The sequence below is a fragment of the Sceloporus occidentalis genome, unplaced genomic scaffold (genome assembly GCF_023333645.1).
Source record: "Sceloporus occidentalis isolate IW3139 unplaced genomic scaffold, rSceOcc1.0.p SCAF_3, whole genome shotgun sequence".
NCBI classification, from domain to species: domain Eukaryota; kingdom Metazoa; phylum Chordata; class Lepidosauria; order Squamata; family Phrynosomatidae; genus Sceloporus; species Sceloporus occidentalis.
Genome location: NW_028316983.1, coordinates 232,240,560 through 232,496,850, shown reverse-complemented (window position 1 = coordinate 232,496,850; position 256,291 = coordinate 232,240,560). Strand labels below are relative to the sequence as shown.

Below are 256,291 nucleotides of genomic sequence, written 5' to 3'. Positions count from 1 at the left end.
GTTATGACTTCTCATTCTGTACACTAGCCCAGCTTGTCTATGGTTTATTGCAGCAGGGAGCAACTACATGGGGACTGTGGACCAATTTCCCCCCACATCCTCCCCTCAAAGGCTGCACCCCAACCTCAGCAAGCCTAAATACCCATTTTCCTTTGTTTTTTGTGGGCTTTTCGGGCTATGTGGCCATGTTCTAGAAGATTCTTCTAGAACATGGCCACATAGCCCGAAAAACCCACAAAAAACTATGGATGTCGGCCATGAAAGCCTTCAACTTCACATTTTCCTTTGCATTCCTTCTCAAAATGGCAACAGGAAGTGACACTGCATCACTCCTTATCACCATTTTGAGAGGGACTACAGAGGAAAATAAGTATTAGGAGGCTTTCATGGGTCCTGGGATGCTTGCATGAATGAGCAAGGATATGTTTGCATGTTTGGGGGGCTTTCTGGATGGTTTCAAGGCAAGAATTGCCTGTAAGTTACACCATATTTTTTAAAATGAGTTTCTGGGGCCCTCAGACCACACAAAAGGGATCTAGAGGCCACATGCAACCTCTAGATCCCCAGAAAGCCCCCCAAACTGGGGTAGTGTCACATGTCTAATCCTTGAATTACACTTACTTTTCCCTCCTCTGGCATGGCTGACTGCTTTTAGTTTGAAACAACAGGAATTCCCTGTTGTGTCCAAACATGGGGAACCTTTTAAAGTTTGGGGGATACAAAGCTAATAGCCAAAGGAAGTTTTGCATGATATTAATGTTGATGATGAAGATGACACAATTATTAAAGATTTTATATACTGTTACCCAGTCATCAATAAAAATGGAGTCTTTAGACAAGAAATCAGAAGATTAAGATTTGGAAAGGTAGCCATGAAGCAAACATAGATGATCTTCAAGTGTAAGATGTATAGCTGAACACCATAATAAGGACTGTCCATAACAGTATTTCCAGTTTCCATGTATGGATGTGAAACATGGACAGTGAAGAAAGGCGATAGGAAGAACATCAACTAATTCAAAATGTAGTAATAGAGGAGCTTTATGGATATCATAGGCGGGTTACAAACCGCCATTAGGGACGTCCTGAGGACGTCCCAGTTTGGAAAAGGGGCGTCTCTGCTAGACGCCCCTTGCCCTATCACAGACTCAGTCCATACAAAACGGCGGCACCCTGTTCATACGGGTGCCGCCATTTTGACGTAACGGACGCTCAGCGACCGCACGTGGCGCCCCAGAAGTGACGCCGCGAGTGAGCCCTTTGGCACTCATGGCGCCTCTTCCGGGGCCTGAGAAGGAGCGCGATTTCCACGCTCCTTCTCTGCAGCATCCAGGAGCCACGCCGTTTAAAGGCTGCGGCTCCCCGACGCTGCAAGTGGCGGCGGAGTGAGAGCGCTGCAACCCAGCGGTTTGTAACCCGCCATAGAGGGCCAAAAAGACAATACATGGGTTGTAGAGCAAAGGAAGTATGATAATTCTTAATAGAAGCCAAAATCTTTGGACAGATGAGAAAACATGGCTCACTGGAAAATACAATGTTGGGAAAACTTGAAGACAGTGGGAAAAAAGGAAGACGATATTACAGATGAATTGACTCAATAAAGGAAGCCACAGCTTACAGGATCCAAGCAGGACTGATAACAAGTTTTTTTTTTAATGGAACTTTATCATTCATAAGGTTGCCATAAGTTATAGCCAAGTTGACAGCACAGCAACAACAAAAGAATATGGAACAATGTAATAGGCTAAAACAGTTTAAAACCATGTCCATGTGCATTTAGGAATAAATCTGTTAGACCCCAGCAAATTTTAAGAGGCCCTGCTTTTTTAATTGGCATCAGAGCAAAACCAGCTTCAGCATCAGTTGGGCATTCCCTTTGGTGCATAAGCCTGAATTCTGGCCCTTTCTTATTTAACCAAACTGTAAAGATTCCTTGAATTTAGATGTAATGAAAATCACTTGTTGGTTTAAAATCAAACAAAAGGATAGTCTTCTTCCAGACATGGTGCAGATCAGGATGTTGTACTTTAGCATTGCATCTGAAAGGCTTACTGGAGAGAGACTGATAGTGATTTAGAACTGTATCTGAAAAGCTAACTAAGGCCCATTACAGACGGGTGTAAAGTGCGTCCTGGGGACGTACTAGGGTTAGGAAAAGTGTGTGCCTTACGCACACACCTAACACTAGTACGTCCCCAGGACGTACAAAATGGCGGTGCCCTGTACACATAGGGGCCACCATTACAACGTCACGAACGCGCCACCACCAAACGGGGCGGCGCGGGCGTGATGTCTTTGCACCGCACGAGGGCGCATACAGCGCCCTTTCCGCGGTGCTAGAAGGAGCTCCGAAACGGAGCTCCTTCCGTGATTTGCATCGCTGGCGCAGCCTTTAGACGGCTGCACCAGCGACGCAAGGGAGAAAGGGGCTGAGTGGCCCCTTTCTCCTCCTTCCTGCCGCCTTCAGGTGTCCTTGGGGCAAGGACACCCCTTTCCAGGCCACGGGGAAGCGGCCTGCAAAGCGGCGGATCAGGGCCTCGGGGTTTATATAGTCTCCAGACCATGTGGTCTCCCAAACCCAGTGAGTTCAGGTGTGTAACCATGTCATGTGTCTCCTGTGCAATCCAGAAACATGTTTCATCATTCATGGCTACGTGCACTTGGACACTGAAGAGTCCTTGAGACAATGAGCTTCAGATGTGCTGATCAGCCTTGCCACTCTGCTGAATGCTCATGGCCAAACACACACACATCAAGCATTTCTCTGTGTGCTGTGTTTTAACCCTTCAAATCCCTGACAAGGCCACCCCAAAGGGGCGGTCTGTAACGCGCCTAAGACACTAACTAAAATCAGTCACAGCTGACCCCAGGACAAGTTGTTTATCCATTTGGATTCATGACAAGTACATTTAATCACAGTGAAAATTGCTGAGAAACAATCAGAAACACATATAGAGTTGAACTCTTCAGTGGGAGTTAAGATGCTCAGTATCTGAGATTGGGATAGATTTCTAGGATGAGATGGTGAACATTCTGGAAGTATCACAGTACAAGGAAATGACCTTCATGACGTGACACAGAATTGACAGAAGTGTGAGCAGAGTAGGTTCAGCACAAAATAGGCCAGCTACAGAATTATGTAGCTTAAATGGCAGAGTCCCTTGCTTCATACTTTACTGCTGTGGCATTCTGCCATTTGAATCTCTGATTCATCTGCGAGTGTGTCGTTGGGTCTAACTAAAGGATTTTGGTTATATAAAGGAAGAGTATTTTGATTACATTTCAGTTCCTTTCAGGTTTCTTCAAGGCAAGTGAAAATTGTTGACAATTTATTTCAATAGAGTTCAAGATGGCTCTTGCCTTCATCAGAAAAAAAATATGTCTAGTTTGTTAACCACACAGAACATGTTTACAGGGTTAAGCACCTTTAAATCATGAGAACTAGAAAAAAAGATATTCCTTTTTTAAAAGTCCTTTATTATTCTGTTATCTGGCATTGCCTGGGTTGATGATGATGGTTCATTTATAATTTAAAAAAAACACAAAAAACACGAAAGTGTGATTTGTAGACCTACAATTGTTATACAGTAGAGTCTCGATTATCTGACATAAATGTACGGGCTGATAGTTGGATAGCTGAAAATGTTGGATAATCCAGAGGGTCCAAGAAAAGCCTTGAAATCACTATGAATTGCAAACATATTGAAGTTTTACTGCAATAACAGTAAAAGTAATGTTGCAGTCACAATACAGTAACAACACTGTAATGTATAAACAGTCCTCTGAAAATGTAAAGAAATCACTGATCAACATTGTAATGTACAGTACGTACTGTCAGGATTTGAAGGGTTAAAACACAGCACACAGGGAAATGCTTGATGTGTGTGTGTTTGGCCATGAGCCTTCAGCAGAGTGGCAAGGCTGATCTAGCACAGCTGAAGCTCATTGTGTCAAAGACTCTTCAGTGTTCAAGTGCACGTAGCCATGGATGATGAAACATGTGTCTGGATTGCAGAGGAGACACATGGCATGGCTACACACCTGAACTCACTGGGTTAGGGAGACCACATGGTCTGGAGTCTATATAAACCCAGGGGTTGCAAGGGTGTGGTGTGGGTTTGAAGTAGGAGTTGGATTGGTATGTTTTGGAGTTTGAGAGATCTAGTTTTGTATTATAGCACTGTTAATAAAGAGCACTTTGGGGATTTTTGTTTCTCTGGTGGTTTATCAGAAGAAGCTACAGCATCGGTTTGCTGTGTGTCTCTGGAGGTTCCTGCATTGTTGCAGTTTCTGGAAGACATCCAGTTGCTGTCATCCCAATTGGACTCTGGGAGCCACGCTTCGGCTTCTGGAAATTTGCCAGCTCTGCTCCAAGGGTCTGATTTAACCCCAGGACTCGTTTGAGTTGCTGACAAGGGTTGTTGGACCCCAGCAGTTGCGCTGACACGTACTGTATAAACAATTTAGACCTCTGAAAATGTAAAGAAATCACTGATCAGCAATGTCGGATAATCTGGAATGTAGGATTATCGAAGGGCAGATAATCGAGACTCTACTGTAATTTATTTCATACTATATTACAGTATGTGAAAAATGGACCAAAACCAGTAAGTTCCCCTCCCCCCACATAAAGATGAAGTTTGAAATTCAGCCGCAAACTTTCACAAAAATGTTCAGGTTATCAACCTAAGTCTAAATCTCAAACTTGGTCAAAATGAGTTCAATAACATGTGCATTCTAGAGGAACAATTAAAGAAATATTAAGTGTTTTAGTTTTTTTTTCAAACGCTACTCAAGGTAGTTGGTGCATCAGGTAGTTGGTACAAAACCTTAGTGTGGTCTTTGTTTTGGACTCTTTAGAGAACACACCAAGTTAGTGTAACAGATGGACAAAATATTTAAATGACAGTCGAGATACAAACACACATAAAAAGCAAAGGAGATTTATTGTACGCTGTTATGCAGTGTGGCATAATAAATACATGCTATTTACAAAGAGTGGCGCACTTCAAGGTAATTTTTAATATCACAGATATGCTGCAGATACTAGGTTTTTCACCACCTGAATTATATTACCAAGGCTCTCCAAGCCGTCCATTTAATGCGCTGTGCTCACTCATAAGAAGCTCTTCACAGAACATCAAGGGCTCTGGACAATGTCATTCATCCTTGGTCTTCTCCAAAACCCATTCAATCACCTGTGAATATGTGTTAGAGGTAAACACAGAAATAAAATAAATAGGTTTAACAAAATGTTACTTTGGTGGCTAAGAAAAAAAGTTCAGATAAAGGGGGATATGAAAGAAATCCATAGCATTTGCAGCAGGGTAGCTGTTTAAGTCTGTCATAGCAAAGACAACCAACAACACATGAAAGATTAACAAGTTTTATTTGGCACATGCTTTCATGGACTGCAGCCCACTTCATTAGATGCAGTATACATATGCCAAATAAATCTTGATAGTTTACATAGCATATATAATTTTATATCCAGGGTCTGGAGAAAAAGAAAATCTTTCCTTCTCCCCACCCCTGATCAAGCTGAATGAAGATACAAGAACAGATAAAAAAGATATACTTCATTGTACAGTGCATAGTTAAAACTATGGAATTTGATCACCATCAACCTTGACAACTTTCAAAGAAAGACACATTCATAAATGATACTACTAGTCATCATGACTATGGCTCAAAATAGCTATTATTCATGTCCTGCTGATGCACTTTTCCATGGGTATGCCTGGTTTACCACTGTGTACATTTGGGTAGGTACACAATGCTGGAGTAAGGAGGTCTTAGGTCTGATTCAGTACAGTTTATGTTCTATGTTTTGAGATGCAGCTGCATGATGCACTGCAGAAAGCTGAATCTAATAGATGCTGGAATGATTCTTTATGACTGAAGGATCTTCAGAGTGTATAACCTATTCCTGAATCATGTTGACTGATAAAAGCAGGACAGGTTTTATGCTGGGAAAATAATTTTTTAAAAACCTCATGACAACTAGGGATAGGCAAATTGGTCTGTTTCACTTAAATGTTACTAATTTTAGCAAATTCTGATAAGAACTTAAAGGAAATTCTCACCAATCCATAAGACCAATTGTTGCTGTTTGCCTTCAAGGTTTTTTTTTTCTTGACCTTAAGGTGAACCAAACCTATCATGGGGTTTTCTTGGCAGAATTTGTTCAGAGAGGGTTTGCCTTTGCCTTCCTCTGAGGCTAAGAAAATGTGAACTGCCTAAAGTCACCAGGTGCATTTCCATGACCGAGCCAGGATTCAAATCTTAGGCGGGTTACACACCGCCATAAGGGACGTCCTCAGGACGTCCTAAATTTAAAAAGGGGCGTCACTTCTTGACGCCCCCAAGCCTAATACATCCGGAGGACGTACAAGATGGCGGCGCCCCATCTACAAGGGGGCCGCCATGATGGCGTCATGAAAGCGCCACCTCCAAAGGAGGCGGCGCGGACGTGACGCCATTGCTCCGCACGAGGGCACTTAATGCGCCCTTTCGTCGGAGCAGGAAGGAACTCCAAAACGGAGCTCCTTCTTGGTCTTGCATCGCTGGGTGCAGCCTTTAGATGGCTGCGCCCAGCGACGCAAGGGAGAAAGGGGCCAAGCGGCCCCTTTCTCCTCCTCCCCGCCTCCGCGGGGTGTCCTTGGGGCTTGAAGCCCCAAGGACACCCCTTTCCAGGCCTCGGGGAAGGGGCCTTTTGCCACTTCCCCGCAGCCTGGAAAGTGGCGGATTGGGGCCTCAGCAGCTGCTGCTCTGGCCACTGAGGCCCCGATCCGGTGGGGAAAGGGGCAGGTGCAGGCCACTGCTTTTCGGCAGTCTGTAACCCGCCTTAGTATTCCCAGAGTTCTAGTCTAGCACTCAAACCACTACACTACAGTAGCCCTTTAATACTCAGGTAAAATTCAACAAATCAGTACTAAGGGGATGAATATTTCTTCAGATTCATTCAGCAGTCCAGTGCAAATACATTTCTGCTAACCTAATTCAGACCAAAAACAATGACCCAGTGCTGCTATAATAAGGAAGGAAAGCGAGGAGCTCATGGCAAATCTTTGTAATTTGTAATACTATCTTGTGTAGGAAGCATTTTTTTTACACATACACACAAAGACATAAATGAGGATCACCTGTTTAACATTGCTGTTAGCAGCTTTCTTCATTTCATCAAACAGACCTCTAGATGTTTTCAGATCCTAAACATGAAATGTAATACTTTATAATGTGCCAGCTCATGATCTCAATGCTTAAATTTAACAAGCTAGAGGGCAATAAAATGTTCTGAGCTTTTCTTAAATTTGACATTTCATAGCCATGCAAGATATTTTAAAATATCATTTATTGACCATATTATACCCCTGGTTACTCAGTCTTCTTAGCACAATTTTTATCCGTTGCTCTCACACATCTGGATCTTTTCTGTTCATATTGCCAATTATTCAAGTTCATTATTGTGAGCCGCAAAATTGTGTTCATGAATGTCTGTGACAAGACGCTAGATGTGTCATAGATACCATTGTGATATCATGGATGAAATCCCATGGTTTACCAATAGGATCAACAATGTTTGCAAACAGCAGATGCAAATAGGCACATAAAGAGGAAAATAGGACTAAGAAGGGTAGCGGCAAAAAGGGGAATGGCTTTGTAACACAGTAAGAAGGTTTGGCTCAATCCTGACAGTAATACAGTCTATCAGTTTCTGCCTATCTATAGAAGAGACTGAGTCTCTGCATTTGTTAGCATGAAAGTTCAATGCACTAGTGGATTAGCACTTTAAACTGTAAAGTGTGGATATGTCCACAGAGAGAAAGAGAGAGAGAGAGTACACTGCAAGAATTTTCCATGTTGACTGAAAGCATTATTCACACCATGCCAAAATTTATACAGCATGCCATGTGGGCTAGCAGAGATCAGTGTGGAGGCAGAGTTATCCCAGAGTTCTACCATGGGCAATTTATGCCTCTGATTTCTGAACAGCTCTTAAGTTGCAAAGCTGTGAAGATGATCAAAAGCATAAGGCTCTTACACTTGCCAGCTTAACACTTTCATGCTGCTTTGTACATACACAGAATAGAAACCACAATAGAGAATGATTCACATTATAACCTAAGTTCTGCAAACTTTTATCTAACATCACTTCACAAGTTTTTATGTGCAGATGTAAAAAAAACAAAAAACAAAACAAACAAAAACAAAACAAACAACCACTCAAGTATTTATCTAGAATGTTTAGTTGTGCACAGGTGTGACAAACAGGTGAGTGGAAAGTGACAAGTGACAGAAAGTTTACTATGTGAACAAAGAGTTTATCCGAAATAAACTACTTGGACTGGTAATAAGTTATCTTCCTATACTCTAGCCCAAGGGGGAGAAGAAAACCAACAGCAATAGCTAGGTTTATGAGGCTCCTACTATTTTTAGCTGGGCTGTTAGGAAGCAAAGCTGCATTCAGACCTATATTCTCAAACCCTGAAATTTGACGACATGAAGGGTTTTGCCCCACCCAGGGGAAAAAATACAAACAATAAGCATGCTGCAGGAAATTTACAGGTGCTCTACTGTGCAGAACACATTACACATCCCACACTTCCTCTTGTCACTTTCTGCATTTTTGGTTATCAGTATATTAAAACATACACAGTCATTTGCTATTCTGGGTGTGGGAAAACATGAAAAACTCAAGTACCTTTAAATAACACTTGGATATTTCAAATAGACGCTGGCTGCAAGTTACAAAGCACTTGTGATCTTCACCAATGCCATGCTTCCCAAGGGTTTTTGTCACCACCTCCTTCAGCATCTTGGAGCAGGGAAAAAGCACAATTTATGCCATAAATTTTATTGTGGAAAGGCATACTAAATCATATACTCTACTGCTAAATCAGCATTTTAATCTAAATAGAATAACCCTCCAAAATGAAGTGGACACCAGCAATTCTCTCTTTGATCCCACTATAGAGTCCGGACTGGAGCCATTTTATATGTTATAGATATGTTTGTCAGTGAATACATATTCAACAAGAAACAACAACATGATATTTTTATCTTACACATATTAGCAAACATGCATTCTCAGCTTTATATCAGCCAAACCATTTAATTGTCCAATAAAAGATACAATGCACAAAGTGGACCTCATATGCTGGAGCAAGAAATGGAAAAGCTGTTTAGATTTCCTTCATCTGAAGGTACAGATTGCTTGTTTACCTTCTTCACAGGAAGCTGAATAAAATATTCATATTGTCCTTTGATGATTATTCACAGTATTGCTAAACACTAGGGTTTTTAAAAACCATCTCATAACATGCTTGTTTAGATTTTCCTTTCACTGATGCTGTTGTTGAGCTGCTTTTAATTTCTTTCCCCCTTTGATTAATTACTTAAAGCTGATTCATATGTTATACTTTCCTGTACTGAGCTTATTCTCCATCTGGGGAAAGTGTACATATTATAACACAACTGCATAAAGTTTTCCAATTTTTTCAGAATGGTGCATTAGTTCTATATTATTGAACATTTTAAATGTGTGACAGTAGTGCCACTGTTAAGACTAACCCTGCTCTAACTGGTCACCTGAGGGCTGTCTCTTGTCCTATGTACTTGCAGCACACCTTGCCCCATAACTATCCTTTGGCTTCACAAATACCATGAAAGAGGAGCAGCCAGTACATCTCATGAGGCCACATCCAGCACATTGAGCTGCTTTTGCCTACTTGGAGCCCATGCTACTGTATTTGGTGGCACAGTAATTCAAAAACCAGAATTTTATTGTTAGAACAATGCACACAGGAGATACACATCATAACATTAGATTTGCTGCAACAGAAAGGGGGGCGTGTCTGCTTGCTACTGCAGTGATGAATTGCAGGCAAGGTAGGTGTCTACAGCAAAACTCACAAAGTTGAAATTAATGCCTGGAATCAGCCAAAATACATTCCCCTGGTCCACCAGTCTGTGAAAAAGCAAGATCTCAAAGCAACAGGAGCAGTAAGAACATTTCATGCAAAATTCTAAAGGCAGACTGGATGGAGTGCAAAGTTAGGAGTTTCTAATTGACATTTTGTGGTGTCTTTAGCTCTAACAGATTGAACCCATACTTTGATCTCACTTATTCAATCCAGAAAAGGCAAAAGGAGAATAAATAAATAAATCTCTCTTTTCAATTATCCTGAAAAGTACTTTACCCGTATATGCTTCTGAGACCTTGATTCCTTCATGGGTTTTGATGTTTCTGGCTCTTTACCACACCTCTGATTTGCTGACTTGTTCTTGGGGGTTACTTGGTGCACCTGATGCTGAGACTGTTTGACAGCTAGAGATGGCAGAGGGACAGATGTCTCCAGGCATTGTCTTGTGACAACTCCTGAATGGCGACTCCCATTACTTACGCTCCCCTGGGACAAGAGAGACTCTGTGCTTTCAGATTTGACTAATCTAGAAAGAGGCGTGGAGGAAGCAAAACAGATTTTAGAGACATTAAATTGTACATTGTGCTTGATTTGCCTGTAAAAACCTAAAATAACATCACATACCAGCAACTGAAAACTATCAGTTTGAAAGCAGAGTAAAAAATACACATTTTGGTTTCTGGGCATTTTTTGTGTCAGACGAAGAGAATTAATGGAATCACTTTGATGGAACAGTGTCAGCTCATACTCTGCAGGATGCAAACCAATGGGGGTTAGGTGAAAATGCCTTCAGGTCTCCTTTCAATATTTTCAATACAAAGAAAAGGTTATCACACATGAAAAAATATAGGAAGAGATGGGGAGGAATTAGCAAGAAAGGGATTAAGATCTTCTGAACATTTAGCTAGCTTTGCTACATGAAACCCATTATTTTGAATGAATGAGAGTTGAATTTACACAAAAAAGGTCTCAAATTACTTTTTTTAAAAAAGTAGTATTATCACCTCTTATTGGGATAAAGGCCATCTGGGTCTTTTGATCTGCGTTTTGGTCTGGAAGCCTCTGTTTGGAGCTCCCTTTGTAAAGACTCCCCATCAGGGATGCTGCCGGGCTCCGACAAAACTGCAGGAGATGGCAGAGGACTCAAAACAGATGGGATAGGGCAGCACTCTTTTGTGCAGGTAGTCTGAGTTTCATATCGGATAAGACGAGTCTGAAGTTCAGCAAATCCCACATCTCTTTCCAAAGCTCTTCTGTTGTCTAGACAGTATCTAAAATGAAATAGAAAATTAGATGTAGAAGCCAGAAGCTTTGCAAAAGAACTGCAGATTTCCCCCCGCCTCTCGGTTAGAGAGAAAATACACTTTCTGTTTATCTTTCAATATATAAAAATGTTCTTTGCCTCCTTTATCTGACTTCTTTGCAAAGTTCAGAAAAGGTCTTCACGTGATCAGTTATGAAATGGGAGGGAGAAAAATCTTCTCAGAGGTATAACTATCCTCCCTCTTAATGAGCTGACATAGTGCTAGAATATACTTATGTAACTCCACCCCACAATTTATGGGCAGAAGTATCAAAAAGAACTCTGGCTTTAACTAACCAACGCATGCCCCCTGACACCTGGGCAGGAGAGCTTCCAGCTGTGGGGAGGACTTTGCCTTGCCCCCGAACGGCGCCTCTGAGGGAGGGAGGAGTTGGTGAGAGCGGCTTCTCCTCTATAAAATCCCTGCTTGCCGGGCCCTGAAGGACGCCAACGCATGCCCCCTGACACCTGGGCAGGAGAGCTTCCAGCTGTGGGGAGGACTTTGCCTTGCCCCTGAACGGCGCCCTGAGGGAGGGAGGAGCTGGTGAGAGCAGCTTCTCCCTTTTGCCTCCGGGACTGCTGAGTGTTGCTGTGTGTTGCTGCCGGGCGGCTTCTGGGTTGTGAGAGGTGCGCAACTGCGCACCGGCCCAGGAGTCGCCCACAGACCGCTACTCCAGATTCCACCTCAGCGTTTTCACCAGCGGACCTTGGGGGAACGAGGAACACCTGGGGGAAGGCGGAGAGAGGGGCGCGCCGGGGCAGCGGCGTGTACAAAGCCAGCCTGCCTGGTCCCCTCCTCCGTCACAACCCCCTTTTGCCTCCGGGACTGCTGAGTGTTGCTGTCGGGCGGCTTCTGGGTTGTGAGAGGTGCGCAACTGCGCACCAGCCCAGGAGTCGCCCACGGACTGCTACTCCGGACTCCACCTCAGCGCACCTTCGCAGTTGCGCAGTTTTGCACACCGGTGACTGTGCGGAAGGCGGGGGAGCCGAACCCTGACAGCTTTTGCAGAGAGAATGATTGCTGTATCTCCTCTCTGCATTTATTGTTGTACTGTGGGGGGAGGGGGAGGGTATGGATGTTGGGAGTGTTTCGGTTGGGGAGGCAGAGGGTAACTCTTTTGGCACGATCGGGGCTCCTATTGAGGTAGTGTGGGGCAGGGGGAGGTATGGCGGTAGAAGAGTGGATCAGCATTACAGGGGAAGGCGAGATCGATGCTTAATATCTATCTCCCCTTCCTATCCCTCTTCTAACCAAAGAGATCTGAGGGTCATTCCAACCGTACCATAAACCCTGTCTCTGCTCCTGTGCAATGCCAGGTCGGTTAAGAACAAGACCCACATCATCCACGACCTGCTCGAGGATAACAACTGCGACCTGGCTTGCATAACTGAGACCTGGCTTGGGCCTGAAGGGGAAGCTGTGTGGGCTCAGGCCCTACCTGCCGGGTACTCAGTGAAGGACCAGACCAGGTTAGGTGGGCGGGGGGGGGGGGGTGTTGCCTTGGTTCATAAGAACACCTTGTCTCTAACCAGGAACCATGTTCGACAAACTTCCTTTATTGAGTGTATTTACCTGACCCTGAAGGCCAGGGACAGTTTAGGGATTCTGTTGGTCTGTCGGCCACCCCGTGCGCTAACAGACTCCCTGACCGAGCTGACACAGTTGGTCTCAGAGCTGGTGCTGGAGTCCCCCAGGCTTTTGGTCCTGGGGGACCTCAACATCCCCTTCGCGGCCAACTATGTTCCATCAGGTGCGACTCGGGAATTAATGGATACCATGACAGCCATGGGACTGTCACAACTGGTATCGGGGCCGACGCATTCTGCGGGTAATACACTTGATATGGTTTTTTGTACCGACATGGAAATTCCGTGGGTGGAAATAACTAATATTTCTGCCCTGTCATGGACGGATCATTTCCTGGTGGAGGCAAAAATCAAGGCATCTACCCAGATCCCTCCCGGGGGTGGTGGAGCTATTAGAATGGTCCACCCTTGAAGGCTGATGGAACCCAAAAGGTTCCAGGAAGCCCTAGAGGGGTATATGGTTGGAAATGACAGCGACTCTGTTGATGCCCTGACTAACACCTGGGGCACTGATCTCTCCAGGGCTATACACAGTATCGCTCCCAAGCGCCCTCTCAGACCTGCTTCCAAAAGGAAGCCCTGGTACACGGAAGATCTCCGGGCATGGAAGCGGGTGCTGCGACGGCTAGAGCGCGACTGGCAGAAATACCAGCTCCTAGCTGACAAGGCTCTCCTAGACCGTCTTTTGAAGGACTACGGAGAGGCGATAAGTGCAGCAAAGAACGAGTTCTTTGCTGCACGTATTGCGTCTGCGGAGTCGTGTCCAGCAGAGCTGTTCAGGGTAGTGAGGAGGCTTACCCGGCTCCCTCCTGCCCCGAACCCTATTCTTGAACCATCCAAAGCCTGCTGTGACCAGTTTAACAACTTCTTCGCGGATAAAACCTCTCGGCTAAGGGAAGGTCTTGATGCTAGCATTAGAGCAGATACTAGAGTAGAGGTCTCCAAAGCCTCTGTGGACTCGATTATACTGGATCACTTTGAGTCTGTTAGTACCAAGGATGTGGACAAGATCCTTAGAAGTGTTAGGAAAACGACTTGCTCCCTCGATCCCTGTCCCTCATGGCTAGCGGCTCAGGGGGGTACGGAAGTAACTTTTATGTTACACCGTATAATTAATACATCACTGAGGGATGGGCAATTTCCATCTAGCTTGAAATTGGCCATTGTAAAACCCTTGCTAAAAAAGCCCTCCCTCGACCCCCTGATGCATAATAATTATCGGCCAGTATCGCTGTTGCCATTTTTGGGGAAGGTGATCGAGAGGGCGGTTGCAATCCAGCTTCAATAGATCTTGGATGAAACGGATTATCTAGACCCATTTCAAACCAGTTTTCGGGCGGGTTACGGGGTTGAGACTGCCATGGTCTCCTTGGTGGATGATCTCCGTCTGGGCATGGACAGGGGTAGCGTGTCCCTGTTAGTGCTCTTAGACATCTCAGCGGCTTTCGATACCATAGACCATGGTATCCTTCTGGAGCGCCTGGAAGAGTTGGGAATCGGGGGCACTGTGCTCCAGTGGTTCCGTTCCTACCTCTCCGGGAGGTTCCAGATGGTGCAGCTGGGGGACATGTGCTCCGATAAGAGGGCGCTTACATCTGGTGTCCCTCAAGGAGCCATTCTGTCCCCCATGCTCTTTAACATTTACATGAAACCGCTGGGAGAGATCATCCAGAGGCATGGGGCGCGGGGTTATCAGTACGCTGATGACACCCAAATAGTCTTCTCTATGTCTCCGACTGATGCAGTGACCAAGGTTGGCATCTCTCCTCTCGTGGCCTGCCTGGAATCGGTAATGGGCTGGATGAGGGAAAACAGACTCAGCCTGAATCCAGAGAAAAACGGAAGTACTTGTGATAGGTTCTCCTGGCCCAGGGATCGCAGTGTTTCCACCTGTCCTGAACGGGATCACGCTTCCTGTGAAGGACTCAGTATGCAGTCTGGGGGTGCTCCTTGACTCGTCGCTCCACCTAACATCTCAGGTGGATGCAACGATCAGGAGCACCTGTTATCAGCTTCGGCTGATACGCCAGCTGCGTCCCTACCTGGGCCGGGGGGACCTTGAAACAATAGTACATGCTCTGGTAACCTCTCGTTTGGATTTCTGCAATGCGCTCTACATGGGGCAACCCTTGTACCATACCCGGAAGCTGCAAGTGGGGCAGAATATGGCAGCAAGACTGGTCACTGGCACATCCAGGGCCAGTCACATAACACCAGTCCTTAAAGACCTTCATTGGCTGCCTATTCGCTTCCGGGCGCAATACAAGGTGTTGGTTATCCCCTATAAAGCCCTAAATGGCTTGGGCCCAGGGTACTTAGAGGACCGCCTCTCCCCATACAATCCGCCCCGCACACTCAGATCTGCCGGGAACCTTTATTGAAGGTTCCAGAGGTCAGATTGGCTACCACCACCCAGAGGGCCTTCTCCAGCTCGGCCCTAAAACTCTGGAACTCGCTTCCCGACGAGCTACGCTCGGCCACCTCCTTAGACCGCTTCAAGAAGGGGTTGAAAACACACCTCTTCGAGCAGGCATACCCTGACTTCTGACTCCTGTGATGCTCCCCTTCTCCTCCAGACAGCATTGTTGAGCTGTCATGTGTTTTGGTTTTTATTGCTATTGGTGTTATTGTTGCTTATGAGATGATGTAGATGTTTTTAATGTTTGATGTTGCTTTATTGTTGTGAATTGCACTTGTTGTTAACCGCTTTGATTTTTTAGAAAAGCGGTATATAAATAAAAATTTTATATATTTATATTTATTTATAAATCATAAATGCTGCAGTGTGGCATGGCGGATAGTGCTAGACTACAATCCAGAGCCATAAATTAAAATCTCTACTCAGCTATGAAGTTTATTGGATTGCTTTTTGACCAGTCATACTCTCTCAGCTTTAAACTGAATGAATCTATTTCACAAGATTGTAGGTCTCTACAATGTTAATGCAAATGTAAACAATGATTAAATTCTTTCAGTGCAGTACTAAGTGTACTGTTATGCACATTTATTCAGAAGTAAGTCCCATTACTCTCAATGGAATTTATTCTCTTGCAAGTGAGTTTAGGACTGCAAGCTAAAGTATGCCAAATATATTTTAAATAGCATGCCTCATCAGCCTCCATTAGTAAAGATTCATCTTCTGAATCAGCAGCCTTAACACTGAGGAGGTTGCCCTACAAAGAAAACCAGTGACTGCCGGGTCTTTAATGTGCTTCAGGTAATGCCACATGTTCTTGATGTCCACTTGGCAGTCATTTGGAATAGGGCAGTGCAATGGCATCTCCTAGATGGAATGCTCTTCCATCAGAATTCGATCATTTTCAATGCATGTTAAAAACATGTTTATGGAGTCCAATCCCACACTGATTTCTTGGACTTAAAAAAATTGTGTGTTGTGTTCTGTGAGTTGTGTTCTGTGCATATTTTACATTTCATATTTGTAAAAAAAGAAACACGCATGCTGAGGCAGAAAACAGAAGTAGATTTCAGAAAGTTAGCTTTCCATTAAGCATTCTGACTGGGGTGTTCTGGGAGCTTTAGTCAAAAAAGTAACTTCTACAAGATTTGAAGCCAGTGGAATACATTCTTAGCTACCAAAAAAGGCAGGCAGGCAGGCAGGCAGGCAGAACCAACCCTCAAGAGCCATACCAGTTCAATAGCATCTGCTTCAGCATCCTATTGTCCTAACCAGCCAAGTAGGTGCCTTTGAGAAGCCCCAAAAAGGGGCAGATACACTATGGCAATCGCTGGTAGTTTGTTCCCTCAAAACCCAGGCTCCCTTTGAGCCATTATGCATAAAGATACCACTTGACCTGAAAAAATGGGTGTAAATGGCTTGCCTGACAATAAAATCAATGCTGCTTCAATCAGTACATGCCTCACAGCTCTGGAACACAGGACACTGTTCTTGTTATAACTATCTGAGCATCAGTACAGTGTGCTGTCAGGACAAATCAACTAATTTTTACCAGAAAGATAATTTTTTCTCATACTTAGCCTGAACTGGATTTCCCCCGCAAGGAAGAAACTTTTTAATCAACTTAAATGATGAATTTAATTTTACGACTAGAAACAAGCTCATTATCTGATACAATAAAACTATTTTTGTCTATCCATTTCATGGTATATGATTTTTCCCTGATTATATTCTCAGTGGGCACTGCTGCTCATTCTGCAAAAATGAAATATTTATCCTGAATAATGCTATCATTCTGCATATCCTTTTCATAGTAACACCTTTCTCTTTTTAAAAATCAAGCTGTGGCAGATCATTCTGGAAACGGGGAAAAGTTATGAAAATAACATCCTGAATCTTGAGGATCAGAAACAGCATCAAAAACCAGAAGCCAGGAAAATTCAAGCTGTTGTTCCACAGGCTTCCAAGATCTCTAAGACCCTATAAAAATAACGTTTGCTTCTCTTGTCCTACATCTGCCAAGGATGTACTTTGACCCATGATTCTTGTCACTGAATTTTCAGTACAACTGCTATCATAAAACTCAACATTAAAATCTTTTATGAAATAATGGCAAAGCAAATGCCTAGAATAACTTACTATTACTTTGCCAAATATACACTCATGAAATTCAGGAAAAACAAACACAAAGCCAACTAAATTCAGCAGAACCTAATTGCAAATAGTCAAAGGCCTGGGATAGACACTCAGAAACCAAAATACTTTATTTTAGGCTCTAAGAAAGTCAGTATTAAGGCAAATCAGCATCTAATTTCATGGACTCAACCAAGCTACAGAGCTCTGGAACTCTTTCCAAAATTCTGGATAAAATGTACTTTGTGCTTATCCAGGTCTCGTCTCTCTCTCTCTGGCTTTGCTTCGCAAACGAAGATTCAGGAAGGACGCATCCCGCACTTTGTACATGCGCGTTGGTGACTAAAAAGCCCAATCCGGGACAAACAGGTCCGGTTGTAGAAAGCACAACGGAAAGTCTCTTTGGGTGATGTTTCTGGGTTGTGGTTCTTTCTGCATTGTCGTTTCTCTTCAAGACTCGTTCTCCGTGAGCTTTCGAAAAAGGCTGCAGCATCGTGGATAGTGCGTCTCCGTGCCTCCCAATGCAAGGCCAGGACAGACCATTGTTGGTGATTAATTTGGCCAAGCCTGAGATGTTGTTTCAGGGAGTCCTTGTATCTCTTCTTTGGGGCACCCCTCTTATGCTGACCCATGGCAAGCTCACCACAGAATACTATTTTTGGGAGGCGATGGTCCTTCATCCTAGAAATATGTCCTGCCCAGCGCAGCTGCGTCCTCAATAGCATGGCCTCAATGCTGGTGATCCCTGCTTGCTCGAGGACAGCAACATTCGACACATAGTCAGTCCAGTGTATAATTAGAATTGTGCGTAAACAGCGCTGATGGAAGCGTTCAAGGAGTCGTAGGTGTTGGCGATAGGTGACCCATGTTTCAGACCCATAGATGAGAATAGACAGTACAATGGCTCTATACACACTGATTTTTGTGCTTCGCCTCAAGTGTTTGTTACTCCAGACTCTTTTGTGAAGCCTTCCGAATGCACTATATGCCTTGGAGATGGTGCTTCCCAGGTAGGTGAACTGCTGGACGGACTTAAGCACAGATGTGCCTACAGTGATGCAGGGATGGTGGTGTTCTTCCTGAGGTGCCGGCTGGTAGAGAACTTCCGTTTTCTTCAGACTGACCTCCAATCCAAAGAGCTCTGCAGCTGTTGCAAAACAAGATGTTAGGCGCTGCAGGGCTCCTTCTGTATGGGCAACGAGGGCAGCATCGTCAGCAAAAAGCAGCTCATGGACTAGATAGTTTAGAGTCTTAGTGTGGGCCCTCAGGAGGCTTAAGTTAAACAGGCTACCATCAGTACGGTAGCGTATATAAATGCCGTCTTCTTCTTTGAGCTCTACCGTAGCCCTTTGGAGCATCATGCTGAAGAAGATTGTAAACAGAGTTGGAGCGAGAACACAACCTTGTTTCACACCATTAGTTATTAGAAAGGGCTCCAAGAGAGCGTCGCCATATCTGACTTGACCTTGCTGGCCTTCACGTAGCAGGATGATCATTTTGAGGAATTTGGGGGGGCATCCTAGTCGTTCCAGGATCTGCCACAGACCTTTTCGACTCACAGTATCGAAGGCTTTGGTGAGGTCGACAAATGTTACATAGAGTTGCAGTTGTCTAAGAGCAAATACCATGTCTGTAGTGCTCCTATTAGCTCTAAAGCCACATTGGCTTTCAGGTAGAAGTTCTTCTGCAATAGCAGGGACTAATCTGTTCAGCAGTATCCTTGCAAGGATTTTTCCAGCAACGGAGAGCAGTGTTATACCTCGATAGTTTGAGCAATCCGATTTTGCTCCTTTTTTCTTGTAAAGGGTGATGATGACTGCATCTTGGAGATTTGATGGCAGTTCGCCTTTTTCCCAGCAACTCACAAGGAGCTCGTGGAGTTTAGCATGGAGTACATGACCTCCGTGTTTCCAGGCTTCAGGTGGAATTCCATCAATCCTGGCAGCCTTGCCATTTTTCATCTGCTGTATGGCCTTAATGGTTTCTTCCAAAGTGGGAGCTATGTCCAATTCCTTCTTCATCGGTTGTTGTGTCATATGTTGAATAGCTGAGTCTTGGACTACTCGGTTGGCACTAAAGAAGCTTTGGAAATGTTCAGCCCATCGGTTCAGAATGGAAGCTTTATCTGTGATTAGTGTTTGTCCATCTGTACTGTATAGGGAGCTTTGGATCTGATATGTAGGTCCAAACACTGCTTTAAGAGCTTCATAAAATCCTCTGGAATCACCCAGATCTGCACAACGTTGTGTCTTTTCTGCTAAATTGATCCACCACGTTCTGAATGTCTCGGAGTTTTTGTTGGAGTTGACTACATGCGAGGCAAAAGGCTGCTTTTCTTACATGGCAAGATGGCTGGGCGAGGTATGCCTGGTGAGCAGTTCTCTTCTTTGCCAACAGCTCCTGGATCTCTTGGTTGTTTTCATCAAACCAGTCTTTGTTTTTCTTAAGGGAGAACCCTAAGGATTCTTCCACAGATTGCAGGATGCTGTTTTTGATATGTTGCCAAAGCACTGTAGGAGAAGAGTCTACAGGATGGTCTTCAAGTTTTGTTTGCAAATTTGCCTGGAAGTTGTCTCTTATGGCAGCTTGTTGAAGATTGTTGACTTGGAGTCTCCTCTTTAGGATGCCACCCCTCTTAGGTTTGAACTGAAAATGAAGATTTAGTTTGCATCTTATGAGGTGATGATCTGTCTGACATTCTCACTGGGCATCACTCGGGTATGACGGACATCGCGAATATTTCTCTGGCGCACTAGGATATAGTCAATGAGGTGCCAGTGTTTGGATCGGGGATGCATCCAGGTTGTCTTCAGGCTATCTCATCTACTTCATTTGTATTCAGCTGAGAAAAGCTACTATTAGTAGGAAACTAATACTGCTTCTCAGCATGTACACTGCACTTCCAAACCCTTCAAAGTGTTTAACAATCAATGATTACCAATCCATGAAAGCTTGTAAAAGTCCTTTGAAGTTGAAACTATCTGAAGCAAACTGTTCTAACTTCTTATATTTTCACATATCATTATAAGAGTACTAGGCAAACAATGGGATCCAATGGACTCTGGGAGACCAGGGTTTGAGTCTTCACTTGGCCATGGAAACCCACTGAGGGACCCTGAGCACTTCACACTCTCTCAGCCTCAGAGAACAGCAATGATACACCCTCTGAACAAATCCTGCCTAGAAAAATTTATGATAGGTTCACCCTAAGGTTACCATAAGTTGGAAACAACTTAAAGGCAGACAACAACAGCCAACTTCTCACATTGGTCATTGTTGTTGTTGGCCACTATTCTGCTACTATTTCCTGGGGCAAGTGGCAGGGAGAAAAGAAGAAATTTCCTGGTTTCAATGAGACATGAAACAATACCGCCTTCTCTTCTCAGCCCACCCCATCTTATATGAATGGAGTTTCATACTCAATTCATAAAGTGTCAGTTGTTTTCCTTAACAGCTTTTACTTTCAAATTAAAAAGATGTCATAAAATTGTAAGCACTAATTGCCCCTCAAAATTATAATTATTCAAACCAGTCCATTACATTTTCATTTTAAAAAATTACTCCCATATGTTAGCAAACGGACATAAAACTTGCATTCATTCAATTATAGAACAAATGTAATCAGTTCTTGGTTTTTCCCCTAAAAGTGAATTCATACTCAGTAACAGAAGTGATGAAATAATTTACAACATTCACTCTGATGGAACTTACTCAAGGCCATGGTAATGGCAATCAGTAGCTTTTTCAAAAGGCAACGTTCTCAGTTTGCGAGGTGACAACTCTGGTGTCAGAAGGAAAGTGCTTTCACTGAAAAATGGGGAAAGGAAACAAGGGGGAAGAATCCATTTTAATGTGAAGTTATTGCTTATTTCTGCAAAACAATACATTCTTATAACCACTGGAACAATCTGGTGTAATGACAGTATACAGACTATTTTTGAAGGAACAGGACAGCAAATTTATCTGGGTAATCCTATCAGCAGTCACAAACCATAGTGCAGTCTGATATGTGTAGAACAAGGACTTACCTCTTTTGAATGTACAAAGGTTGTAGATCACCAATGGGAAACCCTTCTGGGGTGAAATACTTCAACAGTTCCTTAGCATCAAGCAATGTCACTGATCCCTTTTGGCTATCTTTACGGCCAAGCAACTGTTCAGAAACTCTTGAAAGGAAAAATTAAGTTGCAATTGAAATAAACACTACAGCACACAAAAAACTAACATAGCAAGTTGATATTGGGTACATATGAAGGTGGAGATAATACAATTTGTAATATTTGTCTGCATTCAACATGTGTAATTCCTGAACATTACCTTGTTTTTTGCTTAATTTTTTCCAGATTTTCTATGTTCTGAAGGACAGTTCTTTCTGGCCACTGCATAGGATTCCAGCCTTTTAGATCCAAGTCTGAGTTGAGGGAGAAGACCAACAGGGGGAAAAAACAAACAAAACAAAACAAATCACCAACCATAATGCACTGCAAAATCTGTGCATTCAGTTTTTCTCTAAACACAGCTGAAAATACCCTAGCTTCCTATTACAGTTGCCCCTCTGTTTTCACAAACTTTGAATCCGCGTCCCTTGCCTGTTAGTGGGTGGCAAATGGAGGGAGATAAAATGGGGCTTGAATACTGGTGATTTTCAGTTTTTGCAGGGTGTGTGTGTCCGGAACAGATCCCCCTCGAAAACAGAGGGGTTACTATATACAGGGTTCTGTGCAACAAAGCTTTCTATTTCTCCCCCTACACTTATACACTAAAAGACATTCCTTACACATCTTTTTCTGTTTATACCAAGTACTTTTTTTTTAGCAACAACAAAGAATCAACAGAAAGAATATTACACAGAGAACATAAGAACAGAACATGAGACCTTTTGAACAACATCTTAAAATGATAGGGGCTTTCCTGTAGGAAAACCTGGAGTAAGTACTAGAACAGTTTGCAGTTATTTTATGTATGATATATCTGAATGTTTATGAGACAAAGGTGGTATATAAACTGAATAAGTAAGTGCACCACTTTCAACAAATTGGATAAGTGGGACTTAATTTCCTAAGTAAACATTACTTTTTTTGGTAAGGGCAGGAGGTGTAAAGTTCTTTGCATGATAGGTCTTGAACAAACTCCTATATTACACCTTTGCTTATCCACCTCCTCTATCAGTAAATGGGGCTCCCACTTTTTGGGGTGGGGGGAAGGAGAGAAAGAATTAACATTTTTGAGTGTGTAAGTACTAACCCACCTAGATATTGATAGCAGTTAATACCAGCTTCCACCCCCTTCCCCAATGCTATCTAAAACCACTCCAAAGATAATTCACCTGCCTTCTCCTTTTTTAAAGCACTCTATTAAATGCAGTCTAGAAATATGAATGGGAGAAGACAATGAATGCAGGAAGGCCACACTGATTATTTCTTGTACTGCCAGGTACAACGTGAAATGGAAATACTAAGGTGGGTACATTCACCTTATTGATGCTGCTAAGGTGCAATAGCTTTATGGGGGTTTGCAGATAAGAATTTTTCAAAATCACAATAAATAAGTATCTCAAATATGCCTACCACAAACAGGCCCCTGGTCTTTCATTTTGACAGCTGCTACTGGACAACTGCTATTCGAATTACTGGTATGCCACATTTCCAAGAAACGTTCTCTCGTGCACACCATCAGGATTTTCAGGTGATCAGCTGAAGCCACCCCCTGTTGTCTCACAGATCGCTGCCCTTCTGCAAGACAGAAAGCAAAAGATCAGCTTAGTTGCTAGGGGGTTTTCTTCAGAAACCAACACGGTAACTTTAACACTACATATACACAAGTGTTACCTCAATAAATTGTTATTAGGTTATGCCATGAAGTCATTTACAACACCAAGCTGTAGCCAGACATGAATTACAAGCTACCACAAAAAATGCCTATGTTCTAGTAATATCCTATTTATTGCTTCCTATATCAACATACTTTTTCCAAGCTAAAACTGATTAAGAGAGACCTGGAAATATTCCTGCACAGCTAGAAAAGAGGAAGCATAAATCATGAACAACAACAAAAAAAAACCCAAAACAAATAAACAATATGAATAGGGTTGCAATATGACAGTTACTTCAAAACTAGGACAGTCCCTTCTCCCTCATCAAGGGGGAGAAACATGGGGAAGAGATCCATGGGGGTAATACTATGAGTTACCACAATGGGGTGAGAGCAACCCTAGTGACGCCACTGGTATTCATGGCAGAGTGGGGATTCAAACTGTGGTTTCCAGTCATAGTCATAGTCCCAAGCAGCAAGTCTGAAGCACCCCCACATCTCTTTTCACTGGGTTTGCTCTCCAGTCATAAACCAATGCTCAAATCACGACACCACACTGGCTCTCTACTGAGACTACATACTGACTACATACATACTTGGCCTCCCCACATGTGTGGCTTTGACTTTTACCGATTTGATTATCTGCAGATTTGATTAATATGTTCTCTCTATGAATCCCTAAGTCCTACAGAGAGATTGTGCTGGAAGATGACCATAGAATTGCTCTGGAAGATCTAACAATTACTAGAGAAAACAATTCCCTAGTGATTTGTTGGTTCTCCAGTGTGATTCTATGGTCAACTTCTGACAGATGCTGACCACAGAGTTGTGCTGAAGGACCTAGAAATTTCTAGAGGTGTTCTCTCAGGTTAAAAAATTGTGGTTTATTATTTGCAGTTTTCCCACATTCTTGAGGGTTCTGTGCCTCACTCCAGTGAATGTGGAAAGCCCACTGTATATCACTGACTGAAGATAAATAGTCAAAATATAAGTGGAATATATGTAAATGGTTCATCAAAGATGTGGAAATAACATAGTCCCGCTCCTTCCTCCCACATACAGTGCTATCTTAAGCAGGTTCATTCAGAAGCAAGTCCCACTAAGTTCCATGAGAGTTTCCCTAGGAAGCCTGTACAGGATTTTAGTTTCCATGTAATCAGGTTCTGCTGGGAAAAGTCTTTATCTGAATTTCACTGCACTTGTAAGTATCTTAGAAATAGTTACTTCTTGAAATTGTGCTGTGGCAAAACCAATAATTGCACCTGTGAGTTTTAAAATTCCACATTCTCACCATTCCACCAGCTACAGCCATTTCAAGAAAGAAAAAAAAAACAGTCCATGTATATCTGAAGTAACAACAAATGACACAAGATTCTTTACACATTTACAATGAATATTTTAATGACCATTCTTCTACAGTTTGTACTCAGTTGAAAAACGAACTTACTCTATCCTCTGTTGAGGATCAGCTGGGAAGAACCCCCAGGAAACACAAGAAAAAGAGAGGGAAGTCATTTATATTGACATATATTTAATCTAAATGAATGTTACCTTGCAATCACTATTCTAATGCTTTTCAATTTAAGCCCATTATACATGGAAAGATTTTCACCCAGCTGTGTATATGACATAAGCTATCTCATACCCATTTATATCAGCACCAAAAGGTTTGTTAGCATGCTCTGCAACATTTCCTTGCATCACTTAATAGATGAATTCTGCATCTGCATGGAATACAGACTATTTTCAGACACAGGTAGGAAGCTGCCCTTATCAACTCACTGATACAGTAATCACATTTAGCAGTTTGCTGTGTTGAAGTCACAAGCTAAAGCTTTTCACAACATGGAGATAGATATCACTCATATCTACATAAAAAACTACTGCTTAAATTATAACTACAAGGGCTGGTTGAAAAATCTGGTGGGGTCTTACTTTTATTTGGTTTTCATTTTAATCTTTCCATACACCTTGTAATTCAGCTGCAGGCAACCCAAGCATAGACCTATCTGTTTTGCAAGCAATAAAACACTCCCTGCCCCTAAATCAAACAGAATTCAACGTCCTGCTAAGGGATTAAGTGGGGGGGGGGGATTTCCTTCTAAAGCACAGGTTTACCTGATGTGCAATTCTAATTTTTCCTAATGACAACACTTTCTAAACATTGTTTGAACTCACTAACTCCTCCAGAGTTTATAATGTAAATACTGTCAAATTAAATCCCAAATTAAGATAAATTTGTTTTATATCAGTACAATAGCTAACTGTTCTCACTGTTACTCACTCAGGCAGTGGCTCAAAGCCAATGATTGGACACAAGCCAGTTTTTCCTCTCTTTGTAAAATCTGTTCCGCACAGAAATGTGGGAGAGATCTGATGAATTCTTCAAACAAACCTGTGTTGATGAAAGGGAGAAGTGAAGACAAGAGATGATCAAATTCTATTACATCTTGAAAGTTAACAATATGAATGACTCAAGTAGGAAATATCCTGGCTCAATGCCTGGGAGAAAAATACTGTATGAACTTTATAACCAGCAACCACGGATGACATCACAGGTAGATATATTCTCTAGCACAAGCCAGCATCCAAAAAATTTCAGATTTTCATAGAAATTCAGCTAGAATCTACCTCTGCCTTTCTTCTCAAAAAGCTGCACAATAAACACACACACACACACACACACCAAACAATAGCTGAACAAAGCCATTTAGAATATAACAATCATCAAACAGAGAGGAAGTGTATCATGGGAAAGGTTATTGTACAATCAAGGAAACCAAACAACATGGTAAAAAGTAAATAAAGAAAAGGGCCACCTGTCTGTCTGACCTGGAGAAACAGAACAACTCTGTGAAGGGGGGGGGGGGGGGGAAGAGCCCACAAAGGTGATCCTAACCTACCAGTGGGAATATGTGGTTGTAGAGGGGAAATTCAAAGTTGACAACAATTCAGTAGCCACTGTCTTTGGCCATTACTTCTCTGCTTCTATGCTCTAGGTGAGAGCAAAACTTTCTGTTTGCATGAACACTTGATCCCTAGCAACATGTAGATTGGTCATTCCAACAATCTCACTTTTCTTCCCCCCCCCCCTTTTTTTTTGTAACCATCTTTGCCTGATGATGACTCCATGGAGCTTTGAAACCTAATATAGGCAGGATACAGACCACCCAAAAGGGCGGTCTCCCGCCGCCCTAGTTTGTTGCACGAGGGAGCTGCAGCGAACAAACCGTGCAGCTCCCTCGTGCAACAAAAAGAAGACACAAAAAGCGGCTTCTTTCTGCGGTGCCATTATGACGCCACAAGGCGCCAATGGCGCACTTGTGGCATCATGAAGGCGCTGAGATGTGCAGACGCTAGGCATCTGTTACGTCAAAATGGCAGCGCCCATGTGTATAGGGCGCCACCATTTTTACGCCCTCGTTACATGCGAGGGGCAAAGCGCGTCATCAAGCCCCGCCCCTCGAACATAACGATGGCGTCCGATAGAGCCCGTCTATACAGCGCCATAGTTATTGCAGGTAGGGCTGGTGAGAAGCTTTTTCTGACTGGCCTAATAAAGTCATCACCAATGTATGTTTTGGATTTTGTTTTATAATTATAACAACAACAACAACAACAACAACTTATATCCTGCTCTTCAGCCAAAAGGCAGTCAGAGTGGCTTATATATTGTTAATTAGACATTTTCCTGCCCTCCAACATGGCTATTTTTAATTCCAAGTAGAGCAGAAAGAAGATCAAGTGAATCAATGGGGCTAATTTTACAAGTCCCACTCACTGTGTCTGCTTTAATTGGGACTAACAGTTGGATCTAGTACCAAATTTTAAAAGTTTAACTATCATATTTTTATTAAAGAGCTAAATCCACATCTTTTCTGCATGAAATGAAAACATATAGACTACATTCTGTGTGAACTTACCTACTTCTGTTTCTTCTGTGTTTGTGGTCAGTTTTCCAATTGCTTCTGCAAGAGTAGCTGAACCATTGATCTGACTGGCTGAATAGATCAATGTTGCCTTACACCCTCCACAGCCATTGCCTTGTACCAAGAAATAATAGTTGCACATTTCTCCTTTCAGATCTACTTCTGGAACTAATGAGAATAAGAATTATGAGACAAAAAGACTCAGAAGCCCTGCTAACACTAAGAATAATTTGTTCACATACACATTCTGAAAGTCTGCAGTAATTCTGAATACATTTTAGATTTAGAGCATATAATTCCTGTCTTTTTAATAGTAAGCTAAGTCAATTGAATATGTAATTTAAAAGAAATACAAACACCTCTTCATTTCTAGATGTAGAGTGAGCTTCTTCTGTTATTTCAATGTATTTTATTTGCGTAAGGAACATTAAACTCTGATGCCCAATAAAGTTTTTCAACCAAAAGATTAAGAAGAAATTCTCTATTCCACAATCCATTTATGTTTATTTTATATTCTACCCATCCTGTGCTCAGAACAGCTAAAACGCAGATCACTATCTATCTATCTATCTATCTATCTATCTATCTATCTAGGATAAAAGCAATGCTCTGATATGCATTTGACAAAATGAACTAACAAACTGATGAACAGTAAAGGTGATTCTTCTTGCCAGATAGTGCTGCCATTTTTGATAGTGATATATGTCAGAAAATGAATGGCCAGAAAAAAAAACCCTTTCTTTGCTGAGAACATTTGGGGCCAGTGCTAAGTTACTGGGTATATTGAGACATTCTGCTTACTACAGATGAAAAGATGAGCTGGCCCCTGCATTTTGACTGCCACTGTTTGTTCTCTTCCTCCGTGATTTGTTTCCTATGACACCCAAGTAGAAGTGCCATTGTTTAATTTGTTTCTCTTGCCAAACAACTGAAAACAAATCTAAAACAAAAATGGGTTTCTTGCACTGCTTGCCACATGAGTTAAAGCAGACAGCTAAGGAGGAAAAATACACAAGAGCTGACTGCATCCATGTTTGGGAGTCATAAAGGCCACTCTTGCTACAAATGACAGGAACACAGGAGCAAACCCAGTGGCTTGTCCCCGATGAGCTGGAATTCTACTAAATCCTAGCTTGGCATTATGTGCAAACATGGTAAGTGTCTGCATTTGAACATTACATTAATTACTGTTAAGCAAGACCTGAATGGCCTGGCTTATACAGTCTCTTGTCTTCCTCTTGAGTAACCAGAAAGAGGGGTTTTGAAGCAGGACTGTCACTTCTGCTGCTTTGACATTAAACTTTCCAGTATTGTACTAACCCAGAATCATACTCCATACAAGCCTGCCTTAAGTTTGAAATCTATGGGGGAGAGCCTTCTTTTGGTCCTACCACCCTGAGAGGCACATTTAGTGATGATGAGAGCTTTTTCAGTGGCTATTCCCAGACTGTGGAATTCTCTTCTGTGGGAGTTTAGGCTATCACCATCCCTCTTGCCTTTCCACTGGCCGGCAAAGACTGTACTATTCAGGCTGGCTTTCTGCAGTTGCTTGTCTAATACAGACAAGGGCTGTAATATGGTAGAGCTTGACATTTTAGATTTATCTATTATTACTGAGAAGGTTTAAATTTTTAAAACCTAAATTGTGTGACAACTTTAATTTGCACCTCTTGAAATGACCAATGTATTTTAAAACACATGGATTATTGTAGTTTTACTGCTACATCTTTTTTAATTAAGTTGAGAGAAACCTAGAATCCAAATCTAACCAGTCAATCAATCAATGGGTAATCTTAATTAGGTTTAACTTAAATAAGTCAGCTTTATAAACCATGCTTTGAAGCTGGCATGTGAAACTAAACTTTGTTAATATTAATCACATTTTGCTAGATCTGTATGGCACGTTATACCTATATGACAAGGATTAATCAAAAGAAGTGAAATCCATTGTCCATATTCCTCCTTGTGTCCACACTAGCGGATGTACAGGGAGAAGCCAGGCTCAATCATGTCTTGCTGAAACACAGAACATAATGTTGGCAATTTCTGACTTCTTGATCTTATGATTAGAAGTTGGGAAAGCTTAGAACAAGAAGATTTAAATGTACACATAGCTTTTCTCACCATTGATAACTTTTGGCTTCCGAGTTATATATTCCTTCCATTTCTTCGTACTTAATTGGCTTGGCATAGGAATCAACATGCCACTGACACTGCAGGGCAATATAAATAAAGCACCTACCTGTAAGGAAAGCGCACATACACATATGTTTTCCATTATCCAGAACATTCCAAAAGATGAATTTATGAAGTATCAGATATTAGCCTGATCCATCAAGAGTATTCTCATATTGATGTGATGTGAATCAGCTTCAAAGTGAAAAGATGCAAAGAAAACTCTAAGAAGCTGCCTCAGCTTCAGCATTTTTACATGGGCATAGGCATCCATGAAAAAAGACTACAGCACCTCCAAAGGTCATGGTTTTTTTAACCTACAATAATGTCTGCCCCAGCAACAGCAATAAACACAGAAGACACTGAATCAAGTGAAATGTTTCCAAGAACATCCTGTCCTAAAATGCACTCAGTTTCAGTTGCCAGCTATAATTTCATTTCCAGCATAAGTTTAGGGTACATTTTTTTTTTTGTGGTTTTGATATGGAAGATCTTGCTATTTTCAGCCAATTTCCTTTTTCATTCCGCAAAACATTTACAGTCCTAGATGGATGTCTGACAATTAAGAGATAATGTGCTGCTTTAGATATAATGCAAAACAACAGAGTTAAATAATGCAACACTCTTGCCTAACCAAGAACAAGCCCACATGAGCCTTGAGCATACAAACTTCCATGACGCCTCTGGAACTGCTGTAGAGAGTCAGCTTTTAAAGTAATCACTGATGTGCACTATGTCCATATCCAGAAGAACACTCATTAGTATAAAACAGGGGTGGGGTGGTGGGTTTTTTGTTAAAAAATAAAACAAAAACAAAACCTATTTTTGTTTAAACTGATTTTTTTGGTTTAAGACAGTTTTTTGTATTAGAATGTAGTCTACACTAATAGAGATGAAGAAGCAAAGCAGATGGTACCGAAGGAGTGGCCAGAAACCACTCCTTCTGTGGCTGGTTTTGGGCTGCGTTCAGTGGCTTCGGCACAGCCTCCGCATGATCCAGGGGCGTGCATCATGTGCTCACTCCGCCCCTGGATTGACCCAACGGCAGCCCTTTTGTGCCATCTGTTTTGAGGCTTAAATCAAAAAATTAAGTAACAGAATGCAGTTCAGATGTTATTTTTAAATTTAAATAAAAATAATTTTAACAAAATTGTTCTTTTAAAAAGTGCTCTTTTAAAAAGGCCACAGTGCAAAGAGAGCAATTTCATATATCAGAAAAATATGTAGCGGTGAAAAATATTGCTCTTTTTCACTTTCTCTCAAATCTGCATGCTTTTCTAGGCTGACATCAGCAATCAAGAAGCAGATGACAAAGCAAAGCGACCAGATAAGAAATGTGAGGATGAGACCACTAATTTATTAACTGTAGTTTAGCTTTATACCCACATAAATCATTTAACAAGTCATACTGACTAAAAACATTTTACTAGGAGGAAAGTGTTTAACTATCCTTCCAAGAAACTCCTTACAACTGCACTTAGATTAACATGTATTTATGGCAATGAAAGCCAATATAAGTTTATTAACCACTTTGACCTTAGAAAAAAGATGATTCATTATATATCAGTTTTTCAACATACATATAAATGTTACATTGTGCTTTATTTTACTAAAATGTAACAATATACCTTTCCAGGCAAAGATGAAATCTGATTCCAAAATAACCTAGATTTTTCCTCAACATTAGTTTTTGCCAAGCTCCTACATAGAAAATTAAGGAATCATGTTTTCACGCACAGCCATGAAGAACAACTGTTGAAATTTGTCCATGCAATACTAACATTTTCCCCAATGTAGTTTAAACATTGGAAGTCAATGCTTATTAATTGTTTCTTCTCATAAAGTCTTAGTTTATGGAGTCCATGTGCTTCTTCAAGAGTACTACACTGGTATACAAGGAACAAATGCACACACATATCCTGCAGATTACATATGGACATTATAGCCAGACTCCCATACAGATTTGACACTAACACAATTGTGTAAGGTACATATCGATGGAGCTTCCCACTGAAAGGCCCTCCCAACATCCCAACTGCCACTACCAAGGCCTTGGAGAGAAAAAAGAAAGGGCAGTATCTGTCCACTGCCATCCCTTTTCCTTATGTGTTGTGTCTTATTTAGACTGTAAGCCTGAGAGCAGAGAATTGTCAAATTAAGAATTTGTAAGCTGCTCTGAGAGCCTTTGTGGCTGAAAGAGCAGATATAAATACTCTAAATAAATAAATAATGTCTAAATAAATAAAGTCTGCCTCCATTTCACAATCATAAACATAGGCCTGTTACTGACTGCCAAAATAAAGCTGCTTCGGGTCTCTTTGGAGGTATGCTATTTAAATGATGCATTCCTAAGCACTGGAGTGCAGCTTTGGTGCAGCTTCCGGATTCTTAGGATGCATGCATCATTTAAATAGCATACCTCCAAAGAGACCCGAAGCAGCTTTATTTTGGCAGTCTGTAACAGGCCTTTAATACCTCTGCATGTTTAAAGGTAGCTACTACCTTTCCAAACATTTTGTTTCAGAAATGTCACCAATGCATGTTTTCAAAACACCTAAATCCTACAGAATAAGCCCTGAAGCAAAAGGATACAGCTCAAAGTGAAGATTTGAAACAAAAGATGTGGGCAGATGAGTCAGCAACACCAGCTGAACAAATTTTAATGCAGGACCATAATAATGGAAAACCTGAGAAGAAAGTAAGTTGGGAAAAAAATAATTTTGATATTATTTTTGTAAAAGTCAACACACATATACTTCTAAACAAGGTGTGGAACAAGGGTTGCACATATTAAAGTTGAGAGCAGGAACATTTTCTGTAAGCAAAACTTCACCACTTCCACTTTCCCCCTAATAAAGGACTTTCATGGAGCTGCAAAAGTCAGAGGAGCCTTTAGAGGTAATATGGACGGCAACTGACAAGCAACAACTTAGATTAAGGCAATTTGCGTGGGACTGATTTTGGAGTTCAGTGCTTACTCCTGAGAAAAGCAAACTTCAAGAACAAGGAATTGCATTTACTTGCATTCTTCCTTTTCTTGTCCTGTCCTTCCCTTCTTCACTTTGTTGTTTTTCTCCTCCAGATCTTAAGACTTCAAGTTTCCTGGAGGTAGAAGCCTTTCTAGTGTACCTGTAGGGCAGCAATTACTCCTTCAAAGGCTCCATGTTAAGCAATTTGTCTCCAGATATGTGATTATGTTCCATTTACTTTGCATATGTATCAGAGGACCTGACACACATTTTCCTCTAGATAGTTATTGTCAAGAAGAGTTGTGTATTCTCCCAACTTGCTAAGCATAAGTTTCCACAAGGTCTAGGACAGAGATCAGGGAAGTGGCTCCTGGGCCCCTATTTTACAATACCTAAACCACACCACCAGAGATCCTCAATGCCCTCCAACTCCTCCCACCCCAAATCTGGATTATTTTTCAGGCAAAATATGATCCAAATCAACACACACACACACACACACACACATCCAAAACACCAAGGAAAGAAAGTGTGCTTTGGGACCAGACTTTTAAATGATTGATTTTCCTTTTGTGTGTAAATGCCATTCTTTTAGAATAAACCACCTTCTGATTTACTGCACAGCTGTGGCTAGATTTAATTATCACTGATTTTTAAAAAATAAGAAATGCAGTTCAAAGACAGACAGAACAAATGCTTTACCTCTGACAAACTGGTAACATTCTTGGTCTGTTCAGTTTCATCGGCAATGGAGGAAATATTAAAGCACAAAGTGCTGAATGGCTTTCTAGATGCAATGCCTTTTATGCAGAAGTCTGGAAAAGTAATTTCAGATGCAAACTGAAGAAAATAGAAACAAAGAAGAATTAAATAAAAATGCTTACTTTTAAAGTATCAGAAGTACACTGAAACTAAGTGCAATTAACATAACTCTAAACATTGATAGATTTTTTAAAAAACTGCAAAATTGCTTTTTTAAAGAAAATGTAAGGTTTTTTTCTGAGTACACATTTTCACCCCCCTCCAATTGATATCTTTCCTCTTCCTCTCCGAAATGAGTGACAAAAAAACAGCTGCCAGAATGCAGTATCTAATTCACCTTGCATCATCCTTTCCTTCCATGAATGAATCCAGTATGCATTTTTCAGCATTTAGGTACCAACATTGCTATCACACTTTTAATGAATTTCCACATCCATACCTTTCGCTCCCATATCTGAACTTTTCCTCTCCACAATTCTCTTGAATCAATGCTATTTTGTAGGTTTTCAGGAGCCACAATATCAGCAGAAAGATAATCTATAACTTTTTGCCAACTAATGCAAGAAGTAAAAAAAAAAATGTGATTAAGTTGTGTAAGGCTTATTATGCCTTACCAGCATCAAACCTGAAAGCTATGAAGGCTGAAAAATACTATCTTAAGAGCAATAATGACATATCACACTAGCCATTATTCACTGTCAAAACACAAGCTAGTGTCCAGATTTTTGCAAAACACATGTAGTATCGCTGAAAAAATAAACCAATAGTAAAGCACAAGCATTTTAACTAGACCATATCTATTTAGATATCATAAGATATCACCCATATTTTGTATTCTAAATTGTGTCTAGTGGGAAAATATTGTACTTGAATTCAACACACATTATTTATGTTCCCAGATATAGCTACACAAGAAACATTTTTATCAGGCTGCATTTTTAAAAAGTGCTTGAATCAGTCAATTTGCATCCACAAGACTTAAAATTCCATGATCGGTACATATTTTATATATGCTTTTCATTAACCAAGTCTACATAATAATCAGAAAATTCAGGTTATAAGACAGGAATAGAAAATCTGAATCACCGGGGAGTTCCTTATCCTACCACAAGTTGCTTCTTCTGTTCTCTCTGATCAAAGATAAGAAGCTATTTACAGCCTAGAAAGATATTGCATGCAACTGAGCTCTGGTCTTCAGGTTCCCTGCCCCTTTGCAAAAGTCTTGAAACTCTTCCTTAGTATTCTGATATTTAGCTTAATGGTGCCTAAAGGTATGCTTCAAAGTACACTGAAGAAACAGTTTGACTGCCCTGGCTCAGAATCCTGGGAATTTTAGTTTATTGTTGCAGCAGAGCTCTCTGACAGAGAAGGCTAAACGTCTCCCAAAACTACAGTTCCCAGAATTCCCTAGCATTGAGCCAGGGCAGTTAAAGTGTTCTCAAACTGGTTATTTCTGTGTGTTTTGGACCTATGTTAGAGACCAAAAGGTAACTAAATGACCTATGACACCTGAGCTTAACCTGACCTACTGTGACTCTGGCATTTTACAGACCACCCAAAAAGGGCAGTCTGCTGGCGCCTCCGCTTCTGCCACTGGGAAGCCTCTAAACGGTGACGCTTCCTGCCGGCCGAAAAAGAAGCCGCAAAAAGTGGCTTCTTTTTGCGCCATGGAAATGATGCTGTAAAGCGCCAATGACGCACTCACAGCGTCATTTCTGTCGTGCGACGTGCGGACGCTAAGCGTCCGCAATGTCAAGATGGCGGCACCCATGTGTATAGGGCATCGCCATTTGTACGTGCTCGGCATGTACTAGGGTTAGGGGCATCCAGAAAGGATGCCCCTTTCTAACCCTAGTATGTGCCGAACACGTACTTTCCGCCCATGTGGAACGGGCCTCTGAAACACATCTTTCAACACTAGCAGAGGCAACACTTAGATCCAACAGTCCAATACAATTCAAGTATAAATCTAAGCAGGACAATAAAGAAATTATAAATAAACGCTCTCTCTTCAGCCAAAATAATGACACTGTGAAAGTATACTGCCTTTTGGTACAAACCTAACCCCCTCCCTTAAATGTCCTTGGCAAAATATGGCATTTTTGATATAACTTGCAAAAATATTAATTCATATAAAGCAACACAGTTAAAACAGTTACCTGAATGGTTTACATACCACCACTCACCTTTTGCTGTCATTTGCTACAATAGTGATTTTTGCTCCATGCCATTCTCTCAAGTGTTTCAAGGCACCAATGACTGGCAAGCAATCTTTTAATCGAGGGGCCTCTCTTTCTGAAGAGTGCCATATGACATCAACTATTGCTTTCCCTGCAGAGGCAATTATAAGGGGTATAAAATGTATGCAGAAAGACATTCAAACACTTAACAACAGCAAGAAATTGTAAGTTGGAGTTACTACTCTCTGGTCAGCAGAAAGCGGATCACACTCTTCAATAATTTATTTATTTATGTAAATTTATATGCCATGTTTCTCCCAATGTGAGACTCCAAACAACCCACAACAGAAAGAAAAACTAATTTGGAAAGGCTTTGAATCCTTCTAGAAGAGTCCTTTCCAGTTTGCAGCCCTTGGAAAGTAGCAGTTCCAAGGAGGTACGTCTTCTTTGCTGCACAGCTCTTCATTGATAAGCTGATCAACAGTGAAAGGGGAAAGAGGGAGGCCAGAGGAATGACATGTTTAAGCTCTCTTTCACCATGATGTTTAATGTTTATTGGATGAACGGGATGAAAGAGATAGGTTGGGAAATATGTACAAGCACAAGAAAGAAAGGAAGACGTCTCTCCATCCCATTGCAGAACTCAGTTCCAGGAGTTCCAAGCATTTCCAGTATGTCAGCTATATGATTTTATTAGTGGATCTCCAGGGAAACGATGGGCCATGACAAAATCAGTGACGAAATGAAAGAAAGAATAGAAAATAGGACATAAATATGAATAAGTTAAACTGGAATTAAAGTTTGAATTAAAAGGTCTCAGAAGGTATAACTGGGTTGTTTAAGCTGCCTGTTACCTTTGCAACTCTAATCTATAGCACACCAGTATTAGTCTTACATCATGACCATTCTTCTGTTCTCTAACATTCAACCACAATATGCTCAAACAGTATAATCTTTTCAAGTTCATTTTCAAGTCAAAAGCCTTGTTTTAGCCTTGTTGTATGCTGCTTTGTGTCTCGTGTCAGGAGAAACACAGGATATAAATTAAACTAAATAAATAAATAAATAAATAAATAAATAAATAAATAAAGGCTGTAAATGAAGAGTTGACTATTTATTTCCATTAAGATGCTTAATCTTTTTTAAATTCTTATACTTTTTTAAAATTTCCAAATCATATATTGTATCTGGAAATCTATTCTCATTAGAGAGTTTGAAGGAATGGTGGGGCAGAAAAATGTGGAGGGAAACACATTTTCTTCCTGTTTCTTTTTCCTCTGAAGCATTTTCCACACAGAAAAAAACAAAGCATTTTTAAAATAAGGACTATGGAATATTTTATTCTAGAATGGTGAATACAATGTACAAGGTGCTCATATTTTTACTCCCCCTCAAATTAGCACTAAAACTATGTAACAGATTTTTTTTTTATTTAAGACTATCAGAGCATTGCAGTTCCTCATCTTGCTTTCTTATTCTCAGTTCTTTTAATGGAAATGAATACTTTATGTCTGCTTGAGACTGTTGAACTAGAAATAAAATAACCCCAAAGCACGACATGATCAAATAGCAATGGCCCAACATTGGCTAGTGACACTATAAAACTTTTCAGAACAGAATTACTTCCCAGAAAGAGTAAACCATATACTGTACCAATAAGACAGACAAAATGAAAAGCTACAGTACTTGGAGAAGATTCAGTACACCAATATGCAAAACAATTTGTGAAAGGCATGCTAAAACCAAAGTGAGTAAAAATACAAGTTTTTAAGATAATGAGCAAAATAAAAAATGATTTCAAAACTTTCTGGATTACCGGGAGCAGGAAGTTTATCTGCTAACTGATGTATACTCTCTGCACATTCTTCATAAAGACTGTAAGACAAATTTTGAAAATAAAGAAAAATATTACCATCAAAATATAGAAGTATACTATACAGAATTAGAAATATAGAATGATTATGTCATTCAAATCATCATGTTTTCAAACTGAGAAATAGATATGTCTCTAATGTGTCAACTATTGTCAGCATTTGACTTGTAAATTCCAGCACAATGAAATCAACCCAGAGCACAGAAAGACATGATTATCATTGCTGACTTATGGCAACCCTTCAGTTAACCTACCATGGGGCTTTCTTGGCATAATTTGTTCATAAGGGGTTTTTTCTTGCCTTCCTCTAAGGTTGAGAGAGTGTGACTGACCCTAGGTCACCCAGTGGGTTTCCATGGCAGTGGGTTTCCATGGCAAAATGGGGGTTCAGATCCTGGTCTTGCAATCTCTAGTCCAGCACACAAACCACTACACCACATTGGCTCTCAAGAGGACACGATAGATATGCATAACATTATGTATGGGATGGCAAAAGTGGATAGGTAAACTTTCTTCCTTTTACATAATACTGTAGAACCTGGGACTATCCCATGAAACTGAATTTTGGACAGTCAGGCCAAATAAAAGGAAATAGTTCTTCATACTGTGCACAGTTAAAGTGTGGAATTTGCTAACACAAGCGCTAGTCACAACAGCCAAGTTGGATGGTTTTATGTGGGATTAGGAGAAATGTATGAATGATAAATGTATAAGTAATCACACACAAACACTCACTATTTCTGGAGATAATATGCCTCTAAATGCCACACTTTAGGGAATTGAGGTATAATAGTGCTCATCTCATGCTTGTAATCTTCCAAGAGGCATCTGGCTGTCCTTTATGTGAACAGAATGCTTGGCTAGATGGGCATCTGTTTAAATCCAGAAAAACCTATGCTTAAGATATACAAAACCTCTTCCCAATCAACTACTAATGTATGGTGGACCTCCTTGTCCTCTCTTCCACATTTGGTAGCGCAGAGACACTTTCTTTCCACCAGGCATCTTGAAGACCAGTATGAGAGATTCATAATGCCTGATTGTGCACAGACTGCATCCACAGGCATTCTTTCGCTCAAAATGGAGAGAAACTGCAAGAGAAACCTCTGAGAAATCTCTGAGAAACCAGGCATCTGTGCAGAGGAGCAGCAAGCTCTCCCCTTTTCAGAGAGGAAGACAAAGCAGGCTTTGCTTGGCCCTTCTGTCCTATCTGTCCACGTCTATAACCTTTTTTTTCTTTTTCTTTCCTCCCTAATGTATATCCAGCTTGTGTAAAGGGTTCACCACCACAATCCAGTACAAAATGTAATATAGTAGTCCCTCCACATTTGCTGGGATTAGGAGCACAGGACCCCTGTGAAAGTGGAAAAAAATGCAAATAAAAACCCACTATTTTTTAACCTCCTAGAGAAATCTTCTCTAGGAAGGCCTAGAAGATTTCTCTGGAAGAACTAGAGGCTCCTAGAGAAGATTTCTCTAGGAGCCCCTAGGCCCTCCTTTGGTCAACCTCCAGCAAAAAGTGACCATAGAGACATGCTGGAGGACCTAGAGAAAACATATCAATCAAATCCACAAATAATCAAATCCACAAATGTCAAAGATAGAAATGTGGAGGGCTAAGTGTAATGTCAACAGCATACATGTTATGTAGTAATCTAAATAATTGCTGGATGCAAATCATATAAGAACAGACTCATAATTTCTACAAACGATTCATTATAACTACCTTCATTCCAAAAAGTTGAATCAAGTATTGGTGAAACATGTGGACTATGTTTGAATTTTAAGTAAGAAAAGTTAAGAATAGGATTGGTAGCTCCCAGCCTCAGAGGAACTGGCACTGGAAAAAACACATCACAGCTAAGAGACAAATGGTGCTTGCAGAAGTCACACTATATCACACACACATGCATCTTTCATCAGTGCTCTCATAGCTCTGAAATCTCACTTCAGATTTTTCAGGGTCTGACTTGCAAAAGTAGTCTGATTAAACCCACCAGGAAACCAAAAACGCAAAGAAATGTGTGTACTATAAGCAAAATGCCATCTCCAAGTATCTGAAAACTATCATTGGTACAATTTTCATTTCTCTCAATCACTCTTTAACATGCACATTCCACAATATCAGTGTGAACTTTGATTTGGATTTCCTGCATGGCAGGGGGTTGGAATGGATGTCCCGTGCGGTCTCTTCCAACTCTATGATTCTATGATTCTCCTCTTGACATGAATCCCACAGTACAATGCATGCATGCCCCAGTTGCAAAGCCTGGAAATTTTAAATTGGAGACTGCAACTTCCAGTGTCCTCAGCTGGCATCCCTACTGGAGTTTTTTGAGAACCGTAGTCCAAAAAGTAACATTTCCAAGCTCTAACTGAGGGTGCTGCTGGCTGGCTGTTTTCTAGTCCTGAATAAAAGTACCCGGCCACGGAATGACTGCCCCCCACATCATGTATTAGCCCACCGCTCTGTCCTCGTAGTGTGTGTGTGTGTGTGTGTGTGTGTGTGTGTGTGTGTGTGTGTGTTTAATAGATATTTTAATTGTACATGTTTAATCCTGTTTTAAGGGGGGGAGTTTGGGACATAGTTTTGTAAATGTGGATTTTAATATGTTGTGAGCCGCTTTGATTGTCTTGTAACAGAAAAGCGGGATATAAATAAAAGTTTAATTTTTATTATTTATTTTAGTCATGTCTAAGAAATAAGTGTATGTGGCTGGGCTAGGAGAAAGTAAGGGTGAACAGCCAAGAATAAAAGGGGACAGAAGAGGAGATTATACACTTTGTAGCTCCTGTGCAATCCAGGCAGCAGAAAATCTATGGACTTGCTGTGCTGAGCCATTCTTTACTCAGCCCTCTATGAAAAATCCTCCAGACAAGTGGAACTTACAAAAATATCCTTAAGGCCAATATAAAATGTATTTTTCAAAAGAGTCCCTGGTTACAAAAACAAACTCCAGCAAGTCTATTACTATTATGACTTTGTTAGTAATGTATGCACATTTAATCAGAAGTAAACATCACTGAATTCAAGGAGGGCTTGTTTGAAGCATGATGATTATAACTGCTGCGTAAACAAATAAAGTCGTTTTGATTTTGTGTGCTTGAAAAACTGACTGGCTCCCCCTTCTGTTAGCATGGACAGTTTCATCATACTTTTTATACAATGTATATACAGTGGTCCCTTCGGATTCGTGGGAGATACGTTCCGCCCCCCGCCCCTGCGAATCTTAAATTTCGCAAATATTCAAGTCCCATTGTCCTCAATAGCGTCATTAGGGACAATGGGACTTGACTATTTTTCAAATCCCTCCCTCCCTTCCCTTCCCCCCTTACCGACATCTTCCCCCAGGCGCTTGCAACTTTAATCGGAGCCTGGGCTGCCACGGCTTGTAATCGGCCCTGGCAGCCATCAAGACTTTCTTTCCCAGCAGCTCTTGGAGCCTGGCATACACACACCCCACCCGCTCCAGCACAGCCAAAGGGTGCACAAAACATCCATTCCAATTAAAGGGGAGGGAGGGAGGGCGCTGCAGTCTTGGGCTCATGAATGACCAAAACTGCAAGTGCCAAGGCTGCAAATGCAGAGGGATCACTGTATTCATGGAGTTGTCATAAACTGACAGGCAACGTGAAGGCACATATGCTTACATTTTATTCACAATTTATTCCTAAACTGAAAATATAAGCATAAGTCTTTAACATTAAACTAGTCAAAGTCTCTTTAACAAGCTGCTAGATTCATAGGCTAAATACGTAAAACTACTATTAGATGTTTTCTACTATTAGATGCTCTAAGCCAGCACAAAAATTAGATGAAAAATAAATATGCAGCCCATGTTCTGACATTCCAAGGTGACATTTACATTCTCAAAACATACAGAACAATCTAACAGTAAAATTAGTTTGCTGTGACCATTTTGCTACTTTTGGTTGTTATAAATTATCGTAAGATCATTTTTGTTGAAAGGCAAGTTATACATTTAACACACACCTCCCTCCCATTTGGATAGCATGCTGTGGTCCTTCACAAAACCAGAGCCCTGAAACTAATTGCCTCAAATGGAGACTATATATTCATTTAGATTATCTACATAACCACTCTTCTAGGTTATAGAGAGCAGGCCCTCCCAGCTCTTATTTATCATAGACCTGACACCTTCTATGACTTCAGCCCTAATCTATTCCTAATTATAACAGCAAGCCATCCACTCCTCACTCTTCACCGATAGCCAACCCAAACTCACTTCTACACTGTGGCAAAATTATTAATTCTCACCCCATGTTTGTCTGTCTGTGGCTCCATCTGCACTGCGGAATTAATGCAGTTCTCCCAAAGTGGGACCCAAGGCAGCTAACAACACTTTAACTACCATGCCTCAGTGCTACTGAATTCTGGAATTTGGAGATATTTAGTCTTCTCTCAGAGAGCTCAGATGCCACAATGAACTACAAATCCCAGGATTCCATAGCACTGAGCATGGCGGTGTCAAACAGCATGCATTCTGCAGCGTGGCAGCAGCTTATGATCAAATCTCAAGAGTTCCTTTCACTGTACACTGTGGAGCCATCTAGTGAAGAAAAAACAACTCACACTGACTCACTCAGCAACTCGGTGGCCGTATTTGAATGAATGAATGAATGAGATTTATTTATATACCTTTGATCACGGCGGTTTACAAGATAATAATAAAATACAATTTGTGCTGATTTCCCTAGTTCTAGTTTACAGTCAAAATGCTCTCATTCTTACATAGTATTGTTTAGGTTGAATTAGCATGGTGTAGCAGTTTGAGTGATGGACTATGACTCTGGAGACCAGGGTTCAAATCCTTGCTCAACCAGGGAAACCCACAGGGTGACTTTGGGAAAGTCATACTGGCATGGCATCAGAGGAAGGCAAAGGCAAACCCCCTCTGAACAAGCCTTGACAAAAACAAAAAACAATGGTAACTTCATTTTAGGGTCACCATTAAAGACACACAACAATAGTGCTTAGTTATTTTATCAAAAGTAATAATAAATAATTGTATCAACTTACTCAATGGAAGATAGGGATTCCCGACTGTTACTATCTTCTTCCTCAATATACTGGTCATCACCGATGCATTCTTCAATATTTCTTTGAACAGAGTTTTTGCTTTGATCGGTCTCTAGATCAAAATCAATACTCTCCCAGTCAGAGCTACAGAACTATTCAATTAAGAGAAAACTATGTAAGGGTCATGCAGCTTACATTAATATTTTAAGTAACTATGCAATATTACTAACTCACCCGAGAAAGTCCACAAATTGACTGAATTGCAAAATACCATTCTTTCACACCAGGAATCCCAACAAGTGAACAGGCTAGAAGAAGAAGCAATAGCAACATTACCATTCAACCAAAAATACTACCCAAAACCTCATTACCATTTTCAAGGCTTCATAGTGGCCTGTAGCAGTTGAGCCAATACTCGACAATGACAATAATGCACAAGAAATTATCAAAATTAAGAACTTAAACCTATTAAGAACTTAAACATATTTACAAAATCAAAGTATCACAACTATTTCAAACAAGTATCCATTCTTGTCATATTATTCCTCCACATTTTATATTAAAAGTAGATTTTGACTGCATTTTTACTGCAATAACTTTGCTACAGTAGGGCCATACCAGGTATATCATGCTAAGGGCCAAAACACATTACAGAAATAATCCAGTTTGAGACTGGTTTAATTGTCCTGGCTCAGTGGTACAGCATTCTGGGAATTGTAATTTGTTGTGGCACCAGAGCTCTTTGACAGAGAAGGCTAAATGTCTCACAAAACTATAGCTCCCAGAATTTGCTAGCACTGAGCCGGGGCAGTTAAAGCGCTCTCAAACTGGATTATTTCTGCAGAGTATTTTGGCCCAAAGTTATCTCTGCTCAGGCAAGGCCATACCTGGTATATCAGATGAAATTTCATGCTGTTGAAGCCAGGCCTTCACTGACAATGATGGATCTAAAAGTATTCACAAACTATAGACCTCATCCTTAGTAGGAATGTAATTTCCTCCAGATGCTGACCACCTCTTAAACAGACAAACTATCCACAAACAAAGACCTCAATTAGGATTGACTTTCATTGGCCCACAGCCATTTCCATTCGCTTGTCCAAGAACTACTTGAAAATATCAACTGTCTCAACAGTATTAGACAAAAAGGAGAGCAGAGTGTCATCCCCATTTCTGCAACATCTCAGCACCTATCCCTGCATAATCTCTGATATTAGTTTTATGTATATTTTAAAGAGGAAGGAGAATAAAAAGAGAGCCCTGAGAAACTGTCATGAAAAGAGCAGTAATTCCCTAGCATAAGTTTCTGGACGTGGGCTGGCACCACTAGAGTCCCAATTCAGACAACCTAACCAGAAAGAAAACATAGTCAAAAATACTGAAAGCCCCTGAAAGGTCCAACACTACCCCCATCTTCTTCCTGGCACAGACCATCCCACATAGAGCAACCAAGGCAGTTTCTTTTTCAGATCCAGACCTGAAACTAGAATGCAACATATGTAGGGCAAGTAGTAGACTAAATGTGTGTCCTTGCTTTATTGACAGTGTCCGAAAATTGGGCATGTCTTAATATTTGTGTTTTATGTACCTGGGAAATCTTCAGATTTTCCATTCAAAGAGGCAGTACAATTTATCTTCAGCAAGTTATAAATGCTTTCTGCTGTCAAACCTGCAAAATATAAAGTTGGATGGGTTGGCATGGAATGCACTGAACAATCTCATGAACAAAAACCTGTGAAGTCTAGTTTTAAATGCCATGTCTAACATTCACAGTCATGATTCAGTGAAGAAGCAGTATTCTAAGTCTCCACAAGCATATTGTAGGCTTTGTAGCCACAACATTGTAAATTCAATCCTAGGGGGCTCCAAGATTGATTCAGCCTTCCATCCTTTCATAGGTCAGTAAAATGAGTACCCAGCTTGTTAGGGGCAACTGGCTTACAGATTGTAAACCGCTTAGAGTGCTGAGTTCCCTAATGTATATGCAGCTTGTGTGAAGTATATATCTATACAGTGGACCCTTGTTATACGCTGGGGTTTGGTTCCAAGATCCCCCGTGTATAACAAAATCCGTGTATGCTCAAGTCCCATTAAATATAATGATATCTATTATTAGTATTATTAGTATATATCTGTATATCTATACAAAGAATATACAGTGGACCCTTGTTATATGGTGGGGATTGGTTCCAAGATCCCCCGTGGATAACAATATCCATGGATGCTCAAGTTCCATTAAATATAATGATATAGCAAAATGGTGTCCCTTATAAAAAATGGAAAATCAAGGTTTGATATTTGAAATTTATCCTTTTTTTGAACATTTTCAAACCGTGGATGCTTGAATCAGTGTATAAAAATTCAGTATATAAGAAGGGGCTGGAAGCCATGCCGTATGAGGAACGACTTAGGGAGCTGGGGATGTTTAGCCTGGAGAAGGTTAAGAGGTGATATGATAGCCCTATTTAAATATTTGAAGGGATGTCATATTGAGGAGGGAGCAAGCTTGTTTTCTGCTGCTCCAGAGACTAGGCCCCGGAACAATAGATGCAAGCTACAGCAAAAGAGATTCCACCTCAACATTAGGAGGAACTTCCTGACAGTAAGGGCTGTCTGACAATGGAACACACTCCCTCGGAGTGTAGTGGAATCTCTATCCTTGGAGGTCTTTAAACAGAGTCTGGATGGCCATCTGTCGGGGATGCTTTGATTTGGATTTCCTGCATGGCAGGGGGTTGGACTGGATGGCCCTTGTGGTCTCTTCCAACTCTATTATTCTATTATTCAAAGGGCAAACTGTATATACAGTGGGCCCTCAGTATCCATGGGGATCTGTTGTGGATCCCCCTGCGGACACCAAAATCTGCGGATGCTCAAGTTCCATTGTCCAAAATGGTGGTGCAGGTGGCAAGGGGCCACCACCACTTCCTCCCACCTCTTCCTTCCTCTTCTGCAACTTCCTCCTGTCTCCTTCTCCTCCTCTGCAATGCAGGCTTGCCATATGCAGATGGTTAAATCTACAGATGGCAAGTCCGCACATACGTAGGGGCCACTGTATATACACTCCTCCTTCCATATTTGCGGCTTTGACTTTTGCGGCTTTGATTATTCATGGATTTTATTAATATGTTCTCTCTAGGAATATCTAGGTCCTCCAGTGAAACTCTATGGTCAACTTTAACCAAAAGTCACATTGAGGGCCCTATAGACACTCCACTAGGCATTTGTAGCTCCTCCAGCGCAATATTATGGTCAATATCTGGCAGATCTTGACCACAGAGTTGCACTGGAGGACCTAGAGATTCCTCTCAGGTAGAAACATAGTGTTTTTGTTACTGGCGGTTTTTCCACATTCACGGGGATCCTGTACCCATAGCCCCTATGAATGTGGAGGGAAGAATGGAGAGAGAGAGAGAGAGAGTCACCGCTCAGCCATACAAACCCGCTGGGAGAACTTGAGCATATACATATACAGTAGTCCAATGGGTTTGTATAGCTGAGCAGTGACTCTCTCTCTCTAACAAGGTTTCCCCATGACATTCTTGCAAACCAGCTAGTAAAATATGGGTTAGGCAATGCAACTGTTAAATGGATTTGTAACTGGTTGACCGGCCGAACCCACAGGTTGCTTAGCAATGGCTCCTTTTCATCCTGAAAAGAAGTGACCAGTGGGGTCCCACAGAGTTCTGTCTCGGGCCCAGTGCTATTCAATGGCAGCTAACAAGGCCAATGTGATTTTAGGTTGCATCAATGGAAGTATAGTGTCTAGATCCAGGGAAGTAATAGTGCCACTATATTCTGCTTTGGTCAGGCCCCACCTGGAATACTGTGTCCAGTTCTGGGCACCACAATTCAAAAAGGACACTGAGAAACTGGAGCGTGTCCAAAGGAGGGCGACAAAAATGGTGAAGGGTCTGGAAACCATGTCCTATGAGGAACAACTTAGGGAGCTGGGGATGTTTAGCCTGGAGAAGAGAAGGTTAAGAGATGATATGATAGCCCTGTTTAAATACTTGAAGGGATGTCACATTGAGGAGGGAGCAAGCTTGTTTTCTGCTGCTCCAGAGAACAGGACCTGGAGCAATGGATGCAAGCTCCAGGAAAAGAGATTCCACCTCAACATTAGGAGGAACTTCCTGACAGTAAGGGCTGTGTGACAGTGGAACGCACTCCCTCGGAGTGTGGTGGAGTCTCCTTCCTTGGAGGTCTTTAAACAGAGGCTGGATGGCCATCTGTCGGGGATGCTTTGATTTAGAATTCCTGCATGGCAGAATGGGGTTGGACTGGATGGCCCTTGCGGTCTCTTCCTACTCTTGGATTCTGACACACACACATATATATATACACATGTGTATATGTGTGTGTATAACTATATATATATATATATATATATACACACAGATATATATGTGTGTGTGTGAAGCAAACAAAGGCCTTCTCCTCCTTCTCTCCTGCTCCCTTCCTTCCCGATCCCTTTCCATTTTTAATAACGTTTTTAATTGTTTGCATCGTTTTCATTGATGTTTTCCCCCCCCTTTTAAACTTGCACATTTTTGCATATTTATAGCGTTTCAACTCGGGACTTATAGATTTGTAATAAGCCGCCTTGAGTCCCCGCACTGGAGGAAGGCGGGGTACAAATAATAAAACATAATAATAATAATAATGAATAATACTACCTTCGGGCCCTTCTCCGCCTCGCCGGCCCCGCCAGCTCAGGAAGAGAAGGTACCGGTCCATGGTCCAAAGCCCAGCCTAAACTCCCTTCGAAGTTCCCGCGCCAAAAACAACGAGGACGACTAGGCCTCAACCCCGCCTTCCCCAGGAAGAGAAGGAGGAGCCCCGGCAGCGTTCATAATAATATCTCCTCCTCCCACAGGCCGCCCTCCCTTCCTTCTTTCCCTCGCCCGCCTTCCTGGAACCGAACCCGGGGAGCCTCTCTACGCGAGGCCGGGGATTCTCTTCCCATGGCGAGCTACACTAAGGCCGCGCAGGTGAGAGGGTTCTTTTCTATTCATATTGGAGCAATCATAACCCGGCTTGGTAGCGCTTTTAACTCTATTCTGGCTCAAGGCTATGGAATTCTGGGAGTTGGAGTTTGTTGTGGGCCCACAACAAACTCCAACTCCCAGAATTCCATAGCCTTGAGCCAGAATAGAGTTAAAAGCGCTACCAAGCCGGATAGAGACAGAAAGAGAGAGCTCTGGTGCCACACAATAAACCTACATTTCCCAGGATTCCTTAGCACTGAGCCAGAACAGTTATAGAGGTCTCAAACTGGGTTATTCCTGCAGTGTGGATGCAGCCAGAGTGTGTTTAAAGTAGTGTGGTCTCGCTCTCTCTCTTTGATTTGTTTTGGCTTTGATTTGATTAGTGTGTACTCTCTAGGAATTTCTTTGTCCTCCACTGTGGACTCTATGGCCAACTTTTGGCAGCAGAAGTCGCACTGGAGGACCCAGAGATTCCTAGAGAGAACACTTCTCTAGGCATTTACAGCTCCTCCAGCACAACTCTATGGTCACCTTCTGGTGAATGGTGGCCATAGAGTTGCATTGGAGAGGTGTTCTTTCAAGTTAAATAATAATAATAATAATAATAATAATGTTTATTATTTGTTGTTGTTTTTTCACTTTCATAGGAGCCCTGTGCCCCTAAGCCCAGCGAATATGGCGGGCTCCAGTGTGTGTATGTGTCTCTCTCTCTTGCTGTGTGTACATCTGTATATATGTAGAGTGGGCCCTTGATCTCTGCTGGGGTCTGGTTCCAGGACCCCCGTGGATGACAAAATCTGTGCCTGTTCACCTCTCATTAGATACAGTGGCATAGTAAAATAATACCGCTTATATAAAACGGCAAAATCAAGGTTTGCTTTGAAATTTTTATATACATTTTCAAGCCATGGATGGTTGAATCCGTGGGTAAAAAGTCTGTGGATAAGTAGGGCTGACTATATGTGCATATACTGTTGCTGTTGTGTGCCTTCAAGCCGTTTCCGACTTACGCTGGCCTTATAATGGAGTTTCTTTGGCAAATTTCTTCAGAGGGGTTTGCCATTGCCATCCTCTGAGGATGAAAGAGTGACTTACCCAAGGTCACCCAGTGAGTTAAGTGGCTGAGCAGGGATTCGAACCCTTGTCTCCAGAGTTGTAATCCAACCATCAAACCATTACACCACGCTGGCCCACATTGATATATATGTGTGTGTGTGTGTGTGCGTGCATGCCTCTGAGAAACAGTGTGGTTTAGTGATTTGAGTGTCGGACTACAATTCTGGAGACCAGAGTTCAATTCACCGCTCAGCCGTGAAACCCACAGGTGACCTTGGGTAAGTCACACACTCTCAGCCTCAAGGGAAGGCAAAGGCAAACCTTCTCTGAACAAATCTTGCCAAGAACCATGATAGGTCACAACAACAAACATCTATCTATCTGTCTATTGAGATACCCTATCATGGGATTTTCTTGGCAAGGCTTCTTTGGAGAAAGTTTGCCTTTGCCATCTTCTGAGGCTGAGAGAGTGTGACTTGCCCAAGGTTCAAAATATTTGAACCCTGGTCTCCCAGTGTCCTGGTCCAACATTGAAACAGCTGCACCACTCTGGGTGACCTTGGGCAAGTCACACTCGCTCAGTCTCAGGGGAAGACAATGGCAAAGCTCCTCTGAACAAATCTTGCTAAGAAAATCCCATGTCAGGTTGGCCTTAGACTCACCATAAGTCAGGAACGGCTTGAAGGCACACAGCAATAGCAACTAAACTGTTGGACTGTTAAAGGCTCGTTGCATTGTAAATAAACTGGGCAGACAAACCCTCATTTCTTTTTCTCTCTCCACATGATGTTTGTGCTCTTCAGGTTGTAAAAGAGTGGGAGAGCATGGTAAAAGCATCAGTTTTGTAAAATGGATTTTTCAAGCTTGGCAAAAGAGACACTTTTACCACCCTCTCCCACACTTTTACAGCCTGAAGAGAACGAAAGTGCTTCTGGGTCATGGGAAAAGAGAAAAGGAGAACAGAAGAAAATGGACATTGCTCCATTTGCCTGCCGGGTTTGTTTACAGTGCAAAAAGGCCCTTAGTTGCAAAGTTATGATATATCTTTAGGTGTGGGGAAAATGGGAGAACTATGGCAGCAGTGTCACAGTGGTTTTTCAGATTATTCTTAATAATTTAACATGTGGATTGCCACCTTTCAATTATGACTGATCTTCTGTGACTGTCAGTTCTCTTTTTAGCAAATAGATCATACATTTTATGTTGTTAACTACCATCTAGTTTACATCAATTGATGGCGACCTTACAAATGACAGACCTCCAAGCCATCCTGTTATCAACCTTCCTGCTCAGACCTTGCAGACTCAGAGCCATACTGCCTCCTACTTTATGAAGCATTATTGCCATTTCTAATGAGTCCTGTCTTCTCATCTCCGAAGTATGACAGTCTCAGTTTATTCATTTTGGCTTCTAAGGATGTTTGGCATACTGCAGTTCATAACATCATAGTAATGATGGGGTGCTTTATTGTAGTAAAAACATCTACTTAACTGATGTACATGCACTTCATGTGCATTGTTATTTTATTATTACTTTATTGATTTATATCCCGCCTTTCTTCCAGTATAGGGACTGAAGGTAGCTAACAACAGTATATGTTATATACAATACAAAGTTTACAATACATGTTCTATACAACACAAAGCATTAAAATGTAAATACAAAGTTTAAAAAACAAACATTTTTTCAAATGTTAAAAACATTACACATTAAAATTTTGAATATATTAAAAACTCTATACAAACCTTGTTCATCATTTAAAGTCCAAACCTTACTGGTTTGAGAAAAAACATCTAGGAAAGACAGTAATGCTTGATACAATTGAAGGCAGTAGGAAAAAGGAAGCCTGTAAGACCTGAGCAGGGCTGTTGATGATAGGGTGACTTGGAGATCTCTCATTCATAGGGTTGTCATAAGTCGAAGTTGACTTGACAGCAGTTAACAACAACAGTACCATCTACTTCAATATGTTAACTACCTTTCTGTTATTTTTTTAAAGCAATGGGCCACATTTGCTCGATCCTGGTTTCTTTTAGATGCGAAGATGCAACCACCAGGAAAAATTGCAGCCATCACTGCCATCAGACTTCAGGGGAAACATAAGCCTGTGTATCATGCTTTAAGTGAGTTTTCTTCTGGATCAAAATGAGGTTTCTATATTAACATTGTTTGTTTGTTTGTTTGTTTGTTTTCATGCTTAAAAACATAAGCAACAACATATAGGAGTCTATGCTGCCTCTTTTTTTTTCTTGCTGTGGCAAAGTCTGAGAGTCCATCCATGATTGGGCGGCATATAAATCCTATTATTATTATTATTATTATTATTATTATTATTATTTCTGTGTTGTCTCTCCCCCATAACTAACACCTCTTTGTTGCTTGGCCCTGCTCTCCCACCTGTTCCCATAAGAACAGTTTCACTAAACCTTTTTCTCTGGATATTATATAACTTTGATCTCAGAGAAAGATAAACTGAAGCCCACAATTTGAAGCAGAGTTTGGTAATTACATAAAGCCATTTTTGTGAGATGAAATTCTTTCATTCATTTTATGATGTATGCATAGATTTGAGAGCCACACAGTGGAGCAGGCACACAACAACAATACATAAGTTTAGCTACTGCCTTTGTGATTACATTTAGTTCCAATTGTTATGGTTAAAAGAGAGTCCAGAGATGAATTTAGGTTATTTTGTGAGCTAGAATATCTAAAAGAGATCTATCCATGCATGTTCATACTTAAAAAGCAAGAGAATACCTTGGATTTTCTGACTATATTGTTTTGTACCTTCAAGTTGTTTCCAGTTTATGGTGACTCTGTCATGGGGTTTTCGTGACAAGATTATTTTCAGAAAGGGTTTGTCTTTGCCTTTCTTTGAGGCTGAGAGAGTGTGACTTGCCGAAGGTCACCCACTGGATTTCTGTGGCTGAACAAAGATTTGAACCCTTGTCTCCAGAGCCATAATCGAACACTCAAATTACCACCACTGTTTAGTGAGGCATAATTAATATCTGTTGAGTAAACCTTAATAGGCACTGTTAGTTTGAATTTAAGAATTAAATTGAGGGTTTTTCTTAGATAAGATGAAGATTTATCTAATCTAGCATTCATTATAAGAATTCCAGCCACTGATCCATGATCCACATACAGTCTGATGTAGGCAACATCTGGATGTTGCTTATGAATAGAATAGATTAGGCATGTACTGACAGCAGCACTAGTAATAAACTAAAACTAAATTCATATTTCTCTTTTCCTGGCAACAATTTGAAATTCTTTTATAACATCAGATTCTTTTATGTCAGGAATGGGAAACCAGTGGCCCTCCAGATGTTGTCAAGTCTCCATCAGTCCTTACTCTTGGCTGCCCTGGCCAGGGCTGATGGGGGTTGCACTTAGACATCACCTGGAGGGCCGGAAGTTGCCTGCCTATGCACATTGCAGACCATTAGCAATGGAAGCCTTGCTTATAAGCTACCTTACCAGTAATGGAAGTTATTAAAAGTAAATGTATGTTTTTTAAAAAAAATAATTTCCACTTGGAGCCCCATAATGTTATTGTTCTGTATAGCTGCAGCTCATTGTTTACCAATGTTATTAATAGAGATCCTTTTTGAAATTATTAGGTGACCTTGGAGATCATGTTGTCATAATAAACACAAGACATATTGCTTTTTCTGGCAACAAATGGGAGCAGAAGGTGTATTCATCACATACTGGGTAAGTTTTCCATGATCTTCGAACAAAAAATACTAAACATTAGTGTTGTTCTCACAACATGCAAGTGTTTGTAGATATCTGTTCAGCTTGTTCTCATTTCAATATATTTCTGTGTTCATGTTGTTGATGATGATTTTCAAAGGCCTAAATGGTTTGGGACCTCAGTATTTGAGGGGGTGCCTTTCCCTATATGTACTTGCTTTATTATCAAGATTTACCGGGCCCTCTATGTGCCACTGTGAGGAGATGTACATCATGTGGAGGCAAGAGTAGAGAATTTTCTTAGTGGTGGTGTCCCTTGGAGGCCCAACTGGCACAGATTTTGGCCTGATTTCAGTACCAAATGAAAATCTGGCTGTTTCACATTTAAAGGTTGTGCACCAACTGCTCCCATTCCTTGAGACATCAGATCTGATGGTACAGAGGTACATAATAATAATTAATAATTTGTTTTATTTATATACCGCTATTCCAAAGATCATAGCGGTGAACAGCAAGTAAGCTAATTAGCAAGTAAGCTACATGTCTTAATTACATCCCGTAAAGACCAGACTACAGTCCTGTTGAAACAGCTTCACCAGTTGCCAGTTTGTTTCTGAGCATAATTCAAAGTGCTGATAATAACTTATAAGCATTATAAATAACCTATGATTTAAGTGTAGGCTCTCTGGCAGACTGTATTGTCCTGTATGAGCTGGTCCAGTCTTTGAAATCAGCAGGAGAGGCCTTCCCAGTCCCATCATCACTGAAAGCACAATTGGTGAGGAAATGAGAGACTGCCTTCTTGATGTCTGCTCCTAAACTCTGGAACTCCCTTCCCAGGAAGGCCAAATTGGCCCCCTCTTTGTCCTTCCATCACCAGGCTCAAACCATTTTATTCAGACAGGCTTTTTTAAAAAGTTTTTAAAGAATGAGCATGGGGATTCTGTGTTGTTTGAACTGAATTGTTTTAAAGAGCTTTTTATCTTTTTAGTCGCATTTTATTCTTTTAACTTGAAGATAAATTGTTTTAATACTGTAAATAGATTAATTTAATGTTCACTTGTGAATGTTTTTGTCATTTTGTTTTGTAGATATCCTGGTGGTTTCAAACAAGTGACAGCAGCTCAGTTGCATCAGAGAGATCCAACAGCAGTAAGTCAGCATCTTTCTCTGCTTTTTGTCCATACTGTATGTCTGTATGACTTCTTGACTTTTCTTATGAGTTGTCCTGCCTATAATCCTTAATGACCCTCTAGTATAGGCAGAGTGTTTGACTATCTCAGCATGCGCTGTCATCTCAAAGATATACAAATCTACAGTGCTATATAAATAAAGTATAATAATAATAATAATAATAATAATAATACAATCTCGGAGTGATTTTTTAATTCTTTCTTCATCACTTGCCTCCCACATCAAGCAACTGCCAGGTTCTACCACTGACATTATTTCCATATAATCATTAAATTTACTATGAAGAGTATTCCTACACTATTAAGTAGCTTGGGGTGGGGTGGGGTCATGACTTGGGGTGGGGTGAGGTCATATTATTAGCTATGAATTAAAACTGATTGCCAACTATATCACTAAGCAATATCCAGTTATTCCTATCACTGCAAAAATGACCCTTGTTATCTTAACCTCTGCCTTCTCTCTCTTCCTCATGCGCTACTTACTGTCTTTCCTCATTTTCTCTGTCAGGTAAAAATGTTGCATCTCTCTTTCCTGACTATGATTGCAGCAGCCCTTTCTGTTTGTCGCATTGGTTCCATGTTATGCTTTTCATCAATTTCATTGTTCTAGTCCTCATTTACACTGTCCATCTGTATACCAGACCATCTCACCTTTCTGATCTCCTTCTCACACACTTTTGTATTCTACCTGTTGTTAAAGTTCAGTGACTGTCACAGTTTCATCTCTTCATCCAGTTTTTGTGCCTTGTACCATATACTATTCTGTATTCCCAAACAGCTACCCCTCCTTTTTAATTAAATTAATTAAACTGCTTCCCCTCCTTTCATAATCCACATCTTTATCAAAACATTCTAAGCTGCCTGTATTCTGGTTGACATATTCCTCCCATGCTATATGATCCCTCATATATTCAAGGACCCTCAAATATTAACTTAGCATATTAAGCAGAACTACTTGAAGTGACTATCAACAGTCACAGACAGAGAACTTGGGAAGAGAGAGACAGAAATACCAAGGACTTGCACTGTTTCTCCCTCTGACACAATTGGACAGGAGCCAGAGTCTTTGGGGCCTTGCTCTAGCATACACTTCTATCCATCCCTTTCCTGGTATACTGCTGCCTGCTTCCTGGCTCAGTAGACTAGACACACAATCATGCCATTGCATGCAGACCTGTAAAAGAACAATACCTGCTTTAGCTTTGCACTAAGTAATATTTTGATTTATGGCAGACTTGTCAAAAAGTTTGGATATTGCAAGTCAGACATGTGCCACAAGCCTTCTGTCCAGGGATTAGGATGCATTGATTTACATTAAGTGTGTCATTGATACTAGTCCATATGTCTTCTAAACAAGGGTGCAGATCTGCTTATTTCACCTTCTTAATTTTGAACAAATTGGAGTATTATTTACATTGTATGCCAGCAGTGAAGAAACTGTAGCACATGTGCCTCATGTAGTCCTCCAGGGATTTTTTTTTTAAAACTCCCCTCCAACACCTGGAATCTCACACAACTTTAAATGTGGGGAGTAGCAAAAAATGCCACTTCAAGCAATGCCAGTTAGCTAAAACATAACCTTGCCCAAAAAGCAAAATAAACTTTAAAAAAAATCCAAAAATACCCAGGCGTGGAAACCAGATGTTATTTTCCATTTTCTTTTTGGACATTTTTTAATTGATTTTTGAAGCAGTGTAGCTTGCCAAAGAGGCAACAATTGGTTCCTGTCTCTTTGGCAGTTACCCAATAGCAATAGCAATAGCAAGTACATTTCTATACCGCTTATCAGTACTCTTAAGCACTACCTAAGCGGTTTACAAAGTGTAAGCTAATTGCCACCAACAAGCTAGGTATTCATTTTAGCCACCTCGGAAGGATGCAAGCCTGAGTTGAGCTTGAGCCCCCTTGGCTAGGATTGAACTTGCAACCTTATGGTTTGTGAGTGAGTAGGTGGAGTACAGGCATTTAACCACTGCGCCACCAGCCTAACCAGTGTTAGGCTATTTTTTTAAATCATCATTAGATAATATAGGCCAGTATCCTTTGGGGGATTTACATCTTCATAAGTGGACTTAGCTTACAGGAATTAGAATTGGGCTGTTCCATAATGCTCATATCCAGTAAAGGACTGCTGTTAAGTTACTACATAGAAGAGCCAGAAAAGTGGCCATTGTGCATTTGTCCCATCGTGCATCTGGACATCAGCTAAGGAATGCCGATTTGCATTGGTGGAGCCTGATGTTCATCAGGAGCCTCCTTCTGCTGAAATCTCATTACACATTTCACAATTCATTATCAGAGTATCTTAGTGCCTATTACATAGCTATGTATATGTAAAGTCAAGTCATATAGACTGTGATAGAGGAATCTGGTCATAGTTTTTTTTTATCATCGAAACGTGCTATATAAAACAGTGCATGACGGAGAAGTAGTGAAATACCAGAGATCGAAAATTGGTTGGAGAAAAGTCTAGAAGTAATCGAGATGGATAATTTGACAAGGAAAATGGAAAGATGATATCAGTGAAGAAGATCAGATTTGGGAAAATTTGAAAAAAATGTATACTATGGGGAAAGTCAAATAACGCAAGTGTTACGCGCAGAGTAGACAGTAGCGGGAAGATGAGAAAAATCGTCCTGTTATCTGATAAGCGGAATAGATATACTCATTGTACAATCTTTGGCAACTAAGCAGGAGAGTGGATGTTATTAGTGAGACAAAGGAGTGAAAATGCCAATTTTTTCTTTTGAGGAAAGTAGATATTATAGCTAATATAAGGAACAAAGTGATAAGAATAGAAAAGGGGGGCGGGTTTGAAGGGGATGGAGCGAAAAGATGAAATGGCATATATTAAGTTATCGTATACTCCTTTTAATTTGTAAATATTTTTCAATAAAGATTACTAAAAATAAAAATAAAACAGTGCATGACAACCTTAGTTAGTCAGACCATTAAACTAATTGCAAGAAACTTAGTATTTACAGTATTGTGACTAGTCCTATTTAAATCTTAAAAATATCTAACAAAAACATTTTTTAATTGTTTTTCTTCGACCACCTTTGGAGCCATGTACTACATGTAGTTGGCTATGTGATATGCTACTGGTTATAGTGTCTTGCCTGTTGTTGTTTAAAGGAGCACCATAATACTGAATACATTTCAGTGACATTATGCAGATACATCCTGTGCTAACAAGTTAAATTTAAGATTTCCTCTTTTTTTGAAACGAAATTAGGCCCACATGACAAGGTGGTATTCATTTTTCTTGCATAAATTGGCCACTGAACACTGGAGGGCAGCATAACCCAACATGCTTCAGTTTTAAGGCGCTAAATACTTCATGGTGATGGCCAAGCTCTCATAAGATGTGAATTGTATTCAGTGTTATGATGATGCTTTAAACAACAACAGACAAAACTAATGGAAACATAGTCCATAATGGAATGCAACAAGCTGGAGCAGTTAACTGGAGCAACTAAATATTTGTTTTAACGAAGTACTAGAAATGCTGGTCATGGCTAAAACACAAGGAACAAAATTAGTGGTTTTTTATCTGTTTACTGTATATATTCATGTATAAGTCTAGAAATTTTAGTCAAAAAATTGACCTAAAAAACCTGAGTCGATTTATCCACAGGTCAATGTAAACACTGCACTTTAACTCTTATAAAAATGAATCATCCCCTGGTGAAAAGCAAGAGTATAATCTGTCCTGCAAGTACTGACTCCCTCTCTATTCTGTCATCCATCCTGCCTTTAGTATAAGCACAAACAGTTAGGTCTGCTGAAATTTTGTTAAGTTCTTTGGCATTGTTTTCCTTTGCTTTTCTCCTGAAAACTTTGCTTTATTTGCTTTATTACATGCCCCAAAATTTTCTCCCTTGACTTATCCATGAGTTATATAGTACATTTATATAAACATGTCTTTATTTCATATAAAGTCTTGAATCTGATATTGATGTTTGGGGTGTTCTTGGATTTTTCAGTACTACAGTATGTGTGGAGCCAGCATGGTGTAGTGGTTTGGAGAACTCTGGAGAACAGGGTTCAATTTCTGCTCAGCTGTGAAAACCACTGGGTGTCCTTTGGCAAGTCACATGTGCTCAGCCTCAGGAGAAGGCAAAGGCAAACCCTCTGTGGACAAATTTTGCCAAGAAAATTCCAAGATAGGCTTTCCTTAGGTTCACCGTAAGCCAGAAATGACTTGAAGGCACACAAGACACATTTAGCTGTCTTTTTACCTCTAACAAACCATTCTGTCTTGCCATCCTTTAAACACGTACATATTTCATTGTCAATAAAATTATCAAATATGATATCCTTGTCCTGCCCTCTATCCAGAGTAAGCATTGAAGTTATAAGAGATTGACTTCCAGTTCCCCCCATCTTCATCACCAGTTTCTACTGCCAAACCCCATTTTTGAAAGCAAACCAGTGTCAAGTATATCTAAATAAATATTTTGCTTGTATAAGTTTTAGCATAATGTATAATCTAAATGACTGGGTTGTAAAACTGTTTGCCAGTGTAGAGGATTGGGATTTAAGCACATCTTTAAGATATTGTTGACAAGAAACACGGTATGCCCAGCACATTAGCAAAGCAAATCATTGGGTGGGAAGAAACCAGAGCTGAGGAACAGGAAGTAGGGACAAAACCAACTGAGACGTCTGGGAAAGAAAAATAAAACAGGAGGATGGAAGCACCAGAAGTTTAAAAGAAAGAGATAGGGATAAATGATACGAGGGCTAGAATGGTAGTCAGCTGTGTCATATAAGAAGTTTTATGTGGGGGGAAAAAATTCAAGGAAAGGTCTCAGGATTTTTATTTACTCTGAAAGACATGGGATACACAAAAAACCTGATTTTGGATTCAGATGATCAATGAACTCTACATTCATATATATTACATTAACATATTTTACTCTCACTTGTCATTCTTTTGTAAATATTGCATATATTGTATTGCATATATTTAAAAACATGCTGTAGGGAAATATAAACTCCTTTTTATACATGACATTTCAGTTAGTTGATGTTTGACATACTGTCTATGCAACTCTAGGAATAAAATGGTTTTGTGGATGAAATCCAGGAGTTAAAACTACGGTCTCTCAGACTTAGCATGCAAGTAAATTTAGCTCAAGCAGTATAGGTTTTACAAGCGGGAAACCAGGCTAATCCTCTCTCGTTTCTGCCACTGCCTCTTTCCTTGTAACTCTATATATTTAAGCAGAAATTCTGCATGATTCCTGTGATATAATCCCTACTGTCTGAGAGGGTTTTTAAAAAAATATATTTTCTTTTAGGATTAACCACCTCTTTTCTACTTCTTCCCCTCTGACTCTGTACCCTGAATCTGTATCTGTCTTTTAATTCACTCAGAGCTTGTCCTAAAAAATCAATAGGCAGTGTTTTTCTGTTATTAAGAAACAGAATGAAAGAAGTGTTTGTGTAAGCATATTAAATATATATTAATTAGTCATGTCGACCCTGGTTTGAGTGTTGGACTGTGACTATGGAGATGAGGGTTCGCATCCCCACTTGGCCATGAAACTTACTGGCTCAGAGGTGGTTTACCTTGCCTTCTTGTGAGGCTGAGAGAGTGTAACTTGCCCAGGGTGAACCAGTGAGTTTCCATGGTTGAGCAGGCATTCAAATCCTGGTCTCCATCATCATAGTCCAGTGATCAAACCACACTACACCATGCTGGCTGTCTTCACCATGTTGTCTATTCTTCTCTAAAACATGATGAGACAGAGCTTTGTGCCCATATGTTTTCTTCCTCATCCTCTGGTCCTACATAGAAGTGAATGCCTAAAAAGAAGAAGATTGCTGCATTTGAATGCAGGGTTTTCTAAGCTGAATCTCCTATGAATGCTGGAACGCCTAAGTAATGTTGTCGTAATTCAGGAACTGATTAGAAAGTTATAGGTAATTGTGCATCTTTAAACTTTTTTAAAAAGCTGCTTTTAGGAAAAGGTGGTGAAAAGCAGCAGAAGGACTCAGCCCTTTCCCTACTTTCCACTGTCTTGCTATGAATTCCACTTGTCTGCATCTTTTCTCTTCACTTACAACAGCTTTATCTACTGAGTTTAATGAATGCATTTTAACCTGCCTCTAAAGGTCTTCTAGTATTCTAATAACTTACCACTTGCAAAATGGCTGCCTGGGCATGAAATGACATTACACAGCAGCAATAGATTCTGACTGTGATGTTTTATATTGTGATCATAAAGTTTTTTTGACAGTAGGATATAATGCTGAGTCTTGAAATTTATTAGATTTATTAAATTAAATACTTTGACTCGACATGAGGAGACATTTCATCGTAGTTCAAAATGAATCCTTATCTTTATTTCTAACTAACTCCTTCACTTTTCTGCTCTCCCCCCTCCTCAGGAAACTCAAGGGTGAGAGCAATAGCTGCAGTTAAAAGCTTTTTAATCTTGCTAAATGTGCAGCACAACAGCCAAACCCATAGGAAACTTGTTCACATAATTGGATTCCACTGTGGACCAGTCATAATATACTGTAATTACCAGGCATTAGCTTATAGTGATATGTAAACACCTGTATAATGTTTTCAAGAGTTCAAAGTGTGTCACATATATTCCCTAGCTAGTATTCTTACAAACTAGCAAGTTGCAGGCCATATGTAGCCCTCCCTCCAGCTGTTACCAGCTTCCTGCTGCCATCACAAGAAATATTATCTTGCAGAAGAGAAAGGGATGCTGGCCTTGCCAACGTGTAAGATTCTGTATGGCGGGAGGGTACTTTTGTCACTTTCCTGCATCATAGAGATCCACTATCATCAATTTCAGTGGCCAATGCCAGTTTTCAGTATTGGTACTATTCCAGTAAACTGAGGTCCAGTGTGGTTCCCTACTCACAGTAAGATCATAGAATCACAGGATTGGAAGAGACCACAAAGGTCATCCAGTCCACCCCCCTGCCCTGCAGGAATACACAATCAAAGCATCCCAACAGATGGTCATCCAGCCTCTGTTTAAAAACCTCCAAAGAAGGAGATGTGTTCCACTGTTGAATAGCTCTTACTGTCAGGAAATTCTTCCTAATGTTGAGGTGGAATCTCTTTACCTGTAGTTTGACCCCATTGGTCCAGGTCCTATTCTCTGGAGCTGCAGTAAACAAATTGGCTCCATCTTCAGTATAACATCCCTTCCAATATTTAAACAGGGCTATTTTATCACCTCTTATCCTTTTCTTTTCCAGACTAAACATACCTAGCTCCCTAAGTTGCCCCTATGGTAAAGTATTATAACTCGTTGTAGATATTGGGAACTGAGGGTGTGGAAAGCTAGATAGGAACCAGTGGTTTTCTAATTCATACCTTTGGTCTTCGAACTGCTTATACCAGCTCTTACTGGAAATCTGCAGTGTTTCTGTTCATTGTAAGGTTCTTCACACTTTAAAAAATCATTTTATCTAGATCCTGATGGTAATGCTGAACAAACTTGGACTGAGTCTTCTCTTCTTTTTCCCAGAGACCATGAAATATTCCTTCTGAAGGGCAAGATATTTCTGCCTTTGCGTGTGTGTGTGTGTGTGCGCGCGCGCCTGCTCTGAAATCATATACTGGTACTGATTTTTGAGCTAGATTTTCTCTTAACTCTTTCATTTTACCAGTGTCATCTTAAATAATGACAGGTCATCCAAATTTGCCTTGGAAAACTCAACAAGCTGCTTTACTGACTTTCCAGATATGGGATATATATATAGGTGTCTTTATATATTGGCACATTGAAACTCTGCTGTCTCTCTCTCTCTCTCTCTCTCTCTCTCTCTCTCTCTCTCTTTTTCTCTCTTTCTGTATGCGTGTGTGTGTGTGTCTTTTCATTTGCTGTCTTTTTGGCAGCTTTTATTAGTTCCTTCCTCGTGAGCTTGTCCAACTGTTTCAAGAACTGATTAATGTTAGGGTATTGCATTTTTGGCTGTTGAATTTGCACATTACTGCACGTTTTAAGAGAGGGATAGGCAACTGGCAAACTGAATACTCAGCATGCTGTCAAGGATTTTCTCATCTGAACCCCTCTAGAACAGCCTCCCATTTCAAGGAAATGGACTTCCTCATCCCCTCTATGCTCCTCAGCTGCTAATTCCTGCATTCAAGCCAGGAAACAAATAGATACAAGTGAGAAATTGAGATAGTTCTTTGTTTCCAAAATTTTCATTTAAAATGTCAAGAAACTCCTCAGTTCAGGGGTTTGAAGCACTGTTTCATTACTTTGGCCATGTAGAGTTGATTGCTGAATAAATGGAGAATTGATTCAGGTAGTTCCGCATACTATGCTTTTTGGGATTGAGAGCAACTCTTGCTTTTCCTTTGCCTGGCTTCAGTGTCCAAGAAACATTCTTGGATCACTTCTGGTTCTTTTTTTCTGGAAAGGGGGTGCATTGTAGCTCTGTAGTTGAACACATGTCTTCCATACACTATCTAGTATTTCCTGGTAAAGTGGGAGTTGGGAAAATGTGGCCCTCCAGATGGTGAGTTACTGCTTCTGTCATCCTTCACCTTTGCCTGGTGGGAACTGGTGTCCTGCCCTTTCTCCTAGTGAATCCATGAAATCTCTTCTGTGGGTCTACAGTTTCAAACTACACCTAGAGATACTGATATTTGTTTTTCTATTTTTCCTTTTCTCTCTCTCTCTCTTTCTCTCTTTTTACTCCCTTCAGCACCCGTAACTAATATTGTATTTCTAGGAGATCTAAATGAACTCACAGCGTTGTACAGTGTACCTGCATCATATGCAGCTGCACAACGAAAATGACAATGCGCGATTTGCCTTACATGGGGGGAGGTCCAGAACGGATCCCCCGCGTAAGGCAAGGAACAGTGTATTTCTAATGGCTCCCCCAGATTGCCCAGTAGTTGCAGTAAATGTTGAGGCTTTCATTGATTTCACAGCTTGTAGTATAGATAGGCAAGTTGAGTATCTCTTATCCAAAATGCCTGAGACCAGAAATGTTTTGGATTTCAGATTTATTTATTTTTTGGAATATTTGCATATATATAATGAGATCTCTTGGAGATGGTACCTAAGTCTAACCATGAAATTCATTTATGTTTCATGTACACCTTATATGCATAGCATGAAGGCAATTTTATACAGTGTTCCCTCCAGATTCGCTGAGGTTGGAGACACAGGACCACCAAAGAAGTGAGAAAACTGCAAATAAAAAATATTACTTTTTTTACCTGAGAGAACACCTCTCCAGGAATCTCTAGGGCCTCTAGCATAACTCTCTGTCCAACATTGGCCAAAAGCTGACCATAGAATAATGTTGGAGGACCTACACATGCCTAGAGGTGTCTTCTGTTGTAATCTCTAGATCCTCCAGCTCAACTCTATGGTAAATTTTCACCAGAATCTCTCTGGAGGATTTAGGGATTCCTAGAGAGAACATACAGTCGGCCCTTCTTATACACGGATTTTTTTATACACGGATTTAAGCATACACGGTTTGAAAATGTTACAAAAAAGAATGAATTTACCTTGATTTTCCATTTTTTATAAGGGACACCATTTTGCTATGTCATTATATGCAATGGGACTTGAGCATACACGGATTTTGTTATACACGGGAGCTCTTGGAACCAAACCCCAGCGTATAACAAGGGTCCACTGTATTAATCAAATCTGTTAATAATCAAAACCGCAAAGGTCAAAGCTGCAAATGTGGAGGGCCAACTATACAATATTTCAAATAATTTTGTACATGAAACAAAGTTAGTTTACACTGAACTGAAATTTGTGCTTGAAACAAAGTTTTTATACATCAAAAGCACGGGTGTCATTATACAGTGTGCCCACATCATACACGACTTTCAGTATACGCTCCGTAAGGAGCTTTGCCACACCCCGGAAGCAATAATGGGTCGCGTGCCACTGCCACTAGCACCAGCCCCAATAGTTTAAATGGGGCTCGAGCATACGTGGAATTTCCCTTATGTGGGGGGAGGGGTCGGAAACAGATCCCCCGCATAAGGGTAGGGACCACTGTATCAGCTACCCATGAAAAAAGTTTTGGATTTTGGTGCATTTCAGTTTTCACATAAGGGATTCTCAACCTGTACCAGTTTTTAGCCCTGGTTTCATAGTTCAGGTATGCTATGTTGGCAATCTAGAAATAGCTCAGTGTCCAAGAGTATTTCAGTATGAGCTTTCATTCTGATAATGAGGGTCAAATACATGACTTATCATCTCATATATAAACAGTTCACCATAAAATTATTTATATCTTGGAGGCAGAACATTTTTCATTTCTGGAAGGGGAGGCTCCATTTTTTTTTCCAATTGAAAACCAAATACATTTGGGGAGAAAAGTATTTAGAAGAATGTATCTTACTTACATCACTAAATAGTTATCAAGGATGGACTAGGGAGTTCTTAGTGGATAGAAAGTACTAGTCAAAATCAGCTGTTCAGTCTCAGAATGAAAAACATGTTTTATCACTGAACTATGATCTTTCACTGACATGGACTCAGGTCCCAATAATTGATTTCCCTCACTGTTAAACAAAGTGCAGCCTTCAGGATTCAATGGCAGAACATCATTAAATGTCAATTCCTGAGAGCAACAGAACAGAACTATGGCTTTCATATGCCATTTTTGGCTTCCCAGAGCTATCTACATAGAAAATAATCAAAGCATTAGAAAGGGAGCCAAGAAGCCATTTTGTTACAAACCCTTTCCATGTTTTTCATATAAATGATCCTAGGGTCATACCAGGTTTATTTCTATCATACAAATGATCCCCGACAAATTCAGAAAGGGCTGACAAAGGTGTCTTTCTGAAGAGTTTCTGCTATTCATTTTAGATCACGGTGGACAGAGGAGTTCATCTACAGGTGAATTATAGTAGATCATTGAAGGTTTTTGACTCCCAATCAAAACAAATTTCTGGGTTAAGCATGTGCTCAAACATTTTGTTCCTCAGTTCTACATCCCCATCCTGAGCCATTGTTGTATACCTGGTTCTTTCTCGTAGACCTTATGATGCTAGTGGGAAAAAAAGCAGATCCTGCAAACTTCAAGTCTGGTTACTTCTGATACAGACAGCATAGAATCAGGCTGACCATTGGCCTGGTTCAGTACATTCACCTGGTTTGTTACCAGCCAGCATGTGTGATACTGCACTTTAACCTACTTGTTATACTACACACACATACACATACACACACGCACCACACACACACACACACATCCCACACTATGGGCTTATAACAAAAGAAATTTTGACTGGACTGTCCTGTTTCTAGTGGTGCTACTATCTACTGACTTGTGTAAGTCAGATCTCTATTTCTGACATCTTATATCAGACATGTATTTATTTATTTATTTTTCAGATTGTAAAACTGGCTATTTATGGAATGCTTCCCAAAAACCTTCACCGAAGGACCATGATGCAAAGACTACATCTTTTTGCTGATGATGTAAGTTAGTAGTTGGGATTGTACTGTTTCTTGTGAACTAATCTCAAATGTACCTATGCATATTTCATGCTCTTTCCCCAAGCCTGTTCATGCCTTCGTCACTTAGTTTGCATTACCCCAGCCTTTTCCACATCTGGGCACTCCAAATGAGTTGGACTACAAGTCCTGTTATCCCCACACAGTGTGGGCATAGCTGGAGTATGCTCTTCTTGCCTATGAAATCACAAGCGCCAATAGTTTTTGGCCTTTAAGATGTCACTGGCTATTTTGAAAAATCTGTTTTGCTAAGATAGACATATATGGTTAGAGTTGTAATGGAAATTAATATTTTGTTTCACTTTTTCCTGTTTCCTTTATTTTGATGAATTACAACCAAAGCATTATTTACTTGCCTGTCTGCAAAATGAAGGGATAGTTCCACTAGTTTCAGGATTACATACATAAGTTTAAATCCAGTTGTTGTTTTGAGCTAAACATGCTAAATCAGTGGAATATGTTTGTTAAAAGGATAGAGTGATGAATAAAAAGAGCTGTGGGGGGGGGGGGACAGTTGTTTTTTCTCTATGGCTTCAGAATTTCTGAAAATGCTAATTTGCTACTGTGTAACAATTCTGTCAAAATATAATCAATGCCTATGAGAACTAATGTGAAGACTGGTGGCCATCTTTGATTACCTTCTCAGGTTATCCCTGAAGAAATACGTAAGAATCTTGTAGAGGAGCTTCCACAGCCTCGTAGGGTGCCCAAGAGGTTAGATGAATTCACACAGGAGGAAATTGATGCTTTCCCAAGGCTTTGGACTCCGTAAGTATCTAAAAACCTTTAAAAAGAGATGTTTATAATTACTTTTGTGATAGATCGGCTTTTAAAGAATGTATAGTTGCCCCTCCATTTGCGCAGACTCCGTTTGTGCACTCGCAGCCGTGCACCCCATTCAAGCCTATGGGGCTTGAATATGTGCAAAATTCTGTTTTTGCGGAAGTGTCCGGAATAGATCCCCTGCGAAAATGGAGGGCTGACTGTATTAGTCTTCAAGTGGCTAAAAATGTTCTAAAAATGCTGGTGAGGCAAACTATTTCCTTGGAGGCAGATAAGCTATGTAGGTATGTTTTTTTCATATAGGGAAGAATTTTATGCATTGATTTTGTTGTTCTTCCTTTGCTTTTATTTTTTGAAGGAAATTGGGAATTCTGATAATAGGAAAATATTTGAAAAGAGAGATTATCTCATATCTGTCCTTAAAATACTCATATAAACCAAATTGCGTATCTTGTAAAAGGTAGTATCCTGCTTTCATACAGAAAATTGTTGGTTAAAAACCTGTGACAACAACAGTTCACCAGGGTTACAAAACAAGAGTATCTCTGTTGCCCTTTGACAGGCTGTTTATCTTGTATCTATTCATATCTTATTACAGGATGCAAAATAATTGCATCCGGCAATTACTGAACACAGTGGAAGACCTCAATATTTCAGCAGTCTGATCTCCTAGATCAGACAGAGACAGTGCTAGAGCCAGCCAGCTCCCTGTTGGCTCAATTTATTTAAATCCATTCCTTTTGCAAGCAGTACTTTCCAGTCTGCTAACCTTGAGCCAGTGGAAAATTCCAGGACAGTCCAGATGTCTAACCCTTTTTCTCTTGTCACTCAAGTGCTTTATATTTCATATTATTAGCTGATATAGCATTCTGGCTAAGACTGTAAACTGAGACATCTCCTGCTCTTTCTACAGCTACTGGGCCTTAGGCAACTTTGTCTTCTCTTGGACTCACCCACAGCCAACAGTTCAGATAATAGTGGTATAGAACTACCTTATAAGGAAGACACATATGAAGTGTTTTGAACAGTGATATATATATATATTATATATGTGTTCAAAGGTTTAGGAGTGTAAATAAAATAATGTTGCCTAAGATTTGCATAACGTTGCCTACTGTAAGTTTATTTAGTTCATTTACCCACATTTCACAATCCAAATACTTTGGTGAAGACTGCGGTTGCTGAGCCGTTAAATTAGGGAATCTACTATCATTGATGCCTAAATTGTTATTGTCTTCACCTGTCACTTCCTGCCCATTGTGTGGTTGCTTCTTTTCTTCTTTTTCCTTCTCGGCTGACTAAAATATATATTTTCCTAGATAGGAGCCCAAGGAAAATGGAAAACAAATTGGGGGCAAGATTAGTCCCAGGGTACAGAAGTTACTTATGTCCTATCAAGGACTGCTTTGATGTTTGAGTAGTAAAGACCCCTTGACTTAGAATCATAGAGTTGGAAGAGGCTGCATAGGCCATTGAATCTAACACCCCACACTGTCAAGAAGTTCCTTCTGCTGTTCAGTTAGAATCTACCCTTCTGTAACTTAAAACCGGTCTTACCGTCTGGGGTACCATAGAACAAACCTACACCTTCCTCTCTGTGACAGCACTTTAGATATTTATAGAGTATAGTCATGTTGTCCCACCAGGCTGAGCATATTCATCTACCTCAATATTTCCTTTCATGTTTTGTTTTCCATGCCTCTTATCATCCTTGTTCCCCTTCTATGAACCTACTACAACTTGTCTATATTCATTTATATTCTTAAAATGAGGTGCCGAGAACTGGACACAGTACTCCAGATGTAGCCTGACCAGTGTAGGATATAGTGGGACTACAATCATCCCTCCATATCTGTGGCTTTGATATTTGCGGATTTGATTATTCACGGATTTCATTAATATGTTCTCTCTAGGACTGTCTAGGTCCTCCAGTGCAACTCTGAGGTCAACTTTAACTAAAAGTTGCACTGAAAGACCATTTGTAGCTACTCCAGTGCCATTCTATGGTCAGTGTATGTTGGACATTGACCACAGAGTTGCACTGGAGGACCTAGAGATTCCAAGAGAGGTGTCCTCTCAGGTAAAAACAGTGTTTTTGTTATTTGCGGTTTTTCCATATTCACGGGGGTCTTGTTCCCCTAACCCTAGCAAATATGGAGGGACAACTGTATTACTTACCTTGATCTGGAAACATTGGTTCTGTTAATAGAGGCTACAATATTATTTGCCTTCTTTACTGTAGTATCCTGTTGGGTCATGATCAACAATAATCCCAAGGTTCTGTTCACTACTGTTAAGCCAAATATCCTCCAACCTATACCTGTGCCTTAACAAAATAGTTTGAGCTTGGACAAGATAATTTTTGGAGGACTGCACTTGGCCATGCTGGCTGGTGGATACTGGGAGTACAATCCTAAAAGTAATTTCCCCCAACTCTTTAGATTGCTTACTAACTATATGTTGGGGTTACCTCGTTTCTGCAATCCATATCCCATACAATGAAACTACTCTTCTTTTCTTTAGTAAAGTACACTCAGTCGTCTAGTTCAGAAATGAAAGTTATCAGGCTGTTAACCACAGCTGCCTTGATTTACCTTGAGAACTTTTCTCTCCTCTAAATCTTTAAGAATCTAACTTAACCTGAAGGAAGGAGGGAGGGGTGAAAGGTCAGAAAGTTTTTCATTGTGCTGAGAAAGGGGGGAAACACTTGACCCCTAATTGTATAAGAACAGTGAAGCAATTGCACATAAAATAATTTGACGTTGAGATGCAGCAAAAATCAGTGGAGAATTGTGGATGTGTGAGGAGAGAGCCTTAGTTAACAACACAGGTAATCAGCCTAGTTTAGGATGTGTCTTAAAATGCTAGCAAAATTAATGCTAATACTTGCTCCTAAAATGAAATCCAGTAGCAATTTTCATTAAATCCTACTAATTTTAAACTTCTATAGTTTTATCTTGTGATGTTGGAGTCTGTTATCACCACAACTAAGGAGGTTACAGGAAGCCAGCTGTTTAGCACAGAGAAATGTCATGTGGTGTGAAGCATGAAAATGGTACTTAATGGTACAGCTTATAATTAGTAAAATGTGCATGAAAACTGCCTGTCTTCAGTTGTGAATATTAGGCACCATTTCAAGTGGAAAATTATAGACCCCTTCATTCCAGCTGTCTGAGAAAGAGCAAGAATGAAAATGACTTGCCTGAGGGTATTCGTATCCTTCTAAAAATACTTGCTTGGGAGTGCCCTGCATATCAGTTCTATTCTATTCATTCAGAGAAAGTATGATTGTATACTGCCTTCCAACTTCTCTGCACCAAACGTTCTATCAAAATATTAGTGTTTTTATTACTTAGAGTGACAGCACAACTTCTTAAGCGAATACAGGTGGTAGCTGAGTTGTAGCATAATGCATCTGTGAATTAAGAAGTTGTGGTTCAGATTTCACCTCAGTCATGAACTTGTTAGGTGGTGTTAGACAAGCTGCCATTCTCTCCACCTCAGCCTGATATTTGCAATAACATTTGCCTACATCTTCACCAGGCTAATTGCTGAGGGAAAAAATGTATTCGAAAAACATCATAATAATGGATAAAAAAATTTTTTTCTTAAACTCATGAGAAATAGGAAATTAAGTACAGTATCCAATGTTTGCCAGGACATATGCACAAACAAACAAAAGAGTTGAGCAAAAATACATCCGGGGGAGGGGGGGGGAGCAAAATGAGGCTAAACATTCAACAATCTTGGCACAACAGGGAGGGCCCTTTCATATGCTACTGCCAGCCAGACTTTAGAACAGTACATCTCAAGCTATTTGATATGGTGGACCAGTAGGGTTTCTTTCCCATTGTGCCAGGGACCAGCACTGTATTTGTGGCCATTAACTGGAATTTTTTCTTTCCTGTGAACTTACCATGGACCCAGCACCACCACTTACAGACCCAACACCACTTATGGGCCACCACCTTGAATAGCACTGCTTTAGATGATGACAGGACATGGGACACAATCTTCCTAGGTAATCTAAAAAAAAGTAGGCAAGGGGCATCCTTGGTGACACCATTATAATATAATGCCAAAAAAATAATAATAATATAATGCCAAGGGACAGTCTTTGAACCAAAAAGAATATATCTCCCAAGACTGAGGTGACCTACAGCCATTGGGTAAAAAAGATAATATTGTTGTCTGTTGGCTGCTGCAAGGTTTTCTGTCTTGCTTTGAGAAGTGTCTCCTGACTTCAAGAGATAAGTTTTTCATAAATGGGAATACTTTTCGTTAAGCTGGGTAAAATTTAATTCAGCTTCAGAATGTTTGGTCTCCATGGCAGATGTGCTACTATCTTCTTGCAAGTGTGACAAATTATCAGCCCTCCTAACTTCAAAATTAGGAAGATAGGCAAAGGTCAACCTGAAAACTGTGTGGCAACCCCATCCTCTGTAGATCTCCTGTTGGTAGGAAAGCTAAGGCTTGTTTGATATCTGTGTTGCCATTGTGTCCAGAAAATGCAGCACCATACCAGGCAAACCCCCTGCCACCCTTTTCTATTTCCTTTATTTGTGGCATCCTTGTTTCCTTTTCAGTGGAGGAACCCTGGATATCTCTATAAACAGCAGATGAAATGGGCAAGTTCTCCACTTCAGCCACCCATAATAAATAGAAACAGGAAACAACATTTTCAGCCACTGCTCAAGGATATTATTCAGTTTCTCTACCAAATATTGTCCAAATTGGGCACACTGCTCTTTTTTCTCCCCAAACATGAGGCTGGGTATGAGAAGACTTGCATGGCTGATAGTGGATGAATCTGTTTACTGAACAAGGAGCAAGATGGAGGAATCTGGCAGCACATTTTTAGCAAGACCAGTCAAAAATTGCATGCCCTTGAATACTGAGAAGATTGCAGAACCTCTCCCCAACCCTAATAGCACCTAAGATTGACATTTCTAGTTATTATTTAAAAAATCACTTTAAAAAATCAGAAAGAGGCAGCAGTTCTCCAATTTTAGCCAGAAATAAAATATGACCAGGATATGTTTGAAAGGAGTGGAGAGCTGCTAAAATGATGTTAAGAGACATATAATCTCCCCTTGCCCATTCTAAACATCCTGTTGACACTAAAACCTGTTTAAATGTTTCACCATCCCATATTATGCTTTCTGGTCTGTTTTGAATCTTTCCTCTTTCATCATGAATGCAGGTATAGGTCAGACAGCTATTTGACTTCACCGTGCAATCATTACCAGCAGGGGGTGAATGAACACATTTTAATTTGTGTTTGATCTGAACTTGAGCAGTAATTTTTATCATGTCAGCTGAAACTGAATGGAACATATGTCTTATCTGAAAGGAAATTCTGAGCTACAGAGAAGTACTATTCTATCTTAAGAGCCAAGAGTGGCTTAACTAGATAGATTTGGGCAGGTAAATCTAATCTAGCATAGTAGTTCTTCTGTTCTTCAGATTTTATTACACTTTGATTTGTGATCAGATGAACAAATAAAACTCATTTTATAAATCCCTATATCATTTCAGCATTATTTACAATACTGGCAATATTGATAGATTTAAAATGCAGTCAGGTAACACCTCAAACTAATTTTTTTTGTCTTTCAAAACAAAATTTTCATTGATCTGATTATTTTTGTCCACCCACATATTAGAAGGATTTAGTATATAATTAATTTGTAAAATACAAAGTTGAACATGATGAAAGTATTTTTCTTTGGTACTTTTTTTTTATAATTATGTACCAAGAAGTGAAAATGAACATTTGAGAACACACTGAAACCATTTTTATTAGGTAAGCCTGAAAGATAAGTTGTGACATCTTATTGCTGTCACCGGTTAATAATTCAGCACTTTTGTGTGTACTGCTTTTGTATAGACAGATTTTATTTGCTGAACTCTAGCAAACAAAGATGGAGCCAAACCATAATAATGGGCTAACTGATCTATGGTTCTTGACGGAAATTGTATTTCTTTCTTCTTGATATTCAGATTGGTCAGAAATAATGCAGCCTAGTGGAATGATGTGCAAGATAATTTTTTCGGCGAGTGTCCATTTTTGCAGGGGGGTGGGTGGGTCCAGAATGGCCGACTGTATTTGAAAACCAGAAACACTTCTGGTCCCAAGCATTTTGAATAAGGTATAATGAACCTGTAACATTTTGGTACCCTAGGAAGTATTACTGAAAAACTAATTCCTATTGCTAAATGTGCAGATCACCTGGATGGCATTACACTGCATTTAAACTTTCTGAGAGCAGAGTTAACCAAGAAAATAAGTTACTCCCAGCTTTACAACATTAATAGTTGTTTAGCCCCTCACACTAAACTCAAATCCTCAAAGTTCCTGTGCTGTAAAGAAACAGCAGAATCAAACGTGCCAGCAATATTTGCATACTGTTCAAAAACATGCAGAATAGTTAAACTTATTTCAGTAAGAAAAAGAGTTCATGAGGGATGGATGTAGGAGGCACCTTGCGCATGAAGAGAAATTCTGCCTCTGCCTGTATTGACTCCACGTCTGGGGGAGTGGAATTCTCAATGAAGACTCATTAGTGCCCTTTTCAACTTTGTGTTTCTCCCATTACACATATCTTTATGTCAGACTATTGGTGTATGCTGCTAATATCTTAGCTGGAAGGCACTGACCTCATACAGTGCTGATAGAAGCTTAAGTCTTCTCAGAAAATCCGCCTCCTCTATGGTAAGAAGGTGTTGAATGCCTGCCACTCACAAGGTAGATGGACTTTGCTATTCCTACACTGATGAGGAGAGAGTATGCCCTGCAGGCAAAGGGGGATGCCATTTCAAAGTGTTCAGAGTTGTCATACCAGTTGCCTAATGCTCACTTGGTCGGTAACTTTTTAGTTTTACAGAGAACTCTTGGTATTTCTGTCTTCACGGGCACAAACAGATGTTTCATAAACATATGACTACTGAGAAGGCTATGGTGATTTTGAAATGTGTATTAGAGCTGAAAGGAAAATCATTTGTGGTAATTTTAACAGACTGTAATTACCGAATATATTAATCTGTTACAGAATGGAGATGTTTTGACTGAAAATAATCTCGGAAACATTAAGGATTCTGCTAATGCAACAGTCTGAAATCTAGATATTTAGGGCTCCGGTTCCATGGATTGTGTATGTGTGTGTTCCCTTGTGTGACCTTTGTATTGCTGTATTTTACAAAGAAGTGATAGTTCTTTCCCATATATCCAAACTAAGTGTTGGGAAATCTCTGTGTTAGGAATTTAGTAGCTGGAATTCTCCTGGTTAGTCCCATCAAGACCCATGGAATCAATTGTAAGCTGGAAGCCACATATAGTGTGCCCGCATATGGCGCGGGTGCACTCTAGTATCATAATTTCATAATTAAGATGTCACCCCCCTGCTCTGCTCCACTTCTGAACTTGCATATTAGTCAAGGAAGAACATTTTAATTGTTGTCACTGAGCACTGAGTTAGAACAGAAATAAAGAAAGCTTATACTAGTTCATCTCATTTAGCCATTTAGACAAGGCACAGTCTGTCCCAAATGGCAGTGGCTTTTCAGAATCTCAGGCACTGGTGTTTGCCACTTGTACTACCTAAATTTTTAATTGGTAAGTCTACTGCTGTTTTGTTAAATACATTTTGTATTTCATTGTTTACACAATGGACTCTTTTCATCCACTTGTGTTTGGTTCACACACACACACACACACACACACAGCAAAAAATGCAGACAGCCATGCCCCATATTATTCAGTCGCAGATACATGCACACTGCAGCACTGAATAATATGGGATGTGACAATCCATGGGCAGTCCTATCCATAGATCGCCAGCCCACCAATATGAAGGGTCCACTGTAATTTTCTCTTGTAAACAATTTTGCCTTATAGTGTAAAAATACTTAATATAAATATTGCCAGCTTTTGCAAATGACAGTGTCCCACTCCTGGCTTTCAGATTAACACTAATCCTGGGTCAGATAAAAGCCCCTGTAAAGGAGTCATTTTGAGTATCAGAGCCACAAATAATGTGTGACAAGCTTAGCTTTTGAAAAATTGTATGAAGCACTTGTATTAATTTTAAAATCCAAGTTGTTTTGAAGCCTATCTTTGCAGGAGTGGGAAATTTTCATTGGCTTGAGGACTGAAGTCCAATTTGGGAAGGGTTTTGGACCACAGTGAAGAGGATGGGCCAAAAATAGAATGGGCAAAGCTAAAGTGAAATGGGACAGAACCCATGTAATTTTTACCAGTTTGTAAATTTTTCCATCAAGCGTTAAAAAACTGCACAGTTTGCAAAATGTCTGTCTCGGTTCCGGACAGCAACTTCAAAAGTGTCTAGTTCACCTCATTGCATCTGCTTGCAAAATATACTGGAAAGGCTGAGCTGGATGGGAAACACCTGAGGTTCTCTTCTATGGCATATGGTTTAATATAAACTTCGTTTACAAAATGGTACCTAGCAGAGTGGAAGGACTCTGTATTATAGTTGTCCATATCATGATCTAGAGAAAGTTTACTGGATTTCTTTCAGTGACACTTAAATTTGATCCCATTGGATTAGGTCCCACAAATTACCTTAGGCTCAGTTGCTCTAAGTGGAATTTAAATGCAATAGATTATCTTTGGAATAGAGCCATGGACTTCTATTCTCATATATAAAAGCATAAAATGGTAAATGTGCAGTCAGAGATTTATCCAGTACCAAACAGGAGTCTGAAGTTGGTGCCAGGTCTTTTTCATGACCCATTTGTTCCCTTGCCCCATGTTTACTGCTTTTATACATCTCATTTCAAGGTTTGGAATCACTCCTGCTGATTGACATTGAAATAATGTAAGAATACACTGTATTTTGAAAGGCTGCAGAGTCTCATTAAGTATGCTTTTTCTGTTGTTAAAAATAAAATCTGCCCCCCTTCCCATTACTTTTCCCCCGGTTAGATAATGCTGCCTCTTATTTTCTTACAGCTTGAGCCAGACACAAGCTTTTGGTCTGCAGAGCATCGCTAGGCAAAAAAGGGTCACCATAGCTGGAATGCACTGCCTGTGGTTTTGCAAAAGAGCAAATTCTACTCTGACTGCTGAGGCCACTGACTGAAAACTACCATAGTTTTCTTTCACTCATTAGAGCACTTTCTTCAGCAAATTCCTTGAATAAATGTTTTTCCACCCCTCATAAATAAGTTTTAACAAGGGGGAAATATTTTAGTAGTGCTTTGTTAAAAGCATTGTACTGGGCAGAGAAATGCTTGCTTTTGGCAGATAACTTTTCCTTCTCAAATACTCAGCATTGAACATCTATGCCATCTTCACTCTGGTGTTGACTGTATGGAGCATTTCCACAATTGCCTTCTTAAGTTGGTTCAGGTTCATTGCATAGGTAAATATTAGGATCATAAGCAGGTGGCTTCTCCTTGTAACACAGACAATTTTGGAATGTACCTCAAAATATATTGCTGTTGTGACTCTTTGTTCCCCAGTATTCCTTTCATGTTCGTTGGGTGTTTCAGAGAAATATTGCTGAGGGAAATGTAAAGACTGTTCATGACTGTCCAACCACTCATAGTAAGCTGTATTTCTTTTGCCAAGATGAGGAGGGCTGCATTGCTGTATCTTGGGCTGCTCTGTGTGATTGCTCCTAGTGTAAAATGGTGAAAATGTATTTGGTCCACCTTTCTCAATTTGATGTCATCCAGATGCAGCTCTCAGTTGTCCTCAGTTGTAATGCTGGCTTGAAATGAAGAAGCTACATTCCCCACATGAGCCAAGTGTTTAGCCTTTGGTTGCATTCATAGGCACTGTGTGGATAGTAGACAGTACTTCAGAGGAATGTTTCTATTTTCTCCTAGGCTGGATCTGCACTTCAGAGATAATGTAGTTTGACACCACTTTAACTGGTATGGCTCATGGCTAGTTTGTTGTGGCACTAGAGTTCTCTGACAGAGAAGGCTAAATATCTCACAAAACTACAAAGCTCAGGATTGAGCCATGGCAGTTTTAAAGCAGTGTCATCTACATTATACCTGTATATTATTTGCACAATATCCTTAAGAACTAATGTCCTTAAATATCTAATAGTTTCTGGACACCAACAAAATTGCCATTTGCAGATTAGTGAGATGGAATTTCAAAAGGCATTTGGATCAGTTAACAGTATAGCCAGGAAGGGCCCCACAAATATTGATTAATTTTATCAACTCTGGTAAAGAAAATTATGCTTTTAGAAATAAACAGCAAAAGATCATGCTGCCTTATACATTATGTCTAATTGCACATGTGAATGGCTCAAACCACCAATGGGGAGAGCACATACCAGTTGTACACCCCTCAGTAGGTGAAAAAAGTTGGAAAGTATTCAATTAGTGCTCACTCTTGACTTAGACAATTTTAAAAATCTGAATCCATTTCAAAACCTCTGATGGGAGACCCAAGTTTTTTTAAAGTGCTAAAACTAAACTGATAGTTAATTTTGTCACTTTTTTTATCATGGGTCTGGTCTTCTAGTATTTAAAACAATAGTACTTGGAATTCAATTTGCAATTTGTAAGTAGTCTAATGTTACCATCTCTCTGTCTATGAAAAATAATACCAATCTGAACTGGGTGGATTACTGCTTTTATTAAATTCTACAAGAAATGCTGCTGGTATTTCATCATCAACATTTAATAAAGTTTGTGGAGAGATTTTGTAGCACTTTTGAGACTAACTGAAAGAAAGAAATTGGCAGCATGAGCTTTTGTAGACTTCAGTCTACTTCCTCAGATGCATTTGGTAGGGTGGATAAAGTCTGCTCATCTAGATAATCTTTACCTGCCACAGGAATAACAGAGGTGTAAATTTTCTAAAAGGAAGTTCATAATGAGCCTAACTCAGTAATCTTGAATGGTACAAATAAATATATCTGAAAACTAATATGTTTGAATATGTTTTACACCAGTGGTTCCCAAACTTTTGTCCTCCAGATGTTTTGGACTTTAGTTTTCAGAATTCCTGACTGTTGGCCAAGTTGGCTGGTGCTTTTGGGAGTTGAGGTCCAAAGCACCTAGAGAACTACAGTCTGGGAATCACTGTTTTATACCATTCAATAAGAAAGCCATTTAGCTCAAGAAAAAGTCATTAAATGCAAATCATTAGGATCCTCAGCTTATATGAAATCAAGTTGATATCTTTGGTGTAGTACAAAGATTATTCTGTGCCCTTAAATCACTGGACTAAAATTGTGAGGGCATTTTTTTCAGTTTTAATCTGTTTAACTCCTATCATTTCTAAATAACGGTCATGTTTGGGGCTGATGGAAATTGCAAAAAATATAGAGAGGGCAATTAATTGGGTGAAGCTGGTTGGCATTGCTTGTTTGCAACTCCATGTAGAAAACAGTGTGGTAATATTGCTCTGTCAGCACATGACTCCACTGAGAGGGCATGAACACAGATGGGAGAAAGAGCACCATTGTAATGCTCAGCTAATGACATCAGTGGATTTTGGCACATGATTTGGGAGAAGAGTGATGAACTTGATGAAATAAGTAGAGGTAAAAGATGGTCATTGTCTGGCAAGCATCCCATGGAAGGAGGGGAATCTCAGCAGGGTCTGGTCTTCATATTGTATGAGGAATTTGTGTAGTATACCTATGAGGAATTTGTGTAGTATACTGATGATGAGTTGAGTTATTCAAACTTAATTTTTTTTAGCATATACAGTACCATGTGCTCATCAGAACTGCAGACTCTCTGGGACCATAGGAGCTGGAAACTTCTTGCATTTGGTTTAGGAAACTACATGGTCTGAATTCTCCCCAGTCCAGATTTGATTTGATTTGATTTCTGTTATCAAGTTCATTTTGTTTGTCTCTTGTAGTTTCAGGTAAAATGAGGAGATTGCTACCGAAATTTACTTTGAAAGGCTCTAGCTTTGAAGAGCAAAAATGGATATTGCAAAATGAGTTTGCCATAAATTAGGAATAGGCATGCTGTAGACCCTGGAGGGCTACAGTACTCCATTTTTTGCTCCTCCAAGGCACAGAAGCATGTCATCATGGTTGCCTTTTGAGTCATAGACTCATCGAGTTTGAAGAAACCCCAAGGGTCATCTAGACCAACCTGCTGCCATGCAGGAGTACACAACCAAAACACTCCCACAGATGGCCACCCAACCTCTGTTTAAAAATCTCCAAAGAAGAAGAGACCACCACTCTCTGATGCAGCATATTCTACTGTCAAACAGCTATTACTGTTTGGGTTGACAGTGTCTCTCTTCCAGTTGACATTTGAGCCATTGGGGGGTAGCTGTTTGGGAGTGGAGAAATCCCCTCCCCCAAGAAACACTACAATCCTATGAAAAGGGATTTAATCATTGTAATGTGTTTTTACAATTTCACAGTGGATTTTTTTGGCTAGAAAAATAGGGCAACAGGGCCTCAGAGTGATGCTGATCCCAAGGGCTGTGCTGGCCTCCCCTATAGGCCACATGCAGCTCATGGGCCACACCATTCCCACCCCTGTCATAAAGGATTACCTCCAAATTTACAACTGATCATTTAAAAAATGATCAACACCAAAGTTCTCCCTTTCTGCTTGTTCTTTGCTGTTTTATTGCATAACTATTTAATAGCAAAAATTAATGACCAATTAATTAAGGTTCCAAAACACAAACTGTAGTTTAGAATACCTTGATTTCATACTCTTGAAAAAAAAGTATCTGTAAATGTATTTATCATCTTTTTCGTTACAGGCCTGAAGACTTTCGGCAAAGGTAGTGGGAGGAGTGTAACAAACTGGAATGTGGCGCCTGCATCCCTTCTCTCTTCAAGCTCCCAGCACTTTGCAGCCTGGCTATTTGCATAAATGTTTAATTTACCAGCTTTAAATTGAAATGTTTTTTCAGGTGTGGTCAGTATTGTTTGGTAAATAAATATCTAAATCTGAGACTCATAGACATTTGTACTCTTTTTTTAAAAAGCACACAGTACTTGTTACTGCATTTTTTGGCTTCCTTGTTTCTCTTGAAGATCAGATGACAATAAATTACTGAAATATCTAAATTTTCATATAACATTCTGGACTTTGGATGACCTTATTATATGGCAGACATTCCACATGATACGTAAAACATTTGAGCAAGAAGGCTGGCTGTTGTCATATTCCTTCTGAAGCCTGGAGTTAACCAGTGATCTCGCACTTCATTTCATGCACCCTCTTCCAGCAAAGGCCTTTTGCACATGCATCCCTTGGAGAAGTGGGGAGCTGCATGAGAAGCACCAATTAATAATAGAGGACTGGCACAGTCAATTTCAATTCTGTCCATCACGTTTGAGAGACAGGGCAATGAATGCAATGCCCTGTCCTCTTCTTTCAGGAGGAAAAGAGAAGTCCTTCAGTCCATGCTATCCCACCCCAGTCTCACTCATATGCTAGATACCCCATCCTGGTGCCTTCTGCTAGCTGACAATGAGTGGCATTGTGGGCAACATTTCTTCTTCTTTTGCCACCCCCTATTTCTGGAATCGCCTCCCTGCAAACTTGTGGACGGCTCCTTCTCTCGCCATTTTTAAATCCAAATCAAAAACATTTTTGTTTTCTAAAACTTTTGGAATCTCAGATTAAGGTTTTATATTTTTACTGTAATTGATTGTCTGTTTTATTCTGTATTTTATGTTTGTATGCGTAGCTTTTTTTTTTTTTTTTTGCATTTTAGTTTACTATTGTATTTTTAGTATTTTATTTTATATTTTATATTACTGAAGTACTAAATTGTAGTTCCAGAAGCTTTATTCAGTTGTAAAGTGCCATGTACATCGATGGTGCTATATAAATAACAACAATAATAACAAGTTTGAAACCCCCACCCCTGATTCAAGAGGGCATCTCTATTCCAAATGTTATTTATTGGATTGGTTAAAGTTTTGTTTTATGCTGCGTTTTGCCATGGGCTCTCAAAGCAACACAGTTAAAATGCAAATAAAACAATGTGACCAAACTTTTAGCAATCAAATCCACTATACCACACCATAGGAACCATTTGTATGTCAGAAAGGAAATAAAATTGGGATCAACAGCATTCTAAAGCATAAAAAGCCTGTTTTCTAAAACAGAACTAGGTGTTTCCATATACATACACACAGTTGCACGCTCAGCATCCTCCCATTTTATACACAACTTGAAACTGGAGCCAGTGTGGTTAGCTAAAATTAAACAATTTAAATGAACTGTAAAACAGTGCTATTCAAAGTGGTGATGCCTAGATCGGTGCCAGTCCCCAAGCTATTGGCTGCTGGTTCCCACAAAGCTACAAACTGTTGAAATCAATGGGCAAAAATATGGCTCTAGACCCTGGCACACTGGAAAAGGAACTCTGCAGGTCCCCCTGCCCTTCAGATAGGCTTTTGCCTATTTGGGCAGAATGAACCTTCAGTGCCAGAATTACAGATTGGGCATTTGAGGTAGGCAGTTCATCTATCCATCTTTGGGTTTAAATGCTTCACGTTTGCTCTAGTTTATGAGTCCATATGGTAAAATCTGTAACTCCTAGGATTTTTTTTTTTTAAGAATGAATTTTGGATGAAAACTTGGAGCTACACATCTGTCTCTTACTACTTTTGGCACATGTATGACAATGAAAATGTCTTAAAATGGGTTACGTGGGCATTGCCAGTGACTTTATCAGAGGGTTCCCCCCCCCCTTCACTGTTTGTAGAGCAGTTTTCCTATGATCTCAGTTCTTTAGCGAGAGTGAATATAGCTATCAAGACTATAAATTTGCAGTTCAGTTCTGACACTCTTAAAAGTCAGTCCCTGTGGCCAAATCAAATACTCTGGCATCTGTTCTTGTTACATGAGAATCACTTACATTTAATGCTGTTGGCCAAAATTAAAGGTTCAGAGTTAACAATAAGTGATACATTTTTTTTGTCGTGCTGGAAGAACACGTGGCATTAATATAACCAGTATGGATTTCATACAGCCCAAGAACGTCTTTAAAAATAATAACACATTGTTCATAAGGATTTTATTTTCTCTCTCTCTCTCTCTCTCTCTCTCTCTCTCTCTCTCTCTCTGAAACCAGTTTTAGGTTTCAATCCCCATTCTCACTTAGAGTCACTATGGTTAATTGTCCATTTTTAAAACCTTCAACCGGAAAGGCCCTGGTTAGGGCCTGGAGGAGCTCCCCCTCCTGAAACAAACCCACTAAACCACGTGCACTGTCCTTAACGAGTCTGCATTAAATAATTAAATAACTTGAGTTAGCAAAGAGATATTATTTTTAGCCAGTCCTGCTGCAGTTGTGTTTGCCTGTCTAAAGCAGGCAAGATAAGCAGCAGCTGACTCCAAAATCCCTTACTGAGGATGTATCAACAGCAAAACAGAAAAAGGTGGAGTATAGGTAAGTGTGCTTCACTAGTTCTTTCCAGCATGTTTTTAAAAAGCACAGTTCTAGGGGTTTGGCCATCAAAATGGAAATCATAAGAAAAGTAAAGATAGTGAAACAAAAAAAATCATCTTTGGTGAATGTTGGAAGAAACCTTTAAATGCTCTCTAGAAGATTGAAAATGTATTTATGCACATTTATTTATGCAAGGCTTACCTAACATGTTTGTTTCATGCAGTGAAAAGACTCTTGCAGTGACCAAGGATGGCATCTCACCTCTAAATGCCTGCCTTGAGTCGGCAATGGGATAGATGAGGGAAAACAAACTCAAGTTGAATCTAGAAAAAATGGAGGTACTAGCGATAGAATCCCTGGGCTCAGGCAGAGAACTTTGCCAACCTGTCCTAGACAGGGTCACACTTCCCCTAAAGGATGAAGTGCGTAGTTTGGGAGTACTCTGCAGTTGTCATCTCAAATAGATGCGACGGCTAGGAGTGCTTGGTATCAACTTCGTTTCATACGCCAACTGCACCCCTACCTGGCCCAAAGGGACCTTGAAGCAGTGGTACTTGCACTGGTAATCTCTCGTTTAGACTTCTGTAATGCACTCTACATGGGGCTACCTTTGTACCAAGTTCAGAAGCTTCAATTAGTTCAAAATGCAGCAGCTAGATTGGTCACCGGAGCATCGAGGTTTGACCATATAACACCAATACTAAAATCTCTGCACTGGCTGACGATTAGCTTCCAGGTGCAATACAAAGTGTTGGTTATTACCTTTAAAGCCCTAAATGGCTTGGGCCCAAGTTACTTGAGGGAACGCCTCTCCCTACACAATCCGCCCCGCACTCTCAGAATAACTGGGAAGAAATCACTAGACTACGTAAATACCAGTCTAGTGACCACTTCCCACAGAGCATTTTCTGCAATGCCCCCCAAGTTGTGGAATGATTTGCTGGAAGAGATTCGTCTCATTACCACCTTGGATGCTTTCAAGAAGGCACTGAAGACGGATCTCTTCCAGCGAGCCTACCCACCAAACCTGCTGTAAAATTCTCACCTCTGTCAGTATTGTATGTTTTTTTACGGAGAGTCAACTAGCTGTATTGTACTGATAGCAATGTATATGGACAGGTTGCTTACCTGTAACGGTATTTCTTCGAGTGGTCATCTGCGAATACATACAAATGGGTTTCACTGCGCCTGCGCAGTGCTGTTCGGAACCTACTGGAATCACTGGGCAGAGTTTACTCTGCAACATATTGAAACTTTTTGGCGGTAACTCCGCCCACCCGTTATAAGGCCCCTGCCTTCCCGCTCTTTTCCCCAGTTCCGCAATTTTTCCGCCAAGCAGGCGAAGGAAGAGAGCCAATGAGAGCAGGACACTGAGGGGATGGACGGGTGGGATTTGTATGTATTCGCAGATGACCACTCGAAGAAATACCGTTACAGGTAAGCAACCTGTCCTTCTTCTTCGTGGTCTCTGCGAATCATACAAATGGGTTTAGACTGACAAGCTTAGGTAAGTGGCGGAGGGAGTGTCCTGAGACCAAAGCTATGGTAAACCAAAGGTGTATTTATTATAAATAAACACCCTGAACCATAAAGAGTCAGTCTTTTGTTCATGCACAGATAAAATAGCAATAAGTTTGCTGAACCTGAGAAGGGAACAGAGGTCATGCAAGACCGATCCCATAAGACTTGTGCAAATCAACATTCAACAGTATAAACAGTGTAAACTGTATAACACAAATACATCAGAAGTGCAATCAGTGCAACCCCGAGACCAACACAGCCCTCCCGAAAGCTGCGTCTCGGATGGCCCTGGTGTCCAACCTGTAATGCTTGATAAAGGTGAGGGGTTGGGACCAGACAGCAGCCTTACAGACATCCTCCAAAGGAATCCCAGATAGGAATGCTGAGGATGCCGCCACAGCTCTTGTGGAATGTGACCGAACCCTGCCAGGGAGAGGTTTGCCCAGCAGTTCATAGCAGAGGTGGATGGTACTAGCCACCCATTTGGAGAACCTCTGCGTAGACACGGGCAACCCCTTCTTCGGTTCCGAGTAGCATTGAAAGAGTCTCTCGGACCGGCTGGAGGCAGCGGTTCTGTCCAGGTAAAACGCCAGCGCCCTCCTGACATCAAGGGAGTGCAGGCGTCGCTCCTCATCCGACGTCGGATCAGATGCTAGAGTGGGCAACACAATGTCCTGGCACATGTGGAAGGCAGACACCACCTTTGGCAAGAAGGTGATGTCCATACGGAGGACCACCTTGTCCTTGTGGAACCTCAGGAATGGTTGGTCCCTCCGTAAGGCACAGAGTTCGCCCGCACGACGGGCAGAGGTGATGGCCACAAGGAAAGCGGTTTTCCAAGTCAACAGTCTCAAGTCCGCTGTGGCCATGGGTTCAAAGGGCTTGGATTGGAGAGCGGACAGTACCGACTCTAAACTCCAAGCCGGTGTTGGTACCGACACAGGAGGATATAGGTTGGCACAACCCTTCAGAAAGCCCTTCACCAAGGGATCTTTAAAGAAAGACACCCTCCCCCCGAACTGATATTTAGCACAAATGGCAGAAAGGTAGCCCTTGATGGATGTGAGGGACAGCCCTCCCTCCAAAAGCGCCATCAAAAACTCCAGCACCACTGGAGTGGAAACCTGTGCAGGAGACAAGCCCTTCTGGTCAAGGAAGAGGCAAAATCTCCTCCATTTCAGGGCATAAGAACGCTGGGTGGAAGGTTTTCTGGCAGCCAGGATCACCGTCCTAACCGATTCCGGCAAGGCGGTCAGGGCCGGATCTTCCAGGCCACCAGCGGCAGGCTCTCGATGTCCGGGTGGAGAATTCGTCCGTCCTGGATCGACAGCAGGTCCGGACGGGGGTCGAGGCGGAGGAAGCATCTCCCGGAGAGGTGGAGAAGGGATGCGAACCACGGTTGTCTCGGCCACCACGGGGTGATCAGGATCGCCTGCGAGCGGTCCGTTGTCATTTTGGACACCACCCTGACGAGAAGAGGGAATGGAGGGAAGGCGTAGAGGAGCTCCCCCGTCCAAAGGAAAGCGAATGCGTCTCCAAGGGATCCGTCGAATCGCTTCCTGGAGCAGAACTGGGGACAGTGGCTGTTCCAGCTGGTCGCGAAGAGGTCGATCCGGGGGGTTCCCCACCGATCGAAGAGGTCGCGGACCGTCTCGGGATGGAGCCTCCACTCGTGGCACACCGATGGAGATCTGCTGAGGCGGTCTGCCAGCTCGTTGTCCTCCCCGGGAAGGTGAATCGCCTGGAGGAGGACACATCTTTGGATGCACCAATCCCAGATGCGGAGCGTGAGGTCGAGCAGGGTCCTGGACCTGGTACCACCTTGCTTGTTGATGTAGTACATCACGGTGGTGTTGTCCGTTCTCAGGAGGACCACTCTTCCTGAGACAGCAAACTCGAATGCCCTCAAGGCCTTCTCCACTGCAAGCATCTCCAAAGCGTTGATGTGGAGGAGCTTGTCTTGTGCGGACCACCTGTCCTTGATGACAAGGTCGAGCAGGTGGGCGCCCCATCCCTCCAGGGATGCATCGGTTGTCAGCGTCAGCTGTGTCTGGGGCTGATGGAAAGGCATCCCGGCGCAGACGTTGGAGCCGTCTAGCCACCATCTGAGGGAAGCGGCTATAGGTCTGGGTACCGTGAGCCACTTTGAAGGTGGGTCCTCCAACGGAAAGAAGACGGAGAGGAACCAGGATTGGAGAGGACGAAGACGCAGTCTCGCCCAGGGGGTGACGAATGTCGTTGATGCCATGTGGCCCAGGGCGACTTGGACGTCTCTGGCTCTTATCCTTCTGTGTGAGATGCACGGCCTGAGGGACGTAGCCAGGGCCTGAAACCGGTCCGGAGGAAGGAAAGCTAGGCAGTTGTCGGAGTCGAGGATGGCCCCGATGAACTTGACCTGTCTGGTCGGCGTGAAGTGGGACTTTTCCTTGTTGACCACCAGCCCGAGGGAATCGAAGAGGTGCAAGGCGAATGAGACTGCCTCGTGTAGCTCTTCCTGGGATTCGGCTGCAAACAGCCAGTCGTCCAGGTAGGGAAAAACCAAGAAGCCCTTCTGATGAAGGTATGCCACCACCGGTGCCATGCACTTCGTGAAGACTCGTGGGGCCGTGGCCAAGCCGAACGGGAGCACGTTGTAGTGGTACGAGTCGGAGCCGACAGCGAAGGCGAGGAATCTCCGGTGGGATTCTCGGATCCCGATGTGGAAATAGGCGTCTTTCAGGTCGACAGTCGCAAACCACAGGCCCTGGTGGAGGAGAGGCAGAATGGAGGCCAAGGTTACCATTCGGAAGCGACGGTGGTTCAAAAAGAAGTTCACTTGTCTCAAGTCCAGGATGGGCCTAACGCCACCATCTGCTTTAGGTACGGTGAAGTACCTGGAGAAAAAGGCCCGAGGATGTTGGTCGGGCGGCAAAGGGGAGATTGCCCCCTTACAAAGCAAGGTGCGCACTTCGTCGAGAAGGGTGTCCGAGGGGGGAGTGGACATGAAGGCTCCAGTTGGAGGGAGCTCTTGGAACTCGAGGGCATAACCCCTACGGACGATGTTAAGAACCCACGAGTCCGATGTTATAGAAGCCCAGGCGTTAACATAGGGCCTCAAGATGTCCAAAAAGAAGAGGGGTGAAGGGGAGACGAAGCGCGCTGCGTCCCTTCAGGCTCTCTTCTTCCCCTGGTCGGTATCCTGCCGGCGGGACTTGCGGTACCGAGGCGGGAAGGTGCGACGGCCAGAGGAGGAGGAAGACTGCGAAGGGAAGCGCTGTCTCTGAGAGCCTTGGTGCTGGGGCTGTCGGTCCCGGGAGAAGGTCCCTTGTGACTGACCTTGCGGCTGCCACGGGCGCTGTCGCTTCCGGAACGGAGAAGCCGGTGCTGAGGACATGCCGTGCTTCTTCGCCGCCGCCTTCATCCTGAACTTGCGGTTCAGGCGGTCGTCGGTCTCGGCGTGGAAGAGGCCGGTCCCGTCGAGCGGCATGTCCTCAATGGCCGCTCTAACCGTCGGGTTGAGGTCGGAGGCCCTGAGCCACGCGTGGCGCCGAAGAGCCATGGCAGCTGACATGGACCTCCCGGAGCAGTCCGCCATGTTCCTGGAAGTGGTGATTAGCCAGCTTCCGATGGAGTGCGCCTCGTCTCTGATCTCCACCAGCTGCCTCTGGATGTCATCTGGGACGTCCGGAACCATGGGAGAGATCCGTTCCATGAGGGTGTGGATGTAGGCCCCCATGCAGGCGGTGTAGTTGGCGGCCTTGACCCCAAGAGCCGAAGCCGAGTAAGCCTTTTTTGCCAGTCCATCAATTTTCTTTGCCTCTTTGTCGACAGGGGAAGTAGCCTGCTTCGGAACGAAGCTATGCTGGGCTCCCTCCACAATGGCCGAGTTTGGTCTGGGGTGTTCTGCCAACCAGGAGCAACTCGCCGGGGCGACCCTATAGAGGGATTGGACCTTGCGGGAGGGTGCCGATAGGGCGGCCGGAGCATCCCAGGACCTTTTCACGATGGTCTGGAGAGAAGGAAGGAGAGGAAGGCATGGCGGAGTGGGGACCCATCCATGCACCCTACGCTCGACCGGGTCCTCTGCGTCGTCCCCCGCGGCTGCGAGCTCGATGTCAAGGGCCCGTGACATCCTGACCACGTGCTCTGTGAAGGCCCTGACGTCGTCCGACGGCGAAGACGGCCCTGGGTTGTGCATCCTCTGAGGGGAGGCCGAACCCGAGAGGACATCCTCGTCCGAGGGTGCCTCCGAAGGTGGCAGCGGTTCGTCTTCAGAATCCAGGTCGGAGGAGAGGGGGTCCGTCACCCTGACCTGGGATCTCGGGCGGGCGAAGTCCACTGACGATCGGGAGCGTCTGCGGGATGAGGACGGCGACCTCTCACGAGTACGAAGTGGAGACGGCGACCTCTCGCGTCTACGGGACGGCGATGATGACTTCTCGTAGACCGACACGGTGGGAACCGATCTGGCCGGGTCGGCTCGGTCTACGGGGTGGGGGTTCAGCCTGGTGAACTCCCTCAGGGCTCTGTCCTCCGGCACCGACATGTAGTAGCGGCGCGACTGCACGTCATAAAAGAGGTCCGGGATCCCCTGTATGTGGGCCAAGTGACCTTCATCATCGGTCGCCGGATGGGAAGGAGACCGATGAACAGGAGAGCGAGGGGCGTCACCCGTCCCGTGGATGAAGTCCAAGGCCGGGGGAGGCAGGGATGTAACCGGGGTCCCCTGGTCTACCGGTGTCGGTTCCTGGTATGGAGCTGGCAAGGCGGAGGCGCGGGCCTGTCTGGAGTGGGAGCGCTCCTTGTCCTTTGCCCTCGGCGGGTCGGTGGTGGGCCGATCCTTGGAGGGCTTGGCCTTTTTAGGGGCCGGATCACGGTCAGCCTTGTCATGGTGCCTCTTCTTCCCAGGCTTGGGAGTCTCCTCCGATGGGAAGAACGGGTTGTCCGGGAGGTCCAGGAGGACAGCAGTCGGTGTCGATGATGAAGGCCTCGGGGACCTTGCTCCTTGAACCGGTTCGGTATGCTCGCTAGGCATCGCATGCCGTGGTCCCTTGGATGCCTTGGAGGACGAAGGCGAGGCGAGATGGACCTCCGGTTTGGGAGCCTCCTTGGAACGGGGGCCCTCCGATCCCTCCTTTGGCTTGGAGGCCCGTTCGGTACCCTCAGTCCCCGATGGCTTATGGGGGCGCTTGGAGGGTTTGTCGGTGGCACTGGGCGGTTTGGAGCCACGGGCCACATCGGAGGTGGTGGAAGGAGTCCCGGCCGGGACACACACCACGCTGGGGACGGCGGCTCTCCCCGATCCCACGCTGGAGACACTTGCCCGAGAAGATGAAGCGGGGGGCGGCAGAGGCGGGACAGAAGAAGACCGCGGACCCCTTTCTTGCAATTTCCCCAGGGCAATCGCCGAAGTAAGCCGGGACTCACGGTTTTTCCGGGCCTGGGAAGAGAGGGATCTGCAGAGTGCGCAGGCCTTGGGGTCGTGGCTTGGACCAAGGCAAAGCAGGCAGGTGGAGTGCGGGTCCTGAACGGGCATCTTGCCCTTGCAAATGTCGCACTTCTTGAAAGCCGCAGGCATTTCAAAGCCGCCAAGTCGATGGGAGATCCGAAAACAAGGTCAACAGCGAAGTTACAAGGGGCGGGAGACAAAGAATGGTCAAGATACAGTCCGAGGTCAAAAACGAAAGTGATTCCAAGCAAGCAAAAGCAAGCGAAGGTTCCTCTGAAGCAGCTAGCGCGGCGGAAAAAAGGAACTGGGGAAAAGAGCGGGAAGGCAGGGGCCTTATAACGGGTGGGCGGAGTTACCGCCAAAAAGTTTCAATATGTTGCAGAGTAAACTCTGCCCAGTGATTCCAGTAGGTTCCGAACAGCACTGCGCAGGCGCAGTGAAACCCATTTGTATGATTCGCAGAGACCACGAAGAAGAAATATATTTATGCTATGTATTTAATATTGTTGAAATATGTTTTTATTGTTGAAATTTGCTGACTGCTGTAATCCCGCCTCGATCTGCAGGGAGAGGTGGGAAATAGAAATAAATTATTGTTGTTGTTGTTATTATCATTATTATTTCTCATGTGTGTATTGTTAGTTTTGAATTGGAAGTCTGCTGAAACATATTGAACTTCTCTTCTTGTTTGTGACGTTATGAACCTATTCCATATTTCTGCCCATTTATTTCTTCCTCGGGAACCAGGTAAGCTGGAATTCTACTCAGTTACACATGTGTTGTATTTAGTCACACATGTGTAACTAAGCACTGTCTTCCAGCCCAAACCCACTCTAACCAATTTTTGTGACATAGGAGTGCAACAAGGGTCCTGCTTTCAGTTGTTGCAGCCTCATTTGCTGATGGGACAGGAATGGAAATATCATCCACCTACATCTCAATCACCATTAGAATGGACCTCCTTCTCTTAGTGTGGTTGATGCCCAGTAAAGTAGGTTTGGTGAGGGAGTTATGACTGTGGCACAACTGTGACTATGTAGGGATAGTACATACAAATTATGTACACTCTAGGTCAGGGGTAGGCAATCTTTTTGAGCCGGGGGCCGGGTTGCTGTCCCTCAGACAACTGGGGGGCCGAAGCCAAAAAATAAATAATTAAATGATTTTTTAAAAAATTAAATATATAAATAAACCAGGACAAATGTAGGACAAAATTTTCAAATGGAAAACACTTTTTTAAAAAAAATGGAGGACACGCGAAAAAATTTGCTGATTTTTTTAAAAATGTTAATATAAATGCATGTTTCTGAGGCTTCTATAGACAATTGCCCCCCAAAGGCCCCGGCGGCAATCGGCGGCAGGACTGGGCTGGGGCTGGTCCCAAGGCCTCGCTGGGCCGCATCCAGCCCGCGGGCTGCAGGTTGCCTACCCCTGCTCTAGGTCATGCATCCACAAATGTCCTGTTGAATTCCAGTCGTAATAACTAGGAAGACATCATCTCCATTAACTGAGGTGTACGACTCGCCACTCAGCCATGAAACCCACTGGGTGAGCTTGTCCAGGTCACACTTTCACAGCCTCAGGGGAAGGCAATGGCAAATCTCCTCTGAACAAATCTTACCTAGAAAACCTCATGATAGATTCACTTTAGAGTTGTAAGTCAGAGATTATTTGAAGGCTGACAACAACATCAACAAACCTGTACTTCAAAGTTCTGGTTGAAGCAGAAGTGTTAGCTGTGTGTATGGCCCTCTAAATATCATCCACGAACAGAACAAAAAAATGGAAGCAAAGTGGAAGACTGAAAGGAGACAAAATCCCACATGCTGTGCAAGGGTCAAAAACTTTTTATTTCTTAAAAAGTCCAGAAGATCCACTTTTATAAAGGATGCAGACTGCAACTCCAGAAATTTCTGAGAATTGCCCCTGAAGAAGACCAATTGCTGATAAGGCTGAAATGTGTTGAGCTTTTTAAGAAATAAAAGGTTTTGACCATCACACAGCACATGGGACTTTGTCTTCCTTCATTCTTCCTCTCTAAATATCACTCCACAGTTGTTCATGTTAGACCATAGCGGTGGTCCATGCTACATTGATTTATGCTCTGTGTGCTTTCTATATCTAACCACAAAGAGGCAGATTTGTTAAAGCAATTTCTGCCCCTCTCTTGTGTCCTCATATCCATTTTGTATAAACTTTACTCTGAAGTGCAAATATTGTGATATCTCCCACACCATTTAGCAAACTGGACTTGCAGTCCTGACATATGAAATGTGAGGGATAATTCCCACTCAGTTTTAATTTAGGAACAATTCCAACAGCCCTAGTATGCAATATTGGATGGGGTCCACTGCCAGTCAGTCAAGTAGTGTGATTTATGCTACTTCTGGATTTCTTATTATACAGCATGCTTAGCTAATGGAGCAGATAGCCATCTAATGTAAATTTTCATCATTCCAAAAGCCCCACCAGCTGCAAGATTAGTTCATGATTTGGTTGCGGAAGGGCAGGGGAATGACTTGTTAAAATATACACTGTCAAGATCTTGGACAGGATATTAAGTATGACTTTGAGAATGTAATTTTAGGAACTTTACCAAAGCAACAAAAAAATCAGTGCTAAGAACCACAGTTTGCACCAATAAATATGCATCAAAACTATGTATAAGGATATTTGGGGGACAGTGTATGTTCTTGGGAGTATATATTACACTGTAGTCAACCTGACACAAAGGGAGTCAAGTTTCATACAGCATATTAAGTTGGTATTCAACTTAATGAATAAAAAAATCTTAAGGAAAAGGCACTATACCTAATTTACCATAACATCTTTCCAGAATTTGCCATCTGGGGCATCTTTCCCACCCTGTTAACATCCAAAATCACAAATTCACATTAGTGAATGGTCAGGGTAATTCTATGTGAAATAACATAAATTTGCAAAATCAACATCCTAGGTAATAAAATATTTTCTTTCTTGCAACTGCACACTTCTTTTTGTGCATGCCTACAAGTCATTTCTAATTCACGGCAAACCTATCATGGGGTTTTCTTGACAAGACTAGTTCAGTGGTAGTTTGCCGTTGCCTTTTTTTGAGGCTGAGGGGATCACTAGCTCACCCAGTGGATTTCAATGGCTGAGTGGAGATCCAAAGGCTGATCTCCCAGAGCCCTTGTCCAGCACTCAGACCACTATACCATGTCAGCTCCATAATTGCTAAAGAGCCAGTTAATCTGCTGTAGAATAGCTAAGTGTTCTTCCTAACACTCAATACTGTACTAAGTGTCTTTCATTGAACATACAATAGCCAGTGCTCTTCCCAAAAACTGCAAAGAAATCCAGCAAAATAATCCAAAATCCCTAATACTAAAGTTAGTCAAGGCTGAGAGGTGGGCCAAATCTGATGATCCATAATGACATTTTATATACTGCCCATGCTTGTTTGATATACAGCAGAATCCTTAAATTCTTACTCTTTCTATTGAGATGATGTCCATACTTTGGCAAAGAGAGGGATGATAAATACTGTGGAGGGCATCACCACGCTACTACATACATGGTGCTGTTGACTACTGACCACTGCAACAATTTTTGCAGGCACAGTTCAGTCCCTCTTGCATGGCATGACCTGGTACCTAGCTTAGACCTTCAAGTGTACTGGATGTTTCCTGAAGGCTACAGTAAGTAAGTCCAGCTTCTTAACTAAAGAAATGAAAAGAAAATACATGGTGACTGGGAATGTTCATTGAGCTTTGCCTGATAACTGACAAGACAAGTACACAGCATATGTGGAGGAGTCCTGGAATCCATTTGGGTTTACAAGGATCTCCTGGAAATATAATAATAATTAATAATTTGTTTTATTTATATACCGCTATTCCAAAGATCATAGCGGTGAACAGCAAGTAAGCTAATTAGCAAGTAAGCTAATTTGCCCCCAACAATCTGGGTACTCATTTTAGCGACCTCGAAAGGATGCAAGCCTGAGTCAAGCTTGGGCCCTTTTGCTGGTCTTGAACTCGCAACCTTGTGGTTTCGAGTGAATGGCTGCAGTACAGGCATTTAACCACTGCGCCACCATGGTCACTAAACAATGAGCCATTAATATTAATGTGACTTTGGGGGGGTTGACTGCCAGTCAGGGGCCGTGCCACTTATGTAAGATAACCAAACATAGTACAGCAAACAGAAGTTAGCTAAGAAAGCAGAACGTGAAGTTCACATTTCTCATTACCTGATAGCCTTAGGACAGATGGAGAACCTGTGGCTCTCCAAACATGACTGGACATCAGTTCTCATCATCTTCATCTAGCTTGGGCAATGGTCAGGAATCAGAGGAGCTGTGGACTACCAACATCTGGGGGCCACAGTTCCCAGCCTTACTTAAGTCACATAATAGTTTCACAGCATACTAAACTTTGCAAAATGTTGTGAAATGATCTCATAATGTCTGTAGAGACAATAATAATATTTCAGTTATGCACCTTCCTAATCCTTAAGACTTAGGGTTGGCTCCATTACAGGGAGTGGAGGACAAAGCATTTTTAATCCTTGCCAATACATAGCAAGATCTCAGGAGCTAAAGTACAATCAGAGCTTAGGCTTCATGCCTCCACTAGCCTGTTTCCAGAGCAATCATTAACAAGAACAACAGCCCCCTACCACATTCTGATAAGAGAATACTCACTAATTCCAATGGGATGACTTCTTGAGAAAGTATGATTAGATTTACAATTTTTGGACACTTCCAGAAGACGTTGAAGCTGACCATAAGGGTAAGAGAATTCCATAATTATGAACCAATTTATGGTTAGAACCTACATTTTTATATTTATCAATGTGCTTTCACACACATTGTGTAAGAAAAGGACACTGTATGTGGACTGGTGAATGTAATAACTTTGAAATGGTGTCTAACCTATAAGTAACTTGGGCAGGTTACAGACCGCCCAAAAGCGGCGGCCTGCACCCGCCCCTTTCCCCGCCGGATCAGGGCCTCAGTGGCCAGAGCAGCAGCCACTGAGGCCCCGATCCGCCGCTTTCCAGGCTGCGGAGAAGCGGCAAAAGGCCCCTTCCCTGCAGCCTGGAAAGGGGTGTCCTTGGAGCTTCAAGCCCCAAGGACACCCCACGGCGGCGGGGAGGAGGAGAAAGGGGCTGCTTGGCCCCTTTCTCCTCTGCGTTGCTGGGCGCAGCCGTCTGAAGGCTGCACCCAGCAACGCAAACGGCAAAAGGAGTTCAGTTTCAGAGCTCCTTTTGCGGCCGGGGAAGGGGCATACTATGCGCCCTGGCGCGGCATGACGTCACGTCTGCGCCACCCCGTATAGAGGCGGTGCGGTCGTGACGTCATAATGGTGGCGGCCGTGTGGAACGGCCACCGCCATTTTGTGTGCGCTCCGCGCGTACTAGGGTTGGGGCACCCAGAAAGGACGCCCCTTTCTAATCCTAGCACGTGCAGAGCACACATTTTTAGGCCCGTTTATAACGGGCCATAGTCATTTTGATAGGATGGGAAAAGGCCATCTTCATCCAGCATCTTCTTGGGGCATTATGCCACTATAAGTCCCAGTTGAACTAGTGGTTTTACCTTCTCCAAGTTTGTGTAGTGAGATACACACTGCCTCGGTCTATACAAGCAGTTCCCTGACAACACAACAGCCTTCCCATTGATGCTTGGGTGCAGCTGTGCCCTTGCCCTTGCCACCATCACCACTTCTGGCATTGCCACTCTTCTGGGATTTACACCATTATACTTTGCTGGTGCTCACTAGGATCCCAGCATATGTTTATATGCTGTGCAGAAGCCTGAGAATTTCACATTTTCTGGAAAATAATACCATTATAGGAATGTGCATACATCATAGTATGAAATGTAATCAGAATCAATTATTCTATATCATTCCAACATTTGTAAGCATAAACTTGTCAGTGGAAAAAATAATGGAGTCTTTCACTGGCCTGACATTTGGAACATATTCAGATTTAATTAGAAGGGAATGGGAGGAATGAGACGCCTCTGAGTGAGAATAATGCTGGAATAAATAGACAGACTGTAAACATATGTGGTAATCTTTACACGTATTTGGTCATCTTGCTAGAGAATGGCCCACAATAATCTTTAAGCAAGTTGTACTGGGAAATTGTGAGAGAACTTTTCATTTGGAGGGGAAATTGCTCTTTAAAGTAATATAATATCCAGGTGTGTGGCAGCCAAAGCACTTGATAAACACAAGTTCAGACAAAGCAGAAAAGTGTTTGCAGATTATGTTCAAAATGAATGCTAGGTGGATAATCATGGGAAGCTCATGAACAGTAAATGTGCTGAGGACTCTCAACTGCAGAAAAGATACGCTGCTTGCCAATAAATGATCTTTTTATCTAAAACCTGCCTGTTGTGTTTCCCCTAGGGGTGTAAGTCTTGGCTAATTTTCTTCCTGAAGGAAGCAATGAGAAATTTCATCAGTTTTCTTTTTGTTGTGAAGAAGTCTTCAAAACTGAAGACTTGTCAAAGACTATTTGCAGTTTGAGGCTTATTCTGAGCAAAATTTGCATAGGTATTTTTGCATAGAAAACAGTATTTTCTGTGCAGGAAACAGCATTTTCTGTGCTAAAAGTAATATTTCTGTCTAGAAATACTATTTTCTGCATGGAAAATGCTTTTTCCTGTATGAAAAACATGAGGAATTTTGCATAGAATGTCTTGGGTCCAGAATACTTAAAGGAATGCCATCTTCTGTACTGTCCATCCCACACACTAAGGTCCTTGGGGAAGAATTTACTTCAGCCTGAAAGATCTAGACTAACATCAGTCACCCAGAGGGTCTTTTCCAGTGCTGCTCTGAAGCTATGGAATGACCTACTGGAGGAGATCCGCCACATTTCTACTCTCACAGCCTTTAAGAAGGCTCTTAAGACGGATCTCTTCTGGCAGGCCTTCCCAACCTAGCTCCTCTCCCCATATACTGTGATTTACATCACTCTGTCCATCTTTCCCCTTAATTTTAACACTATTGTATTTTATTGTTTTTAAATGCTGATTATTTAATTGTAATTTTAGTATTGGGATGGGAAGTTGGGAAGGGACTAATTTTTAACTTTATTGGATTTTCTATGTATTTTTATTGTTGTAACCCACCCAGATTCCTTGTGATTAGGCGGGCTATAAATAAATCTATTGTTGTTATTATTATTGTTATTATTATTATTATCACTACTATTATTATTATTATAGAATAATTCTTGAAATGCAAAGATTCTTGTTGTCCAGGATTCTTCTTTTCAAGGTCTCTTGACACTGGAGAACATGTTTTTCAACCATTTTTTGCCACAAATATTGTATGATAGTGTCCAGAAAGTGAACTTGTTATGTGGATATTTCTAGCTTAACACTGATGGTGGAAGTTTTGAAATTCATGTGGAATATGGTGAGTGAATCCTCTCCATGAGTCCAAATGATAATGATATTATCAATGTACCTCAGTTAGAGGAGAGGTTTCTGGGTGCAAGAGATAAACATTGTTCCAGGTCACCCATGAAGATCTTGTCATATTGCGGTGCCAGGTGTGTGCCCATGGCCACTCCATTAATCTGAAGGTATACGTTCTTATCAAAAGTGAAGTGGTTGTGTGTGGGAACAAAATGGCTGACCTTGATGGCTAGATCTGCTATGATCCCATCTGGAATGATGTTCCTGATTGTTTGTAGTCCATCCTTGTGTGGGAAGTGGGTATACAAGGATTCTACATCTGTGGTGGCTGAGATGGTGTTCTCTGGGAGGATGTGGATGGACTGTAATTTTGGTAGGACATTGTAGTATCCTTCAAATATCTAGGAGTGCTTTGAGACTAACCGAGAGAAAAATGTTTGTAGCATAAGCTTTCATAGACTGAGTCTACTTCATAAATGTCTAGGCACTTCATTCCATGTATCTGATGAATATCCTTTTGCATAATGATTCAGCGTGCCATGGCTATATCTTTGAACACTGTATTCTCTCTCGGTCAACCACCATTGAACCATACAAATAATGCTGGTGTTGTGAGTTGGTATCATTACAGAGGCTCCATTGTCATGAACTGTGTGACTTGCGAGATACAGTACAGTGTATTCTGATCCCAAAGGCTTTTTTAAAAATGTGACATAAACAATAAATAAGATACAGACAAAACTGAGAGGACAACGAACCATACTGAGGACAAACTCCTTCAAGAAAGCTCTCCTTGTAGTACATTATTGAAAGAAAAATGGGTAGAGGCTCAAACCAAGACATGCCATGACCTGAGAGAGAACAGCAAGTGATAGCTCTCTTTCTCAGTCATGGTGCATAACACTCACAGGTGAGTAAGTTGTTTTGGCAACTGAGGGAAAAGATCCCACAAGCATCTCTTTGCTCTATCACAGTAACAACACAATACTAATAATAAACGTGTTGTTCATCCATGACACCCTAAGCCAGCTGCCCCAGTCTCTTAGTAACAGGGCTTAGGTAGAGAAAAGCAGATACCTCAATTGATTTGGACTGTAAAGAATGGGCTACAAGTTATTTATTATTATTGTATGTATTTCTTAAAGCCCAAATACATTTGTGGTTATATCTGCCTCATAGTAATTGGGGTATTATATACCTTGATTTGAGGAGGGAGGAGTCTCACTTGCTTCCTAATTTCAGGACACCAAATGTCTTAGACCTAATCAGGTAGGCCAGCCCTGCCAGCTTCACTTCTAGAAGCAGGTGAGGTCAAGTTTAAATAATATTTCTAAACACTAAAAGTTTCCAAAATGCCACTATACATTGATAAAGAGCTTGGATGGATGTACAGCCAGACAGTATGAAAAGCAATTTAAGAGTAAGAAAATAATATTCGACATATTTTCAACTCAAGTTGAATTGTTGCCTCCTTAGGTATGCTCCTGAGACAAAGAAATTTAATGTGCACCATTGGTGTGGAAAGAACACAAAGGGGATGTTCCCACTAGGTGAAACCCCGCGTTCTGAATCGAATCCAAGGAGTGGCGTTTCTATTAGGATCCGATTTAAACCTAGAATGGTTCTAGAGCAACCCGCAATCGTCCCCACTACAAATCGAATCATAGAGCGGTATAAAATTTTGAATCGAGTTTTCGTCATTTAACGCGTGTTAAAAAAATACTAGGGTCTGACCTTCGTTTTTCCCTTGATTCGAGTTAGGAACCGGAGCATTTAAATAGGAACGACAGCCTTTGAAATCGGGTTAGCTGGATGGGAGGAGCGGAGTGCGATGGGGCTGGCCTTGGGGGAGTTGCCCTTTCTGTCCCCATCCGTCGTGGCTGTCGCCATTTTTGCTTCCCTCACCCCTTTGTCCGCTGTGGTCTTTCAATAAGAGATAAGGATTATTTTTTATTTTAATGGTTTACAGGCGCTTAATCTCTTCAGCGCTTTAAGCACCTGAAGTCCCGGCTGCTCAAGCGCCTGCATCTGCCAAAGGACTACAAGGCTTCCCCCGGTGGATTGCAACCTCCCCTCTGTGTGGGGAGAGCCCATTTCTAACGGAGGAGAGGCAGGAAGGCAAGCCTCCTCTCGAAGAGGCATTCCCTGCCCGCTTGGGCTCTGATCTCGCCCAGGCAGGGAAGGGAAGGCTCCTCGCGAGGAGGCATCTGATCTCGCCCAGGCAGGGAAGGGCTCTGATCAATGGGGGGGGGGGGGAATAGAGCCTTTCTCCCTCTCTTTCTCAAACGGAATCTGCCTTCTCCTCCAACCCTGGAAAGAGAATCTTTGGTAAGAGTGCTCCCTCCCTGCTTTTCCAGCAGCCTCCTTCATTGATCTCTGTGCTCTCTGAAGGGATTCTCCCTGGCTGTCTTGGGAGACATGAAGAGGGGATGCTGTCCTGCAAAACCCATCCCATAGTTCCTCTGGAAACAGCTTGGGTTCCCCAAATTCGCTTTGCCAGAAGCCTCTGCCATTGATCTCTGTGCTCTCTGAAGGGATTCTCCCTGGCTGTCTTGGGACGTCTCTTGCTCTTGCTTTATTTGGCTTTCACTCTCTCCTCTCTCTTAGGTCTGCAGCCTCTTGACGCTGGGATCGTTCTCTTTTCCCCTTTTCTGTCTTGTGTTTCTATCCCACTTAAACTGACTGCCTTCTCCTCCTTGATCCCATTTTCCAACCCTGGGCTTTGAGTCTCTACCCACTGAAACACACTGCCTTCTCCTCCTTAATCCGATTTGGCAAACACACACACACTACAGACAGACAGACAGACAGACACACGATTATATATGAATACTCACACACACGCATGCATATATATATAAATGCATACACACACAAACATAGGTATATATACACATATATATTTGTGTGTGTGTTTGCACACATGTATATATATATATGCATATGAGTGTGTGTGTGTGTGTGTGTGTGTGTATATATAAGGTAATTATAAAGTAACAAGTTTTTGAATTTATGAAAAAACCCTCATCTGTAGTTCCAAACCCACTGTAGAAATAATACAGTTTGAGACCCCTTAACCGGCCCTGGCTCAGTACTAAGGAATTATGGGAACTGTTGTGTTTGTGAGACATTTATCCTCCTCTGCCAGAGAGTGCTGGTGCCATAATAAACTACCATTCCCAGGATTCCCTAGCACTGAGTTATGGCAGTTAATATGGGGAGACGCAGAAGAGGACGTTTGAGCGATGAAGCGCCTTCATTGGTCCATTTGAAAAAAAAAAAAAACGCCAAAAATACATCGATTCACAAACTGTCAATGAAATGGAAACGATGCCAAAAGTTAAATCGCTTCCAAATATTCCGGATTAACGTTACGTCATTCTGACGTACTATTGATTGACAGCCCCAAATAAGGTATGGAGGAGAAGAATCGATTTATTTAAACACCAATTTCATGCTAAGTAGGAACGCTTGCAGGTAAAAACTTCGATTTAAAAAACAAGATGGGAACGAAGAATAAAAGCGATTCGGAACGCGGGATAAGACCAGGGTTATTTTGAATCGGTTTTATTAAAAACGTTGTATTTTAAATCGTTTCAAATCTTAAGTGAGAACACCCCCAAAGACGGACACAGTTATTTACTTCATTGCAGTGACTGGGAAATGTGCAGCTGTACTCCCAAGGAGAGCTGTGTATGCCACTTTGAGCTCAATCAGTAGAAAGGTAGGATATAAATATTACAAACAAACTATACAACAGTGGAGAAAATTTATAAAAGTTTGCCACATTTATTTGTATATGAAAAAGAGGAGTAATAAACCCACAATAAATTATTGGTGCGTTTCTAATAGGAATTTAATAGGAATACCTTGGGGAGAAAGTCCCACATCATATAAATCTTCAAAAGGGATGATTTTATTTTTCTTTTAAGTTCAACCAACACAGTTGGCTTTAGTAGGATTAATTTGCAAGGAAAGCACAGAATCAAAGGAAGATTTTGCTGAACTAATACTCCTTGATTTAATTCAGATATATCAGCTGGCAATGCAGTTTTGAAATGTGCATTGAACCATACTCATAAAGTAACTACAAAGGTCTACAAAAATGTCCCTTGGAGTTTTCATCTAACAATAAACCCCTATAATGCTAACAATTTCTGGCATGCAATTGTAATTAGCCTTCCCCGCTCCCTCTTCTGCCAAAGTGGTCATGTACAATACATATTTATATTTTTTCCCTTTAACATATAGGCCTGTAAACAATTTCTTTGATGATAGCAAATAAATCATTTATTACGAGGTTTTTGAAATTGTCCGCTTGTGTATTGGTTTCCTGATGCTTCTTTTGGACATTCTTCTTGTAAAGCGGCTTATTCCTGGAGATCTCAGTTCAACTGCCTCCATTTCTTCACGAACGGGTGTGAACTCTGGCTGAGCAAGGCGAGGTGCTGGATAGGAGGACTGAGGATGAGGGTAGGACCCATGAACTAGATAAGGCTGTTCATCATCATCATCATCATCGTAAAGATCCTCGTGGTCATAGATCTGGTAGGAGTTATGTGGCAATGGCACGACAGGGATATCTTGATCAGTTGGATCCCCATATCCACCTTAACCCACCAAGAAGAGTCACAATATTAATGTAAGAGGAAAACAACAGGAAAATAATCATTAGGAACTGAGTCAGCTATAAATCTTGAGAGGTATTGTCAGTTGACAAAGTCATTAGCCTTGTAATATTAAATAAGCACTAGCAAATGCAGGAAGGTTTAAAGCTACCTATTATTGTTTTTATTGTCACTCCATTTTAGAGCTCAGTTAATTGGAAACCATCACCAACAATAACAGTGAGCTTACTGTATTAGATAGGAAATTTAGTTACATAGTGCTTAGATAATCCTTGAAGAAGTTTAAAAATTAATAGATATCACCCAACCCAAAATAAGTCTTTTTAGATCTCATTTATTTTAGTGAGAGAAAAGAAAAACAGATGGCCTTGATTCAAAGAAAGTTAGTTGTCTTTTGGTTCCATTGCCAAAACTTACCCAAGTGATTTTAATGAGACTTAAACAGAAATAACTTTCTCTAGTTTAGGGCTTATTTCAGTTGAAATCACTGAAAGCTAAAAATACTGTCTATAACATTCCTAATTTGGGACAGAACAATATAACAAAAACTATTTTTAAAAGGTCAGCTTCTTCCAATTCATTCCTAAAATGTCAAAATTTGGCAGGACTGATAGTTGAAGAAACTTGTTAATTGAATGAAACTAAAAAAAGGAAATATATATTTAAGTCTTTGCAGACAGACTATAACATCTTAAAGCCAGGGCACTCTGAAATATAATCTAGTAACATTGAATTGGTGACAAGGTCCCATGCCCACTGGTGAAACTGCCAATCTGCATCCAAATGCAGGACTGTTTCTTAGACATCTTGATAAAATGTTGGAGTCTCCTTCATTGGAGGTCTTTAAACAGAGGTTGGATGGCCATCTGTCGGGGATGCATTGACTGAGAATTCCTGCATGGCAGGGGGTTGGACTGGATGGCCCTTGTGGTCTCTTCCAACTCTATGATTCTATGATTCTAACTCTATGATCAATATCTGCTATAAGCTGATCACAGAATCATGCTGGAAGACCTACAAATGCCCAATGAAGTGTTTTTTCTTGGAACGTCTAGGTTATCCAGCACAACCCTATGGTCAGCTTCTGGCAGAGTTGTGCTGGAGGACCTAGAGATTCCTAGAGAGAACATATTAATCAAACCCACAAATAAGCAAATAAGCAAAGGTTAAAGCTGGAAATGTGGAGGGTCAACTGTATACTGATAGCCAACTGAATTCTCAAAGAGCTAGTCAGGATAACCAAACCAGCACCATCTTTGCAAAAAGATATTCTAGTAGTTGGGATGGTGGTGGTGGGGAAAAGAAAACCAAGAACATAGGGAAATGGAATGGAGCATACTGAAATTGGGGATGCCTAGCTGGCTGGCTGACTTACTGGCTACTGGAACCCTGAATATATATACTCCATAATATTTTGTTCAGGACTCTTTGTTCATTTCTATCTCAAATATGTACAGAAGTTCTCAATTTCTAAAATCCTTCAAGGTATTTTATGTGACCCTGGTCTTGGTTTAAAATCTGCACAGTGGTTGCTTGTGCCTAGCTATATGCGTAGTGGAGAAAATGTGTCACAAGTTTTAATTTGGGAACAAAGCGCAAAAATACTAAGCAGGCATCCTTTGTTAGCAATATCAGTGTTGCTGGCGAAAAAAGGATTGAGGCAGTTCAGTAGTCATTTCTGACCTTTATCCAAATGAAAGTAAAAACAAACTCTACCCGAAATCAGTTTCTTTCACCTTCCATATTGGTAGCCATTGTAAGGGAATGAGCCTTTAAAATTGAAAATGAACAAGGATGAGGTGTGGGGGAAGGAGGAGAATAGGGATGGGAGCAGATGAACAACAAAGAAAACATACAGGTCAGTAAAACAAAGATGTCTTGGAAGCCAGTTTAACTACATGTTAACATTGGTTCTCATGTTTGCAATAAACCTTAAACTGCTGTTTTTATTAACTGCAAGAATAAGGTTTTGCGTCATGCTTCACCATACTAGGAAATGTAAGATTCACATGCCAAAGTTTCTGCAACTTTCTTCCATAGCGTCTCTTCTAAAACAGTGATTTTCAAGCTTCTAGTTTGCAACAAATCCTTCCACATTGGTTTGTTAACCATGACACTTTATATCTGACACAGAAGTTTGGAACAGAACTTGAGATTTGGCCAGGATAGGATCTAATGGTGGCCTTTGATAGAATGTTGGGATCCAATAGTTTTGTTTGTTTGTTTTGTTTTGCCGATTTTGTTTTCTTTTTGTTTTTGTTTTGTATGGAAAGAAATCCTTTCTCTTTGCTGTTTCCCTATGTGCTCTAAAAGAAGCAGTTCTAGAATGCTGGAAAACCATCCAGACACTGGCAGCTAGTAGCTTCTATCTTAGGGAGTCACTGAATCCACTCAGTGCTTTAGCTCACACTTAAGGGAGATATGAAAGATTTTGGAAACAGGATTCAACACCCAGGAGTAGACTGTGGCCCAGAGTGGATCCACTGCTACAATTACATAGAAAACACCAGTTACCGCTCCATCCAGAGCTTCTTTGGGATAGCACAGAAAGCAGTAGAGGGAGAGGAAGGGAAGAAATTTCATTGCAATTGCTGGGGAACACTGGGGTTAACTGATTCTTTGGCAACAGAGTATATGAGATGTTTGTCTGTGACATGCTGTCTTGCATGGAATTAATATTCATCATTACTGGAACCATTCAGTAGGGCAATAGGTACATTAGCATTTATGGTACAAGAGTAGCTTAGCCACATGGCACAATACACTTGTCATGGCACCAACTGAGGGTCTCCTTAGAAGACACCTTTAGTAATATTCTCAGGGAACCCAGTTTTGAAAAGCACTGTTCTAGACAGGGGAGGGAATTATTAAATTATAATTTCTCCATGCAATAAGGTTGTTTAGTCAGAGTGTTCTCTGAGATATTATGTGTCATTAATATGCATTCTTGCTTCAGATAATTACAGTAGGTTTAGTTAGTGGTATTCATTCCCTCATGCTTTTTAGAAGCACAAGAATAAGGAGGCAGAGTGATTCTTCCACCTCCCAAGAGGCAATTATAGATTTAGAACATCAGGTCATGCTAACAGTGGGACATGGAGATCACACAAATACAACAAGCAAAACAGAATGGATTATTCACACAAATACAACAAGCAAAACAGAATGGATTATTCACACAAAAAAGAGAATGTCACAAGTGTAGGTGACACAAAAACAAAAATACATTTTAAAAAATTAACCATTCTTTGAATTTTAAATGAATTTTCTGTTGTTTCTAATAATAACCATTTTTCAATTTCTATGATATATTTGGATTAGTGGCTTCATCTAGCTAAGGGTCACACCTGTGAAGACTATTAATGAAGTCTCCAGTGGAACTGCTGGGGCTCCATATGCATTACCTCAGTTAGATATAACAACTGATACCAAGGAGATGTTCAGCAACGATTTCACAACCATCATCCCTTTCCAGAGCTAACCAGATACCGTAACTGGGGCTACGTACATGCAGCGTGAATTGCTTAGACATGTGGGTATAATTCAGGCCATGACTTGCAAACCAGGAGTTTGGGAGAATACTTCAATTAATTAGTCTGATTATACTAATTTGATTAAGAATATATAATTTATGCTTCCAGAAAACATTCAGTTAGAGTACATTTGCAAATACAGTGGGCTCTTGTTATCCACAGGTTTGCCATCTGCAGATTTGAGTTTCCGAGTATAGCAAGCTCTGTTGTTGTTAATGCAGGCGTGTGCACTCGAGGTCTCACATTTTTTATTATCTGCAGTGGGGTCCGGAATGGATCCCCTGCAGATGCAAAGGGACGATTGTAATATATCTTTGTGGTTAAGAGTCAGTTATTAGATATTATGATTGCTGCACAGGATCTCTCTCCCACATAGTTCCTCATATCATATATTTCTGGAATACCATAGACAGAAGAACAACAAGGCAGCTCTTCTGAGCAACTCTGCCAAACACAGTGGAGGTTGCATTTCTGTGACCACAGAACTATTCACATTTTTACATGCATAATGCTGGTCATTGTGAAGTTCTTGATGAGTGAGTAGCAAGGCATTCAAGTAATTGACATAAGCCTTCTTAGTAAAAAAACATTATCACTTGACCTATCTCTTGACCCTTTTCTTCCTAATCACAATAAAATTGCTGGCATCACAAGATATCTTATCACAAGATATTGTACTGGCATCACACGATATTATACTAGAATCATTAAGTCATATCAGTGCCAATAAACTGAAGCTTAGTCTCAGGATAGGTGGATGTTGATTGTTAGCAGAATTGTCAGTTTTGAAGTTCTGGATGGGTCTCTCTCTCTTTTCCTCCCTTATAAAATTTGCGCTTCTTATTGATCTGGCACTGCTCCTTGATACTCATCCAGATGAGAGATATTTTCTCCCGGTGGTGTATGAGTTATTTCCTTAGATTAGGGGTTCCCACCCTTTTTGATTTGCGGAGCCCTTATGTTTTACAAGTTAATGGTGTTTAGGAGTATATATATGAATATGTTCTTATTCTTTAATTTCATTCAATTTTTTCTTTCTTTCATTTCTTTCTTTACTTCCTGTTGTCATTTTCAGAAGGACTTGAAGAAAAACAGAGAGTGCTAAGGGTATTAAGAGGAAGTTCTAAGTGATGAAGTTGTTTGGGGGCAAAAATTGCCCCAAACCATGCCATTAAAAAAAGGGTGGTGTCTTGCGGGACAGATGGTGGGATTTAAGGGCCCCATTAATGGGGTCAAGTGATGGCATGCAGCCTGCCTAATGCAATTTGTCCATCAGTTAGGTAGACATTTGGATGAGAATGTTCATCCAGTAAATATGTCTGTTTTAATGTTTCTAGATGGGCATTTTAGGACCCAGAGAACAATGCAGTTTTCTTTGTCTGTACTGGTGTAGCCAATATGCCATATTGACTATACTCCATGCCTTGTGGTATCATCACATGAGATATATGCTTGGTAGAATAAAATGATGTCAATAGCTCCAAAGAAGTAGTAAACTGTGGAAATTTTCAGCAGTAAAATGCAGATATTTGACGAGGACATTAAAGAATGGAAGGAAGAAGGGTTCCCTCTCACTGATTCTTTCCCTTACCCTTGTAACATCAGCTTCAATACTGAAAATTTAACTTCAGAAAAATCTGGTGTGGCACTAAGCTTTGATGGTATTTTTTGGAAGCAATGGCAAAATTAAACAAACCAAGAATTGGAAAAACCTACTCACCACCAGTTCCATAACCAGCACAGGAAGAAGGGTCGCAGTAGCCTGGTTGCCCTGCTGCACCCTGTGGCCCAGGGGGACCTGTGTGACCAGCTGGTCCTCTTGGACCTGAAGGACCAGGAGGACCAGGACTGCCAGTTCGACTTTCACCTGGAGGACCTACATGGAATACAGAAGCTGCAATAAGGAAATCACCTCCACATTGTTATGGTAAGAGAGTACAATCCTGAAATACCACAAAGTGAATTTGCACATGTACTTTCTTCATTGTATACCTGATCAGTGTAAATGTTCCCATATGACCCTGAAACAGCAGAAAATCCCTATATATTCCCATATCATTAAATGAAAAATTCATGCTGCTGGAATGGAAGGAAAGCCAGGTTATTAAAACTTTGTTGTTGAACTGATACAATTGATTCACACTAAACAGCAAATTCACAGTAAATTCTGCAAACCACACAATGGAAATGCATGCTTGTACACATGCAGTGAACAAGTGTAAGAGAGCTGAAACCACCATGGCTCTTTCCTGTTCATATTGGTTGTCCATTTCCATTTGTTTTTGAAAAAGTGCTTGCCCTTCATACTGCAGAACGCTATTGCTGCAAACCCCAATGTACAGGAAGAGCATCTCAACTTCATTTTTGCAGTTCTCGATTCTCCTCAACTCCCCAGGATTCCCTTCTTCTGTCCGCCCCCGCGCCCCCCCCTACACACCCCCAAGAATAAATTATTTCTCCTGGAAACTTCTAGGAGTAGGAATTCAATTCTTCAGTAAATTGCAGTCCCTCCCTTGTTTAACATTTAAACAGTTTTGGAAACCAGAGGTGGACTTGTAGTCTCTTCTATTTGTTTGCTTGTCCATTTGGGGCATTTTTAAAAAAAAAAACTAATCAAATTAATTTAAATTAATTTAAAAAAATAAAAAATAACCTCCAGTCCTCCCACAGTTCCTCCATCCTGGCATTAGGGATTAGGACACATAGAATCATAGAGTTGAAAGAAACCTCAAGGGCCATCCAGTCCAACCACAGAATAGTTGGAACAGACCAGACAGCTGGAAGAGACATCTCTCATTCTATTTTGTTATTGTTCTGTAGAATGATTATGCACCATTTGCCTTCCAATATAACTTGGAGAATATGTGCCAATTTTCTAATTGGTACCTACACAGTTTGCCACTGTTTTCAGTTCACATGAGAACTAGTTATTAATACACATAAATGTATTCATGTATTGATAATAACACTGCACATATCTGCATCAGCAATCTGTAATGAAATGGGGGGAAAGGACATGAATTGAATACTTGGGCAAACACACAACAAATTCAGGAAATTCAAGCAGAAGAATGCCAGATTGCTAACACTTCAGAGGCCAGATAATTTGAAGGTTATGCAAAATCTGTAGATACATTTGGATGGAGACACTTTCCTAACATCTCTGCCACTTGCTATATGAATAATGAATGAAAAAACAACCGACCATGATTACCTAAGAAATTGAAGCTAATATTACATTTACCTGCTGATCCTGGGGGGCCTCGGGGGCCTTGTGTTCCAATACCTGGGTTGCCTCGCTCTCCCTTCTCTCCTGATAAACCTGTTAAAGGCAAAGGACAGAAATCAAAACAGATGGGGGGAAAGAACATATGAATGTTTCTCCATGTGCATCTTTTATTAATTAAGAGACAGAAGAGAGGCCAAGTATAAATTGTTCTGTTGCCTCTTCTTTTATAACCTTATGGGAAGCTGCTGCTATAGCAAGTTTCCTGTTATAGTGACTCTTACAAAGTGCATTCAGACTAGTATGAAGAAGGTTAGAGCCACTCCTGAACACAGCATTATGCAAAGGGATCTTATAGCACTGTTGAGACTAAGTGTGCAGAAGAAATTATAGCATAAGCTTTTGTAGGTTTGGTCTACTTCTTCAGATGCATGGAGTGAACTGGTGCCCAGGAAGGACTTTTATCATCAGACTGTATGAACAGCCATAGAAATTCCAAACTTGTGGGTATGGTGATAAGGTGACAAGTTCAGTTGTAACTATGAGGGACAAAGACAGGAAGAAATATGTTGCCTAATGCCAGGGTGGATGGATGACCATATGACTAGTGGAAGGTGTTTTGCAATATGGTGTGTGAAGGCTGGAAGCCAGAAAGGAGGTATAATAAATGGCTAAGAACATCTTCATGAGGCTGGGATGTTAACCAGTGCTATAATATGTGTAGTGTGCCAAGAAGCCATTGTCTCTGTTCAGTTCACTGTTGATGGATTGGAGTTTGTGGATATATCTGTTTATTTTTCCAGTCTCCCTTTGTAGTATTTTTATTTAGGAACTGCTGTCCTGAAGTCAGAAAGGGAATACCCAGGAGCACAGAAGTATTCTGCAACTGGTGTTTGTGTATTCCCATTCCTTATATCTGATTTATGTCCATTTATCCTCTGGCACAAAGGATGACCAGTTTGCCCAATGGAGAATGTTAAAGGGCATTTATGACTGAAGATGGCATATATCATATTAGAGGATGAGCAAGAGAAACTGTCTCTAATTTTGTGGGTGATGCTATTGAGTGATAGGATGGCATTTCCTAAGTAGATATGTACAACGTCTTTTGCACAGTTAGTCTCAAGATTCCTTTGCATACCGATATTCCTTACTAACATGGCTATGTCTCTGAATTCTGAATACAGCAGTTAAAAATCACTGACTAAAGAACTAGTGTTTTCTGGTCTGGCCTCTAGTTTGATTCTGCTGTTCTGACTATTCTAACAGCATTATGTTTTTATTTCCATCCTATCCCATGGGGGTCAGCATCTGGGGCAGAAACAAGAGGGAGAAAATTAAGCATGTAACAATTTTAAAGGATTAAAATGTTTTTAAATGATTTGAAACAGTTTAAAACCCTGGGCACTAAAGCCAGAATTTCACAACCTAGTCAGAGCATATTACCAAATATACAATACACATTTAAGTGAGAATAAATTATACGTGAATTTGAAATCAACAAAATTCCAAATAAACAATCTGGAGAATGAACTTATTTGACCTAGTAATTAGTAAGTATAGAAACTCAATTTTAAAAAGAAATAGTTACTGCCTTCCTTTTAAAAAAAACTCTTATATAACTAATCAGTATTGCTATCAACAGTGCAACCATAGCTTTTATTTTCCCACTCAGACAATAGGAATACCAAATGTTTTCCTATAATTTGGCATAACACAGCTTAGTGGCAGCTGCTATACATAGAATCTATCCTCTAATGGAAACAGAAATTGGTTCATAATATTTTAACAAAAAGAATAATAGATCTAACTCAGATTTTATCTGTATTGTCTGCAAATACTGTAACAGAATAAGAAATAGAGCAGGGAACACAGACCAGCCTGTTAAACATGTTGATATCTTCTTTCATTCCCTTTTTGCTGCCACAGCTTTTCAAATTTCTAATCAATACCATAAGGGGCAATGACTCTCTTTTATGGGTCAGCCGGGACAAATATGTTACTTCTCTATATTCATGTTTACCACCTGTGCACAATTTTTGTTACATTACAGTGGGAGTATTTCTTCCAAGTCGGCATAATGACTGACCTGAGTCATGAATAATAGCCTTACCTTCACTCCACAAAAAGAGTGCACAGAGAAGTGTAAAATACTGAATGCCCCCACTGTGGAAAAAAAATGATGGAGATTGCCAAAGCTACTTGGTGTTAATAAAGTATTTTAAATGCAACCCTTATAATATAACCATATACAGAAGTTCTCAGAAGCAACCCCCATAGAGCACAATGGGTCAAACTCACAAGTGGCATAAGACTGCAGCTTTCATGTGAGTTTTCCAGAATTTTGAATTTGGGGCACAGCCTATTCTTAAACTAGGGAGTCTCCTTCACTTGGTTTGATAAGTATATGCATTGTTCACTGAAGCACCAGGTGAGGTACAGTCCCTGACATTTCCTGCTAAATATGGACAGGTAGTAGGTAAGGGGGGAAATGACAGATAGGATCTGGTATTTTAGGGTATTTATGCTTTAATAAATGCTCCAATCATTGTGAAATCTGGTTCTGCTTTTTATTATTATTATTATTATTATTATTATTATTTAGTTTTATTTATAAAGCGCTGTAAATCTACACGGCGCTGTACAAAACCAAGTAAAATCAAGAATATAAAAGCCTGCCTATGGCGTACAATCTATACAATTTTATAATTCCTATTATTAAATAGAAATACAGACAAGTCTTGATTTATGTTGAGGTTGGGTTCCTGTACTCATGATATAATCAGAAGCTGATGTATATGAGGAGAGCCAGTTGCTCAACCCACCACTAACTTTAAAGAGATTAAAATCATAAAACACCAGAGGTTACCTTTTCCATGATAGAGAAACTTAAAATCTTTGGTGTAGGTTCACAGTATGAGAAAAATAACAATTCATTTAGCATTTAATCAAAGCATCACTCTGTATGTTTCATAGAAACAATGTTTCCTATAAATACTGAAAATTGAGAAATAATTTGCAAGACCTGGTAAATTTCTTGTTAGTTCTGTTTAAAAATGTCATTATGTCTCTATGTCATATTGTTGATAACTCATTTTTTAATTTTCAAAAAATGTAGATTTTGTGGGGCTCAACAAAATTGAGACTTGCTGGTACAAAACATCTCACCATAGTGGGGAAGGACTGTGATCAGATGACCTACGGACCTGTTCAGTCTGATGTCCAGGTGATAAGTCATGATGTGCAACTTTAAGATTCTTTATTTTAAATTGAACTTAGACTGGGCAATCATTTAAAGAGAGGATGTGTTCTGTAAGCCAGGAAATGTCTCTGCTCCAAATGCAACAGGAGTTAAAAACTACCGAAGTCTATAGGAATGCTGTTAAGGAAGAGATAACCAGACACTGTACCATGGAAATGTTCTGGACCAGGGATGGGGATCCTGCGTTCATTACTGGACTAGAAACTTTGCTGGCTAGGGTTGAGGGAGTTTCAGTTAAACAACACCTGAAACCTGAGTTTGGGCTATAATTTGTTGGTGGGTTTTGAGGAGGGGGAATGTCAGGATATATGGAAGACAAATATATACTAGCTTTTAGTTAAGTTGCTTTTCCTGAAAAACGTTCACAGTAGGCAACCCACCCATTGTACACACAGGCCATTTTACACATCTTCTGCCTCAGTGGTGTTAAATCAAACTAATAAACAAAATTCAGAGAAGTGGTGGAGTTTGAGTTTCCATGTGTAACATCTAGAAATGGCTATAAAAGCTGTGTTTCATTTGGATAGTTCAAAGCCATAAAAATCCAAGCTGATTTATGTTTTCCCTCCCCCTTTCTCCACTGCTTTCTAGGCCTTCTGCACTCGTCATTTTGCTTCCTTTCACTTCACACCCCATATGCACACTTGGGATCATAATCAATAGTTCAGGTTCAGGCTATTCATTAAACAAAAGTGTGCAGAAAATACCAGCTGCTCTTTATGGGTTCTCAACCTTCAGACTTTGCTGGACAGCCACCATTGCATGACTTTTACTCTCCTGATTCACTGTTAATATATTTATTGGAGTGAATTAAAGGATTTTAATCAACCACATATGTCTTAGGTACAATTCCAAATCTATTTTTCAAGGAGGAAGTCCAGTTGAACTCAATGGGTGAGACACCTCCAAGACCCCCTGTCCTCAAACTGCTCTGCACAGTTCCTTCAGGCTCATGGCCATAGCCTCCTTGACTAAGTCTATCATCATCATCATGATCATCATCATCATCTGGTATGTGGTCTACATCGTTTTCTCCTATTCTCTAAGCATTGTTGGCTTTTCTAGTAAGTCATGTCTTCTCACATGGTGGCTGAAGTATGACAGTCTCAATTTGAATCATCATAGCTTCTAGGGAGAGCTCAGGCTTAATCTTTTCCACTACCCATTTGTTTGTCTTTTTGGCCATCCACATTATCCTTAGCACTCTTCTCTAGTACCACCTCTCAAATGAGTTGTCTTTCTGTCAGCTTTCTTCACTTTCCAGCTCTCACATCCATGTAAGGTGATGGGAAATACAATGGTTTGGACAATCCTTACTTTAGTGTTCCCTGTTACATATTTGCTTTTTTATAATCTTGTCTAGTTCTTTCCTAGCTGCCCTTCCCAGTCCTAGTATTCTGACTTCCTGACTGCAACCTCCATTTTGATCAACGATTAATCCAAAGTATAAGAAATGTTTAACTATTTCAATTTCATTGTCTTCTAGACATTGATAGTTAGCTTCAAAACAAGCTAACCAGTTTATAGGCATCATCCCCAGGGCATCACAGTCTGGATCTCAATTTAGAATAAGACTTGAATATTTTCTAACAATTTTTCAGAAGCAAGACATGGTCAGGTGATTTGGCACAAGATTCACAAAACTATTAGCAGAAAGCATGGCAGCAGGCCAGACTCCTTAGCTGGTATCCCAGTCTTTTTTGGACCAATGCTTTCATACTTAGACTTACAGGAAAACTGAGCTCATGGATTTCCATTGTAATTAAAGATTCAGAATAAATATTCAAAGGACTGAAGAATGGGGGTGGGGGCAGACATAAGAAATTTGTATGCTTTTAAAATATTAAAAAAGGGAAAAGGTTCTGAGGAACACAAAAAAAAACACCCAAGTGACCCCCTAAGGCTCTATCTATTAGGGCCAGTGCTATTTAAAACTCTGTAAGAGATATTGTTGTATATGAATTCTTCCATACACTCAGGTGAAAGAAGATATATTTCTCCAGCTGCCAAAATCTCGGTTCCTTAAATATATATTAAGAAGCATATAAACAAGAAGGCACATTAAAATGTAGTATGCACATATTGGATCTAGTATTAAAGTTAAATGGGAGACCAGGAATGGTGTGGTTGCATTAGGCTTTGCCAGCATTATGCCTACCCAGAGCCCAATACTAGATTAGGTGATTTACAGGAACTATTCCAGCTCCATGATTTAGAATCAGATTGATGCATATGTAGTTGGTCTGGCAAAAGGGATCTTCTCAAACTCTTCTTCCCCAGAAAACTCTTCATCTCACCTCTCTGAAAATGCTGCATGGAATTCTGGGCTACCAGCAGGAATAGGACAAGCTGTGGCGTAGCAAGGAGAGCATATGTTGGAAAATCAGCTGGATGAACCTGCTATGAGCACAGCTCCTCTGTCCTAGATACTTAAGATTGCTCTGTAATATGCTTGTCAATATTCACGCTGTATAAATGGCCAGTTCTGGGATGAGAAAATTATAGTGGGAAGTGAAAATATAATTATTGCCCGAAAAACCCACAAAAAACCTATGAAAATTATAGTGTTAATTAATTAGGGGAGCAACTTCAGATGCTTTGTTGCTTAGTCAATTCAGACCTCATGTCCCTGCCATGCTATCATAGTTTGCCACTCAGGGTTGCATATCCTCCAACTCTCCTGATTTGACAAGAAGAATCCTGATTGATCCTCTGTTGCCACACTTTTTCATGCACTTTTAAATTGTCCCAGTTTCTCTCCCCTCCTCCTATTTCCCCCCTTTGTCCTCAGCTTACAGCTCATATTTTGGACTAAGTTCAAAATCCAAATATCGTTTGCACTCAGTTAACTCAGGAATGGGGAGAGGAGATGAAAGGAGAGGGCAGAATCTTGCTCTTCCCTATAGTCTCAGGCAAAAATAAACTACTGCTGCCTTTCCTAGATTGTCTGTTTCTCCTCATCTTGACCATAATCTAATGTTGCTTGTTCACATGTGTCCTGGCTTGCACCCATGCACTGTTGGAGGATATGGGCTTGCTACCTTTAATTTAATTAAGCAGAATTTTTAATGAGTATAAGAAATATTTTTTTAACAAACAAACATACGGCTTGGCATCACTAAGCATGGTTTAGGCAGTGCAGAACTAAACTGTAAGTTAGCCACTTAGTAGAAACATGTACAAGCCTCGGAGTCTTTTCTTTCCTTCTTCTGCTTTATTTTGATCCCATATTGCCTCTTATTTACAATGACATTTAAGACTGAAAGTGCTGTTCAAAACAGGATAAAGCTAATTAGGATCTCATTTGCAGATGAGAATGAATGAGAAAGGAAGAATGGGGGGGTGTCAAAGGAACTTCTTTCTGTGTCATTTTAACTGGTTTGGGTTTTGAAATATGTACAGATTACAATTTTATAACATTTTATTTAAAATTTAGCTTCTTGTGAACATAGGAGGAAAAAAGGAACAATTTCTATATCATCAGGATGACTAAGAGACATATCTGTTAAATCAAATTGGATGATCTGCTGAAATGAACAGTTCTACTGAGACTCCCATCTTTTCTTTACCCCTTCTTCAGTTTTTGTTATCTTTTTAAAAATCCTTCCCAACACCTCGTCTTGATTTACCATTTCACAATGGCCTGAAACATACATATTTAGTGAATAGAAACTCTCTTAAATACTTTTACTTTATTTATAGCTTGCTTCCCCCGCCTACCCAAAGGAGGGAGAGTTTATTCCAAATTCTTAGCATAAATAAGATTTTAGGCAAGAGACTTGCTGAGATAATATTAACTTTTCCAGGATGAAGAGAAATCCAGCACCGGACCAGGTGTGGGAGTGTGGAAGCAGCCAACTTATGTATTTTTGTTAGGATTAAGGAGCAGTTTCATACAATTCTTTGTATGTTAGATCCCATTCTTTCATATAAAAAAGACACCCAAAACTGGGAGGAAGTCACTTCCCCAGGGGCCTTTTACCAGCTGCAACTTATGTGTAAACTTTATGGACAGGACCAATTGTGGAAGAGGATTGCTATAACTGGGCTGGGCTGGGTTAGGTTAGGTTTGTCATACTACTTCAATAGCTAGGTTTTACCCAGAGCCTAAGCATGCCACCTGGTCCCCAGTTACAACATTGTTTGGACCAGATTCCAAGCTGTTTTTTTTTTTTTTTAATTAAGTCTCCAGCCCTTGTAAAAGCCAAGATATGGGGCAAAATGTGAAGGAACACTTCTGTGAGGTTTTTTTCCCTACAAGAAAAAAGTCCACTGTGGAATTTCAGACATGAGGGAAGTGAGATTAGGTGGTGTAAGAGAAGGAAGGAAGGAAGGAAGGAAGGAAGGAAGGAAGGAAGGAAGGAAGGAAGGAAGGAAAGTGTGCGCTGTGAGGGCAGGAGATAAGAAGAAGAAAGGTGTAGAAGAGACAGGAGAGCAAGTTGTCCAAGCAATAGTGTGCAAGAAACAAGTAAGAGGAAGATTGTAAGGGCATAAAGTGAGGTCTGGAAGGGATCAGGAGAGACAGAAAAGTGAGTAGTGTGAGTGGCAGAGATCAAGAAGTAAGGGGTATAGTGTGAGAATGTGAGGAGAGATGAAGGAGGGACTAGAAAAGAGATAAGATAGTGGTCAAAGTGAGTGACGGAGTACAAAAAGCAAGTGACAGGTGTATTATGAGGACATGAAGTGAGCTAGAGAAAAAACTAAGAGGAAAGGGAGAGCAAGAGGCACAACTGGCGGAGTGCAAGAAGCAAAAGAGGATGCACTGTGGGGGTGTCAGAAGAGGTGAGGGAGGAAGCTGGAGAGGCAGAAGCAGTGTGAGCACTGGAGAACAAGAAGCAAGCTTGAGGTGCACCATGAGAACGTAAAGTGAGGCAAAGGAGGGAGTAAGAGACATGGGAAAGTGTGTGGTGTCAGTCAGGGAGAAAAAGAAGCAAGTGAGGGCTTGCAACACAGAGGGGGGAAGTAACAAATAATATGTATAATTTGCATAACTGCAAAAAGGGAGAGGGGAGGATATACAAAATTTGAGGAATATTGAAGATTTCAAGAAGTGGAATATATGGAATCCTAGGTTAGAGAGAGTTAGTGTAGTGTAGAGATCTGAGTGCTGGAATCTGGAGACAAGTGTTCAAATTCTCATTCAGCCACAGAAACCCTCTTGGTGGCCTTGGGCAAGTCACATTCTCTCAGCTTCTGAGGAAGGCAAAGGCAAAACCGCTCTGAAGAAATCTTGCCAAGAAAACCCCATGATACGTTCACCATAACTCAGAAACAACCGAAGACACAGAACAACAACAAGAAGGTTAGGTGGTGTTAGGAGGTCCACCATTGCACCACCTTTCCGTGTTGATGGAATTATGGGCTCCTGTGGGGCAAGACGCTATGCTGCTGGTAGCACTGCTGCTGGTAGGGCCTCCCATGCCAGATAAGCCTTTGCTATGGAACTGGACTAAATGTGCCAAAGAGCTACTGGGCAGCAGCAGCAATGGGAGATAAAAATGGTGGAACATTTCTCAGAGACAGTGATAGTGACATTAAAATTTGTTAATACTATGCAGAACAAAGCATCAGTAAACCACTTTTGAAAGCCTACAATAAGACAATCCAAAATTAAAAAAAAGAGAGAGATCATGCCAGAAAACGAGACTCCCATGTCAGAAGGCACGCAACAAACTACTGGAGTACAACAGAGGAAAACTAGTAGAAGCATCACCATGGTTAATGATGAAACTGGACACAAGTCAAAAGAACATTCAGCTGTTAACATGTTCAGAGCTGAAAGGAATCCTGAAGCTGCACCATGAATATAATAGGTAAAAGTAGTCTGAAGCAAGCAGGGGTACAAAGGGACAAAGCAGATGGGGCAGTAGTACTGGCCAGAGGCCAGACGCCCTCATCCTGAGGGTGCCCGCTGCTGTGATCCTGAATGGGCGGCAAAAAGGAGCAGCAAGAAACCACTCCTTTTGTGGCCAGTTTTGGGCCGTGTTCGGTGGCCCCAGCACAGCCTCCAAGTGATCTGTGTGTGTGTGTTATGTGCATGCCCTGCCCTCGGATTAGTCTGATGTCTGAGGCCAAAAACACCTTGGTGACATGTGGTCTTAAGACTGCATTTTCTCTGACCTTCCCTTCACACTGCGACCATAACAGGCAATCTTTTGCCTCACATACGAATTTATCCGATCAATGTTCCAATGTCCTCACCCTCATCCCAACACAGGCAATCCCACTCTCCTTGACTCATCCTCTGGCAATCATACCAACTATCTTGGTATAAATGTTGCCCGGTCTGCCTGAGCAGACCAGGGGAAGCTTGTTAAATACCTAGTTTCTGGCACCATCTTAGTGGTGTATGCTTGTGTATGGCTTTTTGGGGGACACTGCAAAGATTGGTATTCCCTTCATCACCCTCTACGTGGTCTAACAGTACAGTTTGAACTTCTTCTCTCCCATATAGTCATTCAATGGCTCATGGGGAGGATTGGAGAAGCATCTAGTGAAGTTCCAATACCAAGAGGTGAAGAGCAGCACTGTAACCTCTGGAGGACCCGAACAGCTCTCAGTGCTGATGTAATCGTTCTGTGTCTAGCTACAGAGCATAGGGCATAGCAAAATGCATCAGATCTTGTCCACTCCCCAAAGCAAGGCTTTAGAGGCTTTATGGTAAGTCTGAGGGTGCTAGTGGTATATGGTTCAGCCTAGCAGAGGACCACATGTGAAACTACTACACAACATTGAGTCATACAGGATTGCAGCCAATGCCTCCAGACATGTACAATTCTCCCATTCTCTCCGGTAGATGGGCTCTATTAAGTTTCTACTAAACGCTGCTACATTTGGATGGGGCTGCGAAGCAGCAAGATCTTGTTGAACTTGTGAGGCACAGCCTGCTGCTTCTGAACTCACATGAAACGTTCCTGCAAAGTCCAAATATGATCATGACTCTGATAGGTCACACTAGGCTTGGAGGAACTTGATGACACCTGTTGCAGCCATATCAATGCTGTCTTCAGTCTAGTTCTCCTGCGCCTCACCCCTGCCTACCAATTTGCTGCTGTGCAACTGGGGGAAGAGCATCAAAGTTGTTCCTCCTTATAGTCTTTCAACTTGGAGATAAATGATTCCTTAACAAGGCCAGTCTCGGTCTCTTTCTCTCTCTCTCTCTCTCTCTCTCTCTCTCTCTCTGGTGTGTGATGCCGTGGTCCCAGTAGTGCACTGGCCTGGGACCAACTTGTGACATTTGGAAATATGATTATTTATGTTGGTGATAGCATTCTTACATATCAGTTCCAAATGAGCAACTGAGTCAGTTCTGCCAAAATGTTTCTTTGCTTTGACAACTGTTTCAGTGACAGAAAAAATTAATGTGAGAACTTTGATCCCATGCCCTTTTTTGTTATCATGAACTTTTGCTCCTCTACTGAATTCCTTGGCACTTTCTCTACTGGCTATATATAAGCCTACATAGTTGGCACTGCTTGTTTGGGAATTATTACTACAGTCCAAGATGTTATTTTGTCTTCTTTATTATACACATTTGCTTAATTCTTGTATAATGTTCTTCACACTCAAAAATATTTCCATACATTATACATAGAACTATACTTTCCATATTATTCCTCCTGTATCACACTTCTCTTTAGTCTACCCAGTTTAACTTTGAAATCAGTCCCTTTCTTGTTTCCAGTTCCACATTTCCCTCCATATGTCAACTACTTCTTTCTTATTCAATTGAACAGTGTTGCTCTTTGTTCAGCTTTGCCATAGAAACCAAAGGCTGACGTGCTCACTCTCCTAAATCTTGTCTCCTCTTACATTAAAATATTAAGAATTATGGCCATCTAGAATTGAGGTGGGGGATATCACTTGAGGTTTTCCTCATCAGAACCAAGGGCATAATGTTTATTGCCATGGCTACCAAGCAAGCCATTTGTCATGCTAAATGTCCAACTATACTTCACTTGCAAAAACAAAAATAAAGCACAAATTTGTACACTTAACCTGCACTTAAACTGGCTCTCACTGTAAGAAACTGGACTAGGTAGGATTGACTTTAGAGAAGCTATGCTGCCAGAAAGGTTAATGCATTTAGTTAATTATTAATAAGCTAAAAAAATCTAATTCAATTACATTTACTTTGGAAATTTAACTGTCATGTTTATGTTAAACCAACATATAAATTTGAATTAAATGCTTATACTAAGAAGCCTTATTAAAATAAAGCTGGAAAATGCCATTCATGATTTTAGTCTCACCCACCCACCCAACCCATCTCTGTTCTTGTCTTGTTTTGAGCTTGTGAGGGAACAAAGTAGATAACACAATTAAAAAAAAACACACCCATTTTTCATCCACTCCATTTTTTCCTGAAAATATTAACCAAGCCTTTAATATAATTTATCCCACTAGAAGTGCTCTTCAGTAAGTGGGCTGAATAGTGTGTCCTAAACATTGTAATTCACCAACCCACAGAGACTAATAAATAGCTGGAAGTAGTTTTGCAAAATTTCAGGAGAACTATGTTTTCAGTAAATAACCAGCTGGGGAATGCCCAAATTGCTGGCTCTTTCATTCAATTAATTAATAATTTGATAAACAAATTAACTGTGGATTTAGTTGCTTTTTCTGGTTTAAACCATCCCAATTTAATTGATAACTTAATTGATTTTAATTAGTTCCTATATGTCTAGGATTATGTGTTTGGTCTCTTTTTATTTTTAAGAGGATAAAAAATTTTATGCAAATACAATGCAAATCAATGGTACTAACTTAGAAATGAATTCATGCAGAGCTTGAAAGAAAGGTTACTTTGTTGGGCTAAAAAATCACAGAATGGCCACTGGGCATACTGGGTAAGTCTCATACTTTGGTTCTCCGGGTGTTATGGATTTCAGCTCCCAGAAGCTCTAGCTAGCTTGCCAACAGTCAAGAATTCTGGGATCTGAAGTCCAAAACACCTGGAGACCCAAAGTTTGGGAACCGCTGGGCCAGGAAATTGTAAATCTTCCCGTTCAAAAAATAACATTTACAAGCTCTGGTTCCATTGTGTCATTTCCAGGAAAGTGTGTCTGGTGATGCCACCTTTAACTTGTTTTCTTTCATTACGCTTAAACTGTTCATTAATGCTTCCATTTTCTCCAACTTTTCCTTTTCAGCTTCTGTACTACTTTTTCCTTCAGCTGTTTTATGGCATTTACCAAAATGGCCTGGAGACTCAGTCCAATGGAGAAATGTTAGAGGAGTTGCATATATTTAGTCTAGGTTAAGAGCTTATGTGATTACCATCTTCAACTATATGAAGGGCCATCACATGGATGATGCAGCCAATTTGTTTCAGAATTGTGTCCAGGAGAAATATGGGGCTATTAGACAGATAAGTGTGTGTGTGTGTGTGTGTGTGTGTGTGTGTGTGTGAGAGAGAGAGAGAGAGAGAGAGAGAGAGAGAGAGAGAAAGACAGACAGACAGAATGACTTGATGGATGGGGAGGGAGGGACGGAGGGAGGGAGGAAAAGTAGGGCCAGAACCAGTGAGTCCAATAGTAGTGGGAAAGAGGTGATGTATGTGTGATGAGAGTGAGTATGGATGAGGATAAGTGATTTACAGGAATTAAAAGTTAATTCATATCTGATCTACTGTCCTGCACCTGACATCAGACTTCAGGATACTGTATTTGGTAGTCTTTCAGGGAAGCTCCCACTTTATCCATCTTAATAGTTGGCTTACCTCTTTCTCCTGGTCTGCCAGGCTGACCAGGACTGCCTGGAAATCCAGGCCTTCCCTGAGATCCTTGTTCTCCCTGTGGTCCAGGTGATCCTTGCCGTCCTGGCTCACCAGGAGGTCCTGGGATTGATCGTGTTGAGACAGACTGGCTTGGAATCTGATTTAAGAGTGAGTTGTACCTGGCCAGATGACCTGGAAAACAGGGAAAAAAATCCATAATGCCAATAAATTGGTCCTGATGAAGCTTCATTTTGATAACTCTGTTAGGTGGGCCACAACAAACAGCTGGTGTGGTCTGTTCAGCTCAAAGAATCACTTGTTTCACAGTCTAGGAGCCCTGGTGGTGCAGTGGTTAAATGCCTATACTGCAGCCATTCGCTCAAAACCACAAGGTTGCAAGTTCAAGACCAGCAAAAGGGCCCAAGCTCGACTCAGGCTTGCATCCTTCCGAGGTTGCTAAAATGAGTACCCAGACTGTTGGGGGCAAATTAGCTTACTTGCTGTTCACCGCTATGACCTTTGGAATAGCGGTATATAAATAAAACAAATTATTATTATTATTATTACTACATTTCAGGTGAGCCTGTGTTATGCAGTGGTTTGAGCATAGGGCTAGGAATCGAGGAGACCAGAGTTCATAGCTCCACTTAGTCTTGGAAACCCACTGGGTAACCTTGGACAAGCCATACTTTCTCAGCCTCAGAGGGAGGCAATGACAACCCCGCTTGGAACAAATCTTGCCAAGAAATGTTACATCTTTTTTGCGTGTGTATGTGCCTTTGCCTGTCAACTTGTGCTGTTGCCCTAAATTTCATAGGGTTTTCCTAGGCAAGGAATACTCAGAGGTGGTTTTGCCATTTCCTTCATCTGAAATATACTGGTATTGATTGGTGATTTCCCATCCAAATACTAACCAGATATGACCCTGCTTAGGTTCCAATCAGACAAGATCTGATGCCTTTAGGACATTTAGGCTCATCACAAATTGGAAACAACTTGAAGGCACACAACAACTGCAACTACTACTGCTATTACTAACTGAGGCTGGCTACAGTGAGCATACAGCTCTCTTGCTACAACAGCTCCATTGGCTGCCAGTTTGTCTCTGGCCACAATTCAACGTTCTGGTTTTGGCCTATACAGCCCTATGTGGCTTCAGTCCAGACTATTTGAAAAACTGTATCTACCTGTTTGAGCCCACTAGGGTTTTAAGATCATTTGGAGAGGCCCTCCTCTCTGTCCCACCACTTTCTCAGGCTTGTTTGGTGGGAACAAGGGAGAGGACCTTCTCAGTGGCTGCTCCCAAATTTGGAACTCTCTTCCCAGAGAGGCCAGAATGGCCATATCCTTGCTGTCCTTCCAGTGGCAAGCTAAAGTATTTTTGTGACATCAGGACTTTACAGACAGTTAGGGTTGGGCTTTTAATGGTCTGTGGTGCTGGATTTTTTTAAGAGTCTGTATATAGTTTTACTTTTATTCTTTTAATATGTTGTATTATTTTAAACTGGTTTAATATGTATTGTTTTAAAGTGCTGTTATGTTTTAAATTGCATTTCATTTTTTAATGAATAATGTATTTTGAATACTATACCAGTTTAATTCCATTTTAATGCCCACTTTTGTATGTTTTTAATTGTATTGCTTTTTTAACTTATAAAACTGCTTTGTGTCCCAATTTTAGGGGGAAAGCAGGATATAAATAAATATACTACTGTACTATTGTTGCTGCTGCTGCTGCTGCTACTACTACACTACTACATTTCAGAAATGTACTAATACTAGTTACAGATGAAATCCACAGTGATTATCATAATGAAAGTACATCAGTTCTGGCACCCACCTTGGATAAGCTGTTCACACACCTGACGAGCTACTGCCCGGACCATTGCATGTGACTGAAGATCTCCCTGTATAAGAAGAGTATCATCATGAGACATTAACACCTTTCAGGCTAAGGTTCATCAGGGAGAGAATGCAAGTTAAACAGACTGTAAGAGCTCCTTGACCTGACTCCTGGAATATACTCCACAACACTTTTTGTTTTCATGACAAAATAATCCTATTAATGACAACTGTAAAGTAAGTCCCACTGTGTTTAACAGGACCTTGCCCAGATATGCATGTATAGAACGGAAGCCTAAGTGGTTTTAAAAGGAAACTTTCACATCATTACAGGTGGGTATTTTCACAAGTTGAAGGACCAGTGCTTAAAAAAATTAAGTAAATTTTATTCTCGCGTTGTTCCTATCTATTCAGTTCTATAATAAAAAGGCACTTACACGTTCACCCCTCTCGCCTTTTGCTCCAGGAGGTCCCTGTGTTGGTGGGGAGAGAAGAAATAAAGAACAAAATAAAACTAGCATATGTGACCTTTCACCTTCACCATGGACTATTTAATGTGATGACATGTAGATCAATGGTTATGTCAATGGGATCACAACATATTTCAAATGCAACAGCAAGCCTTATGGTATCTTTACAGTGAGAGGCAATGCATCCATGCAGAATGTTCAGTTTCCTTAATATTGACTCTCATCCAGAAGAGAAGGAGGAAACCTCTATGTATAAGAGAGATGGGAAAGGGTAATTTTCCAGCTGGTATCTTATATCAGACCTTGTGTACAGCAACGAAAGCCACTTTTTCAACTCTTTTGGTTGGAACAACATGTGGCTTGTTGGATGACAAGGGTTTTTTTTAGTTCTCAAACTATGGGAAGTAAAATAAAACCAAACATGGCAGTTTTATGAGCCTCTGTAGGTCAAAAGTAGATGTTATAATAGCAGAATTAGCAATCACATCTGGATTTTTTAAGCATTTAATTCTAGACGTTAGGGAGAGGGAATTTTCATCAGATTACTGTGGTTGGAGGAATTGGGTAAAACCTCTCCTCTCATATACTGAGCTTCCAATTAAAATGCAGGCTGGGCTTCTCCTAATAGTATTTTTTAAAAAAATATATAGTCAGCCCTCTGTATCCACTGATTTTTTTATCCGTGGATTCAAGCATCCATGGCTTGAAAATATTCAAAAAATATAAACATTCCAATAATATTTTTTTAATAAAAGGGACATCATTTTACAATGCCATTGTATTTAATGGGACATGAGTATTCACGAATGTTGGCTTCCATGGGCGAGGGCGTCCTGGAACCAAACCCCAGAGGATACTAAAGGCCCACTGTAAATGGTGTGCTATTTTTAAAAAAATCTAATTTGTTCCTGGAAATGCTAATAGGATGCATAACTCTACAGTTTATGGTTTGTTGTTGTTGTGTGTCTTCAAGTTGTTTCTGATTTCTGATGACCCTAAGGCAAGCCTATCATGGGGTTTCCTGCCAGGATTTATTCAGAGAAGGTTTGCCACTGCCGTCCTCTGAGGATGAGAGAATGTGGCTTGTCCAAGGTCTCCCAGTGGGTTTCCATGGCTGAGTGGGGATTCAAACCCTGGACTCCAGAACTGTAATCCTACACTCAAACCACTACATCATACTGGCTTCTTAAAAGAAAACCACAAAGCTAGCAGGTGGCCAATGGGTGAAAAAATAATGCTTATTTTCTTTTTTGATATGGTAAAGTCATTTTGGGGCTATTTTATCAGGTCTGTCTTACAGTTTGACTTTGTCCTTGTATGAGGTCACCTGCTATCTCCACATGGTAAGATTATAAATTACTACATCCTGAAAAACTGCTTTATAAAATTTTACAATTTTTATAACTGGCCCAAGCAGATGTTCTCCTTTTTAAAAATACCTCCTTTAGATTTCAGCAGAGGGGAAGAAGGGCAAAGATGTGGTGGAACAAAGGTTTAAAAAGGTGAAATATCCTTCTCTTCATATTTGTTAGCTTGCAGAATTCCCTAACTGTGGTGTGTCATTTCTCAACTCATAGTATAGGCTCTGAAAGAACATTTCCAGAGTCACAATAAGCAAAACGAGCAATCTCCACTTAAATCAGTGAGACTCTGAGACTTGTGTAAATAAGGTTAGCAGATCAAACTAAACATTACAATCACAAAATGCTAAATATGAAACAATGGAGAACCATTGATTAAAAATGCACAGAAAATCAAAATATGCAAATTGATTAAATGCATAATTTTAAATAAGGGTAGAATCATCACAAGCAAATTTTGTAAAAGCTACAACAAAAATTATTATATCAGCAAGCTTGAGACAATATTTATTAGCACAGAGACACAGTGATTATGTACAACGTAAGGGGATAACTTGCAACATCACTGACGAGGGACTTTGTATCATATGTGGGTAGCAGCTGAAAGACCTGTCATTTTGCTAATGAACAGAGATAGGCATGAGTGGTATATACTGTATGATGTTCTGTTACTTACAGGTGGTCCAGAATCACCTTGCGGCCCAATATTACCCGTAACTCCTGGCACACCAGGAGCACCAGGTATTCCCTGCATAGAAAAGCAAGAGAAACTCAAAACTCAAGAGTCAAAAAAGCCTGTACCAATTTTTTCCTGAAATTTAGTAATTGCCATTGCCTCAGAAGACACTAGTATGCTTGAAAATTTGCTCCAGTTCATCCCCAAACATTAAAATGTGTTGACTTTCTTTTTTATTAAATAAACAAACAAACCAATATTACTTTAAAGAGATCTGATACAAAAGCTCTTGTCCGTCTGGAATGCCACATGCTTCATCACTTCTGATGAGGTGATTATTTCACTATTCCACAGAACCGATATTTAAATCAATTTGTTGATTTCCTCATTATTAAAGTCAACAGGGAAATCATCCAAGACTTTGGGGAACAAGACAAATCCCTGCCTGGGGAACTAGAGTGAACTGCATTTTCTTTCTAAGCCTCTCATATGAGATGATCCCTTATCTGAGCCAAAAAGGCAGGTTCTGAAGCACACACTTTTTTTTCTGTACATAGTTGTACCATTTTTCTGACACCATTACGGACAGCACACCCAACAAGTGCTGAGATAATCCTTAATGAACTCCTAAATCTAATATCCTCTTTAGAAGGTGGTGATCTGTAATCTGGATTTTAATTTGGACAGGAGTCAAAATATCCAGTGCACTAGGAACACTGCAATTTCAAAGCAGTTTATTTGTGAGGGCTTCCTCATATCATCAATACACCAAATGATCACACATTCTCTCTTTTAGCTGACTGCACATAGTTGCATAGCCATGAGATACTGTTGACTTCTATTGACTTCTTTTGGTGCTTCTAACTTCTACTGTCTAGACTTGAAAGGGAATTTAATACTTACCACAGGTCCTGGGGCTCCTTGTGGCCCAGTGGGACCATCTTTGCCTGGCAGACCCTAGATAAGAGTCAGATACATGAATTAGTATACAGGCTGATTATCCCTTATCCAAAATGTTTGAGTCAAGAAGTGTTTTGGATTTTGGGTTGTTGTCATTGTTGTCTGGATTTTGGAACATTTGTATATACATATTGAGATATCTTGAAGATGGTACCCAAGTGTAAATATGAAATTCATTTCTTTTTCATACACACCTTATATACACAGCCTGAAGGTAATTTTATACATTAAATTTTTTTAATGATTTTGTTCATGAAACAAAGTCTGTGTACACTGAACCATGAGAAAGCAAAGGTGTCACTATCTCAGTTACCTATGTGGACAATGTCAGATTTTGGAGTAGTTTGGATTTTGAATTTCCAGATAAAGGATAATCAACCTGTATTATTAAGAGCAGCCCGTATTCCCGCTGGCTGTAATAACATGGTTAACTACACAAAATAGCCATAAACCCAAACCGCACAACACTCCTACAGGTACAGAAAGCATCAAGTAAACACAAAATGGTCTGTTCCAAGAAAGATCAATGAAAGCTTCACATGCACTATGAGAATGCAGATGTACACACACACACACACACACACATACACTTGTGATGCTAAAATATACAGATGCCGATATTCAGAGCCTGATGTACACATGAAGTCCAAGCATGGTCACCAGAACCATTAAATGTGGATGAATTCCTTTATATCAAAATATTTGATGGCACTCAAGGAGTTCTGTGTAGTGGCAATCTACAGTACAGTGGATCCTTGTTATACGCTGGGGTTTGGTTCCAAGATCCCCCGTGTATAACAAAATCCGTGTATGCTCAAGTCCCATTAAGTATAATGACATAGCAAAATGGTGTCCCTAATAAAAAATGGAACATCAAGGTAAATTTATACTTTTTTGGAACATTTTCAATCCATGTATGCTTAAATCCGTGTATAAGAAGGGCCGACTGTATTCTAGTCTTTAGAGTTTCCACACATTTGTATTTATGTCAATACACTTTATCAATACCCTATAAGAAATATCAGTACAGTCAGCACTCCACATTGCTGTGGGGCACAGGACCCCCACAAAAGTGGGAAAATGGCAAATAACTCTACCCCCCCCCCAATAATATTTATGTCATTGCTGTTGTGTGCCTTCAAGCTGTTTCCAACTTATGGTGACCCCAAGGGGAAACTATCATGGGATTTTCTTGGCAAGTTTCTTCAGAAGGGATTTGACTTTGCTGCCCTATGCCATTTTTAATAGGTACCAGCAAGCCTAGTTTGCAGTCTCTAAGTCTTACAAGGCTTTCCATCCCTATTGAAAATGGTACAGGGCAGCAACAGAGGTGGCAACAAATAATCCATGAATAATCAAATCCACAAAAGTCAAACCCACAAATGTGAAGGGCTGCCTCTATTATCCTTACATTGCTGATGGAGAGGGGAGTACTGAGTTGGACAACATTTAGTACAGCTACCTCATGAAATTGTGCCCCATACCAACTGTCCCAATTGGGCAAGGATAGTTCTAGTTAATCCTTTGTCATCTTCTTCAGCTACTTTTAAAACATCCCAGTTTCTCTTTCCCCTTCTCCTTTCATTCTAGTTCACTTCAATTAGTAGAAACTAAGATCAATGTGTAAGAGTAGTTCACACTCAGGTAGCAGGGGAGGAAGGAGAGGAGTGGGCTGAGTCTTCCTCTTTGCAGTAGATTCAGGGGAAAGCAAACTGCTTCAGTCTCTCTTAGCTTGTCTGTTCTTCCCTATTAATATCTTCTGCCATCTTGACCACCTTCTGATGTTGCTTGGCTATATGTGTCCTAATTTTCATCTGTGAAATATTGGAGGCTATGTGAAATCAGTTAGATACCTCCTTCCCCCATGGCTAAACCTGAAAGGAGGCTGTTCATTCTCTCTTTAAAAAAACAACAACCAAAAAACCTCTGTGTAACAACTGAGCAACACTATCAGGAGCTGTTGACTTTTCCTACTGCTTGCCAAATGGGAAATGAGAAAAGAACACCCAGCAATACGATTCATTTTACTTCATTTTCACCAGGTGACTGGGAGAGTTAGAGCATGATCTGTTCTAGAGCCATTACAGGAACTGGGGATCAGGTTGTTTTTTGTGGGTTTTTCGGGCTATGTGGCCAGGTTTGGGAAGAGTTTATTCCTGACATTTCACCAGCATCTGTGGCTAGCATCTTCAGAGAATGCTTGCTTGGAAATGAGTGGGGTATATATAGTGTGTGACCCTTGGTTGAGAGGAAGTGATTTTTATATTAATATGTGTGTTGTCTGTTCCTCAATGGCGAGGCCTCAGGGTATCCATTTAATTAGTCATCCATAGTCTGCTGGGAAACCCTTCTGACCCTCGGTGGTTTTCATTGGCTCTTTCAACCAAGGGTCACACAGTATATATATCTCACTCACTTTCATGCCAGCATTCTCTAAAGATGTCAGCCACAGATGCTGGCGAAATGTCAAGAATAAACACTTCCAGAACACAGCCACATAGCCCAACCCCCCCCCCCCCAAGACTATGGATGCCGGCTGTGAAAGCCTTCAACTTCACAATGAATCAGGTTGTCATTCTACCCTTTCAATGGCCACCTACAGTTCACAGGACTGAAGTGAATAACCTTCTCTCTCAGACCCTATTAAAAAATGAAAGCAAAAAGAAATACCTCCACATAAGTTTGTTTTGATATTGTTTTCCAATTATGCCACATAATTTGTTTCCATGTGTCACTAACTCGCCTATTTAGCAGCTATAGAATATCTCTGGGCAAACTCTCTAGGTATGTTTACTTTGGCAGTGCTACTGTAGCTCTTGGCCATTTACAAATTTCCTCCTACTGTATTTTGTTAGGTGCGAAAATAGTCTTTTATAAATGAAGTCAAACAGGATTCTGTTTAAGAAGTCATTCAGTAGGAAACCCTCTTCCTGCTCACTCCCCAATAAATGCCACAGTTTACAACTTGTTAGTAGGTTTTGTTTCTCAGGTTATCAAATGTAAGCTATGCTTCTCAAACTAATTCTATAAAGTAGAATGCAAAAAAGGATTAGAAATGTAGTTGCACAGGATGCTAGCACCACTCTTCTGTCTCTGTGACCATGTGATGAATAAGGGCCTTTTCTTGTGTTTTAGAAAGAAGGAAATTATTAAGGTAAATCTGGGCCATTTACCTTATTATTAAGGAAATTTTAGGCATTCACCTTAGTGCTATACTAAGAAGTAGCCCCAAGCTGACTGGAATAGCCTTACATCCTACTCTGGTTGAATGATCACGAGCACATCAGCTTTATGTGAAGGAATAGCTGCCCTTGTATTCCAAGTAACTAGAAAGCTGAGACCAGTAACTGGCAATAATCAGAAAAATAGAAATTTTCAAGATGGCAAGAGTGTTTGCTTGGGTGGCAAGAAATTTGCTGGAGAGGATAAGATGTTTAACTCTTCCCCACCCTCTTCTTTTACTGGGACATTTTGCTCCTCTTTGACTTCTTTCTACCCTCAGACTCATGCTGATAAAATGACACAAAACATATTGAAAGGGAAAGGTTAAACAGCTTGGACCTCCAGCTGTAGTTTCTTCTTTGCAAATACCTGCCTGCCTTCATTCCACATTTCTATTCGGTGAAAGGCACAGAATTGGGAAACCTCTGTTTGGCATATAGCTCTGTCGAGAATGAGTAGCCAGCTCATTTACTGCTGGAGTCCTTGTGAAGCAATATGGACAATATGCTAAGAAATCATAAGATATGTGTTGCCTTACAGATATCATAAGTTGGAAATTACTTGAAAGCACATGCCAACGACAAAGAAATTAATATTATGAGCCCATAATTTATGCCTTCCTCTTTTAATAATCCTGTTCTTTGTATATACTTGCTCTGTTGCCCCTGCAGGGCTGTGTTACATTTTTGTGCCAATTCTGAAGTATCCTACCTTGGGCATTAGGCAAAATGGATTGAGGTCATCACTCCTTCATAAAGGAAGAGGACCTCTTAAGGGGTCTTGGGGGGTGCCCATGGGCCAGGCTACCTAAGGGGCTGAAAACATTACAATGCCTCTGGCTGTATGGGAAGGAGTCATCAAAACAGTGTAAGGGATAAATGACAATTTCATTTCTGTTTTTTTTTTTTTTTTTTTTTTTTTACCAACATTCACAAATTTCTTAATTCTCAACATGGAAAGAGCTTGAGAGTTGGTTAAAAAAAGTGAATGTGGATGTAATAATATGTTTCCAGTTACAGGCCTTTGAATACTTAACTTTGAAAAATTTGGTTTTAAATCCCTGTGCATTCAAACATGTTTGCGTGGAACTATACTGTTTCCATAGAGAATTCTATGGACTTTCAATGAATGGCCAAACAAAAAGGTACTGTCTTTGCTAATGGCAACTGGCTGCACCTATAAACCACATTCAAAAGTATCTTGTCAAGTTTCTTGTTATTATTTGGCTTCAGTTTATGATGACCATGACATACAATTAAACTAAACCAACCAAACTCACTTCTCCTCTATACTTTTTTAAACTCCTTTAGCTTAAAAACAAATGATGGTAGTGCTATGGAGAGCCAGCATTGTGTAGCAGTTTGCATGTTGGACTAGGTCTCCAGGACAGCAGGGGTTAAATCCCTGTTCAGTTATGGAAGTCCACTGGGTGATCTTGGGCATGTCACACACTCTCATCCTCAGAGGAAGGCTATGTCAAACCCCTACTGAACAAACCTGGCAAGAAAACCACATAATAGATTTGCCTTGTGTTCACCATAAGTTGGGAAAGACATGAATGCAGACAACAACAAAGTGCTGGGTAGTTCCACAATTTATTGTTTCAGTGCTTTCAGTGTTTTCCTAAATCCAGACCTTATGCTACAGCCTATCAACAGTCCTCACTATGGCTTGTGTTTATGTAGAATGTCTGTGGCATCTATTGAAACACTTAAATACAGGCTTAGAAACTTGCTGTGTGCTATTCTTTGAGCAAACCACAGAAATGCTTGATTGAAAAAAGCTAATCTGGTGTAATTGCAGCCAAGTCATTCTTGGACTGATTCTGCTGCCCAAAACACACACCCTTCACAGCAAGGGCATTGTTTGAAGAACTGACAGACTACGCACACCCTGCTCAAATCAACTGAACATAGCATGACTTGCTACATGTGTGTGCCCATGTGTGCATGTGTACACAAGAAGGGGATTATGCAAAAAGAGATTTAAGGACTATATCTGCAGTACCACCTTCCTAATCAGTAACAGATGCTGAATCTATTTAGTCTTCAATGTTTAAAGTTTAACCCCAGGGCAAATTCAGTGGGGCATATATGGAGAAAGAGGTATGAGTACTGCAGCCTTACTGAATCTTAAATCTCTTGCTCTGAATTGCTTTTGAGACTGCTGCTCTCGTGGCATTTCTCCTACTCTGGTGTAGGAAAACTGAAATGTCAAAATATATGCAGTATATGTATAAAAATCAAGGGAATTTTCACATGGTTTTTCCATAGTGGAAAACTTCTGAATATGTCCCTAGACTGGGAATCCCAGCTGTGCTAGCCTGAAGCCATCATGATTAACTTCTCCCTAGATGTATCAACGGGAGTCCATAGTCCCCAAAATAAAGACCTGAAAAGTAAAAGATCTAGTTGAGCCAGCTTCCTGTCTTTCACTTCCCTCTGGCCACTTAGGATCCTCTATTTCATTCATTCCATCACACCAGTTAGTCACCAAGATAGTCAACATACAAAAGAAAATAAGAGCAATAGCAGCAACTGTATGCAAAGGGATCTTGTAGCATCTTTGAGATTAACTGTGCGAAGGACATTGTAGCATAAGCTTTTGAAGATTTAGGTCCAGAACACACTGCAGAAATAATACAGTTTGAGTCTACTTCAACTGCCTTGGCTCAGTGCTATAGAATTCTGGGAACTGTAGTGTTGTCAGACACTTCACCTTCTCTATTGGAGCACTCTGGTGCCACGATAAACTACAATTCCCAGAATTCCCTAGAACTGAGCCAGGGCAGTTTAAGTGGTCTCCAACTGGTTTATTTCTGCAATGTGTTTTGGATCTTAGTCTCTGTTTCTTCACATGCAAGTACCAGTAAGAGTGCTGAGATAGCTGCCCAATTTTGGGATAGGCCAGTTTCAATGAGACAACTACATTAGTCTTTCTCAGCAAAGAGGTAAAGTGTGGGAAGAGGAGGGATGCATCTCATGAAGTGGGCTGGAATTCACAAAAGCTGATGCTGAAATGTATCAGTCTCAGAGGTGCTGCTAGATTATCCCCTTTCTTATAGGACAAAGCTCCATTAAACCAAACTTGCCTATTCATTTACAAACTTCACAAAGTTTTTATTTCTGATATTATTTCACTTCTATTTATTTAGTTTTTAACCCACCTAAAAACATTAATAACTTTTTAAAAACTTTACTATGTCTGTAGAGAAGAGGGGCATATAGATGAGGACAGGAATAGATGCCAGAGTGGTGTTGGCCCTAATGTACTGTTTACATCCCTAACTCTGGTGGGTTTGGGAATTATAATCCAAAAAAGTAACTTGTTAAAGCTCTGATTGGGATAGCTCCTTTATCCCTATGCTTCATATTTCACACCATGAAAAGTGGCTGTTCTGCAAATATCAAGTGGTGGATGGCCCCACAAGATAACTGTTGGTGGTTTTCATATCAGTTGGGTGGTGAATGTGTTCTGAGTTTTGTTCTGAGATGCTGAACCTAGTCAGAAGGTAGACTTCAGAACCCTGGATAGCTCCTTTAGAATCCAATCTGAAACCTGAAGCAAATTCATTGTCTCACTGACACTGAAGCCAGAATCTCCATAGAGAGTGTCTTCTGCTGTTCCAGAGACTAATACCAAACCAATGGATTGAAACCGCCAGAAAGGATATTCCACATATACATTAGGAAGGATGTTTGGACTGTAAGAGCTGCATGACAGCAGAACAGACTGCCTCAGAGGGAGATGCCCTCTTCAACTTTGTGGAGGTCTTTAAAGAGAGGTTGGATGGCCATCTCTCAGGAATGCTTTAGTTGTCTTGTTGTTTAGTGCTTTTAATGTTTAGTTGTTGGTTATTTCTGTGCGGATAAGCTAATCCTTGAAGGTTCTTCCAAATCTATGATTCTGTGGCCCCATATAGAATAACAACTTACTCATTTTACTACTCTCAATCTCAAATTAGCCCCTCAAAAAAGATATTTTGATGAATTTAGGATTCAAATGGCTTTCTTGCAGTTTCCCTTGGGAAGACATGAGCAAACATGGAAACTATGGGTGGCTGGTCCAGCAAGTAAATCCAAAAATCACCCATTGTATCAGTCTTCATTCAGAAGAAACTGATGTCATACACAGAAAACAGGTTCAGATTATATAGTGAGATTATACAGTTAACAGTACAGAGAGGGTCCAGCAAAAAGTGCACAATAATGGAAATGTTGACCAAAAGGAAGGTGGAGTATCAAGCCAATCATTATTAACCATTTCATCTTACCCTTTGGCCTTGATTTCCATCTCGTCCTGGAGATCCAGATCCACCAGGGACACCCTGCATAAAAACAAATGTTATAACATATTGTATATCATTAGTAAGTACCATGATGTCATTATTAAATAAGTTCCCATCAATATTTTCAGTACAATGAAGAAATATAAATACATAGTGATTAAGGACACATAGCACCTGCTTGCAATACTAACAAAACAGGCAACCTGTGTAAATCTATGTATAGTACAAGTCTGAGGAACAATTATGTGTCCAAATTTTTCCACCTTTCTCCCAATAATGTTATTCAAGGCAGCTAACAACATTTTAAACAACACAGGTTAAAAAACACTACAAAAATTAGAGCTATCGTAGCTGAATCCCCCAGTTGATACCATTGTGGAATTAGGATTCAAAATAAAAAGATCTGTCAGGTTGAAAAGTCCAACAGAACAACATATATTTACTTACACAGACACAGACACACACATTCTATTCCAGCTGATATAAACCAGTAGGGTTTAGGATGAAACGGGAAATCTGTCATTTCACTCCTTCCTGATCACTGTGAGAACTGACTTACAATTGCTACAATTAAACAATTAATAGTGTCATTTTGAATTATTTATTCTCTTTCAACTTGATTTTTCGTCTGCTTGAACTTAAATTATATTTGAACGACCGTTGGAAATTTCATTTTAAAATATGAAATATGGGAATGTCATATTTAAATGTACTTATAGAATGTGCTGGATCACTACAGTAGTTACCTGTAAGCCAGGACGGCCAACTTCTCCTTTTTCGCCCTTTTCACCAGTTGCTCCCTGATTGCAAATGACCACAGAGTTAAATATATTAGACAGTGGTGTACAATGTGCTTAATTCTCTCAGTGAAATCAGTGAAAATATTAATTAATGTTAGGTTTAATTTAGATTAATTTAGTTCAGGATCACAACAGTTGATTGAAACATAAATAAAAAAACAATTAAAAATCAAAATTTTAAATTAATAATTTTTATGTATTGTTTTATTGGTTATATATATTCTTTTAACTTATATTACTGTATGTGTTCAATATGTTGTTCCGCACCTCAGTCCACAGGGAGAGGTGAGTAAGAACGTACAACAATAACACTAGATCTAAGAAAAAAAAAGATTTTTTAAAAAACTTTAACACGTATTAAAATTCTGACACAGTTGTAATTATGATTAGATTTTTTAAAAAAAATAACATACTCCCAAACTCTGTTGATAGTCCAAACTAGAGCAGACCCACTGAATCAACACAAAACAACAATAAATAAATAAATAATACCGGAGGTCCTTGAATTGAGTGTCCACTTGGTCCCTGTGGTCCAGGTGGTCCTTGAGGACCAGGAACTCCAATTTCACCACGCGGGCCATCTGGTCCCTAGAACCAAAATGATCATCATGTAGTAAACAAATAGCTGCTTATGATGACCTAATATCAACAGATCCAAGCCGCATGAGGTAGCAAATGATGGCATGAAGGCAGTGCAGTGTACATAAAAAATCTTCTTTGCACATGCCTAATTCCAAACACAAATGGCAAGGATGAATTATGAATAAAATATGTGTGAATTCACTCCCAAATGCAATTATGCCCCAGTAAAATGACACTAGAAATTCTACCCTGCTAGAGACACCTGTACAGCTCTTACTAACTCTCCCTTTCACTTCCATAACAAAAAGATTCAAAAAATTTTCTACAGGTCATATCTACTAATTGACAAAAAGCAACTCAATCAATAGTAAGTACAAGTCAAATACCAAGAAGTCAAAGGGGAAATTGCTATGGACCAGGATTGTACCTACAGTCGACCCTCCACATTTGCGACTTTAACTTTTGCGAATTTGCTTATTTGCAGATTTGAGTAATAGGTTCTCTCTAAAAATCTCCAGGTTCTCCAGCATGACTCTGGCCAGATTTTGCCAGATGTTATGTTGGATGACCTGGGGATTCTTAGAAAGGTGTTCTCTCACGTAAAAAATAAAAATATTTTTTTATTTGCCGTTTTTGTACTTTCATGGGGGTCCCCTGCCCCTAACTCCAGCAAATGTGGAGGGCCCACTGTATTTATATGTAATATTTATAAATGAAGCAACAGCATGACAATTTACCTTTGGACCATGCTCACCACGGTTACCCTTTGGACCTCGGAGACCCGGACCACCCTGAAAAGCACATTTAGTATTAGAACAAATAAATGGGATTTGCAGCATAATTCTGTAAAGTATTTTCAACTTCTGATGGAGTACTCTGAATTCATTATTTTAGCCAGTCTGCCAGCCACATCTTTTCATTCTAACCACTACCATCCCAATCTTGTCATCTCTTCCAGTTGATGTTCAACAAGATGTACTTCACTGGAGGTAGACAACTTCCCTCAGCTCAAGTGACTGGCCCATATGCACACACAAACGCATGCATGCACCATACATACCAGACTGTGGTCTGGAACGACCTTAATGCTCTAGTGCAGTGGTTATGGCAGTAGATCTTTTCATAACAACAATGGCATCAGGAGGGAACATATGTACTGTCCACCTCTTGTTCACATAATATAAAAAAGCTTTTATGTTTCATTCTAGTAAGACTGAATGATGGTAAAACTGGCAATTCAGGAGTGCATAAAGTGGGATCAAAACACATGTAAAATCTTACTGGTAGTCCAGGTGGTCCCTGAGGTCCCTTGCTGACTTCGGAACATGAACAAGCATGAGGAAGGGCTGGGCAGCTTTCTTCATCCCTCTAGTGAGGAAAAATAATAACCCATATTATTGATGTATTGGTATATTACAAGTTAGTCAAATCTGGATGCTATTTTAACATTCCAAATGTAATTAAATTTTAATTACAGGTTATCAAAGCTTTTTTGAAAAGAGCTCTTACCAAAGCCGGAAGTTCACAGCATTTATCCCTATTGGCCCATGATGTGGTACAAACAATATCAAACATCTGCAACTGGAACTAAAAACAGAAATATAAAGGAAAATGAAGTTACTACTCAGAAAATCAGGAAAGGAGGGTAACCTCACAAGATAAAAGAATCACCTCCTGTTTTCTTAATGCTGCAGGTTGTCTTGAAGGAATAATCTTACAGTCATACTCTGGTTTTGAGGAAAGAGAGTAAATTGGGATGGAAGGACTCCTTAAGAAGTCAGCTAAATGATCAGTGACCAAGTTAAAAAGCACATTTTTTGTTGGTGAAATTACAGGTGAATGAGTTTTATGTATCCTATTTGAGTTTTATGTATCCTATTTGCTGGCAGATCAGTGCCCATCAGTAACAACTAAAGTGGCCAGCTTTTATGCAGCAGCAATGGTCTGTCGGCGTAAAATGGTATTTTAAAATTTTATAATGATTTTACATTTTTAATTTCATTAAAGAGTAAACTTTTTAATTGTATTCCCAATTAATATTATTTACTTTTATAATTTGATTCTAATTCTATTTTATTGTTGTACATGTATGTCTGATGATTTATGTTTATCTGATGTCTGATTTGTGGATCATTAATAAATAAATAATTCATTCAGGTGAATACTTCAGAAATGGCTAGAAAACAAAGCACAATAGGTATCACCCCTTTCTCTTTCTCTCTCAAGGTAAGGTTGATAAAATCTAGGCCTGCCTGTGTCTGTGGGGCAAAAAAAAGAAAAGAAAAGAAAAAGAAAATGCACTTTGAAATAAATGTAAATGGATTAGATGAAGGGAAAGAGCTAGTTTAGATTTCTGGAAGGCTGTGGGTGTCTGTCTACATTGTACAAATAATGCAGTTTGATACCAGTTTAACTGCCATGGCTTGGTGCTACAGAATCATGGAAGTTGTTGTTTTGTGAAGCACCAGCACTCTTTGGCAGGGGAGGCTAGAGACCTTGTAAAACTACAAATGCCAGGATTCCATAGGATGGAGCTACAACACTTAAAGTGGTGTCAAACTGCATTATTTCTACAGTGTAGGGTCACCCTGTGCCTTGAACTAGATTTTTCTGAGAGCATTAAGCTGTACCTCTACCTATTTTCTACCCATTTGATGGTCTCTAAAGTGGAGGATTTATAGGTTACTGTAAAGAAAATTTGCTATTTAATTTCAATAAAACCAAAACTCTTATTTTTACCAAGAACCCTCCTTGAATAAATGGGTTATAGATAGCCAGTACATTAGGCAGTTACGTTATTTTGGTATTATTTTCCAATCATCTGGATCTTGGATACCTCATTGGATCTTTGCTATACAGTAACATCATCATCTAACACAGCTAAATACATAGTTTGTTCTTTTTCTACTAGTGGGGGACAGTACATAGGGTATTCAAGGCCAAGGAGCTGTCACAATTATTGTGTGGTGTTTCAGCTTGGATTCTGAATTTCTCACCAACTCTAGAAAAAAACATCTTCATCCTTTTTACAGCAACTGTTTTGTTTACCAAACTACATGACAACATCAGTTTTATTGTTTGTGGCTGGTCTCTCCTCCATGAAATGCACTGCTGGCTTGTTGAGGATTAAGTTACTGGGTAACTCTTTTATTCAAGGCCTGAACCAGCTTTTATGTGAATCTTCTTTGGAAAGACAGCTACATCAGCTAGTAGTCTAAGGTTTGTTGTTAATTACAGTCAAGGTAGGTTTGATTTATGGCAGCCCTAGAGATGAGATACCTCCAAGATACACTGTCAACAAAGGTCCTGCAAACCCAGGGTTGTGGCTTCTTTGACTGAGTCTGTCCACCTGGAATGCAATCTTCAGCCTTGTCTACATGGGCCATCCTGGCCTGGTCTTGGAATCTCTTTGCTTTGGAGCTTCCCTATTCCACCCCCCGGTTACCTGCTGTCAACATTGCAGTGGTAACGGGTAGATGTTTCCAAGTATGCACCCCACACAAGGGCAAGGTAGGGTTGGAGGAACTGGCCTTTGGTCCCATGCAGACAAGGCTTTATTCTTTTTCCTGCTGCCTCCCACGTTACTAAACATTAGCTATCATCTTTTTTTTTCTAGTGTGTCATGCAGTCTTGTGATATGGCCAAAGTACTATAGCCTCAGTTTGTTCATTCTAGCTTCCAGGGAGAATTCAGGCACTGAACTAGAGGTCATCTATAAAAATATGTTTGGAGCACTGAACTGCATCTCATTATGCCTTCCTGTACACTGTCTGTGCTATGCTAGTAGTATGACTTGGCCATGGTCCATTAGTATAGAGATTGGCAACTTACGGTCCTCCAGCTGATTATGCTGGCTATAGATGGCTGTATTTGTCCACCCCATCATAACTGGAATAATTTAACTGTGAGCATTGCAATTACGGGTCCAACCCCTTCCTGGTGGAAATGGAGCTTTGGGACATAGACTTGAAGTTGGAACCTTGGACATGCACTTCCAGTATTTCATCTGAATGGTTTGTATGGTAAAGGATTTTACCTTCTTGTTCTGTGCCTTCAAGTTAACTCTAACTTATGTGACCCTATCATAGGGTTTCTTTGACAGATTTCTTTAGAGGAGGTTTACCATACCCTTCCTCTAAGGCTGAAAGTGTGATTTGTTTAAAGTCATCCTGTAGGTTTCTATGAGTGAGTGGGGATTCAAACCTTGCTCACCTGGAATCCTAGTCCAGCACTGAAACAACTGCACCATGCTAGCGTTACTAGAGATAGTTGTTTTTTCCTCTCTCTCTCTCTCTCTCTCTATATATATATATATATATATATATGTAACCATTTTAAATACTTCTCTAAGACATTTATTCTTGCCCTCTGGATTAAAGATATTGATAGCTTACTTCCTTTAAACTTGTTAGTTCCTAACTATGGATTTGTAGTGTGGTAAGTACTTAGGATACTATGGTAGGTAGATCTAGTACTATCCTCTGAACTATAGGAACAAACCTCTCTGGTTGGAGAATTAGAACACCTTACCAGACTCCAAATTCCATGATTCCATAGAATGGAATCATGGCAATTAAACTGGTATCAAATTGCTAGAACTGTATACCACGGATATACTCTGAGACTTTAACGAGCAAAGGAGCTATGTCTTAAAATGCATGCTTGTGGTCTTACATAAACGCCAACAAATTCACTTAAGGCAACCAAATATTTCCCGTGGGTGTAAAAGTTCACTAGATCACTTGTCATTCATACTGTTCTGACTTTCCCAACAAAAGCCACCATTTCTTTCCTTTTCTTCTTACAAAGCGTTCTTTAACTACAACCTTTTAAAAGTTGGCCTTTGTCTTTCCCGGTTGGAATGTGGTCACAAGGGTTGCTCTGTTCAATTGTCTTGTAATTCTTGATATATTCACTGACATGTTTAAGCCTGAGGCCTGAAAGAACTCCTTCTTTGTCCAAAGGAACATAATTTTTGGTGGCGATATATGTTCTCAACAGAATAAAACACTGGAGGTTTTACACTTTCCTTTGAGCCTTTGTTCCATGAGCTTTAAAGGAGACCTTTTGTTCATGAGAGCTCAAAAGACTTGGGTAGACTATCCAACTATAAAATTAAGCCACTTGTCTTTCTATTGTTGTTGTTGTTTGCCTTTGTGTCATTTCCGAATTATGGCAACCCGGAGGTGACCCTATCACTGAATTATCTTGGCAAGTTTTATTCTGAGGGAGTTTGTTTTTGCCTTTCTCTGGGGCTGGGAGATGGTGACTTGCTCAAGGTCTCCCAGTGGGTTTCCATGGCCAAACAAGGATTCAAACACTGGTCTCCAGAGTCATAGTCCAACCCTCAAACCACTACATCATTGCCTTCCTATACTCCTTTTTCTTATCCTTATTTAAAGACCAAATCAGCCCATAATGTAATAACTCTGCTCATGAAGGCAATGTTTTTTGGAAAGGCAGCTTTGGTAAGAGGAGGAGGCTTCAGTACAGGTCGAGCATCAGAGGCTGGCATAGCCAGCTGCCTGTCAATGATTAGGACTCAGAAAGGCTCACACTGCCAAGTCTACTTCTCTCACTCAGTGATACCAGTGTCAACCCAGACCTAGTGCTTCTAAAGTACTGGAGGCCCATTCACCACTGCTGGTTGTTGCTGTTCCAATCACATTACTTTCTCTAAAAATATTTATTTATTTAGTCCTCCAGTTAGTCTTGGCCTTTACCTGAACAATGGTCATGTATCCTCTAACATCTCACAAATGAAAACTGGAAAACGTGTGGCTAAGCAATATCAAAGGGTGTCCAAGATAGCAAATGTTATTAATGAGGAAGAACAAACAAGGTAGGAGAGGTTGTAGCAGTTTGCTTTGGCCTAAGCATCATGGTAAGGGCAAGACTTCATCTCCTTTTACACTCTGAATTCAATTTGCAGTAATTGACGAAAGACAAAGGGGGAAAGTGGGAAGAGTAGAGAGAAACAGGGATATTTTAAAAGCAACTGAAATAGTGGGATGACAAAGGATTCATTGAAATTCTCCCTGACAAACTGGGAGAGCTGGAAGGTATTTAGTCAACTTTGGCTATAGCTGCCTATCTGGTCAAATCTAGCTCTGCAAACCAAGCTCTGTAACGCCTACCCATCTACAATGGAACTGCATGTGCAACTCCCCTTCTATAACCTTGAACTCAATATTCAACTACTTTTGTAGGTAAGTGCACACATTTGTAAGATGTAAACAGGATTCTGACCATTATATTAGGATTGAAACAACTATAGACTGATTTAGTTGTCTGTAACAAAGAAATAATAAATTAAAAAGAAATCCATTCTTGGGTGGCTAAAGTGCAGTAAATCACTAAGATAATCATGTGTAAGCTAGTAAAAATTTCACAGACTAGTAACTTTTGTTACTGTATTCTTACTGCTTATGTATATATATTCTGCATTTCCTCCAGTCAACTCAAAGTGATCTTACCACTACCACTACTTTATTCTTACAATAGCCCTGTGAAGTAGGTCAGGGTGAGACTGTGATTGGTCGAATGAATTCCATGGCTCATTGATGCCTGAAAGCTGGATTTCCCAAATGCCATCTCATCATCCTTGCCACTGCACCACAGTGGCTCACCACTGGAAGATCTTCTTTACTCTTCAGCAAAACAGAACACAAAACATCTGTTCTGTTCTTTTTTTTAAAAAAAAAGTCATGGTTCCCAGACTGTCAGACTTCTATCTAAAAATGCAATTTCCTGTTACACAGTAAGTTCCAAAGTGTTTCACTTACTGGTGCAGAGTTGTCCCTTGGTCCTCTTGATCGAACCATTCTCCCCAGTACTTCTATCCCATCAGAAGTAATGTTCCCTGCAGCACTGATCATTTTTTCACTCACTTGTTTGCAGTCAATCACCACTTTAGCTGTTGTTTTACTTATGACTACGTGCAACTGGGAAAGGACAATGATACTTTTAATACACAAAAAAGACACCAAGAAAGCATACATACACAGCAGCTGTTCTTTTCCTAAAAATCATTTTTATAGCTGACAGGCTTGTTTACATTTTTCTAAACATCTGTAACTTAGCTGGTTAAAATTTTAAGATTTCAATATGAATACAGTCATCAGTGATTGTACTGTGTGTGAGAGAGGATAAGAGTAGGGGCTACAACTAGAATGAGAAGGCAAATGTGACATTTTCAGTAATAAGATCTTGAAGAGCCCTTACCATAGCCAAACTATGCCTGCCTATTCCTCTCCAAACTGAGCTAGGGTGGGAAATAAGGTCTGCAAGTTTAATGCATAAATCAACACTCTTTAGCTGGCCCTTGTCCTATTATCATCCCCCTGCCCATCCAATTCTGTATTGTTCCAGTATCCTTAAGTGTAACATGAAATATGAACTACATCTAGTGGAGCCTAATCCAATTATGTCTGCCATTTTACATTACATTTTTAAATTTTTATTTTTATAACAATTTTATTAATCTAACATAAAATTTTCACATATACACCACTCACAAGATGAAAGCAACATATCAAACAATCCATACATAATCAAACAAGTCCATATCCATATCCACAAATCACCTTCTTTTCATTCCTCTCCTCCCACTTAATCTAATTCATCCCTTTCTTGTCTTCCATCCTTCCTTTCTCCTTCCATCAAGAAAGACCTTCCCATTCTTCCTCTCCACCATTTCTTATTCATTATTTATTGTTTGTTTGTTCCCTTATCTCTTTCATTCACTTTCCCACTTTCCACCTCCTCCCTACCCTTACACACTTCCCCCAACCTTCTTCCCTTCCATCCAACTTTCCTTTCCATTCTTCACATAACCATCCTTTGGTACTTCTCCTCCAATTCCCTTGGATTGTTTTATTTTTTGTGATTTCCATATACTTTTAGTTATTCTAATTTTTTTTTCTGTTACCCTTCTCTGCGGCCTGGAAAGGGGTGTCCTTGGGGCTTCATGCCCCAAGGACACCCCGACAGCAGTGGGGAAAGGGAGAAAGGGGCCGCTTGGTCCCTTTCTCTCTGTATCACTGGCATGGTCGTTTAAAAGCCGCACCAGCGATATGCGCGGTGCAAAGAGCTCCGAAACAGAACTCCTTTCGGTGTCGCTGAAAGGGCGCCACAAGTGCCCTTCAGTGGCGCCAAGATGTAATGGCCGCACCGTTTGGACGCGACGCAGCCGTTAGTCAAAATGGTGGCGCCCATGTGTACAGGGCGTCACCATTTTGACACCCCCGTCACGTGCTGGGGTGAGGCCAGTATGGACGCTGCGTCCTCGGCCAACCCCTAGCACGTGACGGGGGTGGTGCAAAGGCCTGTTTAAATCGGGCCTTCATTATTCTTCTATTTTTCTTCTTATTGATTCCTTCATTATTTTATCTTCTATTATTTAGTAGTTTATTGCACACATTTTCCAGACTGATCCATGCACTGGACAGGATTGGGGCTGGAACGGGGAAAAACAGGTTTTACTGCAAACAAAATTGCTGCTGCTGCGCTGCAGTCCTTCATGATCTATCCCCAAGCAGTGCACTGGCGGCCAATTTTGGTAAAACGGAAAGCTTCCATAGTACCAAAATCAGCTGCCAGAGCACTATTTAGGGACAGATGATGGTCAGACAGAAGCACAGCAGCAAACATATCCAGATCCCTAGGTTTTCAGACCTTTCACCATTTTAGCCACCCTCCTTTGGATACACTCCTTTTTGAACTGGAAAAAGTATTCCAGGTGAGACCTGACCAAAGCACAATAGAGTGGCACTATTACAGCGGACCCATTCCAGATCCCCTTGTGTAAGGGAAAATTCACATATGCTCACACCCCATTGGAAACAATGGGGCGCGTGTTCATGGCTTGGGGCAGTGTGCATGACATGGGCACATGTACCACTGCTTTAATTGCAGTGTGGCTTTTGCGTATGCTGGAAGCCGGCATGTATAGTGCACCTGCATATAGCACAGGCACTCTATACTTCCCTTAATCTAGACACTATACTTCTATTGATGCAGCCTAGACTTACATTGGCCTTTTTAGCTGCTGGATTCTATTCTGACTACTATGAAAATATTCACTTAATGAAAATCAATTTTTGGCTAGGTAGTAAAAAAACCCCACTATTTTACATAGAACAAATAAAAACCAGATTTTTTTTTTTTTAAAAGATGGACTCTTATTTCCTTTTGCACCACATCCGTTTTCCAGAATATTTCAGGAAATCTCACCTTATGGAAACTTCCATAAAATATTTTCTTTATATCAGGTCCTTCAAAAGTAACTGTCTGGAATTCACCTTTGTAGTCATAATTGAAGAAAGTCAAGGTTTTCCCACCATCTGTACAGCATAAGAAAGAACATATTTCAGAGACATGTCTTTTGTTTTTTTTGAAAGACAACATAACTATACATGCCTTTAAGTAAAAAAAAATTATATAGAAGTCTTACAAATAAAACATCAAACAAAAATAGATTAAAAGTAAAATCTTGTGGAGTGCTGCACAGGATAAAAGTTCCACATCTCTTTGAGACAGGCAGGGAAGAATTGCACTGATGATTTCATTAGCCTCCTTGATCATGAAAATGAAAAGGGAGAATATAGATCAATCATAAGACACCAAAAAGTCATAAAATACATACTGTCCAAAATAACTCCAACTAGAGGCTCATATTCCTTGTTTAAAATTTCCCAGAGAGCAAATGGCTCCTGTGGTGTTTCAGGGAGTATGCGGAAAAGAAAAGTAATGGTGTAGTCTGAAGGAAGCCCCTCTGGGTGTAAATATCTGTAAAAGAAAATTAAAACTGAAGCTGATGTCATCATAGCAAATAATTTCCTTAAAGCAACTACTTCTCCAGCAACAACTGGCCCTACTCTCTTCAGATATCAAAGGGACTTTTTTGTTCTCAGATAACAATTCAAACTTCATTGCCTTTATGACTTTTCTTGTGACTCTCTGTGGACTGACAGCCACTGTGGTGTAGTGGTCTGAGTGTTGGACTTGGACACTGAGAGATCAGGGCTCAAATCTCTCCTCAGCCCTGGAAACCTTGGGCAATTCACACTCATCCTCAAAGGAAGGCAAGAGCAATTCCTCTCTAAACCAATTCTGCCTAGAAATCCCCATGATAAGTTTGCCTTAGCATCACCATGAGTCAGAAATTACTTGAAGGCCACAAAAAACCACAACAACCTGTATGCAAAGGGATCTTGTAGCACCTTTAATACTAACTGTATGAAAGAATTGTAGCATGAGCTTTCATAGGCTTGGTCTACTTCCTCAGATGCATGAGACAACTTCTTTAATAGGAGATTGCCGCACACCATTTCTGTGCTGAAAGGGACACGGGATCTAAAACTCAAAAACGGATCCTATTACACTGCCCCGCCTGTATTGCAACCCGGGCTTCTCCCACAGCTGTTCATACATGGGATTTTCCCATGTATGAAAAGTTGTGCAAGAAACCCAGAGAAGCCTGGGTTGCATATAGGCTGCCTACTGCCCAGTGAATCCATTTTTGAGTTTTAGATCCCACATCCCTCCCAGCGCAGGAATGGCATGCAGTAATCTCCTTAGTTTCAAAAGTGCTACAAGATGCCTTTGATATTCCAGACTAACATGGCTGTGTCTCTGAACAACAACCTGATAAGCCTAAACCGAGTGTAGGCATACACATTCTCCTTGCTTACTATCCAAACATTATTATTCCCATTTTTAAAAAGTGTTTTCAAAAGCTAGCACGATTTTCTTTGTGCAATTTAATTTTCAAATTTTGTTTCTTGTGCTATTTCATTTTGTGCAACTTTGGTTTCCAATGCTAGCACAAAGATTTTTGTGCAATTTTAATGAGCCTAATAAATAAATAAATACATTACTGGAGAACAGGCTCTGGAACTTTTGAATTCATTTGTCGGTCAACATGGCTGCCTGATTCCGAACGGTTTCCCTTTTTTGGTTCTACATAGGGAGCTGAATGAGGTGGAAGAATGCTTAAGGTGATAAAATGGTCTGTATTATGTTAGGCTGCAAGTAGGGGATAACTTTAAAAAACATCATTTCCCATATAAGTTGTTGTTGTTGTTGTTGTTGTTGTTGTGTGTCTTCAAGTTGTTTCTGACTTATGGCAAACCTAAAGCAAACCAATAATGGGATTTTATGGGGCTCAGAGTATGTGACAACCAAGGTCATCCAGTGGGGAATTGAGCCCTGATATCCAGAGCTGTAATCAAATGCTCAAACTATTATACCACGTTTGCTCTCACTGGCTAAATGGGAAGGGAACTTCCACTGACAACTTGGTTCTGTAGTCTTTCAAGTGACCAGAATTATAATATATGTACCATGCACCCGCATTATACGCGGGCACGTTATATGCAGCTTTGAGCATATGCTCAAAGCCACGCAGGAGCATGCGGGGTGCAAGGGGTGGTGTGTCCCATTCACATGAATGGGGCATGCTGCTGTGGCATGCGCACCGCATGCTGCTGCTGCACCGCCGCGGGCACGAGCCCCATTCATTTGAATCGGGCTTTAGCATCCACATATTTTTTCTTACACAGGGGAGTCCAGAATGGATCCCCCGCGTAAGAGAAGGGCGGACTGTATAGTTGTTTGATCATATCCCTGTGAAGTGTATGTTTACTATTAGAAGTAAGAAACAAAGAGGCTACATTATTGAATGGCTGAGGTTCTTATGTGTATCTATTTAGAAACTCAGACTTCAACCCATCACTCCACTGGTACAGAAACCACCAGCCACCCCTAAAAGGAAAACCCTCCAGGACCTATTGGCATTATTTTAGGTAGCCTTCAAAAACATGGATTTTTAAAAAGGCAATTTGGCGCAAATATCTCCCTGCGTCTATTGAATGTTTCTCTAGTTTTAATGTCCTATCCTTGGGAATGCTTTGCATATTATTTTATATTACAGGTTGAGTTTCCCTTATCCAGAATTCCAAAATATGAAATGCTCCAAAATCCACAACTTTTCTCATGGTGGCTAAGACAGTGATATCTTTACTTTCTGGTGGTTTAGTGTACACAAATTTTGTTTCATGCATAAAATTTAAAAAATATTGTATAAAATTACCTTCAGGTATTATGTATAAAGTGTATATGAAACATGTTTAGCCTCAGCTACCATCTCCAAAATATCTCATTATGTATGTACATGCAAATATGGGCATTCCAAAAGAAAATTAAAAATCTGAAAGCTAAAACATTTCTGGTCAAACATTTCAAATAAGGGAGACTCTAGCAGTATTTCATGTTTCTGATGTTTTAGCCATCATGAGTTCCTTTTGGGCTAGACATTTTTAATTAAAAAATAAATAAACAAACCACCAAATGGCACTACTGCTGATAGCACTCAACATATTTATATGGCCAGTCATTGATCAGCTGCCAATAAAATCCAGTGTTTATGAAGAAGAATACATTGTACATGAAGTATCTATGCAACTATATTGCAACAGAACAAATACTATTACTGGTCTTTTTCTTTCTTTTTAATTAGAAAGTCTTCAGTAGTTTCAGTATTAGATGCAATATTCTACTTCTCTCCTGCAACTTTGACCATTTAACCTGGAGGCACCCATAAGATACTGGGAGATGAACAGCTGATCACCAAGGTCACCTCCATAAACTTTTAATAATTCTGTTCATGATTTAATTTCACAAAGCTTGAAAATGGTATGTACAAAAGTCTAAACACACTGTAGCTGTCAAACCTAAGGAGATAGTCCAAAGGAAGTGGTTTGAAGAGAGCAGCCAAAAAAGAGATTCATAAAGCCTATGCTTAGCTTACCCGGGTTACGAATTTTTCGGGACCCGAAAAAATCCAATTGGAAATTATTGATCCGGGTTACGAAATTTTTTTCGGGTCCCGAAAAAACTTTTGGTGCTTTTTGCCGCGATTTTACACCAAATCGCGGCTTTTCCCCATTAGCGGCTATGGGGATTCGGCTTGCGAAAGCCGTTCGGGTTACGAAAGCGGCCGCGGAACGGATTACTTTCGTAACCCGAGGCTCCACTGTACATATATTTGATGGAAATTCATTTCTTCCACTGAGTCTTGACTGAGACCAACTGACAAGTTACAACAAGTGTTATCAACTAGGGAAACTAACCAAGATAACATTCCTCTGAAGTGAATGGGATTTAATCCTGCTTCATTGAATTTCACCTGTTGTAAATCCATGTAGCATTTGCCATTATTTGATTTTACTATATAATCCTGTTCGTAATGTAATCAATCATGGTGTATGTTCAAAAATAGCAATTTTCTCTTTTGCACAATTCTGTATTGTGTTTGTATTCCAAAATGGGAAATATCAGGTTCTTAAAAACATGTGTATGGAAAAGGGCGGGGGGCAGATATTGCAAAAAAGAAATAAAGAAGCTTCTTACTGTCTCAGCTCTAGTTCATCTAATGCCACACTTAAATTACCTTCCCAATCCCTATTATTTTCATAATTTACTAGTTAAACTGTAAGTTTAAACTAATCTGTAAAGCAACCTTAAACCAAGAAAGGCAGTGGCCATATTTGCATCCATCAGTAAGCCCAATTCTGAAGAACCTTGGCTTACCATGAGCAAGCTGAGTGCTGATCCTAGCAAGTCATCTGCATCATGCAATTTTATTAATAATGTCAGTATTTTTTGATTGTATCTTTGTATTTGTATTTTGTATTTATTGGATGTAATCCCACCTCGATCTGCAGGGAGAGGCAGGAAATATAAATAAAATTATTATATTATTATTATTATTATTATTATTATTATTATTATCTGATTTGTTACTCCTACTAGAACTACTGCTAGTATATCGTCCAAACAACTAATTCCTGGTTAGTTGTTCCCCCCAAATACAGGAACTGTACAACAAAAAGCAAAAGTGGTTTATTATTTGGCTTGAAGGGGGCACTATCGTTGGTCAACATATGAAACAAACCATTTATTCTAGTAGGAGAAGCTAAGTGGATATAAATGGGCTAAGTGCACCAGCAGGCAGCTTGTTCCATGTTATGGCATAACCATTGATCTATGAGCCTTCCCATTTATTTTATCAGACAATGTCTTGTGCAGTATTAGTCTGATAAAAATAATTATCATCATCATATGGGGGCCATGATGAACACTTGTCCCAGTATAGAATTACTCTTCCTGTCAGGTGACAGTAAAGATAAAATATACCAATTGCAGGTGAAGACCACATCATTGGAGCCCTGGTGGCGCAGTGGTTAAATGCCTGTACTGCAGCCATTCACTCAAAACCACAAGGTTGCGAGTTCAAGACCAGCAAAAGGGCCCAAGCTCGACTCAGGCTTGCATCCTTCCGAGGTCACTAAAATGAGTACCCAGACTGTTGGGGGCAAATTAGCTTACTTGCTAATTAGCTTACTTGCTGTTCACCGCTATGATCTTTGGAACAGCGGTATATAAATACAACAAATTATTATTAATTTTTATTATGTTCCTAAACTGATTAGAACAAGAACATGGCAAAACAAAGTCCTGGCGAGGACATTTATGAGCAGCTTAGGGCTGCCAAGTTCATAAACTCAGTCAGGACATTCAAATAATATCAGAATATACTGTATCATATATATATAGGAAATGTGTGGACTTGAACATAAATGAGAAACAAATGTAAAAGTGTAAAGTGTTCTTTTCCAAAGTGAAATTTGAAAGGAATTTGAGGTGAGAAGGAGACTGGAGCAGTCCATTCAGGAAGAGTATATGAAGAATTTTGGACTAAGTGAGAAATATTTCAAAGAGGATCAGTGAACTTTTGTGAAGGTTCACTCACTGTCACTGGATTTCATTTGAAGTAAAATTTCAAGTAAGAGAGTATACTGGAAGTAAAGAATCTCGTTAGCAGACATATTTGAGGAATTTTGAGGGAACCAAAACAATTTCAAGATGACTAACAAAATTTCATATACTTCTCAAATTAATACTACTGAGCACTACTACAGCTTTCCCCTACAGCAATTTTCTGTGACACACCCATTAATCAGTTTGTTTCTTTGAATGCCCTCACTACGAAATTTGAATCAGTGAATTGGGCATTAATTGGGCATCTCCTCTGGCTGGGAGAATGTCTTTAGACAACTAGAGAGAATTCTGTCTAGCTGACTGGGGGAAATGCCCGTTGCAATAATGCTAACATATTATTGTTCTAATTTCTTCCAGTTATACATCAGCATTGCTTCACTTTGGAAAACAATCTGGCAAGAGTTAAAGACTATAACTTTCCACTTTTTCTAGTGTCTGCTGCCACGTTATAAGTGTACTTGTCCCTCCTCTTCTGTCATGCATTTCCTAATCAGTACAATTTGCATATGGGATGAATTAGCTTTACTGAGCTCCCTTTTCAAGCAATATCTTTCTCCTGAACCCAGTTTCGTTGAAACACAATCTACTTCGCTCTTGTGTTTTCAGCCAACATGCCAGTTTGGGATGTATGATAAATAAATTTAATGATTATTTTAAAGCATAGGTTTGGCCAATGTAAAGATTAATCTTGGTAATATTCCAGAAGTAGCATAGGCAGTCTAGCATACAGGAAAAATTCTTTCAGTAAATGTTTGGAAGGAAACAAGTTAAATCTCAGCTGAAAAAATAATAGATGCCACAATCTAACCATCTCCACAAACATCACTACTGGCAGATGGTCCAACTTTCCCCTTGCCAAACGAACGATTGACTGCGGTAGAAATATGCTGTCTGTAGAACTATAAATGTCCCATCTCTCTAATGGGGAGTGATGGTATTTAGCAAAATAATCTCAGAATGGGATTCCTATTGTGTGTACAAACAGAGATACTGAAAAAGGGTGATTCCCAACCAAGCCCATATCTGCTTCTGAAAACCTGAACTGATGGCCTCTCATTGGATTGTGTTCAGAAGCTGTTAAACTTGGAAACTCTGAGAACATAAGACGGCATCTCTGCAGTTATGCTACAATTTCCTGAATGGCAAGGAAAAGTGAAGGTGGTTTGCTTTATTTTTGGCTTCAGTCCTTCATCTGTTCATTGCCTGGGCCTCTACCAGGAGGCTTGACTTTATTGTGGCACCGTCAAATCCAAGGAAAATGTGCAAGTTGAAAGGGTCATGAGCAGCCTGTGCTTTGTTCTCAACCAGACTGAGGATGTGCAATACAGTGTAACAGCAGGATGCACTTTCTGAACTTTTGCACATGATCTATGCGGCAATTTTGTACAGTTTCATGTATGAAAGAACTCAAAGAGTCAGCCTCCAATTGTCCAGATTTATTTATTTATTTATTTTGCTCTGGAAGGCAGTGAATGGATCCCCAGGGTTCTTCTAGATAAGGCTTAGATCAGTGGTGGCGAACCTATGGCACGTGTGCCAGAGGTGGCACTCAGAGCCCTCTCTGTGGGCACACATGCTGTCACCCCAGCACAGAGTTTGCCAGAGTTTCTTACTGGAAAGCCAGAGGAACATGGCACTTTGCACTAAATAAGTGGGGTCTGGGTTGCAGTTTGGGCACTCAGTTTGTAAAAGGTTCACCATCACTGGCTTAGATCATTCAACTGCCTTTCAGACACCTTTGTCTTTCTTGTGCCAGTCTCCTGTATCTTCCCATTGCTACATCTACATTTTTTCTTCCCCCACATTAAAGGTCAACATGTTCCTAGCTCTGACAATGCACAAAGACACAAGTTCTCCAATTTGACAAGTATTCTACTCCTATGGTGTGTTACAGGTACAGATGGAACCTTTTCAGGGATTCACTGAAGAAATACTGGCATTTGAGTCTCACCGCTTCTGAAAACAAACCAGTTAGACCAGCATCCCACACTGTGCAGGCATGGCTCATGACATGGTATAGCTTCTAAAAGTCTAATATTTGTCACACTGGTCTAAATAATCAAACACAGACATATGTCTCCTATTTTGATAAATAAACCAGAAATCTAATAGCTAGAGGCTGGTAGATGTGCCTGGTGGGTAGCTCTGGATTTTTAGTCTTTTCAATCACAGGAGAGAACAGGGCTGTGCAAAGCTGGCTCCTTCAACTTGCAGTAATAGAGCCTCTTAACTCATGAAGCTGAATGGGTGTAAATTGCTGGAACCTGGTATTCTGAAGTTGCAATACATTCTGAATTTCTGTTCAGTTCAGGTCTTTGGTCTGCCATATGCTGCTGCATGTGAAATTTAAGCCTATTCTCTTTCTTCAGATTATTCCCACAATTCCACAAAGTGATATAAAGAAATCTGGTTAGGGTCTACACACTCCAGATCAAATACAGCTGTCCACAAGGCTTTGACCTGGTGTCAACATCTTAGAGATGTGCACCCTGCAGCTGCTTCTAGTGTAGCCTATGGGGATGTGAGGGCTGCATCCACTTTTCCTGGAGCCTATATACCAGCTAAACTTCAAGAGACAAAACACTATTTTGATGGTAACTATTAGCTTCCACCTCTCACTACCCTGAGTGTACCATTCACAAGACTGTGGTTTGCCAACCACTAGTAGTGGCAGAGAAACATCAATCTCACTGGCTGTCCTTGGGAGTTAATAGAGGCCATTCCCACCATTAATTCCCATTATGCCTAGTTCTCAGCAACTAGAGAGGCAAAGTTTAAACATTCCCAAACATGTACACTGAGATGTAGGAGGGCTTAGGAGAGTAAGAGATTAATATATTCTGTCTTTCTGTCTGTGGGGTGTACATCTGTGTGTAGGTGTGGCATGGAGAAAAGTGAAAATGTAGTGAGTGTAGACAGTGTATTATGTACACAGAGACTGCATGTGGACAACAAATTACAGTTTAATGCTAACGCATGACCCTTGGTCTCTTGTGCTTCCCATTCTCTTCTGTTACTTCAGCATGGCTACAAAGAGGATATTGGAAGCATTCTTTTTCATGTAATAACATTTTGTCATGTCACCTGAACTGGGAGGATCTGTTGTTAGCTATGTCATCCAAAAAAGCTAACCTCTAAACATCATTTCTGACCTTGGCTTCTTTGGATAAAATTTATCCAATAATTAACTGATTAAAGGTTGTTGTTGTTGTTGTTTGCTTCCAGATCGTTTCAGACTTATGGTGACCCTAAGTTGAATCTATCATGGGGTTTTCTTGGCAAGATTTGTTCAGAGGAGATTTGCAGTTGCCATCCCTTGAGGATGAAAGTTTATGACTTGCCCAAGATCACTTAGTGGGTTTCATGGCCAAAGTGGGAATCAAACCCTGGTCTCTGGAGTCATAGTCCAACACTCAAACCACTACACCATACTGGCTCTCTGATTAAAGCTAGCAGCAGTTTATCTTGGATTGGGCAATTTGACAAACTGTGGTTAGTTGAAAATGGAAGTGAATGCTTCTGTTCATGTCTTCACTGAGTGGAGAATGAGTGGGAAGAAGGAGTAGTCTCATGAAAATAATACTAAATTGTGAATGTAATACTAAAATCCAGTTTAACATTGCATTCACACCAGAATGTGTGCGTCTTGAAACTGAAACCAATCCTGATACAGTGAACCTATTCTTGTCTATCAACTCTCTCTTCCAATACGTTTTGCAGGTTAGTAAGAAATCCCTCTGGAAGGGATGTTATCCCCATGGGAAAATTGCAGGTCTTGTGTTTTTATCTCCTTTTCCTTCCCCAAACACTGTCTTGTTCACTTAGTGAGATTGCATAATTTAGTTGGCTTACATCCAACTCCCCTCTTTCCTCTTTTAACCAAAGAAACAAAACTTTCACCATATACACATAAAGAAATAACTTGAAACCTGTTGCTTTTTGCAATTTTAATTGTTAAATGTCATTAGAGATAACTTAAACCACTCTGCAGCGTTGGAAAAAATCCAACAGTTGCCCTCTCCTGTGGTGACAAATATAGGTAAGTGTTTACTTGGCAATATGTTGTCCCTCCACTGTACTGCAAATTTCAGTTTGAAATGGATTGTCTCCCCAAACTCTTGACAGATGATAGAGCTGAGCCTGATTCTATCTTTATAAACATTTTTAATTTGTTGTATTAGAAACCACCTTAGGTCTTGACCTGGGAGAAAGGTGGCTTCTAAAGTAAGTAAGTAAGTAAGTAAGTAAGTAAGTAAGTAAGTAAGTAAGTAAATCTATCAATCTATCTATCTATCTATCTATCTATCTATCTATCTATCTATCTATTCATCCATCCACCCATCCTTTTCTATGTACAGATATGAAAAAATATTGGCATGTTTTGGCTTCCATTAGTTTTCTCTTGTGGCTGGCTATAGGTAATGTAATCTGTTTTAAGAATACATACTTGGTTGGCTGGGAAACCAAGGCATCCTTATGCAGTTTGTAACAGGAGTAGGCATTAAATGTCCCTGGCTCCATAGAAACTCCTTCCACGCTTGCAAACTCCTTTTCAACCAAGCCAAACATCTCCATCATTTTAAATCCTGAAAACCACAGAAAGCATAATGTGTGTCAGTTCTGCCTGTTAATCTGGCTAGGGAGAGAAAATGAGCTACAAAGTGGAGATTTATGTCACTGTTAAACTTAATAACATTGACACATCCCAAGAAACTTCCATATCAGAGAACCCACAGAATATAAAGCAAACTGATGATTCTTGGACAACTATCATGTGTTTCAATGGTAACTGAAAGAGGCTAAGAAAGGGAAATATTTGGCAGGTGAACCTGAACTGAATATATGTACCTAAGTTATGCCATTGGTACATTTAGAACAGTAGTGTGGTTGACAGTGGCTAGCCAAGATTTTAAGGCTAAAGTTACCTTTACTTACTATTCACCATCCTGAACAGGCCAGTGAGCCACAGAATTCAGGTGGTACTTTAGCTGTCCAAGCTGAGTCACGAACCTGCCTTGTGTGGTTCTTAGAGTCCTAATTGTCAAAGAGCACACCATGAAAAAAGGGAATCACTACTATCATCTCACCACTGATCAGTCTTTGGATTCCCCCTTTACAGGGATTCCACTTTATGTGCCACATGCCACCACTACTGGGGCATTGATCAGCATGTGAAGAGACTCAGCTGGCACTTGGAAGAGTTGTTCCTCTGAGCATGAGTGGAATCATGTTCCTGCTATGTGCCCTGTTCATTGTTCCCGTAGGAATGGGGAGCAGCAAGTGAAAGGGAACTCTCATGGTTATTTCCAACAGTGATAAAATGTAACAGCAGGCATTCCTATCACCATTAGCTTGGGCTGGGGCTTGAATGTCTGGATAGAGAACTACCAAGAGCTGAATTCAGCCATGAGACAGAAGTTCACTACCTGTTTCACGCAGATGATCCCTAGTAGTAAAGTCAAGGTCTGAACCTGCATAATTCTGTGTGCAAAGCACAGACTCTAGATAATTCAGATTTCACTGCCTAAAGTTTTCAAAGAAAGATATCACAGGAAATTAGCAGGAACTAGAGCATCATTTTGTTAGTGCATAATCACCAGAGTCTTCAAGAGGGCTATTACAAAAGAGAGCAGTATGGTCCAGAAGACAGCGTCTTCTAGTGGAACACTTCAGTCTGTTGTCCTCTGCTCTTCTTAACCAACCATTGATTCAAAGCTAATGTAATAATGGCCCCATATAGACAGGCCAAAATAAAGCTGCTTCGGGTCACATTGGAGGTATGCTGTTTAAATGATACATGCATAGTAAGAATCTGGAAGCCATGCCAAAGCCATGATCCAGTCCTAAGGATTAGAGCACAGCCTTGGCACAGCTTCTGGACTCTTAGTACGCATGCATCATTTAAACAGCATACTTCCAAAGTGACCTGAAGCAGCTTTATTTTGGCATGTCTGTATGGGGCCAATAAATCTTAGTTTATTGTTATTGGAAGAAGTTTGGGCTTGTGAATTCTCCTTCTGGAGTGAATATGAAGACACTCTTAAAGCTGGAATTGGCTACAAGGGCCATTGGGTCCAACCCCTGCTATGCAAGAGTACACAACTAAAGAAATCTTGATAGGTATCCATCCAACCTTTGTTTAAAGACCTTCAAACGACACCATCATCCACTGTTGAACAGTTCTTACAGTAAAGAAGTTCTTCCTAATGTTTAGGCAGAATCTCTTTTCATGTAATTTGAATCTATTTCTTCATATTCTAGTCTCTGGAGTAGGAGAAAACAAGTTTGTTCCATCTTCTGCATGATTTCTCTCTTTAGCCTTTCCATTCCAAGTAACTTCAGTTTAGCATTGCATCCAAGCCTCCCATTGCTGATATTCTTAACATGATTACAGAAACAAGTTAGATTCATAAATGAAGTTTTAAAAATTGGCTTGTCTCAGTAGACCACAGATAAGGCTGACCATGGTTTGGGACAAAATGCTGAACCACACTTATTTAAAAACAGAAGCAAATACTTCAGATCTCCTGATGACCATATCAAATAAGGGAAGGAGCAACACATAAGCCCAATGATCACCTCCCTGCTCCTTCATATAACAATAAACCATACCATGCAAAGGCAACAAACATATCTCAATATGAGAGTTGAGATGTAATTTTCTCATTGAATTTGTGTAGTCCAGTATAGAACGGCCAGTGATGTAACAGGCCCATAAAATCAACAACCCTTTTCTTCTAATTACAAATAAATTTCTTCATGAAGTATCAATATATGAAACACATAAATCTTTAAAAATAATTATATCAAAACATACCTGCTAGACTGTTGCCATCTTTGTAAACCAATGGGCAAGCTGCAATAAGGAAAAAGCAAACAAACGTGTTTATAATTCCCGAAAGAAGAAATATTTAGATGTATTATATTTTTCATGACTAAATGGAAAGCTAAATTAGTGTTGGAGAACAAAAGACACTAAGGCCTTGATATGCAGTTTGGCACAACTAGTAGAACAAAAAAATTGTATTGAAAAAATATCTTCAGGTAAACAAAGATATTGACAGACATGTTTTTATCACAATGGAGATTATCACACACCTTTTTCTCCTGAGCTGGGCACGGGTTGGGCATGGGCTTAAATCGTTTAAAAAATGGATGTTATCGCATGCCTCTATTCCCAGCTGGACTTCGCAAAGAACAGAAAATCCAGTTCTTTGCAAAGTCTGGGACAAATCCAGATCAGGTACATGATGCCTCTGAGCTGGGCACAGAGTAGTGTAATAACATCCGTTTTTAAAATGGTTTAAGCCTGTGCTCAACTCAAGCGAAAAAGACGTGTGATAATCTCCAATAACACTGACCATTAAAACAGTAACTATCGGAATAGTTTCAGGGCTGTTGATTCTATAGGACTCCAGATGACATTTTGCCAAGCTAGGTCTTTTCTTTGGAACTGTTGTCCTTTATTAATTTAGCATGCATCCTAAGAGGCCGGAAGCTGCACCAAAGCCACACTCCAGTCCTAAGGATTGGAACACAGCTTTGGAGTAGCTTTGGGCCTCAAGATGCATGTATCATTTAAACAGCATATCTCCAAATGACCTGAAGCAGCTTTGTTTTGGCCTGTCTGTTCAGGCCCTTAGTTATTGGAATTTGTCATGACATCATAGACAAACACTGATTCTTGATTTTTTTTCCCCTTTATGGCCTTACGGCTTTGCGTGCGGGGTGTGTGGGTGTGTGTGTGTGTGATATACAACATTATTTACCAGTATACCAGGCAAAGCACTGTTAAAGCATTTCAAGACTACTGTGCCTATTTACAGAATCAAATTACAGGCTTCATGTTTATAGGATTAAAGTATTTCTTTCTCTTCAGTGCAACTGGGGGATTTCTGAATTAATTGTACTTTAAATTGTCATCTTCCCCTTGGGGGACGAAAGTATACAGTTCTACGTTCTTTGCATTGTTATTCTTCTTTAAAAATAAAATAGAACTATTTCATCACAACTGAAAAAAAGAAAAAATAATAACACAAAAACATTTAATTTCCTTTCTCCAGCAAAGCTGGCCAACTTCAGTGGGTTTGAGGAGACACTTGCTGCTGCCATACCATTGCATTTTGATGACAAATTATACCACATAGGTTTGGTGGCAAATTGGGAAGGCCATAAAACGAGAAAGAAATGCTTGTTTTGAGAATGTTTTTAACATTTCCTGCCTCGTTTTCTACTTGTTTTATGGGTTTTAGTAGATTGAAGCCCAAGATCTGTGGTATGATTTGTCACCTAATGTTTGGTAGCATAGTGCTTAAGGGGTGCCTTCGGGACCACCTAAGACCCATGGACTTTGTGCCCCTGCTTTATGGGGAACAAATGGCTATTCATTGCTAATGAGGAAGAAATACTAAATCTGGCAGTTTATTCAAGAAGGAAATTAAATTAATGTTGCTGAGGATCTTTGCCAAATAGGATTTACTAAGTAAATATTATAGAAAAAGATCTCAGCCATGAGGAAGGAAAGACTCTGCTGGTCAGTATAGCATCATATTAACTTCTATGTAGGATGACTGTTTTAATTCTATTTCCTTGGGTTTACAATAAAGCATCTCAAAGGCACTACATGGGCACTAGAGAAGAAGGGATCCTAATGTGAAATATGGCAGGAAGCTTGTTCTGCCTCATTGATTTGATTTTAAGTGATCACAGATAACATAAAATTACAGAAAAGGTTTCACAATTCTTTATGGAACAATTCCAGGTGCACTGAAAAGAGAGTAAAAATAGGGTTGATCATTTAAACAGATAATTCTTCATGAAACAATTTCCAAGGTTGTAGACTACTGCATCTTCTCCTTCAGACAAGCATTAGTGAATGTAGTGGGACTTACTTCCAAACAAATATACACAGAAATGAAATAATTAGGTTACTATTGTATTGCAATATACAGTATCTTTGTTACATTATTTGGACTAAAATAAAAAATAAATAACTGCTAACTTGCTGATGCTGTTTCACAGACAAAGGTGATCAGTTCATCTTCAATCTTCTTAAAGGCATCAAAGTCATCCACAAAGAAGACATGCCTTTCACTAGGCTTGCTGCCAATGTTAAGCAGTTCTGAGTAGTCAGCATCAGCTACTCCGATGGCAAATATGCTGAACCCTAGAGAAGGAAAAAAGCAAACTTATAGAGTAATCACCAAAAACATAAGTAAAAATTGCAGTTTCCAAAACAACAGATTGTTCTTGCTAATTATTTTGACTCAGCTTAGCATGCAAAAATAAAAGCAGCTTTTTCTGGTGCACAGTAGAAAATACTGATTCACCTCCCCAGCCCAATGAACTTTGCCAACTCAATCTTTCAGCACTTTTTAGAAAAAGGCTTTTTTGGAATTCTCTCCTTTTAGCCAGCCAAGTTTATTTCAGGAGCAGAAAGTACGTAGCATGTCTAATGAACAAAGAAGCACACAGATTAATTTTATTACTTCTTTCAAAAACCTATGACTTAATTCTAATACTAGCTCTGCCAGCAAACCAGCATTGCATGTTAGAGTGTCCTGACCATTGTGCCAACACAATGTTGCAAATTAGGGATATGAGCCACAATAGTGTGTTGAATCCAAAAACTGATCCCCCCCCCTTTTTTTTTTTTTTAAAGGAGAATACTACAGAAATTGTTTTGGAGTCCAACAGCCATGCTGGCTTGGAGTTCTTTAAATTTATATTCCCATAAAATAAGTTGTCCAAGTTCTGGTTCATAGCCCCTAACCCAGATAGTGAAACATCTGGATCAAAGGAGTCCAGGGAGAGATCTTAATAATCTCATTATGTTCTGCACTTTCTCTTATATTAAGAAAAAAATACAAGGCACAGATACTGTAAGGGGGGAAAAAGACTCAAATTAGCTAAAATGAAAATCCTATATAGTCTTTCTGGCAACAAGTCATATTGAATAAAGAAGGAGTTACTTTTGAGTATACATTTACTGTAAAGGATTGCACAGTAAGCGTCTTCCATGAAACAGCCTATGGAAAGTATAAGATGGTCCATGAATAACCAATAATATGTGTATATGCCCAGAAAAGACAAGGCATTAAGTACATTAAAGGTAAAGGTAAAGGTTTCCCCTTTGATATAATTGTCAAGTCGTTTACTTGGGTGTGTGTGTGTGTGTGCGTGCTCATCTCTGTTACTAAGCCAAAGGACCCAGCATTGCCAAAGGCAAAGTGGCCAGCACGACTGCATGGAACACTGTTACCTTCCCACCAAAGTGGTACCTATTTATCTACTAACACTTTTACATGCTTTCGAACTGCTAGATTTGCAGAAACTGGGACTAATGGCCAGAGCTCACTCCACCACATTATGCCTGGGCCTCAAATCCTGACCTTGCGATTGACAGAATCAGCATCTTAACTGCTAAGCCACTGTGCCCTTGTACCTTAAGTACCTTGCAGGTACAAAATATCTTCTTTATAAAAATTACAGTTCATACGAGTAAATTTATTATAGAGAGAACAACTTTTCTATTTGAACCTCCCCTTTATATTTTCTAAAAAGCCTCCTGAAACACCGTAGTGTTAGGAAAGAGGAAACTAGTGATACTATGACTATTTCTTAAGAGAGTGGCAAATTACCGTCTAGCTGCATCTCTCTGGAGACTTTGTTCACATCATCTTGTGATCGTCCATCTGTGATCACTACCAAAACTTTTGGGATCCCTTTTCTGGTCCCAGAATCAATGGTAAATAAAACCTGCTGAGCATGTTTAATTGCCTTGCCTGAAAAAGAAATGGGAAGGGAGGAAACATTAAGTAAAACCCATGTTCCATATTATAAAAACATGACTGAAGTTATGAAAACAACTTGTAACAAACCTCAGACTCTTGCAATTCACCTCTTCTCCTCTTCTGCCATTGCCACAAGTTTGGAAAACATCCCTTCATTTTTTGATTAGTCACAGCTTGTTCTGTCATTCAAACCAACAATCTGTGGTTAATCCCTACTACACTGTGTGGAAACAAGCCAACTTCAAATCATGGGCTAAGATGGTAACATTTTTGAATAACCAGTATTTAAAATTAACCACAGTTTATGGTTCAGATCAGAGAACATGCTAATATGTGGATAACCAAAAATGGAATCATCCCTATGTTACTGCATTGAAACACTGGACATGGAAAAGTATTCCTAGTTGGCCTGCTCTAGGTGAGTCATACATCCTACACTTGTCTACAGTAATTACTGACTTCAAATGTCATTCCTTGTGCTTTCATTTTTAGTAGAAGGGTGTGTTTGTATTAAAATCAGCAAAAACAATTCCTACCTAGCAATCCAGCCCACCTGTTTTGGTGTTTCCTCCTTTGTATGCTATTTGTTGGATAGCCTCCAGAAGAGTTTCCTTTGTACTGTAGGCATTTAGTTTAAATTCTGTTCTGGGATCATCACTAAACTGTGCAATTGCCACCTGTGGAGAAAAGAAATTTTAGTGAACTGTTAATGTGGCTCTCTTTTGAGGCCACCAACACTGAGAGCACTTGCCCTGGTTCATTTGTGTTACAGTCAGCTCATGCAAACACTTTAAGGATTTAATACTGTGTTCCTCTGGAGGTTTATTTGGAAGTAAGATGTACAAAAATTGTCCAGACAAACCTACAAGCAGATTGGTTTAGAAGTGTGGTGTTAAAGGTATTTCAGTGGCATCTTAGTGGGTCTTTGTATAGAGATTGAGTGCACCCTAGAAAAACATAAACCAGGTTGGGAAACTTTAGGGGCAATTTTCTGTCCCTCAGGCATCCCCCCAAGGGCTAAATAGACTGACAAAAAAAAAGGGGGGGGGGGACTTAAAAACAAAACAAAACAAAACTGAAAATGGCTCCAAGTCCATGTCTGATTTTTGATAAAATAGTGCAGGGGAGTTCTGTTATTTAAAAGAGAATTAATCTCTCAGTAGTGGTGAATCATTACTACTTTGTCAGAAAAATGGGGAAGGCAGTGTGGCATAGTGGTTTGGGTTTTGAAATATGACACTGGAGTCCAAGGTTCAAACCAGCTCGACAGTATAAACCTTGGGCAGGTCACACTCTGTCAGCCTTTGAGGTAAGCAAAGGCAACCCCCCCCCCTTTGAAGAAATTTGCCAAGAAAAGGCTATGATAGGGCTGCCTTAGGGTTGTCCATGAATCTGAAACAACTTGAAGGCACACAACAATGACAACAGAAATGCCTTATGGCTACATGTGCCATGAGGGTCATGCTTTTCGCAGCCTGGTTTCTGTTATTTTGTGCATTCATGTCAATTCTAATGCACAACAAACCTATCACAGGGTTTCTTGGCAAAGAATTATGCAGAAGCAGTTTGTCATTGCCTTCCTCTGAAATACAGTGGAGCCTTGCCTTACACGGAGATCCACTCCAGACCCCACCCCCCATGTAAGACAAATACCGCATAAACTCAAGCCCCATTCAATAGAGCTCGCGGCGGTGTTGTGCGCCCGTGCCATGGGTGCACACACCATTCAATGTATTGCAGCGTGGCTTCCACATAAAGTGGAAGTTGCGTATGGCATGCTTGCATATGGAGTGAGCACACTGTATAGCCTATAGTATCTCGTATTCCTTGGTGGTCTCCCTTGCAAGTACTAACTAGGCCTGACCTGGCTTAGCTTTTGTGATCAAACAAAATTTGCTGTCTTCATATATGTTTAAATATCTACAGAATGATTCCACCAAAATCACAGTATATTTTTCAAAAGTATTTACCATAATATTATATTTTGATTCATATAATTGTCCAGTCAAATTAAATATTAGTCCATCCATTAATTCTCACCTGAGTTCCATCAGGGCCAATTTTATCAAGAGCTCCAACAGTGCTGTACAGAAATCCAATTATTTTGTTGAAGTTGTCATCTCCAATGCTCCATGATCCATCCACCAAAAACACAAGGTCAGCCTTCGCAGCTTTGCAAACTGGAAACATACAAAGTACTTTGGAATCAAAAGGATGCTGGGATTCCCATTCTTAGGCTGAGTTTTCTCTTCTCTAACTACATACACCTCCCTCTGGTACTCTAAAATGTGAGATTTTACTGACCATCCAAAAGTCCTGCCCAGAAGAAACATGAAAAACTATTTGCAAAACAGGGGAAAAAAACCCACTAAGGGGTCATTCACACTCATGTTTTTGTACAGAGGAGATCCAAGGAGAATTTGATGTGATACCGAATTGAAGCTCCCATTACATTTACCACAATGGAATCTCTCCATGGCATTTTAATCCTACTGATGTTCACATTACTGTAGTATCAATGTAAAATGTAGCCTTTATTTTGAATGCATCCGATCATTCTCAAGTGATGTGCATCTTCGCCATACCGCTTACGTCAGTATTTAAAGGTACTTTCATACTGATAGAGAACAGCTGCCAGGCAAAAGCAACGGTGCGCATAAGCTCTCCATTTTTATTTTTTTAAAAACAAGTCCACTGTCTTATCATATTCCCAAGAGAACCCCCTCCCTGGCTTTTGTGCACTTTGGGAATCATCCATCGGTGCAGATAATCAACCGGCAGAAGAGGGGGGGAAATGGCCGCTGCTTTAAAGGGACTACTTTCTGAAGCGCGGGAAGTTTGAATCTACCACATTTATGGTGCCCATTTCTTCACCCCCACAAACCAGTACTGAGAGGGAAAAGCAATGGTGCTTTGCCAACAGGGCAAGACCAGTGGGATGTGTATGTTCTGCTCCTCTGCACATAACCTCTCCCTTCCTGAGTGCTCCAAATGGAATTGAGAACACATTCTCATTTGTGGCTCCTTAAAAAAGATTGGTTCTTTCTAAACGACTTGGTAAAAGCCCTGGATTCAAAAGTACTGGGTTAAGTGGGGGTTTTGCCAGCCCTCCAAAAAACTGCATCGAGTGCACTCAGTGTGAATATAAACAACCTGGGGAAAAAACCCGTTTTCACACCAAATTATTTTGTAGTGTGAATGAGTCCTAAGATAATTTTTAAGTATGCAAAGAGATCTTGTAGCACGTTTGAGACTAACTGTTCAAAAGAAGTGTAGAAGGTGTTACAAGATCCTTTTGCAGACTGATATTCCAGACTAACACAGCAATGTCTATGAAATATAAGGTCACTATTATAATATTTACATCAATTACTCTGCCAACAAAATCACTTACCTTCCTTTGCAGGAGGAATTGTAGGCTGCGGGGTGGTGGTTGAAGGAGTTGGTGGTGGCTGGGTTGGGAAAGGTACTAAGGAGGGAAAAAGAGCAAGACATGGAAAACTTAATTCTATAAGAAAGGCAATATAGTAGTAATGGTTTTAATGGTTTTAATGGTTTTAACTGTTATATTGAATGTTTAATCCTGTATTGAAATGTTTTTATAAATTTTGTAAGCCGCCCTGATCATTTCCATGGAAGGGCGGGGTAGAAATAAAATTTATTATTATTATTTATTAATATAAGTGCACTACTGGAATTCTGAGGGACCATGAGAAGGTGCAGAATGTAAGATGGAACACAGCCTTCAGTTTATTATGAACTGGTGTTCTTTTTCTTTCTAAGGTTCTAGTCTTTTTGGTGACAAATATATTCTTTAAAAACAGTGAAAATATTAATTAAAAAAAATCTGGCAGCTTTATTTCCTGTCTGACTCAGTGCATTCTAGCCTAATGTTTTCCTCCTTGCCTAGGTCATCTATCCTTCCCTGCATCTTAACATGGCCTATATGGATGTGTGGATGAATTACCCTTACAGTATGCCCCAACTTCTGCTTCTGATAGCTTTCCTCAGGACACTCCTGTGGAACTACTAATGTCACATATCGAAACCGTGGCATGCTCCTGACAATAATTACAAACCAAGATAAAATAAAGAGTTTTCTCATTGCTCAGTTTTGGATTCTATGGCACTGGTTCTGTTTGATGACACAGAACTCAAGATCATCTAGCTTCCTTTGTAGATTCCACTTTAAATTATTCAGCAGTTAGAATGTATTGGCTCTATAGAGGTTTGGCTCTGTGTCTGCATACATTTATGTCAGAGACAGAGAAAAGATGCAAAATCAACTGTTATTGCTTCTGTCCCAAAAGCCCATGTTTAAAGTTGGGAGCATTATTAACCTTTATTTATAAAGTGCTGTAAATTTACACAGCACTGTACATGCAATCTTTTAGTTAGACGGTTCCCTGCCTGCAGGCTTACAATCTAAAAAGACATGACACAAAAGGAGAAGGGAGAGGTGTTGGGGAAGGGGATTAGGTCCAGCAGTTCTTCTCTACCTCTGAGGCCTGGACCAAGGCAGATAGAATGGAGGAAGGGCTTGGGTTCTTAATGGATGGTCAAAAGGAGAAGGGAATGACAGTAGGGAAGGGGGAAAGTCCAGCTCATCTGCTCTCTCACATAGGCCTCTCTCCCCCTCAAGATGGTGGTCGGAAGGAGGGCTCTTTGTCTTTCAGGCGAGGCCTGTTGTTGCTGGCCTGCCTCTCTCCCCCTCAAGATGGTGGTCAGGAGCATCATGCAAATACTGTTAAAACACAGTTCTTCTCAAACTAGCTGATTTGGCAGACTGGATTTCCCCCCAAGGTGAAAGTACCATATTTGTGCTGTATACTATCTAGCATTTCTTTCTTTTGGGAGCCAGTGTCATATAATAGTCTGAGTGTTGTACTAGGACTCCAGGAGACCAGGGTTTAAATCCTCATTCAGCCATGGAAATCTACTGAGTGACTTTAGCTGAGTCACATTCTCTCAGCCTAAAAGAAAGGCAACAGCAAACATTCTCTGGATAAATCTTCCCAAGAAAATCCTATGATAGGGTTGCCATAAACATGAGTCAGTGTGAAGGCATATTCACTTTCATGTCTGGAAGTTTGCCATAGACCTGCAGCCGAAAGTTCTTGAACTGACACCAGCTGACACACCATTACTTTGAGTAGCATTAATATAGCAAATAGTATAACATTGTGTAATTTTCTTCTGCTACTCATAGGTTTAGTGTCTCAGGCACTCAGTCTGGATAAATGAAAAGCACCTCCATTCATACAGAATTTTCACAGTTAAAGACAATATGAAGTCGACTTTTTCCAGGCAAAGCATTCTCTGAAGATGCCAGCCACAGATGCTGACAAAACGTCAGGAAGAAAATTTTATAGAACATGGCCACATAGCCTGAAAAACCCACAAAAAACCAAAGACAATATGTTTTTATTGCTATTCAGTATGCATAATACCAGGTGCATCTGCATTGTAAAAGTAAAGCAGTTTGACACTACTTTAACTGCCATGACCCCATCCTACGGAATCCTGTGATTTGTAGTTTTGTTAGGCACCAGCACTCTTTGGCAAAGAAAGCTAAACCCCTTGTAAAACTACATTTCCCATGATTTCATAGGACAGAGCTAAAGCACTTAAAGTGATATTAAACTGCATTATTTCTACAGTGTAGATGCACCCCCAGATGTCTCTATTCAAAGGAAAAGTGCTATTTTCCTGTCACAGCTTAGGCAGTTTTGCAGGGATGGGTAAAATGTAGATTGGAACAAAATGGGAGATGGTCTCATTGATTTAGCAAGAGCTTCTGTTTCCCAGAATTCTTTTTTTAAGTAAAGTTGTTTTTTTAAAAAAAATCTCCACTTTTGTTGTCTGTGCTAACCTTTTATCTCTTAGCTATGGTATACCTCACCTGTAAAATATGAATGTATTTATTTACTTATGCTTTTGATCATATTTTTGTGCAGCAGTGTTGGCTACTTTGATTCTTTGTGTTAGAATAATATACTAATCTATAGTAACCCGATTTGCATTCAAACATGTGTTGTACAGATCATGACTTCAGTCAATAATTCACCATACTGAACATCTCCAGACTATTTTGCACATGGCTCTCATTAGTGGCTTCTGGTAGATCGATAGGTTATAGTAAAATATTAGCAACTGCAACAATAACAAATAATACATCCCACAAGCCCAAAGTCTGTTGCACCTGATGTATTGAATTCCTGGTGAAATCCTTCACTTTGTGGTACAGTCAATACTATGGTTATGGACATACAGAATATAATTGTGGGACGGATGTTGCTGGGATACAGAGTTCAGTGGCATTTGCTATGCATGTACAAAGGAGCAGGAAAGTAGGGGTTTGTGTGGAAGAAAAAGCAGCCAGGAAATGAGTATCTTTCCACAAGCATTTTGACCAATAAACACATTTAAGAAATTTTAAGGAAAAGTTGTGGGTGGAAGACTAGTTAAACACTCTCTTCATCACCCACCAGTTCCTTCCCCTTCAGATGTCTCCTGCTGGCTCTGACTGGCACCTCAAGATGAAAGGCAGACTGGAGAATGCTGTGGCTCTTGCCAAGCAAATAGTTCAATGCTGAGACACACATGATGGTGTTGAGTAACATCTCCCTGCCCCTACAACACAGAACACTCTTCTGTGAAAGTTTTGTGTCTTTCAAAAAATGGTGCTCCTGTTTAGCAGTTTTCAACATAGCTTGTAGCCACATTTTCTGAGGCAACACCCAGAAGCTCGATTTCTACCCTTAAATGTGACAAGAGGGTTCCCTCTAGTCTAGCAACATTCTTTCAAGCAAAATCTCTTGGTACAGCTAGCACAACAATGACAGTTGCTGTCACTAAATAAAATAGTAAATATTAACTTTATTATGCTCATGATGTCACAGATATATGACAGATAACAAGATAATTGCTAGCTGGAACATCTTCAAATTGTCCATTTTCATTGCCATAGTCCATATTTATACAGTGGCAGCTGGTGGCTTTCATTTTTTTAGTTTAAACTTTAAAGCTACATAAGGTGCTAATCCCTTGTCCAAATCAGATGTAGTACTTTACAGTTCAGACAAACTCCAGAGCGGAGTCATTCTCAAGTCAAGTACATGAACATCAGCTGCCACTCCATTAGTATAAATTAAATCCAGTGAGGAAAGGGATCATGCAAATGTGCTCCTTGCTGTTCTTGAATCAGAGTCAAAGTGGCGTACACAAGTGCCTGACTCTAATTTCAAATTATGAAGGAAGATGGGAGCAATTAGATAATTAGAAACTTCAGTCAAAGCACATTCCTAATGCAAAGAGGAGAAACACAAATAAGGAGGGCAGAGAATCAACCAATAATAACTATGAATGAAAGAAAACAAAAGCTAGTAAGATTCCCAAGAAAACAGAAAGCTTAAAACATTTTTCATTTTAGTCTTCCTTGTATGAAGGCCAGAATTGGGAAATGTTATTTTTTGGACGACATCTCCCTGAACCCCCTACCTAGCCCAGCCACTGGTTATGGTGAATAGTGATTCTGGGAGACGTAATCTAGAAGTAACTTTTCCAAGATCTGGATTGACGAGAACTCATTGAGACACGGCTGTAACAATTCTCAGGCAGCATATTAGGCTGGAACCTGTCTTCAGCCCTAATTCTGGTTTCAAACTCTCTAGCACTATTGTATCATACAATGGGGGAAATGACAAGACACCAACTTCTGACAATAGCATGGTATTGAAAAGAATTCACTTACATGTTGTCTCCATTATGCTAACTCCAGGTCCTTCTATTTCTTGTAGTTGAGTATAGACGCTGATTTTGTATTCTGTGCCAGGAATGAGTTCAAAAAAGCAGTGTCTAGGAGTCCCTCCGCCCACAAGTACTTCTCCTGTTGTCCCATCTAAAATTAAAAAGGGAATCTCTTAAAGATGAAGACTTTATTGTCATTCTGTACAATAAATGTAACCTAATAATATCCCTTTGTGCATATAATGATGGCAAGGCACTTCAGACTCTAATTCACATTTGCTTAAAACACACTAAAATTATAAGCCTTTAAGATGGCAAAAAAATATCTGATTGTGCTAACGTTAATAATCAATAGTAATTTTAACCAAGGCTGCTACCACACTGCAGAATTAATTTAGTTTGACACCACTTTAATTGTCATGGCTCCATCCTATGGATTCCTGGGATTTGTAGTTTATTGTGGCACCAGAGCTCTCTAACATAGAAGGCTAAATATCCCACAAAACTACAAATCCCATAATTCCATAGCATTGAGCCATGGCATTACTACAGTCTAGATGCAGCCTAAGCTAGCAAACACTAGCCAATCTAAAATATACAGGCACAATCATGATTCACTGACAGGAACTTGCCAGTAGTTTCAATGGTAGATTTCACACTCAGAAATAATTGAATTTCAGTCATCAGTGGAAAACAGAAATGATCTTACAAATGATGAAACAAGAAATAATATATTAAAAATCCTTTATGTTCTTCAACTCAAGCATCTAAAACAGGGCCAGGAATTGTACACCCCCCTGGGTGCATACATTCTTGGGGAAGGGGGTCCTATTTGTCCCCTAGACTCCACTTAACCCAGCTGTGTGTGTACATGCCTTCAAGATGCCATTTAAACCTATGGTGATCCCATGAATTTCATAGGCAAGGAATACTCAGAGGCAGTTTTGCCAGTTCCTCCCTCTGAAGTATAGCCTAGGCAGCTGGTATCCAGGGGCAGTCATGTTCAGCTTCCAAGGGGTCCTTCACACTTACTTTTTTGAACGAAGACATTTGCACCTCTGCACCGATTCAGAATCGATACAGAACCAGTTCAGTGTTCCCACTACATAGACTGCGATCAAATCTCTCCATGCCATTTTATCCCTGTTGCTGTTCACATTTGCCACCGTATCAATTTACAATGGAGGTGCCTCCATTTCTGGAACAATGCAACATGATCTTAATCGATTCGGTTGCATGATCACACTACCAAAGATGTAGATCGCTGTGGTTCTTTAAAAAGAATCGCTAAGGGGTCCTGTGTCAAATGCACCAGTTTAAGTGGGCTTTTCAGCTCCCCCCAACCCACAAAAAAACCTCCACTGAATGTAGTTGGGGCGAGTGTGAACTTCATGGAAATTAACCAGTTTCACACCAGTTTATTTCTGTGGTGTGAATGGAGCATAAGATCAGGTGGGATCTAGTGTCTTTAGGGTATTTAGGTTACCACCCTGCAACTCCCAATACCCCCCTAAAAATATTTTTGGCCAAAACCTTTATCACTTATTGACAAAAAAACTCAGACTAGGAATTGCAGGTTTACTTTCAAACAGTAGTTAGGCCCTTACCCATTTCTAAACAGAAATATTGCTTCCCCAAACTGACCAGACATGCCTGGAAAATCAATTTGTACAAAAGTGGCCATCCAGTTCTTGAAGCATGCCTAGGGTTGCCATATCCTGCCGGGGGGCGGGACAATCCCGGTTTGGGAGGGGCCAACCCGGTCCCGGTCCGGTTTGGCGCCCAAACCGGGACGGCCCCGCCCACCGCGGCCACCTCAGCCCCCACGGCGGCTCCAAGGCCTTGCTGAGGCCTGGGAAGGCTCTCTGCGGTTGGAGCTCCAGCCGCGGAGACGCTCCCTCCCGGGCCCCAGCGAGGCCTTCGAGGCGGCTCCGCGGTCGGACCTCCGGCCGCGGGGTCCTCCAAGGCCTCCGCAAGGCCAGGGAGGAGGAGGAGGCCGCTTCCCACCGCGGCGATTGCCGCGATGAGGAGCGGCCCCTGCCTCTTTCCCGGCCTGGGAGCCTGCTGAGGCTTCCTCCCAGGCCGGGAGGAGGAGCAGACCGCTTCCCCTTGCGGCGATCGCCGCGATGAGGAGCAGCCTCCGCCTCTTTCCCGGCCTGGGAGCCGGCCTAGGCTTCCTCTCAGGCCGGGAGGAGGAGGAAGCCTGGCACCGCGGCGATCGCCGCGATGCCAGGCTTCCCCTCGCCCTTCTCGGTCTGGGAGCCGGCCTAGGCTCCCTCCCAGGCCGGGAGGAGGAGGAGGAAGCCTGGTACCGCGGCGATCGCCGCGATGCCAGGCTTCCCCCCGCCCTTCTCGGCCTGGGAGCCGGCCTAGGCTCCCTCCCAGGCCGGGAGGAGGAGGAGGAAGTCTGGCACCGCGGCGATCGCCGTGATGCCTGGTTTCCCCTTGCCCTTCTCGGCCTGGGAGCCGGCCTAGGCTCCCTCCCAGGCCGGGAGGAGGAGGAGGAAGCCTGGCACCGCGGCGATCGCCGCGATGCCAGGCTTCCCCTCGCCCTTCTCGGTCTGGGAGCCGGCCTAGGCTCCCTCCCAGGCCGGGAGGAGGAGCAGACCGCTTCCCCTTGCGGCGATCGCCGCGATGAGGAGCAGCCTCCGCCTCTTTCCCGGCCTGGGAGCCAGCCTAGGCTTCCTCTCAGGCCGGGAGGAGGAGGAAGTCTGGCACCGCGGCGATCGCCGTGATGCCTGGTTTCCCCTTGCCCTTCTCGGCCTGGGAGCCGGCCTAGGCTCCCTCCCAGGCCGGGAGGAGGAGGAGGAAGCCTGGCACCGCGGCGATCGCCGCGATGCCAGGCTTCCCCTCGCCCTTCTCGGTCTGGGAGCCGGCCTAGGCTCCCTCCCAGGCCGGGAGGAGGAGGAGGAGGACAAGGTTTAAAAATCTAGGACTTTTTTTATTATTATTTCCTAGCCAGGAAATTAAAAAAAAAATGTCCTACATTTTCAAACCTTGTCCTACATTTGTCCCGGTTTCGAGGTCCTCCATTATGGCAACCCTAAGCATGCCCACTCTGCACTACAGATGGGTTTTGTAGATAGGCAATAATTTCAATTTTAGTAGCAATAAGCAGGTTACTTTACAAGTTTGCAGTGGCTTTATTCCACTGCATGAAAGAATCCTGATAACTATAGGATAATGAGGGTGTAGCAAATTATGCTTGGAAACTCTGAACACAAAGCCACCATTCCCAGTTCCCTTCATAGAGAGAAAGGAAGGTAAACAAATAGAATTTGTAATGTAGGTATGTCCACTGTATCACCTTGAGGAACAAACATGCCTAATACAAAGAGTGATCAATCTACAAAACTGTGAGTAGTAGTAAATCTGGAATGTGGACAATTTTGTTTGTCCTTTGAAAATAAATTATGCTTAAATTATAAAGCAGCTAGAGGAAAAAAGAGAATATTCTTGCTGGGTGACTGAATACATATAACCATGCAGGCTCATGGAAACAGGCACAACCCTGATCTCCAGTTACCTGCCAGCATGGTGTAGTGGTTTGAGGATTGGTCTTGACACTGGAGGACAGGGTTCAAATCCCAACTCAGCCATGGTAACCCACTGGGTGATCTTTGGCATGTTACATTCTCTCTGCCTCAGAGGAAGGCAATGGCAAACTCTCTAAAGAAACTTTCCAAGAAAATCCCATGATAGGTTCACCTTAGGTCACCTTAAATCAGGAGTCACTTGAATGCACACAACAGCAACAACAGCAACAACAATGGAGTCTATAGGCATAGGGCTTCTCTCTTGAAATTTGGAACTCTGCTTTCTGAGGTTTTCCTACAATCTCAAAGGATTCTCCATGCTTTTAACAAATTGCACACTCAAAATGTTTATCTCTGAATGTGGTAGAATGGTGGTGGGGTTCTTGGTACAGTCCTAAGCCCTCTCCCCAAACATCTTCCCTCATATGTGTCTGCTGTGTATCCATTTCTGCTTCCCTCTGGATATTCCAGGTTAAATAAATAATAAATAATAAAATATTTATTTATATCCCGCCTCTTCCGTTTGGGGATCTAGGCAGGTAACAACAGAGTATATCAGTGGTTCCCAACCTGTGGGTCGGGACCCCTTTGGGGGTCGAATGACCATTTCATGGGGGTTGCCAGAGACCATTGGAAAACAGCTATTTAATTATAGTTGTGAAGTAGCAATGAAAATAATTTGATGGGTTTGGGTCACCACAACATGAGGAATTGTATTAAAGGGTCGTGGCATTAGGAAGGTTGGGAACCACTGGTTTATATGATACACAATATAAAAACAATAAAACCCACAAAACCCTGACCCAACCCTCCCTCCCAAACTATAAAATTACTATAAAACATGATTAAAATATCTAACAATACAACACTACAAGGATAGACTTGTTTTTTTAAACAACACACAGCCTAACCTAGACAAAGTTGATTCTGCTATTCTAGGTGATTCAAAAAGCATTCAAAAACATGCAATTAATATTGAGGCAGGGACAGTTAAAAAGAAATTGATTAAATATCACTGAAGTGAACAAAAGCAGCCTGAAGACACACTGCTATGATCTTCTGCTGAACCCTTTCAATACAGCTTAATGAATTGTGCCTGCTGTTGGGAAGTCTGTTGGGTCTATTAATTGTTCCATGCAAGAAAAGCCACATCTACACAGGCAGTTTAGACACTGTTGTAAGATTAGGGCTCCATTCACACTGCAGAAATAATCCAGTTTAAGATTACTCAAACAGGCCTGGCTCAGTTCTAGGGAATTCTGGGAACTGTAGTTTGTTGTGGCACCAGAGCAGAGCTCTAGTGTCACAACAAACTATAGTTCCCAGAATTCCATAGCACTGAGCCATGGCAATAAAAGTGATGTGAAACTGGGTTATTTCTGCAGTATAGATGCAACCTAGGACAAATATTAATTAAGAACAATGTAAAAGAACATCTTTACAGCTGATTGATTTTATCTGATATGCTAACTTACCAGCAAGAGATTCTATCACAATTCTGTATGCAGTTGCATGCCTGTGAAGTTGCCACTGAGCACATATACTTGTCATGCGAACTTGATAAGCTCCCAGATTTGTCACTCCTAAGTACACTGCAATAGAGTATACAGGTTAAAACATTCATCATATATTTTCTGAGGGGAAAATGTTTGTGGTTGAAAATGTGAATACTGAAAAACTACTGCTAGGATCCGAAGAGCTGCTTTATCCAATTTGTCCATCCATCCAACCACCCACACCCAACCTATCCTTTTCCAGGTATAGGACCCAGGGCAACAAATGGCATCTAAATGTCATCAACATTTGGATCTGTGATGATTCTAAAACATGAATGGGCTAGGCATGGCCCATGGAGCCACAACTGTGAGCCTGTAGGCCCTTGGGACCCATCTGTGTTCTCTCTAAAAAAAAACCTGAAGAACTGCCCCCCCCCCCCCATTTTTTAAATTCAGGCCAATTTTTAGGCTTTGTTTTGCTCTCAAACTGACCAAAACCTGCCAATGGCAGTGGGTTGCTACCTTTAACCATCCAAAGTTCCGCAAAGACAGTTTAAAAAAAACAAATCAGCCCAAACCCAGCTAGTGTCACTCTCACATGTCAATGATAAAACCATTCTACAATCATGAATTATAAAATGAGGGGTAGCAGTGATGTATTCAAGTCTTTTACTCCAATTCTCAGCCAAGTCTCTACCATCATTTTTCAAGTCAGGTCTCAGGTCCTTGCGAGATACTTTCAAGTCAAGTCTTAAGTTGACTCTCAGGTTTGAAAGTGAACTTTAACAGAAAAAAGGAGGTGGTGGTTGGATGGGGAGTGGAATTTTAGGAACTAGAAATTCAAGAAGACATACAGAAAGTTAGGTTTAAAAATGCTCAGATGGGTGCAGCAAACATCATAGGCAATGGGCTTAAGGTGGAAGGATGTTTCTGAAGCTCTTGAAAAACTTTAGAAGGTTCCTCTGATCTACAGCAGGGACAGGCTACTGAACAGACCTCAAGCCCTGCCTCAAGCCCACTGCTTAATTTGATTGCTGTTTCTGGATGAAGTTAGGCCAATAAGTCGGTTGTTAAAGTATACAAGGCTCAACTGAAGTTGAGTCAGTGCATCATTTATTGCCAAGCTGAGTCCAAGTTGAGTAGTTGACGTGACCTGAGTCCTACTTGAGTTTGAATCAATTGTCTCAAACCTAAATCACTGAAGGGTGGCAACTGAGTGAAAGATGGAACTGGAATAGGCAAAGAAGAAGCCAATGTCAACAAAAATAAATCATTAAGCTAATTTATAATTAAAATGTGAGTTCTTAAAGACAAGTGATAATGCTTTTAATGATGTAAAATGCATTCATAATATTTCTTGAAAGGCTATTTGTTTCTTCCCAATTTGGGATATTTCCAAATTGGACTTATTAAATAATTGGATTTGCTAGTAAATGCTAAAAAATAAAAGGGAAATTGGGACATTTTCATAGAATCATAGAGTTGGAAGAGACCGCAAGGGCCATCCAGTCTAACCTCCTGCCATGCAGGAAATCTATATCAAAGCATCCCCGACAGATGTCCATCCAGCTTCTGTTTAAAGACCTTTAAGGAAGGCGACTCCACTACACTCTGAGGCAGTGTGTTCCACTGTCAAACAGCCCTTACTGTCAGGAAGTTCCTCCTAATGTTGAGGTGGAATCTCTTTTCCGGGAGCTTGCATCCACTGCTCCGGGTCCTAGTCTCTGGACAGCAGAAAACAAGCTTGCTCCTTCCTCAATACGACATCCCTTCAAGTATTTAAACAGGGCTATCATATCACCTCTTAACCTTCTCTTCTCCAGGCTAAACATCCCCAGCTCCCTGTTAGCTGGTGAATGTTTGCTACTTAAGACCTATTGACTTTTGTATCAATAACATGGAAAGTATAAACCCAGTAAATCATAGAAATAAGAACAAATATTGCCATTTCCTGAAGACGCTTCATGGGACTTGGACATCTGCAGCTAGTCTAGAGTGCTGTGTTTTTTTTTAAAAAAATCTGTAAATTCTATAGTTCATAGAACTCATGAGTAAACAATCCACATTCATCATATTTCAGATACAAAGAATGAGGTGCATCTTTACAAGGAACATTACATGTTACACTTTCACACTACACATGTGTGTCACTACAATTTTACTTTAACTGACCTGGTTCCATCCTGTGGAATCCTGAGCCTTGAAGTTTGGGGAGGTACTAGAGTGATAATTCTTACTAAACTGCAGATCCTAAGATTATATAGGAAGGGACCATATCACTTAAAGTGGAATCACAGTGCTACAATTGTGTAGTATGAAAAAACCCTAAGATCTGAATAGACTTATTTTATACTGTAATCACAATGTTGATCATGATGTCTACTTGATTTAAAAATCAAGTTCTGTCCCATTTTCTGTACCAAATGTATAATATTCAGGAGACATATTGTGGTGTCTAATAAATATTGTTTACAGTACTTTACTTGTGAAAATATCCAATGTTTCATGTTAACAACAGAAAAAACTATATTTTCATTAGAAAGAGCAGAGATGGGAAATGATTCCAATCAAAAATTTTGTTCACAGTATAATGCTGAGATTACTGGTCCATGAGATAACAAGATAATTGGATAACAAGAAATTAAAGATTCTTACATGTTTTGGCTACACCTGCTAAGGCATCACTGAATCCTGTTGAGTATGAAGCAAATACTTTAACACTGTATTCAGTTCCACTAAACAAATTCAAAATAAGGATAGTGTTGATATCGTCTCCTACAAAGGTCTCCAGTGCTGGCCCAGGAACTGAAAGCAAAAAGAATACAAAAAGACTTGGGCCAAAAAGTAACTTGTTTGATAAAACTACATTTAATAATATTTCATTACTTGTCTCTGGCCACACACACAAAAAAAATGCTGAAATCCTGTACTAGGTACTTAGGGTACATCCAAACTGATTAAAAAGACGAGAAAGTCTCAGATTTTGCTCCTGTTCTTTCCGATTTTATTTTGGAGACCTATACACATTTTATCTCGGAACTTTTTCTGTCAACTTCTGGTACAACCAGAGATTACTTTTATACCAGCTCCCAGGTCAGTTTATTTTACTCCACTATAAAATTGGAAAGAATAGGTACAAAACCTGGGATTGAAAGAATACCTAACTTTCATTTGGACTACAATTGGCAAGTTTAATATACAGTACCTTAATGTTTTTCTAGATAACAGTACTGGGATATCTTGAGAAATTCAGTTTCTCTGCCTAAGAAAGGGGCAGCTGGCATCACAAAGGACAGAGTCACTGTGGATCTCAAGGGAAGTTATTTTTTATTGCAAATGGTCTTGAATTTTTATTGCCCTTGGTCCCCAGTCCCACTATGGCCAAGAAGGGAAGTGGTCTTTGCCTGCATTAATACTTCTCTAGACCACTGTAACTGACAATAGAAATAACATCTGAGACAAAACGTAGACCTGTGACTCTAACGTCATCACTTTTCTTCTCCTGTATGATTTTTAATATCTTTACCTGATGAAGAAGCCAGTGGAGCTTTGAAAATTTGAATGATGTATTTTCTGCATTTTGGTTTGTCAATAAAGCTATTTCTCTTCTGTGGATTTTGGATTTTATTATATTTTGGTGCATAGCCAACACAGCTACCCCCAATGATATTTAACTTAGGCCTCAAACAGATGGCCCAAAAGGGCTGACGTTGGGCCGATCCAGGGGTGGGACGTGCACATCACGCATGCCCCTGAATTGTGCAGAGGCCATGAAAAGGTCGTGCTGGGGCCATCTAATGCAGCCCAAACCCAGCCACAAAGAAGCAGCTTCTTACCACTCCTTTTTGCATCCTGTTCGGGACCAGGGCAGCAGCCACCCTCAGGACCACAGCCTCTGGTTATCACCGTCCTACGGCAATCAGGGTGGGAGTAGCCTCTGGCCTCCCCTTTTGCCCCACCTGCTTTGCCCCTAAGTAACCTTTCCTGCTCCACCTCACTGCAAAACATGATGGAAACATCACTAATCCATGCTCCAATTGCTGGGCCAATGGATCCTCTGGTCCTCATGCAGCTGATCCCATAAAGTAGGTCATCATGGCAATACCTTTAGTGTCACAATCAAGACTAAGTAGTGATCATGTATACAAAACAGTTACCAAGAATTACTCACTGATTGGTATCTGTTTCACAATCATAACTGCTAAGTAGTCATGTTTTTGACACTATTGCCACAATTGTAACTCCCACCAAAACCTACTCTACTGGATATCAGCTGGATAGGAAGGAGGCGGTCCATTCTGCCAATGACTGGAGCATAGGTGAATGGTCTTTCTGTAAATGTTTTGGAGGGGCTGGTAGGGACAAGAGTGATCACTTAGGGGTCATACAGTCTGGGCAAAAGGAATGGCCAGAGGCCACTACCACCCCAATCAGTGCAAGACCACGGCGACCGCACGGGCTCGGTCCTGATCCAAGCCACCAAACAGGATGCTGGCAAAGAGCGGACTTTCTCATTTTCTGGCCAGCTTTTCCCAATTGGGTGTGCTCTCCATGCAGCCTCCGGCCGCTCTGGGGCCATGCATCATCTAAATGCCACGTCCCCAGAGTGGCCAGAAACCACACTTTCCTGCTCATCTGTTTTGGACCTTAGGAACTAAGTAGCTGATACAGGATTACAGCCAATATTTACATTTAAAAGACACCCCCATCCCCCCATTTGTATACTGATACTGGCTTTTTGATTTACTGAAAATTCATATTGCATATTTCTGCAAGCTTTATATGAAAAAACATTTTAAGAATAGCTACAAGAAAAATAATAATGACCTTTAACATCAGCCTTGTGGATAAATCTATAAAAGTTACTAGTAATCAAGATACATATTCACTAAATTATCTGCCCACACTTCAGAGTGAACTATGTGATATATAATTCCACAAACATTTTTACAGACTAATTTTTGTTCTACAAAGTAGAACCTCTGAGGCTACAGTCTGGAAAGAACATATTGGTAGAATGGGCAACTTAATACATGAAGAAGCAATTCATCTATTTCCCCTCCCCAAAACATCTCCACTTCTAGCTGTTTTATACCTCTATACATATTTTCCTCAGATGAATAAGAACAGTTGAGAGGCAATTTTGGCTGGGAAAATAAGTGTAATAGAAGATCTGTTCCCCTCATAAACATTCTTACACTTCAAAATGCAGGCTAAACAGCTGAACCTTATTTCTCCTCTAAAAGAAAAGAGTCTAGCAAAAAGTATAAAAAAAACTACATAAAATATATAGTTGTTTTCCAAGGTTGCAATCCAAAGCCACACTGAACTTAATGAGATTTACTTCTGAGTAAACTTGCTTAGGCCTATATGATGTATCATGTACAACAATCAATTTGTTTCATTTTTTTAAAAAAAACTTCCTTTCTAGTAGCCTGCAGGCAATTCCTTCTTGCATGGGTGACAAGGACCCAATTAGTCATTCACTTGGATAGTAAATAGCCCTTTACCTTAATTCTCCAACAAATGAGATGAGACAGAAAACTAAGATGGTAAACCTCTGTCTGGACTACAAGTATGAGGATCACAGAACTGACCGTGGCTGTGCTTAAAAAAACTAAACCAAACCTCAAACCATGCATATAAAAATTAGCATGCCAAGCTAGAAGTATTTTTCATGGGAAGGTCATCCCATCCCGTTATTTATTTGCTACTTGAATCACATGCCTTTCTTCCAATGAGTTCAAGATGGCATACATAGCAATGAGCTATATAGAAATCCTTCTCTATGTTCACTACAACCCTGTGAGATAATTTAATGAGAGAAAAAAAGTGAGTGGCTTGAGGTCACTTAGTGACTACAGGCAGGTTCATTAAGTATTTAGATATGGATTTTTCAAGTACCAGTTCAATATTCTGACCAGTTCACCACACTGCAATTTCAGTGAGACCTGCCTGCAATCTCAAGCTGTACAGTTAACAGTTCCTACCTTATCTACTGTTGAGAACTATGGCTAGGTAGACAGTCTGATCTAACAAGCATGTAAAATACAGAATTTCCTTTACAAAAAATAGAAATAAGCTACATTGGCACTCACTGTTCACAGGTTTATACACAATCCTATATCCCATTGTGGGTGATGGGGGAGCATCCCAGCTAATCCTCAATCGATTGTACCATTCATCAGAGACTCTTAGATTTTCTGGAGCAAACAGGGGTACTAAAAAGAAAATACGTTATGAATTACATTCTTTTCAGTTTGTCGCGGTTTAGTTAAAAGCAGGTATTTGCTTACATTGTGACCTCCATGCAAAGAGAAAATCTTTATACTCACAAGTTTTTCCTGGAACTGACAAGCTGGCACCTTCTCCATCAGAATAGATAGGAGTGACCATAATTTTATATTCAGTGTCTGAAAGCAGAGGCTGAAGAAGCAAATTGTTTTGCCTTCCAGGGACCATTACCTGTACAGGTTGGGGGGAATGACAAAAGAAGTAAGAGTGACAATCATCTGTGGTCCCACCTCCATCTCAGTCTTTAGGACTGGCACAATATCATATCATATATTTTTTTCTATTCCAGTGTTCAACAATACATATGAAAATGTTATACCCCTTTGCCTCATAGAACCAGAGATGAGCCATGACTTCTGAATTTAAATCAGAGGTGAAAGATTTTCACATGTGAAGTTATACATTCTTCTGTATAGGCATTCAACATCATTACATCATCAATCATCATCATCATGTTCTTGCAGTATTATTACACTGCAGATTTATATTGTGGGATGTTCAACAGCTCCTTAATGAATCTGAGGAATTATTGTTTGATGGGAGGACTGAGGAATCTGTTAGACATACCAAATTCACAAAACTACAGATCATAGCATTTTTGGACAGAGAATTGTTATTAAAACAGGTGTGTTTGTACTTTTGATATAACCAAGGTGTTTTGTCCCTATTGCATGATTTAATTTTACCTTGACACAAATGACTTGAATCTTGCATACTGTGTAAAACAGCATATTGTAATAATGAATAATGAATGAGAGACCTCCAAGATTCCTGGTCATTAGCAGCCCTGCTCAGGACTTGCAAACTCAAGGCCATGGCTACATCTATTGAGTCAGTTTTAAAATGACGCACGGTTAATAGATAGAAGTGAATACAGTAGAAAAGCAGAATAGTCCAAAATCAGAAGAAGACTAAATGGTTGAAAATGGAAATATATGGAAATGCATACAACATGCACAATCAGTTGTGGGACAAGGCAATGTTTGGGAGGTTGGAGTCTAGCAATACAGTACTCCTCTAAACTATATTTGCCAATACTAATGAATACAGTGGAATGAAAAGAAAAAAATAATTTGGATTTGGGTATTAGAAATTTTAAACTAGACGTTCTCAAACAGTGTTCCAGGACAAAATGGGCTCTTTATGAAACAAAAGGAATTATATAGTATAGGACAAGTAATATCAGTTCCAGCATTCTATCCATATAGTGGTCAACCACATACTCTCTAATATTTCACAGATGGAAACAAATATATGTGGCCAAGCAATATCAAAGTGAAGTCAAAATGGCAGAAGTTAATAAGGAAAAACAGACAAACTAGGAAAGGCTGCAGCTGTTTGCTTTTGTTTGAACCTCCTGCAAAAGGCAAGACTCCAACCCCTCCTCTCCTCTTTCTCCACTGAGTACTATCAGAAGACTAACCATCCATGGATTAGAGCATCCATGGATGGCCGTGCCCCAATATCATCAATGGCAGTGCATATGTGGTCAAAGCACACATCACATGTCCATTGACAGTAATGAGACTTGAGGTCCCATGCTTTTTATGATCCAAGGAGCAGTCCAGAACTGAAAGTCCACCGATATGGAGGGCTGATTATAAACTGAATTAATTGAGTACAAACTACTTTTGCACTTTGAATTCAGTCAGTAGCAACTGAAGTAAACTACAGGATAAAGAAGGAGGAAGAGAGAGAAACTGGGACATTTTAAAAGCTATTGAAAAGGTGTGAAGACAGGAAATTAATTGGGACAGTCCCTGCCACATCAGAACAGTTTGACAGTTGGCAACCAGGTGTCTATGGGACACTAACCAGTAGGGCATGAATGTAACTACATCTTTGGTCTCATATTTCCCAGCAACTTGTATACAGAAGCTTTCTGCCGAAGATACTGGAGATGATGTGATGTTGTTGTTGTTGTTGTTGCTGCTGCTGCTGCTGCTGCTATTAATTTGTTTATACTTCACCTTTCCCCAAGACCTAAGGCAAAATATAGCTCTAAACCATAATGAAAACCTCCTTGAAGTGTCTCAAGTGTATAGAGATGACAAGATCAATAACAGTATGTAGGCTGGCCAGAAAGTCAGCTTGTTCAACTTTACCAATCTTTCTCTGCAATGGATAGCCAGAGGTGAGTGCTAAGTGCATTTTTGGGGCCTATCCTCTGTTTATGTCAGGGTGATGATGAGGCTGAAAAGGCAGCCAAAAGCAACCACTATGAAGCTCTAGAACACAGCAGAATAATCCTTTACAAGTAAAGGGTTTCATGGCACGCAGTCAGGGTTTACAGGCATCCAAGAAGATGACATGGAAAGTATCTGCTGAAGGTAGAACTTGAAAAACATCTGCTCTGAGAGATGACAAGAATGCAAAGCTGTATCATATGTGACTGTCAAAAAGATGAAGCAAAGCTCAAACCTCCAGCATTTTATTGAACTGATTTTGAGTTCCTGTCATTAATGCAAATGCTTGGCAACATTCAGTGTAACCACAGGAACAGCCACAGCTGCTCAGAGTATCTTACTTTGGGATATTATACATCTGGAGCACAGCAATACATTTTAGAACCAAACAATGAGTGCATACTGGCCTGAAGCCATACTGAGTAGAGAGGAAAAAACAGGAATTTCACCTTTTCAAATATTGCAAGTATCTCTGGTCATCACCACCATCCACAAATCAATGGACTTCTGCTATTTAGAAAGGCCACACAGAAGAATCTCTACAGCAGGAATGGGCACCTCTGGCCCTCTAGATGTTGCTGGATTGCAGCTTGCATCAGCCGTGAGAGATGATAGGATTTAAAACTTAACATTGGGAAGCCCAAATGTGGTCCACCCTTTTTCTACAGCTTATTCAGAGAGACATTAAACCTGAGTCCAGGCTAGATTAATTCACACTGCTAATGGAAGGTCACATAATTAAATATTTATTTTTGTTGCTCCCAACACAATGTGTGATTGCGAACAAACTTTTTAAAAGGGGTGTTTATTTTTGCAGCCCAGGAGGAATCCACAGTACCACTGCTTTGATGTAAAAGAAAGCATTAAAACACTCTCTACCAAAACTTCATAAAAGTTTCATGAAAGAAATGGAAGTGAAAAGGCCAACAGCTTGCAGGGAAAAACTGTCAATTAATCTTCCTTTCTGACATTTTTATTGATAGAGAAATACAGGTGCAATTAAAAAGACAGACTGCAAGAAGCAACATGAAACAACATTCTGTCAAAGAAGCAGTGAAAAAAATCCTTTGTCATTAACCATAGAATGAAAACTCCATTTGAATACAGAATGATAGCAAACAAATCTAAGCAAATTACCCTGATGTTCACAGTGGGAGAAAAAGCTCACGTTATACAATTGGCTCTGTTTTTATAAATGCAACAGTACTGAGATTTTCAAAACTGACTTTTTTTGGAACAACCATCACCAGAAATTTTTAGAATTCTATTCTTGCCAAGGCCCCAATCCTGGGACTCTTCAATAATTCACAAATTACTGATAGTCAATTATGAAGATTATGAAACAGTTTATGGAAGGAGGCAACTGCTAAGATACATAGGCCTGCATATTTAAATTTTAGTTAGGTGGTCCCTAAACTGTGCCCTTCAAGGGATTTTGGACTCTATTTCCCAGAAGCCTCAGCTATGTTGGCCAATAGTCAGGGATCCTGGGAGCTGAAGTCCAAAATCCCCTAAACAGCAAAGTTTGGGGACCAATGTATATAGTTTATCCTTACTTTATAGCTTTCCACTGAGAATTGCTTTCCTCAATTTATCTTCTAGGCCAGTGGTCCTCAGACCTTTTACCCTTGAGACTGCTGCTTACTCTACATGCAGATGTTGTGCCCTCCCACTCAATGTAGGATATGAATAAAAATATTTTATTTAGTGTGCGTTATTTCATTCCCATGTTCATGTATATTCATAATTTAATATTTATAATGAAATAACAATATTCAAATTAGAAAAGTTTTATTTAAGCAAATATTTAACTCAATAATATTTAACTGAATGCATGTGTAAACTTTATACATAAAAATGTTTTGGAAGAGGACAAGGTATCAGGGCTTCCAAGTCTCATTCTCCCTTGAACAACCCCTTTCGGAGTGCCACCCCACCATTTAAGAACCACTGTTCTAGGCCTAACAATGACATATATACAAGAGTATGAAAAAGCTAGCTTGGGAGCTATAACTTCAAACATACACAACCAGAATGATCACTGGCTCTCCTGACATGTACATGGCATTACCTCCGTCTATCATCTTTTAATCTCCTCCTTAAAACTATGAGGACTTTGACTTCATCCATTCATTCTCATGCCAGCTGTAACCAAGTTTAAGTAGACCTAGGTCCAAAACACACTGCAGAAATAATCCAGTTTGAGACTGCTTTAACTGCTGTGACTCAGTGCTACAGAATCCTGGGAACTGTAGTTTATTGTGGCACCACAGCTCTCTAACAAAGAAGGCTAAATGTCTCCCAAAATTACAGTTCCCAGGGTTTCCTAGCACTGAGCCAGGGCAGTTAAAGCAGTCTCAAACTGGATTATTTTTGCAGTGTGTTTTAAACCTTAGTTAGTAGTTCTCACCTTCATCTTTGGTACCTCTTGTCTGTGGACCAAAGATACCGAACTGCATATGATTTCAACTGATATTAATGGGAGCTTTCCTACTAATGCGATCACTGTATCCAATCTGGAACAGTAGGGAGCAAAGCTCAATCACCACTATCCCCATGTCAAAGACCAAAGTCCCAATCTGGGTCAGGATACATGTCATATCTGTCAAATAATAATTTTCTGCAAGGTCACATGGCAATAACCAGATTCTGTTCCCTCTGCTGTCTTGTAATTGTTTGTTTGATCCAGATTATCTGAAAGCCTGTATTTCACCAAATGAATTTGCCTCTCAGTCTTATAATTCAAAGATATAGCTGTGTTAGTCTGTAGAATCAGTATGTAGAGAGATCTTGTAGCACCTCTGAGACTAACTGAAAGAAGTTGGCAGCATTAGCTTCTGTAGACTTCACTCTACTTTCTCAGATGCTTCTGAGGCAATGCTTCTGAAAGAATCTGAAGCCGTAGACTGAAGTCTACACTTATTTCTTTCCGTTAGTCTCAAAGGTGCTACACAATCTCTCTGTGTCTTATCATTTTTAAGAGAGGGCTTTCTCCATCTCACCATCCTCACAGGCTCATCTGGTAAAGACATGGGAGAGAGCCTTCTCAGTGGCTGCTCCTAGCCTATGGAACTCTCTTCCAAGAGAAGCGTGGTTGGCCCCTTCTCTGCTCTCTTTCCATCAACAGGCAAAGGCCTGCACCCTGAACTGACTGGGGTAGAGAGATATGCAAAAGTGTGCTAATCTTAATATGTAACATGTGTTTTATGCTTTTTAGTTGTTTTTAAATTAATGTCTTAAAAGTTGTGTCTTAATGGAATTGTTTTAATGTGTTACATACTGATTTAGCTCGCTTTGTCTTAACTCATACTGTCAGCTGCCTTGAGTCTAATTTTGGGGAAAAGGAGGTATATAAATCAAAACATATCATTCAATATTTCATTTCACTGACTGGGGGTTTGCCTATGGGGCTCCTTCCAACTCTATGATTCTAAATTGCGGATTCCTTGAGGACAGAGCCCTATTAAATATTTGTTTTTGAAAGTACAAAATGCTGCATACACTTTGCTGTGCTATGTGCACAGAATACATACATATATGCACATAAAATTTAAACCTATTTATTTATTTATTTATTTATTTATTTATCAATCATATTTCTGGTATTTCTATTTCTATAAACCACCCATTCCAAAAGGGCTCCTGAGGTGATGAAAAAATAAAAGCAAATTAATATAGAGGCAAAAACATTTTTAAAACACATTAAAATACTCTTTAAAAAACTCTAAAAAGCAGTCTAAAAGCAATCATAGAATCCAGTTTTAAAATAGTTATAACAGCATTTCAGACACTGAATACCATGCAGAACTGCAGTGTGATATACCTCTACTATACACCAAGTAACTGTTAGCATATACTCATTGTAGGGTGTGAAGAATCCACATATGAGTTTTATTATGAAAATATATTTGAAAGCCCAACTGGTGCCATATAAAAACTAATACTAACCATTCTTACTGCTTCCTCACCCCGATCACCTCTGGCAGTGAGATATGTCACCCTGAATTGACGAACATTGTAATCTGTAATATCCCATTTCACCCTCAAGCTTGAGGTAGTTTCTTCATCTATAATGAGATTTCTTATTCCGGTTCGAAAGACTGAAACAATATGAAACATTTTAAATTTGATTAAAAATGTTTAAATCCTACATTATAACAATTGTTTGAAGATCATTCTGTTACTATCAACAACTGCCTTTAAAAAACCCTCAGGTTTATTAATCCCCAAACAATAAAATATTAATATTTGTTCACAGTAATATTCAACAATTCAGTGTAGTTGTAATAGTTTTATATATTTTTATACCTGCTGTTGTAGGCTGGAAGGTTGTTGTGCTCGTAGTGGTTAGCGTGGTCATTTCAGTAGTCATCACTTCAACTGGGGGGGAAATGATAAATTCCTTTCATACAAAATTTCATTTCATTTAGCACCAGTATTTACAAGGCTCCCATCTACAGGATACAGCCTTGCAAACAAAACACCTGATTCCAGGAGCTAATTTAAATAGAAAGGACGAAAGAACACAAATGCTACTTCTTTCATCCAACACAAGCAGGTCTCCTCACTACAACTTGCTTAGGACTTAAACCAAATGGCCATTGGCATTTTAATTAATTCATTGTAAGAGAGTCGATGTAGTATAGGGGTTTAAATGTTAGACTAGAACTCCGAAAAACAACTCTGAAAGTTAGTTAAACATTTTTTTAAAAATTGTTTTAAAACTGATTATTTTTTCCCATTAAATGCTTACAAGGGTATTTCTGAACAACGAATAATGATTCTTGTAACTTTAATTCATTACTGGTCATTTTTAATAACTTTAAATGATATTTTAAAATTAACACTGAAAGATTTTCATGAAAGAATTAGCAAATTAATCAATGATTTCTTTATTGTCAAGCAGTTAATATATGTATCTTTTTTCAATTTTAATATGTTAATTATAAAGGCTCTGGCACCACTTACCATTATTTAGTTATTTATTAAAATATAAAACTTATATGATAAGATGTAATAAAAATATTCATCATGAAATACAAGGAAATATCCATAATACAGAATATCCCATCTGGAACAGGAGCAATGACATGGTAATACTATATATTAGATAGTTCACGCAATGGAAATGACTATGAATGGAATTATTGTTTGATTAGTGTTCTTAATTATTGGTTGAACCAGTGTGATTTTTATATGAGTTTAATAGAGTTCAACTCAGCATCTGTTTTTGATGTCAAGGATTACCTTGGAACATAGGAAACAGGAATAGCAACAAATGCACTCAAACAGGTGCAGAATGATCATCATCAAGCAGTGGTGGCTGGTGGCTCTCATGTTTTATAAGCACTGTTCAAGGTGCTAGGTTCAATACCTTGGACAGAGCTTTTAAACCTAGTGAAAACCTGGGATGGATTCACTAACATTAAGACCCATCAGCTGCCACTAAGACCAAATAACAGAAAATATCCTTATATGGGATTAGGGGCAAGAGGTTCCAGGCAGTGGTGGCCCTGCGCTAGGCATCACCCAGCATGTGTGTGGGGGCTTCTGGGGGCAGGGCCAAAAGGGCACACCCCCTTACTTTGTTGCCGGGTGCCATTTTACACATGAGTAAAACAGTGTCCAGCAGGGAGCACTCTGCCCTCCCTTCCAGTGGCATCTCTGCACCGGATGTCAGCAGGGGGGGTGGGGGCGGAGGGCATGTGCTACCTGTGCTGTCCTGCTCTTTTCCTAATGAAGAAAAGGATGGAACAGTGCAGGGTGGAGTTGGAGTGTGTGCAGGAGAGTGCGAGGATAGTACAGTGATGGAAGCGCATACGGGGATGCATGGGGGGGAGGGTCTGACTAGGTGACACCCCCTTCTGTGGTATCTCCCAGTGTGAGCCACACCACTGCACCACAGCAGCACCCAGTGACTCCACTGGTTCCTGGTAAGGCAGATCTATGCTATGCAATTTCTTTCTGTATACAATAAGTACAAGGGAGTGGGGAGAGAAAATAATATTTCCTGTCTTACGTGTAGTCCCAAGAACAGCCACAACATCACTTTCACTCTCATCATCAAAGATGGCTACCAAGGACACTTCATACTCTGTGCTGGGTAGCAAGCCTTCGATGTCGTGTGTGTCCACCTCTCCACTTAAGACAATCTTAAACATTGGATAAAAAGACAGGTTATCTGTCTCAGCTCAATTTAGAGAAGGAAAAGAGAAAGACAATTACACTCAAAAGAATGACATGCGAAATTCCCTCTTGAAGCTATAATATTCATAATTCCCTAGCAAGCATGCTGGATGAGAGTATTCTGGGACTTGCAGTCCTGAAAAAGTAATATTTCAAAGCAAAGTTACAGTAGTTATAGTAAAGAGTAAGTATACCTTGTGATACGTGTCAAACTACCCATCAGCCATTTATGCATGCCAAAGCCGTTGATAAACATTTGCAGTTCTTTGTGTCTTTACCAAAATACAACTATAAAAATCAGTGCAACCAAATGTGAGAAGATAACTGAATACAGTGTGCTCTTGGTATCTGCTGGGGTTTAGTTCCATGCCCCTCCATGGATACCAAAATCCATGGATGCTCAAGTCCCATTAAGTGCAATGGTGTATCAAAATGATGTCACTTATATAAAATGGCAAAATCAAAGTTTGTTTTTTGAAAATTATACTTTTTTGAATATTTTCAAACCATTGGTGTTTTATTTCATGGATGAAGAATTTGTGGATATGGACAGCCATCTGTAATTTGTTTCATTTATGTAATTTATTAAGTGGACTTCAAAGCACCCTGTATTCATTCCCCCACTTTTTCATTTTCTAACACTTTCCCCCTTTTTCAAAGTGATCTATGAAGGAGAAGAAAGCAAGAAAGAGCCTCATTTCCATTCCTTATTGGGCATGCCCAAACCTTTAGATGTATAATACTTGTCTGGATATGCCCTTTTTATTCCATGATGTACTAGGCAGTCACATAATGCAGATGAGATGAAAAGCTTGTAATTTAAGGATATCTATCAGCTGTGATGGGGTGAGCTCCTGTCACCAGTCCCAGCTTCTGCAAACCTAGCCATTCAAAAGCATGCAAATGCAAGTAAATAGATAGATACCACTTGTCAATGGAAAGGTAAGAACATTTGGTGGAGTCATGCTGGCCACATGACCACTAGAGCAGTCCTTGGGCAACGCTGGCTCTTTGACTTAGATACAGAGATGAGCACCACCCCCTACAGTTGGTTACGACTAGACATTCATGTCAAGGGACTACCTTTACTTTTTTATCAGCCAGTACTGGTTTCTTTACTAAGGAACCAATGTTAAGCTTCCAGAGAAGTACAGGATTCCTTCTGTACTCCTATTTAAGGCTTCAGCCTACCAGTACTCTTACAGGGCACTCTATTCCATTCCCCCTCTCATGGTTTTCCATTCTTCCTCCTTCTCAGCAGGTTTTGTATGGTCACTGAGCAGACTCCGTCCACAATGAGTTGGCTCCCCTAACCACACTCTGTGTTTTTCTCCCCTGTACAGTTTGTTGTTCTTCTGCAAACCCACCTTTATTCATGTATTCCTTTTACTAAATGACATCATTTACAATTCATCTGGTGCTTCCCTTACGGAATTTTTCTAGCCTCCTAATATGTCCTTGTTCTGCATGGGTGGCACCTTATCACTGGGTGGGATTACAAAAATCCCTGTGCACTTTTTCACATTTTAAGACTTTGTTTTCACAGAGGTTTGTTTGTAGAAAATAATTGCATAAATCCAGTCATCAGTTTCAGATTTTAGTTATATTTTGTGGAAATGCCAGTGTTTTTTGTTTTTGTTTTATTTTGCTATTGCTGATGATGATGTCGAGAAGGGGAGGAAGGATTGCTTTTTTAACTCTTGGATGGAAAAAAAAAAGTCTTGCAACAGCATGCTGAGATGCCATTTCTTTCTGAGGATAAGAATGTTAATCAACATTCTTTACACCATCTAGCATAATGATCCATACTTACAGAATAAATTTGCTACAAGTATACATGACAACAGATGAGAATCAAGAACCTTCACCTCTTCGGTTTCTTCCCCTCCTAAGGGAATCCATGCTAGTCGATAAAGCGCTACATCAGAGGATGGCGGCTTCCAGCTGACTCTAAAACTATCTGTTGATACGTCATGTATTTCCAAATACTGTGGTGATGGAACTTTTTCTGCAGAACAATATAACACAGGGGGTCAAATAAGGATGCTAGGTCTTCTTGGAATTCTTCCAAGAAGAGTTAATAGTATTATAAACAAGGCACATGGATCATCTCCAGGTGGTATCATAACATCTTTTCAAAATAAAAAGAATGCCCCTAAAATATATTATTAATGTGTTCTGTTATCTGTTACTCAAGAGAAATGGGTTACAGCATGAGTAACATTTTACTGATGAAAAATGCTGAAGGCACATTCCCACAGACAAAACTTTGGTTGGGATCCAAGCCTTTGTTTTCAGATAGTATACAAGCACATCACTGCAGACATTATCTTTACAGTTGCATTCCCTTTGCAGAAAGAAGAGAATGCATCTCTCTGATGACAATTTCACTGATATATATATATATATATATATATATTAAAAACTGCTCATTCAATCTGGCATATAGAATCACAGAATCAGAGCATTGGAAGAGGTCCCATTGATCATTGGGTCCAGCTCTCTGCTTAATGCAGGATCTCCAGCTAAAGGATCCCCAGAAAGTAGCTCTCCTGCCTCTTTTTGAAGACATCCAGAGGAGACCCCAGCACTTCTCTGGGCAATTGGTTCCATTGCCAAACTGCAATGTTCAATCAAAATTTACTCTCCTGTAACTTAAAACCAATCAACTTGGTCCTACCATCTGGGGCAGCAGAGAACAAGCCTGCACCCTCCTCTGTGTAGCAGCCTTTGAGACATTTAAAGAGTACAATCATGTATTCTTTTTCTGTATCAGCATACCTCTCATTATATATTTGGTTTCCATACCTCTAACCATCCTTATTGCACTTTTCTGAACCTGCCCCAACTTGTCTATATCCTTCTTAAAATGAGACACATAGAACTGGACACAGTAGTCCAAATGAGGCCAAACCAGAATATCCTTTTGGTTGAACAAAGGGATTTTAATTCATCAATTTGATTAATTAACTAAACTTTACTTCCAAAAACCAACTCTCAACTCCTCTTTCAGCATTGTTTGCAGTGCATTGTTATTAGTTGTGTTTTGCTTATTTCTTCCTTTAAAAAAAAAAAAGAGCAAGAAAGAAGGGTAGGAAAACAGAACTATTCTAAATGATTTTCCTGTTTCCTTTTTGGCAAAAGAAATGTTCAAAGGTTCTAATTCATTACAAAATTGTATCCAAAATCAATGCAATTAAAATTCCGAAAGGTAACATTGCTTAGAGATGGTGAATAGTTAGCTTAATCTATATAACTTGTTCAGTGAACTGGCAGAATATAATTTGCCTTCTGTCCTCCTGTATTTAAATTTCTCTCTCTTTCTGTTTGTAGCCATAGTTAGAAAATACTAGATAAAATGCTCCATTTGCATTTGTTTTAAGTTTAATCAACATAAAGCTTCCAAACTGCCAAGTGAATGAAAAGTAGGGATTTACGCTCTTTTTTCCTTTAAACAAATAATAACAGGAGAAGATGGTTGCAATGACATTATTTTTGAGTAAAGCAAAGGAAATACTTGCAAAACTTTCAGAAATACAGCCGAACTTACTTGTGGTGAAACTGCCTGTAAGCGGCTCAGATTGTCCCTCATCATAGAGAGAGAAAATAGCAACAGTATATTCTGTGAGAGATGTTAGACTCTTCAGAGTGTGTGTTGAAACACGACCAACCTCTTCCTGTAGAATAAAAGGAGGGGAGTATTAGAATTGATGTGATGAGTCCCAAGGCAAATTAAGAAAGCTTGCACAATTTTACATCAGGATGCAAGAGACAGGCTTGTTTTGAGCTGGTGTTGGGCTAGGGGTTTTCTGACAATTGAAGAATGAATCCTGGATTGAATCTCAGGATGCAACCTTCAGTGGCTTACCAAGAGCATCATCTCAACAGGAAAGAACATATCGGCCTGTTACAGACTGCCAAAATAAAGCTGCTTCGGGTCTCTTTGAAGGTATGCTGTTTAAATGATGCGTGCACCCTAAGAATCCGGAAGCTGCACCAAAGCTGCACTCCAGTGCTTAGGAATGGAGTGTGGCTTTGGCGCGACCTCTGGACTCTTAGGACCCATGCATCATTGAAATAGCATACCTCCAAAGAGACCCGAAGCAGCTTTATTTTGGCAGTCTGTAACAGGCCATCATTTCCTTCCCCTTGGCTATAGAGAACACATACATACATCCTATTCCTGCCTTTCACACACCATCAGATACTGCCTACTGAACTAGACCACCTGGGCTTGAAAAGAAAGAGACTACTTAACAGGGAATGTTGGGAAGGGGGAAAATCCTGGACAAAATGGAATTTTGGTTTAAGAGCCAAAGAACTGCTCCATAATTTTCTATGGAAAAGACTATCCTATCTTCACCTGCAGCCCTAAAGGCTGGCAATGAGCAGAAGAGAAAACTGGCAGTGCTAGCAAAAAAACAAGGCTGGACTCTGGGGGGAAAAGAAATACAGGGTAGGACTTGTACACTTTAAAAGCTATTTAACATGTTTATCAATATAATATATTTTACTCCACTGTATCAGTTATGGGGAGTAAGAAAATTGTTGAGGGCCTCTGTAAAACATACACATGGAAGTGTATTAAAGATGGATGGGAGAGCTGACTGGGAAACTCCAAAAGAAAGTGGTGAAAATGTTGGCAGGGAAACCAAGAAACTCCAGTTCAAACTTTTTCTTTATTTCTTGCTAAGAGAGAGATCATCTGCCAAAGGCAATGATACTACTCTTCCACTCCTTAACCAGACATCCAAAATCTATAAGCACAGCCCTCTTCAGACACCACGTGGCCCAAACCCCCGTTCTGGTGTGAACAGTCCAGTATATTCAACAACAGAACTGGGGGAATAACACTGTTAACACACATTAAAATACCTTAGCTCTTATTCCAGATCTTCTAGGAAGACCTGGAGCTTTTTGTTTCATTGGAGCATCTGTTTGCACAGTCCGTCTGTCACCAGTTGCTTGCTCTGAGGTCAGAATGAGGCATGCATCTATGCGATCATCATTGGGTGCTTGATTCTGGCCTCAGAAGTGACCAACCTGCAGTGGATATGCCAGGTGGCTTTTACACAGAGTGTAAAATTACCAAATCACAAGCCTGCCCAAAAAGTGGGAGCATGGTTGTTTGTTTTTAGGACCTGAATATATATATACACACAAAAACAGTATGTAAGCAGGTTCACAAAAAATCTGACCAAATAGGGAAAGAGGTCAGGAGGTCTTGTGCAGTGGGATATGTGCATGTTTCTCTATGAATGGCATTTGTCAAACTTCTGGGGCTGGAACCATCTTCAGCCAGAGGACAGTCACTAAATCTGATGATCGTCATACATATTACAGGCAGCTCACAAACAGCACAGAGATTAATTCATAATATATCCATTCCTAATTTTCTTAAGCTTCCAATTTTTTAAAAAAAGTCTTCTTACCTCATTGGTTTCTGTTCCATCTGTCTTAACATACATAATGCGATATCCCTTCACTTTTTTAGGAGCAGGATCCCACGTTAATTTAGCTGAGCTGTGTCCAACATTTGAAAATTTCAGATTCCGCGGTGGACTTAATGGCACTTCAAAAAGTGGATGAAAGTTCAAATTGTGAAAATGTTCTCATTTCTTTTTCTTGCTGTCTTTTTTTTCCCTTTCTTTTTTCAGTAGCTCTTGAACATCAACACAAGCAGTTCTAAAGGAATCCCCTTATTGCTTTTAAGCTAAATTAGGTACAATTGGTTTTAATGCCCTGAGCCAATTGGCTTTAGTGGATCCAAGGAATCATTCCAACATTGGTATGTAAATAAACTTGTAGAAATGTGTGTGCTTCAAAAATACATAGGTTTCATGGCTTTTGTTACCATTCACCCAGATTTTCTTGCACAGTGCTATGTGAAAGATCATACATTTCATAGTACCCTTGTTTTTAGTGATATGTGAATAAAGGAAGACAAGTCACTCAGGAATGCTCTTTTTCATGAAGGATATTTGTTTTTAAATGCTGGGCTCTTGTTATACAAGTGTATACAAAACACTGCTTTCTTCTTAGATATATCCCATCTTTTAGTTCTGCTACTACATGTTAAGGAGAATACATAATTTTCAGTCAGAAAGTTTGCTTCCCTTCAAAATATATGCCAGCTGGGGAAACTCCGGTTTTAGACACAGTTCTTTAGGAACCTTTTCAGTGGAAGTCCTGCCAAAATGAATATGTTGCTTAGCACAAAACATAAAAGATAATGCAGGAGATCTTTCCAGTGGAATTATGCCTATGGTGGAGTTGTATGTATGCATGCATATGTGTGTGGGAGGGGTTGCACTGGGGAACCCCAAGCCAATTTCCAGCTAAAGATAAAGATGTGTTTCTCTCCTATTCTATGTACAGAAGGCAAATAGACTAGCAGCTGAATAAACTTCAACACCATAGTGGCATTGGCACACTGTCTGCCATGATACCTGAAAGCAGCTGACTAGCTGGGGAGACAGGAACAAGAGTACAGAAGGCCCTCTATATTCGCTGGAGTTAGGGGCATAGCTGCAAATAAAAACAACTATAGTTTTTTTGTGGTTTTTTTCAGGCTATGTGTTCATGTTCTGGAAGAGTTTATTCCTCATGTTTTGCCAGCACTAAGTTGCCAGCATCTGTGGCTGGCATCTACAGAGAATGGAAGTGAGCGGGGTATATATACTGTGTGACACTTTGTAGAGAGAAAGTGATTTAACATGTTAATCTGTGTGTTGGTCTGTTGTTGAATGGCAAGGTCTCAGGGTACAGTGGACCCTTGTTATACTCTGGGGTTTGGTTCCAAGATCCCACGTGTATAATAAAATCTGTGTATGCTGTATATAATGACATAGCAAAATGGTGTCCCTTATTTAAAAAATGGAAAATCAAGGTTTGATATCTGAAATTTATACTTTTTTGAAACATTTTCAAACTGTGGATGCTTGAATCCGTGTATAAAAAAAATCAGTGTATAAGAAGGGCTGACTGTATCTATTTAATTAGTGATTGATTGTGTGCTGGGAAAACTCCCTGACCCTGGGTGGTTTTCACATGCATAGGCTGGGTTTTGATTTTGGTGTTTTTCAGAACTGGTAGCCAAATTTTGTTTACTTTAACAGTTTCTTCTTTCCTGTTGAAGTTGTCTAGGTGTTTGTGGATTTCAATGGCTTCCCTGTGCATTCTGACCTGATAGTTGTTCAACTTCACACGCACACACACAAAAACCACTACTTTTTTTACCTGAGAGACCATCTCTCTAGGAATCTCTAGGTCCTCCAGTACTGCTCTATGGTCAATATCTGCCAGAAGTTGACCATAGAATCATGCTGGAGGACCTACAAATGTCTAGATAAGTGTTTCCTCTAGTAATCTCTAGATTCTCCAGCACAAGTCTATGATTAATTTCCAGGAGAATTTCTCTGGAGAACCTAGGGATTCTTAGAGAGAACATATTAATCAAATCTGCAAATAATCAAAAACTGCAAAAGTCAAAGCTGTAAATGTGGAGGGCCAACTGTAGATCACAAAATGCTTGCTACTTTGTCCTGCAATGCCTAATTGCTGCTCTCTCCCAGCAGCTACAGCCAGGAGCACTGTATGCATGTCTTTCTCTGCCAAATCATCATGCCAGCCCTGTTATGTTTATGTAGACATGTAGAACTGTCATGTTTTTAGACTAAGGGATGTAAAAATACAAGTGGCAATTAAAACTCTGGGAATTAAAATGGGTGCTACCCCATTTTCCATTGCCTGAGGCAAAGTAAACATTTTGTAGGAAGGACAGAATTCACAGGAAAATTCAAAGACCTACTCTTGGAAACATATTAACTCTGTAAAACATCTTAGGGAATATTTGCTTCAAAACGCAATGGGAGTGGTAGTGAAGACATATTTAAAAAAATAATTTGGAGTAAAGGAAAACTTCTGAAGTGGCTCATACTATTCCATTTCTTGTAATCCATAGTAACCAAGATAGCTTCTCAGGAATATCCATATAAGCTATGAAATGTGGTGGTGGAATGAATGTTTCACATCAGCCATCCCTAAATTGTTCTTCTGAGAACAGTGTTTCTACACCAGAGTTGTAAATTTGAGAATAATTTTCAAACACACAAAGCCCTTGTAGAATTTTACTCCTGGGGCTCAGAAGGACATGAAGCACTTACATGTTGTTTCTTGTCCTGTAAGAGGATCACTTGCTTCTTCTCCAAACATTGCATAAACTGTAACTGTATATTCTGTATTTGGCAGCAGTCCCTCCAGCTCAATATCAGTTGCGCTTTCCCCAATTTTCATCTATGAACAAGACAAAGTGTCAGTTCACAAATAAAATGATCAAACAATAATAACAACAACAAAAACCTTTGTACAATGCAATTCTCCGCTCCTCATCTTGGAGGAGTCAAACCAAAATCCCTAAGCTATGGTAGCAGCCCATGTTCCTGTGTCTTGAAGCAGATGTTCAGTAAGAGATGTTTTTATCCATCTCGTTATTTATTTGTAGCTTCAAGACAAGCTTTAACATGTCTTAGAGGACTCTTTTTCAACAGCACAGAAGCAAAGACAGTTACAATGCCACTGTGGCAACCCTAAAAGGCATTACAATTCTGATACTTTTTTATACATTTAGTATTTCAAAAATGACAGAGTTCATTTTTGCCCATAAGTGACTGGCAGATACTTAGAAAATTGATCTAGCAGTACCCTCAGGTTGTGTACACTTAATTGAGTCCCCAAATCCAAGCCTGAAATGAGTCTAGGTAATCAATGTCATCCAAAAGTGCCAGCAACTTCCCAATCACAATTCTCTCAAGAATCTTCTCTGCAGAAGGTGTGTGTGCAACTAGATGGTATTCATGAAGGACATATTCCAGAGAATGTCATTGGAACACTGATCTTTCAAAACCAGTGCAAGCCTGTAGATGACATGTACTCCACTTAGTTCTAAATGTGGAAAATCTTTTTCTTGCCATGATTGAGCTACTATTTATTGACGCTCATCCAGCCCACCACTACATCCAGGCACTGTTATGCATCAGGTGTAGATGTGATAGTGAAACTGAGCTGGGTGTCATGAACACAGTGATTATTATTATTTTATTTTATTTTTTGTCTAGGGGCCTAAACAGACAGGCCAAAATAAAGCTGCTTTGGGTCACTTTGGAGGTATGCTGTTTAAATGATACATGCATTTTAAGTGGCCAGATGCTGCACCAAAGCTGTGCTCCAGTCTTTAAACTGGAGTGTGGCTTGGGCGTGGCTTCCAGCCTCTTAGGACACATGCATCATTTAAACAGCATACCTCCAAAGTGACCTGAAGCAACTTTATTTTGGCCTGTCTGTTCAGGCCCAATATCTCCTTACAATCATTCCCAATTGCTTTATACAGGTAGTTGCAATACTAAGGATATGAGGATTCTCTGTGGTACTCCATGGCACAGTTGGGAGGGACTGAGACACAGTCTTCCAGTTTCCTGGCACTGTTCTCTGGAACCTATACAGTGAACTACTGTCATCCCCACACCATTAAGCTTATCAGAAGGATACTGAAGCTGATGGAGTTTCTCAAGTGAGAGAAACAGGGTTGAACTCCCCCTGTCTCTCTCTCTTTAGGTCATCTATCAGAGCAACTAAGGGCAACTCAGTCCCAAAGCCAGGCCTGGACCCAGCCTGAAATGGGTCTTGATAACCGATATCATTCAACACTTCCTGTAACTACAGCACTGCATCTCTTTATACAGAACCTTCTTCTCCAAAAGGAGCATTTGCAACTGGTCAGTATTTGTCAAAGACCATGGAGTACAGAGTGGGCTATTTTAGGAGAACCACACCACTTCCCCTTTAAAAACATCAGACACTGCTCGCTTGGGTAAAGAAGAATTCACCACATCTTTGGACCTCCCTGCCAAACCAATTAGGCTAGCTTTTTATCAGCCATGAAGGTGCAAACATCAAGAAGGCATGTGGTTGAACACATTGCTGTGTGCACTCTGCCTACATCCTGACAACACTGAAACTGAAGTCAAGCTGGATAGAACACCAGATGTCTAGTTGGACTGGACACAAACAGTATCAAGATCACTAAGTGATGCTTAGCAAATAGGTCACAGCAGTTCTCTGAAGGATCCAGTCCTTCATTCACCAATGTAGGTGATAACAATCCCCAGACTACTCTGAAGAGCTCCACTGCATAGCTATCTGGAGATGCCATGGAAGATTAAAATGAGCCTTTTTGCTGCCCTTACTTCACTCAAAATAAGTTCCACTGAGTTCAATGGGCCTTACTCCCAGGGAAGCAAACAGGGCTGGTGACCTGTTTCAGAAAGCAAAAAGGACTTAGAATATCCTGTGAACGTATCAGATATACTAAAAAAAATCAGCATGTTGGTGGAAGATTCGAACCCACCCAGAATGAAGATGAGCAAAGATATAGAACACTAGCTGCAAAAAGCCTCAAACTTTCTCTTGTGAGACTGCTGTCATTCCAACAATAAATGAAACATGTTTCGAAATAGCAGCTGTGATGAGTATGTACAAGGCAGCTTTGATTAGTGTATTCAAAATTCTTTATATGTGGTGAAGTCAATTATCTCTGACATACTTTGTGATTTAAAGTTAATATTTATGTCCCTTTGAGCACCTTTCATCAGGTATAGTAAAAAAACAACAACCACGTATTTGTTAAAAATCCATTTAATGGGTGAGGTTCTCAGATTAGCTGGTATCCAGTGAGGGGTACATGCCCACAGCTACAAATCTTGCAAAATAAATAAATAAATAAATCCAAAAACTAAATGCAAGTCTATACGAGCTCTCACTAGCTTCCCTGAATCCTTTCCACAGCCATACGTGTCTTTGCATGCTATTAAGATTTCTAACCTGAATGAATATAAATTCAGTTTCACATGTTGAACATGAGGGGTGGGGTAGAAATTGTCTTTTCTCCTAGCACAAAGTTTATACCATTTAAAGTGGGAGTTTTCTTAGCTGAGTTTGAAACAATTACTTTTGTTGCATACAGTTTATAAATAATTCACATTAAAACAACTCTATATAAATTGTGACACACTAAGGAAAACGCAAGCCTCCAACCAGTTACATTTTCCTACTCAGAGTTCAATAAACCTGCCTTGGTTGCCTGCCTGGTAATGCAAAAAACAAGGATGCCAAATCCCAAGCAGACACAAAAGCTGCTGGTTGCTTTTATCTTGATGTATCATGAATTTAACAGTCCTGCTCAGAAGAGGGAATTTTTTTTACAAAAAGAATCATCCATGTTAATATGTTGTTAAGATATGAAAAATGTATAATGAGTAAGATAGCATAGAAGTATAACTGGGGATGCCAATTCTGATGATTGGAAGGTTGGCAGTTCGAGGCCCGAGTGCTGCATGATGGGGTGAGCTCTTGTCACTAGACCCAGCTTCTGCCAACCTAGCATTTCGAAAGCACGGAAATGCAAGTAGATAAATAGGTAGCACTTCAGTAGGCAGGTAATAGCATTCGGTGCAGTCATGTTAGCCATATGACCATCGGAGTAATCGTTGGGCAACACTGGCACTTCAGCTTAGTAACGGAGATGAGCACCACCCCCTACAGTCACCTTTACCTTTACCTACTTTCAGTTACTTTTTATTGTTGTTTTGTTGTTGTTAGCTGCCCTCCAAGTCAATCCCAATTCATGGTGACCCTGGGGATGAAACATCTCCAAGACCTCCTGTCCTCTGCTGCTCTGCTTAGGTGCTGCAAACCCATGTCAGTATCCTCCCTAATTGAATCCATTCATTTGGCATGTGGTCTTCCTCTCTTTTTATTACTTTTAACTAAAATACACCTAAGAATAAATAAATGGCTACCACTGACCCTTCCCTCCAGAATTTTAGCAGTAACAAATAAACATGCTTTTAAAAAATCTATATTTAATGTGTTTTTTTAAACAAAAGGACTATTTCTTGTGCCTCTAAAAGTAACACATTCCCTGTTAATTAACATGCTATTTCAAGCTCAGCAAAGAATCGTTACAAGAATAATATCAATCAGGAGATTCAACACAAATTGACTGATTAATCATTGCTGTGCTCATTGCCATCTGGGGTTCAGATCAAGGTATGGAAAATGTGAGCAACTCCCCCCCCCCAAAAGGGTTTCCAGATCTCACGATTTTGTTGTTGTTGTTTGAATGGCATAATTTATGCAACTTTTGATGCTTTACATATCATGATTAATGACATCAACAGGGACTCCTCCTTGTGCCTCTCCTTTTTAACATCACTAGGGCCCACCCTCTGTAACATCACCAGGAATCATTCCTAGATTTTAGGGTTTTATGCTGAAATCTCAGGGTATGAGACAAGCACTGACTTTGCAAACCCTACCCATTTTTGCAGTCCCTGTCCCTCCAGGAATCTCCCAAGCATCCTAAACTCCTACCCCCAAATTATATTTTCCTATCCCAGACAGATTACCAAGGGAATGGGGTCCTGGCTAGGAGAAAAAAGAGGATTCCATCCCCTGATCCTCAAAAATAGAAGCATATACATTGAAGCAAGTATTCCTTGTGCCTTTAGTACTACAGACATTCATAATTCAGTCGATGGTAAGTATCCTTACCTCTTTTTCATCTGCTGCTAGCCCATCAGTGAGAGGTGCATAGAGAATCATATAACCAGTTGCACCTGGTACGCCACTCCACCTTGCTCTCATGCTGCTATGAGACACATCAAACAGTTCCAGATCTGATGCCATTGGCAAAGCAACTGCAATGAGAAAAACAATGTACATATTTTTACTGGTTACATGTTTATGTTGCTTTTTTATTTAAAAAAATGGTACTTCAAGTTCACAGTTTAGTTTACAACGTTTGTCCATTAATCATTGGTTAGACAGAGTTTGGATTCTTAAATTATTAGGGAAACTGACATATAAATTCTGCCTTACCAGAGGTGAATTAACTGAAGATACCTCCAAGACTACCAGGCATCCATTTATAACATATATGGCGCACACAAATTCTACATATGGCCTGCTGTTTAACCTCATGATATCCTGGAATCTATCACAATTAGCGATTTTTGGACAATGTCCTTGATAATACCCTCTGATTATACTTTGAATAATGGAAAGTTGTCTGTGTGGGGGAAGGTGGGGAATGTATAATTTAATAATATGCAAACTCTTAATAAACATATTTTAAAAACTGGCAATTAAGCTGAATAACACACCTCACTAAAACAAACTGAATAATAAAACCATTAGCCCAGTGATTATCAAAGTTTAAAAGGCAAAAAGGAAAGGATCTATCTTCCTACCCTTCCTAAAAACAGTGATTGCAAATCTGAAGGGAGTGCATTCCACAACTGAGGAGTAACATAGGAAAAAACCTATAAAGATCTTAGCATCTGGATAAGTTCAAAACAACAGAAGTAGCCTCAGACAGTGAGGCCTTGATGATCCAATAGTTTAAAAGGGGAGAGCTGTTGATAGAAAAATATTATATATAATTAGCCACAACTCTGGAGACCAGGGTTCAAATCCCCACTTGGCCATGGAAAGTTGCTGAGTGGCCTTGGGCAAATCATTCTCAGCCTCAGAGGAAGGCAAGGGCAAAAACCCCTCTGGCCAAATCTTGCTAAGAAAACCCTCTGGTGCATAAGGGTTGGCATAAGTCTGAAAAGACTTGCAGACACACATCACACAATAACAATAATTAGGGATGGAGTAAACAGGTATGAAAACGTGGCCTGATCCTGTTTTTTTCTGAAAGCAGATCAAAACCCCACTGTCTGCATGGCCCGCTCCCAAAACTTTTTGGATGCATCCCCATCATGCATGTGACCTCCAAGTACCCCCCACGTCCCACCCAGAAGCCATTCTATTGGATGGCCATTCCTTTAATTGGCTGCACAGTCATACGTGTGATGCTCTGCCAGTAGAGTGAATCAGTGTGCAAGCGATACATTGGAAAAGCACAATCATAGCCCCCCCCCCCACCATACATGCCCCCTTCTCCCCTTCCCCCCATGACTCCTTGTTGGACTATCCTGTTTGTGTATGTTGTAATGGCAATTGTCTCACTTTTATTTGTTTGCTTTGCCACAGCCCCACACTGGCACTGAGCTGTTCATATACAGGTGCAAAGATGCACATTTTCCCTGCTAAACTGGGGTATTGTGGCTTCTTTTTGCTCTAGTTTTTAGCCCCAGAGTGCAGCTTCATTTCTGTTTCCACTTGCTTTTGTGGTGTGCATCATATAAACACCCTGCTTTCAAAGTAGCTGGAAGCCACTTTACTTTGCCTGTCTGTTTCACCCCTAGCTTAAAATTATTCTCTCACAGTGGCTGACATCCTACATGATGCTTGTAGAGTGTAAAGTTAATCACAGCTACTTAGTGCTTACACTACATCACCTTTCTGTTGAATGACAGCTTTGTGCAACTGATTGTGTATCTGCCAGTGGTGCCTACTTAGTGTCCCATTGTGAAAAGGGTTATGAGCAGTGGCTGTTTCTGTAATGCTGGTGAATAAAGTTGTACATTAGAGGCACTGGCAAAGAATTATACACCATCCAAGAATGTGCATCTACATGGCTGGAATCCTGGTATTTAGTTCAAACCAGGGTAGATCCATTGAATCAATTATTAAATGGTGAGTGTACAGACAAAAACACTGTGAATAAACAATTTGTTTTCACTTTCAATACACAGAATGGTTTACAATTCATTTTGGTCTGGGTACAACCTTGTGTGATAAGAGGATTATTATTTCTATTCTATAGACTAGGGGAGTGAGACACTCTTCCTATAAGCAAATCTGCAATACAGTGGGCCCTCGTTATTTGCTGGGGTTTAGTTCCAGGAACCCCCCATAGATAAGAAAATTTGTGGATGCTCAGGTCCCATTCAATCCAATGGCATAACAAAATGGTGTCTTGTAAATAAAATGGAAAATCAATGTTTCCTATTTGGAATTTATGCTTTTTCTGAATATTTTCAAGCCATGGATGCTTGAATCTGTGGATAAAAATCCATGGATAAGAAGGGCCACCTGTATAAACCCAGGACTCAGAATGACAAATCCAGATCTCTCAAGCTAAATTCCAACATTTCATTATGATCATAGAACATAAATGAATTTTGTGTTTAGACTTGGGTCCCACTAAATTCCATTATTTGGTTCTACGGATGTTTCTGATTACAATTCATTTAACTCTTATTGTTGGCAGTGCTATCTGGAGCTGTTGGGAATTGAATTGAATTGATTGTGCTTTTCCAATAATTCTGGAGGGCCAAAGGTTTCTAATCTATCCTCTGAGCTGTTGTCAGATCAAACTCTGAAGTTCCTGACTAATGAGTTGTGACTATGAAGCAGGTAGTCACACTTGAATCAATGGATATCTAATCACCTGGTTGCTGTTCTTCATGCCACTGTAAATGCATGGAATAGGTGGGACATGAGCTATAGATTGCAAAAAAGACTGAGCATTACACCACAAATGGGTGGGAATCATGTTGTCCACCAGACATTGCTGGACCACAAACTCTAGCACCTCTAATCCAACGACATCTGGAGGGAAACATTATTCCCATTCCTGCCCCACTATTATCTTCCTCTTGATCATTCTGAAGGAAAAAATCATGTACAATGGAACAAGAGCTCTTCTTGAAGTCATTCTTGGCAATTATTCTCCAACACCTCACCAAAAATGAATTTTCGTATTTTCCCATGTCTCAGCACACATGACATGAATATATTTATTGCAACAGCTAAATACTATGCTCATTCAAGTTTGTGTTGAATGTGCTATAGGCTCCAATGTGTGGCTTTTCATATTTGGCAATTCATTTTAATCTGTTGCCATCTCCCAGCAAGGTCAAAACTGTATACTCTCTATATTTTTTCTATATATTCCCAATAGCAACATTTTTAGTCTTTTTAAAAAATTGAAATGTTATTTGGAGTGATTAATATTTACACATTTCAGAGTACTGCTTTATGATACTTTAGCAAAGTTTTGTTAATACAACTCTTGGAGATATTCTGCCTTAGGCAGAGGTGCAATCAGTCTTCAGAAAATGCATAGGACTCGGCTTAGTCAGAACTTGAATGAGTGACTTCAAAAGAGCACCAGGTGCTATGGAAGTGATGTCATTGGGTCAGAATGTGGTGGAATTATAATGGACTTAGTTCTTAACCAATTACTGACCAGGAGACTGATCATACAGTCGGCCCTTCTTATACACCGATTTCCTATACACGGATTCAAGCATACACGGTTTGAAAATGTTCAAAAAAAATATAAATTTCAAATATCAAACCTTGATTTTCCAATTTTTTTTATAAGGGACATCATTTTGCTATGTCATTGCATTTAATGGGACTTGAGCATCCATGGATTTTGTTATACATGGGGGATTTTGGAACCAAACCCCAGCATATAACAAGGGCCCACTGTACATGTCTGGTCTATATATACATAAATTCTTCTATAAGCAGAATCATTCAGACGTTAAGTCCCACTAAGTGCATATAGAATCATAGAATCATAGAGTTGGAAGAGACCACAAGGGCCATCCAGTCCAACCCCCTGCCATGCAGGAAATCCATATCAAAGCATCCCCAACAGATGGCCATCCAGCCTCTGCTTAAAGACCTCCAAGGAGGGAGACTCCACGACACTGGAGTTAGCCATACTCCAGTCACTTCTAATGGCACTGCACACTAGTCTGCTGTGAACTACTTGTGTGCCGTGAGAAACACATTAATTAAATAAAGAAAGTCCAATGAATTCATCCTTTTGGATGCTGCCCTCAGTGTTTCAGAAAACCCATTGCTCTGACTTTTCATTCTTTACAAAAGACAAGTTATTCTATTTCACTACTTCAGGTATCATTGCATGATTTACTGACTTTCAGTGTAGAGATGCAACAAAAGGGGAGAGACCACAGTTCAATGGAAGAGTACATGCTTGTAAGGGGAAATCCCATGTAAAGTCCTAGCCATTTTCTGTTAATGGACTGAGCAGCAGGTGATGAACTTATACTGTAAATCAGGCCTAGAACAAGGGTACACAATTTTATGGTCAAAGGGCTTCATGTGCCCTTAGTTTACCCCAATGTGACCTCCAAAACTGATAATATCGTATTTAATAACATTTCAAGTTTTTAAAAAGTCTTGAAATATATCCAGCCTTTTTCTATGGGAAAGAGATCAAGGCAGCTTACAATAGTTAAAACAGACCATTAAAAATTCACAACATACAAAAGTTAAAAATTTTGCCCACATATTTTCAAGCACATTCTCACAACTGGAAGAGCTGGAAACACTCTCTTTTAAAAATTCATATTTGCACTCCTTCACAATTGTGCCATTCATAGAGTCCTCATGGAGCAGAGTCCTGCTAGAGCCAAAAATGAGAACAATGAGGACAAGAATCTCTAACATCAGTGCTGCATGTTATAGTTATTCTACTTCTACAATATTTGGGCACCTCATTCAAGAACCCTGCCCTCCTCATGCCCTTTTTTGATATCCTCCCATCAGAATTAAAAGATTTAGAGCATGAATTACTCATACTCAGCGGTACCCGCCTCTGTTTTTTTGCCTCTTTTGAGTCACAGATTTGAGAATTCCAAAGTCCATATACTGGTTATATCCATACTAAAAAGACACAGAATTCTCCCTATGTTATCTCGAGATGGTATGGAGAAAGGGTCTGGAGATTAGCAAACTATTAGAAGATTAGCATCAGCCTGCAGATCCCTCCTCCATACTGTTGCAAAACAACATACAAACTGTGTGACTGCTTCATCATGGCTTCTCTTTTTAAAAAATCTTTGCCTGATGAATAAACATAGAGCTTCATAAGCTTAATTATAGAATTTTGTATCCTTTTGGTGTTAAAGGTATCACTTCAGTATGAACTTTGTATTTTTTTTTCCTTGTGATAAGCATGACTATCCCCCTAAAGAATCTTCATTGGGGTGGTTTGGCATGTTTGAATTAGAAAGGTACAGAAAAAAGTTCATACATTTACCTGTTTGATATAATTTTTGTGGGTTACTGAATTCAGCTTTTGTTACAGAAAAATATGGATAATCTGAGAGCAGAGTCCATATGTATGTGCAAACTCACACAGCCCTAGGATGAAGTGATGCTGAGAACAGGGTTTGCTCTCTCACAGTCTGATGCCAGGCACTCAGCTGCCAACAGATACAGATGAAATGCTCCTTTCTTTTAGGCCTTCATTTGATGTAGGCAGGTTCTTTTAAGTCAGGAATTAAAGAAGCAGTAAGATGAAAGGACTGCCTTCATCTCAGGATGCCCCATAACTCAGCAGCATTAATCAAACTGCTGAATATTTGGCCCATAGGTAAGAATATGTCAGAAACAAGCCTCTTAAAATCATTTGAAGCATCCCTAAAACTATGTTGCTCCAAACTAAGTAAAGTTTTTGGTACAAACTGTTCTTAGAATGTAACACACACACACACACACAAGTAAAAACTGTCCTCCTGTATCAGCAATCGTAAATTACTTCTTCTCAGCTGATAACTGACAGCTGGCGCCAGGTAATGGAATGGCTGTACTCTTTCCATCATTGCCTTACGATACAACGCAGAATCAGCAGCTCAGGGTGAGGAGTGAGAAAGAACTCTTATCAGGAGGCCTGCTGTTCTGTCTCTAAAGGATTTATTGCAATAACTACCACAAAAATTATTGGCAAGCTACACTGAGGTTGAAGAAATAGAAAAGCAGATCCCAAAAGAAAGATAATAGTTTTTCTAATGTGTGAAAACACATTAAGGGAATAATGCTATATTTATTTACTTGAGAGTAAGTCCTGCTGAACTCAATGGATCTTGCAGCCAAATACTTAGGACTGGACTCCACAATTGATCTTCATGCTTGAGGTTGACTAATATTGATGCAGAAGAACCATAGAATCATAGAGTTGTAAGAGACCACAAGGGCTATCCAGTCCAACCCCTGCCATGCAGCAAGGCATAATAAAAGCACTCCCAGCCTCTATTTTAAAAACCTTCAAAAAAGGAGGTTCCACCACTCTCTGAGGCAGCATGTTCCACTGTGAAGCAGCCCATACCATCAGGAGGTTCTTCCTAACATTCAGGTAGAACTTATTTTCCTGTAGCCTGAATCCATTGCTTCATGCCCTAGTCTCTGGTGCAGCAGAAAACAAGCTTGCTCCATTTTCAATATGACGATGGTCCAAATATTTAAATATAGCTACCATGTCACCTCTTAACATTCTCTTATCCAGGCTAAACATACCCAGCAATAGGTGGGGTGGGGGAATTTATAGCACAAATGAAAACATTCCAGTTGACAGAGGTTTAATATTTTCATTACAAACAAGTTGAAATAAGAAACACTTTATGGCTCATGGATGACAAAGCCATTCAGCAAATCTCAGCTTGAAACAGTAGTTTCTACACACATTTAATCCTCTCTTCCCATGGATGGCATACCCCAGAGTCATGTTTTGCTGCAGAATTCAAGCATAAATAGACCTGTCTTCATTGTCACTTGAAGGGCTATAAACAATGTTGCCAGGTTCCAACCACTTGCAAAACACAGAGCTTTTTAAAATTTCTTTTTAAACTGGGATGGGGTGGCGGTGGATCAAGCAAGCAAGCAAGCTGGGACAAAACATCTTCCAACAATTTTATTGTGGTTTTGCCATGGGGCACTTTAATATATAACTTGTTGGGAGGGCGTGTGTGTGTGTGTGTGTGTGTTTGTGTATCACGAGCAGAAAAGCAGAAGTTATATATTCTCATTGCTAGTAGGATCCAGGAAATACAAAATGTATAAAATTTACAGTACTTCTACAAAATCTAACCCAAACTCTCAATACACTGGAATTTCCAGGAGGGGCAGAAAACACCACAGAAATCATTACATGCAACATATGTAAAAATCAACCTGTATGAGGGTTAGCTTTACAGATTTATTTCCTTATGGAGGGGCTTTCGAATGAAACAGCTTTACAATGAAAATCCCACAACATCTTGTATTAGAAGAAATGGTCTAACACTACCAATTTCTTAATGTAGATGCTTTGAATTTTGCTCGGATTCCAGTGTATGGTCTTTACTGCCTAATTAGGAAAGTCAAGTCTTTGTTCTGCTATAAAAAGATTGGCTCATATATTTTCCCACAGTAATGTCTTATTGCAAAGGCACAGTCATGCATTCAGTTTTTGATGTCACCACATTTTAGAAGTATTTATAAAGCCTGACCAGGAATATTCACAGGAAAAACTACCCAAACAAAAAATGATAGCAAAATAGTAAAATTTGCCTCTCCAACTTGCTTCTAAATTCAGGGTCAAAGTACACAAGAAAGAACTCAGAAGACCTGAATTGCATTATTGCCACCAACGTATCAGCATACCATCCAATATTTCACAGATGAAAACAGACATCTTTGGCCAAACAATATCAAGGAGTGCTCAAGATAGCAAAAATTATTATTGAGGAAGAACACACAAGCTAGGATGGGCTGCAGCAATTTGCTTTTGCCAGAGCCTAATGTGAAGAGCAAGACTCTTCCCTCTTCTCTCCTCTCCTCATTGAGTTAACTGAGTGCAAACTACTCTGCACTTTGACCTCAGTTTGCAGGAAGTGAAGTAGGCTGAAAACAAAGGAGGAAAGTGGGAGAAAGAGAGAGAAACTGGGAGAAAAGTGGGACAACACTACATTTCTTCCTCTACTATGACCCCTTCTGAGCTTAGAAGAAAGTGCAAACTATTTGCATTTTCAGCTAAATTTACAATGGAAGTAAGCTGAGGACAAAGAGGGAACGGAAGATAAACGGGAATTTTAGAAACTAGAAAATTTTACAAGCAGCTGAAAAGGTGGGACAACAGTCTTAATCCAGATTGTCCCTGCCAAACTAGGATGGTTGGAGGGTATTCAAAGAGAATATGGTTCTTGGGGTGAAGGAGCTTCCTCCCTCCTGTTGTATATTATGGTCCCAATGAATGACTGTCCTGTAAGCTTATTTTTAAATTTTTAAAAATCATTGACTTGCTTTTCAATGACATATTTAACACCTGAAATAGTTCTGGCCTTCACGCTTAGCAGCAATCCAAAACACATGGAAAGCTTTTCAATCTTATATGGTATCACACATAGGTTCACACTTAAAATAGTTAGATTTGAGCAACGGAAAGCTACCCTGATAAGACAAAACTCAGATACATAATGCCTTCTGTTCTGTTCCATGACTTACGTGTAGTTGCAGTACCCCGAAGGCCTTCACTGGCAGAACTAACATATATGGCAAATACAGCTATCTGGTATTCAGTTATAGACATCAAGTTTTTCAGTACTGCTGTAGAAACACTGCCATCCACCACTACCTGCATGATGGAAGATACTGAATTAAATAGGTTATTAAAATATGTATAAAACAAGCCTTCTCCTTCTGTTGGAAATAAGCCTTGACTTACTTCCTTAGGAGGAAGAAAGAATCCAAATTCTTCACTCAGAGAACTGATAAACAACCACTAGATATGCCCACCTTTTCACAGCATAAATCCAAAGCCAACCTGAGGCCTTGAAGCGAGTTCATAATAGCAGAAGATAGATGAATTCAACTGAGCATCATTTATACATTACAGTTATAATAAAAAGATTGCCTCCCAAGCAACAATTAAAAATTAATATAAGATAAAGCATAATTAAATCCCAAGGTCTAGGGCAGAGGTGAACGAAAACAGAAGGCTAGGAGATGACATTAGCTCCTTGGAAGACCATGATGGTTGCACCCCACTCCCCCCACAATTTTTTTTAATTGTCCCCAAATGCATCCTAGTGGCAATATGGCATTTTTGTCATGTATTTAGGCATGCCTAGGCCATTTTAAGCCCCAAAAGGGCCTTTTCTTTTTTTAACAACAGGAAATGAGCAGAGATTAGTTTCTGTTTACTTTCTGTTTCAAAATAGGCTTCTTTTGGCCTGGGCTTAAATTGGTCTGTGGGGGAAGAGCTCACTACACTGCCTAGAAAGCATCCTGAGCAGTTAGGATAATATATATATATATATATATATATATATATATATATATATTGTTTGGAAAAAACTGCAACTTTTTTGACCCCTGAGAACTACAAAAAAGCCTTGGAGAGCCTACACTTTGCCCATTCCTGGTCTAGGTCCTCAGCAATAAGATATTCTCTCCAGGAAGAACTGAAGATGGGTTCAGAGGTGTTTGAAAATGTCACTCCATGGAATCAGTCCTTCTGTGTACCTGTCTTACATGTATAATTTTAAGACCCCAAGAAGAACAAGTTTGCTGAAGGCTCTGGCATTTGGCTTGAAAAATACATTTCACATATTTAATCCACTGAACTTCCCTTATTACTTATTACTGTTCATGTTCAATCATCTCTGCTTTCACATCTCCATGGTAATACTTTTGAGAGCTCAATTGTCTGATAAAGCATCTTCAATACAGAAGGTGCTTAACAGAATACTAGACATAAATGACATATCTTTGTCTCATAAAAATCACAATCTAAATTTCAACAATAGGAGACAGAAAAGGAAGGGAAGACAGGGGCAAGAGGATCAGAGGAAAAATTAGCACAAAGACAGTTCTGGAGAATGTGAAGACTAACCAAGTTATTTAAACTTCCCTGACCTGTTGCCTTCCAAATATGTTGGACTAAAACCCCCATCATCCTCAGCAGTATCAACCATGTAGAATGAGGATTATAAGTATCCAGAACTTTGGGGATTTCCAAGCTCTGGAAAACAAGCAGGTCAACTATGGATAAATCAGAAGCACTTGTGGCTCTCCTATACATATCCAGATGGCCCAGGATGTTTGACTAGATGGATGGAACCTCAGACAGATACCTCAATTTTATTCTTATAGTCTTAACAAGTTTCCAAGTGGTGAATTCACTCCTTCATCTATCAAATATTTTCAGATAATTAAGTATCTGGATATTTGCTAATCCATTACCTCTTCTGGCTGCCCTCCTCTAGTGGGATAGTAGACAACTCTGTATTTTTCCACTTTGCCTGGAGCATGAGTCCAACTCACACGAAATCCTCTGGCTGTCACCTCAGATGTGACCAAGTCTGTAGGAGCCCCGAGTGTAGCTACCAATGTTCCTAGGTTTTCAGACAATTTAAAAAAAAAAATCACATTTCAGTTGCCCAGTATGATGAGTTCCCTCATTCAGCTATAATCTGTTCCAGCTTTTGAAAATGTTCTGCTTGTATAATATTTCAACAGAGCAGAAAAGGTGACATTTCTGCATCTCATTTACCTTTGATTTCCTTTTCCTGTTCTTCAACTCTTGAACACACTGTCTTTGTAAGACCCTCCACAATGGAGTTCATGAAGCTGAAGTCAGCAACATTATAGACATGAGTGTTGTCTGGTTCAGAGGCAATCTCTTTCAGTTCATTTTCATCCGCATTTTTCACACCTGGTGTTGGAAGAAAAAATAAAGTCTGCAGTCTTGCTTTATTCCATACAATGAGTGTTTTGACATTACCGTATATACTCAGCTATATGTTGAACTAATGTATAAGTCGAAGGCAGGTTCTGGGGAGAAAATTATGGATTTTGCCATAACCCATGGATAAATCAAGGGTAAAACTTGGAGGCTTCTTCAGTGGGTGCATGTGAGCACAGAGGAAGAGAGACTCTAAGAATTTTTGCTCCAGTGTTTCAACTTTGCTTTCACCCTTCACTCCCCAAACAATGGCAGCCAGTGTGGAAGGGACTCTGTTTAACAGCAATTAATCACCCAGGACTCTTTCTGCTTGGCTTAAGAGAAAAAGAAACTCTCCCTTCATGGGGAAATCTGAAAGAGCTGCTATCATATTACCATACTGACCCATAAATAAATTGACCTGGGATTTTGAGGTCAATTTGGGGGGATAATTTTTTAGATTTAAGGATGAGTATATACAGTAACCCTTGAAATAATTTGGAAGCCTTACGTTTTTGAACTACAACTACCTGATCCCCCCTGGCTGGTACAGGGCAGTGATGGTGAACCTTTTAGAGGCCGAGTGCTCAAAGTGCAACCCAAAACCCACTTATTAATTTCAAAGTGCCATGTCCCTCTGGCTTTCTAGTAACAAACTCTGGCAAACTCTGTGCTGGGGCGATGGCACATGTGCCCACAGAGAAGGCTCTAAGTGCTACCTCTGGCACGCGTGCCATAGGTTCACCATCACTGGTATAGAGTATACTCTTAGGTATATTTTCAGGCTATTACATGGTGTACAATTTTAGCTATATAATCTAGAATGAGTACAATCTGGGAATTGTAATATGGGTATAATGTGGAGGTTGTAATATGGGTATAATTTTAGCTATATAATCTGAGCCAGAAGTATTTCCTGACTATTCCAAGGGATATAATTTTAGCCAATAGCCATACTGTCTAGAAGATTCTGGGAGCCATAGTCCAAAAAAGTATTTGTTCCAACTCTTGGGGGTTCCTTTCCTTCACAAGGAACCGCAGCTCCATCCTAAAAGATTTCATTAATGACACCTGGTGTCACCCATGTCACTGGGGCAATGAATCTATTCAGGTTTTAATCCAAAATTTAAGGGAGCTATCCAGGATGTCAAACTTATTTTGGGAATATGGTTCAGCATTCTGGATAGCTCCTTTAAAACCAAAAGCTTCCACAGATTCACCATCCTGCCAACATGGAAGTCACCAGCCATTATTGGATTTCAGCAAAGGTGTGATTGAGCTATGAACATCCCTTGTAAGGAAGGAAGTTACTTACAGAGACTCTGATCAATGTGTCAGTAAAACAGTGTTCCTCAAGACTGGACAGCAATTTGTCAAGGATGATACAGTTGCACCCTGCACTCCAGATCCTACAAAGAGCTCAGGGCTGGACATCCAATTCTATTCCAATGAGTCTTTATGACAATATACTGTTGTTTTTGTTATGTGCCATCACGTTGGCTTCAGCTTATGATGATCCTATGAATGAGAGATCTCCTACAGAGTCTCTCTTGGATGCTCACTTTAATGTGATAAGGGGGTTTGAGTGTGTCAGAGAGGCTGGGATCTTATCAAGAGTTTAGACTCCTAGTAGGGTCATCCAAGACACAATACCCAAAGAGGAGACATCAAACTAAGGCTTATCCATCATCTTCAGAGAGCAGTGGCAACACCAGCAGAAGAGAGCTGATAGTTGCAATTGTAAAATTAGCAGAAAAGGTCCAGAAGGCAAGCTCCTGGACAGCAGCAGTAGGAGGAGGAGGGGGACACTCACAGAAGATCTCTTTGATACAATGGCAGTGGCTCTTCAGTATTAACTTTCATTGGTTCTGCACAGAAGGCAGCATGGGTAAACCACTTTTGAATATTTTTTTACCTATGAACAGACAATCCAGTAATACATACCAATAGCAAACAACTCAATGCCAGCATCTCTCAGGTTTTTTGCAGGTGGGATGACATCATCTTGGGATTTCCCATCTGTGATTAATATACCAATTTTGGGGACACCAGGCCTTGCACCTGCCTCAGGCTTAAAGTTGTTTTCCAAAATAAAAGTTAAGGCAAGACCTGTAAAGTAAGAAAAGAAAAGACAAAGAAAAAGTGATCAAAAATATTAAATGTTATCAGCATTTTACTAGGCATATTGATAGCTAATATATCCCAAACAGGTTGGCTGTTGTTTGTTCAGTTTGAACAGTTGACTAGGAGGTATATGTAAATCACTAATGACACCCCACACCCATACCCATACTCACCAATGAGGAGCACCCTATGTTAATGGGGTGGGATTTAGTTTGAATTTTAAATGAGTTGTGCAAGGGATTAAATTCTATTTCTCAAATAAGTTCAGCAACTTGTACAGCTTCTTTGATTTCCAGGCTATAACACAGAGCAGATTCAGCATGCCACCCACAGACAGAAGGGTAACTCAACCTCCCTACAGACATTAAATTCAATGTGTGTTTCTGAGAAAGAACATGTGGCATGTTTGAAGGGGGAGAGAATTCAACAACAAAATTCAGGTTTAAAAATACACAGAGAGAAACTGCTTCTTGTATATTATCCAGTCTGATCATTGAGGTATTTTTGCAGAAATATGCCTAGAGATTTCAAATGGGATGATATCCCCCTTGAGTCCATGAAAAGTAGGACCTTTAGTATATCGACTTCCATTCTACAGAGCCCAATTCAAACTGGGGCGAGGCATTCAGTCTCCACTGAAAACCCTTCTTTTTCAAACTTTTTAGACTAGAAAGCTGGGCCAAAGCTAACAAAATGAAATTCAACACGGAGAAATGAAAGGTACTGCACTTAGGGCAGAAAAATGAAATGCACAGATGTAGGATGGGGGATACCTGACTGAATGAAACTACGTGTGAAAGGGAACTGGGAGTCCAAGTAGACCACAAGTTCAACATGAGTCAACAGTGCGACGCAGCAGCTAAAAAGGCCAATGCGATTTTAGGCTGCATCAATAAAAGTATAGTGTCTAGATCAAGAGAAGTAATAGTGCCACTGTATTCTGATCTGGTCAGGCCCCACCTGGAATATTGTGTCCAGTTACGGGCACCACAATTTAAAAAGGATGTGGAGAAACTGGAGCGTGTCCAAAGGAGGGCGACTAAAATGGTGAAGGATCTGGAAACCATGCCCTACAAGGAACAACTTAGGGAGCTGGGGAAGTTTAGCCTGGAAAAGAGAAGGTTAAGAGGTGATATGATAGCCCTGTTTAAATATTTGAAGGGATGTCATGTTGAGGAGGGAGCAAGCTTATTTTCTGCTGCTCCAGAGACTAGGACCTGGAACAATGGATGCAAACTCCAGGAAAAGAGATTCCACCTCAACATTAAGAGGAACTTCCTGACAGTAAGGGCTGTCCTACAGGAACACACTCCCTCGGAGTGTAGTGGAGTCTTCCTCCTTGGAGGTCTTTAAGCAGAGGCTGGATGGCCATCTGTCGGGGATGCTTTGATTTGGATTTCCTGCATGGCAGAATGGGGTTGGACTGGATGGTCCTTGCGGTCTCTTCCAACTCTATGATTCTATGATTCTGACAAGCTTCTCTTGACTAACACATGCCAGTCACTTTTTAAAAATTAATGTAAATTAAGCTACAAGTTTTTGTTGTAGCTGTCATATTTGATTGCTTGATTCTATTATCCCTTTTACAAACTCTGATATAGAACGGTTTATACATTCACTAGATAAATAAAACACACTGCAAAAATCCCTTAGGCATGTCGGGTCAGCAAATGTTTGAAACCAGAATTTTATGATTATTCATTGAAAGTCTGAGGGTATTTAGACAGGTACAATGAGTAATTGTTACTCATAGGAAAGACTGGATCTTGTCTAGATTCAGTCATGGATTCCTGTTACTCATCTGAAGCAAACTATTGTTTGAGCTTATTCTTTGAACTTCCTAAGGTTTTGAATGAAACAGCTGCAATCAGCTTGAGCCAAATCAATCAGTCATACAAGCTAATACCCCTTATCTTCTGTTCTTCTTGATAGAAATGGATTAGTACAGACAGGTCTGATTTGGATATAATGTGAAATCATGGATGAATATGCCAAGAAGTCTACTTCAGTGGTTCCCAACCTGTGGGTCGGGACCCCTTTGGGGGTCGAATGACCCTTTCATGGGGGTCACCTAAGACCATTGGAAAACACCTATTTAATTACAGTTATGAAGTAGCAACGAAAATAATTTCATGGGTTTGGGTCACCACAACATGAGGAACTGTATTAAAGGGTCACAGCATTAGGAAGGTTGGGAACCACTGGTCTACTTGAACCTCAGGATCAAGTGTGACAATCATCTTTTCCACCTCATACAATGGAAGAAACAGGAAGAATCCACTTCCTCGCTTAAATTAAGCATGGCTTTTTGATATATCCAAATTGGGATTTATAGTCAGTTAGTTTTTGTTTAATAAACGGATCAGTAGACACAGTTTGATCTTGGCTTGCTTTTAAAAAGCCCAAAGTTTAAACTGATGATGGTTTGACACATTCCACATATAATACAGTTAGTTTAAAGCAGCAGGTGCACACTAGAGAGGGAGAGAGGAAGTGCTCTAGCCCAAGCGTTGAACAGACTCAGTGCATAATACTAATTTAGTGTTATGCTCAAACCAAGCTGTAGTAACAACCCATTGTTTCTGAGGATTTTCAGACCTGGCTCAAATGTTGCTGAAAGGAGCCAGGAATGTCCTTAAAAAGTTCACAATACAAATAGGGTAGGTGGCAATTGTGGTTCCTTAGGAAGGTAAGCAGATTTTTGAATTATGTAAGTCATGCACAAACTATACTGTACCTGTTAAGGTGTTCCCACCCTTATAGGGTAAGTTACGAACAGCATCCAATACAGCATCTTTTGTACTATAGGTGTTCAAATGCCATTCTATTCGTGGGTCACCACTATACTGAGCAAGACCTGGGGAAGAAATAAATGTATCATGGAAGTTTACTTATACAGTTGGCCCTCTGTACCCACAGATTCTTTATCCACAGATTCCACCATCCACAGCTTGAAAATATATATTTTTTAAAAATATAAATCCCCCAAAGCAAACTTTGATTCCACCACTTTATATAAGGGACACCATTTTACTATGCCATTTCTATCTTCAGAAGGGTATATCTAGGTCATGTTTGAGAATGGAGTGGAATTTTTGTGACACTCCATAAGTTTTTGGACTGTAAGTTTCAGCAGTCCTAGTCAACAGTGAGGAATGCTGGGAGCTACAATTCAATATCTAAAGGGTTGTATAATGCCCACCTCTGAGTTATTTCTCTTAAGGAGTCTGTTCTTTGGTGCCCAGACAGATATGAAAAAGGGAGTCTGAAAATCTGCCAATACATGTTTGCAAACAACAATACTGGCCCTGTAGACTGGTCTTTCTTTGGATAGAACTGGTGCAAGTGGAATCAGCAGAATGTGTGGATGTGTGAATTCATGTTCTTCAGCTTCCTCCTCACACATATCAGCTTACTGGATGCATGCCAAATATTATTTAATGACCCATTTATTTATGGCTGAGTGGAGATTCAAATTCTGGTCTCCCAGGATTCTAGTCCAACTCTTAAAACACTACACCATGCTGACTCTCTGTTTTAATTATATCCTTCTTTAATTGAACATTAGTATGAGTCTTTTTGAAGAAGGCAAGATACAAATCCAACAATTGAATGGATGTTATTAATAGCCTTTTTTATTGCCAGAATTATTTGGCAGTCTTGGGATACTATGCACCTTAACTGGGGTGAGGGAGGCCATTAACTGCTTTGCCTCAGGCAGTAAAATGTCTTGGAGTAACCTTCCATACAATTACCATAATTAGAAAACTGAGTCACAATATGCTTGGTGATTCACTCCCTATTTTAAAAGATTACCTATCCTCGTGTTTTCAGAACCCACGTTGAAGGCTGCAACCAGATTCTCCAGGAAAAGACGAACAAGCCTGAAGTTGAATCTGCCAATGCTCCAAGAACCATCAACCAGGATCACTATATCTGCAATTGCTGGAGTTTTGCATTTAAACTGGTTCTCTGTCAATATCAAAATAGCAAGGAAAAGATTTTATTCAATGAAAACTTTGGAACATGCATTGGTTTTATTTTTCCTCCCTCAGTATTATATATTTGAAAACAAGATAAAAGAATTTAGACTCCAATGAAGAAAAGATGCAGATATCTCCTAGTTTCTCTAGAACTAGCTTGTTTGGAACAGATAAACATTTATAATGCAGTCTGAATATTTGGTAGGGGTGGTTGTAAGTCTTTTGCTGTATCAGAAAGTAGAAAAAACAATAGCCTTTATGTTTGACATACCAACTTTAAAACCTCAGTTCATATAATGATCTCAAGAAATGAGGGATTTTTTTATGACAAAAGGGAACAACTAGATTTGAAAGAGGCAAGTGATCACCTATCAGAAAATACAAGTAAAATATGAATAAACTCTTTAGTATATGCACTGTTGTTATAATGTATCATAAGAGACACATAAGAGTGAAGAACAGCAATGAGAAGATCAATATGCAGGTGAACAAATAACCATTCAAAGGACACTTAATAAATGCCATTAATATTTGACCTGCAAAATGCAACACTCAGACCACAGCATTAAGACAGAGTGGTATTATTAAAACAAAGAAACAAAGAAACAATGAAAGCAATCTGATGTGCAGAAGGGCTTTAAGAATGGGAGGAGATAGTGCAAATCTTTTATCATAAATTACTGAATTTGTTCTTTAAGCAATAGCAATTGGGTATGAACAATGCAAGCGCATAATGTCAGCACACAAAGTTATACAGCACGCCTTAAGTTATAACACAGAAAACCTGCTTATATGTGCACAGCTGTGGTTAAGTTACAGAACAAAGTTCTTCTGGTTGAAGAAAAGCAAAATGACCTCGTTTTCACAATCCAGTGGAGGCATGCTATGATGAAGGGCAAAGGTAGAGTTAATAAATAGTGCAAGTATGAAAGTAAGAATCAAGCAAATTCCATACAAAGATGCAAGTAGCCATCTTCCTAAACATACATCAACAGCAACATAAATAAGGTTGACTGAATGGAAGCTAATAAACATAGTCTAAACATAAGCAACTTTACCAAATGTGTACAATTCCACTTCATTTGCATGCATTTTTACTTTTGTTACAATTGCTCTGTTAGGACTGTAACCACCCTGACATGGCTTGGAAAAATAATTAGGAAGAATAAGCAACCAGTTGCATTGATGCAATACTAAATACAAAGGCTGATGTGTTACAAACTTGTAGTTGGTGCCTTCCATGTCAGTGGGGTGATGAATTCATTCCAGGCTTTACTCAGCATGAGCTATACAAGGCAGCAAACTTATTTGAGGACAGGCACCAGCATTATGGATAGCTCCTTTAAAGTTTAGATTAAAACCTGAGGCATATTTATGAACCTCAAGATCATCAGCTGTCACTTTAGTTATGACAACTGGCTTCATCCCCAGAAGAATACATTTTTCATGGAGCATTCTATAAGGACTTTAAATGAATTGGTTCCCCCTGGCCCTACAGGAGAGACTTCCTAACCCTATAATTTGAATGATGGTATTAAATAGGGGGGCAAAGTATTTTCATATTGGTCACCATCCACCTCACCTCTGAAGGCCAAGGAACCTGAAAAAGAGCTTCTGTGGGTGACCTAGATGATCCTATGCTGGAACCTTTCCTTCTAGTTTCTATGTAGAGAGAAGGTTTTTTTGTTTAGTATTATTGGAGGAGTATTGTAGCACACAAACCCCAGATGAGTAAGGTGTAAGTTTTGTACAAACAAACTGACATACACACTTGCCACAAGAGAGAGAAATGGGCTCAACATAAACAAAATATTTGGTTGCTCAGCTCTAATTGTACTCATGTAGGAGTAAAATTGTTTAAATCTAAGTACTTTGACTCAATTGAATTATACACTGATGCCTTAAATTCCAGATCTTTGCACATTTTTCATTCAGGCTGACTCTGGAGTCCACTTAAAATCTTATCTCAAAAAGATCTGTTTCTGAAGCAAACCTTGTTGTATTGTGCATATAATAAAGATTATAGCAAAGAAATAATTTGGTTATGTAAAATCCATTTGGTTATGTAAAATTAATCAACATCAGAAAGAATTACAACTGTATTCCTCAAAATACTTTAATACTACCATAATAAAGCAAATCATTATTCAGTTCCACAGAATTTATATTAACTCCCAAGGGTTAGTGGCTTAATTCTGTATTACATTGTGCTTCCACAGAAATCTGGAGTGTATATAATTCTTCACGGTTGTGATCAATGTGTTCAAATCTTCTATTCATAGAACATCTGCTGCTTCTGTATGCTCACTAAGCTTACATTGTTTGTTTTTCTCCTAACATTTCATTTGGACTTATCATGTGTTGAATGTTCCTAAAATAAAATAACAATAGTGAGATATTAAAAAATCAAAATTTTTATGCAGTACTTGTGCCAATAAAAAGTTAAATGCAAAAAAGAACAAAAATTGGAGAGCACCCAATAAAATCCATGAGAGAAAAAAGTGAGATACATATAAAAAGTTACAGTATTAACACATATCAGATAATAAAGACTATCATCTTCCTGAATCTAGGATGTTGAGATATGTGCCCCTTTTCACCTGTATCTAATAAAATGATAGCATGTAATTAAATCACAGTGTTCTGAGGATCTGGTTTCTTTAAACATTTTAAAGGTGCATTTTTCACATTCTGCCACATGTCAATATCTGCCATATGAGATTTTGTGTGTTTGTGGTGTATGTGTTTTCAAGTCACTTGTCAACTTATGGTGCCACATGGTTTTGTCAGTTCCTTCCTCTGAGATATAGCCTACAGCACCTGGTATTTTTTGGCAGTTTACCATTGCAGTACTAACCAGGGCTGACCCAGCTTAGCTTCCAAGATTAGATGGGATCTAGTGTCTTTAGGGTGTTTAGGCCCAATATGCAATTAAAGCCTTACCAATTTGGCAGAATCTGCCAGATTTTGTGTAGTCTTCATCTTCATACCACTATGGGATAGGAAAGCAGGACTTTGTGGAGAGGCAACATATAGATAAAATACTACTTGTGCAAACTATTGGTGGTAAGTATAAGGAAACTTGGTGCTTTTTATAATCCAGGATATGAACCATCCACCATCAAGACAGTCTACAGGGTGAACTTAATTAATTTGTGTTTTGTGCTTTCAACTTTGATAATAAATCAACCTCAGCTACAAGAAATCATTGCTGCTCCTATTACAGACCATTGCTTTGCTGGCCACATTCCAAGTAAATTGTGTGATATGTCTTTCTTTTTGGCAATAATTAAAAGCAAAAGTCTTCATGGAACAAAAGCCACATTTGCTTTTTGCAGCTGGTGCTACTTGTGTGTTATTGTTTCTGTTTAATGTTTCTCCTTCCTGGTTTTCTTTAAAATGGTTTTCTAAGTGAATATTTAACTAAAACCTTGGTCTATAAGTTTACCAAGAATGCAAACACGAACACAGTTAGTAAAGAGATTTTATAATTCATTTTCTTTTAAAATCTTTTTAAAAATCTTTTAAGCATAAGACTATGAGTGAAATCTGTTCAAAAATAAATTGAATCAAAAATGAAATAGTGCAAATCACCTTGATGAATAATGTAAATATGGAAAGGCTGATAGGCAACCTACCTCAGGTATACACTAGAAAATGTTGATATCTGTGGGGGATCTGTTCTGGACTGCCCAGCGGATAACAAAAAACCTCGGGACCTTACGTCCCAGTCTTTTCAATGGGCACACACACCCATTTAAAAAACCTGGGCTTGTTGTCTGTAAAAGCTAAAATCCATGGATGGCAAGTCCACGGTTGGCACTGTATAGACCTAGACAAGTTGGAAGGTAATGAAATAGAATTGGAAAGGATCTCAAAGTCATCAGGCTCACATGTGGGTAGAGTTTAGGCTTGCAGAAGCTACTTCAGTTTGTTGCCAGACCCACCAAGTTGCAAAAGACCATATATTTAAAGTGAAAACTTTGGTCCGTTACAGACCGCCCAAAAGGAGCGGTCTTGGGCTGCTGCCGGTTGCAGTGCGGGGAAGCCGCTGCAACCAAACCGTGCGACTCCCCCGCGCTGTAAAAAAGGAGCGCGAAAATCGTGCTCCTTCCGGCAACCTGGAAGAGACGTCGCAAGTGCCAAAGCGCGCACTCACGACGTCTCTTCCGGGTTTAGACGTCCGGACGCTGTGCGTCCGTTACGTCAATATGGCCGCGCCCGTCTGTATAGGGCGCTGCCATCTTGCCGTACGGAATACACGCGAGGGGCAAGGCGCGTCCGGAAGCGCCGCCCCTCGCGCGTATTCCTGGCTCAACGACGGCGCCGCTTAGGCCCGTCTGTAAGGCACCTTTGAATACCAGAATCAGTTGGATCTCAGTTACACAAAAATCCAACCCTTTTCACCAAAATTTCTTCAAGGCAGCAATATAATTTAGATTTAAATTTACGTGAAACAATTGGGAGTAAGATAATTTACTGCAGATTACCCAGAGACTGACTAACAGATCTATATTAACCTTCACAATAAGAGTGAGCTTGAAAAGCCAGGCATTAGGATGCTTATAATCAAACTAGATGTCTTGCAGGAATTTCTTGAATGCAGCTCATTAATAGTTCATGGTTCTAATGTCAATGGGACAGTGAATCCACTCTGGATTATAGTCAAAACTTTAAAGAAGCTATCCAAAGTGCTGAACTAATTTAAATGATAGAATTCCTTTTGGGCAGTTCCTTTAAAGTTCAGCCTAAATCTCAGAACATATCCAGTGATGCACTGACATCTGAGCCACCAGTCACCATTACCACTACCATTTTTTTCTCATTGCATCTGCTCAGCAGGCATACTTTGGTGTGCCCAAAGATATGCGGCATCACTTCTGGCTGCCATTTGGCTGATTTGGGGCAATTCTTTCCCCTTTGTTGTGTTTTGGTGAGGTTTGGGGACTTGGGGTTTTTAGGGGAACCAAAGCACTGCATTTGGAAGATTTTGGCTGATTTCGGGGGTGGGGGAAATCACCTGAAAATTGGTCACAAATTTTTGAAAATTCTTTTGGGACTTCTGGAGGCTGGGGGGGGGGGTTCTGGGGGGTCCCAAAGGCTGTACTTGGGCTTTCCAAGGACTGCACTTCCCCCATCACTGCCTAACACAGTGAAGCAGATCCTAAGCAGTTAACTCTGACCAGCTGCTGCCAATCAGACAGTTACTAGCAAGAAATGTTGTGCATAAGTTATTGATCAAAAGCAGATTGAACAGTAGAGATGTGAAGAATACTCATTAATATTCATATTCTCAATAAGAGAAGAGTGTTTTAGAACTCAAGATACCCTATTAAAGGAAAAGAGGACCACCTCCAGTGGAATTGAGTAAAACAGTTGCAGTCTGCACAACTTTACATAATTTGTGCAAATACATAGATTCCTGTGAAGGAAAAACAATGTAGTTTTCCTGCATGTACTTTCTTTGGGGGCGGGGGGAGGACCTCCAATATTTTCCTGCAGGAATCAGTGAAATTGGGGCAAAATAAACATTTTCTTCCTCAGAACACATTTTCTGTGCAGGCAAGTTACACATGTTTTTGCCCAAAGGAATTTTCTCCCGCAAACTCCCAAACCTTGAAAATGGCACAGGAACACCCATATTCTTAGGGGAGGGGGGTGGGGTTGCTGAAAGTATGTGTTATAGCATGTGAGAATGACATAGGTGAAGATTTGCATCTGTGTTGAAAAGTGAGACATTGGAGCTTTACTTGGGACCCAAAGCATAATATGGGACCCAGTACTTCTTAAAGGTCCATGGCTGGCATTCTGTATTGCAGTTTACAGATTTGTAACTTATACTTAGGGATCTGCAACTGCTCTGTCTTCTGTAAAATATGTTACCTTACTGTAAGATAATGTAAGTGGGTCCCCAAGCACTCCTTCATAGCCAGTAGCCAGATCAGGTGAAGGAGGTCTGTTACCTCTGCCAATCAAGGTGCAAGGAGGATGTTTCCAACCTCTGTCCTACCAGTGAGCAAGGCTGTGACAATCAGAACCAGGACCCCCATCACAATTCCTTATTGTAGCTTCCCTCATTGGAGGGAGGGGGCTGGAAACATGTTCTTCCTTGCACACACACACCCATCATCTGAACAGATCTCCTTGACTCAATATGGCTGTTAAGGTGGGTCTCTGGGGTTCGGTCAAGAGGCACATCCATAACTAAGTAGCTGATGTAGAATATTTGTGTATATTATCTCCCACCATGGTTTATTATCACTTACAAAGGGGATAATCCTAGGGTTTGTTTTTAACTCATTGTTCCTTATTCTATAATCAATATAATATCTGAGAAAGTAGGCCAAATCTACAAAAGCTTATGCTACAACATCTTTCGCTCAGTCTCAAAAGTGCTACAAGATCTCTTTGCATAATGATATTCCAGACTAGCAGGGCTATTATAGATTTTTATCTGTAATTTTAATGGATGGAATTGTTTAATCCTTTTTTAAGGGGGGAATTGTATATATTGTATTTTTTAAAGGTTATACGCCACTTTGATTGTGGAAACAAAAAGTGGGATATAAATTAAAGTTTTATTATTTATTTTATTATGTCTCTGAATATATTCTTATATTATGAAACTGGCTGATGGGTGTGTTTGTGATATGAACTTGCTCTAGCCATAGAAATGGCTAGTTATAAGACTGAACTTAGGCTGTACTTATCTCTTTCCCTGCAGTTTAAATACCTAGAGGGCAGACAGGTGTGTGAAAACTATGGCAAACATGTCAGCTGGCATAGTTTCACAATTTATCACATTACTGCTATTCTGAAAAAAAGCTATTGTAATTTCATCTGTTTAAATATTATTAATCTGTCTAAAAAGACAGATAGATATTAAATAATGCATTAACCCATTTCACTCATGCTGGTTACTATCCTTTAAAGGCAGTCTACATTTTGTCTCTGTCCATACACTCTGTCTGACAGCTTAAATAGTTATTGGCACTTCATGACATGCTAACAACAAATTAATTAAGCCTGACAACATTCCTGTGAGACAAGTATTATCATGCATTTTAAAACACAAGACTGACTGGATGTACTGACTCCAGCCTTCCAAAGCAAGCTGACAATTTGAATTAGACATTTGGTCTACATGGACAATGGCTAGAAATATATTTTACTATATTATTTTCTCCTTATTTAAGAACTTGGAGCAATGGAGACAGCTCTATACAACAGAAAAAACACAACAGACATTCCAATCAGCAAAAGATATAGTTGAATAACAGAAGCCTAGTTAAAAACTGTGCATAATCATGTCTACTTTTTCTAGGCTACAGCAATGGGAAATTGCAGAGTATATGCATGCAGCATATACACGCAAGCTATATATACAACAAGATACACAAAACAAGACATTGCTAGTATCAACAGCTGATCTAGAGCATCTACCTTCAGATGCAGAGGCACATGCATTGTATAAAATCATCATGATACAAGGTGAGTCTCCCTATTCCAAAATGAACCAGAAATGGTTTGGATTTTGGGGGGTGGATTTTGGAATATTTGCATATACATAATGAGATATTTTGGAGATTGGACCCAAGTCTAAACATTAAATTCATTTATGTTTTTATATACCTTATACACAAAGCCTGAATGTAATTTTACATACAATACTTTTAACAATTTTGTAAATGAAACCAAGGGCCTATACAGACAAGCAGCTCCCTGCCACCTGTTTTTGCTGCAGAAGGCTGTGGCAATCACATGGTGTGGCCTCCGGCGGGAGCAAACAAACCTCTGGGCTGGGGTTTTGTTTTTGTTTTTTTTTGCGTCCCAGCAGGGACTCCATAAGTGTGCTTGCATGCCCTAATGACGTCCCTTGTGTGTAGTGTTGTTTGAGCGCTGCGCCGTGTGGACGTCATCATGGCACACACCATGTGGATGGGTGTGCACCATAATGGTGACCGGGTAGTGGAACTAGGGCTTAGAGCATATGAATGCTCAGTACGCATGCAGGCCAGCAGACGGTCTGTATTGCAACAAAGTTTCTATATACTGAACCATCAGAAAGCAAAGGTGTGACTATCTCAGCTACTCATGTGGACAATTTTCAATTTTGGAATAATTCAGATTTCAGACTTCCAGATAAGGGAGACTCAGCTGTATTGGCTTACTTTTAGCTCATTTCCTAAACAGCTTGGTTTGAAATTTCCCAGTCCCTTTAAATAGCTGCCACAACTGGAATTGCAGGTAAGTCAATGTATTTTCATTGACTTACCCACTGCAGTTTAAAGATTTCTTTCCTTTTTTATATCATCACTATGGCACAGTTAGCTCTAGCACAAAAATGGAAATCTGAGCACGTTCCTGATAAAGATGAATGGTTATTCAAATTATTCGATGCTATGGAAATGGATAAACTAACTCAAATATTAAAGGGAAAACAAACAAATGAGGTAAAAAAGGATTGGCAATTAGTTTATAATTATTTAAGTTAAACATGGAAAAGTTTAAAAGAGAGAGATTTCCTTTTTGATTTCAGAGAAAGAGTGCAGTAAAGATACTGAACAACATAGAAAAAAGAAACTTCCAAACAAGGATGGAGGGAAATAAGAGAAATAATGGTATATAAGAAAAGATATACAAATATCGTTAACAACATATAACAAATATGTATAACTTAGCATGTAAGTATAACTATAAGACAGGTAATTGCAAAACTTGATTAAATTGTAAAAGAAATATTCAGAAATGCCATAACTAAATAACCAGCCACCATATTGATTGTAGACTATATAGCAAATATACCTCCTTAAAGTGATGGCATAGGTACGCAAGATTGTATAGACTCTAGATCACTGGGATATGAAATAATGAAAACAGAATATTATTAACACCAACCTAACACGATATTTAACCTAAAAATATATATGAGTGAGCTTTCAAAAACTGAATTGAAAATATAGCAACCCAAACGAATGTGATTTCCAATAGGCAATAGTGACAGAAATTTAACAATAGAGGGAAAGACAAATTGGCTGATGATGGAAAGGAAGTAAGGTATGAATGTAGAGAGTATAAGAAAGTGATTGAAGGTTAGAGTAAGTGAACTGGGAGGAGTAAGTGAGGTGAAGAGTAAATGTGTTTGAGGGCGAATGCGAAGATTTGGAGGAGGAGAGAGAAGAGAGGATGAAGTGAGAAAAAAGAAAGAAGAAAGAAGAAAGGAAGAAGATAGGGAAGAGTGGTATCGTTGAGGAAGTAAATAGAGAATGGAACAAGGGAAGGTACTGAGTTGATGAAATAGAAAGAGGAAGTAGGAGATGATGATGATCATCAGACTATCTAGGTTAATTAGTATTTCAATTTATAAGAATGTAGATAAAAAGTGTAGGTCTAGAATATACGCTTGTGTAATACATGAGATAATGTACGATGTGGTAAATTTTCTTGGTATTATCCGCTATGTTTTTTTCTTTCCCTTTTATGAATGTGTAGTGGGTTTTTTTAAAAAATAATAATAATAAAATAAAATAAAAACGATTTCTTTCCTAGTTTGTTTCAGCCAGTTCAAAGCCCACCAGTATACATGTGTATAAATAAATTTGACACTTATTTATTTATGCCACAATGTTACAATGTACCCCTCCTTTCACTAGGTTAAGTGAATCTTGCTGACTCTTTTGATACACGTTCATTTAGATTGGAAGGATTTGTTTAAAGGTCTTCCTGGTTTGCTTGAGTTTTAACCATCCCTGACAGACTCACATTTGGAAGATGTTTCTAATGTCATTAGATCAACTCTCTACGACACAAAAATTCACTATGGCCTGATACATAGTGGTTGGAGCGCGCACCAACTACATGCTCCCATGCCCTATTAGGTGTGGGCAGTGCCATTTTTGAGTGGCACTGCCCACATGGGGACCGTATGGATGACATGTGGCCATCTGAGCACCCACACATCTCCGAGGTCTCTGAGGGGGTAATGCAGGAAGCAGCATCATAAGGGCAATGCAGCCCTTATGATGCTGCAAAAAAGAAGCCACACCAGGCAGCTTCTTTTTTACTGCACAGCTGCACCGTGCAGTTTGGGTGCTGTGGTGCAGCTGCACAGTACAAAGAGCCAGTGTTTCCCTGCTGGTCTGTATCGCGCCTATAACAGCAAGTCTGCATGGGAACTGTCCAGCCATCCTCTACCCTTTGAGGTGGTCTGCTATATAGTCAAATACTGTAGTTGATATTCTCTGAAGTTTACTGTGTTAAAATGCCTGCTCACTTGAATCCTCTCATGCAGAACACGGGTAGGGAACTGTGAAAGGTTAAGGGGTTGCTTTACTCCCTCAGAGACCTTGGGGGACTGCTCCTGCTCAACAAAAATGCCCCCAAATGCTTCTAGGGGGTATAAGGGAATTTTCACCATGTTTGGGGTTTCAAAAAAGCATTATCTTGGGCCTAAATTGCTCCAAGGAGGCAGCCAAATGTGGTGGAAATGTGCCCTCTAGTAGACATTTTGGAGCATTAAGAGAATTTAAGGAAACATTCAAGGAGGTGGGAGGGGGGCTCCAAACATGGTTGAAATGTCCTCCACATCCCTTAGAGTGCATTTAGTGGTGATCTAGAGCCAAAACATATATATGTCTGTCCCCTGGTGTCATTCCAGGAGCCATAAAAATAGGCCTTGGGGACCACATGCAGCCTATGAGCTTATTTTGTCCATCCCTGCTCTAGAGCAACAGAAAACACATCTATGTGGCTGTCTTTCAAATATCTCAAGATGGTTTTAACCTTTAATCATCTTGGAACTTAACACAGTAATTCAATTGCTCTACAAATGTGAAGAGTAGACACCCTGTTAAGTGGCAATAAAACCTCTACAAATGCACCTGAGTATTTTCACAATTGCCCTTTCCTTTCCATACAGAAACAGGATTCTTCTTCATAACAGTGTCTGGGCAAGTCTTTTTGTCTCTGTAACTGAAATCATTTCACACTGATTTTAATCAAGTAAAAACATCAGTTTCACCAAGGTTTTCTCCAAAAATGTTTTTCATGTTTTAAAATAATTGGAAGCTGTACAACTTTTAAGTAGAAATAATACCCCAAAGCCCCTGCAGCTCTCCATCAAGTTAAATCTTGTTCTGTTGAAAGCACCAGAGCAACACTGTTGGAGAACAGCAACAAGAGAATCAGAAGCAAGAATACCTGAAGAGCTGGGCGAGGAGGATTTACGTGTGCAATTCAGCAATTAATTGTTCTTTTTCTAAGGGTGGCACATATATTCTTTAAAAAATAATAAATAAAGATGATTTTCTGCCCATTCAGTATGTTCTATTTAAAGCTACATTACCTCTCAACATGAAGGGTTCCATTTTCTGTCATAACTGGTTTTCATTGGCAAAATTCTGCTTCATTCATTTGTCTAATTCTTTTCTAAAAACATATTCCTTCAAATGTGTACTCGTGAGCAAGTCCAATTTTATTCAATAGAACCAATTCTCTAATAAGTGTGCTCAGGGCTTTAGCCTGAATTCATCTAACCTAGCAGTCACCACCATCACTTGTTGTGGTAGCAAATTCATAGTAAGTCTGGCATGAATTATGTATCAGATTTAAATCAGGTATAAGCAAGCTTGAGAAGTCTAGGGCAAGACATTTTTCTGGCCTCAAAACCTTCTGGAAGGCCACACCAGTCCCTCCACATGAACCTGTAAGTGATCAAAATATTGTTTTCAATTGTGGGGAGACTACTTTCCATTCCCATGAGGACAAAGATTTTCTACTAAAATAAAATGTGTGCCCCCATATCTTGTTCTTGGATGCTTCCCTCAGAAAAGCAGCTCTCATTTTGACAGTCCACCACCCACAATTTAGGGATCTGAATCTGGGAAAGATCAAGGGCTAAAGAAATTGCATATGGGGTGGAGAAGATGATTCCCACTTCAAAATTGGAGGGGGGAAATCCTTGTCATTGTAAAGTGACCAACAGTGCTCAAAAGCTGAGTAATTTTACTGGCAATTTAAGAAAAGTAAAACGGTTTTTAGAAATCTAAAATGCAGAAGAAAACCCCTGAGCATCCCAGCATACAATCCTGAGAAGATGGGAGATTCCAAAGTCTTAAGGTTCATAATAGTAGTAGAAATAAGGCTCATTCATTCTTCACACTGTAAATTACTTCTAGCAGGAGTCTAATTGCTTTTGAATATTATTTCATTAAAAAAAAAGAAATGGTTTAAGCACAAAGCATGTTTGATATTACATAGATTCTTCTTCTGGCAAACTCAACTGCCTTGACAACCTGAAAATGACATCATTCTCACAATAACCTGATAAACACACTTGCTTGAGCAAAGAAGACTATGAGGCAATGGAGCATATATTTACCCAAATGCATACACCTGCAGGCTTCAGCGGAACAAGCAATTCAACATCCTAACCTAACCATATTTATCAAACTATTTTTATGAACACTCTACTGAATCCTGGTTCAATCGTTGGAGTCTACGATAGGAGCACTTAAAATCCCTTTTCACAGCTATCTCCTTTTACACAGTTGCTTTAATGAAATATACAAAGGGAAGAGCCATGTGATGCATGGACCAAAGTGAGATGCAATGTGGATCTAAACATAGCTGTTACTGTGGACAATTTCTCTGCTTCTCTAGTCTCCTCCATCCCAACAGACAGATTCAGTGAGAGTGCGGAAGTTGTCTTCACAATTATTGTGCCTTCCATTTTCCTTAGAAACAAAAAGGAAAATTCCAAACAATAGGTCTGGCCCTTTCCCTGTCCCATGGCTGCAGTTCTGAAGATAAAGGTTATGTTTTATCCCTTTCTATACTTTTGGCAATTTAATTGGTCCTGTGAAAATCAATGAGAGATGTTGAAATCAAAGCTAAGCCTCATCTAAGAGATGTTGGGGCTGTGCAGACCAACCCTTTTACAGCCAGATTGGGGCTGCAGTAACCACACGCGGTGGCCCCAATCTGGCCTTTCCATGGCGCAAAAAGGAGCTGCAAAAAGGAGCTCCATTTTGCACCCTGGAAAAGGTGCTGTAGCAGCTGTGCCATGGATTTACGATGCTCCTTTGGTGCTGTTTCATCTAAACACAGTGCCAGAGGAGTGCCATGATGCTGTGCCCCATGTGGTACAGCGCATGGTATCACAGTGCAATGGGGCAGAGTCAGGGCACCAATCATGTGGACGCCACATCCCGACTCCACCCCCAGGCCAGCCTTAAGAACCAGTCTGCACAGGCTGGTTGAGAACAAAGCTAAGTCTCATCTGCCTAATTTCATCTGGGTTCTATTCCTTGGTTACACTAAAGTGTAGGAGAGCCCTGAAAAATGGCTTTTATACAGAGATATGCTGAATTTCATTTTCTATATGAAAGAGGAATTTGCTGATTTCCTTACCTTCCATTACAACACATTACGGTACTTTCACCAACAACTTCAGTGGCACAGCACAAAGAAAAAGAGACCATCACCAGGCTTTCCTCATCATGTCCCTTCCCACACGTTGAACACACAATTACCCCGGTTATGCCCTTCTGTGAAAACAATGCTGGAAGGTGTAGGGTGAGGGGAGTCATAAACATTCCTGAGAAGCTGATTTTTAATGTGATGAACCTTGTTGCTTTATTCATTCTTTTAAAATATGCACAGATCACAGAAGCTCGTAAAATGCTTTAGCTATTGGTGTGTCACATTGTTAAATATAATAACAATAATTAACAATACATTAAAATGTCACTGATATGATTTAATGCTGATTTTAGGAAACAAGGAGTGAAATTGTTTACCAGGGCATGATTTCCTCCCAACCTCCATGTATGTATGCTACAATGTTGGCTTCATTAAAGAATGCAAACATCACTGATTTCATCCCTACAGCCCCACCCTCCAATAAATTCTGACCTTCTACTTTTGGAAATGGTGTACTTTCAGCATCCTCTGTTGCAACAGTAGGTTTCCATTTACCTACATCCTTGACCTTGGGTTTGCCTGATGTTTCCTTCTTTTTCTCAATATCTTTAACTGCAAAGGTAGGGGGAAAAGTCTTTAAAAGTAAGAAAACATAAGCACACTAAGATCTAAATGTCTAAATAATAACAATCATCATCATCATCATCATCATCATCATCATCATCATCATCATCATCAAGAAAGATAAAACAACAATGGTCCCAGTGGTTAGAAGCATTCTGTGAACAATTCCTATCAAACTGCTCAAACATCTGGATAAAATTACCTTAGACAGGATCACTCTAGCACAACTATACCATATTATCTGATGATACTTCACTAATTCCTAGATTCTTGGACAGAATCTGAATCATTTATGGTCTGAAATTTCAGTTAGTAACATCTAGTAGAAAAATGAAACTGAGAATAACACTTTTTTTATGCACTGCTTCATAAAACTATTTGCTCTGTATTTCAGCCATGCTACAATGTAGATTTCTATTGTTTACCTAATTTTTTAATTTTGTTTATTTATTTATATTACATTTATATTACATAGGGCCCAGAGAAACAGAATGCAACAGCAAGAGAATAAAATAAAAAACAACAAAATAAACAGGTCACGGGGAGGGGGGGGAATGGTGCGATCCCGGCGCTGCATCTAGATGATGCAGCACCAAAACGGTGTCACAAAGATGCGCCTCCGCAGCTATGATACCTTTTAGAGGTCACAGAAAGAAGCTGCATTTTGCAGCTCTTAGGCCGGACCAGGGCTGTGGCCTGCAGTGGCCGCGGCCCCGATCCAGCCAGTAAAGGGTGGCTGCATGCCACCCCTTAGGGGCTGTTTGTACAGCCCCAAAGTTTGGCTACATGTCCTGAAAAACACCAAAATCAAGACCCAGCCCATGCAAATGAAAACTACCCACAGTCAGGGGTTTTTCCCAGCAGACAATGGATCATTGATTAAATAGGCACCCTGAGGCCTCTCCATTCAACTAACCAACACAGAGATTTAACATTTTAAATCATTTCTTCTCAACTAAGGGTCATACAGTATATATATACCCCACTCACTTCCATGCCAGCATTCTCTGAAGATGCCAGCCACAGCTGCTGGCAAAACATCAGGAATGAACTCTTCCAGAACAAGACCACATAGCCCAAAAAACCCACAAAAACTATGGATGTGGAAGGTTTTCCTTGGACTTCACTTATACAAGTTGTCGCTGCAACTTGCAAACACTCTCCAGAGGGTCCATATTTTTACTTCCTCCTTTATCTTGTAAACTGCTGTGATCGAAGGAATGGCGGTATATAAATAAAATCTCATTCATTCATTCATTCACTTACTCCCAGTCATTGTAGTGCCAGAACTCACCCTCTACTATACCTTCTGGTATTAACAAGTAAATTAGATCAAATGTTTTCTTTCCTATCTCCCTAAATAAGAAGAAATAATCTCCTCATTTAACATTGATTTGAGAATAGCCACTTTAGCTAAGATTTCTGTCTTAATTTCCAAACAGGAAAATGTGTTCTCTCTGTGCATGTTTGCATGAGAAGCTGTCAGCAACTGTGATTGATACTTAATAGTCACTAATGCTTAATGACATCACCAGGGGCTGTCTCTAGGTCTCGGGTTTTGGGCAGGAAATCCCAGAGCATGGGATAATCCTGAACTGGCAACTCTAACTAGACTAGATAACATTGCAATGCCAATGAACGCCCTGCAAATGTTTGTCCATCATCCAAATCATAATGAAAAAAAACGAATCTTTACATTTCTGGAGACTTATTTTAGTGGTTCCCTTATCTGTTCTTCATTAGACTAAACTTAGTGGGGCTCTTCAGTCTCTCTTCTTATATCTTGAGTTCTGAACTGCTTATCATTGTGATGTCAATTTCTGCTGAATCCTCCCCCATTTGTTCAATCTTTCTAAATTGTGGGAAACTAAATGCAGAATTCCACATAACAGTATGGTAAGTGGAGTAATTATAAAAGACATCTGTATAAAATAAGGCTTGTGGACTATGACTCCCAAAATCCACAGTACAGTAACCAGTCCCAAAAGTAAGTTTTCGAACCTCTGAAAGTGAGTATTCAGTAGTGGTGGGGCCTGCATCATATTAAAAATGAATGCTCTGTTTTTGATCCAAGTCACTGATTAGTCAAATATTCTCCTCTTTGCATTTGGATCCTATCCCACCTGAGGGCTTTTTCACTAATGCTGTAGCAATAAAACTTTGTTTAATTTACTAAGAAAGTCATCAAACAGTCAAAATCAGTCCAGGAAAACTGCTACACATATTGCCAATAACTGTCCCCAGTTGCACAGAGTTTATACTCACAAATATACACTTAAACATTATACATGTACACCTAACAAAGCCAATTAAAAAAATCTTTTTTTAAAAAAATGAAGTTTTATTTAAATTGGATATTTTTATTTAAATAGAACTATTTAGAAAAATAACATTTCAAACTTTAAAAAAAATAGACAAATAGAAAAAAATACTAGGTTAAAGATACAACCATGAATCCTAATTATACATGTGCTACTTAACATTATATGAGGATGCTAATAGCTATTTGAGATACTCAGATTGAGTGAATCTGAATATAAATGCAAGGGATTCCCCTCCCTTTTTCATGGACTGATTTCTTTCCCTGAAAACAAATCAGAATGTTGTCTAGTGTGTACCTACCTCCTAGTGAAATCTGTCTCTCCAAATATGTATTAAAATTATAATAAGTAATATTACAATTATACTAGATATGATGATTAAATGGGATCCTACTAGTGATACTAGTAATTAAACTTAAGTCCTTCAGAGAAGCACAATTCAAATCAACTTGATTTTAAATCTTACTATCCTTGACACCTAAAAATATTACTTATAGTTAATTACCACTATAAGTATATTCTTAAGTATACTTAAGTCATATTTAAGACAGAAAAGAACGATTTTGGAACCCTGATATTTCATTCAGACAAGCCATGATGCTGTCATGAAGATCTAAGCCTCACTGCAGCCAATAAAAACACAGCAAAGCTAAATAAAATATATTTATAATATACTCTAATCCTTGCACTTTAAATCACACTGTCAACCTTGTTTTTCCGGTGGAATTAAGCAACTCTCAAAACAGTCACAGCTAATAATTCAGCGCCTAGAGCAACGATTCAACAGTTTGTTCTTTAACTTTAAAGTAGCCTGTGGTTTTGAGGGTTGCTTAATCAGGGTGTTATAGTAAATAGAGACAGTTGCACTAAGGAAAACTGTAAGACAGCTTGGCACAGATCCTTCAATAGTAATCATCATGCCATTCTATATAGGTCTTTCTTTGAGGACAAAACAGGGGTATTTTTGCAGGGAAAACACACTAATTATACCAATGGAAAGAGAAATATATTCTCAGGCTAGGCTGAATGAAACAGTAATGGCATACCCTCCAACCTTTCACAGATAAAAACTAGGATGCATGAGGCCAAGTAACATCAGAGTTTGATCAAGGTGGCCAACATTTTGAATTAGGAAGGACACTCAAGTTAGGAGAGGTTGCAGCAGTTGGCTTTTACCTGAGTCTGTTGGAAAGGGCAAGACTTCTCCCCTTCTCTCTTCTCCTTCTACTTTATAGACTACTTTTGCTCTTTCATCTCAGTTTGCAGCAATGGAAGCAAGCAGAAAACAAAGGCTGCATCTGCACTGGAGAAATAATCCAGATTGACACCCCTTTAACTGGCATGACTCAATAATATGAAATTCTGGGAATTGTAGGAGGTTTTTATTTTTAGACATTTAGCCTTCTCTGTCAGAGAGCTCTGCTGCCACAACTGAATCGCCAGAATTCTATAGTTAGTTTGAGCCACTGCAGTGACAAAATGGTGTCAAACTGGATTATTTCTGCAGTGTGGGTGCAGCCAAAGAGGAAAAGTGTAAAGAGGAGAAAAAAAACTGGGACATTTCAAAACCAGCTGAAAAAATGAGACAAGAGAGAATTTATCAGGACTGCCCCTGCCCTGATAAAATTGGGAACACTCATATTACAAAATAGGTGCCACTGCTAGTGAAAGGTGTCTCATGTGTTGTCAACCCTGCCTCCAGTTCAAGCTCTGGAATCATTGACAGATCCTCCAGAACTGCCTCCTTGGATCATACTGGACTTGAGGACAATGTGTACCCCCTGCAGTTAAACTTGTTTTTCTTATGGCAATGTAATTTCTTCAGAAAATGGTTCGATAGGCAAAATTTATTTTCCAAAGATCAATCGCGAAACAAAACATACCAAATGCAAAATACAGAGGTGAGGACAAGCATGGGTTATAAGCAGTGGTTCCCAAATTCTGGTCCTCCAGATGTTTTGAACTGGGCCCTTGTCTCAAGGGAAGAGGAAGAATCTGAGTACAAATGTGCTGCCTTGAAAAATCTATGTTTATATAGTTTTCTATACTTAGTGTCTTTCATTTGAATGGTGCACTCTATGCAACTATGATTGATGCTTCATATCTCCTGATTAATGACATTAGCAAGGCCATCTCTTATGATGTCACAAAGGGTCTTCCCTGCATATTCGTTTTTTTTCTCTGAAATCCCAGAGTTTGGGATAAGTCTTGCTCTAGTATTCTTAACAGATCATTTTCCTCAATTTAAGAGCACCTTCTGCATCCAAATCCTGTACTTCATGTGGCTGAAATTTTATTCTCCATCCATTTGGAATGCTTGATTCCAAGACCTTTTGTATGACAACAAGCAAAACCAGACATCCCTTCCATGAACACATTACAAATATTCATCTATCTTTATAAAGCAAAGTTCGATCAGATGTGAAGATATCAGGAGACAGCTTACTTCGGAACTGGCCTTGAGCTGCCTTGCTTTCCTGATCTTTAGCAAATGCAACTATTTGAACTGTATAGCTCTGATCAGGGATAAGACCTTGGATAATTGCTTTGTTTGCATTGTTTTGAAGAGTGAGCTCATTGGTTTTTCCACCTGCAAAAAAGAAAGAAAATAGGATTGTGGTTTTAAACAGCTTGAATGTTTTTGCAATATTATATTTTGCAATATTATATTTTTAAGAGTCACATAAATCCACAGTTTAACCATACAAACAATTGACACAGCATTAGATCAAGTGAAACCATTGGGCCATCTAGAACTGTTTGTGTACTTCAAGCAAACAAAGAGCCCTTGCTTTGCCTTCTTCCCCCTGCCGCCCCTAAATTAAAATCCTAAGGCACTTAAAATCTTTCAGACTAGTTTGCATGGGAGGACAAATATTTGAGTGTCTATGAGTAATTTTTGGAAAAAACTGAAATGATACATCTTTGGATCATGTATATACAAGTCTTCTCATTGAGGAATTACTTCTCATAAATTACTTACACCCATAAGCAGCTACCCTTCAGGCATCTGAACAATTTGGGATTCCTGTCTGTATAGCTGTTAGAAAAGCACTATGGTTGAATCATAATGCTGCCATGATAGAATGCAAGAGCATAAAGAAGCTGGAAACTATTGCCTGGAGAAAAGTTAGCATGTCAGGAACAAATGTTACAGCATAACATGGAATAGTTTTTTTTTCATCAGAAGAAAAGTACTCAAACATGACCTCTTCACTTGTATTCTGTAGTTTTATGGTCCCTGGTAGACTATACTATGTATGTTTTAGAGCCATTTAACAAAAGAAAATCATATTCCATCCGTAATATCAGCAGACAGAATTCTAATGAGCAAGGTCTGTTTATATGAGAATGGTTTTTGGGCCTTCTACTCATAGCAAACCCTATTTACATATAATTGCATACCATGAAAATTAGTACTGTTTCAAAACAAAATGCACAAACTATATTAAAACACTTTCTTCTATGAAAACAGAACATCCTCCTTTTTATCCATTTGACTGTAGTATTGACAGCAGTGTAAAATGGGCCAATGGATCGTGCTGTTAATCAATGAACAAGGCAGATTCATGAATCAATTGTTGATTTATGGTGGAATAGAAACACTTATTCATATGGGAAAGGTGCCTCATACAGGAGGTAAACAATGAGAAAAATTAGTCAGCCCTCTGTATCCACAGATTCTGTAACCATGTATTCAAGAATCCACAGCTTGAAAATATTCCATAAAAAGTATAAATTGCAAACAGCAAACCTTGATTTTGCTGTTTGATATAAGGGACACCATTTTACTACACCACTGTACTTAGCGGGATAAGTATCCACTGATTTTAGTATCCACGGGGGTTCCTGGAACCAAATCCCAGTGGATTACAAGGGTCCACTGTATGCTTTGAGTTCATTTGGCTTTTTAAAAAGTGTGGGGCGTCTGATGGGAAGCTTGCGCAGTTGGAAGTGACCAGTGGGGTCCCACAGGGCTATGTCCTGGACCCAGTGCTGTTCAACATCTTTCTCAATGACTTGGATGACAGAATTGGGGGTATACTTATCAAATTTGCAGATGAAACCAAATTAGGAGGAGTAACTAATACCCTAGAGGACAGGATCAAATTTCAGAATGACCTGAATAGACCAGAAAGCTGGGCCAAAGCTAACAAAATGAATTTCAACATGGAAAAATGTAAGGTATTGCACTTAGGACAGAAAAATGAAAAGAACAGATATAGGATGGGTGACACCTGGCTGAACGAGACTACGTGTGAAAGAGATCTAGGAGTCCAAGTAGACCACAAATTGAACATGAGTCAACAGTGCGATGCGGCAGCTAACGAGGCCAATGCGATTTTAGGCTGCATCAATAAAAGTATAGTGTCTAGATCAAGGGAAAAAATAGTCCCACTCTATTCTGCTCTGGTCAGGCCCCCCCCCCCCCCCCCGGAATATTGTGTCTAGTTCTGGGCACCACAATTCAAAACAGACATTGAGAAACTGGAGCATGTCCAAAGGGGGGTGAAGGATCTGGAAACCTTGTCCTATGAGGAACGACTTAGGGAGCTGGGGATGTTTAGCCTGGAGAAGAGAAGGTTGAGGGGTGATATGATAGCACTGTTTGAATACTTGAAGGGATGTCATATTGAGGAGGAAGCTAGCTTGTTTTCTGCTGCTCCAGAGACTAGGATCCAGAGCAGTGAATGCAAGCTCCAGGAAAAGAGATTCCACCTCAACATTAGGAGGAACTTCCTGACAGTAAGGGCTGTTCGACAGTGGAACACATTCCCTCAGAGGGGAGTGGAGTCTCCTTCCTTAGAGGTCTTTAAACAGGGGCTGGATGGCCATCTGTTAGGTATGCTTTGACTGAGAGTTCCTGCATAGCAGAATAGGGTTGGACTGGATGGCCCTTGGGGTCTCTTCCAACTCTATGGTGGGTTACAGAATGCCCGTTTGGGGCGGCCTGTAACTGGCCCTTTCCCCGCCGGATCGGGGCCTCAGCTGCCACAGCGGCAGCCTCTGAGGCCCCGATCCGCCGCTTTCCAGGCTGCGGGGAAGCGGCAAAAGGCCGCTTCCCCGCAGCCTGGAAATGGGTGTCCTTGGGGCTTCAAGCCCCAAGGACACCCGGCGACGGCGGGGACCAAGAAAAAGGGGCCACTCGGCCCCTTTGTCATTTGCGTTGCTGGCGCAGCTGTGTAGAGGCTGCGCCAGCAACACAAATCCTGGAAGGAGCTCCAAAATGGAGCTCTGAAATGGAGCTCCTTCCTGCGCCGCCAAAAGAGCGCCCCAGGCACCCTCGCACGGCGCGACTACGTCACTTCCGCGCCGTCTCATTTGGAGGTGGCACAGTCATGACGTAGTCATGGCGACGCCCATCTGTATAGGGCACCGCCATTTTCTACGCGCTCTGCACGTATTAGGGTTAGGGGCGTCAGGAAGTGACGCCCCTTTCTAACCCTAGTACACGTGGAGCCCGTACTTTGGTGCCCGTCTGGAAGCGGGCCTCTGATTCTATGATTCTATGAATATTCCTTTATAGAACACACACACACCCTGACTAGGGACATATCTACACTGTAGAAATAATGCAGTTGGACACCACTTTAACTGTCATGGCTCCAACCCACATAATCCTGGGATTTGTAGTTTTGTGAGGCACAGAACTCTGGCAAAGCAGGCTAAAGACCTTGTCTTTAGACAAATCCCAGGATTCCATAGAATGGTTGGAGCTAGAGAACTTAAAGTGGTGTCAAGCTGCATTATTTCTACATTGTCCATGTATCCTAGGAGAATTTGTGAATTTATATGAACAGTCCTGATTTACATTATTTCTCTCCAAATATACCTTTGATGCAAGTATAACAAAAGCATCTGCAAGCACAGCCAAAATAATCTCTATATAGCTCACAAAATCCTCATGGGGTAAACCAGGGGTAGGCAACCTGCGGCCCAGCAAGGCCTTGAGACCGGCCCCAGCCTGGTCCTGCCGCTGATTGCTGCCAGAGCCTTTGGCCTCTCGCGTGAGGGCGTGGGGCCTTTGGCCTATCAGGAGGAGGTGGGCAATGGGGGGCAAGTGTCTATAGAAGCCTCCGAAACATAATAATAATAATAATAAATGGTTTATTTGTATACCGCCCTTCCAAAGATCAGGGCGGTTCACAACAGTTAAAATTACATAAAAAGTTCCAATATACAATGTTAAAATACAAAACAACACAAAAAGAAAAACAACAACAAATGCCCCCGGGTTAGCAACCCATTGCCTGTGCGGCCTCTATGGCGGGGGGGCCTATAAGGACTAATCGGGGAATGCGATGCCAAACAGGTGGGTCTTCAACTCCCGTTTGAATTGGGCCAGGGAGGTGACTGAGCGGAGCTCTATGGGCAGCGAGTTCCAAAGGGCCGGGGCGGCGATGGAGAAAGACCTCCTGGAAGTGGAGGATAACCTCGCCCCGGGAACCCTAAGGAGTTGCTGCCCAGATGTTCTGAGGGTGCGAGGCGGAATGTATGGGGAGAGGCGGTCCTTCAGGTATCCTGGGCCCAAGCCATTTAGGACTTTATAGGTCATTACCAGCACCTTGTATTGCGCCCGGAAGCGAATGGGCAGCCAATGGAGGTTTTTTAAAACCGGTGTTATATGGCTGGTCCTGGACGTGCCAGTGACCAGCCTTGCAGCCATGTTCTGCACCAATTGAAGCTTCCGGGTTAGGTACAAGGGCTGTCCCATGTAGAGTCCGTTGCAGAAATCCAATCCAACATGCATTTATATTAACATTTTTTTAAAAAAACAGCAACTTTGTTAGCGGGTCCTCCATTTTTTGTAAAAGGTGTCCTCCATTTGAAATTTATGTCCTACATTTGACCCGGTTTATTTATTTATTTATTTATTTAAACATTATTTATTTATTTATTTATTTATTTATTGGCTTCGGCCCGCCAATTGTCTGAGGGACAGCAACCCAGCCCCCGGCTCAAAAAGGTTGCCTACCCCTGGGGTAAACTATACGTTGCACACAGATGTGCTCAACAAAACATAATTTAAAAACAAAAAGAAAATCACCTGAACAAAAAGTTGTGCAGCAGGAAGAGATGAGTGATTAAGTTGGTGAAAAATGAACTCTCACTGGAATTACAGATATGGTTATCATCTCAGCAAAAAATAAGAGTAGAGTTAGACCTACAAAGTCCTATGGATTCTTCTTATCCTTTCCTCATTTGGGGAAGACTTTGTCATTATTATTATTATTATTCTGCTAGGCTTTGTTTAATACGGAAAGTGCTTTTAGTAGTGTGCGGTACTGTTTTTGTTTCTTGCCTTTTTAATAGCTATATTTTAAAAGATTTTTAATTCTATATCCCCTTATCCAGAATTAAAAATTCAAAAATTTCCACAAACCGATACTTTTTTGATGAGTTGCTGAGACAGTGATCCCTTTGCTTCTTCTGATCATTCAATGTACACAAACTTTGTTTCATGCACAAAATTAATTTTAAAAATATTGTACCAAATTATGTTCAGGCTATGTGTATGAGGTGTATATGAAACATACATGAATTTTGTGTTTAGATTTGGGTCCTGTCTCCAAGATATCTCATTATGTACGCATATACAAATACAGATATTTTACAATCCAAATAAATCCAAAACACCTCTGGTCCCAATAAACTGTTAATTTGTCATTTGTAATGGGATTAATCAATATAATAATTAATTTGTAATGTGTGTTGCCTGTATCTGTTTTAATTTCTGTAAACTATCTTGAGTGTCAGCTCTGAGAAATAGGTGAGATACTAAATAAACATACTGTTAATTTTAAGAGGTCAACTTGCATTATGCATATGTTGGTCTACTTCCAAGTCACTTCCAGTTGGAAAAAGTGGCTTCCCCTGGACCTAACATGCCCAACAATATCTTAGAGATTGCTTGGGGCATTTGGAAACCTTTAGTAAAGGGTGCAGTGTGGGGAGTTTAGCTTTGTCCTCCTGCACTCTCCAACCCCAGACAGTTGCCATCTCCCGGTGCTGAATATCTCAAATGGGTGACTACTTATGATCTGTCTTTGAGAAAAGTTAGCATTAACATTAGTTAATTTCTGGTTTCCATACTTTTGGGGGGCGGGGGGATGACACCATTAATTAACAAGAATCTGATATTGTTTTAGATGAACTGGCCACCATTCCTGATCAATTCTTAAGGAACCTTGCAGTTCAGTGTGAGTATTCATTCCCCTCTCTCCCGCTCCACTTACCTGCATTTGGAGTGACAAGGAGTTTATATCCATCAAACTGCCCTCTAGGGGCTTTCCATGATATCTGAATACTGTCATGATCAACAACAGTATATCTTAATCTTGATGGTGGGGCCACTGAAAGGGAAGCAAGAAATACAGGAACTGAGATGCCAGTAAAATTTCTCACACATTAAAAATTTACATTGCTGCACATACAGACGTTCAAATTAATAGACACAACACATCTTTTGGACAAGACAAAGGATGCAAGTTGCCAAATGAGTCACATGATGCAATCTATTAGTTTGTAAAATGACATCAAATACATCAAAGTGTATTACTTGTCCCCAAAGACACACCCCAAAGACACAATGAATTAAAAAAGGACTACTGATGCCACAGAAGACAAAGAACAAAAATAAATAAAAATACATAGGGTTAGAGATTAAAAAGTTCTAATTGAGCAAGCAAAGCCAATGTACAAATTTGCTTCATCTTATATATATGGGAGAAATCATCATAACTGCAGTTTTGGGGTTTCCTCTCAGGTAGGAGTAGGGGCAAAACTTGAAAATGTAATTTTTTGAAATGGAATAGTTAATGTTCCTCACTAGTATTCTCTCCTCCCCTTACCAGTTACTCAGTTTTTCTCACTGCTTAAAGTATTACATGTTACTTTTCTGCTATTTTGGGGTTCATTTATTTTAAATTGTCAAAAAATTAAGAAATACCCTAAAGGTTTTTTTTTAATCCTCAACATTTTTGTTCCCAAAAAGTAACAAAACGATAAAAGAAAGAAAAGAGAGAGAAAAAGAAAGAGGTAAACAGGATGAAATAAAATTATCAGTTGTTACTCTACTTTGGGAAATGACTATTCTTATAGCCTCATTAGCTTCCCCCCAAAAGTAACAAGTGACAGGTAACATCATTACTTGTAAAGTGTTACTTCCAAGCTCTCATTTGAGGATAAGATGCAAAGTTGTATTTCCAAAGCCTTACGGGGACTTAAAATTGAATATACAGTCAGCCCTCCACATTTGTAGCTTTGATGTTTGTGGTTTTGCTTATTTGGGGGATTTGATTAATATGTTTTCTCTAGGAATCCCTAGGTCCTCTAGAGAAATTCTGCTGGAAATTGACCATAGAATTGTGCTGGAGGACCTAAAGATTACTAGAGAAAACACTTCTTTAGACATTTGTAGGTCCCCAGCATAATTCTGTGGTCAGCTTTTGGCAGATGTTGACCACAGAGTTGTGCTAAAATACCTAGCGAGTCCTAGAAAGGTGACCTCTCAAGCAAAAAAAGGAGTGGTTCTTTTATTTGTGTTTTTTCCACTTTCATGGGGGTCCTGTGCCCCTAACTCCAGTGAATGTGGAGGGCCTACTGTATATTTAATGCAAGCAAAAGGCATCAAGATTTTCAAAGGGCAGTGGTGGTGTTGGGCATGGATCAAACTGACAACAGTGAGGAAACAACTGACTATTGCCCTGAACCTCCAGGCAATAAAGGTCACTAGGTAGCTAGCTATCCTAGTTTAAGGCAAGATGCCACTCCAGACCTGTCTACATCAAAAGCTTTGAAAAGTGATATACAAAAATTGTCATTATGTGTACATAAATCGATTCAGCCATTACAGATCTGTTACCCTCTTCTACAGAGATCCACAAAACTATAATTGCAAGAATTCCCATTAAAGTGTGATGATGAAAAACCATATGACATAGGGTTCTGCCACACAAACTGCAGAATTAATACATTTTGACAGTTTTATGTGCCATGGCTCCATCCTATACAATCCTGGGATTTGTAGTGTGTTGTGGCATCAGAGCTCTCAAACTGAGAGACTAAATAACTCACAACACTACAAGTCCCAGAATTCCATAGCACTGAGGCATGTCAGTTAAAGTGGTGCCAAACTGCTTTATTTCTGCAGTGTAGATATAGTGTTAACTATGTAGATAACCCAGTGTGCAAATGCATACCAAGATACTTTGAGACACGTCACACATGGAAATACACACACACACACACACACACACACACACACACACTATTCCTGAGATCATTATCAGTATTTCCAGAAACCTTGAATTCCACCTCAGAACTCAGGAGTGCACTGTTTGTTTTTTACCCACTGGACATGCAAGGGCACTGCTTCTGATGTGAGGTACCAGAACTCTATTTGTGCCCACCTATTACTGTACATCTGCATCTTTCTTTCCTGGAAATTTGTCACAGACCAGCAGCCAATACTTGCACACTGGCACCAGTCCACAGACCTCCACTCTGGGTAGCACTGGGCTAGGAGGTGATTCTGGGACTTGTGGGGACATTTCTAGGAAGCTAGATATGTTAGATTTGTTGCATTCTAATGTCAAATGTTTGTTGTTGTTAACTTCCATCAAGTTGACTTCGGTTTATGGTTTATATGTTTATATGCTCCATTTCTAGTTTTACTATGTCTAGCTTCCCTTGTCTCCTGCTCTCACATTCCATGTTCCTATAATATGTGTTGTTCAGCTTCAGTCTTTCCTTTCACTTCTGAGCATGTCAATACCTGGATCTCCTTTTGGCTTGGGCCTTGTTGCATTATTAGCCACGGTGCTGGTCATATCTGTCCTCTCCTCTTCCCAAGACTCATTAAGTGCCTTCTGATCTAGGAGTCTCATCTTCTGGCCCTGTCTCTTGTTTCATTTTGGACTGTCTCATCATAGGGTTTACAAGGTAAAAGGCTTCAAGAATAGTTTACTATTTCCTTTGTCTGCACAGTATTAAGAAATGTTAGCTACGGTGCTATTGCCAATGTCTAAGAGAGATCCTCCATCAGTGGCACACTCCAATACTGCTGCTGCCCAGCATCTGTTTGGCACATTTAGTCTGGCTTTTTAGCAAAACCCTGTCTGACATGGGAGGTCATACCAGCAGCCATTTTACCAGTGCACAGTTCCTTGCACACAGTCCCACCATCACAGAAAGGTGGTGCCATGGGGGTATGCCCTATCTCTCCATCACTCCTTTCCATTTTACTGAAACAACTGAAGAAAGGCCATTCACAGAAGAGGTCCATGGTGCTCTGAATGACAGAGAGTTCTTCATATTTTAATCTCTTGAGATGGGATAAATGGGGATGTGCTTGAGCACAAATAAGGGACTGTAGAAGCCTCTGATTGTGTGCATTTTGGCTCTCATTGTCTGTGCTACAGTCTTCCAGCTGCTCTACAGAACTAATGGATACACATTCTTTTAACTAGTTGATACAAACTGGCGCTCAGCATCTACCAAAAACAACAAAATAAAAACAGATAAGTGGCAATTAAATAAATAAATACTAGAATCTAAACTTCAGGCCAGGCCAACTGGTTAAAGCCTTATTTTAAAGCAATGCTTTCCCCTGTTTATTTGAACAAATGATAAATGCAGTTGCTTTGCAGATTGTACAAAGCCCCAAAAAGGAATTTAACATACATGACATCAACTGAGTGATTTAGGCAAGCAGAGACAAGCTATGTAAGTTTGATAAAGGGAGTGGGAGAGAGCAGATGCTACAGAAAAGAAGCTGGGCAGTCAGCCTAGGTTTGATCTATCCCATCTGGGTTTGAGTCTGTATTCCTAAAAGCTGGGCCACAGGAGCAGCAATATCACATAACATTAAGGTTGCCTGGTCTCAGGGTGTTGGCTGAAGTTTCGAGGGATTCCTTTTTTTCTATACATCTCCAGGCAGGGAGACAAACCACAGGATGGGGGTTACCAGAGAATGAACAAGGGGACGGACTGGGAGAGAAACACTGGGTGCTTGCATTGTGTCATATGGAATAAGCTAGGTAGTGGAGTGACATTATATGGCTCTAGGTTGCCATATAACCAGTTAGCCAGGTTTTGTCAGGATCTCCTGTGTGCCCATCTGGCTGAGTCCCAACCATCCTCTCTCAACCCTTGACTGCCTTGCTTCTTGAGACATAACAAGGACCTGTTCCCTGGTCTCAGCTTCTGACTCTGAAAAGTCATGGAATGGGATACAGCTGATCAGATACCCCTGCAATGATACAGCTTTTATAGATTCTAAATTAATTCTAAATTAATTTTGTGCAAAAGAAAAAAATCTGCCTTCACCCTATATGCTTTGCCTTCTAAGTTTAGAATCATAGAATCATAGCGTTGGAAGGGGGCTCATGGGTCATAAAGTCTAACCCTCTGCTCAATGCTGGATCTCCAGCTAAAGCATCCCCAGCAGGTAGCTGTGCAGCTTCTCTTTGAGGACATCCAGAGAAGGAGACCCCATTACTTCTTGGGGCAACTTGCTCCATTGCCAAACTGCTCTTACTGCCAAGACGTTCCTTCTATTGTTACCTTCCCCCTCTCTATCACAGTCCTTGAAATATTTAAAGGTCCCATTCCCACTGGGCAATAAAGTGACGAATCTTGCTGCAAGTCAGACTCAGAGTGAGTTCCCAAGTCGTATTGAAATCACGTCCATCGTTCCCATTACAAAAGGGAGCAAACAGACTCGGTTTTTCTTGACCCGTGTTCTCGTTCCCATTGATATTTCTCTGTTGTATTTTGACACAGACTTTTTTGTTCCCCATTCCCTTTGCCTGTCTGGTACCGGTTTTTCCTTTTTTAAGCTGTCAATCAAGCACTTAGGTGATCAGACGTCACAGTGACATCAGTTGCTCCGATGCATTTTGACTCAGGCTGTTTTTGTTCCCTGTTCCCATTTGCGTCTTTCAAACCTGCTTTTCTGGGGGGGGGGGGTGTCAATGGATTGCTGAAGCGCCTGAGTGCTTGGGCAGCTAGGTGTCATTGTGATTGCCGCCCAGATGCTGGAGCGTTGAGGTGCTCAGGCACTCAGCAAAAACAGAAAAAGGAAAAAGAAGAAATAATAGCTATAAAAAGGGTGTGCAGTGGATCTCCTCATACATCGATCTATGTAGACCGGGGGGGGTGGTGGTGGCAGGAAGGAGCTTACTGTGTTTGGAGGCTAATGGAGCAATTTGCAGTGTTCAGACACTCGACAGAGCGCCTAGGTGATCAGAAGCTAATTTTTTAAAAATTAAAAAATTAATTTGTCTACACACGCCCTTTATAGCCCAGTGGGAATGGGGCCAAAGGGTGCTATAATCTCATCCCTCAGTCTTCTCTTCACCAAGCGGAACACAGCCAGCTCCTTCAACCTTGCCTCATATTTTGGGCTCCATAACTCTCAGCATCCATGTTGCCCTTTTCTAAACTTTCCCCAACTTGTCTATATCCTTCTTAAAATGAGGTGCCCAGAACTGAAAGCAATACTCCAGATAAGGCATGACCAGAACCTGATATAATGGGACTATTACTTCCTTCAACTTGGAAACAGTGCTTCTATTAATGCAGGATAAAATAGCATTCGCCTTCTTTGCTGCAACATCACACTGCTGGGTCATGTGCAACACATGCTCAACAACAGTCCTAAAGGTCCTTTTCACATGTAGTATTACTGATCCATGTATCACGCATCTTATAAATGTGCATTTGATATCTGTGGCCTAAATGTAGAATTTTGTATTTGCCTCTACTGAATTTCAATAGAACTTAATTGCAGTAGGTGAGCATCCAAACAAGCATCTTATCTCAGGGCTGAGAATCATGCACCCTTCCAGATTTTGTTGAACTTCAAGTTCTAGTTGCCTTAGTCAATGGTGATGTATGCTGCAGACTGCAGTTCAACAATATCTGGGTGTCTGCATGATTCTCATTCTGCAGTCTCAATGGTATAGTTTAAAAAGAACTGCACCATGTATTGTCCTGCCCATATAATTCCATTTTCATTTTTTTGTGCTTGAGGCAGCATGACCAAGATAAATTTGTTAAACTGCTACACCTCGTTTGTCTTTCAGGGATTATTCAAACCTGCTTAGTTAGCATTTGGTGTAAACTGTCCTGAAACCTATGGTTTCATAAGTACCAGATTCGCAAGCCTGAGTGCATCTCTATTTAAAAAGAAGATTCCTGAACATGGACAACTAGCAATCTGAAAGAAAGCGGGCTTCAAAGCTCTACTGTTACTCATGCTGATTTTTAATATGAAGGAAAGTTTATTCCAGTTTTATTTACATACAGGAAAACTGCAATTTTATTTGTATGTTCTGTTTGGCAATATGTGAAGGGAAAATGGACTAAAGCAATACCATAGCAAGTGAGAACCTATGATGACCTAAACTGCATTTGGCTCTATCATATTAAAATCTTTCTAAATAACTGGAGATAATAAACACTACCAAAATGGAGCATGTACTAAAAATATAGACAGGCCTGACTTCTCTGCAAAAGAGTTAAAACTGCTGTCTTCCCACAATCCAAAGACTGCTCAGGATCCCCATAGATGATATTTACACATGTGTAAACTGCAATCAAGAAATTAATAATCATGGCCAATTTGGCCACAGGTGAAGCTGTCATATTTGTACTCTGGCTGATGCCACTTGCTTTGTTCATAGCAAGGGTGAGCAACTTATGGTTGTTGTTAAGACTGCAACTCCCAACACGCATTGGTAATTCTAGGAGATGGTTGAGGTTGCAACCCAGTATCTGGAGACATAAATGTTTCCTATTCCTGGGTTATAGCTAGATTTCTCCTCATACTAGTAAGGTTTTGTCCAACTCTTAAGCTTCACAGTGGATTTCTTTTAGCCTTGGCCAAGACCTCAGAAGGCCTTGTTCTATTCAAGCATACATGACAGAGGCAACCGGTGGCTTCCATGTCAGTGGGTTTTAGTATGGGTTTTGAGGGGTTATCCAGGATGCTGAGAGCCAATGGTGCAGTGATTTGAGTGTTGGACTGGAGAGACCAGGGTTCTAGTCCCCAATCAGCCTTGGAAATCCAATGGGTGACCTTGGGCAAGTCACAATGTCTCAGCCTCAGAGGAATGCAAAGGCAACCCCCCTCTGAACAAATCTGGCCAAGAAAACGCCATGATACAGTCACCTTAGTGTCACCATATGTCAGAAATGACTTGAAGGCACGTAACAACAACATGTACACCACCAATAGGTTCAGCACCATAGATAGTTCCTTTCAAGTTGAGAGTAATATGTGGAATGTAGTCACCAGCCCACTGACATGGAAGTCACAAGCCATCCCTGATTCTCTGGTAAGCAGCACTTCCATAAATCAACATTATCATCACACCATGCTGATTACTGGTGCCTACTAGTAAGAAGAAGGAACTTTCCACTTGGCTCCTGCATAGGTTGCCTGTCTTGGAAGACTGGCAGATCCTGCCTGTGGAATTATGTAACAATAGGCTTTCTGCATATTTGTCAGAATTAATTTCTATTGATATTAATAAAATTAAAGAGTCATAATTTCCTCTGCGATATGACTGAGTTTTGCAATTTGATCTGTCTGAAACTTTAAAGCTGGCTACCACATTCAAATATACACCAGGAATATAGACATTTTCTGGAGGGGGGGTCACAGAGAAAGAACACACCAACAGCCACCACAGTTCTTTGAAAATTTGGCTTTTGAGGGGAGGGTATAATAATATACAAGTTACTGGAAATTAGTGTATTAGGGATTTGTTGTAAAGTAACCAGGAATTTCTTGACATTTTAGAAAACTATGCAGGGTGGAGCTACAAGAGGCAACACAGTTTTCAAGATGCTAAGAGATCTTGAGCCTGCCAAAATAGAATGAGCCTGCTAGTTTTATGAATAGTACCCAAAGGTTTATGAAAATATTAAAATCTGTTTATTGTTTACATCTTGTTTAGCTTGTTTTCCCTATGCACACAGCATACTTTGAATAAGCTTTGAAGCAGTCACAAACTGATATGGAGATTTTTCAAAGGTTTCTTCCCTTTTCCCCATAGAGAAGAAAAGAATGAAATGGCCAAATGTACAGATTTAATCAACTAAACTGTACAGCAGAGATGGAAAATGTATGGCCTTCCAGATGTTGTACTACAGGGGTGGGAACTGAATGGCTTTCCAGATCTCCTTGAATTGCAGCTCCCAGAATCCCTCAGCACTGAATCTGGTGAGAGCTGTTGGGAGTTGCAGCCCAAAACATCTGGAGAGCCACACAATTCTCATCCTGTATTAGGTCCTCAATTCTCATTAGCCCTAGCCATCATAGCAAATGCATGAAGGGAATTCATTCCAGTAAAAACCAGAAAGGCCACAAATTCCTTGCCCTTAGGGTAAACTAAAACTACTTATTTCATTAAGCAGAGGCAGAGGGACTTGTTTAGAATTACATTAAGAAATACAGTCAGCCCTCCACATTTGTGGCTTTGACTTTTGCAGATTTGATTATTCATGGATTTGATTAATATGGTCTCTCTAAGAATCTAGTTCCTCTAGTACGACTTTATGGTCAACATCAGCAAGAAGTCATGTCAGAAGACCTAGAGATTTTTAGGGAGAACAATTCTCTAGGCATTTGTAGGCCCTCCAGATCAATTCTGTGGTCAACTTCTAGCAGATGTTGACCATAGAGTTGTGCCAGAGGACATAGAGATTCTTAGAGAGGGTTTCTCTCAGATACAAAAATTGGGTTTTTGTTATTTGCAGTTTTTCCAATTTCACAGGGGCCTTGTGTTCCTAACCCCAATGAATGTGGAGGGCCCACTGTACTGGCCTGAATTTTATATCAGCTAAGTATACTTAACTTAGTAACCTCTCCTGGCCTGCCCTTGCCCCAAAGCCTGATGGAAACATTAGTCACCCATTTTCCATCAGCAGCAGAATTGACCTTCTTCACCCCATGTAGTTGACACCCAGTAAAGTAGATTGAGAGCTGGGGCTGGGGTGATTTACAATGATGATAATTGTGTCAAAACTGTAACTAAGTAGCAATCACAGGAATTCATTAACAGTTACATAGACTCATCCATAACTTTTCCATAGTCACAATTACTGCATATTCACAATAGTGACACTATTACCACACAAACCTACTTTGCATGAGGAGAAGGAGGTCCATTCTGTCAGTGACTGGAGCATGGTGAATGAATGATGTTTCCATCAGGTTTGGTGGGATTGGGCCAGGAAAGGTTATGAAGGTCTAAAACACACTGCAGATATAATCCAATGTGAGACAACTTTAACTGCCCTGGCTCATTGCTAAGGAATCATGGGAATTGTAGTTTATTGTGACACCAGAACTCTCTGATAGAGAAGGCTAAATGTCTGACAAAACTACAGTTCCCAGAATTCCCCTAGCATTGAGCCATGGCAGTTAAAGTGGTCTCAAACTGGATTATTTCTGCAGTGTTTTGGACCTAAAGTTAAGTATATTTAACATCAGCTGCATAGGGATCACTCTGTACTGAGGTGGGTTTATATTAATGAAAGCTCATACTAAAATAAAAAACAGTTAGTCTTCAAGGTGCTACTATATTCCTTTCCCCCCTCCCTTCCTCCTTTTTACACTTAAGTAGCTGATATACAACAGTGGCCGTGGCACTTGTTAAATTTAACAGATTTTATTTATAAGGGAGCATATGTAGATTCTCTCTCAGTAAGAGTTATATCTCTTTATCACTCAGTATCTAAGGCTAATGTCTGGTCCTGGCTGTTGAAAAGGGACAGCAAATTGTTAGTTATTCAGTTAATTATTAATAATTCACAATCATGCAGCGTTTATGTGATCTGAGGAGCAGGATCATTTTGGAGTTTTCTGCCTCAGATGCCAAAACAAGTTGATATGCATTAGGTACTGTGCTGTTTTGAAAAGTAGAAAGAAAAGTAGACAGCAAAAAGCCTTGAGGTGGACTTGTGGATCTTTCACACTACTCAGTTATAGCTCTATGATTCCACTTTTAACTGCCATAGCTGAATCCTACAGAACAATTAGTTTATTAATTTTGTGAGACACTAGAAGCACTCTGACTTAGAATTTTAAATATCCTTCCCTGAACTACCAACCCCAAGTTTCCATAAGATGCAGCCATGACAATTAAAGTGGAATCATAATGCCGTAACAATATAGTGTGAAAGGGCTCCTGATCAGGGCTTATAATGGTCAATATCCTATATATCTGCTAATTAGCTGTCAAGTTAAGTATACTTACATATATAACCAGTGTCTCCTGGCCCAATTCCTCCAATCCTCCTTTACTGAGCAGCTGCTGCAAATGACAGAGGTCTGTTCTCCTATCAGTTGGGATACAGCATACTGACATTTCCACCCCATTCCTTCCAGTGATCTCTGGTGTTACAATAAGAAGTAGGATCCCTATCACAATTCCTTCTTGCACCAGAGATTGCTGATGGGAGGGAAATGGAAGCATCTGTAGCCATCCATAACTGAAAACTTGGAAAGTGATGTTTGCTTCTAGAGTACTGATTCTCAAAGTGGGTGGTATGCCCCTCCTGGTGCCAAGGAGTTGAAGGAAAGGGGGAGCAGTATGGAGCAGTGAGGTGGAAAGGGGGCAGAGGGGTCCTTCAGTTAAAGTACTGGTGACAAGAAAGACAAGCGGAACCAGCGGCCTTAAGGGCCATGATGAGGGTGAGAGCTGTAGTGGTGTCTCCTGCTTTTCACCTCCCTTAGCTGCATCTTTCACTAGTAGTGGAGGCTGGGAAATTCTTGAGAAGTGTGGGTGCAGGACATTTCTTCTGTGGCTCTGAGCCACACTATTTTGGGACAGACTGGAGAGCACATAGAGTTAGAACACATAGGAGTTTATCAGACGTCTTACCTTCCGCCATGCTCCCGTCACCCCAGCATCATCCATCTGCGACGGGAGCCTCCTGGTGGGATTGCAGATGGTGCTATTAAAGGGGAACGTTTCCATTTTCGTCATGGAAGCATTCCCATAATTGTTTGAAAAAGAACCCTTTTTAAATAACAGATCAAATCATTATTAAAAAAGATCTTTTTTAAACAATTATAAGAACGCTTCCATGATGAAAACAGAAGCGTTCCTTTAATAGCGCCATCTGCGATCCCACAAAGAGGCTCCTCTCGCAGATGGATGATGCTGGGGCGACGGGAACATGGCGCAAGGTAAGGTGTCTGATAAACTCCATTGTGGTGAGGCAGGAGTAGTGGCAAAAAGGAGCTTTCAAATTTGGGACCCTGCTTAAGCTTTGTGAGGCTGGAGCTGTGCTGCTGTTTCTGCTTTCTTTCATCACCTGAGAGAAGGGGCAGCAGAAGAAACCATGTTGTGGGGGGGGGGGTACACTTGAAGCTGTGTGGGGAAGACATGTCTATGGGAAAGGGAGGAGAGGGATATACAGGGTCACTTCTTGGAAAGGGTCCTTTGCCTTGGAGTGGCTCCTGTAGTTAAAATTTCTCCCTTTCCCCATCTATGCATCTCCAGTCCAGAACATGTGGCCTCTGTCAACCGCCTACATATGCACCAGCTGTACCCCTCTCCATCCCAATGAAGGATTGAGAGTCCTTCCTTGTTGGGGAGAAGTTTCTCCCTCTGCACTTGGTCACCCTGGGAGCAGCAACCAAGCAGCTGGCTCAGTTGTAACCGAGAGGACTCTTGCCCTCGCTGGCCTTTGCAGGGCCAGTAGAGGTGCAGCCATCTGCTCCGTTGCAGCTCCCAGGGTGGCCAAGTGGCAAAGTGAGCAGCAACCAACACTGGTTGTTTTGAATTTGCAGTAGAACAGTAAACCTAATATCAAGAGATATGTATGGGGGGGTGGGGGTGCTAGAGTTGTTACCCAAGAGGAAAGGAGGCAGTGGCCCCAAAAAGCTTGGGGGTCACTGTTCTAGAGCATCATCTTCCCACTGGGTAGCTTCTTTAAGTTCAATTAAGTTAAAAGGATTTTTCTAAGCTCTGAAGTACTGGTCTGTCTATCCCAATAGTTTGTCTGCTCTGACTTGTGGCAGTTCACCAGAATCTCATGTCTCTTTTGAGATTCTGTAAACTTCAGGAACTGGGAGATGCCAACTGGTTCCTGACACTGAAGGTAGGAAGGTATCCTTTCCCCATCTAAAAAACAGTACACTGGCATAAGTGGTAAGTAGCCATCACCAAGCAAGGCACATTTCCAGAATCCCTAAACCCTTGACTCATCCAACATAGACAGGAAAAGAAAGACACAATCAATCACTTAGGTGTTCCTGTGTGTGTACGGGAAAGCTACAACACAAGAATCTAGAGGAATTGTGCAGAAAAGTCTTTACATAACTATATGATTGTCACTATAAATTCACTTGTTTGTTCAAATAGAAAGACAGGAGCCAAGAAAAAAAGACCATACCAAACAAATTCCTTGCTGGTATCTGATGTGTATGAGCCAAAATAGTTCCTTGAAGCTAGCATTTAACCTAGTTATGCAAAGACTAGTGTTCTTGCACAAGATAGTACATAAAATTGGAAGAAAGTTTTAAAAAATCTAATTCATGGACAAACATAACAAGATATTGATTGGAATGACTTCAGGGTCACCAACCTGGAGAGGGAATCTTTATTTCTGTTGAACACCTTTACAGCCTGCGGAATAAAATCTCACTTCTTGCAAAAAAGAGAAATAATCAGTCTAGAATCAGTCAAGTTAAGCTGATAAAAATCAGAAGCTCAAGCTTATTAAGTGATTTTGCAGGAATGCACAAACGAATGGCCAGCAGCAACATTAAAGCATTCATCCAAAAGGAGGCTAGAGACAAGTTCAAGGCTTCAGCTTGTGGCAGATCATATGAGACCAGTGTTGTTGTTAGTGGTCCAGAAATATAATTCTTGATGACAGACATGGAAGGTGGTCTGAAATGTTCAATGTGTGAACCACAAAACTAGCAGTTTCTCTCAAGGAAGAGAGACTGACTTTGTTTTAAAGCAACAGCTTTTCTTAAATTGTTTAAACTGTGCAGTAAGTAGACTAGCAAATGCAGAAATTAATTCTAGCTGCTCTTACCATACTTTTCTTTCTACCTGTATTTTTTATAATGCCAGTCTATGGCTAGGGCTATGTATACTTTATATTCATAATCTTGCATTGTTACATAGCACAACACCTTAAGGGTAAATCCTCTGAATTGAAATTACATAATTTACCTTTGAATAAACATACATGGCATTTGGGCTATGTAGCACCAAGCAGATTGTGTTCATGTAACAGATTAAATTCAAATGAATAAATTAAGAATTTGTGGAGAAATACTGATTGTTTTATGTTATTTCGATAGATATTGTTATGTGCCTTCAAGACAACTCTAACTTTGGATGATTAAGGATTCTGGTCTCCCAATACTTAAACTACTACGCTGTGCTGGCTCTTTCACTAGACGAGCATATTATATTAAAGGGAATCTTCTCTCACCTTCCCTTATTCCTATGCCCTGCTCCTATTTGTTTTAATTTTCTTAGGAAATTATAAATCAAATCCTTTTACACAGCCGTTAAAATGGGCAGCAGTCATAGACAAACAAGACTGTACTGCCAAGACCCATTTAGACAGCCGTGGGTGCACATTTAATTTATCAGTTTCACACATTTTTGCAAAGTGTAGCAAAAGTAGTAGAAATGGGTGTTATGACCAGCTTAATGCATGAGGCATCTTTGGATTGGGGAAGATGCCTACAGTTTTCGGTCATTCCAGAGTGCATAAACATCCCCACATACAGGTAATAGAGAACTGAAGGACAAATGGAAATACTAGCTGTTACAATGGCATTGTTTGTTTATTTGTTTATATATTCCGCCTTTGTCCCAATACAGGGACTCAAGGCAGCTAACAAAATTTAAATTAGTCCAAGTGCCATATGATGGCAACCACTTTAGTGCTTAGCAAATGCAATGGTGTATTGTATGAATAACCAGTAAAAAATATTTATAGTGAAGACTAGGGAGAATTATCTCCCCTGTTGGGACTATTTGCATAATAATGCAGGCTCAAGGGTTTTTGTTGTTGCTGCTGTTGTTGCTTTTTCCCCTATGGTTGAAAACAAGTGTTTTATACAAAGTAAAAGTCTGTGAACTTGCATGTCAGGGCAAAAGGATGATCTAACAGAAAACAAATAGGATTTTCAAGGTCCTCTTTCTATGCACACGACTAGAAAATTATGGTATATGTTAACTGGCAAGGGAAGGAATACATTAAACTTCTCAGCTTGTGGGCACCAAAGCAGAATACAACCTGCCTGTAACACATTCTCAGGCAAACAGGTTTGTTGAGAGAAATATTATTTTAATTTATTTTTTTCAAACTGCAAACATCCAGCACATAATGCTAATCCGGGATTTAGAGTTATATGGGTATGGCTCTGCAAGCCTGAAAGAGTCTTAGGTTTGCATATTATACCTCCTCTCTATACCTCTTGATTAGGATGATTTAATCAGGATTCACTTTCTATGATACCTTGTTTGTCATTATGAATAAACAAGGTATCATAGTTTAAGAGAAACTCTAATTTGATGAACAAGACTATCGAACAACCTAGAACTGGTAGCTGGTTTGTTTAACAACTGAATAGAATTTTGCTTAAAGCCCAATACATTTGTGCTATGCATTGTATTTGTTAAAATAGTTAAACCAGCTGTTATGGAGCTGCAGACAATGATGAATTATCGAAAGCATAGGCTAGAAAACACAAATTTGATCAATACTAGGGACATGCATTAAGCCAGCAAAGATTGCATACATTCCACACCTGTCACAGAGCTGGCGAAAGTAGCATGTATGGTAATTTATGATAGGGCAGAGTTAGGAAATAGCATGTAATTCACACTTTTTAATGGAAGAAAGTTCCACATGCACCAAGAAACAGAATAAAAACAGCAGCATGGTCTGTCTTAAAAAGAGTTCTAGATCTGAAGCATCCACTCAAGTGAAGCTAACAGAAGAGTTCCAGTTTACATGAACAATGGAGAATAAATTTTTTGGACAAGAGACAATTAAGTTACCCTTCTGCACATCAGAAAGCCCTACTGAAATATATATATATATATTTGGCATACATTTACCTTGACCCTGGACATGACTGATTAATTGAGCTGTAACTCCTATGAAGACAAAGAGGAACCAGCCCAGTGTCTTGGACAGAAGATGGACCTTCGTTCTTGCCATGAGATTTATGTAGCATCAACACACCTGCAAACACACAGAAGTATTTATAAGCAGCCAGATCACCATGTCAGGCTTCAGTTCTGCAAATTAAGATTCTGAGCAATATTGGAAGCCCTGCTCTTGGATATAAGGTGCAACTAGGTCTATAAAGGTGCTCATATTTTGAATGAGCATGGAGCAAGGCTAATCTGTGATCTGAATTTCATTACTTTTCAGTGTATAGGCCCAATATAGCTTTAAGTGGGTCCCTCCCCCTATTTAAGCAATACATAAATAAAAATTATGAAGACCTCTTTTGATTTTTGTTCAATGAGAACCATGTAAACCTGCCATTGTTTAATAAACCTTTGGAAAGTTACTCACTCTAAATGTGAGAATCTCAGGGCAAATGAA

At 40.4% G+C, this 256,291-nt stretch overlaps 3 protein-coding genes across 7 annotated transcripts; 1 reads left to right on the top strand and 2 right to left on the bottom strand.

The window, feature by feature from the left end:
• Positions 1–4,927: 4,927 nt before the first annotated feature.
• On the bottom strand, positions 4,928–47,081 carry MTBP (MDM2 binding protein). 3 transcript variants are annotated; one of them, XM_089517888.1, is made up of 22 exons: positions 46,785–47,081; positions 43,694–43,774; positions 42,340–42,413; positions 42,106–42,257; positions 37,008–37,066; positions 35,198–35,342; positions 33,451–33,565; positions 32,952–33,089; positions 31,873–31,967; positions 30,909–30,981; positions 29,230–29,347; positions 27,100–27,273; positions 25,461–25,571; positions 22,933–23,097; positions 21,683–21,776; positions 21,394–21,531; positions 21,077–21,172; positions 10,931–11,197; positions 10,203–10,452; positions 8,705–8,818; positions 7,146–7,211; positions 4,928–5,198 (listed from the first exon to the last, which is right to left on the bottom strand). In XM_089517888.1, exons 1-22 carry the CDS (start codon positions 46,843–46,845, stop codon positions 5,160–5,162), a joined length of 2,625 nt encoding a protein of 874 aa, XP_089374014.1. In that variant the 5' UTR covers positions 46,846–47,081; the 3' UTR covers positions 4,928–5,159. The 3 variants fall into 3 exon arrangements, with proteins under 3 accessions (XP_089374014.1, XP_089374016.1, XP_089374015.1); XM_089517890.1 differs by lacking the exon at positions 42,340–42,413; XM_089517889.1 differs by lacking the exons at positions 30,909–30,981; positions 31,873–31,967.
• On the top strand, positions 47,016–78,260 carry MRPL13 (mitochondrial ribosomal protein L13). Of its 3 annotated transcripts, none has more exons than XM_089517891.1 (7): positions 47,016–47,099; positions 50,152–50,275; positions 51,779–51,872; positions 52,946–53,006; positions 64,417–64,503; positions 65,186–65,307; positions 78,059–78,260. In XM_089517891.1, exons 1-7 carry the CDS (start codon positions 47,073–47,075, stop codon positions 78,081–78,083), a joined length of 540 nt encoding a protein of 179 aa, XP_089374017.1. In that variant the 5' UTR covers positions 47,016–47,072; the 3' UTR covers positions 78,084–78,260. The 3 variants fall into 3 exon arrangements, with proteins under 3 accessions (XP_089374017.1, XP_089374019.1, XP_089374018.1); XM_089517893.1 differs by lacking the exon at positions 78,059–78,260 and adding an exon at positions 66,236–66,369; XM_089517892.1 differs by lacking the exon at positions 78,059–78,260 and having other exon boundaries at positions 65,186–65,311.
• A 20,965-nt stretch (positions 78,261–99,225) lies between these two features.
• On the bottom strand, positions 99,226–255,898 carry COL14A1 (collagen type XIV alpha 1 chain). Its single transcript, XM_089518391.1, has 47 exons — positions 255,796–255,898; positions 240,916–241,032; positions 235,125–235,268; positions 230,226–230,345; positions 216,145–216,300; positions 215,066–215,185; positions 212,149–212,313; positions 210,034–210,195; positions 209,724–209,875; positions 207,984–208,113; positions 199,341–199,486; positions 194,897–195,026; positions 192,164–192,303; positions 190,282–190,408; positions 188,600–188,739; positions 186,565–186,697; positions 184,854–184,925; positions 184,494–184,645; positions 178,401–178,530; positions 178,164–178,286; positions 174,721–174,870; positions 172,045–172,161; positions 167,038–167,184; positions 162,679–162,753; positions 161,325–161,464; positions 159,838–159,961; positions 159,132–159,275; positions 157,493–157,657; positions 155,309–155,347; positions 152,939–153,077; positions 143,294–143,436; positions 142,882–142,991; positions 140,433–140,591; positions 135,157–135,234; positions 134,929–135,015; positions 134,385–134,438; positions 133,558–133,653; positions 133,012–133,065; positions 132,251–132,304; positions 124,699–124,752; positions 123,796–123,867; positions 121,726–121,761; positions 121,287–121,353; positions 119,450–119,638; positions 106,485–106,562; positions 104,961–105,116; positions 99,226–99,689 (listed from the first exon to the last, which is right to left on the bottom strand). Exons 1-47 carry the CDS (start codon positions 255,896–255,898, stop codon positions 99,373–99,375), a joined length of 5,706 nt encoding a protein of 1,901 aa, XP_089374517.1. The 3' UTR covers positions 99,226–99,372.
• Positions 255,899–256,291: the final 393 nt, after the last annotated feature.

Coding starts and splice junctions, on each gene's coding strand:
- MTBP (XM_089517888.1), bottom strand. CDS start 46,845: ATGGACCGGTACCTTCTCTTCCTGAGCTGGCGGGGCCGGCGAGGCGGA. Junction 43,775..46,784: donor AGGCGGAGAAGGGCCCGAAG/GTAGTATTATTC, acceptor TATATTTTGCAG/GTTTGACAGCAGAAAGCATT. Junction 29,348..30,908: donor TTTCATCTTTGCCTGGAAAG/GTATATTGTTAC, acceptor CTTTCCTTACAG/GTAGGTGCTTTATTTATATT.
- MRPL13 (XM_089517893.1), top strand. CDS start 47,073: ATGGCGAGCTACACTAAGGCCGCGCAG. Junction 53,007..64,416: donor ATCAGAGAGATCCAACAGCA/GTAAGTCAGCAT, acceptor TTTATTTTTCAG/ATTGTAAAACTGGCTATTTA. Junction 65,308..66,235: donor TTCCCAAGGCTTTGGACTCC/GTAAGTATCTAA, acceptor CTCTTTCTACAG/CTACTGGGCCTTAGGCAACT.
- COL14A1 (XM_089518391.1), bottom strand. CDS start 255,898: ATGGCAAGAACGAAGGTCCATCTTCTGTCCAAGACACTGGGCTGGTTC. Junction 162,754..167,037: donor TAGCATAATGGAGACAACAT/GTAAGTGAATTC, acceptor TTCCCTCCTTAG/TACCTTTCCCAACCCAGCCA. Junction 140,592..142,881: donor TTTATGGAAGTTTCCATAAG/GTGAGATTTCCT, acceptor GTCCTTTCCCAG/TTGCACGTAGTCATAAGTAA.